At 37.3% G+C, this 254,114-nt stretch overlaps 1 protein-coding gene and 1 long non-coding RNA gene across 3 annotated transcripts; both read left to right on the top strand.

Moving 5' to 3' along the window:
* Window positions 1–10,428: 10,428 nt before the first annotated feature.
* On the top strand, window positions 10,429–11,169 carry LOC121651527. The gene is made up of 3 exons (XR_006012446.1): window positions 10,429–10,684; window positions 10,761–10,796; window positions 11,117–11,169. It is a non-coding gene; the product is annotated as an uncharacterized LOC121651527 (long non-coding RNA).
* A 17,863-nt stretch (window positions 11,170–29,032) lies between these two features.
* On the top strand, window positions 29,033–228,488 carry LOC121652052 (metabotropic glutamate receptor 4-like). 2 transcript variants are annotated; one of them, XM_042004590.1, is made up of 12 exons: window positions 29,033–29,465; window positions 92,846–93,827; window positions 160,712–160,928; window positions 185,963–186,098; window positions 188,553–188,707; window positions 189,621–189,761; window positions 202,642–202,842; window positions 212,352–212,488; window positions 213,756–214,691; window positions 220,406–220,652; window positions 221,642–221,687; window positions 226,102–226,159. In XM_042004590.1, the coding sequence occupies exons 2-11, from the start codon at window positions 93,297–93,299 to the stop codon at window positions 221,677–221,679; spliced, it is 2,739 nt and encodes a 912-aa protein (XP_041860524.1). In that variant the 5' UTR covers window positions 29,033–29,465; window positions 92,846–93,296; the 3' UTR covers window positions 221,680–221,687; window positions 226,102–226,159. The 2 variants fall into 2 exon arrangements, with proteins under 2 accessions (XP_041860524.1, XP_041860523.1); XM_042004589.1 differs by lacking the exon at window positions 221,642–221,687 and having other exon boundaries at window positions 226,102–228,488.
* Window positions 228,489–254,114: the final 25,626 nt, after the last annotated feature.

The following is a 254,114-nucleotide window of genomic DNA, read 5'->3' as shown; positions in this document are numbered from 1 at the left end:
TAGCAGAAAATTGCCTCTAATAATACAAAGTGATCTCAAGGCAACTGAAACAGGTTTGTGTGTTTTTTGGGGGCTTTTATTGCTTTTGCTTGTGTGTATTCCACCTAGTTTGTTTTGTCATGCTCAAGCTCAAATACCTTAATGCAAACAATTGTGATAAATTGACTGCTGTGACCCCAAAACTTTTTTATCTACAGAAAGTATGCAGATATCAATACACTGTACATACATGAGTGGAGTGGGAGTTTAGAGAAAAAGGAGATTGCATAGGGCATGAATGGAGGGAGCGCTTTTCTCAATGAATCCAATGTTCTGCTCAGCATGTGCTTGCCTTGCCCACCCCCTCCCCACACCCCCCCACCTCTCCTTTCCCTCCCAATTTCTCACTCTATTCACTTCCTTCCTCTCTATCTTCCACAACTACTTCAACCCCATCCCCCACACCCTCACACATTTCTGCCATACCCAGCCCCTCACTGTGGAAGGAGACAGGAAAATAGGTCCGCTGTGTGTGTGTGTGTGTGTGTGTGTGTGTGTGTGTGTTTGTGTGTGTCTGTGTGTGGAATGTTGTCCGTCTCAACCACTGGCACCACCTGGAGACCGATGAGGGGACTGAATAATGTGACTGATTACCAATGATGCAAAACAAACATACATTTAGGTCCTTATTTGCTGTCAGAAGCAAAGATTATGCCAATGGAAGCATCCAGTTTTATTGATTTAGGCTTAAATCTGCACTGATGCACAAACGCAAATGCAACGACCTCATATATATGGCTATAAGAGTTTAGGAGCAATGCAAATGAAAGGAGACTGGCAGAGGAGCAGACCTAATGATAATGATGAAACTGTAATTCACCGAAGATACAGAGGGAGATTATTTCTTGAAGCATGAACCTGATTGCCTAATCAGGTAACATATTTAAGATGGCTGCTTTAGGTCAGATAAAAAAAAGTGATTGTACATTATGTGTATTTGTACAAACAAACATTCTTATGAATATTATAGCACTTCAGTTATTCCGGTAAAAAGAAAAATGAATAAATTTAAAAGCTTGAACACTTACCTTGCAGGTAGACATCTTTACAGCCTTCTACTTGTGGGTGCCTTGTAAATAAACATGAAAAGGAACTTTTTTAAAAATACCAAATCAGAGTTTCCCTCAGAAATAAATAAATAAACAAACAAACAAACAAACAATAGTACATCTGGCCCCTGTTGTTTATGCACCTGCAAAAATGAGTGCAAGGACTGGAAACAAATATTTTTTTTATTCTATCATATAGACTCAGCTACTGCTTTGCACCTACGTAAAATAGACTGTCTACCACGTCTACCATCAATGTTTTAATGTTTCTGAAGCTATTGCAGTCAGGTGATGATTAATATTTATAATACTTCTACATTTTTTGTCACTTTTGCATCAGACAGTTGTATGAACTGGGTCTGTGTAACACACACTTGCCATTCAATGCTGCAGCCCAGACTTTTTTAGGGTTGACGTCCAGTTTGTGTGGTTTAACGTAAACTCTCCATAGCAGGAGTGATGTAGTGTAAATATCTACTATTTAGTCAATGCTTGAACCACTATGAAATTTTAAGGTTAGAGTTGTTTTTGAGTGAAAAATTTGCTTTTCTTATCAATTCTGAGAAGCTTTTACCTGTCAGGAAAGCAAGGGATTCTCAAAACTGAGAGCGTTCAAGCCACAGAATGTAAGACGCTGAGTGCAAAACCCAATTTAGATTTTCATTTAATTTTCATTTTTAATTGCAAATATCAGATTTGATGTTATTTTCGACTGGTAGAATCTGTGTTGCCTCTGTTGGTGAAAACTCAGTCCAACTGACTATTGGCCAACTCGTCACACACAATTAATTAGTCATTTTCATTTGTACAAAACAAGCAACACTTTCCCAGCAAAAAGTCTGAGACCAACTGATTATCATGACTCAGTAAAGATCAGATCTGTTTGGTATTACTAAAACACAACACACACACACTAATATGTCTTTGTTTTGTCTTTTGTCTTGTTGTTAGGGCTGTTAATCTTTTGCATTGATCATGCCGACTTCTAATTTCCGACCAATCACACAATAGTTTTTGGGCACCACATGAGAACAAAGTTCTGCGTGGATGATGTGTCAAGAAAAAGCTGCAGGAACTCCTAAACCAGGGCTACGAAACCAAAATGACATCATGTTGTTCCTGCCACCCTCAAGATTACCAACAAATCTTTTTGTTCTTGGAAGTATGTACCAGCTTTTGTTGTTGAACTTTCATGCTACCACTCGCTCCTGCATTTGTGATTTACGTCTTTTGGCCCAGGTTTAGATTGTACGTCCTGGTTAGGAGCTGGAAGTCATCGCTTTGTGTGTTTGTATACTATTGTGTTTCCCAGATGTTGGCAACACTGTTGCCGAGTTTCCACCAACAGATCTGGGCCAGCCAGAATATCTCATATCTTTTTCAGGACCCTTACATTAAGGTCCCAGTCTTCCCAATCTGACCCAAAAAGATGGAGCTTGACATGCTGCAATCCATTGATTGGTGAAAAGAGTTATCCCTTCCTGTGTGACTTGGCAGAAAACAAAAATTAAGCACCATGGAAAAATATACTGTGGCTTTTTGTTATTTAAAGCAACATGCCAAAATAAAAAAAAAGACAAACTCCAATTGGAAGATTCAAGGAAGACTAGCGCTGCTACATCAAGCTATTATGCAGTTGATGTGTCTATCGCTGTCTGATTGATACGCTGCCTATCAGGTAAAAATACGGTTGGTTGTGGGAACTCAACAGAGATCAGGATTTACCAAACCAAGCTGTTCTGTACCAGCCTGGGCCTGTTGTTGGAAACAAGGCTTATGTAACCCAGCAGGGGCTTCTCTTCACCCATAGCGCTGCCATGAAGTTTTGGCGTGTAAAAAGCACTGAGGATGATCACAAAGAAGAAGGAGATGGCAGAAGGTGCCTATCGATGGGCCTTCTTCTGCAGATATGCTTTCCACAATTTTACTCTTCTCCCATTCTCGGTTTCTTTCCTTTTTAGGACTTACGCTCAGAAGTGGTTAGTGTTAGGGGATAAAGTGTCTGGTGTTAGAATTAATGTACACAGGATTACATCTAAAAAGATAAACGTGGTTGCATTTCAAGCCAGCGATTCTGGTCATATAATAGAAATGTTGGCTGACAAATAACTGCCTATAGGTTTGTTGTCATCTCATATTTGGTATAAATTCCATAATAAAAAAAGAAGAAACACAAAACCACACACCCACACACACACACACACACACACACACACACACACACACACACACACACACACACACACACACACACAAAAATAAATCAAACAAAACAAAACCAAACAAACAAAGAAACAAAAAGAACACTATTTCTTGTAAATCTTTGGCAGCTTCAACAGTTTCAGGATTTTCTATTCTCATTTCATTCTTGTTTTTTGTCATAAATTTTTAGGAATTACACGTCTACCAGCATCTTCAGATGTAAAACTTGTGTTGATGATGCTGAAATCCGACTTTAACCCACAAGTAAACCACAAAACTAGTTGATGAGCTGGTGTGAATTTAAATACTAATTAGATATCTCAACCCTCCTCATCAGACGCCTCCTTTTCTCTGTGTTCCCAGCTCTTGAAGTCTGCTGCAGCTATGGGCAAACAGAATCCTATTAACCAGCAGAGCAGGGGGGTCTTGGCCCACATTGGCATGTTTACCCCTCCCCCCACAATGTCCTCCTGACCCCCCCCTCCCCGCCTCCTCGTATATGCTCATCCATCTTTCCCTCCAGCACGCTCTATGTCTCATTCTAGCAATCCATTTTTAGATGCTGCATAAACCGCAAGAGTACAGCAGCCAATCCAACTAACAGATGTGGACAAAACATCCTATTCCTGCCTGGGTTTCCCCTTGCTTGTGCTTCTGTTGGCCCAGGATGAGCCTGAACATGACTAACACACACACATGCCACTCACATCCTCCCTCTCATCCCCCGAAAAGAGATGAAGGAAGAAAAAAAAAAAAAAAAGGCAGAGGAGCAGGAGAAAGAAAATCCGTTGGGAGGGGAGAGGAAAAGAGTGGGATCAGTTGAAAGGCGAAGTGGGCGGGAATGGGAATATGAGTGGGTGTCTTTTATACTTCTTGGAGGGGGCGGATGGAGGTTAGTGGGCGGGGGATGGGGCCTGATTCAGCCCGCTCATGAGTAGTATATGACTCACACAAACAGGAAGTAGCGCGTGCTGCTTGTTTAGTGACTACAGAACTGTATTTATGTAATACTGCCAATATACAGGCAATAATAGGAGCTCTTACACTACCTTCTCTCACCTCCTTACATTGGTCACTGACTCAACGCTCCACTCTCCCTTTCAATTAGTTTCATTTCCACATCCTGAGATTTTTGGACCGAGCTCTGGCGGGTGCATCAGTCATACTGTGACTCAAGCCTCAAAATTCTAAAGGGATAAAACATTGCCATGTATGAAACTTCCTCTGGCAACAGCAACCTGAACATGTCAACAATTTTAGCTTTTTCTAGTTTTTATGTAGTTTTTATTTAGTCATCCACAAGAAAAAAGCATCTGAAAGAAATATGCTAATTTGTACTATTTTTCCATTTGAACCTCATTCAATTTACTCCATTATATAGATAATTTGAAAGTTAGGCCACATGTTGGTTTGTTTGGAAGCCATATTGTATTTTTGCCTGCTCTGAGGCTGTTTTTTGAATGCACGAACCCTAAATTATACTTCAGGAATAATTCTAAAATAATTTTGTTTTTTAAAAATTAAACTTTTTTAAAAAGAGTTTTTATTATTAAAACATCAGTATCAGTACACACACACACACACACACACACACACACACACACACACACACACACACACACACACACACACACACACACAAACACACATAACCCTCACCAACCTTATAATGGAATCAAGACTCCAAGTTTACATAGTGGATAAGCTGAGATAAAAAAGAATGAAAATAAAATAAAATGAACACATCCCCAAATATATTTGAAAGCATTGTCATTTGTTTCATATAATTAATACACCCCCCAAAAATTGGAATCTGATTTCAGAACCATACCGACTTTCTGACCAGCAGATTCAGCCGTACGGTTTAGTTACTCCCTGTAAAATCCATCTTCTTCCTCCAACTTTTTTCCCTCTCTTCTTTTTTTCTTCACTGGATGTGAGGGTTTTTTAGTCAAACAAAGCAAAATCTAACCAGGTAACAATGACTGTGAGTGGCAGTAATGGGACAGCAGTCCTTACAAGATGGTGCTTCCTTCCCGACATACAGCATGATGTGACCTATTTTCATTTTCTCTCCAGTGATAGTCAGATTAAGCGGCTCTTCTAATGAACTCAAATATAGAGTACATTCAGAACACTAATTCAGAAATAAATACAAGTAAAGATATCCAAATAGAAAATGGAATTTGGATTCAATGTTCAAACAATATCAACAATATGTTTTTTTTCAGTGTTGACAGTGGAGAGATATTAAAACATTTCCAGGTTACAAGGCAGTCAAAAGTTGGTAATGTTATCAAAAAGTTATGTAGTCAAAAGACTACAAGGGATTTTTCAGATTGCAGCCTCCTGAACATCTCTGACAAATGACCAGAAAAATGATAAGAAATGTATCACAGACAGTCTCAGGAATTTAGATTATAAGCACATATGTTTTTGCCCTTTATTCCCTTCACTGATCCAAAGCTCGCATCAACAGCCTAACAGAATTCTTAAAATGGTAAAACTAGATTGTTTTAGACCTGAACCTCAGTTGAGAACCTTTGGACAGAGTTATCATCTGCCTTTGAAGAAAGACTTGCAAACCAGGATGTGAGACCACTGATGTCCTTTCCTAACACAAATTCTGGTTGGGATTGACTTAATGTGTTCTGATATTCAAAATGAAAAAAAATGTATTTCAAATGACAACTCTCTACATCACCAACAGCACATTTTCGCGATCTATACCTGGATAATACCGGCCTGCAGCACCAAAGAACTTCAAAAGTGACATCTGCCTCACCCTAGAAGCAGCTGTCCCTCTCCTCTCCTCCTGCTATCATAATCTCATATCCTGTGTTATGATTGATTCCCAGATGTTTAATGAGGTTTGTGGCATTGCTACAACACACAAGCGTCTTCCTACACACACCACATACCACTTTATTACCATTTGTGGAGCTGGAATAGCTCCACACAAAACCACGTTTGCATTCAGCCATCATCATCAACTGGCTCAACTGGACTGAGCAAGCAGCGGAGGGGCTGCTGCGACACTTACCTGATGCCATGTTTTCTATTAATATAGCAGATGGAAGACAAATTAGCTTCTACAATTTAGACAAAATCCTGATGACGTAATTAATTTCCACTGTGTTGCTTTTAATGATAAACTACATATTTATGTTTATCTTTATTATGAAATTATGAATTTATGAAATATTTATACTTTAATATGAGAAACTTTTCTAGAACATAAACATCTGGTATCAATATTTCAGTATAGATGCACCAAATTTCTGTTGCATAATGTTTTGTTAATATTGTTAAGTTTACCATATTTACATATAAATATATTCTATTTTTTTATGGTGTGGAGCTGTTGTAGTGCAATAACTTTTGACATTTATTTAAAATACTCAGATTTTACCAAACTGAATCACTTACATTAATTTCTGAAGATATTCTTAATTTCATGCTCACAGTTTATGGATATCAATAACTTTATAATCATAACAATAACATCTGTTCAGCTATAAAACATCCTTTGCTTGAAGGCTCTACAGTGACGTCAGAGGACAGAGTCAACAACACTGGAGCAAGTAATTATGTATTGACAGATTTACAAACTTAATATATAAGATTTTTAAAGCTGGACTATGCAGCATGATGGTATCTTGTACATCAAAATTTTGACATTTTGCATTTTGGCCAGGAAGTGTGTATCTGTAATCAAGGTCTCTTTATCAATAGGTGGCACGCTGAGTGTGGTTTTTAGAGGTAGTACTGGGGCCAGCACCATTTGACAGAAATGACACCATCTTGTGGTGATTCACAAACTGCATTTTTATGCTCTGCAATTTTTCTCTTTTCTCTTTCCTACTTATTTGATTTCTGGAGGAGAAAAAAAGTAGATTGTCTTTGTTCTAGCACTCACGATGGACAGAAATGATGCAATGTTGATTATGACAACGCTTCACCTGTCTCATCACTTCACTTCTCGACATAGAAACCTAACACACTTGCAGTCTTGTCCAGCAGAGGCCAGTCTAACCCTGAGAAAATTGACTCCTCATTTCAGTTTTGTACATTGTAGGTTGGTTGTCACAGAAGAAGAGAGACAATGCAATAAACACACATCACTTTTGATATTATTGCAGAAATATGCTACGTAGATGACAATAATGAACACAAAGGTTCAGAATGTACCATAATATATAAAAGGCTGTAATATCATGGCTACTCTAGCAATGGTTGCTTTCATTTGATGGTTAATTCTCATAGATTACAGTGCAGTCTGCAGTGTGGTTTTAAAATCTGTCCTCTATTAAAAAAAATCAAACACAAATGAATTAAGTGACTACTTAAATCAACCAGCACCGGTCAGATGTAAAACAAAGAGAAAGCAAAGAAGGTCTGTTACTCTGACAGATGAACATATGTTCAGAGGAGTTGGGAGGACTAATAGACGAGAGTCACCTTGGTGATTGTGCATCTGGAGTTTTAGAATTCATGCTACCCCACTCCCATACCTGATTGATCAAAAGGGAAAGGGCCCGCCTGCCCATTTCGAGCCTGTCACATATCTGCTTGGCAACTGCAGTCCCTGGAGAACGCGCCTGGATCGAGCTGCATCTGTGCTGGTTACTTGTAGAAACCATCTGAGCTGAGTTTTATCACAGCTTTTTATTTCCGTGGGGAACAAAGAGCAGATTCGCTGGACGTAGTCCTGATGTGATGACCACAACAACAAATAAGCATCAAGCTTTACAGTTGGGTGGGGGGGGCTTTACAAACTCCCTCACAAACAGGTGCTTGGCTCATCTGCAGAGCTGAGTCACTTCACCATTTGTCTTATTGATTGCATTTTGACTGGCACTCCTCTGTCAGGAATATTGGAAAGAGGGCATTCTTGCCTCTCCACCAAAGTAAACACAATTAGTGAAAACAAACAGTTGCCAGACATTTTAAGAATGTCATCCAAAATATGGAGACAAAAAGTCTGTTCAAACTTTCCAAAGCAGTCTGCATCAATTTGATTCTCGTTGCCTGGAAAAGTATTTAAAATATGATATGATACATCTGCAGGCTAATGTGCATGAACAGGAACAACACCCCATTGGAAAAAGATGTAAAAAGCCTGAAACTTGTCCTATTGAGGACCAAGAAATCCAGACTAAGAGAGACAGAAAAGAGACCACAAACCATGCAAATGATATTTGTACCTTTTGAGTGTTACCAGCATTGCAATTTGCAGCTGTTTTGCATCAATTTGCTTCACTTTGTGGTCTCGTTACATCTATTTATGGTTGTTTTGTGGCTATGTTTTCAGGGGTTTTTGTATCTGTATTAGTTTTGTGTCAGATTTGACCATATTTTAGCAGTTTAGTGAATATGAACATGAACATTTTATAACTACTTGGGGATGTTTTGGGTCTCACTTTTAAGTCTGCTTGTGGTATTTTACATTTAATGTAGATAATTTTCTATATCTAGTTTATTTTTTCTTCTTCTTCTTTTTTCTTTAAAGCCATAATTTCTGTATGACCCTCCCCCTGTCTTGGTACTTGTTGTATCTGATTTTGATTTCTTTGTGGTTATTTTTTTGGCTCAGCTTTGATTATTTAGGTCTCAGTTTGTCTTGCATACTGTGGTTATGTTATATGTTATATATTGGTCTTTTTAGAATATTTGTTGTTTTTAGAATTTTATTTGAGCCCATTTTGTCAGTTGTTTCTATTTTTGCATCTCTTTGTGAGCTTTCTTTGTCTCTTTGTGGAAAGTTTAAAAAAAGCCTGTGGTTATTTTGTGTTTCCACTTTGCTGGTGTAAATAAAAATTATATGATGAGTTCATCTGGGATATTGCACACTTTTTATGTCCAGACAGGTTAGAGAAGGGGTGGGCTTCAGATATGTTGATTACACTTGAAACCTGCAGCTTAGCTGTTGTAGCTGGGAAGTCCCATCATGGTGTCTGGAGTAATATCGGTTGACAGATCCTTTCACCGACACCAGGATGTCCGTCTCTGGACTTGACCACTTCACAGTGTTTGGTATCCTCTGTGAGTGAGTGTCAAATAGCTGCCTATTGATGAATGATTAGAGTTGCAAAAGACGGACTGTGGCACTGCCACCCGCAGGGGCCAAGGCCAGACGGATGGGTCCATTTGTAATGCAGAGGGAGTCCGGTAACTGCATTAACTATTAAAGTGTGGTTATCTGAGGGTAATGATACGCCAGCAGCACTGAAACAAACTACTGCAAGGGAAGGTATAATAGCAATGTTGATGTATAAGTCCACCTCCTGTAAAACACATGGTCCATGTGCCTGTCTTTCTGTGAACTGTTTCATTTGGTAGAACAGGGACACACATGAAAAGAGCCCCGTTTTTAACATTAAACCTAAACAAATCTATTACAACCTGTGATGAATGATTTAACGTTAACATCCTTTATGTTATCTAACATAGTGCTGAAAATTTAAACTGTCAGTTCAGTCTTAAATGAGTTTTTAAACATTAGGTGAGATTAGCTGCTGATTTGGATTTGGATAAATGGTCAAATTAGGACTCTTCACATTATCTTTAACTTTTACATATGCATGTAAAAATAAATAGAATCACAGCCATGACATTTTACAGTTTTGTGACAAGCATGTGTGTGATAATGCATATTTGTTTCTGAAAGATGAGACTTTGCATGGATTTTACCGTCCTAAATGCCTGATGTAAAGACTAGAAAAAGCATTAGAGTAGGTGCGAAGGTGTGTCTGTATTCATGGTAAAAACAGTGTGTACACCGATGACGTTTTCTGCTTTTTACCCACTCTTTAATGTAATACTGATATAGACTTTAAAAAGGTCTTTATCAGACTAACACACCAAGATAATGGGGTTGGAGGTGGAATAACTACCGCATAAATACTCTCAACTGGTTTAAAAAAGGGCCTGAAGCACCAGCATAAGTGTAAATTAATACAACAAAATTCCAAACACAGCTGCTCTCATTCACATATTTTCAGTTTCTTTTATCAAACAGCAAAACATGTGTCACACTCTGCCTGTGACCTTCCGCCTGCTCTTTGGCTCTGCCACTCCCTCTCATCAGCTCAACCATTTCCACCTGCTGGCGCCACCTTCTAATTACACTCATCAGTGCCGCTGTCTCACTCACCATTTGCCAGATTGTTGTTGCTTCCATGCCTGACTCTCCAGCGCTTGTTCCCAGACTGATTCCCTGTTGCCGACCCTGCCTGTTCCTGACCATTGCCTCGCATCTCAGCCCTGTCCTGGATCTGTGTCTGAAGTCCCTGACTCCGATCCTGCTTGTTTCTGACCTTGCCTCATGTCTTTGACCGGTTTCAGTATCTGGATTGACCTAAACCATGTTCTGAAAGGAGCAAACAATCACAGTGAGTCTCACTTTCTTAAATTTTATCATCTTATCTCCTGGAATTCTGCTCACTCACCAGTTCTGTCTCCTTGTAGTCATTTGCATTGGACCAGAGGAAACAAGTCTACCTGGTAAGTGGGTGACAGGAGTTTGAGTCCACCTGTGTCTCCGCAGCAGATATAGACCAATCTACCTGATTCTTCTGAAAATTATAATAACTTTTTTTTTTTCTTACCCCAATTTATTATGTGTTGCATTTGGGTCCTCACCATCCCTGTTACATGTCAGGAATTGACTGGAAAAAGTCTTGTAGACTCTTGGCTGCTTAAAACATTTCCATTTTTACTAGTCCCTTTTAATCCAATAAAATCCTAATTTTAATCACAGCATGTAACAAAATCACCATTCAGGTTACTGAAAGACATCAATTTTGTTTCTCTTCTTCATACAGCCCACAGCTGGAATATTTTGAACAAAAACCTGGTTACTGTGAGTGTGTACTGGGATAAAGATGATTGTCCAGTTAAATGCATGAGCAACACCTTGACTCAAGTGTGCATGTAGCTGCCAGTTAGTGTATAACAAGACAGGCAAATGCAGTCAAACATAATTTTGTGTCCATTCAGCCAATATGAAGTGCTTTTTGAACCAACCCGTTCTCTTCTAACAAACATGGTTTTGGTTTCTAGACCTCAAACACAGGTCTTATGATTTTGCTTCTAATGCATCCACTTGCCTCCTTTTTGTTTTTCAGGAATAATTTTTCTGCATAACAGAGCCTGTTTTTTCTGAGCATCTGTTAGTGTACAGTATTTCACACTTCTGGAAAAGAACAAGAGGCAACCAGTCTCTCAATTCTCTGAACTTCATCCAGAGTTTGTGTGTAAATGGCTGCTGTTTTCACAACAACACTGCACGCTGGGACAAAACGATCTCAACCTCAGATAAAATGGTGTAACAAAACAGTTTGGCACAGAGACTTGCCTCCAACAAGCCTGAAATGATATAGTTACCTCTGGTCTGCCTCGCAGCACAGCCGCTAAAATGGACCAAAGACCTATGGAGTAGAGAGGGCAGGTATCTAAATGACTTCACCCTCTGTTGGCTCTGGTGTTTGTTTTCACTTGTAATCGGACACAGTAAGGAGTTCATTTGATAAACTTTCTACAGCTGGTCAATATCCTTTATCTGTTCTTCTGTTTTTACGACAGGAAGTCTTGAATACAGAGAAAAGTGGGGAATTGATTTTATTGTATCTTTTCTTCATTCATTTTGTCAAACTGAGAGTTGATTGGCACTGAGGGATGGAAGAGCACCAGGAGTTCCCGGGTGCAAAAGTGAGTCATCCATCCTCAGTACCTGGAAGAAAGAAGAGGGGGGCATGGTGTCGTTCCACCTGCCTGCTGAATAAATCAACGCTTAGTCATTCTGCAGCTGCAGTCCAATTAACCAAAGGGGGACCTGTGAATGCCGTACTTGGTATGATTAATTACACAGTGCTGACAAATACGCTCTGCAGCCCACAATATCCAAAGGGCAAACACTGATACTTTTCTTTGCAGATTGCAGCTTCCGTTGAAGTATTTGTTCACTCTGCATGTACATTATTATTATTGGGACTTTTACCATTTTGCTGACATACTGCAACTAATTGTGGCTATATCCAATGCTCTGTCCACATTTGAAAGTGTTAGAAACTCTTTCACACTCATAAAAAAAACTTCATGAATACAAACATATATATATATATATAATATTCCATGGATATATATCAAAGCTTACAGATCATGATTAATCATGATTAATCACATTTGCAACTAAGTCTGAAATGTACCAGTTTTTATTGCAAGCCAACGGATGCAATAAGTCTTATTACCATGTTCGAGATCATACTGCAGAATTCATACAGCATATCTCACCAACCATCTACACATTATCTCATGGTGATAATATCTGTCATTAAACCACCAGATGTTGACAAATTAAATTTAACAGCTGATATTGATAAAGAAACTCTGATAAACTGATGATCTGGCTAAAACACAAAGGTCTTCATTTGTGCCCTCTTTTCCTGGCCGGTGCTCCTGCCTGGTCCTCTTCAAAACTTTTCTAGACCTGCTCCTGCATAGCTGAATTTGTCCTTACCACCACCTGTCACCTACTGCGTTTGAAAAGGGTCCTGCCAAAACTGTAATCACGATCAATTAATTTGTAAGCTGTGATTAATCTGATTAAAAACTTTAATAATTTGACAGCAATGTTAGAGGGAGTAGCAGCTAGTGCTGCTAATCAAATGCAGCCCGATTAATTGATCATCAGCAGGGGGTGAGCAACTCTATAAACGCTAAGGTTTTGATATTTTGCTGGTTTGGAGCATTCTAGGGTGTTTAAAACACAGTGCCAAGGAGGAAAGACATCAACAATGATGAAAAAAACAACAACAAAAAAAAAAAGAACAAAACAAAAAACAAACAATAAAAACAGATTGTTACTGCCCATCAATCTGGAAAGGGTTATTAGACCTGAAGTGGCTAAGTCTACACCAAAAGCCACTGAGGGGCTGTTCGTACAGGCATTGATGCACTCGCTATGATACCATCTTGGCTTCCGTTTGACTGATGAATAAAAGAGTGCAAACTTCATCAGCTTACTTTACTTGAAGATTTATTAGTCACTCCAACAGTCTTACAGTTCTCTGGCAATAATCCACAGTACAGATCTATCTTCATTGTATATTTCAATAGCAACACAAAACTAGCAGGAGTACAAGCAAATATAAGTGATAGTGGTCAAAAACCCTGATAACCCTGATAGATGGTGACTACCTACATGGTGCCATCAATTAACTCTTTAGGGACACCTACTGGAACAATTGAGAACCTTACAAATGGCTCATAAGATCATTTCCAGACAATTTAGTCATTCTTAAGTGATAAATATTATTCACAAGTGGAAAACAGTGAAGAGATGGTTGGCAGTCTTCCCAGGAGCATCCCTGCAACTTGACCCCAAAACTGTGGAATGCTCAGATAAACCACAAAACCCCCAAGAGTTCCATCTCAGACTCACAGTACATCACAGGCTTCAGCATAAATATTACTATGCTATGAGACTAACTATGACTTGTTTTAGAAGGGTTGCAGGAGAGTCTTTTAGCTAATAGAACATGGCTGCCCCATTATGTTTGCAAAACTGCATCTGAACAAACCACAAGACTTCTGGAACAATGCCATTCAGACAGATGAGACTAAAGTGGAGATGTTTGGCCACAATACACTTCTGGTAAAGTCAAACCTACATGTTGACACAAACCCCTCAAATCAATGGTCAAATATGCTCAAGAATTGGTTTTATTATGCAGCAACAGGACCAACAATTTGAATGAACCATGATTTCAATGAATGAATAAATGAATCCCAGCAAATTTATAGCAGAATGGCTAAAAAAAGTACAGAATAAAGATGTCAAAGTCCAGATCTCAGCCTCAGTGAAATACTGTGGAAAGACCTTAGGTGAGCTGTATACTCATTTTTTCGCCATGACTTGTTGCCTTAGCAAGCAAGACTTTAACTTATTAGATTAGCAAATATGCCCAAGGAAATAATTTAGGTGTCATTATATCCTTTATCATGGCCCATGACAAAGTTCTAGTTCTCACCCATTTCACCTCATTTAAATGGTGCCTTTAATTTAACATAAACGACAGAGAAGAAGGTGAAAGGAAAAGGTTAATGGGACTGACACAAAGGGCAGACAACAGAGGCAGTCTAGCCTTTAGTGTCACATCCTACTCACATCACAGCCCATACAAGGAGACAATTAGACCTGGTCAGTAATTAGCCAACCCCTGTGGCTGGGCTCTGGTCTTAACTTTCTCAGGGGATTAAAGCCTTTTTCAAGACAACTGCTGGTGATAACTTCCATCCTTCTGTCAATGATATGTTTCACACACTGACGTTTTGACCTCAGCCAAATCAAATGGAAAGGTCACAGAGGATGTAACAAATGAGAGTGGAGAGAAAGGGAAGACAAGCGAGGGAGCCCACGACTGCAGGAGGTTTGATCATGAGAGAGAGACTGCCACTCAGTTTACACTGCAGCACCAAAGATCACCGGCCTCATCTTTGTTTTCCTATTAACTGGCATGTGTGGTTAGTTTTAGTTTAGATTCCTGTTTCAAATAAAATTCACAAAAGGCTTTTATTACAAGTTAAACATGATAGTTTATATAAATAATGGAACAATGAGGTCTGTTTTATGTAACTCAGCTCTTACCTGTGTCATTTCCCATCTACACTTCATATGCTTAGCTTGCTGGAAACACAAGCTGTTTTCACAAACCTTTTCAAGTCAGGAGCTGATGTGACAAAGGTGGCTCAGAAAGTGGCTCATTGTTGTGTCGCTGATTTATGAAGGGAACTACGGTAGACCTGGAATAGCTGTTAAAGAGGTAGCTATTCCCTGCACTATGCAAATTACTTTAAAACTTTATGGGGTGATAATATGTTTTGTTCACAGTTTGTCATCACGGCCACAATAGCTGAAAACTGTTCATGTAGGTTTTATGGTTTGTTATCTGAGGACAAGTCTTTGCAAAGATTAAATGATCAATGAAGGACAAATTGAGTCACAGTCAGTTAGCTTGCTTGAATAAACACAAACTAGCTAAACTTGCCCACCAGCACCATTAAAATATCTGTTACTCTCTCTTAATACTCTTAGTCTCAACTGTGCTGACATTCTCCAATATACTATGATATGAATGCTCCTCATCTTCTTTAATTTTCCTCCCATGTGCACTCTGCCTTTGCATTCACTGCACACAGAGTGCTGCAGGTACAGTGAGAGAGAAGCTAGCATCTAGCAGGATGCACAATAATGTCCAGGAAAACAAAACAACTTAAACATCAGGCAACCGCTACAGGAGGCAGGAAAAGGAAGACTGTATAATTAAAAAGTATACAATTAAAATTACACTTGACAAGGTAAAGAGACAAAGCAGAGTGAATTTTGGGATAGTTTTTCCCTGTTGCTCTGCTGAAACCAGGGGTCCAAGAACTGATACCAAAAGTGCTGACCTAACTATTTATTTATGTTGTGTTAGTAAATGACTGCTATCAAGGTCTCTGATGTTAATCCAAAGCTTCTTCGCTGATTTCCAGCTGATTGTGTGCATGCTCATATTTTAGTGGTATGGACTTGGAAGGAGCTCTGAGAGGACAGGATGGAAGTTTTTCTTTGGCTTTTTTGGAATACATTGTTAATGCGCTTTACTCTCAATATGTAGCTAATTTATGAGTTGTGGCTCATAAGATACCTTTTCCAGTATAAAATTTACAAATACAAAATAAATAAAATAAAATAAACAAATAAATTATGATAAAAATGCTTCATGAATGGATGTAAAGAATCAATCATAAATGCATATTAACCGAATGGCATTGAGGCAAGATTTTATTTTTACCATTTGTAACACAAGCTTCAAAAACCAGCAATGTATCCCAGCTTCTATTTCTACCAGACAAAAGAGCAGATGCACTAATTGCAGCTTGATAACACACAGAAATTCACCAAAATAACACTTAAAACACACAGAAACGTAATATTCAACACAGTAAATTCCAAATATGAAGTAAATGCAGGCAAAGATTTATAATATTAACTTACTTTTAAAATAATAAAAGTAACCAATGTCTGGATGAAAGATTCAATCTCTTTACCTAATATGTAAAACATTTTGACATTTTTCAAACAAATTAGATTTAAACAGATTTTCCCATAACATAACAGTCACAAAAAAAAGAAAGAAAAGAAAAGAAAAGAAAAGAAAAGAAAGAAGAGAAAGAAAGAAATTAAATGCATTTTTTATTTTGTCATGGTGTACATTTTATGACATATATATATAGTAAAACACAATTTTAGATCCTAAATGAAGAAATTTTTTTATAAACAGAAAAACAAGCTTTCCACGTTAAAATCCTGTGCTTCTTACTTGTTTTGTTGCATACTGACTTTCATTACAGTATGTGCATTACTGGGGTGTACATTCCTTGCAGTGTCCTGTGGCTAAGAAACCACACCTCACAAGTTTGTGTGCCAGCCTGGACAATCACATGACAGTTGTGTTTAAGTTACGGCACAGCGTCACACACCAGCAACTACTGGCAAAAAAGCCAAGAGGAAGTGAGTAAAAGAAAAAGTAAGATAGATGACAGGAGTGCCAAAGTGCAAAAATTTGGCAAAGTTAAGTAGTGCTGCTTCACGGATTTTCGTGAGCTAATAATTTATTGTGTCTCCTTGTAAATTGTAGCGATAAAACCTTGAACGCTGATGGAATATGTTTTTTCTCTGATGCAGCTCATTCATTACTTTTTTCCTCAATAATTTGTTATTACATTTTTATAACAATATTAACACCCTTTAACCTATTTAAGGAGTATCACAAATTCTGGCTTTCTACAAAGGTTAAGAACTTATCCAAAATAGTTTATTTATTTTTCAGAACCTAATAACTGTCAGTAATTTTGCTCTTTCTTTCTTATCATGTCAACAGATTTGCATTTTTAAAGGACTTTTGGGTTCTAGTGGCCCAAAAGTTTAAATTCATGACAGTACAATTGGAAAAAGACGGAACAAGTATGACTTGTTGGTAAGGGATACCAGGAGAAAGTCTCTTTTTTTCTAAAATGAACAGAATGATTTTGGTTTGCAAAGTTTAATAGAACAAACCACAAGACTTCCCGAACAATATGTTTTGGGATGACATGACCAAAGTGGTGATGTTTTGTTATAATGCACAGCAGAACATTGGGTAAAAACAAAACAGCATATCAGCACAAATTCCATGTAACTGTACAGCATGATGGTAGAGGGCTGATAATTTTGGCTTGCTTTGTACCCATGGGATCTCCTAACATTGCAGTCACGGAGTCGACCATGAACTCATATATGCCATATAGATATGGCAAAGTATTCTACAGTCAAATGTGAGGCTATCTGCCTGAAAGCTAAAGCTAGGCTAAAATTGGGTCACAAGTACAGCAGCAAATCTCCAACAGAGTGGCTGAAAAAGACAAGAATCAAGATGTTGCAATGACCCATCAAAAGTCTGCACTTAAACCAGCATTAAATGCTAATGTGGGAGCTTAACATATCATATAACATAGCTTATCATATTCTTAACATATACAGTTTCTTAATATTTTAAGAAATTGAGGGAGAAGTCCTTTTAGCAAGGCTAGCATCTGCGCTATCTTGGCACAGGTGCTAACCTCAGTCCACAGTCGCCATAGAAAAGATCACTGCATATATTAATCCAACAAGATAGCAGCATACAATCTGATGTGCCAAGCTAAAAACTTTGCTTCTCTCAGTTCACACTAAAACAATTGGAGTCTGAAAATTTTCACCCTTGAAGGTGTTTTTCACAATGTTTGCTTTTAGTGCCCACAACCTGTGCTCATGTGTAGGGGTAAAAGCGAGAAAAATCTGTATTTTGCTGAATAAATGAGAAATTCAGATAAGTTATAAATAACAAACTCATTGTTTATCCAGGTGAACTCTGATTAAACCAAACATCCCCATTAAAAAAATTAATCCATATATTTTCTTTGATAAATATCCTACAGGTTTCCCTCTTAAATTTCACTTATTTTGAAGGTTTATTCATGGAATATCAACACACTTTTAATTGTTTTAATCTACAGGAAGATTGAAGAGTCTTCCTTAACACTGAAACTGTAAAGGTCGGTAAGGTTTGATGGGCAGATGAAGAATTCCACAATCATAAAAAGTTGTATGCGAAAGGTTCAGTGTATTCTTAGCATGTTTAGGTCAAGCCAAAGTTTATTATTATAGTACATATTTAGATATAAACATACTAGTACATAATAGTACATGTTTGCTCATTGATGGGATACAGCATTCTTATGGTAACCTCATTTTTAAAAAAAAGATTATTATTATTATTATTATTATTATTATTATTATTACAGTTCATTAATATACCCATGAAGACTATTTATTTATTTATTTTCTGGAGCTGGCCATTGTTAATCCACTATAAGGAAGATCACTTTCATGTGTAAATATTTTGTGGCCTCATCACAGGTTTTTCTCCCACACGATGCAGGTTTGTCTGCTATAAAACATATTGTGTAGTTGTGCTGTGATTGTTGCTGCTTCTGAGGATTAAAACCAAACACGACTTATCCTGCACGATGCGACTGTAAAAGCGGTTTGGTAGCTTTTTCCAGATAGGGTGTCTCACTGTATAACAATGACTCTTGGCTGCAGCTGCAAACATTTTTCTGAACTGGATTACATTCATACAATGCATGCAAGGCAACATTCTCATCCTAGATAAACTGTGGCAACGGATAAAAGAGAGGATGGAGGGAAAAAACATCACTGAGGGCAGATGTAGCACTTCATTGTTTTTCAGAGTGAAATATGGTCTAAATATGGTATTGTAGAGAATACATTTTTATATTAATACTTTGAGACAAAGGCTCATTTAGATGTTTTCCCTGTCTTTTTTTCATTTACTTTTATGGCATGAAAAAATTCATTAAATGTATTAAAAACAGATTAAAGTGGGAACAGTAAATAAATGTTTATTTCATAACACCCAGAAACACAATTCAAAATACAGTACATGTCATAAAAAGCAAGTAAATGTGATATATATATATATATATATATATACAGTGTGTGTGTGTGTGTGTGTGCGTATAATTCAATCATTATTTAATCAAACAACTCATGAAGATCAGTTCTTATTTACTATGCTGAAAGTATTTTAGCAGCACTGTTACCCTTTAAATTCTAAATAGGCAAACAGCTACCCAAAATACTTCTAGTGTAACATAACGGGATGTCACTAAAATATTATAGTGTTATTATTATTATTGTTGATTTTGTACTAGATGTTCCTTGTTTAAAAGTAGGAATAAGTAAGTATTTGAAATGTAATTCATTTTACAGGAAGTTGGGCTTTAAGTTTAAAGAATTAGATTGTGAGTTAAATGTGCTTAAATAGCAGAAAAGACTGTGGATGTTACTGGTTTTAAATAAAGGTCTGCAACACAAATGTGGGCCTTTGCTGCTACGGTATCAGTCTGAAACACAGTATTAACTGCAATATTTTCCTTGACCACAGGTGCAGTTGCAGAGCAGATGGCTTAGCAGTGATATACAAAAGATTTAATGTCCCTAATTGTTCTTTTTATTTTTTTTTTAAGTCAGTGCTCACGTTTTTAATAATACAACTTTTCTTTGCTTTATCTGTGTTTATGCTCTTTTGAAACCTGGCTAATGTTTTCAGACACACTTGACAGATTGCAAAGTCACCCTTTAAGCTGCATCTGCTGTCAGCCTTAAAGGTTAAACAATCTGGTCTAATGCTAGCTGTTTTGCTTAGAGTTTTATGTGTAAAGGCTAAAAAGTCTTTGTAGCTAAAATTACTATACACACTTTTATAGACAGAAAAACAACAAGGAACAGTAACAGAAAACACCAACAATTCATGCTCAAACAATGTAGATTTGGAAAACGCACTGTGCAAGAAATTAGAAAAAAAGAAAAACAAACAAACAAACAAACAAAAAAACAAACAAATAAACAAAAAAACAGATTAAAATGAATAAAAAGCTAAATCTATGAGACCAGGGAAGTTTCTGTAGTGTTAAGCAATGCTGTGAAGGCCACCTACAGTTACATTTGTAGAGGTGAAAAGGCTGGACATTGGGCCAGACAGATCCATGGCCCAACGCCCAGACCAGTGCAGCTCAGAGTCCCTGGATTCATGCTGGCTGTCCTAGCTTAGCTGCTAATTTAACCTCTATCAGTGCTTCTCATGGCATGGGCTACAGACAGGTATGTATTATACATGATGCTGCTGATTGCACCTTACTTTGATTCAGGTAGAAAGTTCCTCAGATGTCAGCATGTGCTGTCCAAACATCAGCTTTGTGAAAAGAATCATTCAGCAGTTTAAAACTTCTTTTTTTCAGCCATGTGCCCCTTTCACTTGTATACAACAATTATACAGCCCTTGAAAAAAAGAAGGGACAACTACTATTTAAATCAGTAGCTCGGAGTTTTACGTAATTCCTACACAAGCACATCTCATTTGGCTTTATGAAGCTACAGTCCAAAAACAATATTAGACTCAAGGGGAAGACAGCAGAGTCATCACTCAAGAGCCATATACTGACATCATGTAACCTTCAAACACTGGCAAACAGAGATTGTGGTGAAATGCATCGCATTAAACAGTCAGAAGCAGACTTCTACACAGTGCTAGTCGAAGGTAATGTGGAGCTCTAGGCGAACCTTAACTTTGGAGCCCCTAAAAATAAAATATGTAAAAAATACACACTTTTTTTTCAACCTGAAATTCCAGCAGCAACACTGCGGAGTCAGTGTTTGGACCTTAATCAGGTTTTTGCATTGAACTGATGTACTAGAAGTGCACTTAAAAATATTAAACAAATACCTCTAAATGCTCTCACAATTCAGTTTTATTATATAAATTACCAATTATTTAAAGTAAAGCATAACAATGATATTTTCCTGAATTATAATGGTACTGACATCAGCACATGCAACTAAATAATTAAATCTTTGTAGTTTGGTAAATACTTAAAATCTTCATGTTACAGATGCAGAAAATATTGCATTATCATTTAGATAATGCAATATTTTCTGCATCTGTAACCTATTTTCTTTCTCTATTTTTATTTTTCTTTGTTAAAATTCCACCGGCTTTCCATGGAATGTTGATTCTGCTGCTTTAGTGTTGAGGGCTTCAGTGCGTTAGCTAACGTTAGTTAACACTTACACACCTGTTGGGTCTGCTTTGTTACCTCCGTTTACAAAATCGTACCTAATGAATTGGATTGTTCTTGCGTAATACTCTTGTCTTTTAGGAAGAGTTTGCCACAATTTTTATGTTAAATACTTCATAACTTTTTCTATAGGCTAGCCGCTAGCTGAGTTTTCTGCTTATTAGAATTTGTTGAAACAACCCATTACCGCCACCAAGTGGAACGAAGCAGCATTGCAACCAAGCTTCTAATGATAACGGTAAAATATATCTTGTGTTGGTAAGACGGTTACTGGATACAACTACCGACGGTTTATGCCTCTTCATTTTGATACCTATTAACAACATCATTTGGGCGAACAGCGTAACCTGTAGTGTGAATGCAGTCTTGTGTCAACACTTACTGGTTTGGCTTGCAAGTGTGGTGCCTCCCGAGCAGATGGCAACTGAGGTGACCGCCTCTGTTGCCTACAGGAAAGACCAGCACTGCTTCTACAGGCAGGTCTAAAGTCAAAGCCAGAAAAATACTTTATCAGTGAGAAGCAAAGAAAAGTCAGGTTGAGGTTTGTGAAAAAACACAGGAATTGGACTATAGAAGACATGAGTAAAGTTATCTACTCCTGATGGGTCCAGTTTTCAGCTTTGCCCAATACCTAGTTGATTAGTTGATATATGGAGACCTGGACAGGCCACCAAGCTACAGTGTCTCGCATCAACTGTTGGAGGGTGATCAATGAAGATATAGAGTTGTTTTAGTAAGGCTGGAATCAGTTTCTTTTGCCAAGACTGTGTTCTCCAACTCAGATGATTGGCATTTCCAGCAGGACAATGCCCCCTGCCACACAGCCAAGGGACTTAAAGTCTGGATGGAAGATTACCTGTCATGGCCAGAGTAATCTCCGGATTTGATCCCTATTGAAAACCTCTGGAATGACATCTAAAGGAAAATGGAAGGTCATAAACCATCAAGCAAAGCTGAGCTGTTTAAGTTTTTGAAAGAGTGGTTTAAAGCAACCCGACAGCAATGTGAAAAACTGGCGAAGAGCACATCAAAACCCATGAAAGCTGTAATAACAAACCAGGGTTATTTAACCAAATACAGATTTCTGAATATTTTTAGTCCCAAAATTGTTGTTTTAAAGTGAACATTGGATGTATTTTGTTACATGTTTTATTCTGCAAACATTGTACTATTCTCTTATTTTGAAATAATGACATTTTGTTAAAGTTATGCTGTAAAGAACAATAGTTTTATTTGCAGATTAATGTTATATTTTCAGCAGATCACAATAAAAAAATAAAGGCAAAGCTGTTCACCTATTAAAGATAAATCCTGAGAAAGTTAGCATTTTGTAATGGTTACTTTTTTTCTGGAGCTGTATATAATAAAAATCATCAACAACAGAAAAGACAGCAGATAATATTAACAAAAACATTTTTGACTAATAGATTTTAGGTTTTGATTCTCTGTGCTTCCATTAGAAACTCAAATGGTGAGGATGCCTTTGCAACTAGTGTCATATACATAAAAATGAAAGATCTAAAAGAAACCACAGTGAGGAGCATTACTCAGTCCAGTGATTATCTGTTTATTTCAGCTATTCAGTATGTTTAGACTGATTTATTTGGCTCTTAAACTAAAGTATAACTCATTTTTCACTAAGAATACATCACTCTTTTGCTCTCAAATCTGTGACTACTGTATAAGAAGAGAACTAATCCAATCCTGCTGCCCACCCTGTTGAGATGGATCATGGTTCGGACATAGTGGTGCTGGGACAGAACAGAATTATTCATGGACCCCCAAGCTTTGGCTAAGAGAGTCGACTTTTATTACTTCCAGGATTATTCATTAATCCTGACACAACCTCTATCAATTCAATAATTAAGACAGTAGAATATTACAGTTAAGGACCTTTACTTTTTAAATATATAGAAGCTCTAATAATTGCTGCTATGCCTTCCAGACTCAATGAATCACTGCTCTATTCATTACTTCTCAACATTAGAATGATTTGAGGGAAAAATCAATTTAATTTATTATTGTTCCAGTCAAGAGATGACAAAAAATATATGTGGAACTTATTTAATTAAAAAGCTTTGCATCTCTTCTAACAGCAGGAAGGATGTGCTATAATTCGGTCCTGCATGGTCACTGACAAGTTTAGTTGCTGCACAGCCTGTTTTCTATTAATAGTTAAAAGCTGCTCATTCATTTTGCTCCAAAGTAGAAAAATAACTAAACAAAACACAAGTTGTTAAACTAAAATTGCTGGTAAGAAAAAAAAAAAAACAGAACCAAAAAACAATATCTTCTTTGCTTGACATGGTACCAACAATCCAGCCAGACACCAGCTCTGGGTGAAAGGATAGGTTGGAAATAAATCAAGTGTATGAAAAGAGAATTTGAGGAGGGTGCAGACTGGGATCCCTGCTCACATGCAGCGACCATAAAAATCAATACAGTCATTGCCAGCCGCATGACTTGATTTCTCACACCTGCCATTTGTTACAAATTATTAACTCACCACAAACTTTCTCAGCACTTTTTGGAAGATGTGGCTCTAGACTTACACCACTGCACCACAAGTGACCTTTCTTACAACCCTGTTTGGAAAATAATAACAGGTTGCTGTGGAAAATGTTTATAATACAACAAGACTCAATAATTATTTTAAACCTTATTAATATTAGGACATTGTTTGCTGGTTGTTGCTGGGGAAATATATATTTTTAATTTGATACCAGCAACACGTACAGTTGTGTTCAAAATAATAGCAGTCAGGTTAAAAAATTGAGTTAAGCCCAAGGTCCTTATAATAGTTTTTATTTCCATGCATTGGTAACACTGCACATTATATTCTAAATCAAAACATGAAGAAAAAGCAGACATTTCTTTAATTATGCTACAGAAAATGAAGAAAAATGAACATTGGGCTGTTCAAAAAAATAGCAGTGTCTGCATTTTACTTTACAAACTCAAATATTTACTGTATGAAATGAAAAATATCCAGGATTCAGCATTCCTATGAATCACTAAACTAATATTTAGTTGTATAGCCACAGTTTCTGAGAACCGCTTCACATCTGTGTTGCATGGAGTCAACCAACTTCTGGCATCTGTCAACAGGGATTCCAACCCAGGATAATTTGACAACGTCCCATAATTCCTTTGCATTTCTTGGTTTTGCCTCAGAAACAGCATTTTTAATGTCACCCCACAAGTTTTCTATCGGATTAAGGTCCGGGGATTGGGCTGGCCACTCCATGACTTTAATTTTGTTGTTCTGGAACCAAGCTGCTGCTCGCTTACTGGTGTGTTTGGGGTCGTTGTCTTGTTGAAACACCCATTTCAAGGGCATTTCCTCTTCAGCATAAGGCAACATGACCTCTTCAAGTATTTTGATGTATCCAAACTGATCCATGATCCCTGGTATGCGATAAATAGGCCCGACACCATAGTAAGAGAAACATCCCCAGATCATGATGCTTGCACCACCATGCTTCACTGTCTTCAGAGTGTACTGTGGCTTGAATTCAGTGTTTGGGGGTTGTCTGACAAACTGTCTGCGGCCCTTAGACCCAAAGAGAACAATCTTACTCTCATCCGTCCACAAAATGTTTCTCCATTTCTCTTTTGGCCAGCCAATGTGTTCTTTGGCAAATTGTATCCTCTTCAGCACATGTCTTTTTTGTAACAGTGGGACTTTGCGGGGGGCTTCTTGCCGATAGATTAGCTTCACACAGGCGTCTTCTAATTGTCACAGTACTCACAGGTAACTTCAGACTGTCTTTGATCATCCTGGAGCTGATCATTGGCTGAGTTTTCACCATTCTGGCTATTCTTCGATCCATTCGAATGGTAGTCTTCCGTTTTCTTCCACGTGTCTCTGGTTTTGCTTTCCATTTTAAAGCATTGGAGATCATTTTAGCCGAGCAGCCCATCATTTTCTGCACTTCTTTATACGTTTTCCCTTCATTAATCAACTTTTTTTATCAAAGTACGCTTTTCTTCTGAACAATGTCTGGAACGACCCATTTTTCTCAGGTTTTCAGAGAGAAATGCATGAGCAACATGTGCTGGCTTCATCCTTAAATAAGGGCCACCTGATTGACACCTGTTTTCAATCACAGATTGAATGACTTCACTAATTGAAATCCACACTGCTATTATTTGGAACAAGCCCCTTCAATTCATTATTCAATTACACAAACTCAGGAGCATGCATATCATGAATGTTGGCTCTGTTGGTTTTCTAAGACCCCACTACAGCAACTGGTAGATTATTTGCCATGCAGTAATATAATTTCTACCAAAAACAGGTTATTCATGTTGGACTGCTATTATTTTGAACACAACTGTATCAAACACTTTGGAAGGGAAGCAAGTTGTCAAGGTTGTTGTGTACAAGTAGAAGAAAACCCAAATCCAAATTCACAGATGGGAGACAGGCAGGTAAAGGAGAAGAAGAACAAGAAGATGAAGAAGAAGAAAAACAGACTTTATTAAAAGAACTAAGAGCAATGCTGAGGCAGAATGTTCAAAGACACAAATCTAAAATGAAGTGAAAAGCGGGACAGAAACAGATCAAGACATGGAGAAGAGAAAATTACTAAACAAAACACACACACACACACACACACACACACACACACACACACACACACACACATATATATATATATATATATATATATATATATATGATCTGTCAAGGAGCATAGTATAAATATGGAGGAGGTGATTTACTAATGCAACATATGTGTGTCAGTCAGTGACTGAAACCTGGTGTGAGACAGAGACAGGAAACAAAGCTGAATGATATGTGCAGGAACAAGCTCTTATATAATAAAGCAAGATAATTAAGTTACAAAGCAATGTGTCACAAACTGAAGATGCAAAAAGTAAGAGACATAATCAAAGAAGAAAACAAAAAGCCAAAGACCATGGAATGAATTTACATGTTTATGTCAAACACTATGGGTGTTTTTGGGAACAGATGAAACCAACTGCTTTTAAGAATTAAATGTTAAAAATATTATATATAAGCTTTTCAAAATACACATATATTTATATAGTTTTACTGCATCACTTTGAGACAGGATATTCCAAATAATCACAATATTATGGAGGTAAAAGAATGCAATTATAGACTTGTTTAATGTGTGAGTTAAAGGACAGATCCTGGTCAAAATATCTCAGAGGTTTTTGCTATGGTACTGGAAGCCTTTTTCCCTCCCTCAATCCAAATCAGGGTCACGGGGAGACTGCAGCCTATTCCCCAGTTGCTAGAGGGAAGGGGAAACATGGACAGGTAATTAGACAACAAAGAGACAAATGAGACAAACAACAACTCACACTCACTCCAAGGGTCTATTTAGAATAACCAGTTAATATAACATGCATATGCAGACACTTAAGTAAGTGTAAAAATGGCCAATATACCTTTGTTTCCACATTATTACTATAGGAGAGTGCAATCATCCAATCCCCCAATAGACTCAAAACAAAATTAAATACCAACAGGAAAATGTAGGCACAGTTTTTGGGCAAACTACCTACACATTTAATTCTGTTGGTCATTCCACAGAAGCGCTGTCCTTTAGATCAACATCATACAGTGATGTAAAGGTGACTTCTCAGGCTTTTCAAAGATATTCCATACAACATTGATAGGTATTATTAAAGGGAAGAAATAGTCAACCATACACAAATTACTTACTTTTTTGTGCCAATTTTAACAAGTAAAGACCATACTTAACTGGAGACAGTTAATTTTTTTTATTCTCTTTACTGATTTATAATGTGAAAAGTGTATTCATAGATTTTAGGGCTCATTGCTGTCTCCTTTTTGTGGGGCAAAAGGTTCTTACAATGATCAGTTGTCTGCGGTTACAAATAAGATCAATAAGGTGTTCATTAATAGATTTTAATCCTTCTAACTGAACACTCCATGAAATACCTGAAATCAGCCAGCCAGTCCATCACTTGATGTTAATACATGCTTAGTAACTTAAATTAAACATTACTTTATTCAATTATTTATATTTGTAATACAAATGCAAATAAAGTCCTATTAAAAAATCAAGTGTGCATTTGAAAAAAAGAAATCTGCTCTACGGACAGTTGTTATTACTAATAATAATAAAAAATTAAAAAGTGAAAAAGTATGTCCCCTGCTGCAGAAGGAATTCTTATCATGAATAATTTAAAAATTATTAAATTATTTCTTTGACTGTAATTGATATTTTCAGAGAGAAATTTAGAGAAAGTGCAGATTTTCAAGAATAGTGAACATTGTAAAAAGTCACACAGTTCTTAAACATGTTTTTTTTCTGCTTTTAAGACAATTTCTGATGTTGCTGAAATGCTCTGAGGAGCACAACCAAGAGCCCATTTTGAAGAGGAGCGAGAGATGAAAGCGACTGAATTCGGCTCTGTTCATTACTGGGAGGGCGCAGTGCAACTGATTAAACTGATGAATCAATAAGTGCAATCAGCGCAGTAATGATAAACATATAAAGAAAAGCGATTTCAATGAACAAGTCGATTGCCCGAGGGATGATCAGATAATCAGTTTATGTGTGAGCAGTACATAAACCCGATTGAGGCGTGTGCGCGCGTGATTGAAAACGGAGCAGCAGCACTTTATACCCCCGAAGTTTAAACACATTGTTCACAAAGGTAGAAGTTCAGCGCCAAGAGACAGCGGCAGTGGAGCTGAAGATGCGCTAGTCGGCGCCTCAAGAATGAAATCAAAGTCATGTGTTGCACTTTGAATTTAGACCACGAAGCCCTAAACCTCACCAAGCAGTACCTGTGTTCATAAAGACTCGCTTATTAACACAAAAGACTACATGGAATACACACACGCGCGCGCGTATCTTTAATGTGTTGAGCCCTAGACGGACGGGCGTCCGTGCGTTGCTGTAAATAATTTCCCGAGCAGCGTGTCGGTGCATAAAACTCATCCTGAATACAGACACGGGCAGCGGTGAGGTGCCAGCGGCTGCTTCCTGTGAGGAAAGTGCGATGCAAATTCAAGAGTTGCCGCAATTTTACGCATGAAACTCAACAGCACGCTGTCATTTCTGAAAGCAAGGAGTTACCCAGTATTTTTTAAGATCTTTGGGTTTCTGCTTCTGGCTGGATGTGTGAAAGGACATTAATATTGGGGAAATTATTTTATTTGCGTAACAGTCTTAACGATCGCACCAGTGCTGTCGTTTATACTGGAACCCTGGAGTTACTTGCAGCGTATTCAGATCCGACTAGTTGATCTGTTTTAAAATAAATCTGATTTCAACTGGATTCCTTAAGCAACGATTTTACGCAGTCTCTGAACCCCCCACCCTTCATGTTATTGTTCTTCTTTTTTTTTCTTTTTACTACTGCGTTACCACTAGTGTCAGTGTAAGACAAAGCCCGCCTTTGGTGAAGATCTGATGTGTAGCGCGTAAAAAAAGGGGTCTAAGAAAAAAAAGGAAAGCTAATTTTCACTCTCGTGCGGAGGGAGGGGAGCTTCGTGCAGTCAAACAACAGAAGCTGGAGAGGAAGAAAAGTAGGATATCTCCGCAACCCCCCAAAGTCTCATTCAGCACCACTCGCTGCTGGACAGCGACTGCGCGGAGGAGTTGATCGAGAATCAGGAGATCTGGTCAAACATCTAGTCTGGGAGTAACGCTGCTTTCTTCCCCAACACACACACACAACAAAGAATTCACCCGGGCTGCTTTTACTTGCCACCCCCAGCCCCCACCCTGGTCCTCCTCTTCTTCTTTTCAATCTTTCTCTGTGTGGCGGGTTGGGCGAGCAGCATTCAAACGGCAGGAGAGCCTGGAGCTGACTGGAGCTGGCGCTGCCAAACAAAGACGCAGGAAAGGAGGAAAGAAACCAAACAAGGCGACTACACAAATCGCAAAACTTCTTCTTTCTCTACTCTGCAGTCTCAGTTACTACGGAAATTTATAGGTAAGAGAGTTATTTTCTTTTCCACTGTTTGATTGACATCAGCAGGGTTTAGGGGTGGTATGGCAGTCATGCATCACAGAGTTATGCAGCTGTGTTGTGGCTTCTGTCTGTGAGAGTCTGCTGCTAAAAGACAGCCTGTTTGCCAACTAAGCTACTTGAAAATATGATTGTGTGATTCATTAGCACGATTACATCATAAGTAAAGCGCACAATTGACATCTCTTGGCTTTGATCCGATCGCAAATAGTGACTTCACAAACAAATTTCTTGTGAATGAATGTTAATATAAACGCGTGCGTTGCCTCGGAGGGCTGTGGTCCATCTCAGATCATGCTCAACAGATTAATCACTTTTGCTGAAAGGCTTTTTGGAGAATAAACGAGGCTGACGTTTCTTGTGTGGGTCTGATTCGAGGTCTTGAGAGTACAATGAACCCCTTCATCAGCTGGAGCGCCCTTCTGTGAGCCCCTCTCTCCTTTCCCTCCTCTTGACTTTGCTGCTGTTTCCCACACAAATACATCTGTAGGTTTGATCCCTGTACGCACAAACTAATGAAATTCAATGGATATAATTCAGTGTGCGCATTCAGCGGGTTGTTTGTGTGACTCGGCAGCAATCCATCTATGCATTTTATCATTTTTAAAATGAGACATGACGCCTTGGTGGGTCATGCGGCTTTCTGATGCCTCAATTGATTATCTGTCAGAGAATGCATTAATTGCTGCTCACATTTCTCCTGCAGGCAGTGACATGATGTTTGTTTCAGGATGTAGAAACATGCAAAGAATACATTTATTTCCCAAAGGGATGTTTCAGCTGAGAAGATGCAATGGTTTCCTCGCATCTTTGAGGAAATTAAAAAAAAGAAAACTGTATGCAGGCATGGTTTCTTCTGATTTTCAGTTTTTTTTTTGACAAAAATACTGTTCTGTGCTGCAGGTTTTAAGGTCCCACTCTACATCTCTCCTGAATCCAACATCCACATCTACTTCAGATGCCTCTCTGGTGGCTGTCAATTGGTGACAATGATTTAATTTGAGGTGAAAGACTCTTCAAATATGCAAAAAAAAAAAAAAATAAAAATAAAAAAAAAAAAAAAAAAAATAAATAAATAAATAAATAAAAAAAAAGTTAATCTTATTTTGTTGCAATTGGCACCAAACACCAATGTCCCAATGTTACAGCAATTTTACACTGTTGCTCTTTAAATTCCAAACATAGTCTCACTCAAACATTTACACCAAGACACTCAAATTTAAATCAAGTCTTTCCATTTTGCTTTGAGGCAAACATGTATTTGGTCCATTCTATTAAAGCTTTAAATCAAGCGTTTTGACAGATGTTTCATGCTAAAACATTTTCCCTTGTCTCCATCTATACAGTTATTCTCACAGTAATAAAGAGTATGAGTCTTTGCAGCACTAACTCTCACCTTATCTACACTCTGAGTAATATCACACTGTCTAGAGTGTAAATCAGCAGTCACAGTGCATGTGCAGTAGTGATTATTTGAGAAAATAAAATTGTATTCTCCAGCCTTCGCAGCCCTTTATTATGCGCCACTCTGAGCAAATCAATTCTGATATGAAACCAGGTGGATTGTAGATTTCTTATCATATTAGCAATAATGAAAAGGATCGGTTTCCTGGTAGCACTGTTCCAGAGAGCCTGAGGTGTTTGTCAAAAACCACTTCTTACTCACTGATCCAAAAATCCAGATAAGTGACACACTTCTCATTTTGATCTGACTGGAGATGATATCTCCAGAAGACCCAATTTCTTCTAACCCTGTATATGAGAAGGAAAGTATGCTGCTCTCACTAGCCTCTCATAATTTCCCCAAAGACACGATGTCCACATTTGCAGAGATGACCTTTTTAGGCCCTTCATGATCTGTGCCTCCTGTCTGAAGCTGTACACTGTCCGAAACAACATTTACCAATTAAAGGTTTGTGTTTGGTTTTGGTTATTGGGGTCAGGGTTCAGGCCGTAGCTAGAGCTAGGGATTGTCAATTGGAGGTGGGATTTGTATGCTGTCTGAGAGGATGTGAGGTACCAGAGGTGAAGTTCAGAGAAAGAACAATTACTGCAAAATGAACTGTTGACAGCTTTGAAAAATATTTCCGGTTCATTCTTCTTTTTGATGGGGATTCTTAAGAGTGTATCTGCAAGTTTTTCATGGTGCAAGACAACCTTCTCAGAAAGAAGGAAAAAACAAAAAAAGCGTTTGGAAAACCTTCAACAAACTGACTGATTGGCATAAAAAAGCCTGTTACTTTTAACCTTAACACCCAAATGACTTTCCTTGTGCTGTAATCTGTTCCAGACCTGATAATGTTCCTCTTCAACCCAGAAAATCATCCAGGATATGTTTACTGTCACTTCCTCTGTCTTTTGTAATTCATTTTCCATGCTGCTGTGAGTTAGTGTGACATTATAGGAATGGGGCAGGATAAATTATTCTCTTCGCTGGTTTCTCTTCCTTTTTCTTTCACACTGAAAGCAAGAGCATACGTCAGCGCTGAAATTCACAGGCAGCGGAAAGAAAGCGACAGACGAGTGGAAAGAGGCAGACAGCAAGCTTTCGCAGTTTCTTGGAAGAGGTTTAGATGTCCATTCCTCTGTTGTTCTATATTACTGACTCACGATCATAGTGTGTGCACATTCTGGATCGCCTCCGCTGCTTTCCTCTCCCGCTGTCCATCTGTTCGCCAGGGGGCCGTCTGTGTGGCTTAGCTGTGCTGACCACAGTCTGATGATCTCCAAAACAACAGCAGATCCATTCCTCACAATCTCAACACAATCCTATTTTCAGAACTGCTGATTCTTCCTCTCTGTGATCCTTTGACAAGCTTTCACTGTTTTTAAAGCTTAGTCATTTCCTCCGTATGTGTTTTTATATATATAAAAAAAGTTATTTTTTAAATTCTTAAAGCTTTTTTTTTAGAAGGATGGTTTAGAGTCTAAATACTTCTGTGTTAAACCACAAAGCTATAAGTGAACTCAGTTATCACAGAGTCAGAAACATGCCTACAGGTTGAATATCTCCATTAGAGGCCTGTTGACACTAATCAGAGATGACATCCATTGACATCCTATTTAATGTACAAGATTTACTACACAAACAATTAAACAAATAATCCATCAATCCCAGCAGGACCTTTTTTCATAAAGAACTGACAAGGAGTCGAATCAATCTCTGTTCTCATCAAACCTTATGCCGCCATGCACTGTCCTCAATAAAACTGCCTTCAATTCACATCCTAAAGACTTTAATTTGTTTCTTGACAATAGGTTAATGGATCTTGTTTACAAATAAACTTGTTATAACTGAACAAATTACCAGAGATTAACATTTTCACTCCTTTAAAACCTTGAGCTGTGTTTAATCCAAAGCAGGCTCATTGAAGTTTGGGAAACAGTAACATTTGGATTTGTGCTCTGACTGTGTGAAGGCTGGCACAGAAAAACTACCTGCAGCACTGTTTGGCTTTAACAAATGGAAAAATCTGTGTTAGGAGAAAAGATGCGGTAGTGCTGCTTCAACACTGTCACCCAGGAGACTTCCCATCCAGAGCATAGTTTCCTTTTGTTTTCCTTCATGTTTAGAGGGATAAAAATGACCTTTTTAGTTAGGTAGGGCTCTATATGACTTGTTTTAAGTACATAAAAAAGAAGAGAAATCCTGAATGGGTATAGAAAAACATTAACTTTATAATGTAGATTCTGCCATATAATCTCCTAGAAATGAATCTCTGTATTATGGGTTCATGCACATAGCAAAAACCTATAATCATATTTAAATAGTATGGTACCTATAGTATTCATGTGTGAGGCGTTTTAAACCCTCACCAATTGGGGACATTGCCTTAAACCCAGCCAGGGAGAGTTTTGGTACAGTGTTGTATTCATTAACTGAATATGAAGGGAGAAACAGTTGTTGTTTCTGGTTGTCAAACTCACATCCCATGACGGTGTCAGCACACTATAAACACCACAAAATATGTGGTGGGCTTGAATAAACCATTCACTGAAACATATTTGAGTTTTTGAAAATGGAAAATTATGCAGGGTCAAACTCTTTCTTTGTCCATCTGGACAAATTAAATTATATTTGTAACAAATTCCAGTCTGCTCTATACAACATATTGTAACTAAAGGATGCGGTTATGGTGAGGAACAGGTAGTGATTTGGTGAGGAACATGCCTATCAGAACCCTACACATTCCTCACAAATTGTGATGTGATATGAAGAAAATACGGCTCTGCAGGCTGAGAAATGTTTAGATTGTATACAGTATACCACACAGGTCAAATATCAATACTTACTTCTTGTACTGGACTGTTTATCACTCAAATGAATAATAACACTAAAACAATATGTTATAGTTTAGATTTCAGTCACGTAGCATTTTTTTTGCTTACTTACTTGGTTTCTATTAAAAAGACCTTTATTCACATTATGAAAAGTAATTATTTGAATCACCAAAATTGGTTTGAACAAAAAGCAAAAAATAAAATAAAATTAACCAGTCCTGGATTTAATACCGCTACTGTGTTACGTTGGCTAACAGCTTGAAAACAAATGAGTCCCTTCACATCATAAACACAACCTTATTTTTCTGGTGCTCTTTCTCAGACATCACTCGAGCTGCTTACGTGACTCATTTGTTGATTTCTGCTTGATCAAGGTGTACTTATATTGTGGAAGCTTGTGATTTATACTCCTTTTGGACAACCACTACTCCATAAAAATTCCCAATAGCAGCGATGGAGGATTTCTGTATGTGTTCTGCATGTAGTGAACCAAACTATGGTTGGTAAACAACAATTAGTACAGGACGCCATGGCTCTGTCTGGACTGGTAGTGATAGCGTATGCTGATGTTTAATTAATTAAAACAACCAGCAAGCACTCAGTTAAGGTTTACAAAGATTAAAAATACAGCTGTAAAATATTGTTACACAAAGGGAAATAAACTCTTATCTCTTGTGCTAAAGTTCAGCGCCTTGCTCTCCTGTCTGTCAACCTCTCCCCACTCCCTCTGCACACACTGTGGTTGAAAATATATCAACAACATTACCTACTTTGCCTCAAACAATAGCTACTAGGAGAATTTATCACCTGAATAATAATAATAATAATAATAATAATAATAATAATAATAATAATAATAATAATAATAACAAAAACAAAAAACAATTTTTTGTGGGAAATGACTGCTGTCCCTTGCTGTCTTGGAAGAATAGGTACAATAATTTTTGACGTTGTTTCATGTCACTTGCAGATAAATCAGATACTTTTCAGGCTTGAATTCCCCATTCAGAATGAACAGAGCGTTTATTTGGTAACCCGTTGGGCCGGGACGAGATGAGGCCGCTCTGTTATTTTTCAATTCAAGGTTCTTTGAACTCCTCTGGTTCAAACAGAGTTAATGACTATTTATTGTTGTTTTTCTGTTATAGTCACACCTGTACTCTGGTTAATCTGTCACAGCAGCAGCTGGAATCCTGTGGATTTTCCTGTGTTTTCCACCTATACGCCATTTAGATTGCATATGCAATCTTCCTGAGTACATTTGCATAAAACAGGGATATCGCTACAATTACTTTTTGTAACACGATTTCAAGTATAAAGGCTTCTTTTATCTTGGTCATTTTGTTTCATCTAGTCATGCAGAATATAAATAGTTCTTGCCACACATTTACACATCTATTTATTTCACATTTTGTTAAAACGTCTTGACACATAGACCTGTAATCTTGACTGTGTTCAAGGAACTTTCTTTCTGTTATTTCCCATTTTATGGACTAAAAATGAAATACAGGGCTTGTGTTTCATGGAGGGTCTGCATTTTTTATTGATATTCCAAGTGCAGGAGTTGAGGCTTTTTCCCCACTTTCTTTGTCACTGTTAAGGCCTTCCCACTACTCATTAATATGCATGAGCATATCTTTAGATTTTTAAGACATCCAGCCCATAAATCCTCCACAACTACAGTAGAAGGAAAATCTCTGTCTGATTACGTTGATCTTTATGTAATTTATTGTGTATGGGCATAAACAGAGAAACAGTTTATTTTAACAAGGATGGTTATGATTATTACTGCAATTATAGAGGACACTGCACAGCAGGAGTGATGGAAAAGTGGCCCCACAAGAATAGCTAAAATCCAGTTTCTGTATGAATGTTTTACATCCTGTCAGTCTATAGCAGAAAATTGTAAAAGGGGGGGAGGGGGGTGTCCCTGCTTTCTCCTGTAATGCATGACTTCAGGGCCCGTTCCTTTTAGCTGCAACAGACCACTCCAGATTAGTTCTTGTTCTGCACAGCAGCGTCTGGCAAAAAATCTCTTGCCAGCAGCCGTGGGAAGGCTCAGTTGGGTTCCTAAATCCTGCAGTCAACAGCCACCCATCTTCCTGTGCACTATTTCAAACCGTGATTACCATTTGTGTTTCACAGTTACTGGCTCCAGAGGAAGAGCCACATAGAAATATTCAATTATATGTTCAGTTGGATGGGCTTTGTGAGCTTTTTGCAGGTTTGGTCAGTGTTTGGGATGACACAGTTTGCTGCACCAAAGCGTGCCATAGTAAATTATATGCAAGCATTCATCATTTATATTTCACTGGTTTAAAAACAAGTGTAGGTATCACTGGTGGCTGATGCTGAGCGTGATTAATTGTAATTCTATCATGTGTTCAACAATTAAATATAAATGAAGCAAGACAGGATATTCAGTGTAAGTATAAAGGAGCACAGCGTCATTGCTTCTGTGCAAAAATCCATTAACATGTCAACTTTGCAGCACTGTATGTAATTTCCCACAGACTGGTGTTGATTCTGTTGTGCAAATTAGCTCAAGTAAAACATTTAAGCAGTAAAAAAAAGAAAAAACAAAACAAAACAACTAGTATAATGTTTCATTCAGCATATAGCACAGTCTTGGTCAATAGTTCAGCCTAGCAATCATATTGCAAGCCTCAACAACATCCACAGAGCTGCGTTTAACAACATTAAATTGTAAAGGGAGACTGCCATTAAAGGCTTTAGTTGTCTGGCTTGGTTGTGTTTTCTTCCATAATGGGCCTGAAGGGCTACTAGTGCACCACAGGTCCACTTAATGGTGTGCTGATCTTTTAGAGCCCATTACTCAGAGAATCCTTGTCATTGCCCTTGCCCTCCCTCAATACCACACTTCAGCTCACTGGTAATGACATGTCTCTATTTACATCAAGTCCTGATTATTAAAGCAGAAGCAGTAAAATAGGGGATTTCTTGTCTACCACTCCCAGCTTTGACGTCTGACACCTGTAAGTGGAAAATTATTCATATGCAGACAAACAGCTGGTGGAGTGAGACGCAGACCGAATGACTTCTGTTCCCAAAAGCAGTGAAAAAAGGAGACTCTAAATGAGTCTAAATGAATATACAATGTGGAGGGAAAGCTCCTCAGATTAGTGATGCTAAACAGAAACATCTGTTGTTTTACTCATGTCTCCTACAAATATGTCTTTATATCTAAACTGCTACACATGCCCCTCAGCGTCATTTATGCTACATTTATGACACATTAAGCTATGTTTATGTGAGGATTAAATTCTAGAAAGATAACTTGAACGAAGAGCCGATTTCAACAGGATCCACACTCTCAGCAAACATTAATGTGACAAGGCAGAATTTGGACCAGGGGGCCAGATTTCTTGAATAAAATTAATTTATTGCCTCTGACTGTACTGTAATTTACTGTATGGGGGTTAAAACTGATAAACCTTGGGTTCAGAAACAATTCAACTTCCACCAAAAGGTCATTAGTTTGTTGGCATTGTCTTATCACCTTGGTAACAAAGAAGAAAAAAAAAAAAGATCCTTGATGGAAGAAGTTCTCCATCTAATGTGTCAAATACAAGTGAGAGTGACATACTGTCTTGTGGCCATAATAACTATGTCACAGACGAAAGCTAAGGTTGTTTTAGACCAGAAATTTAAAGTGCAGCCTGTAGCAGAATCAAAGGTCAGTGACAGAGCAATGAAATATATCATTAATCCTAGTTTCTTCCAGTGTTGTGCAAGTTCAAACTTCTCATGATCTAGTTCAGACTTCAGTTCTGACAGGTTAAAATGAAAAAGTTCATGTTCATAGTTCAAAATTACAAATTTGAACTAGTTCAAGGTTTAGTTCATTTAAATTTTTATTAGGTTAGACGTGAGAATGAAAGACTGAACTTGAGTAAAATTGAACTGTTGTGTCTTGCAATTAAATCAAATTAAATTCTGTTAGACAGAATAGAAATGCATGTGGAACAGATGTTCACAGAAAAACGAATTTGTTCATTGAACTCATTCACACACAACACTGACTTCTATTGGTATCTAATCACTTTACTAAAATATGTTATGTAATTATTCTTTGAAGTGAGTTATTTATATCTACTTGCCGTGGGTCCACAAACGTGGCAGCTGCCACCAATATAGTATGGTGTCTTTGAATGGACAAACTTCTTTGTGTGTAAAGGGAGAACCAGCTGAGATTTTACACTGCAAACCATATTTTGTCGGATAGGTGCTAGAGCACTGTTTTGGATAAATAATGCCTTAAAAGTTTTGTTGTGCATCCCAGTACAGAACAGTTCTGTACTGGTATGCTTCTTGGATCCACAAGTTGAGGTGTTGGGGGAGAAGAAGATAATGGCTAAGCTCTCATCCCCACCTCTCTCGGTCCCCGCTAACGCTGACAGCCCTGCAGAGCTCCTTCAGAGTCAGACTGCTGCATCCAAAGCGTGAAGCAGTGCTTGGAGCAGGCCCGTGATTCTTCCAGTAGACCACAAACACACTCAATAAAATCCAAAATAATTTAAGATACATATCTAAGATATCTTATTTTTATATATTAACAACAGGAGTTTCTCCCTCCTGTGTTTTCATGGGTTCTCTCCCGGCTTCATCCCACAGTCCAAAGACATGCATGTTAGGCTGATTTGTGTCTCTTAATTCAAGCTAGGAATGACTGCAAGTCTGACTGAATGTTTGTCTCTCTGTGTTGGTTCCGTGATGGACCAGGAACAGCTCCAGCCCCCTTGCAACTTTGCATTTGAATAATCCATTATCTCGAGAAAACAAAGTTTATTTTCTTGAGATAACGAGATAAATTATCCCGTTACCACGAGAAAATGGTGTTAAAAAAATACATGTGGGTCCAGTTGCTCTTGGCTTCCGTACTCTAGTGTTAATAAATAATAATAATAATAATTAAGCACTTGCAAATGATGCTGTCGTACTGGTGTGGGTCATCTGATCAGAAAACAAATCTGTGCCAGTTTTCTTTAGACATACTTAAACTGCATTATTAGTAAATAAATAAATAAATATCAAGAGAGTTCTGACCAAAACAGCAGCAGTTATATTATAATATGGATTATAATCAAACATATAACAAACAAACAGAGAAGGAAAAAGATCACATCAAATTCTTAACATCAAATAAAACTGCAGTGACATCGAAAGGAGAGAAAAAAAGGCCAGATTATCAGTCTATTCTACTATATTTCATTAGAGAGAAAATTCTTGAATGCATTACCAATTTAAAAAATAATTTTTTTTTTTTTTTTTTTTTTCTAGTAATCTTAAATATACAGAAAAATCTAATGTCCTTAATGTTAATATTGCAATGGTAAACTTATGCATACTGGTTTGTATTTGATGTACTTTATGCACAGAGACAGGTGGAAACAGCACCTGCTACGAACTGCTTAATGTGACCTGTATTTATTGTTATATGAGATTCCTCATCCCTCTCACACAGTGTCCTGTCTTTGTTTACAACATGGCAGTAATGGGGGCACTGTAGACTTTCCTCAGTCAATACAAACACTGTTCCAGACCCCAGCTGCGTCATAACGTGGCAGTTTGAAGCTGGAGCATGCACACAACAGAACACACACACACACTCCGATACACACACACACAGGCACGTACAGACACGCACACACACATATGCACTCAGGGGTACTTTTGCATTGCCTTGCGCAGTTATCTCTGGATGTCTCACCCATATAGAGATATATTAGTACACAGCACAGAGTGTATTTGATGTATTTTAGCTATCCACATGATTTAGTTTTTCATGATTTATTTGGTGCTACAACTATCATACCACTGGCGGTAAGGATGGGATGATATATGGAAAATCTATTATATACTTAAAGACAGATATTTAAGATTCCTAACGACTGTTTAACCTACAATTATGGCTTCAAAGCTTTTGTTGAATCTTAATCCAGATCTGAACCTACTTTGTAATTCAAACCTTTCGCTATCCATTTTAAAACCACATACATGAATAATTGGATGGAAGCAGATAATGAATGCTGATCTTTCATAATGGTCGTATTCAGAAATTTACTTTAATATGCAAACACAGGGATTTTTTTCTGTAAAGTGCAAAGATGAACTTTTATTAAGAACATTTCCTCTCTGCTGCTGCGAAAAGTCTTCTCTGATTTCGGCCAGTCTGTAAACTGCCTTCCTGTTTTATCTTTGTCTGACTGTCGTCTGCCTGAACTGTCTTCTTGGCACCCAAAAGAACCTTTCTGCAGAATACTACCCATACCTGAAGTGTGAAAATAGGGTACTTGGATGAATGACTTTACATCTCTCTACAGTAATGAAAATTGAAAGAATCAAAATAATCCACCTTCATTTAGAGCTTAACATGTTATATTATTTTACCAACTTAGATTTGAGAAGAGAGAACTGCTGCATCTGTCCTTTTACTTACAATAAATTGTACTGAAAATACAATGTTTTGGCCCATAGAAATTTATTAGGAGGGATGAAGGTCTTGACATCAAAAAGTTGCATTTCCAATGAAGTCTGTTGCAGTAATAGTGCAGTGTACAGCAGTTCTCTCTTCCCTGTCTTACAGATATTTGTTCTTACACACCTGTCCCTGGGAGACTGAAGGTGCACACGAACCTCCATCTATAAGTCACCAACTTAAACCAATGCGGGGCTGAGTCCCACAACTTGTAACTAATGGTACTGTAAGAAGAAAAAGCCATCTTCCAGGTGTACCATGTGGGAACTCTTAACTGCCTGCTTTCCATCACAGCGTATTGCACCAGCAACCACCCATTTAGACTCAATTCAGCCCTTCTAATGAAATGCTCCATCTCTGTCATCAGGGCGCTCTTTTCACGATCTATTACACTTTATACATTCATTGCTTAGTTGCATTATGTGCCACAGACTTCTGCAATCCAGTGCACTGTTTCAATTATGAGGAGGAGGGGAGCTTTTGCTGAACCTTCATCAGGAAGTCATACCATTATTTTCCGCTTCATGGATTTTTTTTTTCCTCTATGGAGCTCAGCGTTACTTCCTGTTTAATTTTGCTACATTGTGCAGTGGCCCTCCCTCTGTACAGATTCAAGATCAATGGCTGATGTTTAATACACACCTACTGCTCTTTGATGTCAATATGTTTGGAGGGTTTAGCATTCAGCAAGTCCAAGCACAAATCCTTAAGTTGTTCTCCACACAAATGACCGTGGGGTCGAATTCTGGAAATAATCTCCACCAAGGAGGACGGCGGATGGTACAGCTTAGATGTCTACAGGAATTTAGACTTCTGTTTTTGCCCTTAAGGTACAAAATAAATTACAACCTCCCACCCACTTATATCATTGAATGTCATGTCTTCAGGCAAGCCTCAACAGAGAAATGGAGACTTTTAAAGAGGTTAAATTTCCATAAAATAAGCGTTACAACAATTACTTTATCTGAAATAATTTCACATATACACTGTCAATAAGTGTGTTGCTTAAGTACTATACTTATCTGTAATTTCAAGATGCCTCTATTTTCATTTACTGTCCATTACATTAGACTTGCAATCTGCTCCATTTTGAAGCTAAGATAACTTTTCAATCATATATATATATATATATATATATATATACATGTATATATTTTATCATTTAGACATTAATCAGAATGAAAAACTCTTATTTTTCTCGCAGTCTTTTAGACCATATTGTGCCCGACAGAAACCTTGTGAAACTGTAGAAAGCTAAGGCTTAAAATCACATCCTCGACCAGCTACAACAGCCAAATGCTATTCATGATCTGAAGCATCACAATCCTACACAGATCTGTTATCTGCCAAATAGATTTTTTTTTTCTTAATTACAAAACTGAAACAAAAACAGGAACTCTTGAGCAGCCCAACTGGAATAAGTTCTGGGTGTTTTAACTTTGGCCAGCATTTTATCTGCAGGCTTATATTTTGAAGACGTTTAAGCCATTAGCTGAATGTGTTGATATTTAGCACTGAAATATGAGCAGGTATCCTACGGGAGCCTGTTTTTTTTTTTTACTTTTCCAGTTGACTCACTTTTATTAGACTAGGAGGCTCATGAGACTGTTTATATCACAATCTTCCAATATTTCTGGATAACAGGACCAACATACACCCAGCTAAACAAATTAAACAGTGTTTCGATCAATGTCTAAATGAAGTTAAACACTCCATATCCACCCCACAGTCATAGATCATTAAACAATTAACTGAAAATAGCTGAAGGCTTTTCTTTAAAAATATTTGTCCAATATGCTGCCGCACACAGTTACAGCAGATGCTGGCCTTATGTTTTTATCAAGTGTCCAATATTAAGATGTGCTTTGATTATGTAGTAAGTGAAATTGATCAGAAATGAAGGATTCTTCAGTCAAGCAGAAGACAGTCAGTCAGCAAATATTTTATCATTATATTAAGCCTCATTTTTCAAGCAAATGTACCAAAAATATTCTGATTTCAGTCTCTTTGGTTTCTGAGAATTCATATTCTTAATAAAACACAACAATACCACAGTCAGTATTAACACAGTATGCTCAGGTTTCACACAGTACAGGCCAGTATTTGTAAGCATTTTGACCTGTAATTGAGGCTGTGCTGAATTATTATTAATAATAATACTTAAAAAAAAAATCCCATAAATCAAAGCCCCACCACAGAGAACTGTCTGTTCCCTCGAGCCTGTTGAGTGCAATGCTCAGGATTATTAGTGGCTAATGCAAGGCTGGTTCAGGTCAGCTACTTGGAAACATATAACCTGCCAAGATCAAAGGTAAATCATGTTAGATTTTATCTCTATATGTTATTACATCTTCAAGCTTCACTTTCCATCTTATGGACCACTGTCAGAAGGCTGATTTCAGTATTTTCCCATTTTGTGTTATATTTCTCTGTTGATCTATTTTGTACTTATTTCATATACTTAATTTAAACACAGTCAGTGGTAGGTTAATTAATTAACAGGGAAGGTTTAATTATGATAATTATTAACCAATAAGTAATTACAGATATTTCCAAGCATCACCTTCTTAAGTTTGAGGGCTTCCTCTTGTTAATATTTTTACTGTTTGGATTGTAATGAAATACTCTCAGTAATATTTTCTGATCTGGTTTGTATTTCAAATAACACCTGAAAATAACTCAATTTTCTCTTAAGTATTACCCATCCCACACCTATCTGCTCACTGACTATATGATTACATTTTCTGTTTCTGTTGACAGTCTTCTCATCATCTTATTGTCTAGAGATCAAGTCAATGTTTAGCTGTGCTATAATGAGGCTTAAATGAAAGCTATGCTCTGTAAAATCTCTTTACAAACTATTTTCATACCCTAGCATCTCTCACTCTTTTGCTTGTCATGCAGAACATGCCTAATCCCTTTAAAACAAATTGATAGACTGGTAATATAAATGAGACTGCTCGACCATCTGAGGATCTGTCTTCATTAGGAACGGATCTGGAGAGAGTTTCTATTAGCTCACTATCAAGATGGGGGGACTGTGAGGAGGAAATTACGCATGTCACAAGACAAAGAGCGGGCGGCCCAGAGCTAAGCCCAGTGGAGGATGAAAAGCCTTAATCAACGACAAAGACTACCGGTGACAGGGCACCATGATCGCCCAATGCGTCACAATGTGGAAGATTATATCCAGCTTCTGACAGATTGACGCTTCCACTGAATTCCTGGCTGACGAGAGGAAATTATAGCACTCATCCTCATTTCTCTCTTTCTGGCTTTGTTCTTAACTATCAAAGGTCTTTCCCAGATTTGGGTCATTATTTTTTGTCTCATCTGCAAGGGTAATGACACTTGCTGTTCTTTGAAAGATAACAGCAGCAGAGTGAGCCCCAGGAGGCCTGCATGCATATCCAGCATGCACTGTAAAACAATAAATTACAGTTATAAAGGATACGAAGAGTTCAAAATATCTGAGGATGTTTTCATGCAAACTATGCAATTTGAAGGTTACTATCCACCTGAATGGATATCCTCATTGTTCTGCTTCTCTTTTGTTTCTTGTTGTGCTCTTCTATCCTCCTTACTGTTGTTGTTCTAAACATGATAGCTGGCATTGCTTTTAAAAAAATATCTCATCTCTACATTTCTGCACTTTTCAGGCATTTGTAGAAAGTATCTAAATTAGTCATATGCCATTATCACAGGATGCACTTTAAATGCTGTTTTTTTTCACCTCATCGTCTGCAGCTAAAAATGTTCCTCAGTAGAAAATGAATGGCTTTTGGAAAAGAAAGGTAGGGTGCTATTTTTTAATCCATCTTCTGAAAATCACACAAGAGCCACAGTCATGCTTTCAATTGTGTAGACAGGATAAATGATGCATTAGGAACAGAACATACATATTGAAAATTGGGACATCTCTACATCTATTTGTAGTCCACTACTGTTGACCACTGGTAGCCTCATCCATTGCCAAGATCACTGGCCACTATTTCGTTTGTCATACTTCCTCTTCATGGGACATTGGCCGATAATTAACATGATTAAATAGTTTGGATCCTCTGAGACAACTGTGCTAATTAAAAAACATAGATCCAATATTTTCATCCCACTATAAAACAAGTCTAATTGTTCAAAACGTAGCCTAAAGCTTGGATTGCTGTCTGTATGCAGTAGTTGCACACATAATTAATCCCACTCATTCCATTCATGTGTTTTACATTAAGAAATTCAAAATGGTGATATGTTAGTTTAGAATAAGATTGTGACATAAAATACTTAAGTGGGCACTGTACTCATAGATATTCCACGCAACAGATCCAGATTGTCAAAAGTTAAGTTTGCAATAATCTGCACTTTTCAGATATTAACCTATGTTTGTTGCCACATTGGTGTAAATAAATAAGCACCTTGATGCTTTTCTTAACAGGTTAGACCTACGAACTTGAACTGTAGCAGTAAAAACAACATGCAAAGTATGACTTATTTTGCCATTGAAACACATTATTTTTCACACAAATCTAGTGACATCTAAAATTTCCTGCTCCTTTTGTTATCTCTAATATTTTAAGTTGTTTAATAAAAAGGGAGCAGGAGATGTTCACCTCTGGGTCAGACTGAAAATGAAAAATGCAAAGCTGACACCAGCTGATTCTGCCCTGGCTTTCCGTCATTTATAAATGCCTATAAATAAAAAGAGTGGGCGAAAACATTTTAAAAGTTAAAATTACTGTAACATGTTGCAGACTCTTAATTAGATAACAGCCTAAGTTATCAATTAAATACCTAAAATGACATTATATCTGTAGGTCTGTTCAATTTTAGCTAGAGATATTTTCATTTTCTTTTTCTACTGTTTTAAAATGGAATTAAATAAAAAAATATTCCAGAACATTATTAGAGCTTGAATTTACAATATTAATGTCTGTGTCTATTATTTCATTCAGTCATCCACCAAATCCATTTAAATTAAACAATTTCGCTTTTTGGGGCAAAAATTGTTACGTGAATAAAATGGGATTAATTAATTGCAAAACCCCAAATGAATTAGATTTTTTTAATCATGTCCCACCCGTATTTATTTATTTATTTTTATATAACAGTAAATAAGTTAAAGTTTTCCTGGATTTTGTGTCATAGCTGAAATAAGAAAGTCTTCAAGATGATAAATGCACTTACAGCACTAACAATTGCATAAATTACTTAAACTGCAGGAGTGAGTCTCTCTTAAGTCTTCATGCAGCAAAAATCAGGAGCGATACCCAAAGGCTAAAATGCTAACAAGCACCAGTATACCTTCTGATTCTGGTGCAGAAACCAGTCTACGGTGTACATTTTAGGGGCAGTCAGAGTCAGGTGACAGGACAAAAGTCATCAGGTATCAGGAAAAAGTTGTCAGATGTCAGAGTCAGAGTCAGGAAAAAAGTTGTCAGAATGACAGCCATGTCACTAAAATGCGACAACGCTGCACCATACGTCACACAGTCGGTGACGAAGGCCAGCCCAACGTCTCAACCACGGGAAACGGTAAGACTGCCTGTTGCTCATTTTGATAGATATAAAACTTGACAAAAACTAAACAAACAAACAAACAAACGTATGCATAGCACAGTAATAACATGTAAATGCATATGAATGTTTTTGAAAATACAATGTTTGCTCCGTAACTTTATTTAGTTTCAATGATAGTCAGCAGAAAGGTTTAAACACTTCACTCTGAGATTAATGCAGAATGAATGGGGGACCCACTACGATAATAATGATAATAGCATGGATCGAAAATATGTGCATGCATTACGATTAAACACGCCGAATGAATGGGGACCATGTAATGATAACGACAAAAGCTACAATAAAAGCAGTAATTGTAGGCGTAGAAGTTGGCTGTAAATAACCACCTGCAGAGTCAAATAGATGATTTCACAGTGGCATTAATTTATTTTGCTACTAATTCATTGTCATCTACCTATTTCAGAAAATGGCATTCATCTGACAACTTTTTCCTGATACCTGATGACTTTTGTCCTGACACCTGACTCTGACTACGAGGATGACCTAAAATGTACACCATACCAGTCAGATGAGCCCTGGAGTCCCTGCATGGTGTGTTTAGTCTTTGGCTTACAGGCAACAAGGTTTAGTCAGTCATATGCGCCACTTTAACAAATTAAAATTTGTCATGCAGCACTCAAGCGAGTTGGTGAAACTTTTCAAAGTTGTATATTCTCTCAGTTGAATGGCTGGCAGTGTCTTATAAAAGCAGACTAGGCGAGAGTCAGAGCTTTCGCATGTTCAGTCCATCTACTGCGTTTGACTCTTGGAGGTATTATGAAGTAGTAGTGTAGAATTTTTAACTGCTTTTCTAAGACAGATTATTTTCTCTTTTTTTATATATGCATCTTTCATGGTAGAAATGAGGATTTGACCAATAAGCCTGACATTACTAATCCAATATTTAAACCCAGTAAGGTGATCAATCAGCACATTGTACTGACTATAACCAAACCACTCAGTTATTTTACTCATATTGGAAGGGCAGAGGTATTTTTCTTTGCTTGGAGCCACTACAGTTCCTAACTATTTGCACAAAAGTGCAAATTTTGCATTTTACATTAATCTTGAAGCTTATAAAAGTCAAATATTCACAACATAATATATAAATATGATATTAGTTGAAATACATATATGTGTACACTTAATTTTGCCTGTGAATGCATAGGAAGAAATTATTGCTCTAGTTAGAAGAAAAGAACCTTTTGGGACTTATTGCAGCCATGTTGTAATATTTATCACTCACTGAAATTAGTCAGGCAGTATTACATAAATACTTAAAACATCAACATAGCAGTAAACCTGTTTTTTTTTTAACTTGTGTAAAAGTCTTATAACAGTATTAATATTTATTATTTGTTTTGAACAGAAAACAAAAACAAAAATATAAATTAAACAACAGTTACAAAAAATAGCAGTAATGTTACAAAAGTCCAAAAAAAACAGGATAAAGTAATAACTTTTATTTATTCCTGCCCCCCGTTCTAATATGTTATATATTAAAATAATATAAAATATGTTAAATATAATGTTAAATATAAAATCATAATTAATTAATCTTAAAATTATATACTACTCTACCCTGCAGTTGTCACACCAAATACCAATTACTTAATTGCATTTGTTGAAAAATTACACACACACACACACACACACACACACACACACACACACACACACACACACACACACACACACAGTATATATCTATCTATATATATATATAGATAGATATATACCCGTTTATTTCATATTCAATGTGAACTTCGTTTGTGGCAGGGCAGGGTTGTGCACGTTGCAGTGTCAGTGTTTTTAAATGCCAAATGTGATGAATAACCCTAACCCTAGTCCAGTGTTTCTTACATAATGACAGATTTTTGTGACTTTTATGACGCATTTTATGATTGATGCAACTCATACTCCGAAGCAACTTATAAAATACAGGAAAATACGATAAATAAAACTCAAGAACATAAATGCTTTAATATTTGTGTAAAAAGTTTTATGTCACATTCTTGTGAAGTTACTACTTCTTTGGGTTAAACCCCTGTCTTGCAGACCTGAGATAAACCCATTTTAGCTCGTCACTGATGTAGTAAAAGGTGGCCTCAGTCCCAGCTACTTGCCTGCCCATCAAACCGGAAGATGAAATAAACAACTTTTTTTGAAAAATATCCACAAATGCTGCGGTTTCAGATTCCCCAACAGTAGGTAAACAGGAAGCAGGAGATAAACTGACCTAATCACAGATATGATAATGTAACAATAATAAGAATCTGGCACAGCATAAAAGAAACCTGGGAGTATAAATACAAAAGAAGTTAATGGAAAACTCAAAGCGGGTTCTGTTAAATGGCTAGCTGAATCCAGGTGTGTAAGGAAAGCAGAATTTAAAACTCAATGAGGCTAGCTTCCGGTTTACTACATACTCAGCCATTTAAAAAGTGCAGTTCACAATTTCAACTGAAACCTTTCATCCCCTTTATAGTTTACTACAAACTTACCAAATGGTATACCAAAAGTTGTGTACAGCAACGTTACACTACATTAGATGAAACGGACCATCATGCATTGGGCCCTGCAGCCAGGAACTGGTGGAGTGTGCTAGCACTAGCTATTGCTATTGCAAGCACTGTTGCCAACTTCTCAGTAACAAAAGTAGCTACTGGGCTGTCCTAAAAGTCACTTGAAGTTGCTAAATTATATCATCTAATTTGCATAATCAACCTGGTACATATAGTTGTAATGGAGGAATGTTGTTGGAGAGGCAAAAATCGATGAAAACACAACCTAAAAATGTTTTAAACAGCAAAATAATAATGATGATAATAAAATAAAATAAAAATAAGTTATTCTGTCAATATTTTCATTGTTTTTAAGTTTAGTTTCATTAAGTGTAGTTAGTGTTATAATTAGGAGTCTGCAACAACATGTTACATCACTTTTACCTTTTTAAATGTTTTTGTCCACACTCTTCATTGATGGACATTGATATCTGACTGGAAGGCAGGGCGGGATCAGGGAGCAGCAGCTTTGCAAGTTAAATTTTCAGCCTGGTCATGAAACAGAGGCGATCATCTCCTGCACTGAATGCATCTGGTAGCTGCTGCTGCTGCATGAGGACCACGCTTGTTAGCGCTTTTGGTTGGTGGAGATGCCTGTGCAGCACCCACTCCTCATTGAAAAGAATACACTACGTTCATTCACGTTAGTCTCTAAAGTCTCCAATACCAGAAAAAGTTGCTAAATTTGTCCCTAGTTGCTTTTCTGAGAAATAGTCACTAGAGGGGTCTCAAATCCCTAAAATATAAAGATGCTAAATATAGAAACAAAGGGGCTAAGTTGGCAACACTGGTGGCAAGCTAATGCTAATGTTTGCAGCTTGTTGTTGTGATTGTTTTAACTCCTTGAGAACTTCTTGTGAGGAAGTAATACTCCTCAGACACATGAAGTGGATCATCTCGTTTTCTTAGGCAAACAGCGGTGTGGATTGAAAAACAATATTTGTAAATATTTAATTGCTTTTTGTGTGTATTATTAATTAATTATTGGTATACTGTTATCACTTTGTTATCTTTGTTATCTTCAGTATTTTAGTTTGAAAAGTCAATTCAATGCAGCTAAAAAGTTTTAAGTTCACATTTTTATGTCAACAAGTTTTATGTCAGTGTTTTGGATAAAGACGTTATAACATGTTCACAGCCAAAAACAACAACCTTGCACCGTCCATCATGTTTGACTTGATGTGTACTTTTACTGCTGTTATGGAACACATAACTATAAATGAACGGCACATAATCATGAAGCACTGCAGCATTCAAGAAGGGTCCAAAATGCACCATCAGCTGTCTAACCCTCTCTCTAGTGAGTTGACTATAATTTGAGTGAGTGAGTAAATGAGCAAATGCGTCAGACCCAGTTGAAGGCAACCTAAGGAACAGACTAAAGAAATAGAGACAGAAATGAACTGGATGTACTGACATGAAACAAAACAGAAAACACAACATAAATTCAAGTGTTATATGAAAAAATTGAAAATCAGAAGGAGACCAAAAACAGATTCCCCTCCTAAACCATGACATCATCTCACCAGGGCTTTAAAAAGACAGAAAGGCGAGCACACAGTAACTAAAAAGTCTTCTGTTTAAATGGGAACATTAGTAGAGCAGAATAGCTCAAGGACTTTATGTGTCAGCATGCTCACGCTGGGATGCACTTTATTTAAAACCTTTTCATTTTTCCTCTTTGCAGTCACAATGCCACAAATTATTTTTGAAACATTACAAAGCATTGAAGATAAATCTGGCTATGAAAGTTAATTTCTATTTGGAAATATTTCAAAAATTATTTTTCCAATGATAATAAAATTGTTTTGAACCTATTGCAAGATAAGATAAGAAAAGATAAGATAAGATAAGAAAAGATAAGATTTTATTGATCCCTCAATGGGGAGATATATACTTACATCCAAAAGCTCAGAAGCTTATATTTAAATTGTGATCTATTTATGGCTTGAGTTATAATAAATAAATAAATAAAATTTCAGATACATTTCTAATTAACTCTGTATTTGAGGAAGAAAAGGGAAACAATTAAGACCAGATTAAGAGAGGAAGACAGAGAGTTGAAGTGAGAACACAGCTGCAGTCTTAGAATGTGATACAAAAAAAAAAAAAAGGACAAAGCTATGCACATGTGGGCAAGAAAGACATTTAATTTTGGTGTAAAAACAGAAACTAACTTAAATTAGCCTATTAAATGTATATCTGTGAAGCTACATGAGAAAAGTTTTACATAAATTTTTTTCCCTAGGGTTATAGCTAGCATTAACAGGCAGAAATGAGAGCAAGCATGTGGAATACTAATAAGCAATAAATGCGTCACACACACACACACACACACACACACACACACACACACACACACACACACACACACACACACACACACACACACACATATATATAAATATACATATGGGCTCATTATTAAGTCATAAAGATTTTGCAGTTGTAAATGAATGTTTGCAAATAATTTCAGTGTTTGCATCTGTAAATCAAGCTTGTCACCCTCTAAAAACAATCTGCCTGAAAAATTTAAGTTTGCAAATATGCAGAAAAGGGTCTGAATGGTTGAAAAAAAAGGTATGTATTTGTGAAAAAAAATAAATAAATAAAGGTCTTTAGCGAAAACCCTGTTCACAGATGCAAAAAACAAAACTGTATGCAAAAAGTTCTGGTGGTGAATTTTGTTCATCTCTTTGCACCTTTATCTGATTGGATGGTGACAAATCAAACTATCCAATCAGAGAGCAGAAGGCTTCCTGACCTCCCGCACTGCTGCAGACTCTTAAAGTGGAGTAGAGTTTCAGCATGTACAAAGGTGCGAGTATGTCTGTTACTAATGCGACAGCGGCTACACCAGAATCCAAGCGTTGAAATAGTTACTTGAGCGCATGGAGGCCAGCTGGAGGAGAGCGACCGGGTGGAGGAGAAAGTGGTGGTTTGAAGAGAGAAAGACAGTCTGAAGCACCTGCTGCTGGAGTCTCAGACTGAATAATATCAATTTATTTAGAGTGTGATGTCTGTCACTACTAGACAATCTTTGCACGTATGTGCGTCATTGTGTTGTTTGACTGTCCTGGTCAGAGTTAAATAAAAAGAATGGCAGCTCCTCGGTCCGATTCCTCACCGGGGCTACGGTATTTAATTAACATTGTCACAGAGAGGGGCACTGCCTTCGTAAGGACGTTTCCACAATGTTTCCACAGATTAGTTTATATTTGTTGTGGCTCCGATCAGAAGTCATACATACATAGAAATGGATGTTTATGATTGCTGTGTGTTGTCGCCAAGTAAAACTTACTTAAAGTAACCCCATACCGGCTCTTCTAGCTGTTGTTCTTCACATAGCCGGAAGCCCACTTTGTTTTAAATGCTGGAAATCCGGATTTGGTGATCCTGAAAAATGGGATTCTGGATCAGGGTTGCTTTGAACGATCGGGACACAAGTATGTGATCCACCGTCCTGAAAAATGGGCTTCCCAAATTCGGATAGCTTCTATAAGGATTAAACTTTTTGAACAACAGGCTCCAGGGGTTGGGCCAAAAAGGTGTTGTTCTCGTCTTTGAGTTTTCCAAGAAAGAGAAGTCAAAATTTACAATATTTAAAACATATATATAATTACCTAAATATCCATATCAATAAATACCAAATCACATACATATACATACATAGAGAGTACATACATATTAATAAAAAATACAATTTAGATCTCCTGTTGGATTATAGCCTCTTTTGCTTTCCATGAACATCATGTAAACTTTATTATATACACATGTTCAATTGCTAATTAACACAAATAGATAATCAGCCAATAACAATATCAGCAACTCACTGCATGTAGGCATGTAGACACCACCAATACAACTTACTGAAGCTCTAACTGAGAATCAGAATGGGGAAAACGGGAGATTTGAGTGACTGAATGTGACATGGTTGTTGGTGCCAGATGAGTTCGTCTGAGTATTTTTTAAAAAACTACTAATCTACTGGGAATTTCACACACATCCATCTCTAAAGTGTACAGAGACTGGTCCAAAAAAGTGAAAGTATCCAGTGAGCACCTGTCTGAATGAAATGCTCTGCTGATGTCAGAAATCAGAGGAGAATGGGCAGAATGGTTGGAGATGACAGAAAGGCAACAGTAACTCAAATAACTGATTGTTAAAACCAAGATCTGCAGAATACCATCTCGAAATGTCAAATGTTGAAGCAGATGGGCACAGGCTCACCAAAGTTGAACAATAGAAGATTGCAAAAGCATTGCCTGGTCTGATGAAGCTTGATTTCAGCCACAACAATCAGATGGCTCAAAACTAGGTGGAAACAGTGTGAAAGCATGGATCCATCCTACCTTAAATCAACCGCTCAGGCTGCTGGTCGTGTAATGATGTGGGGGGATATTTTCTTAGCAAACTTTGGGCACCTTTGTACCTATGAGCTTTGTCTTAAACATGAAAATGCTTTAACTGTACTCCAATGGCCTCATCAGTCACTAGATCTCAATCCAATATAACAACTGTGAGATGAGGTGAGACAGATTAAATCTGACAATCTGCAGCAATTGCTTGATGCTTTCATGTCAGTATGGATGAAAATCTTTGAGGAATGTTTCCAACACCTTGTTGAATCTATCCAATTTAAAAATTAAGGCAATTTTGAAGGTGAAAGAGATTCAACTTGATGGTAGCATCCGATAAATAATAAAGTGACCAGTGAGGTCATATGTACAAGACTCTTATTTGGATAAAAATCCACAGTTTATCTGCAATACAAGTCTAATAGGTGATGGAGTGCCTGCCACTACTGTGTCTTTATGGCCTTTTACAATAAAGAGCCTGTAGGACCGACCAGAGTTCTGTTGGTGCTGTGGCAATGGCATCTGGGAGGCACGTCATTGTGGCACAGTGACACTTGTCACATTGAATGGCTGGCTAAGAGTGGTGACAGGCCAACATGAGCCCAAGCTGGTGTGTTGCTCATCTCTACTCACGCTACTCTACGGTGATTAGAAATGGCAGGGCACTTAAACCCACAACCACAAGCACAGATGTCATGTTCACTTTTAAGCACACTTCTGATGTTGCACGAAAAAGAAAAATCTACAAATACCATTCTGCTGCTTCCCATTTCTCTCTGACTAGTCAGTGTTGCAAATTTTAAATTAAGATATCTGACATTAAAAAGTGATTATGCCTGTTCAGGCTAATAATAAGCTTCTTTGAGGAGAAGTGCTTTAAAGCCTTCACTGTTTTACAGTCTAACTAAATTAGACTAGTGATCCCTTGCTTAAAAAGCTTGTGTGTCTTGTATTATTTGTATCTGGGACATGCAGCATCTTTAACTTGCTTTAAGTCTTGCAGGATAAGCAACAGCTCCCCACTTCTGGCGTGGGATCAGAGCCTTGAGGGAGCATCAGGATATATATTTTTGCTTTGAAGCTCTGAGGGCTGTACAGAGTTTACTAAAGTGCCAGTTTAATGGATTGAGCTTTCCTTTTCAGAAATGCCACAGAGACATAAGTATTTGCCATGATGGTTAAAAGTCAAAAGGCTTTGCCTGTCTCTTCCTCTCTCTGTCTCCCATGCTCACCCTTTGTGCTCCATTTTTAGCTGGCAGATACATTCATTTATTCACTGAGAAAGTGTGAAACAAGTCAGCAAAACAAGAGTTTGGAAATACTGTTTCTGTCACACAGTTTTACATTTAGCCTTCTCACTGAGTGTGAAGTCAGGGCTGCATAGATTAGCAGATCTAACATTTCACAACTATAATTAGACCTCATGGATTTGGATTTGGTTAAGTCTTTTTAAACAATCTTTTTTCTAAAGTAAGAAGTTTGGGTTTAGGAGATTCAGCTTTTGAAATGAATGCAAAATGTTTTGGCTGAAAGGCTTCAGAACATGGCTTTCTTCCTATGTCAAGCCATTTTACTGTAGCTTATATCTTAGAATAGACAGTTGTTGTAAAGAATGTGATTATCTGGGAGAACTCATTCATGGTTTAGCTTTTTCTCAGTCCCTTAAATTTGCCATAAACTGTGTTGCAATCATCTGGTACTATATAGCAAGCAATGTAAATGGATGGAAAACGTCATGTATGAAGCATACCTTTGGTAATTTAACCATGAGAACAAAAATTTTAGCCCACAATGTGCAGCAAGCAGTAAAAAGTTAAAAATGGTATGCATTCATTTAGACGGGCCAACTAATTGGCTTTGTGGCACAGCAGCCAAAGATTATGAGACATTTTTACAACACCAAAAGGAGTAATGCTGGGAAGATTCCCCTCCCCTAATGTTGCTATAATCTCAGATAATGACATCCCTGCACACACTGCAAAGCAAATTCTGCAGTGTTCCCACAAACACGGAGATGAAGTGAAACCACTCCTGTGTACTCCACTAACACGAGCACATGAAACCTTTATGAGTTGTCCTTGAGTGCAGAGAGTAAAGCAGAAACCCACCTACTTTATCCTGAAAACAGCTGGCTTTCTTTCTTAAAGGGTCAAACATCATTCTTCACAGTAGCCTACACACAGTCCTGCAGCTTTAAGGTAACATTCAGAGGGCTGAGGTTACTCAAACAAATTGTCATTAACAGATATTCATGCTGTGCTTTGATTGAAAAAGCAATGACAAAATGGGAAAACAAACAAATATGCAAAAACTAGAAACATAACAGAAAGAAGGAAAATGATTAAAAACCAAACTTTCTACAAAAATGTTTTTGAGAAAAGATATAACAACTTAATGTTCAGCAAGACACCAGTTTCAACCAATTGGCATCTGATAAACATAAAAGCCCAAAATGAAGATCAAATAAAATAAAATCCATGCATGGCTGATTAAAGTCTCTATAACATTTATACACTAATGTGGCCTACATGTTGGGAAGGCTGGGACTGGCTCTGCAGGAAGCTTGGATCTTTACTTTCTGTCTCTTACCACAACGTCTCCTCATCCCAATGCCACACAAATGTGGCCGAAGTTTTCAGCCTATAATTACATTTTGCTAAGCTGCAGGGCCACCAGTCTCTTCCCATATATTTTCACTTTTCAATCATCCCGAATGCATGGGATAAAATGCTTTACACACAGAATGTGAGCAAAAGGGATTAAATATCTATTTAGGGTGAAGCGCTTCATAATTTCCAAATACGTGATAAAAATTGATGAGAAGCTGTATTTTAGGATCCATTGTGAAAAAAGGGCAAATATCCCCAATGTTCACAGTGCTTTCAGTTTTTTTAAACTATTGTTGCTATTTTATAAAACCTGGAAACAATAATAATGATAATGCTACTAAAAAAACAATCAAAAAAGCCTGTGTCTTCTTTTACTACCAGTATGTGTTTTCAGAACTGCTTTTTGGATGATGGTGAATGCGACAATGACTCCTCGTTTACTTGGGTAGTAACTTGATTGTGTCTGCTAGGCATTAGCATGGATAGGCTAACAGTTAGAAACTCTAAACTGGTTGACCATTTGTATGTCTAAGCTGGCAAACATTATGCCAAAGCACCCAATCTACTTAACCAGTAGTTCCCAACCTATTTCTCTCAAGGACCCCCTTTATGCAAGTAATAAAAAGCCATGCAACCTGCAACACCCTATGCTAAAACCATGCATTGTTTAATGCTTTCAAAGTGAGATTCTCACCATAAATACTGTATTCTGGCTGAGTCCTGTCCTTCAAATCCAAATCCAAAGTTAAATTAACAACATATAGCCTTACTTTTTTTCTTAAAATATAGACAATGTGTGGACATTAATAACAATGGCTCTGAATGTTCAAAACCTAGGGGACCACCTGTGCTCTTTGGGGCACCCCGTTGGGAGATCCCAGACCCAAGTTGGGAACCACTGTACTAAATGATATAATACTTTAGATACTAGTATGCCAAAGCTTGCCGGCTAAGCTGCTGAGATGACTCATGTTCTTTTATAATTAGCAGTAGATTATGTAGACCACCAATTGTTACCTCTACACCAAAGTTCTCTCTTAAAAAAGGGACTTTCTTGTAAAATTTAGAAAACAAAAAATATGTTACACCATTTTTTATGAATGCTTGGCTTCTTGTTTGGCACCACCGCAGAGATACCAGTGACTTTACATAGTCACTTATTGCAGCCTTCTATATAACTTCTGCTGAGTTTTCAATAGTCTTAATTTTGGCCCTTTTATTGCTCCACATAAAACAAGCTGAAGTGTCTTAAAAGATGCAGGTGGATCTGAAAAATTAAGTCAAAAGTTCCCTAATGACAAAACAAGGGGAATTGCATTAGAAAGTTTGTAGATTCCCAAAGCAATGTTTACAGTTTTCCGTATTTAAAGAGATAATTAATGCATCCATTTTCCTCCACTTATCTAGGATTCGGTCATGGAGACAGCTGTCTAAGCATTGAAGCCCAGACTCCCCTCTCCCCGGTCACTTCTGATCCCGAGACATTCTCAGACCAGCTGGGAGATGTAGTCCCTCCAGCGTGTCCTGGGTCTTACCTGGGGTCTCCTCCCTTTGGGATGTGCCAGGAACATGCATCCAGGGGGCATCCTTACCAGATGCCCAAGTCACCTTATCTGGCTCCCCTTGATGCTAAGGAGCAGTGACTCTACTCTGAGCTCTTCTAAAAGAGAGGCCAATCACCCTGCGGAGGAAACTCATTTTGTCCGCCTGTATTAGCAGTCTTGTTCTTTTGGTCTATACCCACATCTGACGACCATAGGTGAGGGTAGGGATCAACCAGTAAATCTTCACCACTACAGACCAATGCAGCGTCTGCATCTCTGCAGATTTATAAATGTCCCAAACTAACTTATTTACACATTATCTTAGCAGGACACATTAGTAAAGTAAAACAAAAACATGATGCTCACCCACTAATAAATAAATAAATAAATAAATAACAGCTTTAAATAACTATCAGCATGGGGTCTGAGGTTGTGAATCCTCCTCCCACCGAGACACAACCCACCCTCTCCTCCTGCCCCTCCACTCCTTCAGTTTTAATTCAGTCTGTCTTCACTGCAATCTCTTTCGGTCCTCTTATTTCAGCCTGTTTCCTCTCATTGATACCTTGTATGGGAAATTGAGGGAGGCATTTCAAGGTTGTCTCTATCTTTGATCATCGCACATTGGACCCCATAGGAAATATCAAATATTAAACCAACAAAGCTCCTTCACAGTGCACACTTTGAGACAAGGTATGTCGTGAGAATGCATAGCGTGATGTGGAAATAAAAAGCTGCAGTGACACAGACTTTCCAACACAGTTCCCAGGAGATCCTCTTTCCACCTATTTGAACACTTCGGTGTTTGAGCATCAGGAACTTTGCAAGACACACTAATTTAATGCTGGGCATTAAGACAAAGACATTATCAGATAATAATTGGTGGTTTTACGGAGAGTATGAGAAGACAATGAGAGAGTAATTAGTCACAGCTTTTGAAGTGGTGTTCCCAAACATTCAGCTTTGAAACGATTTTTTAAAATTCAGAGAGACTCAGAGGAATGAAAACAACTTTTATCTCAGAGACTGATGAAATGAGACGGCGGCAAACTAAAGGTATCTTTCAACACCTCTACCACTTCCTTATATATCTTACCGAGATATTCTTGACCATTCAGCAAGCTAATTAAGCTACAGTGCTGCAGCAGGTAATATGGAAATGAAAAGAGGAAATGTGTAAGTATTCAAAGTGCAGAAATATTAAAGAAATAACTCCTGACAGATTGTTCCAATTCTTCTGTGAGAGAATGTTTTATTATCTTTATATTACATTAGTTTATGTCTTTTAAAGGTTTGACGTGTTCTTACTGTTCTGCACTTGGGTCATTACTTACTGTTTATAAAGTGGTTTATAAATAAAGTTAGCTTGGCATGGCTTGAATAAGTGTATTCCATGTTTTGTGCCAGTATGTTGGTAACAAGCATTTGGTATAGCAAAAATAAGCATGTGTGTTGGGGAGTCACCATCTACAAATGGGAAAATATTGTAAAATAGACACTTCATTAAATTACTCTTTGAAAATAAACCCTCTTCCTCCTCCATGGACATGACACAAGTGGCCTTTGGGGTCTGACACCTGTCAATAAAAACATATGCTGAAACTACCCGTCACTCGCACTGCCTGATTAAAACAAAGAAAAGCAATAGCTGACTTTATCCTTCAGCATTTTTTTTTTTTTTTTTTTTATCTTTTTGACCTTTTATTTAACTGAAAAAAAGTCCTTTGAGATAAAAAAAAAAAAAAAATCTGAACACATGCAGGAAGTGCAGCAAGCTCAGGCTGCTTTTATCTTTTCCTTCATCAGTTCAGCCTTATTCTGCATGGGTGAGCGAGTTCTGCGAAGAGGAGCTATGACTATGATAAAACTTTTTTCTTAGGTGTAACCTAAGGAATTGTATCCTGCTGCTTTGACAGAATCTCCTGGCATCACTAATCAACAAAGGGCAACAAAGAGATCAGCACTGGTTTTGAACACTCCAGATAAATGTTGTGTGTGAATTGTAATAGAATTTTGGGGCAAATGCAGGAACATTTTTTCCTTCTAACTTTGTAGTTTGGTGCCTAAAACTTACCTAGTAATTGTACCATAACAAGCTTCTTATAAGTTTTTAATGAGGGCATAATGTCTGGTGAAGAGGTAAGTCTCTAAGTATGTTTACAGTTTATTATTGTGTGATAAAGTGACTCATCAGTGACTTCATCACTACTGGAGGAGATGCTGGGTTAATACTTTGTGCTCTTTGTTGGGAACCAATAGTCTCCCAGTAAATCATCATCTTTCACTTCACTCATCAGTGGTTTTAATGCTGTGGCGGATCCGTCAGATTTTAACCAAATGACATGTTACAGCTTTTGAATTAATGAGTGAGAAATACAAACTCTAATGAGAAAAATTCCAGTTACAACTTCTGATCTAATATCTTAGACTTGTATTATTCATTGTTTTTCAGGGTTCTTGTTTTTCTTGCAGCTAGAGTCTCCCATCTTTAATAATGTGTAACAACCAGTTAAGGTCGTCATACCTGCTGCTCACCTTATAAGAAGTATTAATGGGTTCATTATAGTCTCAATTACCATGGCTGTAGTTACATTGTGGACTGCTGTATCCAACCAAATGTGCCATAAACTGGTCAATTTGCACAATTCTAAAGTTTGGTATTAGATCCTTCACAAAGTCAATGCAAGGTTTCTGTCCAGGTCAGGCAGAAAGCATCGGCCTGTGTCTGCACCATTACGTTTGTGGTGTGTAGTGATCACAGCCTAAATGCTATGAAACAGTGTATCAGTTGGTTTACCTGCCATATTCCCCACTTAGATTCAGTTGTGAAAGTGACATGTGCCCACAGTTGTTGTTTGAAAGTTAAACACAAATACAGCCTCTTAAATGACCCAAAGATGACAGGGTGTACATCGCACCATCAAATCCTATGTCTGGAAATCATTTGGATTTATGAACAAGAAAGAACACTGGTCAGTGGGGCTGGGCGGAATGATGCAAATATCATTAGTATCGATACCAAGGCTAGTATCAGTATTGTTCGATGCCAGCATAATGAGATCGATATTTTACTTGCAGAGGGCTTTGGAAAAATCCAAAATGCGAACAAGAGCCAACAGTTTTTTATTTTTTTTTTAATTATTATTTTATTATAGTCCTTTTAAATATGTTGTGTTATTTGTGTGTTTGTGACTGATTGTTTTTACTGGTGGCTGTACAACAAGTTGCCCTCATGGGATAATAAAGATTCCTTGAACCTTAAACCAATAAAAGGGTTTACTTTTGTTTAGCTAATTTGTACTGTTGACTTCCTTTTTCTCAAACAGTTGTGTGTAAAAAAAGGGGAATAACAGTTATTTTGTTATTATGGAGGTTGTTATTTTATATTGTACTGTAATAATTGTACTGTGCATAATTATGTTCTTAATTATGATCAATAATTAAAATTAAAATAAACAAGTGATTGTGAAATTTCAAGTAAAGTGTATTAGTACTGAATCAGTAATGACGATTCTTGCCCTAGATTTACTTTATATGGATAAATACCAAAATTTGCATGTCGCCCAGCACTACTGGTTGAAAAGTCTAATGAAAATAATTTAAATTCAACTGATATGAATACTACTAGCTTGTATAATCAAGAACAATAACATGCAAAACAAAGATCAAGATATTAAAGACTTTTTCCACTCACAACTTAGCCTAACTTGACAAAGGTAATTACGGTATTTTATTTTTAGCTCATTGTTACAGCTTTAAAATTTTACATTGTGGTGGAGTGACAACTTTGGTGGCGAGTCATAGTCAAAAATAGAAGAGTATTTTACTAGCAAACGTGTGTCACCCCCAATTCCCACTGATCCGGCTGTGCTGTGGTTTCGTTCCGACCTCAGGTCAGTTCAAACAATAACAATAACAATATCATATCATATTTTTTAAATTACTTAGATAAACAAGTGTTGAAGTTGATTATATTTAGTAGCATTTAATCACTCACAGAAAACTAGCTGAACGCTTTGTGAATACAGACCAAGCTGCAGTGATGGGTTAAACAAAGTCAAGGGGCTCTTGGTCATCAAGCTCACATGTTCTGACACCCCAGCTAGAAACTGATGTCGCCTAAAGACAGAGACAGTGATTTCACTGGGGTGCAGATCTGTCAAGGTTTCTCACCTCAGTGAATCTTGACAAAGCTAAAAAAATTACTTTCACTTTGCTGACAACAGAAAAGTTCTTAAAAGTCTTTTGATCAAATCATGTCTTTTTTTCTTAATGGTGCTATGAGACAGTTTTCATGCATAGAAAGCTGCAATTTTTGTTCTTCCAGAAAACAAGCTCTTTGAAAGCTGTCCAGTGAAACAACTGATCTGTAACAACATACATCCAGATCCACATAATCATTTTCACCCTGTGTTTTTGAAACAGATAAGGATGGATGTGACCTCATGGTCACTCCAGAGCTCTCAGAGGTGAGAAAAGCTAGAGAGGTTATTGGAGTTCATCTTACAGGTCCATAGGGAAATGTCACCAAGTGCACATTAGCTTCCTGCTCCTCTCTCTACTACTGCCAAATGTCAGCATGCTAATATCCAGAAATCCATGTCAATAATGTTTCATGTTACAGCATACCAACCTACATTTCTGCTGCTCCTGCTGCATTTTAAGAGAGCACCATTCCTCCTTAGTATTCCTTTGAGGATGTGGTTTTCCTCAGTACGCTAAGACAGATAGAATCTGATGAAACATTAAAGTTTTAGAAATGGTTACTGGTCTCTGTGGATGGTAAGCAGATGCTGAATGTCTGTTCCACACTTTTTTTTTTTTTTTTATCACATTTTAAACCCTTGAGCATTAAAAAAGTGTGTAATTTAAAAAAAAAAAATCAGAAGCACATTTCCTCTGTGGACAGATTCTGACACAGTGTTACTTTACCAATATTTATTCCCCAACCTTTACTGATTTCTCTCATAGTTACTCCTTAGTGTGAAGTGGGTGCTGGTATCTTTATGTAAAATCTCAAGAGCTTTCATTTAGTCTGTGGTAGTTTAAAAAGTAATACGACTTTTGATAAATGGCTTGAATGTCAAGTAGAGATTACAAAAAACGTGTGGATGCCCGAGAGACAACCACATATTTAAACACCCTTGTACACACAGTTCCCCTCATAAATGATTTTACCACTGTATGTTTAAAACAGTGTGTGAGCCCAGAGGGAGAATTATAATATATTCTTTTTTTTCTTTTTTACTGGAAATGCTGATCCAACATGCTTTCTTGTACCAAAAAGTGCAGTACAACTAAGCTGGAACTCAGCGTCATTTGGCCAAATGAGAACTAATATTTGTTTAACAGTGATGTAAAGATGCACATCACTTTATGCATAATTAATACCAAAAGAAAAATGTGAAAAGAGTCAGACATTCAGACCCAATCTACATGTTAGAAGAGAGTCAATAATGCTTCATGCATGTGTTCATTGGGATGCGTTTTAGAGAAAGCTGCCTCTCCTTTGAGCTATCTACTGTCTTCATTTTCTGTATTAATTTTGGTCTTTCACTTATCAAAAATCCCAAGCAACCTTTCCCAATCTTTTGTGGTCTAAATTATTAATTGGGATACAGTCAATGGAATTTTTCTGGACAATGGACATTTCCTTATGTTAATACCAGTTAGTTTACATGTGTGAAGCTGTGGATATACTTCCTTGTTCCTACTGGAAGGGTTTACTGAGCAAACTGAATAAATGGGTTTATCTGTCTGACCACATTCTCCAAGAATAAGATAAAAAAATACAAGTTTAACTTACAGTGTGGACTCAGTCTGACTGGTGTTTTGTTCCAGTTACTTTTCTGCTTGTGACACTCTATCTCCAGAGAGAGAATGTTTGAAACTGTAAGTTCACAGCTGCCTACTCTCATCCCTGGACAGCTGGAAACTTTCCAAGTGATTTTCTCACCATAAATAATGTATTCTGGTTGAGTCCTGTCTTCCGATAAAGCCAAAGTTAAATTAACCACATATAGCCTTACTTTCTGCCTTACTCTGGGTCTCTCTGTGCTCTTTGGGGGACCTCCTTGGGGAGTCGCAGACCCCATGTTGGGAACCACTGCTGTAGTGTTTTCCTTTTGCTTCTGTTCTCTGTTGTTTTCATTATGTTCTTCATCTCCAAACTTGCATTTGAGAACTGTGGCAAATAATTATTTTTGTAGTCAAGTGTTCTGTCAAGTGTTCTGTTGTGTTCTGTTATTCGGTTGATTGTTGAGAAATGGGATAAGAAATACTGGAAAAAAAACCCCGGCAGGTATCTTATTGTGGTTTCTTTTTAGAAGATTTAATTATTGCATGTCAAAAGATAATTAGAGAAGTGTCATATTAAAATAAAAAATTGCTTTTAGACTTAAATTTTCTCATCAAAGCAAAAATGAATTGATTTTAAACAGCACTGCAACTGAAAGCAAAGTTTCCTTAAGGTATTTATAAAAAAGGCCTAAAGTAAAACAACCTTTACTGTCAGGCTTTGTGGAAGGTTTTCTTACATTTTAAGGATTTTTATAACTACCCTTTACATAAAGCCACAATAGGGCTGGGTCATACAGCCATAAAACATTATTTACTATTATGACATTAAATAAAAGTACTATAGAACACTTGGTATTTGCTTTCTACCTAATGTGAAGCAGTTGTTATCAGTCCCAGTTCCTCCTTCCTCTGCTTACTTACATAGTATGTAAAAGTAAAATCCTGATAAAGCCTCTAAAATATTTGCTTTTCATAGATTAACATTGAATCAGAGATAAGGACTGCAAAAATAACGAGTAAGATATCATCTAAACCAACAGTCGCTAATTTTATATGTGGATTGTCTAATAAAAATCACTATTCTATATTTATAGTTCACTTTAACAGCTCAGAGGATGAAGCTGCTCAGATGGGTGGATGGAGATGAACAAAATACACTAGAGTACTTGTACTAGCAGAGCAGTTCAGATGACATTTTAATGGATTTTATGTGCTCTCTCTCACATTATTATTAGAAGTTGCTTAAAAAAAATTAGACAAAGATTGAGAAGTTGCTATACTGCTCAGCTTAAACCTCAGCTAGATAGTGTAATGTTGTTTTGATGTGCTGTTGGGGTTAGCTATCAGTTATGCACAAGTTTTAAAGTATTTTCAATTTTCTTTTTTTTTTAAAGGTCCCAAATTTTACAGTGGTACTACGAAACTTTGGCAGATTTTCCCAGTGATGCACCCCCTAATGCTAATTCTGCATCCATCTTGCATCCTACCTGGGCTGTGAAGTCTCTCCAGGCAGTAAAAGTGAGTCCTTTGTTGACTCTCTTCTGATCTCATTTTCTGTGTTCTTTTTCTCTTTCTTTTCCTTTCTTCCTCTGATGATGTCTTCTTGCATTTCATTGCTGAATCAACTACTGTGCATGCATATTCATAATGGCCAGTACATTGATATCCGCTTGCTAGCAAGTCACGTGGTGTGTGAAGCAAAATTAAGCTGCAATCTGGGGGACTGGAGGTGGGTGAGGGTGTAGGAGGGTGGGGAGAGTGGTAGATGGTTCCCTGGTTCCCGGGGTGTGCAGCGGGAACATTGGGGTGGGTGCTGGCCCGAATCGGGTTGCTGTCTGGGGTGACGTGGTCCTCCTGGGCATGGTGCTGGCCCTCTGCCTTGAGTGGGGTTGGCTACCTCTGGGCCCTTTGCTCTGCTAGCCCTGGATGGCCGGTGCCTGGCGGGGTTGACGGCTGCCAACCTTGGCCCTCCGGGGCCTGTGCCCCATGGTCGCTTATTGCCCGGGTCTCTGGGCTGTCCTAGTCTGCCTCTAGCCTCCGTGAAGGCGTGGTTATATTTGCACGATCACACACATCTCTGCTCAGTCCTGACTTCTCATACTCTGAATGCTGACACAGTCACTGAGTTGTCCAGGGGGTTTATACACAAGCTATTTTTGTTTAGGTTTTTCTTTTTTTTCCTTTTTTTTTTATATGTGTGTGTAGAAAAATATCACCAATACATGGATGACAAATCATGTTGCCTCTTTTTTAATTAAAATCTAATATCAGGTTGTTATTTAGGAACACAGAAAGGCATGCACACACTAACCAATACACACAAACACTCACATATTCTTTCTTTATAAATACCAGTTTGTATGCAGGACAAGGTGTCCACATGGTTTTTGAATGGTTTATGTGTCTGGCCCCAGATGTGTGGATGGGACTGGCAGTCAGGTACAGAGCTCGCATTGTTTTGAAATGAAAGTTAATAGTTGCAACTTTCCTCATGCTAAAGTGCAACTTGATGGATTTATTAAACTTTTAAAAACTATATATCTCATAAAGTGAACATCTGTACTGCGAGTGGTTTAAATGATAGCTGGTGCAGATGGAAAACTCAGAATATATTACTGAGCAGAAGGCTACATACTGCCATCCTCTGTGTGATTACACTGTGGCGTCAAAACTGGCTCCTTCTTTCAGACAGTCATTATTTTTATAAGACTTAACAAATTGCCAGCTTTGGGTCTTTCCCGCTCAGTAAAAACTATTACATCACAGAAAGATACTATGGCTTCAGTCAAGTGGGACTATCTGTCACTATTGGTATGATGCATTCACTTGACTGGGTGGAAAGAAAACATTGTATTTCTGACAGCTTGTCTGCTGGTCACCAGTTGAGCCAGTCAGGGTGAAAATCGGCCAATTCCAGTCACCAACTGAGCAATCGATGCATCCCTAATATCAGCAGTATACTTTATTGATTTGTCTGAGAAAGGGAGAAAAACAACAAACATATACTTGCTGACACATAAACAGACACAGTTTTTGATGTTACTAATTCTGTGAGGTGTGCTGGTTGACTGGAAAAGCATTTTGTGTTCCTTTTTTTTGTGTGTGAGCCACAGGATGGTTGATCCATCTGCTGCAGGTTGAGAGTCCAGTGTCCAGTGTAAAGTGAGAAAAGAGAACAAAATAGCATCCTTAAGAATGAGACACACCATTAAGAGTTCAGAATTACAAAGCAATCTGACTTCAGAGAGATGAACAACAATACTTGGAGCGTTTTCTCTTCTGTCACCGTGCTTGTCTCAACTCAGGCGTTCAGCACTTCAGCAGACCATTATTAAAGTGCCAAAGAACAGTGAAGGGGTGACTGTAGCTCACACAAACACATGTACTTCAGGTTGGTGCTGAATTTAGATTTTTAACACATTTGATTATTATGTGTTTAAATACAAAGAATAGTTGAGCACAGGGGGAGGTCTTCTTCTTCTTCAACCTTATTACAAAAAAACTAAAATGCTCTGATTATGCTTATTATGTAAGGAAATTAAAATGATCACTGTAATGTGGAAACCTTTGTAGCCCTCCAAGCAGTTACAGCCACACGGACCTTTAATAGGAACACAGCAGACAGAACAGGTTTATTCTCACTAGTAATTAGAGCTTTTCAGAAATGTAGCCCAATCTTTAAAGAGAATGTTTCGTAATTGCTACCTTTGTCGCAACACTGCTGCTGTTTGAAAGGATAATAACAGCTGGTCAAAGTAATTGTTGCTTTATAAATTCATTTGCACTGAAACATTTCCCCTAGAAACTGGTTATTGTTGAGCATTCAAAGCTGTTGCATCTTGTTACACAGATGCTGCAAAACAATATTGAATGACAAACAAATATGCTAATAAGCTCTAAAGAAAAACTGATCATTTGGACAGAAGGAATCATTTACATGATACGTGTGGATTCTCAACTCTAGCAAATGCAAAGTAATCTTGTCCATGTCAATGTATTTGTGAAATGAAACAAGAAATAATAACACAATGCAGTGATGTTCATTACCATCTACATCTTTAAGCTTCCCTTTGAAAAGAAAGTAAAATCCCGCATTACGCCTTTAGAAAGTGATGTGCAATGACAGTGATTACCTCGCCTGTGGTACACCCTCCTACACTTCCTCTGTCAGAGCAGCAGAGATAATGAGACTATTCGCATTATCTGGTCTTGCTGTGATCATGTTTTGCTAACCTGACAGAAAGGATGTCCTGGTTGTTTAAATAGTACCCATCAGAACATTAAGATAAACCAAATAACTGACTGCTGCAGAATCAGAAATTAAACATTAAAGGTTTAACGTGCATACTGTGTGAAATAACAAATACTGAACAGGGATTTATCATGAAAAACTTCCCAATAATATACTTAACCCTGTGCATTTCTCTCAGAAAAGGATATTTGATTTACTAAGGCATCTAATTTTTTTTCAGATGTGGTGTAAGAGCATCATCCATTGTTCCCATTTACAGAAGATTTCATTAAGATGCCATTTAAGTGTACTGCATGTACAGCAGGTCCAATATCCCATTCACAATATATTCTTCTTTCTTAAGCTTATGATTAATTTAGCAAGAAATCTCCACATGAATGTGATCTTAGATTGCATGCCAACCATTTCTAATTTGCATAAGTAAATGCCTGATAATGCCCATAAAAGGGCGTGAGAGTAAAGGTGTGCAGACACAAACAGAAGTGAGGCAAAGCCTCAAAGGTAATCATGTTATTAACAAGGGGCTCAAAGCATATCTCCAATTTCCTAATAAAACAAATCATCGTACTAAAAGGTCACTGTTGTAGAAAATTTTTATTATTAAAACGTTTTTACCACCGAGTCATGTGTCACCTGGAGCTCCTTGCTGGAGATGCATGCTCATGGATCTATTCTGCAACTTGAAAGAGTCGTGCGCTACTGTTGGGAAGTGAGAGAGCACATTCAGTAGGCAGTTCAGGAAGTCGCCAACAAGTTGGACATTTAAGAAGTGAAATTGCTTGCAGCTGGTGGAGGTGCTTTAATGTGCACGTGTGTGCCATTTATTGTACCAGTGGTGTTAGTAAGGCCAAACAGAATTAAACCCTCTCTTGATGTATTGTGTGGCCAGTTGACTCATTGGTTGAATGGAAGGAATTACTTTGACATGCGCAGATTTGAGCCGCTTTCTGGAAACAGCAGTAGAAGAAGAAACAAGCATTGTCAATGTAAACAAACACCAGTGTGTGTCTGTATTTTTTTGCCATCCAACCAATTTCAAGCAATATATCTGTATGAACAGCTCTGTTCTGGTCTCACCGTGTCTTACACTAAATGTAACTTTTCTATTTATTATACTTTTTTGAGTAAAGCAAAAACAGTCAGATTATGTTACCCTGACATATTGCCAATGTAAGAGGCATGCACAATGAGGATAATTTCTACCTGGAATATGTGGTTTTAATGCATGCCAATCAAACAGTAACTGAAACTAAAGGTACTCATTACTCTGCAAATAAATTTGCATGGCCATGAAAGATTTGTTCCCTCTGTAGGGCAGTAACAGTAAATATGCCATTTTGTGAGCAGGAGAAGAAAGGCTGTGTTAGTTGTACAAAAAAGGACAGTACCACTAACTAACTGATGGCATGGTTTCCCATCCACTTAGTGCAAATTAAAGTGTTGGTGTACCTATTTATTTTGAAATAATAACATTGTAAATCATCAAAAGGTATTGAAAATAGTCTGAAAAATATTATTATTATTATTATTCTTAGCTGTCATAAAAGATAAACAACATCAGTTTATTGTCTGGTAAGGTCCAGTGCTCTACCAATTCAGCTAAACCAAATACTGGACTCATCACCCTGGTAACCCAGAGAATAGAGTAGAAACTTGTGAATGGGATAGTTTTCTATCTAAGGAGCATTATACAACAAAGATCTGAAATGTCAGCTTTTGTGTTGGTCAGCATGTGCCTCTGGTGTCTTTTCAGTGTGTAATGCAGCAGTGGTTCTGTCAGACCCTGCTGACAGTTTTTATGACCAGTTCAGCAAGCTGAATCACCATAATGGTTTGTTTATGAATTGTTTTTGTGTTTTTTTTTTTCAATGTCAGATATTTAATAAAAGAAAACATGACAAAACAATCTACATGATGTCGAGAATAACCCATGTTAGCTTAAACTCAAACACAACTTTAATTCAGCTAGACTTATTTTGAATGCTAAAAACTATAACTATAAAAAACCTATAATATTTAATCTTTACACAAAGATTGCTTAGTTGCCATCTTCTTTTTTTTTCTTTTTTTTTTTTACTTTGCTGAATAATGTAAGGACTTATTTCCATATGCTGTCATGTCCTCTTGAGCAGACATATAATAGATTGTATGACATAGTTGCAGTTTGAGACCCTCATTACGGTGTTTTTTTTTTTTTTTTTTTATTTCTGGCAACATGTGGAGGCACAGCAAGGAGTCCTGTTATTCTTGCTGGTTTGTGGCCTTGGTTTGGTGTATAATAGACCACAGACATAAACCCTCTAACAGACATAAACTCTCCCACTTTCAAACATCTAAATCTGTTGCTGTAGTTCCTAATTCAGTTGGACGCATGCATTATCAAAGTGTCAAAATATTACTTGGAAATGTGTCTTAACAGACATTTTAAAATGTTTTCCTGAACAAATTGAATAGTTTGTGTAACTCAAGAGACTTTAAAATTGCATGAAACCAAATTTAGTCTCTAAAGCCCAAGGCAATTTGGGCAAATTTACACCTGAAAAAACACCCACAAATTTAATCAATAACAACTGGAAAACTGACACAAAAACAAATAAATGAGCACTCTACGGATAAGATGCACTTGAGAGAGTCTTGAGATACAATCAGTTTCTTTTTCTGCCAGGCCAGATTGAGATTTGAAAATTGACTTACTTCCACCTAATCAAATTCCCAAATTAGACAGCAACTGTCTCATAACAATAAGTCATTAAACACAGATGTTATTGAAACTGTTCTATAAATGCTCACCTGCAAATCTACCAAACTTTGATGCAACAGAAATGAAGCCTAAGAATGCAACATATATAACGTGTCTTTAGTAATTTCCTGGTCCTGCTACAGAGAAACCCCCAGGATCTGCCACCCCCAAAAAGAAAAGAAAAAAAGTAAAAATCTCTCCAAATGTAGATGCATTCAAAGGGGTGAGCGTTTACACCGATTGCATGCCTAATCAACATCCACCGAGAGTTCTGGCTCATTAAACAAGCTCTTTGTGTTGGCATTAATAATTCAGAGGCAATGTGAGAGCGGTGATGTGCTCAAAGACCTGCCATCTCGTTAAGGCACCATTAATCGTGTTGGGTAAGACAACAGCCCTGGGGGCAGTTGACCCCTCCCTCCCCGTTCAGGGAACATGGTCACAAGACTAATAGTTTTTTTTTTGTTTCAGACCTTCCCTGAAATCCACTCAAATTGGAGAACCAGGGCACAAATGTCTTCAGGTTCTGTTGTAGCACTTTAGTCCAAGTAAATATTTTTTCAGAAAACCCCACAGCTTTTCATGCATTTCATGCTGGATTAAGTAAACTCCTGAGTTTGTGCATTTTGTGTGCAACTCTGAGTTTAAATAGAATATATTATCCCAATCCTGCACATGCTTTTCTTTCAAATAACCATTACTGTCCAGTTTTCATACATCTGGGAAAAAATTGTGTGGCTTAAATGTAAACTCAGGAATAGTCCAGCAATTAAGAAGGTTTTACTCCTTCTCCCCCACAGAATGTGAAATATGATGATAAAAAGAGTAGAAGGGGTAATCATGAAAGTTTAGAAGCTGACCTGAATCATTTCAAATATAGAAGTTTTTTTTTCATCCACACAAGTAGTGCCACACTGACTACATTTCTCTCAGCTGGGGATAGACTGCAAATTTAAAAGCTTTTCTGATTCTCTCCTATTCCCTTTCCCTCCCACCTGCTTCTCGAACTGAAATCAATGTTCCAGCCCTTTCATCCTCACAGCAAATTGCCTCAACCTGGGCAGAGTCTACTGTATCAGGAACCACCAGACTGACATTTCCTCCTAACTGGACCCAGCAGCACCTACAGGAGACTCCATAACTGACTCAGCCCTGCTTGGGATGAATAATCCCAAGCTAAAACCCCTAGATTCTATGATTAATGATATGTCTGGTGGTTGTGACCTGTGCTTTCTCACTGTAATGCCTTGTGTCAAGCCTAGGGAGCTCTGGAGAGCTGATAAGGAGTACTTGTACAATTATGCACGGGCACAGCAAAGCAGCCCTTGGCAAACAGACAGAAATTCACAGGACCTCTATTAGCAATGACATGTACACAGAACTGCATGTTAGCACAAGCAGTCAGAGTTGGGGCATTTTGCCACCCAGATTTTAAATTTTCATCATAAGACGGTTCTTGTTCACCAAGTATATTTTACAAGTGTATATAGTAAATTCTAAAGGCCTAACAAAATAATTAAATTCATGTACTAATAATACAACATTTACTAAATGGTTTTACCAACAAGTCCTTCAACTGTAATAGTTAAATCTGTCATTTTTTCATACTTTAAATATGACTCCTAAATTTGACCTGTACAAGCAGAATGAGAGAAATACACCTCATATAAGTGTTTCCACATTAGAACAGAGAAAAGTTCTTCCTGGCTGGATTTAGACAAAAATTTTACTTTGGTTGAGAGAGAGAGAGAGCGAGAGAGAGAGAGAGAGAGAGAGAGAGAGAGAGAGAGAGAGAGAGAGAGAGAGAGAGAGAGAGAGAGAGAGAGAGAGAGAGAAACTTAGTAGACTTGTAGAAATAAGTAGGACCTAAATGTGAACAGATTCATATGAACATAAGATACAGAGATTCTGAATTTTTGGACAGACTGACAAAGTTTAGAAATCTAAAGAATAAAACACATGCTTAAAACCAAACTGAGCACAGTGCCACCAAAACCTGTGCTAATTGGAATACTCATCTTCTAAATCTAAGTACTTATATCAAGTGTCATAATTTCTCTCTTGAGCCACTAATTTCTTAAACATGTTGCCTTCAATAAATCACCAGACAGATAACAAGCTGTTTAGTACATTTATTTCCAATGCATGACACATTAGCAGATGAGCAGGACCTGATGGATCACCCCGGTCTCACCATAAAACATGCAATTATTGTCTCACATCTAAAAAAGTTGTAAAATGGCAATGTATCACTTGGCTGTAAGGAAGAGTAACCTACAGTAGTCCTAACATAATATCTTCTAAACTTGTCCACATATTTGTGTGTTTTAACCCCTTACACTAAGCATTTCTGAGTGAGAGGAAAGTAGAAAAGTGAAAAGAATGCATTAAAGGATGAATTTCCCTGCATGGAAGTCTTCAGATTAGGCCAATCCTTTGTTCCTATAATTATTGGTGGCCAAATCAAGAGTTTTAAATGTGTGCAAAGATGTGGAAAGGGAAAAATTATGAATCAGCATGATGTAATTAGCAAATTAGCAAAGTGCAGAGCCTTAATGTTATCTCATAGAAGGCTGTATGTTGGTGTAAGATGTCTTTCTGTAGAAAACTGATTATGGAAAGCATATTATTACACAATTTTGGAGCCTTTATTATTAAACTGCAACACCATTGATCTGCTTAAGGAATCAGATTTTGCTATCTTATTCAGAATTAAATGGTCAAAAGACAAATAATATTGCGGTACTGTACTTTCCTTCTACACCAGTATCTACCCATCCTATATTTTACAAAACACTCAGAGAAATTATACATACATGATTTGGTAATGGATTAAACTCTGTCTCTCTGCTTTCTTCTCAGAAAATCCCAGCAGCTCAATCAGACACCTATTTCCACTAAGGAGCCTAAAGTTAATGACCCTGTTTCTCATCTGTGCTCCTCCTGATTTTACGCTGGCATTGAGGGTGAATGCTTAATCTTCAGGGGAAGCTGTCAGAGAATGATGAATGCTAGCAGTAGTCTGGCTCTCAAAACCGGCATTAATTTTTAAGTACAATTACTGGAACAAAAAATTTTAATATAGCAACGCGAGATGACTGCAGCGGCACACACAAAGCCTGGCGACTCATAAAGGGAATAGGTGAAAATATATGAGTAAGTGCACATTTCATAGGAAAGTGAGATGGACATAAGCTCACAAAAATGTTTTGCCTTGATCTCCAAAGCACAGACGGCAGTGTTGTGGTGCTGCTACCCTGTCACACTGCAAGCTGTGGTTTGCAATCAATGTCCCATTTATGCTCTGCCTCATAGCCTTTGATATGAGAATTAACGAGACACTAGAAAGGGACAATTATCAGGTCCCACTCTTCTCTTAAAGGACTCCCCTACACAAAGTTAGCTTGGTATGTGCTACAAAGGAAGGTTTCAAGTCTTCTATCTGTTGTAGAGATTTCAGTGGAAGAGACTGAGGGGAGATATAAAGAGGCCTAAAGAGACTATGATAGAAGGGTGAATAATTAATAGGTTGTCTTCAATTGTACAGACCTAAGATGCACACAGCAAGCCTGTAAATATGGATTCTGCAGAGTGAAACAGAGGAAGAAAATCATTTCAATACTGAAGATTGTCAAACAACTCTGAATATAAATTTGCCTTTTTTTACTTTACCCCAGTGAAAATTGAGTTTGTGAGATGGAGACCTTGGAGCTTGCATGAGGTTTTAACAGTGAGGAGGCAACGGAGGAAGAACCCTGGAATCAAATATGTTTCCCGCTGAAAGTCAGCAACAAGGTTGAGCTCAGAGAATGTTCTGACGCAGAGTATTGACATAGAAGATATACTTTCTGTCTCACTGCAGTCAGTGGGAAAGCAATGAGTCATCTCTGCTCTTTAGCATAACAAGCTTTGAGTTCATTCATGAGCAGTGTACACTGGACACAGTATGAAGACTTTGTGACGTTTCTCAAATGGGTTGTAGTTTAATGATTTTACATTGATTAGGTGTTTATTGACAGATTATCATTTTTTTTAGCCAGTGACGCCTTCAGCAGCAAAAAGCAATTCGTACTAGCGACTGTAATGACTCCTCTTTTGTGTGTGTAACAATCAGAGCCTCTCCATTCTGTTTTGTGTTACAGTACATCTTAGTGCATGACTGTATGACTCGGACTCCCATCCACTGAATTAATTTAGTTTTTGGCTAAAAAAAGTATCTCATGAAGGAGGGATAAGATCAGAGTCTATGTTAATATGGCTTCCCACAAGTGAACCTTACAATCTGTTCAAGAGCTGTAAGTTAAATTTTCCTTGCATCTGCTTTGGTCTGTCAAAATGCTGCTGTGGTGGATTCACACAGTGGCTCCCTGAAGCTGTGTGTGTACTGCCCCCTTCAAGAAATATATTATATTCAACACATTTTTTTTAATTTGCATTAATCAGCAATCTTTTCATGTTTGGTTAAAAGCCCAGATGTTCTGATCCAAAAATAAGCTTTTCTGAAAATACACCCAGCAGTCTTTTTTTTTTTTTTTTTTTTTTAATTTAAACATGTGGTTCACTGTAAGTGTGGAATAGCTGCCTGGATGGCACAGTTAGCACACACTGAGGACAGAAGCAGCACAGCTAGGGAGAAAATCAGAACATGTTTCAATTGGTAAAATTTTGTTTAATTTATTTACTTACTTCTGCGGTTTATAGGAAAAAAACAACCATAAAACAAACAAAGAAAAAAAAACCCACATAGACCAACACACATACAAATACAGGACTTAGTTATTATATAACACAATAAACGGAAGCATTTCCAGTCCAATAATCAAATCAATAATGCTGCAAGTGTTTGTTTTGTTCTTTTAAGGGGCTGCAACAGCAGACTTTTTAGTGGCATGTTTGCATACACAAAGAAATGATATGCCAATTGAAGATTCATAGATTCCTTTTTTAAATTGGACACTAGACAAACTAATTGCCTCAGCTCAACAGATACAGCATGACACTGTAAAAAATCCAAGGATATGAACTCCACTTGAAACATAAATAGGCTGTTTGTTCATCATACATTTAAATATACCCCATAATGACATCCTGAACACTAATAAATGTTTCCACATCAGAGTAAACATAATTTCCAAGTGATTCCTTTAAGAAGCAATAATATTCTCACAAGGAAAAGAAACATTATGTTCAGTTAATAACACAACACTTTACTGAAACACTGTTAGGAAACAGATACATATTTTTTTACATGACCATTAGCCACATGCACATTTTGCTGGCTGCTTTGGTCACATGGAAACACAACACTAAACTTTGTCATCTCCTGGTTGGAGTTGGCCAAAAACTTTATTTGGCTGGGGTTCGACAAATACTCTCGATATCATTAGAATTGACATATTCTTTAAATGTCATGTCAACCTGCATGCAGGGTGTATTTGGGTGGAGGGAAATCTTAATTTTAGTAATCTGAAGGAAGACAATAGCATTTGAAGATAAGATGTCAGTACTCACTTAAGTGAATGTTTACCATGCCATGGCTCCTCATTGCAAACAGTCTACCACAATGTTACAAAGCAAACACATTAGGTCAGACAATGTTTGAGTGCATGCCTTATGGACAATATTGTTTAACCTGACTTTGGACAATGAGCTGGACAGACCGTCATCACATCTTATCTGGCCATCAACACCTTCAGTCACTGTGGATTATTGTTATTGGTTCAAAGCTCCCTGATAGAAGGTCCAGTAAAGTCAGAGCAATGTTACGTCTCGGTCCTCAAACAAACTCCATAGAGCAGAACCGGTCAGAAGCTTCTGAAGGCAGCCAGATCACAGTAGACAGGCCCTGCAGCAAAGCCCGGGGCAGCTGTCACAAAGCCATGTGCTCAACATGTTATTATATATATGATGATGTCAGTTCCTCTTGAACTAAAAGCTGTCATGAAGTAAATTTCAGACTCTGTTCTAACAAAGTTAAGTGAAGGGTATTTGTATAACAGTCAATCAGAGTTAGATCATGGAATTGTAATTGTGAAGTACAACTCTTCCACAGCAGGTGAGAGAGGAACTCCTGCAAAACATCCATTAGGGTTAAAAACATGATTTACCAGTCCCAGACTAAGATCTAATACATGTTAAACTTGTTCTTACAACTTTTGCACTCTATCTATGCTAAATTTTGTCATACATGAATATTGTTAAAAAGCTACAGAAATATTAATTTAAATTTAGAGATCACCTTCTGCTATCTTTCTTCAGATTTCAACTGTATTTCTTTACTGGTTTGCAAAACATTTTCTGCCAAAAAAACAAAACAAAACAAAAACAAACAAACAAAAAAAATGCTTTTATTTTCAACGATGCAAAGCTTACAGTCTAATACCATCTGATTGATTTCTTTAGGTACTGTACTTAAATCTCACTTATCCTCTTGCTAGACTCATAACATGCTCCTTCAGTCGCACTGCAGCTGCCCAGCATTCACATTTGACAAGAAGAAGGAAACCTTTTATAAAAATCTTTAGTCTGGGGATTAAATTCATGTCATCAGACCAAAGGCTGACTGGATACCCTTTGAAGCTGGTAGATCCCTCTAAGAGGAGATAAATGACAAAATAGAGTAGAGGCTTCAGTTCTGGCAGATAGCAATAAGAAAGCTGGCTTCTTCTCTCAAGTTCTTTAGAAATGATACCACTAAAACGGGAAGATGACAGTATGAAGAAGGCAGTGCCTGAAAGGGTCCTAGCTAATGACAGCAACCCAAGCTCAGAAGTGCCAACAAAGTGTGGTCATCAATCTACTTTCAGTCTGCCCAACATAGAGCACAACAGAGTAACTCTAATCTTAGCAGAATGGAGTCCATGAGAACATCCGGTTTATGGGAACTTAGGTAAAAGGAAAGCATGGCAAGGATACTCAGGGGCCGTCCCCATGACACCAAATTGCAGTAAATCCGCAAAAGTATTTTAGCAATCCACCCTTTCATCCCCACGAAACCAGGGATCAGCCTCCAAGAAACCGATCATGTCTGAAACCAGGTACCGAGGTGAATAGGTTTGAGACCTCTACCGTCTGTGGTTCTGTGAGGTCAGCGTAACCGCACCACTAGAGGATATGACGTCAGTGTGATGAACACACCCCGAGCACAACAACAGTAACGGCGTCCATGACCAACTGTGTTGTAGTGCTGCTCCAGACAGTCCTGGCTTGTGTACAGCTTTTGCACCAAAATGCACTGCTTTTACAACACAGTATTGCGCAACTGTACCATCAACAGCGGAAGCAAGCAGATATGTCATTATCTGCGCATGCCCTATGTTTTGTTCTAGCTCCGGAGTGTTACTCTTTAAAGTACGAAGCGCCCCCCACAGCCTTGTAGTATGTACTACAGCAGTTTCATGGGGATGTTGAAGCCTTTCTCCTAGTTTTTGCCACTGTTTTCACACCTGAACCGACTTCAGTGCCGTGTGGACATGGCCTCAGGTACATTACAACATTTCTTTTTCTTACATACTAATTTTCCAGGATGTTTTTCATCCTGTTAGTATTTGGTTTAGGATGGAGACACTATTGAGACTATTAAAGTTAACAAACTATTGTGGCTTGGTTAAAGGGTAACTTCAACCTTTTTAGAAGTATAAGCTGATTCATCTTAAGGGGTGAATAAGAAGATTCATACTACACAGGATACATTTTTGTATGACATGAAGCATGGAGACTTGGAAGAAGCTTCTACAGCTTGACAACCTCTGTCTAAAGATTAATTTAGTCTTACTTTACATAGGTAAATAAGTACGTTGGTTTCAAATATTGTATAATGTCACTGCCCACATACCTCTATATGTGCTGTTTGTTGGTGTATTTGTTAGGCAATATATATTTGCTGTGTCCAAATTCAGGGTCTACACACTTTGGAGTGAACAGACTACATATACGGAGTGTCCTACGTAGGCTGTGCACTCTGAGTATCCTAGAATGGGAGTGTTTAGATTGTTGCAAATAGTCATTTGAGCTGCAAAATGTCACTGTGTTCTACACACAGAACCTTTAAAGGAAAGACGTTACAACAAACATCAGGTCTGTAAAGAAAATCAATCCATCCATCCATCTACCTGTCCACAGTGTCCAGGGTTTTCCTAGATTTCCACCACAGGCCATAGAAAATATCATGGGTTAAAGCATTCTAGTGCCCTCTGAAATCTGTAAATTAGTTTCTTTATTTAATCACTGGAGAATTATTGTATTCATCAGTCTTTGCTGTTGGTCTGCTGGTTGACTCACAAATGACAAAAGTTGTTGGTCAGGCCATCATCTACAGTATGTCCCATTTTGTGGCCAAATGTAACTGGTGTGGAAACCACACCCACTTTAAACACCACAAATCAGCTGTGTCAGTTGGATTAACTGCATTTTTTTAAGATGTCACCTTTCAGACAATGTTTTGTTTTCCATAAATAACAGTGCCAGATAAATAGGGTTCAGGTGCTAACAGTGAAATTATGGTGGGGGATGCAGAGCTGCATTTCCATGAATTTACCATACCTTTAATGTAAATCCTGGGCTCAAAGCAGAAATAACTGAATTCTACCACTGCAACATAAAACACAGTGAACATGCAGTGAACAGACAATGAATTGCTCCAATTTCTCTGTTAAACACCTCATTTAAATCCAGGGCCTCAGCTGCTTGAGAATGTCTAAAGTTTTCAGGAAAGATCTGAGAGCTTCCAAAGCCCCTGCTCTCTCTTTATCTTTTTCATACATAATTTTACTTCTGAGTCCCTCAGGAAATAGTTAGCTTCCCACGCCAGTATGTGAAGAAATGTACAAGAGAAGTGAATGGTCCTGTTCTTATGATAAAGATTCCACTTTATCCATTCAAGCATGCCTCAACATTGAAACCCTCTTTGACAGGGTGGCAGCAACCAGAGGGATGCAGTATTCATAGCTTCTGTCTCCAGGAGAGCAGATAAATCCGGGCTATACTTAGAAGCTCAATGTGTGATTTAAAATATGTGATTCCTAACAAATACACCCTTGCCCCCCTATTGTTACCGCAGAGGGAGGTGCATTTGTAGCATTTGCTTTCTGTGACAAAACTATCTCCTTTGCACACTCTGAAATGTGCTCAGCTCTGTTAGCCAGCTATTACTTGACTATTAGGGTGCTGCTCTTGGGGAGAGATTTATGGGATTCAGAGAAAGCTTTACATGGCAGTTGCCACAGCTTTCCTTCATCTGATTTCTGTGCAGCACGCACAATAAATGTTTAATTTTTTTCATAAAGTTAGAAAGAAATGGCCCTGTAAACTCTACGTTTAGCTTTGTTAGAATGCTCCAAACAAAAACAAGCCTTAAATTCAGGTCTTATTGAATGAACATAAACATTCATCTTTTCGTTTTAATTTAAAATCTCTTCTTTGTCTTTTATCACTCTCCTCCCACATGACATTGGAGTATTGATCCGCAGGACAACTTCCACAGCTTCATATGTCAATAGGTTCACTCATTTGGAGACCCGGGTGAATCACTTGTGGATCAACTGTGATGTTTAACATCTACATTATTGATCTATCAATGCAGTTTTTTGTTGGTAAATCTGTGATTTTAACAACAACATTAAAGGTTTACAGTGTTGTGGTACAAAACCCAACAACAAAACCAGAAACACCAAGAAATATTTCAGAAAACATAAAACAGAAAATGAAACTAAATTGAACTAACAAAAATACACAAGTGAAGCCTTTAAGAAAACATGTTTTTCTTCTGCTGGTGTATTTACTGACTTGTCCCACTATGTCCTCTTAAATTATTGTTTGCAGAGAAACCGTACAAAGTCGACTTGCAGCTGCATTTACATGAACACAATATAGCATAGATATAACAGACAACTTGGCTCTATTTGAGAGTGTCTGCAGCCTAGTTTTGAGCAGCAAGCATTATATTGCAGCTGAACCTGCATTCTGTCCACATCATGTGTCTGTCTCATTTGGCACATTTGGGACAGTCTGATTCAAACGCTTGGCTCCTCTCCAGCGAAGCTCAAAGGGTGCTTTTTGTGTGTTGATGTTGTAAACTGTAGTGCAACATGAAAAATTAGTTCAAGCAAAGTGGGACACACACAAAGACCCAGCCTGTGCTTTTTTCTCCCCTTAATGCTTTGCTGCTTCTCATAGACACATTTCTTCTCTTTTTTTTCCTTTTTGGATAAAATAATTCAGTCTAGAAATAAAGGAATCACCAGAACAGAGTTAAATCATTCCTCCACCCCAACAAGCCTTCTACTAATAATTGAACATATGCTGGCAGAACCTTAAAGGATTTGGCCGTGAATAATTCACATTTTACATACATGCAGGGAGGAGGACATGTTAAAATTGTATGCACTTTGCATCTTGTAGCCTGCAATCTCAATAAAAGGGTGTTTAACAGTTGCAGCTGACTAACACAATTCGTGGTTTCTTATTAAGTCTTACTGAGGCAACAATGAGGTTTTCGCTGTGAACAGTGTAGTTCATATTTTTTCTGTCCTCATTCTGCATGCAGTCCGCATTGATATGTAAATGTATAAATAAATGAATCACATTTGGGGATTGCTGTCAATAACAAAAATGCCATGTGATTAGAAATGTACATTACAAAGACAGCAGCAGCAGGCTTGTGAATTTTTTATCTTGTGATCATGCCTGTGTGACCTGGTCAAAGGCTTGTTTTGCCCCATTTTCATATTGCATCTTTAGATGTTCACAGATCACCATTCCTTCCCCGTTAGCCCAGAACAAAAACACACACTTTTAGTAGAATCTGCATTTTGTATTGAGGAATTGTTAATGAGTGAATATGATTCAGGCCAATAATCTCCAGCTCTGGTGGAACAAGTTAATGGACAATGCCCTAAAGAGGGAGAAAAAGATAATATAAGGAGGGGAGTTAGCACTGAGATGGGTGTCTGATGTGTATTATAGAGATTGCATGATTACTGATAACTTGGCATATAGAGTTACAATGCATGAAATGATGCTATTTCATTCAAGCACTTTATGCATCCCTGCACTTTTATCCCCTTGTTTTTTTCTCCTACCTTGAATCTGACTCATCTCACAAGGAACATTTTACCCAGAATTAATGTGACACTGACTCAGATTATGATGCATCTGCTGTGACTTGTGTAACAATTCACAAAGGTTACCTTGCACTAAACTCACACTACTTCCGATACTCTCCAATAGTGGAGCAATGAGGTTTTCAAACTATGAGGCAGAATTAGGGAGGTGGGGGGTCAAGCACAGACACCATGTGAGATGAAAGCCAATTATAGAAAAAAATCCCTTAATACCTAATACCCACAATATGCATCAGTGTGCGCAGTCATTGGCAACCATTTGTCAGTATATCCTGAGCGTGCGCGCACACATACACAACACAGGTTTTTAGATTCTGTTTGACCTCCATTTTTACTTCATGAGAAGAAATAAATGCAAGGAGGAACAAAGCAAATGTGTTAGTCTAACAAGATGTAAGAGCCAGAAATACACAAGACTTGTGGATGGCAAATTGATAGAGAAAAGGTATGAAACCTCATGATGAGATGCCCCCACAAAAGTTTCATTGTTCCTGTGTACTGAATCTGTGGAAGTCTAAAATGGGATGAAACACCGTTCTCTCAAAAGATTTTCTCCCAGCGAAAGTGATGGTAGACAAGCAAGAATACATCCAATCCATGTCATCTAGATGCTCAAGCATGGCATGATCCAACAGATCCCTTCTTTTAGATGCCAAGAATTTTGGCTTTTTAACAATGACTAAAACAGCTTAAAATACTGCTATATATATATATATATATATATATATATATATACATATATATATATATATATATATATAATATATATATCTTCTGGAGATGGGACTTTACAAAGTTCATGACTTGATGAACATATCTCTATCAGGCACAAGGAAACTTCAACAGATGAAATGAACCAAGTGGAAGCAGTCAGAGACCAGAGCTGTCAGCCTATAGCTACTAGTGCTGGACTCCCATTGGCCTGAATTCGTGTGTTTTGTTCACATCCAGCAGATTGGGTTTTAGAATCTTGTAAATCTTATGCGATTCAACTGCACTGGGACATTGAGACTTGTTAGCTGCACCCACTGTCCTGTCCATGTGACTATTTACATGAATTTAGTCAGTATGACTACATGACAGCAACTGAGAGTCACTTTGAAAGCCTAATAGAATATCACATAACAGACTGATGAGAATTCAGAGCTGAGTAGCTGATTCCATGGCAACATTATATTTACTGTAATACATAATTGAATCTGTGAAACCTCTTATTTGTAAGAACAGTAAATAAAAGAAAAAAAATCTATTACACAAACATAATTATGGAAGGAAGACACTTTTTATCATGCTCAAAACTACATTACATTCTCTCCTAACAGATATCCAGATGCAAATAACTAGTCTTCTTCTCACATGGCTTAAAAAGTGAGCCACTCTTTGAAGTGTAAGGCAGTAAAACACACGCTCCACCCTCTCTTCTGCAGGGTCTGAATCCTTTTAGATCAGTAATACTTTATGATTCTTGAAGCACATAATTACTATATAAAATAGTAAGTAAGCATAAATAGTAAAGTAGAAAACGTGATCTCATCATGATGATGAGAATTTGCTGTTAATACTGAAGAAAAAGACCATAGCAAAAGTTTAACTCTTCCACTTCCAAGATATGGTGGATGTAACATGATTTGAACATGAAGTTGGGTAGAGATTAAAAAATTAAAGATGGAAACTTTGGCTTTGGGTTAGAATCATGATGAGAAATGTGTTGAAGATCTGAACTGGTTCCAAAAATCCTGAGATATTTTCATACTTGATTGCCTCGAAACAAAACGCAGGGTTTATGTTTTTTCCTTTATTTAAGCTTTTATGTTGGGAGCAATATCAGACACCTAAATATATGCTCTAAAACACAGAAAATGTGATTTTTACATAATAAGCCTTCCCTAACATAATAACCCCAACTGTACACTGAAGAACCCATTGTAAGATTTTTACTTTCTTCATTGACAAGCATTTCTTAGGAAGAGAGCATTCATGCAACAAATCTGCAGCTGCTAATCTGTTGTGATAGAAAACATAATTTTGGTTGGATTAGAGGAAATTATATTAATGAATGTATTTGGAAAAGTGCAAATGAGTTAATATAAGATGTTCCAGAATAATCTTTTCTAGTCCACAGCATTATTAGACCGTAATATTGAGTTCTAGAAACTGAATATATCCATTATCATTAGATCAAATTCATGACCATAAAAACATACCTAAATAAAACACAGATAAATGGTCTATATGTCACCCTCAGGAACTGCTGCTTGACTTTTTATATTGTAAAGAACCCATTTAAATGTTTATTGACATGCAAACATTATAATAAATGCAAGTTTACTATCAAATTTAACTTCTGCACATATAAAATAACATTTAAAATGGCCAACCAACAAAAAATAGCAATTTATATGCAAGTGTTAGTATGTTCTGACTAAAAGGGTCCATTGGCTTTTTTTTGTTACTGACACCTTAAGTATTTTCTTTCTCTGTTGATGCACACTTTTATATACAGCAGATATATACATCTAAATTTGTAGTCTGAAGAAGTTTGGCACTGGAAAGCTGAATTACCTTCTGTTAACCTGATTATTGAAGGAATGATCTACCACCACCAGACTAGCTTCAAGCCATAGTGTGATAAAAAAGAATGCTTCCCAAAGTTCAAAAGTATCAGTAATGCTACAGAATTAGAAATCTACCATTTAGCCAAGGAAAGTTTATTTGTACGTCATATTTCATCTACAAGACAAATCAAAGTGCTTTACAAAAAACATTAAAAGCATTACAGATGGTGCAAAGCAAGAATTAAAAAGTTGGGGTTGGGATTAAAATTGGGTTAAGAACTATCCAACACGTTATTAAAAGCCGGAAGGATAGTGGGGAAACACAGTCTTCAAGGAAAAGACTGTGGTTGGAAAAACATCTTGAATGTGATCACTTAAACATTTTGTGAAAGCAGATGGTTAAAAAAATAAGAGAATACACACCAGTAGAGCTCAGGGCTATGTTTAATGGTGACAGTAACAACATTTTCAAATGAACAATGTGAAAAGACTGAACAGCTGTGTAGCCATAAGAAAACCACTAATCGGTAGAAAATGGCTTCAACTTGCTAGGGAGCATAAAAATAGGACTCTGGAGCAATGAAAGAAAGTCAGGAGGTCTGATAAGTCCAGATTTACCCTGTTCCAGAGTGATGGCTGCATCAGAGTAAGAAGAGAGGCAGATGAAGAGATGCAGCCATCATGCCTAGCGCTTACTGAACAATCCTGTGGGGGTGGCTATGGTCTGGGTTTGCTGCAGTTGGTCAGGTCTACATTCAGCAACATTGTGGGTCCAAAGAATGAGGTCAGCTGATGCCTCAATGTACTGAATGTGCAGGTTATTCCATCAAGGGATCTTTTCTTCCTTGATGGCACGGTCATATTCCAAAATAATGATGCCAGAATCCATCAGGCTCAAATTGTGAAAGAATAGTTCAGGGAGCATTTTCACACATGGATTGGCCACCATAGAGTCCAGACCCTAACCCCAATGAGAATCTTTGGAATGTGCTGGAGAAGGCTTTGTGCAGTAGTCGGACTCTCCCATCATCAATAACAGGTCAGGGTGAAAAATGAATGCAACACTGGATGGAAATTAATCTTGTGACATTGCAGACATTGTAGTTATTGAAATAATGCCACAGTGAATGTGTGAAATAATTTTTTTCTTTGCCAGGCAGTATATTTTTCAGTAAAGTGGATGCAAATAGAAACACAGTTTTTATGATAAAATAACATTTTCTGACACACCTTCAATTGTGTCACACACTGCAACAACTGTTGCACAGTATTTTAAATACTGCTGATCTACTGGGATTGTCACAACCATCTCTAGTGTTTGCAGAAAATAATAAAAACAGAGAAAATATCTAGTGAGTAGCAGTTGTTGGGATTATAAAGCCTTGTTGATGCCAGAGGTTAGAAGGGAATGAGCAGACTGGTTGGAGATTATAGAAAGACAGCAATAACTCAAATAACCACTAGTTACAACTATGATGTAGAATACCATTATTGAACACACAAAACATCTAACCTTGAAGCAGATCAGCCAGAGCAACCTAGGACCACCCTGGAGTCCAACTTCTGCCTGCTAAGAACAGGAAACTGTAGCTACAATTCACACAGCCCCTAAGCAATTAGACAATCGAAGACTGGAAAAACATTGTCTAGTCAGATGAGTCAGCTGTAACATTGAGATAATAGGGTCAGAATTTGGTGGAAATATGAACACACTGATCCATCCTTCCTTGTATCAATGGTTCAGGCTGCTGGTGGTGCAATGATGATATGTTTCTTGTTACTCTTTTAGTACCAACTGAGCATGGTTTAAATTCCACATCCTACATGGGTATTGTTGCTGACCATGTCCATCCCCATCTTGGACATATCAGCAACCACAGTGACTACATCATACCCATCTTCTGATGACTACTACCAGCAGGATGATGCACCGTGTCACAAAACTCAAATCATCTCCAACTGGTTTCTTGAACATGACAGTGAGTTCACTGTACCAGTTACCAGATCTCAATCCAGCAGAGCAGTTTTGGGATGTGATGGAACGGAAGATTCTCATCATGGATGTGCAGCTGACAAATCCGCAGCAACTTTGTGATGCTGTCATGTCAATATGGAGCAAAATCTCTGAAGAACTTTTTCAATACTGTGTGTTACACCAGCTGATTATTGCCGCCACCTGACTCCAATCCTTGGTGCAAACTTCCACTCTTGGTGCCTGCATCGGATTGGTTGGAATTGGACACACCGTCGCCTTCTCCCTTCCAATTGGATCCTGTTGGACCAATCACAGCTCCTGAAGGTGCCCTCCAGGAAATAAAGCCTGAAGTCCCAGTTCATTCAGGGAGCAACTGTTGACACAGGCAGTCTGCTCCTGGCCTTTGGAATTGCGGTGTTGGTGTCTTAGTGAATCTGTGTCTTTGAATTGGTGAACCATGGTGGCTAGGGTTGTGTAGCTAGGCTGTAGGCCTGTGTTCGTTTTGGATTATTTGATTTGGATTATAGACTAATTGTTTTGATACCCTTGGATATATATATATATAAACTTCAAGCCCATTTGGCTTCACTTTCTGTTGTTGTTGTACCTCGTTTTGATTAAGGAAAGAGTTTAGTTTAGTTAGTGTTAAAACTAGTGTATGCTGGGCTAGATACTTCCGTTACAAGTATTTGTTTTTTAGTTTATTGGAGCTGCTTCCTCACTGTTATTAGCTTAGTAAGCCAGTTTATTTTCACATATAATAGATAACTTTGATTTTGTTTTCAACTGGCTGGTTTTGATTTAAGAGTGGTTTTGTTTTGTTCATTTGTTTGAGCAGCTTCGCTAACCCCAGCATTCGTTTATTGCCTCCAGCTGATTTTGTTCTTCCTGTTCCGGTTTCAACAATAAATGTACCTTCTTTCCTTTTAACACCTGGCCAATGCTTCTTTTGTTATGCCTTCATCATACCCCTAAAGTTAGGTTGTAACACCGTGTTAAATTTATGCCATGAAGAACTAAGACCGTTCTGCCAGCAAAAGGGGATCCAACCTGGTACTAGCAAGGTACACCTAATGAAGTGGCTGCTTACTGTATCTGCACCCTTGGTCAGTCTTGTGTTTTTTTTTTTTGTTTTTTTTTTAAATTATTTACAATGTACATCAGTCCATGACAATAAGCACCACACCTTTAAAAAAAAAAAAAAAAAGATAAAAAAAAGTGAGAAACACGTAACATTGAGGAGACAAGACCATTTGTCACAAACTCATCACAAGCAACTGAAAAGGGCTCTCATGCTGTGAACATGGCATAAAAAGGAATAAATAACAAATCTCAAGCTGGAAAAAAAACACTTATATACACTTACAGCTTACCAGCACACAGACAGGCAGGCACTGCAACGCTCCATCTACTAAGGACTTTATCTCCATTCTCTGCTGTGATCATATTGGCCTTTGGGGGCTAAGTATTTCTTCTGCTGAAGCATAATGGCCAAAACAGCAGCTCCCCCTTGGATTAGGACATCACTGTCAGACAAAGCCTCACTCCACCTTTGATGGACTTATTAGCGGGATGCATGTCATTGTAAGGCTTTGCAGTAACGACAGGGTGTAAAATTGTGATGAGCCCTTCTATATTTCTTTGCAGACTGAATAAAACATGCCATCATCAATCATCTTCAAAATATTCTTGTTCAGTTAATAGCTCAGTAATATAAGACAAACTGAGAAATTCAAGAGATTAATTGTTGGTCATGTAAAATCCAAAAGTAATACTAGTCTATCAGCAATAAATAACACCTGAAATTGGCATTATCTGAGAACTGCATTTGTCCTGTGAGATTTCTAGTTGTATGATATATAGGGCTGCACGATATTAGGAAAACATGCGATATGCGATGACACTGTTGAAAGTAGCGTTAACAATATGATCTGCGATAAATAAAATAAATGAAACCACTGCTTTGATGTTTTTTCACATGGGGTTTCACTGGTAAAACAGTCATGCACAAAGGTCAGCTAAAACTTTATAGCTTGTGCTAAAATAATACTAGTAGTGTGTTTTAGCTAATGCTAGAATTTAAAGGTCACATATGCAAAATTCACTTTATAAAGGTTTTCTAACAGTCATATGTGTCCTCATAGCCTGTGTATGAGGCCCAAGAACTAGAAAATTCTGTCTCCTCTCTCACTTGCTTGCTCCACTTTCTAGCGAATCTACGCTCAAATGGGTGAGTCTGAGATCTCTCCCTTTGTGACATCACGAAGGAAATTAACCACTGCCCCCAGTAGTGGATACTGTGATTGACCTGATCCACTCTGGCTAGTTGAGCCTGCCCTCTAAAATCACCAGGCAGGCGCCAGCGAAAGTCAAATCCTCTCCCAGAGAGGGGTGTAGACAGGGACCACTCATGAACATTTATAGGTTCAGACACAGAAACAGCCCATTCTCATTAGAGATTGCTAGAGCCGCATTTGGAATGGCTGCGATCAAGGACCAAGGCTGAATTTGGGTAAATACACTTTGAAAACATTGTTGTTGGACCTCTGACACCCACATGAAATAGTTGAAAAAATTTACAATATGGGACCTTTAATAACTATATGCTGGTCAGCAACACAAACAGATCATGTACTACTGTGTCTAGAGATAAGACTAGAGATAAAAAAAAAAAAAAAAAAAAATTGAGATAAAATAGAAAATCAACAGCCTTTGCAAAAGTTTGACAATGTTTCTTTACCAACTTTTCATAAATTATAAGGGAGATTTGTTTTATAGTCCTGTGTGGATTCAAAAGCAGTTTCTGTCAGTTGAAGCAGAGTTTCAGACATTAATGGACCAATGACTAACATGGAAACCAGAATAACTTTGATAATGCCAGATAAGATCCCTCATCAGTAATGGTGGACCACTGTCTAACATCATTGGTCTAGATATCTGCAGTAAAGGTGGCACTGCAACACACACACACTGTCAGAGGAATTCGTCCATAGCTTGGTTGTACTGTAGGTGGCAGAGGAGATTAAACATGTGTCCCTGGTGTTTGGCAGTATTTGACATGTCCTGTAGAGTAACTGTTTGTAGTGTGTCATTTTTCTTTTAAACAACATAGTTCCAAATAGCTGACATGCTTTTCTGTTTAGCCACAAGTTCTTTTATATCCACATTTTCTTTGCTCCTCTTGGTACCTTCCACCATCAGAATGCTCACTCCATGTGCTCTAGTGCCATAGACGTTAGCTTCTACATGGAGTAGGCATCCAGGACAAGAGTCCATTTGATTTGCCATTGACGTGCACAGACCATGAATGCTCAGCAGCGTTTGAAATGCCATCACGTCACTTCAATAAAATATACAAATAGGAGGCGACTATTTATCGCAGTTTAGGCAGTTGTTGTAAATTTATATATTGCAAAGCCTAATATCGCGATGAAGCTAAATTTTCAATATATTGTACAGCCCTAATGATATGCATGTGTTGATTTTTGTAAACATTGCAAGCCTTTTTCTTATATAAAGTATGAAGTACTCCTCAAATAAAAAGTAAAATAAAGCCAAAATTTGCCTTAAAATGTGAAAAAAACAACCTTTTTATACAATTCGTCACTACTTAAAGGACACCTCTTTGATAGTAGTTAATTGGATGCAGTTTATTTAAATTTATTGCCATACATCTGATCATAAAGTGGTCTCTGTCGACACTGTCGAGTGACAGCAGCCTTAAGCTCTTTTCACACATGTTTCATTATTGATTTCATCAGTCTGTTAAAGTGAAAACAGTCATTCACACATTTGTCACTTTTCCATTCAGACTTACTCTTCATTCACACGTCTGCCAATATGACGACAAGAGCCATGGGGTGCACGTGACACAAATTAACTTGCCAAGCTAGCAGTGATCGTGTGAAACAAAAAGCATTGCATGGAAACAGGTAAAAGCAATCAATTCTCAACAGATGTTTTAAACAGTCATATTGTGAAGGTAAGTAACCGTGAAAACATGATCAGATAGGAAAAAGTGTGATGGGAAACTCCTTCACCTGAAGACACCATCTGTGGACAGTATGAAAGGAGAAGCTGTAGCACAACACAAATACAGTTTTCTTACAAATAAAAAATAAGTTATTTTGTCACAAGGTTTCTCACAAAACTAGCAAACAAGGAAAAATTCAGTTTGAAAAATGGCATTGAAAATCTTGATAAAAGAAAGCAAATGCTTCAGGCTAATTCTTTTGAACATAAACCTTCCCTGGAATAAAAACACAGCTCTGCTCTGCTAGACTTCAGACTACGGTCAAATGCAGAAGAAACCGGTGTTCCTCATCGTTACAGAGAGGGGGAGATGGATGCTGCATGGATTGTGAACCCCCCCCCACACACCTCCGACTCTCACTGTCCACAGACAGCTGATGTTTATCTTCTCTGCCCATCTGGGCCTTGTGACTGAACATCTGGTAACGCTGCCGCTGTGTATCCTGAGTTTTGCAGAGTAATGACAGCAAAGGGGGACTTCTATCCAACCGTTTAAAAAAGATCTAGAGATACTGGGAGGACTTTATTTTCAGGTGTCAAAGCTCATTCTTAAAGTTGAACTCAGTAACCAAAGTTCTGGCCAGGACTCCATACGTTTGTGTGCTTGTTTTGATCAAAGGTAATAATCATAATATTAATTTCAAACATTTACAATGGCTATTAAATAAAAGTTCCTAGCCTGCCTCTTTTCCCCTAATTTTTAGTCTCACTGTATATTATGATCTTGTGCAAATCATACAGAATAAATATAATCTAACACAAACACAAACATACTCTTAAAGTAAAACAATGTTTTAGGCCCATATGCAACAAATTAAAGTATAGCAAACAATGTTTTTTTTAAGTATTATCTACAATAAATAAAAAAAAACTAACACCTGCTAACATCAGGTCTTTGAGTGCAATGGTAAATCGTTCAATTGCCATCAATTCCTAGATCAAAATGACTGCAGTTTTAGTAGAAGTATACCAGTTTTAGCTTGGAATGACATCTAGGTGCACATGCTTATGTTTTTTTTTTATTTATTGATGTTGCTGTAGTTGGGACTACAAGAATGGGTAAAGCTATTGTTCCCTTTACATAAACACATGTTTTCTGATTTTAACTTTTCACATATATACTGTGAAACTGACTATCAAGCCGGTGGACATCTCACTCTTAGTCCTGCTGTGTGGGGCTGACATATGTGGCTCAATCAAAAATAGCAAATTACTTAATTACCTTCAACTTGTTCTTATCAGAAGCTGCAGCCCAACCCATCCTGCAGGACACAGTGTAATACCATTTCTTCATGATGTATTAGTTACAGGCTTGTTCCCTTGATAGTAAAGGCATTCTGGACCACTTGTGAGTAAGTTTTAGATCTTCTAAAGGTTCTAAAGGTAAACACATTATTACTGACAGCGAGAAAGCATTTAATTGGCTTATTCTTGTGGGAGCTTAAATAAATATTTAAAGTGCAAATTGGTGTGAACATAGCTAAATAAAGCTCATGGGTAATATGGTCAAGAAAAATGAAAAACACCTCAGCAACTGTCAACTACTGGTGAATGAATCGCCTCCCCTTCTTGCATCTGTCTGTCACTGCTTAAAGCCTCTTTTGCTGTGGCAAACAACCACCTCAAAACTGCAAACTAGAATTTTGATTGGCCAGTAAGCCAGATTTGTCCATTTTATTGGAAGAAGGTAGATTAAGATCCACAAAGAATCTGTTTACTACAGTTGCTATTTAACGTTGTTTTTCTTGCATGTTTATCAACCAGTTCCAAAGCAAAAAGGTTTCCCTGCACCCTGAATTTATTATAGCCTGACATGATTCTGAATTTGTTTTAAGAAATACAGGCCAACACATTAATTTTTCACATGCATCACAAATATTAATGTGGTGTAGCTCAGTCATTTTCTACCACTGGCATGGCATTGTGGAAGTTTTTTTTCTCAATTTTTTTCTTATAAATGGTGCTTCTGTAAAGCACAAAAGTAGTTTTGTATGATAATGGGGATTGAAAAGCAGTAGGCACTCCATCACCATCACCTAGAGTCCACTTTGAACCCATCTGTCACATTACTTCTCAACCTGATTATCTATTTTCAGCTCCTGTTACAAAATTCAAGCTGACGTGACTATTCTGTCCTCTTCCTTCTCCTCCAAGGCTTTCCCCTAGAATGAGATGTTTTGCAGTGACTGCTAGGCTTTCATTCATTATAGATGCAGTGTTTTAGGAGGATGATCTGTGCAGAGTGATATAAATATCTCTTTTTGGTTCTCAGCAAGATGAGAGAAACAGCTCACGACAGGCCATTGTGTTGTGTTAGAGCTGACTGCCTTTATCGTTTGATTCAACGTGCAAAGTTGAAGAATGCAAAGTCGTACGTGAGAAGAAGAAGGCAGTGCTGTCAATTATTCATGATCAGTGGCCTATCTCTTGGCACCTCCACTTCAGAGCGGCAGTTCTACAAATATGTATCGAGATTAGAGAGAAAACATTTTGATAACAGACTTATTACTGACAGCCACTTTACTTTTATCTCCATTAAAGTGATTGCAAAATATCACAAGACCAAAGTGATTGGTTTGACAGCTGCTACAATGTAGTACAACTTTGTGATCCTGAGCAAAAATGTGCCCCTTGTGTCCTCCGTTACTGGCCACACCACAGCAGGAGGGTGTGTGTTAGCATACAAAAGCAGCGTGAAGTGAAAGATGTATGTGTGCATCTGTGTGATGGTCAATTGAAAGAGAAAGGGACAGGTGCAGGCCTGTCCTACTGTGTCCAGATCTGTTGCTTTGTTATCTTGGTGCTGTGGAGGAAACCAAATGCAGAAACATGCACAAAATAAATTCTGCACCTATCACCACTGTTGATACAAGGAGTAGAAGAGACTGAGACTGGATTTGCAATGCCAGGAAACATTCATAACTTGAGGAATTCTGTTTCTTTAACTATGTGAATCTTGTGCTTTTAATTTAGAGCTAAATTCCATAATCTTTTGGTAAAAGACTCTGGAGACGATCTACAAGAAGCAAGCAGTGTGCAGTTATGAAGGCTATGGAAATATGCCAAGCAGCAGCAAATCACTTATGCTCAAGGCACATAGAAATAATTCATTGCAGTGCTCTGAAAGTAGTTGAGGCATGGGTGCAACACACAGCAGATTTCCTGTGCAAAATGCTGGGTTCAGGTCTGCTAAAATAAAAAAAAATAAAAAAATAAATAAATAAATAAATAAACTGGGGACTTCACTGTCAATGTGCTGTGTAGCTCTAAATATGATGTCAGTTGAAAAAGAGAGCATGACATACTCTAGCAGCTTGTTTCCCTCCACTTTGTAAGTAAACATCTTTACGGATATCGAATGAATGAGATTCCATTTTTCCTTTCTCTTCCAGCTGTTTCTAGAATTTGCTCTGTTTGTTGTTTCTACTGTTTCTCACACCTCTCTTCCTCTTTTCTTGCTTTTCAGGAGCCTAGTGTGGACCCCACGGTGACTTTATGTCTGTTTGACAGACCAAGAGGAAAGCTATATGTATCAGCGAGTTTCTGGAAAACCAGAGAAGAGAGGCGAACTTCCTGCCTTTGTTCTTGCCTTTTGAGAGCGTTCTCTGAGGACTCAGCCTCAGCAACCCCGCACTGTTTAGTTACCGCATGTATCCACCACTGTCAGGTGTAAGGGAAGAGTAAAACACAAAGAAGAGAGAAGAAAAGCAGAGATAAACAGACAGCTTAATTAGTACTTCTGAGTTCATGTAAGAGCAAGAAAACATGAGAAGAAACTTCTGAACACAACACTGCTCTGAAACCTACTGCAGCTAACCTTCAGAACATTTGCATGTGTGTGTGGGTATATGCATGCACGCTTCTTTCATTTTCAAAGGACTTGAATTTGTATTTGGATGTGGATTTAGCCTTTCATTATGACTCTGCAAAGAGGCCTTGAGAGAGTGTGGAATGCCTGCCTCAGAGGCGTTTGCTGGGTATTTCTGCTGGCATGTTTTTTCCCAATCACCTTGGCAGCCAAACCCAAAATGCCAGGCCACACACACCTCAACTCAATACGCATTGATGGGGACATATCTCTTGGTGGGCTGTTCCCAGTGCATGCGAGGGGAAATGATGGCAAAGCCTGTGGCGAGCTGAAGAAGGAGAAAGGGATTCACAGGCTGGAGGCCATGCTATTTGCTCTGGATCGTATCAATAACGACAACGAGCTGCTGCCTAATATTACTCTGGGGGCCCGCATCCTCGACACCTGCTCCCGGGACACCCATGCACTGGAACAGTCGCTGACATTTGTTCAGGCACTGATTGAGAAAGACTCAACTGATGTCAAGTGTCTCAGTGGAGGGCCGCCTATCATTACGAAGCCAGAGAGAGTGGTGGGAGTGATAGGTGCCTCTGCCAGCTCCGTGTCAATCATGGTGGCCAACATTCTACGTCTCTTCAAGGTCAGTTTTTTTTTCTATTTATTTTTGTTTCTTTTTAAATATAAATGTTTTCTACTATATATATTTTCTAATATAAAACAGTATATTACTATATTATTTTCTTCTCATGCTTGCAGTTGTTTAGCTAAAAACACCATATAGTATTTAATAGAATACATACCATATGATGCTACACCTTCAGTTCAGAATAATATAAACAAATAGCTGAGAAAGGAATTAACTGTATACTGTGTAAGTGGCTCCACATTGTAACACAATTTACCAGTTCCTGCTCTTATTGACTTTCTTTTGACTCTTTCTCAGTTTCTAATATTTCCCTCTTATTTCCAGAATACAGTTTAATTCTCCCCCCTAATGATGTTAGTTTGCCATTAGTCCTCAGTCTCGCCCTCCTCTAATTAATTCAAGGAAGCCAAGCATGGCACCAGGAGCTCATAGGACGACTCATTGGTAATCCTGTACAAAATGAGCTTCTGAACAGTGTTGGGGCAGATGATACAAACATAAGCAAAATATGACTTGAGTTTTCTAACACTAGATCAACACTGCAAAACTGTGCTACATTTTAAAATAATGATCATAAGGGCTCTGTCAAAACATGCTGTCTTGCTTTGCAACGCTTGGTTTGCGCACATAGTTGAGGACGTCTCATCAGTTCAAGAACTTATTGACTTAAACATTAACATTTCAATCTGTATTATTCTGTTTTATTCTCACAACACTGACATGTAAAAAGATTCAGTGCATTTTATCATCACATAACACACAGCTGTATGATGAAATTACAGACCAAAACTTTCATGTCACACAGAAAAGACCCTCATTTAATTTTCTATACTGGCCTCTTACTGGAACCTGTCCCAGCTGTGATTGCGAAGGCAGAAAAGAGGGATATATTCTGGACAGGCTGTAGTCCAACACAGTGATAACAAGACAAATACAGTGGGCACTCATACTTAATTTAGAGCCACCAAATAATCTGACATACATGTATTTTAAAATGTGGAAGCAGCACAACCCACAGAAAACATGCAAACTCCAGACAGAGAAGACCCAGCACAAATTCGAACTAGTGGCCTCCTATCTGTGAGGCCACATTGCGATTCCACAACACTGTGCTGCCCCAAGATGAAGCTATTTAAACAAATTTTGTCTGCTGAGGGCAGAAAGCAATTTCTTAGGAGGTATGGGGAAATATGTTTCCATCAGAAAAAAGTAAAGTGTGGGTGTACTTTGCATTGGATGGTAAAATGTTGGTGGACAGAGGCCAGCCAGCAGGTTCTTACAGCTTGTGGATTTATGCAATTCCTCCAGGACAATCTTTCAACATGAGTTTGCATGAAATCACATGGGTAAATTTCACAGTCAAATAAACCAAAACATGGTTAACATGATCTATCCATCTTGACTGCATCATGGCATGAAACATAACTGATGCATCATGCTTTCTTTAGCATTTTCTTCTTCATTAAAACCTTAACAACCAGTGAAGAGCATAAAATGTATTCAAATCTTCCACTGTTGTGTGAATTACAAGTTATACTGTATGCATTGCTTTACTCGCTTCCAACTAACTTGTAACTCCTAAAAGCCTCCAATAGAATATGAGGTCTGAATCGCCTGCTGTGTCGTTGATTCAACAAAGCCTCAACTGTTTGCTGCCATTCTCCAACCAGGTTACGGTTGATCAGAGAGCAAGAAAGTGAATCCAACAACATGCTATGTAGAAAAGCCTGACTGATGTGTTACAAGTCAGGTGGAATAAATGGTAGACTCCCACATCCTTGCTTCTTCTTCTTCTTCTTCAAAAAAAAAAAAAAAAAAAGAAAACCCTGGATGAACTATTCATACTGGTATTTTTCTACTGGCTTTCTCAGACCTGTCACGCAATGTTTGCCATCACTAGCATGCACAGTATAATCATCCTCACCAAGGAACAAAAAGGAAGTTGGTGACATATCTCACATGGGAGCTGTCTTGTTGCACAGCATGGCAGATTAAAGAAGTCTGACTACAAACATACTATAGGTTGGATGGTACACCCTATGACACATGTCGCATCCTTTCAGTCTGAGCCGGAGTGTTTTATATACCCACTGACTTGGATGATGATTTCACAGCCATCCATAATCAGCCTCTTTTTAAAGCAACAGGCACCTATGAGCTGCTTTTAACACATGGAAAACTGCTAAAAAGGAATAATATAATAGCTGCCTTCAACTTCATTCAGACATCAAATATGCAGAGTCAAAAGAGTACATAGCTATCCAGAAACTTTTAAGCTATGTAAGCAGGGAGGCACAAAATCCTGAGATACACCTCATGCTACTCAACAACTGTTTAAAATAACATTTTCCACAAAAGAAGGATGATGCTAGCAGGGGTGAGCCTGACCACTCAAAGGCTTGTGAGGCATCTTCACACACAGCTAATTGGCAAGCCTCCACTGGGGCAGGATTTTGCTGCAAACTGCATGCCAAATCCTGCAGTGGGAACAAATTATTTAGCTTTTTTTTTTTTTTTTGTTTCTTTCCTCAGCTCTAAAGGTCTACTTTTGCAGAGAACAGATTTTGTGCATAACATGACAGGATCAGAAGAACATCTTGGAAATTCGTTAGAGGAGATGCTTCCACAACTATTCATGACAAGACATAACTGACACTTACACACTGATAGCTGGAGCTAAGAAATGAGTTTGTGGCAGAAAGCACAGCATTGAATGTTTTGCAGACTGTGTGCTATTAGGTAGTCACTCTGGACTGGTTACGCAAGCATGAAATAACCTGTCCTATCAATGCTCGTGGCAATTTTACAATTTCTAGTCTGTCCTTTACAACAAAGATGTACTAAGAAGTGTTGGGAACTGCAATTAGCTGAACTTACCCAACAAATCAGCACACCACTGCAGAATAATGTCAAACTGCTTCTGCCTCAGCAGTGGGATCAGATGGAGGGACACAAAAGATTTTTAGATGAAAAAATAAATGCAGTGACCTTGAACTGTGGATTGTAACTGTCTTACAGGCAAAAAACACTCAGTGTTTTTATCTCTACATGAACAGTTCACATCTTTTCAAATCTAACAGCAAATCTTGTGTCAGCAGAGGATGAAAAGTTTCTGACAGGTTTTGAGGGTTTTGAAACAACAAGATACCAAGGTAGCACAGTCAGGAGAAAACATGGATGCTATACATGCTGCTGGAGAAAATGGGGAAGAAAAGAAAATATTTTTAAAAAATTGTTCAAACTCAAGTGCTTTCCAATGAGTTTTATTCATTTATTAGTTTTTATACATATTATAAAACCGTTGAGTGTACAAATTATCAGGCATAAACTTTATGATCACATTATTGTAATCTTTTTTTAAAGATTTATTCTTAGCTTCTTACTGTACTCTCAATTAATGTAACAACAGTGCAACCATTGTGTCAGTGACTTACTGTAGACCAGTAAATCGTAATGTTACGACCACTGGCCACATTTTGAGCAGGTCTTCCTCATTATGTCAAAAGAGTTTTGACCAGGTCATGGTGTAAACAAAGGACATCTGAGGATTTTTTGGAGTGTCTGGCACTGGGCTGTCAGTTATAGATCTTTTGTAGACTGTGGAAGATCTTTATGGACTGGGGTTGCTTCCTACAAGTGCCACCAGATTAGTTTTTTTGGGGCCTAAAGACTGAACGAATACCTTAGGCTCTTTAAGCCCTTTCTTGTCAGAATTTTCTTTTTTATCTAAGTGTTCTTCTTTTTCTTCTTTTTCATATTAAAAAGTCAAGGATAACAAGAACTAATCTGTAATCAGCATGTAGACTACCATTCCATAAAATTGCTGACACAGAAAAACAACCAAACATGACTGTACACACATTAGCTTACAACCACTACACAGTCTTTTCCACAAAACATTTCCACAAGAGGCTCATGCATGCAAAAACAGGGCATGCTGATTCCATGGAGAAAGGCCCTCTGGCAGGATAAAATATACTGCACCCTAAAAAAACAAACAACATTTACAATCGATCAAACTTTTGTAAACTTTTAAACCTAAAACTTCTGTAAACATGACATTTTCTTAGATGCTGTCAAGTGCAGATGAAAAGTGTCACAATGTATGACAATAACAGAGCAGAATTTAATGTAATTTTACTTTTATGTTACTTTAATTTGACTGTAATTTTGCAGTGCTCTCAGATTATGTGATCATTAGGACAGAAAGTGAATCTGTTCAGTTCAACTCTAACAAATGATTCAACAACACCATCCTAAGTACGAACTCCTGGCATCTGAGTTTCAGTGATGTAAACGTAGCAGAGACATCTGATAATGATGATCACTTGGCTTGTCTTTGTTTTTTATTGTGTTTTTTTCATTATTACACCAAATACTTGGAGACAGCACCACAATGACTTTAAACAGAAAAGAAAGATCCCAACATTGGTGGCAATGCTTCTTAAGACCTTTTTTGTATTTCATAGACAATGTAAAGAGCTGGGAGGCCTTAAAAGCCTTTAATCAACTTATCTTCTGTTTTGCTCTTGACAGGCAGAGCAATTTTCGCTGAAGCCTGCTGATAGGGAAACAAGAAACCGTGAAAATGTGATTTGTATGGGCCCCAGAAGTGGCCTCAGGTGAAAGAAATAACACAGGATTTAATATTTTGAATAATCTTAAGACTTCACTGGGTCAAAAGATGATCATACATCTTTAAAAGATAAATCTGAACTAATTTCAAGGATCTGCAGCACTAACGATATGTTTAAGTCTTTGTTGAGCCTTTGTTTCGAGAAATATTTAACAAATGTGCTGAATTTTTTACTTCTCTATCATCTTCTGGTTCACCACCCTATACAACATTTGGATTTAGCTGACTGCATTGTTTGAAGCGGTTTTTGGTGTAATTTGTTGAACAAGGCAGTTCTTGAGTAGAATGAAGCCTTTGAGATTTAAAGAAACAACAAACAGCTAATCTGTTGACAAAAACATTATTTTACAGTGGACATGTTGCATTACCTTTGAAAAATGGATGAATAAATAAAAAAACACACTTCTTGTTTTTTTTTTTTTTCAATCAGGTTTTGGTCATTGAGTTAGATGTGTTTTCATTTTCTCTCACTGGACATTCAGAAACTGGATGACAGAAATTCTACTCATTTTCTGCATTTTCTGGCAGCTGCCAAAAGAGACAGAAAAAAATCACTGAAGCAGTTTGATGAAGAATGCAGAGATGCTGGCAAAGCTGGGCAGTGTTTGGCTATTTTATCTACCATTAATTTTCCAGAAAACTTTAAGTAGAACTCCCTTCAGAATCATCATTAAGGTTTCACTGCTCATTTGAAGCTCACCCAATGACTGGTCTAAAGAAGAGTCGTCATGGTGGTGTTGGAGGTGGAGTTTTATAAACTGGTCAGTAGCTGCTGTTGGTTTTTATGTTGGCAGGGATGCAAACACTCTCTAGTCAATATTTTAATGATGATTTTCTTTCACTAATGAATGCACAAAACCTCACACCAATATAACATCAGCATAAGTCTTTTGTTTTTTACTCTATATTTGTAATTGTTTGTCAGCTCTGCATTCATGGGCTTTACTGTATCATCTGCTCAGTTTTAGTGTAGCTGAAGGAGAAGTGTTTGCTCAGCACTTCAGAGCAGCCAGGATTCCATCCCCATGGTGCACCATGAATATTTTACTATACTGTTACATAATATACGCTGAGGGATTGGGGTTGAAAGCTGCCTCTCTGCATTCCCTCATCACTGGGTCCAGTTCATGGTCTGTTTTCATCAGCAGGGTCTTCATACTGCTTTACAAGCAGAGGCAAAGTGCACCAGCACTTGAGGTAATTAGTGGTTGCTTGCTTATGATACTCAAGACAGACAGAGTGTAATTAAAGCCCCAGGCTTTTGATTGTGTCTCTTATACGTCACTGAAAACAGCCTGACTGGCTGGCTTGAGCTAGGATATTGCTACAGCAGTGAGAAGCTGCAGGAGGCATACACAGTGTTTCAGGTATCCGTGCTGACTTGCTGAGACAATCATATGCTTTCCAACAAAGAGGAAAGCAGTAGTTGGGGCAACTTCCACCCAGCAGCTCTTTAAATTAGGTACCAGCAGGCCCAGCTGGTTGGCAGGACTTTGAGAAGTGATGCTGGAACTGCAAGATGAGAAGGAAGGAAAAGAGCAGAGGTGGTGGCTGGGTATATTCTGAGCAACGAAAAAGGAGGGTTAACTGGATGCCTGTTGTGCTGTCTGTGAAGCAGAGACCTTGGATCTGCCTCTCTCTTCCCTCATTAGAATCAGAGGCAGAGACCCTCAGGCACAGTGCCTTACTCCCCCTCAGCATTTTACTGTGGTGAGACAGGGCTCTTATTGGATTACCCAATCTGCCTACAGTGAGGATACGCTGAAAGCTTTAGATGCTCTCAAAAAATATGCACACATATGCTTTTTTCTTTCAATTGTTAATGGCCCATCTACCCATCCAGCTATAAAGGTAATTACCTCTTTCTGTCTGTCAGACCTGAAAAAAATACAGCAGCATTAAAATAAGATGTATGTTAAACATGAAATGATCAGTTATATCATCTTAATGAGCTGTTACCTGTTAAATGGCAAATGTGCCAGGAAGATGTTACCTAGTTACACACCCTGCAGATGTAGCACAACATCATTATCCACTGGATTTTGATTTTTCAGATGTCCCCTCTCTATTTGGCACACCTATGTTTACCATTTATTCCTGAGGGAAATATGTGACTCTACAGCTGCAAAACACTGCAATGTGCTTGTGTTTGTTAGAGTAGACATAGAAGACGTTACGGTGTGTTTATCAGTCTTTTTTTTTGCTAAGGAGATTGGTGAAACTTTATTGACAGCTTGTCACAATGAGAAATGTGTTAAAACAAGATTAAATTTAAGGGCATTTATTGTCTTCCTGAGATCTGATGGTTTTTTCATGACAAAAATAAAGTTATGGGATTTATATTCTGTACCCTCTGACTCAAAATAACAAGAATGGCTTTATGCTACTCATGCTTGTTAGTGCTCTATCACACATGGACAGTCCTGAGGTGTGTGCTGTTACCTTCATTACCATAGACTTGGGTAATGACTGGTAGGAGAAGGATTTGGAAAAGACAAGTGACACTGACAAAGCTCACCCACACTGTGTTCCAGTTGTAATGTAGTGCACACCATGCTACACTAGCTAATTGTTGCAGACCCACCCACGCCCAAAAAGATGTTGTGTACTGTATTTTCTGCCTCCAGAAAGCGAAACAAACAAAGAAAAACAGGGAAGTGAATCAAATAAATGCCTAAATAACAAGCAGCAAGCTTTTCTTTTTTTTTTTTCACTGTTCACAGACCAGTGGGCTTTCCATGGTATTACTCATGCCCCTCAAATTGACTTTTACAAGTGAACAGACCAAAACCCATGAAGCTGTCTTTGTCTGCCTGAGATTGCAGACGTCCCCTATCTACCATGCTTCGGCAACAGAGGAGCAGCTCCTTTACTTCAGGATTAGTTCCAACTCAGCTCACTTTGCCCACTGAGACTCAGGCGGTCAATTCCCAGGACAATCACGGGTTAAAGTTGCCCAGAACCTTGCCTTTTATTCTTACCAGTGTTTTCCCCTCTTTCTCCTGTTGTTTGCAAATTCCACTTCAGGAAATCACCTAGCACAGTGGCCAAAAAAGTGTGTTTTTCAAGGTTAGGTTTCACTCAGATTAATTACTGCCATTTAATTAGTGTGGTGTAGAAGGAAATGTGTTCTTTTTATTTATTTTTATATTTATTTTTATTCTATCTATCTATCTATCTATCTATCTATCTATCTATCTATCTATATATATATATATATATATATATATATATATATATATAAAATTTAATTCTGCTGAGGATATCTGATAATTTTAAAAGCCAAAAGCAACAACAAAAAGCACAACATAAATACTAACTGAGTTTGCTTATGTTATCTGTGTGGGAGCTGTCACTTTCTCCCTGTCTAATTTCTTACATCTAGATGTGCCTCCAGGTCTATGTTCAGATTCCTCTATAAAAGTTTACAAAGCTCATATCTTCACAACTGAAACCAACTGAGTATAATCGTCTGATGGGTTTCTAGAAAACTGTGTGGGATAAAAAGGCTTGGAGCGGTCTCACCTGCATAATATCACCATCAAACTGGCAATCCATCACTGTCCTGCTGTGTGAAGCTGCACGGCTTAAAATTTACCCAAACATTAACAAAGGTTTGAAGACACAAAAAATGGACACACAAAAATCCCAAAGTTTTCAATTTAAACGAATCAATGCTGACAGCTTTCATATTGATTGCAGGAGGAAGATTTAAGTTCTGTCTGTCAGGACAACGTGTCAGGTGCTGAAGAATGAGCATAGTAAGAGCTCAGTTATGTATTAATATCCACACAACAGCTTTCCTCCACTTTCCATCACAAATAAACATAAAGCATATGAGCAAGAAAAGGTCAATATAATAAAAATTTAATAGAGCAATCGTAAATTTGTTTGAGATCATAAAAGAATTGTTCTGTCAGCTTAATGTCAGGCGAGATCCTCAGCCTGCCCTGCAGCAGGAACAGAAAGAGAAACTTTGGCCGCCTACGGGCTGAGCAGCTTGGACACCATCCAGCTTTCTCGCACATGAGACAACACTGAGCCTCCCATGAGTCAATGCTGTGCCGCGCTAATGCATTTGGGATTTACCATTGAAACAGAAGATTCAAGCTGTAATTATGAACTTAACAGAACTGGGGCAAGTTATAAATTTGTTTTATGTAAAGCTCTGGGATATTGCAAAGTGAAAGTCATTATGAATGTTCTACTTTTCATGCCCCAAATGGACAAGAAAAAAAAAAAAAAAAAAAAAAGAAGAGGATTTTTACTTCAAATGTGACACAAAAAAAGACATTATTCCTTTGCATTTTCATTGGGTTTGATGAGCTGTATAATTAATTCTTTCCACACAACAACAACAAAACAAAGAGTTGCAGTTTTCATGGCAGTGCTCTGACCACAATAAGCAGGTCGGAGGATCATTGAGATCTGACAGTGAAGCAAACAGCAACTAAGAATAGATATACATAAACCATGTATGTTTCTAGAACAAGGTCATCATCAAAAAAAAAAAAAAAAAAAAAAAAAAAAAAACTTGGAGAAAAAAGAAAACTAATAATGATGGAGTGAAAGTATACAAGAGAAATATAAAAGAACACCAGAAATAAAAAGATTGTCTTTATCTAGTGACTCCTAAAGTATTGTTTTCCAGTTGCATGACAATGGTCTCCTTCCGTTCATTGGCTACAGCATCAATTTACATTTTATTTTTTAAAACTATAGAATAACACTTTCACTGCAGTTTAATTGTATGCTTATCTGTAACTGAAAGGCACGCCTTTAATCCCCCTTCTGGTGCAGCATGAAGCTTCAGTGAGTGAGTGATGTTCAGGGAACAGGTTATTGCCAATCTGGCATTCACTTCCTGGTGTTAAGAGTTGTATCAGTTAACAAATTTGACTCACCTGAAGCACACATGGCGTTTAGTATCTAGTAGATATGTGGATGGTAAAATTACAGGTTTGCTAATTAAAAGAATAATTTTATTTACGTTCCCTGAATGAGCAGTTGATTGGCTTTGTGCCAGCTCACTAGTGACATCAGGAGTCTGTAGTTAACATCTCAGGCAACAGAGGGTGCTGTTTCTCCTGCTCAGCAAATAGTGCACACTCCTGCTTTAAGTGCAATAATAATGCTATCATGCTATATGTTTAAGTATCATGTGATCTTTTATGAAGCCACTGCACCTTTGCCACCCTGCTTGAATGTTAAAATGCAACAAACTACAAAGTTGTCTGTTAAAATAGGACTGCTGATAGAAAGCTGAAACCTAAAAAATGTCTCTGAAGTCACATAGCAGATACTTGATATGCAGTGATGAGAGTGTACATGGAGATTTTGTAATCAAAATAAATAAATAAATCACAGAATCAACACGACCTCCAGCTAAAGATGTCATAGCTGTTGTCTATTCATACACTTAAATACAACTCGTAATGATGTCTTTTAATCACCATCCACCAGAAACAGCATAAAGAAAATATTAGCAACATTGATTTGTATACACTGACATTCATGATACACATTCCTGGAGCCATCAGCAAATAAACATCAAGAAAACATTGTTGGAGGAGGAGGGGAAAAGAAGAGAGTGACAGAGCAAGAGAAAAAAAACAATAGTCAACATGAAACTGACTTTTACTGGCTGAAAGGAGCTCAGAGAAGAGACAGGAGGCACGACAGATGCTGAATTACTCTTCGCCAGTGTGTGTAAACGTCTACCAAAGTTCAGTGGTGCTGCATTAAAATGGCAAATCTCTTTACATCAGACAAATAAACACTTAAAAATGCAACAGCCAAAATAATTTATCAATGATAGTTCCTCCTTTATTATTATTTGTTAGTGCAAAAACTTTCACTTTTATGGAGAACAAATAATTTCATCATTAATTACATACATTTTTTAATAGAAATTTGTCTTTGGAACCTATTTATCTTAAACAAATGGAAAGCAGGCTCTATACACATATGGTAACTTAGCTTTTTAAGCTCTAAAAATCATTTAGTTTCTTTAAGATGTTTAAAATATTCTAAAATACATGTTTAATGTTTTTATGCTCAATGGTCTCAGCAGTCTTATAAATTTCTTTATATTATCTTCTGCTGTGATACTCTTTAGTACTTTCAGATTTATGCTGTAACACCACAGAAGATTAACTAACTTAAAATTCACACACACTGAAAACATAGTGACATAAGAGGCCCGCATTTTGCTTTTAAGAACCATTACCTCCATTGGTAATGTTTGAACACATTACCAATGGAGTGGAATCAATTCTCATTTAAAGTCTAATTATTGCCTTAGGATCTTCACCACCCAGTAAAATGATCATATATTTTAAATAAATAAATAAAAAAGACTCACTGCTTGTTTAACTGCATCCCATCAACTTGTTTCTTTAACTAGGAATCACTGAACAATCAGAATTTGAAGATCCTCCATTACAGACTGACACTTATTATTGACCCGCCAACATCGAGCTGATGTGCCAGCCGGGCTGAAAGTTAGTGTACGGAGATGTGCAGTGCAGAAATGGAACATATTGCAATTGATTTCTCAAAAAAATAAAAAAGTAAAATGAAATGTTGATGCGAAAACGTTGATAGAAATGTCACCTTGGTCACAGTTTGTAGCTCAGAGTATTTACAGCTGGGAGGAATGCAGCTTAAAAAGTACCTGCCAATAATTATTTATGCTACAACAATGTGAGACAGTTAAATGTTTTAAAGTGTAAATACATTTTCCTCTCATGGCTCCAAAAGATTCACTCCATGTAGGTCTGTTTTTCCATTCTCACAACAAAAGCAAAGTGTAAAAAATAAGCAGACATTTGTCATGAGGCTGCTCAGCTGCATGCTTTATGAAATTTTGCTTTTAAGAACCAGCATTTTCTATTTCATGTTGAGGTAGTGATTTGCACCCTTAGGTTCTTTATATTATTCACTGCTGATCTGTCTGGTATAAAACTATTTGCTCTGTGATGCAACTTCTCTTGTAGGTCACCTTATCTAATCTTAGTAGCTCCACATTATCAGTGACAGTTTTGTGCTCACAGCTTCTCCTGGAGGTATGTTTGTGCTTTATGTGGAAATGTGGATGAAAACAAAATTTAATATGCGTTTAAATAATTAAATTTTAAGTTGTAGAATGGCTTCTTTCAGTTAGGTGGTTACAATAGTTTGAGAATGTGGGTTGATGATCCTCAGTCAAGGTGCCAAATAAGTTCGCTGCACTGCAGCCACCCACCATCCAGTAGGTTCAAATTAAAGTAATTTTTAGTGTTTTTCCTTTTCACCTTTTGTGGTATGGACTTTTCAAATCATAACCATTGGATTGGGCACAACCTGATGTATTTATTATATTTATTAAAGGTAAAACAATATGCAGGCAGAAGCTGCGCTGTAGCAAAGCAGCAATGTAGCATCTGCTGCATGAAAATACAGCACTTACCCTTAATTTTCAGTTTCACTTAAATTTCTGCATCAAATCTACATGGTATGAAAAAATTATATTAGCTTTAAAACACATTTTAGTGTCAGACTAAAATGCATGTTATAGCTAACTTAACTCAAAGTTACTTCTGGAGACTTGGCTTAAATAGGTCACACTTTTAGTTTATTCAAGATTAAATTAAACCAGTTGCAAGAGGTTGATTATTAAACCAACCCTTCAAAGGGCAAGGCTTAACTTCTGCTTAGAAGTGTTTGTTGGGGAGTATTGACTATCTGAATTATTTAAAAAAGACTAATATGAACCACAAAGGCCTGCCAGAAGACTGCTTGCAGACAGGAGAGAAGCTCCAAGCTTCAACATGTTCTCATAATGCAGTGAGATAAACACAAATATGGTATTGTTTGCTCTCTGATTGCTTTCTATTTAAGTGTATTTGTTATAGACAAAATAAAAACTATGTGACAGAAGAGAGTGAAACAAATCTTGTTTTAAATCCTGTTTGTAGTCACTGAAACACACATTAATATAAAGATCTTTTAAAACTTTTAATGTTATCCATCATGATGGTTAGTCATAATTGTCTCATTAGTGTTTGTTTTTCTGCATCAAAGCTCTCTGTTCCACCTTCAGTTTTAATTCAGCCAAATTTTTTGACCAAATTCTCACAGATGGAAACACATTCACTTTACCTGTTCAGATTCCCTCCCTCTAGACAGACCAATAACTTAATTGCCAAATATGATCTCTATAAATAAATAATAAATAAGTAAATAATAATAATTTTAAAATAGACAAGAGAATATTTTAATAGGGAAATAAATATCTTACTTTTTGGTATAATTAATCAACCATCTGTGCTGAGTTCTTCATCTGCACTGTGTCAGTGGTCATCATCAGGGAGACAATCATGAGGCTGCTGCTCTTTATTATGCAAACAAGAAGCCGCTCAGTTCATCAGTCTGTTTTGTTGTGGCAGTTCCCCACCAGGAAGTGATGTCATGGTATAAATAAGAGAAGTGTGGAATAGATATTAGTGACTTACCTGAAATCATTTCAGTTCTTGAGATTACATTTTTATTTGCTTGTATCACAGCAAATTTCTGACCATTACCTTATTATTATCATTTTTTTTAAGATTCTTGACTCCATTCCAGGTTTTTATTATCATCGGACTTACTTAGCTTAATCCAGGACTCTGTAATCTCAGATTAACTAAAACACACTTAAACAAAGATTATGAAAGCTACTTAAATGTGCCAGTTTAACTAGTAGATTAAGACACATTCTTGGCTTACTTTAAACTGGCCCAGTTGGTCTCCACTGCATTGGATAATGATGCATTTCACATGCCATGCGCATTGAAACCTAATGCTAAAAGCTCCCATTTGTAGTGTTTTGTGATATAAGAGATTCAGACAAAACATCTAAGGAGCATCTATTTAAATAATATGCAAGAAGGAAACATTTTGAGTATTAAAAGGAAGAGCAGGTGTTTGGAATGGATGGCTGGATCAAGAACATATATAAACTAGATGTCTTAGGACACGTATCCCTGACAACAAAGCCTAGAAAGTCTTACTGATTGTGAAATTAATTGATCAGGGGAATATTTGTGTCCAAGTAACTATTTCTCAATGGCTTGGAAAACATCTAAAGCTATGTTCCCGTGTCCAAATTAATTTATGTCAAACTCCTCTAATTACTTGTTTCATAAAACTCCAGACAAAAATCTAAACTTGAGTCTCTGGCAGGTTACGACACTGCAGATTCATGTGTAATATCAACAAAGTGATAGTTTAATCCCATTGATAAAGACACATTTTATATTTTATCAGACATGTCTTCCTAAACCTGGAAGATGATCTATTACTTTTAAAATGACAACCTTCTGTTTTTACTCCCACCTTAGATTTACAGTGCTGTGTCTCAATGACGCTACAAAGGCAACAGTGCAGACAGTAATCCCACAAGGTCCCGCTGACCTCCTCTGCAGCATAAACATTACTTAAAACCTGAGCGGTATCGACATGGGGATGATTACAGTGAGTGGATGGACTTGTTCCAAAGTCATCAAAGATGTTGCGCTGTTAGACGGCAGAGCACAGTGAGACAAATCAATACGTGTGAATGAGCGTTACAAATTAAAACTTTCTATTAATTCTGTCGCTGATGTGTTTGGAATATAAATGTCAGTGATCCAGTTTCTCTTGTGTGGAGGAATGCGCACGCTTAGTGGTTTATCCTTTGTGACTGCAAAACATGAGATAACAATCCGTGTAGCATGGATTTGTCTTCATTAGGAGTACACAAGAGTAAAGAGAGAGTCAGTGGTAATTTTTTCAACATCATTTCACTTGCATTTGTTTTTATGAACTACTTCTAAATAAAATAGTGGGTGCGTTACAGTACACACTGCATTTGAGATGACTTTTCGTGCATGCAAAATAAAAAATTTTCATAAAACTCTTAATTTACTCATATTCCTAGTGAGTTAGGATAATATCTAACTCAGTGAATGCATATTTTAAACCAACAAAAGCAATCAAACAACTAAAGGGAATAGTGTTATAAAATTATATTTAGCTAAACTAAAGCAGGTAATTGTGTCCAATGTGAATTTGAAATTACTTTTACACAAACAGAAATTAGTTTCAGGGGTGCTATGTTGCAGATAAACCATGAAAACATTAGGTTTTAATCTAAATGTGTTTTTTATTATCGTTCAACCCAGCACACAGTGTAATAATCACAGTTAGGAGGATAACTAGGCAAATTATCCAGTTTAATCTAAAAACAGGAATTAAATTTCCCATTTAAAGAGACAAATTTGTTTTACTTGGAAAGTCAGCCTTTACATTATAAAAGCAAATGTATTCAACAACTCACTCATTCTCTAACAGCATGTTTATCCTCTATAACAGATTATTTGCACAGACAGTGACAGCCTTGTGTAAAAGCCATTTCCATCGACTCAGTGAATACATTACCTGTCTGTGTGGTGTTCTCACAGTTAATCAACTAGTCAGAGTTAATGGAGACATCAGATCATGACAAAAACCTCTCAGTGAATGTGCAGCTGCAGCAAAGTGCCTTTCCCCCTCAGTTTTAAGTCTTGATTTATTTATTTATTTATTTATTTATTGTGCAAAAATGGGACTCCGTGCAAATGCATAAGCTCATGTGAAGAGGGGTCTCCTCACAAGCACTCATTGCTTCTCTTACATAATTGTACACTGGGTAGAGAGTGAGAGGAAGGAGGAAAGATAAACAGCACATGATGGGAAATAATCAATAAATAACTGGTAAAAATCAAAGGTGGAGGACTAATTGATTTTAATTTTTTTTAGTATAATATGTGTATTACATGTAAAAGGAAAAAAATCTTTTGTTCCTTACTACAAAACTAGATTGTAAGGGGCTGCTCTGTTTTTCAAAGGCAGGTTTTCACTGTAAAGAAAATACTTTTATTTTTTATATTTTGTACGTTTTGTCCGTTTGGTTTCTTTGCTTTTGTTGGGAGTCGCCGGTAGTCCTGTTTTCGGTGTTGGTTTCTTATAGGCTGGTTTTGGACTTTGGGAGAGCAGACCAGATCCTGCGGCCTATTGCTTGGCTTGTCTGTGCTCGTCTCCCATCTTTTGTTTCTTTTTGCTGGTCCTCTCTTCTCATTTATTGTTTTTGGTTACACTAAATTTATTTTTAACTAATGTGACTTGGTGGTTGTGGTATGTTATGGTTGCTTTATTTTGAGCCTTGTTTCATTTATGGGCCGTAACATTGTGACTCACTGTTTCTATGGAATGAGCTCAGTGTAGATGAATTTAGCCTGCTGTGAGCACATCATGCAAAGTTTTATGTTCCAGCCGATTCTATCAGGGGTCTGTACTATGAAGCAGGATTAGTGGCTTAGTGAGGGATCTTCAGGTTCAGCTCTGAATTGTTGTTAACACAAGACTAGGTTATTTCTTACTGGCAACTTATGCAGGAAACCAAGATAAAAGATCAACACATGTAAAAGCACAACTTTCACACCTATCAGTTTCATAAGATAATGAAAATAAAAATATAATAAGCAAATAAATTCAAATCTGCATAAACTCAGTCCCTCATCTAGAGTCTAAAAACCAGCGTTGATTGATTAATTTTACTGATTCTCACCTTTATGAGTTATATGTCAGGAGAAAATAATAGTTGTGTTGACAGAACTAAACTAAAGTTTTTTCTTGCAGATTTGTGACTAAAGTTAATTCATCTGAGTTTTTACAACAATAACAGAACTATAAAATATTTTTCTGCTATCTCCCTTTATAATTTATGTTTGTGTAGTGTGTTAGACTGAAACATGATCATATGCCTTTAAGAAAACATCTGCAACACATTCCTTTAATAAAGTACACACTCATAAATGCATAGATCCATTCATTCTTCTTAGCAGCGGAAGATGTTGCAGTGATATTAATCAGCTTATTAATTTATGTGTTTACAATCTTTTTCCCTGCCTTGCTTGCAGCAGCTGTTTTGTATTTCAGTCTGCATGAAAGAGTTTGTGATTATCTTTTATTGGTAACTCCACTTCTTTATTAATGTGCACATATCCAGAGTTGAAAAACCTGGGACCAAGTTGATAACCAGCATCACTCAACGGATATACAGTTATACTCTTTGTTTCCATTTGGTCAGCTTATGGAATTGTGTAGCTCAGGTTGTGTTCTGCTTTTAGGATAATGCACCATTTCAAATTCCACTGTTAGCACAGGTGTTAACATTAACATAGGGAACCAAAGTTTTATTGGTGTATTGATATGGACATACAGTACATGTTTTTTTAATATTGCATATATTAGATTGACTGTCAGTTAATGTCCTGTCTCGGAGGAGGTGCTTCCAGTATAAAAGTCTAGAGAAGGTCTGCATGCATGTGTGCAGCTTGGGCCTGGAAGGGCAGAAAGTACAAGAGCCCCAAGCTAAGGGCCTTGTGTTGTTCTAGCTCAGGGGTGACCAACGTCGGTCCTCAAGAGCCACAATCCTGCAGGTTTTCCAAATTTCCCTGCTCCAGCACACCTGACTCAAATTAAATGAATCCAACAGCCTTTAAGGATCTGCACAATGACTAGTTTAAGTCAGGTGTGTTGGAGCAGGGACATTTGGAAAACTTGCAGGATTGTGGTTCTCGAGGACCAACGTTGGCCACCCCTGTTCTAGCTAGATTCTTTGCACTGACTTTACCATTCTCTATTCAATAATGCTCTTTTGAACAACTGCATATCACTTTCCTGGTCAGTCAAGGCCCAAGAGAAGATCTGAACTTCCACCTCTTCTTCCCACATGCAAGCTAAACCTTACAGGGTTGGTTAAACCAGATCAACTAAAGATACCTCTGATAGGTTGAACCTGATTAATATAACAGGCTCCTGGCCTGGTAGGGTTAACCTGCGGCTGTTTTGGGGCAACTGGAGCTGATTGCAGCCACTCTAATCAATGCAATGATTGTATTGAGGGGCATTTCTCAAAGCAGCGATCCACTCTGCTATGCTAAATATCCTCCTTTGGTCTATTTTTTGTCAAGAGCCAGGTTAAGTTGCACACAACAATGGAGCCAAACAGGAAATTAGATACAGGAAAGACATCGAGAATTTTATAAATTTCTTCAGGCAGGCAAAATACTAACATTAACGATTGATGTTGAAATCAAAGTTACTGTGATTCCAGTTATCTGCACCTTCATGTTATCTTTATAATCATTAACTAGGTCTTGTTGCTTCTACTAATCTTTGGCTTCATTAACCCCAAACATTTCCACTATGTTTATTGGTAACTGCAACAGCCCTGTTAAATAATTTGAAACAATGCACCAACAGTCTGTGGAGTTTTATGATTGTCAGCAAATTCACTTTTTCTTGATGGATATTTTATGCTGCCATCAGTCTGTAAAAAGCCACATCACAGCTATTACACCCGCGTTTCTTTGAATTTCCATTTGCAGGTCCTAAACTTCAAAGATGTGCTTCAGGTGAAAAGCCTGGTTTGCTTACACATCTAGAAGTCAGCTGTCTGTTGGCATCAGTGTCAAAGCACACAGAAGAATGACTGGATGGAAATGCTCAGGCAATCAGCCTGCACTGCTTACAGACATAAGCTGGGCACAGCATGATTTTGAGCAAAAAAGACTGCAGGCTCACTCGCTCAACCCACTCTGTTGTCTCATAACTGCTGCACACCGCATGTGCTATCAATGCTTTTTACTGCCTCACTTCTCTTTTCTGCAAGTTAAGCTGGAAAAAGCAGTAATGTAATATTTAAAAATTCAACTGTTTGGGTTTGCGAAGGAGTGCATTTCCTTTCTCTCTCTCTGAGTCCCAGAGAAGTTGTACATGTAGGTGTTGACCTCCAGTTGGATGTAATTTATGCAGTATATCAAGATAGTGTCTATTGGGTTCAGTTGAGCCAATGAGAGTAGGTCGTCACCAACTTGTTTACATCAGTGTTTCAACTGCGGAGACATAGCTGCCAGAAAATCCTTCTGCACCCGTCTCTGTGGGATGAGTTGTAATTTAATTAAGCAATCTAAGCAAATTAAACGTAATTTGCATTATCTTTTGTGCAGTTCAGCACAGCGAGTTGATGGCAATTAAAATGCCTTGGAACGTGGGAGATAAGGGCACCACAGACACAATGTTAACACACACAAGCATTTGAAAAACAATTTAAACATGTACTATTCAACAGTTTTATAAAACTGATCATGTAAGCACTTTGTTTTATTTATTATGTCTTTCTATTACTCTAAAATGTTTTGACCAAACTTTATATATCTCATCCAGAGCCTTGCTTTTCAGTGCAATGGTCTGTCACAGAAAAGAAAGAAATAACCCCATTAAGATTTATTTAACTTTATTTCAGAACAGGTTCTTAATAGCTTTGTAATAGATAATTAAATGGTACTAATCAGTTGCCTTGAAGCACTTAAGGGACATTCAGAGGGACCCAAATCCCATAATATTAAAAGGACAGATAAACTTATCCTAGATTTTTTTGATTTATGACAACGCATGCTCTACATAAATGAAAAAAAAACTTTAACATTGTTCAAAAGCCAAAAAACATTCCCCCAAATGATTTGTTCACTTGATTTTGATGATTCAATACACACCCAATAGGGTAAAGCCAAAGCACACAAATCAATTGTGCAGTCAAAAGCTTTATAAGCTGGCAGGATGAATGGATGGCAGAGTGCTTTGAATAATTCAGTGCTGTTGTGGATTTGTCTGTCTCCTTTGCACTGACAGGAATGTTTATACAGATACATTCAAAAGAGCAGTGACCAGGATGAAAGGTATTAGAAGAAATCTGCCTTCACTCATAACTTTTCATCTGTCTGTGGTAGCACTTGCAGGATAAATAGTAGATTACTTACACTTAAAGGGTATCATGGTAACTATTGTAATAGAAAAAAAAAACACGTTAAGACAAGCAAAACATGATGTCAAGCCAATTTAATTCCTGTTCAAAACATGTAGGAGGAAATGTGTCAGCTGTTCAGAGAAAGTGAGACTTTTTCCAAATGCAAGGCATGCCATTGCCTAAGACTGCATTTATTTCTATTTCTAGCTATCAAGAAAAGGATAGACACACAACTGAGCAATAAGATGGACCCAAGCCTCAAGAGCAGAGACTGTTTTAAATAATGTTTAAAGTTGGTTGATCTTAACAAGGTTTGGCAACAGCCAAGTTGTCACAATGAAGCAACATTTCACATAATGGATGGAATTGTTCCATATGCATTATAGTGACTATAAACCATTTATGAATCTTTTCCCTGGTGTACTTTCTTCCAAGACCAAGTAACAACACTGAATATGCTTTCAGCATCATTTATCTGGCACCCATTGCTTTTGTTATGTAAAACTATGAAAAAAAAAAGCACAAAAGCTTCAAGGAAAATGCATTTTCATTAATTTAAATTTAAGTAAACTTAATATTTCAGTAAAAAAAAGAAAAAAAGCTAAAAAACAAAACATACATACATAAAAAAAAAAAAAAAAAATCCAAAAAACAAAACAAACAAAAAAGAAAACTAAAGTTATGTTAGTGTTTACACGACATTGTTAGGGTGTTTGCACTGCCCAAAGCTCTGCTGTATTAAAATGAAGTTGAAAATGCAAAAATGTTTTTGAGGTCATGTCAGGGAGGTATAGCACAAGTATAAAGCAAGATCTTAAAGATCCTTTATTGTCTTATTGTTCATATTGTCTTTTAAGGTAATTTCTGTTGTTCATTACCTTTTAGTACTGTTGTTATTTTAATTATTGGTGTATTCTGTATGTATATAGTCTGAACAGCATTTTGGTCCTGCAATAGTTTTATTTAAAGTGCTTTAAAAATAAAGTTGGATTGGATTAGAAATGAAGGATTCATTAACGTGATACATTTATGAAAACAGCAGGTGTCAGCAGGGGCAGAATAATGTTGTGGAAGTTCTTCATGTTTTTAGCAAATGAACCTTCGTTATTACCAGCCCAAAGGAATCTATGGGGAGTATGAGGCTGGTGTAAAAAAGGCTAAATTAAATGGGTAGGCCATGTGGGCCATGAGCTGCCCTGCCTGCTTTTAACTTGATAATATCTATGTGTACCTGTGAACTCACATGAGTGGATGCACACACATGGACAACAGAACAGTGTTTACCCTGCACATGGCTGAGACAGCAAGAAGTGAAAAGGTGGGGCAGAGAAGGAATGCATTAGAAGAAAAAAAAAAGGCTTGAAGGAAAATGCTGCAAAAAGCATGCTTAAAAGCTAAGAATATGGTCAGGGTGGGGAGCGGGGAGTAATATGCATAGTATGGTAGTTATGCCTGTTTAGGAACATAGGTCCAATGTGTGGGAATGGGTAAATATGGCTTGTATTATTAAGCACTTTGATTGGTCAGCAAGTCTAGCAGGCACTGTAAATGCAGTCCATTTACAATGGCTAGGGCTGATATAAGCTTTTTAATCTCAAGTCCAATTTCCAGTCCTTTTCTATTCACAAATTCTTACTTGAAAATACTAGCTAGGGTTACCAGTTACAAGTGAGTTTAAAACTGGTATTGTCCGTGTAATTGTCTTTGGAGAGCCAGTGCTATCTGCAAATGTAATGTAATTTAATTTGGTGCTAAGTTAGTTCTTTTTCCACAACAAAGAAATGCTAGAACCTTCTGTTTTTGAGATGGTTTATTTTAACTAGTGCTAGAATGTTAGCTAGTACTAGTTAGTATTAGCAGTGCATACGTAAATGTTTGCAATTTTATGTATATGAACACAAAAGACAATACAGTATGCTTAATGAAACCCATGAATCTGACAATCCCCTACATTAGTAGTAAAAGAAGTCTAGACAAGAGCCTAATTTATTTCTCATGTAGAACACCTCATCTATACCAAATGCCAACTTGGAAATTAGTCAGTCATCATATCGGTCATATCATAATGGTCAATGTTCAATCAGTCAATCAAACTTTATTTATTGAGCACTTTTCATACAATAAAATGTGGCACAAAGTGCTTTAAAATTTTTAAAGCATTAAATAGAGCAGACCATATATTGTCCAGATTATCTTCTTTTCAGCCTCATGACATCTAGGTACTTAACTGAGATAAATTAGTTTCTATGTTTTCTGCACTTCTCTTGGTCCCCTTTTTGCTCCTGCTCTCAGTTTTTCTTTAATTCATCTGTCAGATGGTTAACTTCTCTTCATTTTGACAAACCCACTCTCACTTGTTTGTTTACATAAGATGCACCACATGCAGCAAGACCGGAGGGGGAGAGTTGGAGCCCCTGTAGGGAGTTCTGCATTAGACGACCATTGTCACTGATCTGTCAGAATTCAAAGTTGGGCCTCCCTTGGAGGCCCCCTTCTGGCTTAGGGCTCCAAGCATTTGCCTGCCTGTTGGCAAGCGATCTCTGCATGTAACCTTTGTTTTCTCTATTCAGAGCTAGTCAGCAACAAACTTAAAAAAAAAATAAAATAAAAAATATATTTATTTATATATAACTGAATTCAGAATAAAATAATTGCAATTAATTAATGCATAATGCAATACTAGCCCATTGCCCAGCCCTAATAAATATCTGTATTGTAGTAATGCAGTGAATTTGATATGATTTTGATATTTAAAATTTCCTTGTAGAAGATGCAGAGCCTAAGACAATACAGAAATATATTTTTCAATTAATCTCAAAAGGCAAACCCTCAAGTTAGCAAGCTGAAACTTTGGCACATCAAATCTAATTATTTTGCTCCTTGGCAGGGAACGTCAACCTCCTTTCAGCAACTCCAAACCACAACTATCCCTCTTTTCCAGACACTTCACAGTGGCACCGTAATTGTCATTCTTCCTTTATTAGTATCTGTAATGGCTCTTGACCAATTAAAGTGGTTAAATTAGTTGTCTTAGAGGAAGGAGGGAGGAGAAACACAATTGTTTTTTGCTCAAGGCTACCTTTGAGAAATTGTTTGTCAGAAATCAAGCGAGGAATCAAACATAGCACAGACTCATTGTGCTGTGAGAAGCACAGCACAATGAGTTTGAAGAGATGGGGCTACTCCAGTGGTACGGGGGAGAAAGGGCAACATGTGTTTCTGATTACATTGAGTTAGTTATTGACATTTCACAATTTTTCCAACTTTTCCTTTTTTAAAAGAAACACACCTGCTGCTTCTCAGCAGACGTCATTGCATGGTTGCGTCGTTGCATGATTGCATCTTTGCCCTACAGCCTCCCGAGGCTGAGGAACCATACTTCAACAGCTGTGTTTTGCTTTACGGCACCGTATCTTGCAGCAGCGACTGGATATCAGCCCATATTGTTTAGACAATTTTGACACAACAGCTGATTCAGGAAAGTTATGCAAAAAAAGTATTGGAAGAAGGGAGGAAAAGAAAGAGGGAAAATGACAGAGCAAGAGACAAGAGTCAACATCAAACTGACTTTTACTGCCTGAGAGAGTTCTGAGAAGAGACAGGATGCAAGATGGATGGTGAATAAGCCTTCGTCCGGGGGTGCCATAGTGCAAAAATCCACCAAACATCAATAGTGTGACTTTAAAACATATCAATATGTGACTACAGTTACTATTGAAAACCTGCCTCTATTACATGGGGAGACAAAAACGAATCATCAGTATTTTGTTTCACCATGTAAATGTGTGTGGTTTCAATGTAGCCTTTTAAATGAGGAAGACCTGTGCGGTTAAAGGCAGTAAGACCATGGTGGCATGGTGAATGGTTCCATGGCCTTGCTAAGTCTTGCTGAAAATACTATCTTACCCTGACACCATATGGACCATGGGTTAAGCAAGTGAAAAGCTCCCATAAATGTTGAACTAATTACCAGGACCAGGCTGCAGCTCCCTGCTCAGTAGCTGACTGCAATCATTATTGAATGAAGTGAGGTAAGAAATCACAACCCACATTAATTCTGGCTTAAAACGCCTCTGTGCTACTACACATTAATGTCAGGAACACATCAACTAATAGCTGTCAGATGCCTAGAATAGTCACCAATCATCCAACTAAGATAAATCAGTAGGTGGTCTGAAAAGTGTGACAGCCCTCACTAACTCTGCTGATGCCTTGTGACACCCATACAGTTTCTAGCATTTACTTCTTACTATAACATTGTTAAATGCCAATGCACCTAATTAAACTGCTGCCACCGTTTGTTGTAACACCCGTTAAGAAGCCAAGAGTCCACACGCGGATTACTTTAAGCCACTGGCCTTTCATTATATCAAGGCCTTCTTCAGTCTGAAATTTCAGCTTTAGGCCTCAGAGACTGCTCATTATCCAGCTCCTTCTTTTGACAGTCGTGCACACATTGGGTCTTAAAACACTGGAACTCACAGAGGAGAACACTTTCCTTTCAGCTCATTAGATGGTGGAGAACCTCTTTTCCATAGAAGGTATGACACAAAGATGTCTCTTTACTACAAGAGCCCGATGGGAAATGCAGTCTCAACCTTCTCATTTAATCTATGCCTACTACATCAGAATAGATGTGACAATATTATGAATAAGCAGCTTTAAAATCTGAGTAAGCCAGTTTGCCCCACACAAACCCCCCCCCCCCCCCCCCCCCCCCCACTAATTATTAAAATAAAACATTAAATGACAAGGTTCAATATTGCAGTATAATATTGTACTCATGAAAAACCGCTATATTAATTGTAGTAATGTAGTAGTAGCAGGCTCAACAGAAAATACACGTTCTACCATGCTGCAAAAGCTTTTTGAAAGACAGCCATTTAAAAAGTATAACTTCCATGTAATGGAGACAATGCATGCTACATTAAGAAGTATGGGTTTTGTGTCTAATGCATTTTGATGAAAGAATTCTGCATTAGCTACACCTATGTTTCCCCTTTCTGAGCTTCCCCAAATGCCTCCGCTTGACTTGTTACAAATTTTCTCGATATGTCTTAAATCAACTGAAAAATCTGTGCGTATGGCTGAGGGGCAGTGCTTCATGGGTCATGGGAGGAGAAAGTATCTTTTTTTTTATTTTTTTTTACTCAGGTAGGTATATAACTAAGCAAAATGAACTAAAAGGATCAAAGCTGCAGCCATGGCATAAGAAGTATCTTAATGCTAAGGGTGGATGCTTCAGTGATTCATGCTTTTTATCATTTGACACATGGTCATGACATCAGAATTTCACTAGACAAATATTGTGTCCAAAGGAATCACAACAAAACTGACACAAGACAGAAAATGAATAAATAAAAACACTGTGTAGTTCCTGGGGAAATTAGAGATACACAAGAGAAAGGACAAATTGTAATATTATATTTTGTTTATCTTCCTTGTGGAATGAAAATTGTGGACAAAAACAAAGACATATGTATAAGTAAAATCATCATTGGCTGGTTAATTTTATTTGATGGTACAGATCCATCTCTTGGATAATTTGAGCAACCATTCTAAGTTTGACTTTTCCTTGTTTCAAATAACTTCATCATTAATGAATAATATTTTGACCAGGTAGCTCAGGTTAATATAGTCTGTATGAAACAACATGGTAAGAAAATGTGTCAAATTATCTGATGCAATTTGTTTCCATCTTTCGAAAAGTGTTAGTGTAAACTTTGTGGATCTATAGTGCAGCCTGGTGCAGTCTTTGTTTGACTTTATGACATTTTCCATCAAGATACACTGTTTATCTAAAACAATAGACAGTTCTTATTCCCACTTGATGGTACTATGGTGAAGAAACAGCAGAGCTTACATGCAGACTTTTCACTATTTGGTATTTTCTGTGTAATCCCTGACAAAAACTTTAAAGCAGTGTGTATTACATCTAAACTTGGAAGTTGTCAGAAATTTTCCTGTTTAAAAAATATGTAGTGTTGCTATCTGGACCAACTAAGAGATGTAGCATGTTTGCACAGCCTGTAGCACAAATGAGAAAAGATTCATCAGCAACCAGAAAGCTGTATAGCATACTTGATAGTTTTGGTGCAAAACCAGATTTAAAAACTGTCTGTTCAAAGGTTTTAATTGAGGTCACTGTAGAAACTGTGAGAAATTGCTTGGATTAAATAAGGACGTACATGCCATTTTTAATCGGTTCAAGCAGTCACACTCTCCGTCAATCAGTGCCAACAAAGACTCTAACCTCACTTATCATTTAAGCCAACACAAGAACACTGATACTGGACGTGGTGATTTTATCCATCAGCTTCAATAGATAAATAATTAGAAGGATACTGTAATGGTTCTGTGCTAGGAAGGAGCTGGTCTGAAATGATTTGCACAGATATTTTCCTAAATGTGCGGTATTATTAATAAAGAAATGAATACAGTGGACATAGAAGTGGGTACTCCAATCCAACAGACTTTAATCTGTTGGTCACTGCCATTTCACAGCTGGAAGAATGCTGGTACTTGACCTTGTTCTTTGAATTGATTTGCTTTGGGCATGTAAGAAATAAAACACCCTGTAGCACAAAGGCTAACATTTGGACTTAATTAGCTTTGCTCCCAGTTCACATTGGCATTCATGTCAACAATACAATCTTTGTGCAGCTCCAAGAGCAGACAGATTAAGTGTCTTATTGTGAATAAGGGGCACAATTTTACACTCAAACAAGGAAGGTGACATCAGGCACAGTATTTGGTCATCAGCTGGATTTAATGTTCCTGCATGATCTTTAGCCCTGAGCGTTTGATAAACTTCTGCCATCTGTTTTGAAGAAATGATTAAAATTAAAGTCATCTCATGAATAATTTTTTACATACAAACTAATTTCTAACTTTGTACCTTTCAAGTCATCAACAGTCAGACACTTGGGAACATTCAGCTTTCATTTAGGTATTTTAGAGCCAAGTGTGAATTTCATTCCAACAGTTTTGTTGTTTAATTTGTGAATTTCTACATTTTCTTCAGTAGAATAAATGTAGGAGGTAAATAGGGATTAGACTTCAGTGAGGCTTCAGTGACTGTCAACTGCTCACTATCGATGCTTTATTCAGTCAAAAGAAAGAAATGCTCCGTTTGAATTAGCCGTGTTTCTCCAAGAAGTAAATTTAAACTCCCTTATGCTTTTACAAACAGAATATATCTTTTTTAAAGTAAAGGAAGAGGCATTTTGGTGTGTTTACTGTTGAAAATGCTCATTTCAATTCAGACTTTTTTGAAGGATCCTTTTCTTCAGGAGATAAAGAATAAAAAAGAGAATCCCAACTGGAGTTAGACTGTAGGTCACATGGTAAACCTGCAGTGCTGTTTTGGGTCAGTTTAGATCAAATTGAAGTTAATTTAGTTAATTAACTAAATTAACTTAATATTTGTCATTGTTTTAGAGGTATTTGATGCTCATCAGATAAAGACTGAGAAAGTGATGCTTTAAATCCCAACAAAATCCACTTAAATAGATAAGAGTAGATGTTTTTATAAACAGATTTAACTAGCATCTAAACCACAAGAAATCACATGAAATCCACCCTTCATGAATTCTGTATCAAGACTCCCTTTGGCAATGGTCTTAAATGTAATTTTGATTGGATTTGCAGATGTTCTGCCTGTTCAAATCAGATTTGAGTCCACAGTATGTGTCTGGGTCTTTTATGCCACTAGCAGTGCCACACACACAGACAAACCACAGCTGAAAAATATAAACACTGCAACTAGCCCAGCTTTAGTGTGAATAAACTTCCTGTTGACACTTTTTAAAGAGATTTCTCTCTAAAGGCAAAGCTGGCAAACATTATATTGTAAAGCCATACAATCAGCTTATCTATGTCGAGATAAACCACCCACAAAGGGTGGTTTGTGATTTCAGGACACGCTAATCCAATTTGAACGCTTCAAAAACAGGCAGCAGATTTTCTAGCTGTTAAATATCTTGCATTACCAACCTTGATTTGTATCTATAATAAACAAGATTTAGCTTGTTTATAAGACCACTGTATATCAAGAAAGAGTCAATCCAGTAAATTACACTGCCAAAGAAATCAAAATAAAGAGAGTACATAATCATTACCATGTAAGTCAAAGTCAGTCACAATTCTAAGACTTCACTCTGTCCAGTTAGGAAGTAACTCTGATTGTAAATCAGTTTCACCTGCTGTTATCACTGACAACAGGTGGAAATGAGAGGCAAATAGCAAGAAAACCCCAATAAATGAATGATCTTGCAGGTGGTGGAAATAAACTGTTTCCCTGTCTTCATCTTTTCTGGCTGATTTTGGGTCACATTTGCATTTTGCCAGTGTCTTTACCACTAGAGGTGACATGAAGCAGTGTTTGCAACCCACAGAAGTTGCTCAGGTAGTGCACCTCATCCAGGATCGCACATCAATGCACACTGTGGCAGGAAGGTTTTGTGTGTCTCCCAGCACAATGTTGAGAGCATGGAGGAGATAACAGAAGATGAGGAGGGGGCCGTAGGAGGACAACGGCCCAGCAGCAGGACCATTATCTGCTTTTTTGTGAAAGGAGGAACAGGAGAAGCACTGCTAGAGCCCTACAAAATTGCCTCCAGCAGGCCACTAATGTGCATTTTTCTGTTCACTGTCCATGAGGTAAGGACCCAACTTCCACAAGTCGGGCCTGTGATCACAGCCCAACACCATGCAGTCCAACTGGCATTACCAGCGACCACTAGGATTGGCAGATTCGCCACTGGCACCCTGTGCTCTTCATAGATGAGAGTGGGTTCATGTGACAGATGTATAAGAGAGTCTGGAGACATCGTGGAGAACGTTCTGCTGCTGCAACGTCCTCCAGCATAATCAGTTTGGAAGTTGGCCGGTGTGAAGCCTGCTTTCCACTGGGTGTGCATGTGCCATGTTACGACTGCGCCACTGCCTCTGCTGCTATTTGCAACCATTTTAGTCAACGGTTTGGTTCCCACCAGGTGCTCTGCAGTATATGTCAGAAGCATCCAGAGAGTGCCTGTACTAAATTTATGCACAGTTTATTTTTGGAGAAACACGCACCCCTAATGCGTCAAACTCCATAGTTCAGATAGGGACAGACAGGAAATAAGACATGGGAGCAGTAGTTTTCAAAATAAAAGCCCCCATGCAGATTTGTGCTCTTTGAACCATGTAAACATCACATCATTAACTGGTCAGGATGTCTCAGTATTGTTCTTCTTTCACCATGGACGACAACACATTTATCCTGAAAGTGGAGAATCACAAGATTCTTCAATTCTCCTGTGATTTTGTGATCTCATGGATCCAGCTAGGTGGACTCCACAACTGACATGCTCCTGGTGTGGATTGATATGCCACGGAAGTCTTGAACAAAACTGTGACGCAGTCGTAACGTGGTGCACACACACCAGTTGGAAAGAAGGGATGAGGTTCAGACCTGCATGTGCTTGTCATGACTGCCATTAGGTACTGGAATAGATCCTCAGACCCATTTTCAGACCATATGCTGCTGCAGTGGGACCTGGGTTCTTTCTGATGCATGACCATGCTCGGCCTCATGTGACTGGAGTGTGTCAGCAGTTCCTGCATGATGAAGGCATTAATGCTATGGACTGGCCTGCCCATTCAGACCTGAATCCAATCGAGCACCTCTGGGACATCATGTCTCGTTCCATCCACCACCATGTCACACCACAGACTGTTGAGGGGTTGACTGATGCCCTGATCCAGGTCTGGAGGAAGATCCCTCAGGAGAAAATCTGTCGTCTCATCAGGAGCATGTCCAGATGTTTTAGGGAGTGCATTCAGACAGATGAAGACCACATACACTACTGAATGTCCATTTTCTATTGACTTCAGGAATTCCATGAAAGTTGGCTCACCCTGTGATCTGATCTTTCCACTTTTATTTTGAGTATGATTCTGAATCCAGACCTCCAAGGCCTAATGATTTTGATTCCCATTGATCAATCTTATGTTATTTTGTTTTCAACACATTCCACCATGTAATGAATGAAGATTTTCAGCTGAGATCTTTTATTCATCAAGAACTAGGATGTGTTGATTAAGTGTTCCCTTCATTTTTTTAACGATATATAAATTTTATTCATGAAATTACAGTCCCTGTAAAGACTTATGTTTTACAGTCCTTAGACCTAAAGTCACACAATGTAACATTTCAAAAGATAACATAAATCACAAATATCTAACAGGAAAAATGTCTGGTAGAAAATTTACACACATTCCTGTTTTCTTGCCCCATTTTTGTTACCTCAAACTTTCATGTGTTTACCTTCAAACCGATCCGAGCACAAAGACATGAGCAGATGTACACAGTAACAGCTGTGACACTAGAGCCGTTTATTTGGCTTGTGAAATTAATGACACTCTTCAGTTAATTTAAATGCAATGTCATTTATCATAATTTGGGTTTTTCTCACTTGATATTGCTCGTTTTCTTATCATCTTTTATTATCTTCACACTAAAAAGACCTGGACTTGGCTCTGGACATCTGGTGACATGGCTGCACACACACACACACACACACACACACACACACACACACACACACACACACACACACACACACACACACACACACACCACCTCTGTTGCATGAAGTTGATGTTTGCTTAACACAGGCTCATTAAGATGAAATGCAGACTGAATATTGTTTGCAACAAACTAGGAGAGTACAGGATTTGATGGAAAAATGTCAGTAATGTTTTTATTTTTCTTCTTTTTGCTAGTTTGCTTGCGTCACTCAAGTAATTATGATATGCATTATGATAATTTTAGAAATAAACATAATTCAGATTTTTTTTATATTCTTTAGTTTTTTGTCATTTTTTTAAAGATAACTTTTAGTCAGCCTACTCCATGTCATTTATGTATAAATATATATTGCTATTCTAGCTCCTAGTGATGAGATTTAACTCTTCACAAACACTGATAATCACAATAATCTACTTTTCTCCAAAGTTTAGTTTCTCAATATGCAAAATAATTGCTATTGAGTACAGAATATAAAATGCAGCGGATGCAGAATTAGATGATTAGTTCTACAAAACCTTTAGTTTTAGTTCAGAAAAAGGAAATTTCAATGACAGATTTACATGTCATCTTGAAGGGAAATTATTCAAAATTACATGACGATACTTTGTTTTCCTTGAAACATGTTGCTTAAAATCTTGCGTCATGGAGGGAAAGTCACAAAACTTCCAAAGTCGTTATAATTTATACTTTGGTAAACATTGCACATTTCTGTATGAATTTATCCACTTACAGCTGAGTTGCAACTTGTCTAGCATGTATGCTGCCTCTGGCCCAGTGGTTAATATGGAATATGGATGGGTGGATAGTTAAGACACTTCACTCTGGAAGTGAGATGCAGTGGCTTAGCTCCCATTCATTATGACACAACTGATAATGACAACATGTCTTTATTATATCCATTTTGACAACAATTAAAAATGTTTCACTTTTAACAGAAAAATGTAATTTTCATATCAACATTTTATGACATCAATATACCTGGTTAAAAGCTTTTTCAGAACATAAGCAAAATTAGTGATACGTGTCAGAAAGATGCCTGTGCAAATGCCTCAAAGTCAGAACAATTTAAGGTTCTCACTGTGAGGAGGGTACAAACCCTATTTCACCAAATTAGAGCTGATTTCATCACTGCTTACGTGCAGAACCTGAGGCAAAGCTGTGCTGCAACATCCTGAAGGAGAAAACCACATGCATACAGTGAGAAGTGGATTATTTTAATGACCAATTTAAAAAACAACAACAACAAAACAAAAAAACAGTAGAAAGAAATTCTGACTCATGACATTAATCTTGAATACATATATGGGTCACATCATTTTTATTTATCAAAATGAATAATGTCACTTGTTTTTGACACTCATTTTTTTTTTTTTAGAACTGTGGTCATTTTCCAATCTATGTCACTGCTTTCTGTTTTTTAAGACAAACACAGAACATTTGCAACAACAGTTGTGATGAGTATTCTAAACAGAGACAAAACATGACATTCCTTTCATCAAGTTTTTGATTAGATTTTTTTCCCCTGTGCAGATGACGCTGGTGAATATTCAATAAACTGTGACACATTTCTTTAAAGCTTTTGTAACAATAAGATGTAAAGAGCATTGCAGTGTGAGCTTCTGTGCAAAAGACGTTTGTTCTTTTTGTAGGAACCGCCCTGTCACCAACCAAATCCAACATCCAATAACTGACTGCAGATAAAGGAGAAAAAATCTGCATGCAAAGTTTGAAGAAGATTCAATTATCAAAACACAGTAATGACTTGCTCCTACATAGATAATCAGCTAATTTCCATAAATAATTCTTGGCATTATTGATGAGTGTTTAACAAAGTTCAGCTAATGTAAACAGTGTTGAGTTATGATTTTGAATATATGCGCAGTCATGCATTCCTGGGATGGGATTTATATTCTCTACCCTTCAGCAGAAATATCAGCCAAGCTACTGTTTGTTTTCTCCCCTCCCCACCGCACAATTTACCAGCTGGAAGGAAGTAAATCTCCTCATCCACATCAATTAATCAAACAACAAACCACAGTTTACCACAGACAGTCTTCACAGGCACACAAGTGTACCCATGAATGCAATAGAAAAGCTAATTAGCCTCAGTTAAATATTATAACCTTAACAGATGAAAATGCAGATGAAGAAAATTTCAGTGTTAATGTGATTCAGAATAGTTTTTCCTCTGGAGGAGCATCACTAACTTCTGTTTGAGTCATGCAAATTTCAACTCAAGTTTACAGTTATGTAAACATGAAATTACAGCATGTCAGCTGTAAGGTCTTAATGCAAAAACCAAAAAATGTAAAGAATAAGTAGCAATCAGATGGTGTTCATCAGATGAACTTGATCAACTGATCTTCTGCAAGTGTGAGCACCTCTGCAAAATCAGAACTTTTGGCAATTTTCTGGCATTCAGGTGTGTATTAATACAATGCCAAAGAGAAACGACATCAGCAACAATCATACAGATACAGGTGCTGCTGCTAATTAGTTGATGATAAGTAATAGACCATTTCCCGACAAGTTCAAGGAATCTTTATGTTTATTATCCCGTGAAGATAATTTGTTGTACATCAAGTAGTAAGTAGTAATAAGTCAGTGCACAATCACACAAACAGCAATAAATATATAAAAGGACTATCTATCTATCTATCTATCTATCTATCTATCTATCTATCTATCTATCTATCTATCTATCTGTCTGTCTGTCTGTCTGTCTGTCTGTCTGTCTGTCTATCTATCTATCTATCTATCTATCTATCTATCTATCTATCTATCTATCTATCTATCTGTCTATCTGTCTGTCTGTCTGTCTGTCTCTCCGTCCGTCCGTCGGTCCGTCCGTCTGTCTATCTATCTATTTATATAAATGAAAATAAAGCTACGTCTTCCTAAAAAGAGCATTATACATCTGCAGCTTATTCAAAATGCTGCTGCTAGAGTTTTAACCAGGACTAAGAGATCTGAACACATCACACCAGTTTTGAAATCTTTACACTGGATTCCAGTTTATACTGGTTTCCAGTCAGCCACAGAATAGATTTTAAAACCCTTCTGATTGTTTACAAATCCCAGAACAGTTTAGGCCCAGAATACATCTGTGATATGTTCAGAGAATATAAACCTAGCAGAGCTCTTAGATCCAAAGACTCTGATCAACTAGTCCAGACCAGAGTCCCGACCAGAGTCCAGACTAAACATGGAGAAGCAGCATTTAGCTGTTATGCTGCAAACAAGTGAAACAAACTGCCAGTGGAGATTAAACTTTCACCAAATGTAGACATTTTTTAATCCAGGTTAAAAATATTTCTTTTCTCATGCGGCTATGCATGAAATCTGCACGGTAACTTTTTAACTTATCTTGCTTTTAATCATTTTAATGTAATTTATTATTTTATTGCGATTATGTGTTGATTATGTGTTGATGCCTTTTACTATTTCTAAATATCTGTAATGCCTTTGTTTTATGTAAAGCACTTTGAATTGTCCTGTACATGAAATGTGCTGTACAAATAAACTGCCTTGCCTTGCCTTTAGCTTATTCTAAAGGGTGATGGCTGCAGGGACAAAAGAATATTTATGTCTGTTAGTCTTGCTTCTTGGCAGGATGTGCCTGTGTCCTGATGGAAGCAGCAAAATTTCATGAGCCAAGGGGTGGCTTTGATCCGCAAGGATTGAACGGGCCTTGCTTAGGACTCTGGTGTGATGCAGGGCTGAGAGGTCATTCAGGCAGATCCCTGCAATTTTCCCACACAGTCTTCCAATCCCCTTCAATCTGTTCTTGTTTTTGAGGGAAAAGGAGCCGTACCAACAGATAAAAGAGAAAGTTAAAAAGAATTCAATAAAACAAGAGTAAAACATTTGTATAAAAATACATGCGCTGGTGACCCTTCCTGCAACTTCAACATGAAGGTCAAAGGACAGCCTGTCATCCAGGTGGGTGCCTAGATATTCATTAACCAGCTCTACTGCTCTACTGCTTGGTTCTCAGTCCTGACATGAGACAAGTTTGGAGGATTCTTTCGAATGTTGATGCACATTTCTTAGTAATACATGCAATTCCATAACATGACTTAATATTGGTTAGGATTTTATTAGGCTCATTTGTTACCTGTATTCCATATAGACCAACATATTTTATCTGTGCAGACATGTGCTTCCTAAGAAGCTTGATGCTTCATTTGAAATTGAGCTTTCATCTTTATATAGTCATAAAAATCATTTACATGTGGAAAGGATGCAAGATAGTAACCAATCTTCCCATAACTGAATATCCCAGCAAGCTTACCCCAGGATCATCAGACTATGCAATTCTCAGAGAAACTGCAAAGAAACCCAAAGAGCTACATCTCAGACTCTACAGGCCTCAGGTTCATGACATAAAAATTACTAAAAGACGGAACAAGTTTATCTCTCTGGGTTGCTGGAAGAAAATATCTTAGCATGATTTATTCCAGAAGGAATTATTTGAAATACTGCACAGCATCATATTTTGAGAAAACCAAATACATTATATGAGTGCAAACATGGTAGTGAAGGGCTGATTTGGGCTTGATTTACGGGAATGGGGGTGTCCTTTCTTTTCCCCATTATCATATGATAAATCTTTATTTATAACAAGCAAATATGCTTTACAACAAACACAAGCAATGACATGTTGAAACACACAGTTTGAATATCACGTCATCAACATAGACAAATTTAATAAAAACAAACCTGTCAGCGCTTCCTGGTTTAACCTGATATATTTTGACAAATTACACAAAATTCCTTTTAAGCAAACACATGCAGCTTAATCCAAAGTGTTAATATTAATTTTGGTCATTATTTTATTATGCTCATTTATTACCTGTATTCCATATAGGCCAACATATTGTATCCATGTAGACGTGTGCTTACTAAGCTTGATGCTCCAAAGGCATGCCAAGGACTCCAAGATTCTTAGGCATTGTTTTGGTTTTCATCCTGTTTTGCATGATGACTTTGCAAACCTTGTTCTTAGAAATACCTTTACACGCTACAGCATTAAAACCAATTTGAATACATCAGCCATGGCTTTTCTTTCCATGGTAGCTGCATCCATTATGCAGAGATGTAATACTTGCTAGCCTAGCACAAACTGAATTCTAGGAAAACATGTCAAGCATATAATGGAGTTGTGAAACTAACAAAAACACAGAAACAGTATCTATTGTAAACTTGGGTTGATTTATTGATAAAAGAAAAAAAATGTTAGGCAAACCAGTGCAGTCACAAACAGTTTGCATCTACATTGTACCAGCTAGTCAACTCTAAATTTAAATAAGGTATGAGCAGTGGGCATTTAATGACACACAGACTTTTCTCTGCTGGAAAAGCTCCTGGAGATTGGCAATTTTGGCACCGGACTGGAAATGTGTTCTGTGTGTCCTGTATTTCCATTAACATACAAGTTATTAAGTCATGTAAAATCTACTTTTCAATCAATTCCAGAGTGAATGATTTCATCCTGTTTGAACATAGCCGTGGCTCTACTATCTGAGCTTTTGGACAAGTTCAAACACGCATCAGTGAAATCTCTCCAAAAATGTGATGGACCATTTTTATGTGGCTTACAGCCATATCATGGCACATTTAACAGCAGGATATGATAGCAGAAATGACTGCCAGGCTTTTTATGTCATCTTTGAAGAATAAGAGCATCAACGTGTTGTCACATTCATCAAAATCAGAGTGGTTCATCTGACAGTGGACAGCAGTATCTCTCATTCACATCAGGAAATGATAACCATTTATTTGCTATTTAATATCTATGCCTATTATGGCATGTTTATGACAGGCTGTGTTGTCTTAGATGCTGTCACTGATTCAAAGAAAGCTGTTTTTCAGCACCCTATGCAAGTCTAAACAATCATGTATGGCTACTGCATGCCAATAAGAGTTAGTGTATGATGATGAAAAGTACATGTCACAGTGTGATAAACAGCATGTGTATTTATAGTTGCCATGAGCCAATATAAGTGATTAACCAAAAACACAACATAAGGAATTAACATAAACCACTAAAGCAAAAGGAGCATACAATGAACCATGTCTCAGCATTACTACCGATTGTGTGTGTTTTTTGTTTACCCATCTCTCAATTCAGAGAGAATGGCTGGTTTATTTCAAGATGTAATGAACAGTGAATTATAAATTTACAAGCAGCACTGAGCCTGTGCATTTGAGCCTAAAAGGCCCTTTCTGTGCATTTAGTGAACTGACCTCTTCAGCAAATACTAAATAGACTTTCTGTCAGCAAAGGTCTTGTCATTCTCCTTTGACCTTGTAAATAATGAGGCTTTCTGGCCCACTGGACAGCTCTTAATTCGATATTTCTGCTTAGTATATGATTACCATTAAAATATAAACATGTGAACCATAGGTTGAAATCTAACCTTTTTTTCAAAATAATCAGAGTACAGTTGTATCATATTTCCTAATTAACAATGGCAGCTGGGGTCTCTTTTCCCTCAATCATAAAATTTCATATTTGTAGGAACTGTTTCTATAGTCAAAAAAGGAAGGACCAGTAAAAGGAATTATCTCAAGAGAGCGCGGTGAGAGAACAAGAGGCTTACACAGAAATCTTTACACTTTTTTTTCTGTGTCATTTCCTGTACTTGCAGTACAGCATGATATGTCATTCAGATAATCTTAAAAGGAAATAAATGCTTGCTTTTGGTTTTGTCTGGCCTGGAGATATTCATATCTAAAAATATGCACCAACAATCCTTCAGATACACACAGATTAAAAAAAAAATCCAGAAAAAAAATTATTCATTTTAAATCCTTGTCACAGGGGTATTACCAAAGTTCAGATAACAGCTACTCAGGCAATTCTTTGACTCAGCACGCTGCGGGAGCTAGAATTTAAATCTCTCATGGAGATGAAATCTAAACCTTACTGATAGTGCTGCAGTGGCCTTGCTCCCATCAATCAGAGGTTTTTCAAGTTTGCATGATTCTGTATGGAAAGTCCTTACTTTGATCCAAAAGCCAATTTCTTTGGCCTCAGATATAGCTGTGTCACATACAAGTCCCGAAAGAAAGACTGCAAGGCCATGCCTTCAGTAATTTCACCCTGAAAGATATCCAGAACAGATGCACAGCACAACCACACAGTCCTTCCACTAACCTACTCAGCAGTACAGTTAGGACCAACATTGCAACGTCAATCAGACTTAAACGCATCCCAACGTTTTTCTTCACATAGTCATTAGGTCAGTTTTGGTTTCCTCGTCTTGGCAGAGCTAAAGTTTTGATTACGCTTATGAAGTTGCAGCTGTTCTAGTATCTATAGCTTCTTGCATCCTAATATTCTAACAAAAGAAAAATAACATCTTTTTTTGTTAGAAGTAGAATCCTTGTTGGCCTACAAACAAACTGCAGCTTTTATTAAAACAAGGAAGCCTGGTGTCCCAAGACAGAGAGCTGGCATGGTTTGTCTTTGCTCCACACTTCTTCACATGTTTCCCTCCCCTAATTTCCGGTGCTCTCTTTATTGTCAGATGATAAAATAGCCATGCATAGGTACAAAATATATTCAGTTTCATATATAAAGATGTTAGATGGTTCCTGCACATTTTTTAGTTATACTTTTGTATTTTGTTATTGTGAACTCTGCAGGCTTAAAAGGAACCAGTTTGATGAACAGTAAACCATGTACAAATAGTAAAAGTGACTAGAAAGTTGACTTTAACTTTGGTCAAATACTTCATATCAGATCCTTCATATGTCTTTATGTTGGGTTTTACAGCCAGAAGGGCTACTTTTTTTTTTTTTTTTAGCAGCGTCCAATGCCAGTTCTAGCTTGCTGGCATACGATATAACTCATTAACTCACTTATTAATGATAAGTGAGTTAACAAACTTACTGATAGGCTCCACTTCTATGGTAAAACTACTTTTTTTAGGAATACACTAATTACAAATTTCTGAGATGAAATGAATGAAGAAGATGAAAATGGTTTTCAGCTAATATTTGCTTTTGATATTGATTTATCAAACTATACGAATGAGCATAACATCTTTTACTAGAGCACCGAAAGGTCTTTATTCTTTATTACAAGCTTTTCTATATTTTCTATGAATGATAATTCAACTTTCTAGTCTGTAAAAGATTTACACTCTAATTTTTAAGATGGCCCAAATAATTTGTTTTGTTTGTGCCATGCAAAATAATATTTAGGAATCTGGTCAGTTTCATAACAAAGTCAAATGTCTTGAATGTCAAACACTGAAACTAATTAATGTTGCAGATAAGCACGTTACAGAAATATGTATCTTAAAAAAATAAAATAAAATGAATAAAAAATAAAAAACACCAACATTCGGTGCTGCTTATGTTGGAAACTCCATATACTTTGCATGAAAATTTGAAACCATTAAAGATAAAAGAAACTGCTGACACAAAAATGAAAAGCATATATTTAATAAAAAAGCTAATTAACGTTAAAGTGTTTGGGGAAATGGATTGCCTGCCTCATTGACTCATAATAACAAAATAACAGACGGAATAAAAACAACTGGCATTAACTCCATTTTACCAGTGACTGAACCTCCTTTGTCTCCTCCAAAAGGTCCATTAGAGACTCCCAGCATGTCAGTCAAACCACTTGTGCCCCCAAAAATGACTAAAAGGGGATAATATCAACACAGCTATGGGATTATTTTCAAAAGGTCAGCCAGAACCAGAATTTACTTGTATGGAAAATGTATTGCTGTGGCATTTATTGAGTTTTGGAGTTTTGGAACCAGTATCATGTGACTTTCTCTACAGATGGAGAGCATGAAAAAAGTCCATTGGAACAGTGACCAATACCTTTTTTTTTTTAACCCAAAAATATTCCAGAATGGCTCATTGCTTTTTCTGTTCATGCTAAACATTTGCTCATTAAGTAAGTAATCATACAGCAAATTAGAATTTTGTTTAATCCAGTTACAGTGAAGATCATCTGGGTCTGCATTTAAAAAACAAAAACAAATCTAAGAAACTGAAATTGAAATAACTGGAAACCAACAGTGAAAGAGACTATATATCTGGTAATTCAAAACTGTCTTCTTTTCAGCGTCGGCTGCCCTTTTCCCTTGTTTAACTAATGGCTTTAAAACAACCAAATGAAATCAGTGTGGTTAAATACACTGAAGCTGAGAGGAGCTTCTTAATCATTTAGGATGAAGAAGAGTTCTTTCTTGTTGTTAAGAATGATAATGAAGTGCGAAACCCTCTTGCAGGTTCTTTTTGTCCTTCCTGGGAAAATATAATGAGAGAAGTGCCCTACTTTTAACAGAGAATCTATCTTTTGCAGTTCACACATAAAAATCCAGACAAGACAAATATAGATAAGATAATTAAATCAAACAGTGTGACAAAAAATAAAAATAAGAGCTCACTTAGATGGGATGTTCAAAATGGTGACCTGGATACTGAAAAGCAAAGCCCTGAAGACATTTTGAGACATACAGTTGGGATGATTTTGGGGTGATGGGAAAATGTTCCTTTTGTTTTGCCTGTGCTGCATGTGAAGCTCTGAGGGGATTCAACAGTAATTTTGATTTAGATGTTAAAATGCACAAAAAAATGTCATGTTTCATTCCTCTGCTTTAGCTTCTAAAATGCTCATTCACAATTATGAGTTCAAATAAATTAAACTTCTTTTCGATGAGAATCAGTTGATTTTATGCAACATGAAGGATGGTGCTTCAGTGCATGCAGTGAGTACACTGAAGTTCAGCTACTTTGTCACTATTCCGGCTTTAACATTATTAAGCATGTAGAACTGAGCGACAGACTGGATTACAGATTACAGTAAACACCTCTAAGTTCCTCAGCCTTGATTGTGTCTCTATGCGGCAGGTGCCATCATGTTAGATGTTATTTATAGAATAGCTGCTGACTCCACTGCAGCAGGTTGTCTGTGTTGGAGGTATTCGAAGGCTCTGATCGCTGCAAACTAATGGCCTCCATTTGGATATGACAGCTTGGTATTTGCAGGTCCCCTTAGTATTGATAGATTGCATAATTTAGAGTCATTTGTTCACCCTGCTTGTCTTGTATGTGCTATTTCCTTTCTGCAGGGGTGTAAAATAACACAACATGAATATTATTTGGTTAATATTGTGAGTTTCAATGTTAAAGCTGATCCTTGTAAAATAAAGCATGTTGTTTTCTTTCTTTCTCAGTTAAATATCTGTATAGGCACCTGAATTTAAAGTCTGGTAGAAACATTGGAGTTGTTAGAGTCAGCAGACAAATCATGCTTGTTGCATTTGAAACGCATTTCTCACTCAAACAACACAGACACTGTAAACAGGTAATCAAATTGCCTAGCCAAATAGTCCAGTGGGAGCTTGTATATGAGGGCATTCTGTAAGCATCTCTAGCAGAGAGCCGAGGAGTCTCAGCTGAGACGTGATCAAAGGATCCAAAGTGGGTTGTTGTGCTACAGAGCTGTGCTAAACATCTAGAAAAAGAATTAGTAGCAAATGCTGGTACAAAGAAGAATTCTTGAGAGATAACCTTCTTACAGTATGTAGTTTCTTTCAGGAGCCACAGACAACAAAAAGACAAGCTGTTTTTTTCTTCCCAGCATGTCCTTTTTTTTTTTTTTTAATAACACTTGAACTGTTAAGTGTCCTCTCTTCAGGCTCCTTCCCATTCATATGAAAAACATCTTTTGAGGTTAAATGTCAGAATAACTTTCACACTTCCTGCAGTGGCACAGAGAAGAAATATCCATGTCCTCAGCTAATGTGTTGTTGATGTGCATCCCTTGTGTAACAAACAAAATCTTGTGTTTTGGGGAGAGAGAAACTGGGCTAAAGACAGCACAGTTAAATAAGGTCTGGCAACAAGATGGCATGCATGACAATCTAAATGTATCAGCTAAAATTACATAGGTTTCTATCTCACAACTCTCTCTGTTTATCATCTTTATTATGTAGCTCTCAAACGGTCTTCGGCATGAGATTCACACACAAAAAAGCAGCTAGAATTACATTTCATTTCATCAGTTTATGTCCTCAGCTGTATTTGAATGCACACAAATGTGTATCAGTTTAAAGGTGAGGACATGACAACATCTCATGCTGATTTAAGCTGCTAAAAACTTATTGTAACCATAAAGATAGTTGTGATTTACATATTTTTTATTTACATTGTACCTAATAACTTTTATAGACATGAATAAATTATGTCAACAATCAGATGACATCTGTGGTGCTAGATGTCCTGAAAAATAGATTCCTTTAGCTTTGAATGGACTGAGTGGGCACTGACAAAAACTAAAAAAATCTATATCTGTGTAGATTTATTAAAATTGTGTGGCTAAAGCAAAGCAGAAATGATCATGCAGCATGTGCTCTACATATCACACATAAAGCTATGTGTATGCATTGTCCTATTTTAACTTTCAGAGCTACATTATTTAAGGGGGGGGGGGGCTATTAGTGGAAATGCATTCATAATACATGTTTTATAATGATGGTATCATGTAAAACTTGTGTTTTCAATGTTTTCATTGAAACATTTCCATCTACATATTTTGTGGTTCCGCTTTCACAGAATCTTCAATTTTATTCCACTATGTATCTCCTGTAGTCCACAGCAGAAAAACACTCTTTTTTATCACTTAGTAAGAATAAAACTAAAAAGAAAAAATAATTTTTACCAGACAGCATTTTGGTTTGCTAGTTTGATCCACACAGTTGACAAAAGGATGTTGCACACATGTTGTGGTGACTGGTGCCTTTTAGGAGGAAGCCAAAATTAGTTACACATGCAAACATTGAGAGGAAATGGCTGTGTACATATGCAGTCTACAGCAAGTATACTTTTAGAAAGAAGTCTTTCACTTCTGCATCTTCTCCTCCTTCTCATCTTCACACGTATTACCAGTAGCTGTCGGCTTTACAGGACTGGAAAATTGGAGTAAACCTTGAAGTTTATGGAAAATCAAAGCTTGTACAACAGAGTACAAAAACAAACCTTTACAATCTTGATTGAGAAAACAGCAGGTACATTGACCACTGACTGACCAGACTAATTTATCGACTCAGCTTGGGTTCAGCAAGGCACAGTTTATTCAATATTTTGCACTTCCACTACAGCTTGCATGCAACTATGCCATTTTCTTTGTTTGCTGCTGGTTTTACTTTGATGCAGAGGACTGTTTTCAGGGGTGTGTCTGGTTATAAAGATGTTGTCTAACTTTTGCCTGATAAGAACCCACTGCCACCCTTAAACTACCTACAACCTCTGTCTTAATGTCTATGAAAGCAGTGTATGCATCAGTTTTGAATTAAAAAAAAAAAAACATTTATACCTCCAGTGCCTTGTCTGTCTGTGCAAACCAGGTGTTCATCTCCACTTATGTCTAAATTTGATCAGCACAGTTTAATACAGTAATAAACACAAGGATATTTATCAAAATAAAATTTCAAACAAAGCCACAAGTGACAAAAACTCAATTATTTTGTCCCCATTAAATCTTCACACTGAGCAATTTTGCGTGATCCATTCTGCATGCATGTGATGAAGGACAGATGGATGTCTGCATTAAGGCTGGCAGATTTAGAGGACATACATACACTCTGAAGCAATTAAGGGAATTAAATTTCATATTTATGTTCTTTCTTTGCTCTTCACGGTTCAAAATACTAAAGCTAAGTGCCAAATAAGACAAAAAAAAAAGAAAATACACAATACCATTTCCCTTCTTCCATGTCATCTGACTTTTTCTGCCCCATTTTAATGATAGACAGCCACTGTGAGTGGCGTATGGTAATTCCTGCCATTAGTTTTGAGAGGGTGCACTATTCATGCTGTGAAACATTGCTGTTACACAGTAATGGAGCGTAATGTATCAGTGCAACCCAGCAGTATGCATTTCTGTGCCTCTCGTTACCACTGAAATTTATGTTGCTATGTAAATATTTAAAGAACCGTGGTTGTTTTGCTGCATCAAGAACATTTGGAGAGTTGGTATCGCAGCATGAACTAGCTTTAAGGATTTCACAGAGTAATCATTAAAAGGCCTTGGTGACTTATTTAGGTTAGACCAGAGCAATGTGTGGGAGAGAAGGTATGAATGAGGGAACCTGATGGGATCTGTAAAATTGGCAAAGTGATAAACTGTATAAGACCTTGATGGATGACTGGGAAGAGGGATGCAAGGTAATATTTTGGGAGGGGAAATCTCATTTTCTCCAAGCTAGCTTAAGGGAGCACTAAACCCAATCAAACATAAATGTAATCAAACATGTCATAGCTTTTTGCAGCTGTAGAGGGATCTCTCTGACCATGGACCAGCAGAGTAACACCATCTCACTCCACCCCCCCCCCCCCCCCCCCCCCCCCCCCAACTCTCCCCTTCAGCAAAGACACAAGAATCACTGTGGCTAAGGTCACTGTGAGATTATGCTAAAAGTATATAAAGAAATCCACTTTTTTACCTTTCTGTGTTAAAATAGCTTATTCTTGATCTAACAGGCTAAAAGCTAACATTAGGTTGAACCAAGAGGACATGCAGATGAAGATTATAGACAAAATAAAGAAGAATATTTACTATATTTTCAGCCATGTAGTGCAAAATCACTTGTGATCATAGGACTGTTATCAGCTTTTAACTTTGTACAGGGAATTTCTCTGCAGGCATTTGCACAACAAACATCTAACAGTTTTTGAAAAAGATATTTAGTCATTGCTTTACTTGTTTTTTGCCTGTTTTTTGGAGAAATTATGCAAAAACTAGCAAACTGAATGTCAAGTAACTTAATTCAGAGCTAAACAGTCGGATGGGAAGAACAAAAATTGAGCTTAGTTGGGGATTTTGAGTGTCCTTTTTTTAAAATTGTGCCTCCAGTCATCTGCGTAATTAAAGTCCATCTTTCACCAAGTTTTAACGCCGAGTTAAATGTCTCCTCAATGAAGTATCTGGCTCTTTAGCCTGCTCAACAATGTTCGCTAGCTAATCTTCGACTTTGTGTTTATACTTGGTGCTGAATTGGTAATGTGTGCCGACTTTTAAAGTTTTCTTTTAACGACTGCCTGCTGCTGCTGATAACAGCATTTTAAGAGTGAAAGTGAAGAAGAACAGCAACACTGTGAGCCAGACAGCTAAACTAAAACTTAACGTGTAAAGCTCTGAATCTTAGGAAAGCAGGAATAAAGTTTCTAAAACCTATTGGTTATAGCTGCTATAAGACTGCTGTTCCAACAAATGAACTAATATGTTATGAACATTTAACAGAACATGCACAGGACTTTGGGTCTCATGGAAAAGGACTGCATCATTTCCTGGACGACAGAACCCAAACAACTTGCTGCTGTCAATATCTACAATGCTTTGAGTACCCCAGCACCCCAGCACCACAAATATATTACTGTACATCACATCTCCTGGGAAAATGAACCCATGAGAGTGTATTACTAGTGGGCTCTTCCTTTTTAAGACACTGCTACAACTGGAACTTTGAAAGACATAAAACAAGTTCCCATGGACACCGCTGCCATGTAGCATTGAGATTATCTACTTAACAACCACATTATTGATGTTTTTTTCTCACTGATGTGTTTAGAAAATGAGAACAAAGCACTGAATATTGTTTCTTTAGTATTCACAAGTGGACAGTAGTAGAACCTCAGTAGGTTTTTTTTTAACCTCAATGTCCTTAATTTCACCGTCACAGCAGCTGACATGTGACCGGCTTTGACTGTGCTTGCCAGCTGGCATGTGTGGAAACATGTCTTGACACGAGGAGACAGATAATGAAAACCCTCTGGCTGGACAAAGGGTAACTGTAGGGCAACAGGTCTTAATTAATTATACAAGTAGAATGGTAGATTGAAGGAGAAATGATTCTACAGCCCTGTACAAAAACAACAGATTTCCCCATGAAATCAAGAATTTCTGTGTCTTTTTGGTCCTTTTTGGGAAGGTAATTGTGTCCCACATAAAAAATATTTTGCGGATAACCAGAGAAAAAAGGTGTAAACTGTTGATTCTTTGGCTACAACGCCTCGATGGCATGTTGAGTGTTAGGTAAAGGAGAAACAGACTGAGAAAGCGAGCTAACGTGAGATCCATTACACACTTAGTATAGACAGTGGCCTGGTGAAAATCGAGGTAATGTGTCCTATTGCATGGATGTAATGTCAGTGACTGGGAAGAAAGTGACAGAAATATGTCCAGCATGGGCATCCTGGTTGTAGATTAAATTTACCACAGTGATTGAGGCAGGTGTAGGTACAGCCCATGAAGGAAGGTAGTGGAAATGACGTTTTCCTGGTTGATGATATGCCGCTGTATAATTTTTCAGTGCAGTGTCAGATGTATGGATTAAATATGTGACCCACTACTTCCCTCAAAACACCTGGGTCAGAGACACAATCAACTACCACTACAGCAGTGAGCACAAAAAAATATATGACATGTATCATCCTCAATTCCTCCTAACAGATTAAAATACGTTTTTGTTTACTTGTTTTTTGTCATATCTTACTGGCAATTTGTGATAATTATACACATGCTATTAGCTAACATATGTTTTGTTGACTATACTTGCTCTTATTTTCCCTTCCACCAGAGACAAACCATCACATGGCATATTCTGATATTAGCTAAGCTTATGTGAGCGAGACCTGTGCTCAAGAACTTGATTCTTCTTAAGGATCATTGAGATATAGGGGAAACAATCTAATTGTGCTGTGGGCCTTATAACGAGGGGAAAACATCTGTACAATAAAAACAAATTTTAAAAGAGGGATTTCTCAGATTGCAATTACCCAGCACAGCTGCGTGATAAATAATGTTTACCAGTAGTCAATTACCATATCAGGGGATATTACAAGCTGCAATGCTGTTGAATGGAATAAATAGTGAAGGAAAATGTTCAAAGGTTCACATAAAGGTTTCTTTCATCAAGAATCAGTAAGTTAAAGATGGCTGGCAGGATTATAGGCTTTGATTTCTGTAGCGGATTTTTAGTTTACTGATGGAAAAGCAGGAGTAAATCAAATACAATGATTGCCTGAGCTTTTATAAGACCATTTATGGTTAATAACTATGCTTTCAAAATTATAGACAACAGACTCAGTCTACCTTGTGTTGCGCATATGGGTGTGATTTAAAGCAAAGATCTTACACCATTTAATCATCTGTATCCTTTACCAAAGTCATTAAAGTGAATAACAAACCAGAACTTTATGGATTTAGCTGTCCTTAGAATTATGAATTCCATTTTTACATTGACAGAGAGCTCAGACACAAAGAGAAAGAATGTGCATTATTTCTACAACTCTATAACACATAGACCTTTTCTGTTGTTTCTGTGACTTTACAGCATCCATCAACTACAGCAGAACAATGTAAGGCATTACTTGGGGTAAACGACTCTTGTGAAAAAGCTGGGAACCATAGAAAGCTGCAAAGGCTCAGTATTGGATTGCACATTCCATCTGGTTTGTATATCGATAAGGCCGGTCCGTGACTTTGAGGTGATTGATTTAGTTTGAAGAAAAGGTCATGTTTAATGACTTGTGCTTTATGCCAACCTAGATCTGTTCCAATATTAGGCAAGTAAATATCCGACAGCTCCCTGTTTAAACAAAGCGAACAAAGATTTAATTAGAGTTTTTTTTTTTCTTTTTTTAATGTAGGCTTCTAGGTACCAACACACTTTTCTCTTTACTTGTGTGTCAGATATAGAAGGTTAGTTATTTGAAAGGCGATAATCAGAAATTAGTAGATGCTAGTACAAACAAATGAAATAATCAACACCTATTTCAAATAAACAATCTGTTCTTGCTCTGACATGCCTCAAATTTCCTGTGAGCCATTTCACTTTAAACAAGGTCAGACTAGTAGTTGGACAAGAAGAGCTCTGAAATCTGAGGTATGGCAAAATAATACACTCATGAAAATAAGAACTTGGTCACAGCAGCCTTTTTCCAGTTTCCTTTAGTAAAAAAATAATAAAATTGGTTTAGAAAAAGTCATATTCTACTTGGAGTAATTCTGAAAAATAAATGTAATTTACTGTGCAATTTGTTGTCCAAGTACTATGTCCTAAGAAGCAAAGATAATTAACTTAGAAGACAAATCAAGCTGTACAGTCCAGTCCTCCCTGACTAATGAACATAGATTCTTAAATCACTCATGGTGGCAAATAATTAGTAAAATCTCTCGGGCTATCAAAGCAGACAAAAAAATGACATGATAAACCTTCTTTAGGGACTACCTAAGTGTTCTTGTGCACAAAGGGTAGAGGTCCTTACAGAGAATCTCATTTCACTTTCCTTTTAACTGCCAGTCCTCTTGTCTCCTTCCTCCACCCTCAAGTATATTGATTCGTCACAAGAGTGGGCCCCCAGACTGGGTGGATATTGTTTCAGTTTAGATTGTGTTAGACTTTTGGGAATTGAATCCAATATTGAAATGGAGTATTACATGTTTTTGTTTGTGATGTGGAAAGCATGTCATCAAAATGAGCCTGCAATATCACAACAGCGAGGGATCAGTTACGTGAGCGCTGACGTGCCATGCTGTTTCTCCACAGTCTCAGGTACACTTTATAGTCAGCAAACAATCAAGAAAAGAATGAACCATCCAAAGAAAATAAAAAAACAGTCATGTCAGATGAGTAAACTTTAGCTAACTGTTCTGTTACAGATAGCTAGGAGATAGCGTACATTGCCACAGTTTTGCCAGTGTTTTTAAACACTCATTGAACATTTAGCTTTTCAGAGTTAATGTTATCTATGATCAGTGACAAAAGATCCCCCCCAGAAATATAAATCTTTATACTTAAAACAATGATCACAAGTGCTAGTTCTATCAATAGTAAAAAAATAAGTTCAGTTTCTTCAAGACTTCACAAGTAAAGTCAGATAAAATGTTTAAAAGAAAAAGACAGCACAACAATAAAAAAAAATAAACAAATTAATAAAAGAAAAAAAAATTATCATGGCCACAGGAATTCAAGATAATAACAAAGCCAATAAAAGTATGATCACATAGTCAAATCCATCTTTAACTTTTACTGTTTATTTTGCCCCTTATTCAAAATATGGGTCTAGGGGGGCGTACAGAGATGTTAATCATTATTCAGCTTACAAGGAGAACAGACAGTAAAGTCATGATTTAATGGGAGTGGAAAGGCAAATAATTAAAAAGATTCATGGAGCTCAGTCATTATCATCACTTCTCTAGGCCAGTGTTTCACAACCTATGACCCAAAGTGCTAGAAGAATATGATTTTTCCCCACTTTCACTGAGTCACACACACAGAAATAATTTTCTCAAAACATTCATACCACACTCTTACATCAATACCAACATACACAGACCATTTTAGTTGTAATCAAATATTCTGTTGCCAAGCAGCAGTGGCAAAGACAAAGGCTTCAATGAAACAGCATATAATGTAGCCCTCAGCCATATGGTGGAAAGTGACGTCATCTGATCGATAATTGGAAAATGAAAAAAAATAAATTAAGCAAAATATTTTGTTAAAAAAAGTAGTCATTTGTAATAAAATAAATAAAAACCTAATCAAGGGGAACAGGAGGAACTTTTTTTTTGTTGTGTACAGAGCATTATAACTCAAATGTTAGATCAAATTGGACTTTAAAACATTGGCTGAAAACTAAAATTCTTGCTAAATTTTGTCCCCCTACCATTCACAAAGGCAAAGTCAGTATTTTATACTAAAAAAATGCAAAAGCTATACTGAGGGGGTGGGACAAGGGTTAAATAAAACCACTGGATTTAATGGAAACTCATTACATGTAACCAACAAATTCCAAATGTGTTCATTTGACACAATCAAGAATGGGTTGTTGTACTTGATTTGATTATGTGGAAATTTGTGATATTAACAAATTATTTTTGTGCATTTTGTAGAAATTAATTTTATCTCTGCCTATTATAGTCAGATGTGAAATAAGGTGCAGCATAAGCATCATAGCAGTATGCTGCTCAGTGTTCACTTAGTCCAGTTAAAAATAATAGCTAAACGCGAAGGCAGTCATGTGTGGAGCAATGTCAGCTCCACAAGCAGTATTGACGCAACAGTGAGATATAGCAGCATCACAAACCACAATAAACATTTGTGAATCAATCATAACAGATCATAATGAGGTTATGATGAGGCTATACGAAGAGAAGAAGAAAGGGAAAGTTGCTTCTGGGGCGAGACAGATGTCACTCTCAGAGACCTTTGGTGTTGCTGGTAGATATTATCCAGGTACAGAGAGAAAAACGTGGAGCTGTATATGATGTGTGAAAGAGTTTTGAAGCTATAATCTGAAATTCACAACTTTTAATTTTGATTTATTTTCAAAACACATTAAGCTTTGTTTTGTACAAAGTATCAGTATCAGATCAGTATCGCTGATGCTAGCCTGAATTTTATTTGGTACTGGTTTGGAAAGGAAATTAGTGGTACTGCACATCGCTACTGTTTATTGCTTATACTCCTGGCATTCTCTTACATTTAATGATGGTAATGTTCCCCTACTTTGTCCAGATGTCAGCCAGGTTGTAACTGGTGCCAGATTACTTTTGAAATGATCTCATGGCTGTAGTTAAAGTGTTAATATTTCATATTTTTCTTTTCATGCCATGCTTGTTATCAGTGCTGGTATATTATGGCACCCCTATTCCTGCCATATACATATATTTTTATGTATACTCTGACAAATGACACAATTAAACTGATAAGCTTCAGTAGCTTCTGTCATTTTGGACTCGTTTTCAATTCATTCAATAAATTCACAGGAGTTGAACTTGACATAGAGAAACAACTTTACTTTTTCCATCTAATCAAACACTGTCCTAAAAGGGTACTATTAAATTAAAATCCCTCCATACTAATTTTATGAAGCGCCTTCAGACTAAAATATGTCTGTATCAAAGCTGTACCTAACAATGCACACCTGTTTCAGTACATGAAGAGACTTTTTTTCCACAGTCTTGCTGGGTCATCTAGAATCGCTCACACACAAATATCACAGACTTTCCATCATATCATTGCTCTATTTATAAATCTCCCCATACACCCGCCCAACTCTCAAGGGAGGTCATTAATTTGCCACTCTGTCACTGGTATGGCCCACAAAAAGTCTATCAAAACTAGCAGACTAGTTATCTATATGGCTACACTTGCCATGCTTGAAATTATAGCCATACAGATTCTCATTAGAAAGAGGTACTTTAATTAGAGTGGCCTGACAAATGCTCTAAGAAGCTCATAAGACCGATGACCCACTCATTTGTGTTCCCTGTGTTTTAGCTCCAGACTGAATGAAATTACACCTTATAGCGTTCACAATGATATCACATTTTAAGTCTGACAGCTCTGGAAAATAGAGCGAGGCCATCTAATCTTAGAGCCATGGCTTGGTGCTATGCATTGCCTCTCAAAAATACAATTCAGCAAAGGGCTCCACTTCACATTGTTAATTCTGCTTTCTTCTTCATTGCTGTCCCTCAATGCAAGTGTACAGTGATGAAAACAAGACTGAGGAAAGTGGAGGACCAGAGGTATTCCAGTGCAGATAAAGTGGTCTCTGGATAAATGCAATGCAGTCTTTGTCTTTGATAAACTTCTGTGGTTGTTCACTTCTTGCCCCTGTCTCAGCATTTATCAGTGGACTTCTATAACAGGCTGGCCCCTTGACCTGTACAAGCTTACATTGTGCTTTTCATTCCAGGCATAGTGCCACTGTAGCTGCAAAAGGTGTTTAATGAACTGTCTTGCAGGCAGAGGGCTGTGGTTGCCCATCAGTGCCCATCCCTCCTCCCTGTTTCTGCAACACTTTTTTTATTTACAGCCATATCTCACCTGCTTTCTGCTGAGCTGGTGCCTTTACCAAGAATTGGAGAGCCTTGGAGGTATGAATAGTTCATCTGTAGAAAGATGCATCATTTGTTGAGATTTGCATGTTACAGAGTAAAGGTGCACTAGTAAGAGAGCAGTGAACTCGCATATTCATATCCAGCTCATAGAATTACAAAACAAGGAATAAAATATAAAATAACAATTTCTTTAGTAGTTAAAGACAGATTTAATATAGTATTCTAAGGAAAATATTTGATGCACTTTACAATAAAAAAAAATGTATATTAGTCTATGACTTCAGCCACTGGTCAATGGCTCTTTGTTTGAAAATGCAGGGAATGTGTAAGATCACATTCACAGCTGATTTAATCAGCATCGATCAGTCTGCACAGAGATGGAAATGCCAAAAGAAAGAGAAGAGTTTCATAAATATATCATTGAATGAGTGGATATCTGCATTTCTGCTTGTGATTATTAATAATTTATTTGAAAATCATCATATGACTGATTCCCTGCTAATAACTTCCTTAACCTTTTGCACAGCGTCACGTTAAGGTAAATTAGATTTTACGAGCCGACAGACTGATTTTGGCAGGACTGTTTACTATGGTGTGTTAACACTCTAACTGTGATTTCTCTTTTTCCATGCTGCATCTTGCAGACTAAATCAGGACGTATCATACAGAAGAGACCTCTGCTGCCTTAATACAACCCAATTTATTTTCTTTGAATTCACCAAGAACTGTTTTCTCTACGTGGTTTTCATTTACACCTCTCTGGACTGTTTTAAGTTTTTGCACAACAGTACAACAATTAACACTTTATTCCATGCTGTGTTCCTATTGGTTGGTCAGTAGACGTGTCAGAAATGTATCATTATCTTTGGTTGCAAGATCAACAACTGTGGTCTTTGAATTTCTCTCATTAAATCAGGACAATTTTTAGTCACAATCAAATACATCACAATTATTCTATCAGTTTGGTCATCTTTCAGGTGAGGCTTTATGAGGCATCAAGCAGACTGTTTTGCTATATTTAAAAAAAGACTAGTCCTTTCAGTTAAATTAACATTAATTTAAGAAAAAATTCAAAGATTACATAAGGAATTAAATCTCTTGATGCATGTTCACTGCAGTGGAAGTAACATGTTTTAACATACAGGCCAAATTTGCTAAATTTTGGATAATTTTTATTTGAAACAATTTTCCACATTAAGGCATGTCAACATACCTTTGGGTATACTTTCTAAATAATGAGGTGACCCATATTGTCTAGGGAAATGTATACTTAATCAACGTTTTGAAGCAAGTAGAATTAAATTGCTTCTCTTAAACAACTTCAACTGCAAAGGGCTGAGGTTACAGGAGTGCTAAACAAACACAATTAATATTTTCCTTAAAGGAGCAGGAAATTGCCCAGAGTAAATCTTTTTATATTTGTGGAATGAAAGTAGATCAAAACTAGGTTTTCCTTCCCTACAGATTTAAACATGGCGGTATGAGACATTAAGCTTTGCTGATCTCAGACAAAACCAGAAAATTCTTTGGTGTCGGGTTCGATAAGTCTTAAAATGTATGTAACAGAGGAAATATGATGTGATTACATCAAAGCCATAAATTGTTTTTGCTCTCTTCTGGTGTTTCTGTTGAGTGTTCCTTTTCCCAGCTGACACAGTTTTATTTAGAGATGTCTAAGCTTTGCTGGTTTGGCTTGCTTCTTTGGTAGAAGTAAGCTCCAATCTTTGCATTTTGAATCAACAACACTGGTTCACTTGGGATACTTTTTCATGTTACACACCGGAGACAATTTTCTTTGCGTTTTATTCTAACTTTATGAACAACACGGCCAGGCACCAGTGGCTTCTCTAGCCCCTCCATCCCTGCTAGATTCTTCATTCCTTGATGGAGATGGCTCACTGATACATGTCGTAATTTTTCTTCACATTTCAGGGTAGATAAAATGGCCTTGATAAATATAAAAAATAAATAAATATATATATGAAATAAATATAAAAAAGATAAAACATAAGGATGAGTTACACAATGTGAAGCTGAGCTGTTATAGGATGATATGTTTAAATTTGCAAATAAGCAGAAATGTACTGTAGCTTCATTGTAAACAAAAACAAACAAACAAAACAAAACCCCTTGTTAAATGCACTACATGGAAGTTTATTTTATGCTCTTATATATTGTATAGCTTCACGAGCACACTGCCTCAACCACACTGAGTTCTCCATACTACTCATCAAAGATCAGGCTACATCCCAGCTACTTCACTGAGATCGGTCTTCAGCATTAAAATTTGAGCAAACTGTTTGCACTGACCACTTTCTGTATAACTTTGGTTATTTTAGAAAAAAATATAGACGTTTTAAAGTCTTGTAATATCCACTAATATAACACTAACACTCTTTTATGGTAAAAATTTTAAAGTTCTAAGTATTTCAATGTGTGACCAAAAAAGGCTTAATGTTGATTTCAACATTCTTTCTGAGGAGTGCTCACTTAGCCCGGATAGCCTCCCCCATCCTGGTACAGTTCCCCAATGTGTACAAGAAAAAGAGTTTGCACATAAACGTTCAAGGCTGAGTGGGTTGAAAATTGATAGCAACCTACCCTAATATATGCTGAATAAAATGCTCCATGTAAACACAGCCATCATTGACGAAGTCTCATCTTTCATTCTAAAGCCGATAAGTCAGTGCAGTCTGTCACTCTCTGTGCTTTCTCTTTGCCTGCATCTCACACTCTGCTCATGAGTAATTGTGGTTAGGACAAGGAGCAGTGTTAAAACAATTTGGGATGAACCCTTTGTAGATGGAGCTTGTGCCTAATTTTGTAAATATAAATGGTCCGTCTGTGTGAAATACTTATCTGAATTCCCATTGGCTGTAGATTGGGTTATCTTTATCCATTCCACATAAAATGAGCATAAATTTTTCACACAGAAGATGAAACGTTGAAATATTTACAGCGGACATTTTTCTCCTCTTAACCAGTAATAAGATTCTTAAGGTTTAAATTCAGCTCAACCAGCTGCACAGACATATACATTATAATAACAGCAATGCACACAACAAAAGTCCATATAGCACACGTATATAAATAAAGAATAAACTCCAGACACTGTGGAATCATAAATATTACAACTAAAAGAAAAACAAAAACAAGCATCATCATTACACTTAATCATCACAGTCATTCCAATCAGACATATTCATTCAGAAAGACCAGCTCTTGTGAACCTTCTTCTGCACAATACTATCATACATCATGTAAATATAATAATATAAAATAAGTTGGAAAATTGTACAAATAGTAGTGCAAAACTGTGATAACTGTGAGAATAGTTAAGGCATGGTGATTTCCCTTATGTTTTACATAAAATACTATTATATATAAGTATCATGCATATGCTAAATAGGATTACCTACATAAAATATTGCTAAATTTAGTATTTCATGTGCATGCATGTATTTTAAAATGCTTAAGTCAGAATGATCCAGTGAGTTTTACATTAAAACAGAGCAGTGCTTTGAAGTACTTTCTATTTTTCTGAAACAGATTATGGTGACATGCACATGCAAACATTTCACTGTCCATTTTTCATACAGATCCACAAATTAAACGGTACCCAGCAGTTATCTGAATAAATGATAATGCATATCTGGACCAAGATTTCCTATTTAGTGTACATCTCAATGTTTGAAAGCAGATCATTTTTAAAACAAACCAATAAGAAGCTTTAATGTCAGCCAGACAATAGCTGATATTACTGAGATTTCTTAATAATAAATGTGTTGAGCTTAGTTTGCTTTTCATATTATATTTACATGCATAGAACAGAACTTTTTGTCTTTGCAACAAGTACAATTACAAATGCATGCAGTCACATCATGTGCAAACATGATCTGAATGCAAGAAGGAACTTCAATATTTCTGGTGCCAAAATATCTCTTTGTTTTCCACCAGATTCTGTAAATTCACCTGCAGATATGAATAAATGCTAAGATGAAGCATGCTTTCGCCACATTATAAAACAATAGAAGGTTTTACTAAATTTATTTTACTGATGTCAGTAAAACCCAGTAATCAGTCAGCATTGCTTTAGTGTTTTCCAGTCAGAGTCGAAACTCAGCCAGTATACCAACAGTTTAGTATACAATGCTGCTTCCTCCCTAAATCCTATTATACATCCAATGCATCCCAGAAAAAGAAATGTATTTGCACTGCAAAACTTATTATCTGATACCATCATAATGCTGCGATAAGTCTTTTGTTTTTGTACCTTTATTTTTCTTTTGAATAAAATTATGGAAAGTTTGCTAATAAAACTACAAATTACTCATGTTTTAAAAATATATTTTTCATTTTTTTCTTCTATTTAAATTAATGTCTGCTGCTACCTCTTTAACAAATAAATAGAATATAGAGTAGATTTCATGCTTGTTATGCAGGAGGAAATGGACTTGACTAAACAAAACACATTTAAAATGAAAAGTGGAAATGAGACAAGTTTATTTTTAAGATGATATTTTCCATTAGGTGGGAGCTCACGCTCAGGAAATGTAATTTGTCTAGAACTCATTATTTAAAGTTAGTTTCATCTTCTCTTTCGGCTATCACCAGTTGTGGCTGCTGATAATGCAGCTATATGGGCCCAGATACGTAAGCTCTAACAAAGTGGCCGCAGCTGAAATTCTTTGAGATCAGTGATTTAGAAGAATGAATTAGGGATGTTGTGAACGGACTCAGAGGAGAAGAAACTGTCAGTGTTTCATACCATTGCTGCTTCTACTTGTAGAAAAGAGTCCATCCAACAGAAACTGGAAGGGGTGTAAAGCATTGCAGTGAAGATTATGTCAATTTCTTTAATAATTAATGAAGAATGTAAACAGAAACAACAGGCATCCCAATATACTAGAGATCATGTGTGGACCCTTGGATGCAAGATGTTTGAGCCACCATTGAGACTGAACTAGATAAGCAGATAACATATAAATTAGACATATTTACCAATCCCACTGCAATGCTTTCCCTTCACTGATGCCTTTTGAACTTATGCAGCAGTGTGTTGCCTGGAGAGGAGGGCACCAGTTTAGCATTACTGAATTCAGAATAGATATCCTTTATATTAACTACAAATACATCCAAACATGTATATTATATTACACTTGTTCATGTTTATTAATAATCTGTTTTGAATCTCCCAGAGTTTTCATGGGTTGTGTCTTTTCTCAGCTTATTAATACTGAAACATCATTTGGATCACACATTCACCTTCATGTGCAGCTCTTAGATGCTGGGGCAAATATGCTAAATCAGCATTAATTGTACTTTTTACAACTTCTTTGCTAATTTTATGGTAAAGGAGTGTATTATTGTTGATGCAAAGAGTCATTAATCACAAATGCCATTCAATTCAATTCACACAGCATTCTCAACCCTTAGCAGAGATCATTTGCATGTTGGAGTCAAGTTATACAATTTGTAATGAGATAATTAATCACAAATGCCATTGCTCAATTGATGATTGCTACTGCTTAACAAACAGAAGAAAAACATATATGTGTGTTGGGACTGCACAGTGGCTTTCCAAATAGGGGGTAAACAAGATATGTTGCAGCCCATCAAATATTTAATTAATCTGCAAGATTTTATTTGTTTTGTTTTTCAACAGCCTAAGTATGAAAAATGAGCTAACCATTTGTGACAAAAGGTTGGAAATTAAATGGAACAGCACCCTCGCAAGAATGGGAAACACATTTTTATCTAGTAATGCCTGCCTGCTCAATTTCTCCAAAGATACAAAGATTTATGGAAAAAATGTAACCACGGAGAGATGGCTGCTGGCTGTTTCTGCACACATGCATACAATGTGCATGAGGGTAGAAGTAAATAAACAACCAGTGACATAAACATTTGTGGAGACTGATTTGTGCATCATGGCAGATCCGGGACTCACACAGCAGCAAAACTTGTAAATCACATCTTGGAACACTGAAACAGATGAGATCGGAGGATGCATGTTGCCACGAAGCAAACCAATCAGTGAAGCTGCTGTTATGAATGAAAGGAAATAAAGTGGAGCTTATGCAGCGTCACTCAATAAATCAGTTGAACTCCAACCATGTATTGCTCTCTATCACCTGTTAGGATGCATACTCAGACTCTTTTTTCCAGTATTTCACTGAGCAATTTGATAGGTTTTATTTAGAGCCATTGAAATAAGATGCATCATGTCCTGTATGTTAATTAAAAACCAAACATAACAAAACATTATTGACTAAAACATGGAAAACAAACACTTGCTTATGTTACTAAGTTACATATCAACAAAAGCACATAATGTCCTCTTTAGTTTTAATTCTTAAAACTAATTGGAGCTTGACCCATTAATCTCATCATCATTAATTTAAATGCTTTGTTTTAAACTGTTGCCAAACGTGTTTACACTAGGTAAGACATGCAGATATGATAAAACCAATAAAGGTATATGAAAGCAATCTAGCTTAAATGAGCTGCAGGACATTGCTACAAAACAGCATAGTTTATTTAATGTTGCATGACTTTAAAATTTACTTGTTTAAGTTGTTTTCTTTGGAGCACTTTATTGCTGCATGACTCTGTGCTTTTAAAGATCTTAATAAACAACATCTTGACTCAACTGTAAGAATTGTGGAACTGCTGCCATTAATTGTCTTTTAAATATGAACGTGACAATGGTTTTATATGCTGAGATGCCAGTGAGTGTACCAAATTCTTTTGGTGGATGTCCAGCACTGACGTGTCATGGCAGGAAAAGCACAGCTGCCTTAATGATGGCTGCATATCATCATGGGTGGAATCTGCTTTTGTGCATTCTGGGTCATTGTCAGAACTAAGTGGGACACTTCGAGAAACCAAGCCATTATTAATACGCATTTGCTTTGCCTGCTGTGACAGTCAAAATGTCTAAAATGGAAAAGAACATCAGAATATTAATCAGGATGATGTTACTGTTGGGGAGAAATAAATGGGTTTTTTTTAACGCTGTTCCGTTCGGAAAGGCATACCTGCCCAAAGGACCCAGAGATCTTCTTCATAAGTTATGCTAAAGTGAAACGAGAAATGACTGTTAGATTAAAACGTTATTAGTAGAAATAAGGAGGTTGCAAGAAAGACAGCTTTTTATTTAAAGGTCCACTTTTTGTTCCAAACCTGAGATTTGAATTGTAACTGAAAGAATTAGACTACAGATAAAAGAAGCTGAAGAGTGTGTTTGTTTGAGAGAAGGTGGACTCAGCCTTAGAAACAGTGTGAGGAACTTGAGCATTGGGTGAAGCTTGGAGTGGAGCCGCTGCTGCTTGGCATCCAAATGAGTCAGCTGATGTGGTCTGGGCATTTGAATAGAGTGGCTTCTAGCCAGCTGGGAAGCACCCTGGGGTCCCCCAGGAGGAGCTGGAGAGTGCTACTGGGGAAATTCCTCTATATCTGAAATTCCCTCCAGGATCTGCTGGTTCTGGATGGATGGATGGATGGATGGATGGATGAACAAATTTACTCAGTGTTCACTGAGATCTTTGTCAGGTGTGGCATTTATCAGTCAATGGCAGGATTTGAAATAACATCACAAACTTTTCATGCCATGCCTTCATGTTTGCTTGTTACTAATCCATAATTAAATAATAGATATCAGAGTACTGTCAGTAAATTACATTCATTCTTTGATTGATACGTAATAATGCTGTCTGAACTGCAGAAAGCACATTCAAATGAACGCTTTGTTAGTTGTCCTCTCCTGTGTGGAGGCAAATTGGCATGAAAGATTCCTATATTTCATTTTCATGTTAATTACTCTCATTGTTAACATTTTGTAAAGACATCCAGCTGCCAGGAGGCAATGGAGATACTGTTCATTCACTGTAAAGGAAATACTAGGAATTGTTTCAATAGCCCATAAAGAGGAAGTGCTGAATATCACTAAATAAACACCTGTGGTATCAGATCACAATCTGATCCTTGGCACAAGCATCTGTGTGGAGCTTGCATTGTTCTTTTTATTCTCTCTATTGATCTCAGAAACAATAGGTGGAGAGATCTCAATTGGCCTTATGACTCAGCAGATTCCCTGTGCCATTAGACTGAGGGTCATGCCCAGCTATAGGGGAAGAAACTTTTTTTACTTGGCTGAAGAGAGTTGTCTAATGACACTGAGACAGTTGAGAAGCTGAAGAAGAAAAAGCAGGTATGAATTTTTAGCAACACCAGGTCAATCAGCACAACAGGAACACCACTGCTTCTCATGGAGTAACAACGGAAACCTACACTGCAGGGACTCACTGAGTGGAGGCTTCACCTTGGATACCACCCGGTGTTATACAGCTGCTTCTTAATTGAACAGGAAAGCTTACCACTGCGGGCCTCAGGGAGCCATAGGTGTCCCAAGTGCCAGTGAATGAACACAATAACTGCATTGTTCTCTGACTAAAAATGAAACTTATGAACAAAACAATTTTGTACATTGAAACATTAGCACCTTTATTGCTTTTACTGGCATTATTCCTGTAATGAACAACAGGCGAAAAAGTCAGGTGGAGTAAATCCTCGGCTAATCCTTTCCTGTCTGTGTTATTATAAGACAATCTCTTTATTTGAGAACTAGACACATACAGCTCGACTGGAGTAGCTGATTTAGCAATCCTAATCTCAGTTTCATGCAGAAGTAGCAACAGACTGAGGTTTGCAAGTATTATCAGTTGAAATGACACTCACTGTCCAGGGCTGTGCATCTCTCACGACTCAATTCTATTATGATTTTCTTTTTAATGATTTGATTCAGGTCAATTCAGCGATGGATCATGCTATGTGTTGCATCATCAATTTTTTTATTACTGTACATTGTTGAATACTGAATACAAGCAGTCAAATAATTATGAACTCCTTGTTAATTTATAATTATTTCAGAAATTAATCTGAATGTCCTGATATTGACAAACATTATAAACATGTAAACAATGATATTATTTTCAACTTAATTATTGAACTTTATTTTTCCATTGCCAGAAAATGAAGAAATATTACTAGAAAGTGACATTGTTATCAAAATTGAATGCAGTAGAGACAGAATATGGAAGTTAAGATGTTTTTCATGTTATTCTTTATAGCCAGAAAACATTTGCCCGTAAGTATTTCAGTCAATTTGTAAATGAACCCAGAGAATATTGTTGAGGTAAACATTTGCTAATGGACAAAGTTGTTTAAATCCCTTTTGAGTTTGACAGTTTATTTCTCACATGGCTATCCACAAGCAACATAGAACTGGACAAAACAAATCAAAAGCACATCTTAATGCTCCACCATGCTTGAAAAGGAGCAGGAAGAAGAAAAACTAATAATACCTGCCCCTATATATATATATATATATATATATATATATATATACATATATATTTATTTATATATAATTGTAATAAATTTCACAATTAAACTCCAAATATATATAGGTAGACACACATACACGTATACACACACACATATATACATCAAAGTGCTGCTGTCGTGTATTTATGTATTATATATACACATATTTTCTGCTAATATATGAAAATGCTTTTAAGTTTATCAAGAGTTTGGCATAATTTCATTTCATCACTTTCCATAACTTAACTCCCGTAGTTGTGATACACTCATATTTTGTTTTCGTTCTTACCATTGATGTTTTCAGCATGCTTGTTCCTCGTAGTGCATATGTACTTTCCCTTATCTGAAACAACCCCTGGACACTTTGTGGTACTTTTTGATGAATTACTGAGTACATGAATTGTGTTATTTTAAAATTAGATCTCCGAATTTGAGTACTTTCAGATTGACCAAAAGTTGGTTTGTGGGATGTCTGTACTGAACATTGCATACAATTCTCTTTTCTGGAAAATATATATTGGTTCTGTATTTGTTTTGTATGTGCTCCCCCAAACTTCCACACACTAAGTCAGGTATTGGCGTATGAAAGAAGAGTACAAAGTATGTACAAAGAGTACAAGTAAGTAATATTGCGATTGATTTAGATATCTTTGACTTGATGTTGCTTATATGTGGTTTACAATTTAATTTACCATCAATTATTACTCAAATTAAAAAAATCCTTATCTATTTTTTATTGGTAACCTGTCAGGACTGCAGCCAGACCAGTTCAGAACCAGAACCCTTTTCTTCCTGACCCATATTTTTTATGTGTATGGACTATGGTTTTGAAATGTGCATGGACCTCTCTGGAAAAGATGGCAATATACATTGCTCAAAACTCCACTCCCATCAAAGATGATCCCATCTTTGAGGTCTGAATTATGTTTTTAAGGGTGGTTGTACAAATGCATACAATCACAGAGCCTGGATTTGGACCTCTTGGTGGTAACATTTCTTCTAAAACAAACTGAAATTACTATTTCTGTGATCACCATACCACATTTGTACTGTATAATGCTCCCAAATTCCTCAGGGATCATAGACATTGGCACAGCCTTAGGGCAAGATTAAAAATAAAGAGAGGCTTTTTGCATGGTAAGGTTTGTGTGACTTTTGTGTGAGTAACTCCATATAAGTGTTTGACAAATGTCTCCCAAAGTAATCACTAACCTGTGTAGTTTTGAGTTTCTGATGTAGGGACATCTGAGAAATGAGAATATTGAGCATAGGGCTGTGCCTCTGCCCTTTTAAGCACTGACATTCCTCAAGATCATTAAATAGCATTCTACACTGTAGAGGGAAAAATATGTATATATATAAAAAATCTTTCAGGTATTTTGGAAAACATTGTTGTCAAACAGCTCAATGATTTTCTCAGATATCTGTTGATGATCCTGCTTTTCATGGATACTACCAAACCTTGACAACAATCCCCTGTTCACCTAACCTGTCTGAAATAAGTTGGTCATTTACAAATGTATTTACTCCCTTTTTTCCCCTTACAATCAACCACAAGTTAGTTTGTTTTTTTGTTTTTTTTTGTTTGTTTGTTTTTTTTTATATATATATTTTAATGTTTGCTGCTGACATTAAAATGCAGGGAAAGATGCATACTGACAAATAAAATAACAACGATCCAACAAACTGTGAAATATGTTGGGTTCAAGCTATCTGCCATGAGTGAAAAGTAAAAGAAAAAAGAAGTTTTTAGCTTGTTTTGTTTTTGTATTTTTGATCAATAAATCTGATCAATTAATCCATGGGTCAAAGTGGGCATGTGTGTCTAATGAAAAAAATTCTTCAAAGGCATTCCAGAGATATGATGGTCATAAGATGGGTATGGACATCCTCAAATGTCTTGTCATGTCTGGCAAACAGTAACCTGTTGCCCTTTGAATACATATGGATTAACATAATGTAATAAATTGAAAATACGTCAGTGCTTCACACAGTGTAACAGCAGCAGTCCTCTAACTGCAACTAAAAACATCATGTAGACTATGAACGTAGAATTGGTTTAGTTGAATTCAAAATACACTATTAACACTTCTGCAGGAAGTATTTGCCGAGATATTTCCAAAGCCACTTTAAGTCTTGTTTTTTCTTCCCAGCAAATAGTGCAGATGTAAAATATTTCTGTACAATTCTAATGAGTATCATTACTTCTGCATTGATATGGTGCCAAAAAAGCTCAGTGAATTTCTAAAAAGGCCCAGTTATTTAAAGCAAATGATTTGAACCTTAAATCTGCATCAAATATCAGCTTGAGACTCACATCACAGCAATTAAACATATTTCCAAAGGCCATTAGAAATTCAATGGAAAGTGCAAGAGAGAGTTTTATAAACCCTAAGAGGATTGGGCACATTTTATCCTGTACATGAAATGAATGGGTCATGGAAAGCTTGCATCAGAGGCCAGAAAGCTCAGCTGCTTTAGTGTCATCCTGAACATCTAGTAAGTGTCCACAGCATAAATAAGATTATAATTTCAACATCACTCCATGATCCTTACCACTGACACACTGAATATATTTGCTCTGTGCACCTCATATGTCAAACCCCTGCCAAGACAAAACTCATGTCTTTTTCATCCAGCCCACTTTTCCTGTTATTTAGTGACTGTTCATCAGACTGAAGAGATTAAATTCATAAGGCAATGCTGAAGCCCCGAAGAGTGATTGTTCTATTTGAGGAAGCTTTCTGTTCAGGACAGTGACTGTAGTCCAAGCAAGACATTGCACACCAAGGCAAACATGATAAGCTCTGCCTGTCCCTGATTCTGACAGGACACTGAAATTGTATGATTGTTACAGTAGAGAAAATCCCTCAGGTGAAAACCTCAACACAGTATCTTTACTGCTCCCACACTTATTTGGCAGATAGAGGACAAGACATGACAGCGCCATAATTCACGACAGAAGAGAAATTAAAAAGACAGAGAAACAGAGAGGTGATATATTTAAACTCAGTCTAAGCATATTCTTTTCATTTTTTTATCTTTTTTTAAAGGCTGCAAGATTTCACTCAGCAGAAATAGTTTAGATATATATACCCTTCAAATTCAGAGACATACAATTAATTTTACAAGCAATATTTTATCTTGTGATGAAATAGTCTAACTACTTAGAGAGACTGACTCCAAATGTCTTAGGGCTCTTTTACCTTTACAGAACTTGTTGATGGTGTCTGTTGCTGCTGCAACCTCCAAACCTAGTGATAGATAATGGTAATAAAGGGAGCAATCAAACTAAGCTTGACTGGCTTGTGGGATTCCTGAAACAGCCAGTAGATACCAGCAGCTGAGCAGAATGTGGCTTTGGGAGCTGCAACAGTAAACCTAAGAGTAAGTGGAGCTTGGTGAGGTCACAGAGCTTTATTCTCTCTCAACCTTGAAGAGATTCTGGCAAACTGTCAGTTAACTCTACAATGCTTTGTCCACACTGTCCACAGATAGGATTAAGAAGGGGGAAGAGGACATGTTTTGACTTCAGGAAGCTCATACTTCTTAACCTACCTGATAAGCTCCATGTCAGCTTACTGAAGGGGAGACTTTGTCCATGAGTTGAAACTTTGATTCAGGGTTGACAATGTGGTTTTTGTCCTGTTAGTCATGCTAGAGGTTGTGTGGGTGTTTGCCCAACCAGTTTACATGTGGCCTGTGGAAAAGGGGGATGCTTCAGGTGTGTCGGGTACTGCAGCTACAAAGGGCCATTTGATCCCTGTGCAACCACAGGGAACCTAGTTTACAATGATTTGACATGATGGTAGGCATTGGTATTTTGTCACATATAGTTCAGAACTGACATAATTTATAGACACAGTTGATGAGCAGAAGGTTTCTGGCTCACAGTACTCAATATTGCATCAGTTTTTTTATGGATGATATGATTCTGTTAGCTTCACCAATCGGTGACTTCAAGCTTGTATCAGGGCATTTGAAATATAGTGTGAAGAAATAGGGATGAGAATTAACACCTTAAATACTTCACCTATGCCATGGCTTTTAGTCTGACTCTAATCTGTTGTTGCCTCAAGTGAAGGTGTTGAAGATGCTCAGAGCCATGTTCATGAGTAAGAAAGGCATGGGCCTAATGATTATTGGGTGCTGAGTTTTGAATCAGAATAAAGTGATAAAAAAAAGTCAAAAATTGTTCATTTAAATTTTAACTGTGATCACAAGATGTTAGAAGGGACATAATAAAAGAATGAGATGGATATTATCCTCTTCAAAAAGATATCTGGACTTACGCATAAGAGCTAGAGTGAGAGGTTCAGTAATTTGGGAGAGGCTCTGTAAAGAGTCACTGCTCATTCACATGAAAGCAGCCAATTATGGGGGCTCAGGCATCTGTCTGGGGTCCTCTTAAATACTTGGAGCATGTTCAGTTGGGAGGAGACCCCGAGGCAGGATGATGACACTGATGAAAAAGCGTTCCCCACTTGGCTTGGAAAATATTCTATTCATCTCTATGACCTGTGATAAAACAACAGCGGCGATTCTTGATTATGCAGTGAAACAACTGAGAGCGGAGGTGGGTGTGAGAGCCTAATGAACATTATTGCTCGATACTTTATTTGAAAGAAAACACTGTATTTTCAAACTTATATAAAAACCTCAATCACTTAGAAAACTCAGAGTGAAACGAAGGTGCAAACAGCTAAAAGGCTAATTTTCACTGCACACTAAAGCACTGAAATATTCTAAAACAAGACATTATTAACACCTTCCAAACACCTTTGTACAACACTTCGCTTTCTTCCTGCTTTATGTCGTCAATGCAGTGTGAGAAAAGTTCACACTTGTGTTGCTTCCAAGAGAGATTGAAACACAGTAAGAGGAAAAAAAAAAATTCTGATCCATCGAAGTTGATCTAAATTAAACAAATTTGGGGGTCAGGTGTACCTTTTTTGCTGGTATTCTATCAACAAAGACAGCAAACTCTGTCAAACATTACATAGGAAGTGGCGTAACGTGAACAAGAAAGAAGCTCAAAACAAGAAAGCTCAAGCAGAAGTGCTGCTTGGACGAGGCGCAGTGTGTCAGCCTGAGACAAATGCACTCTGACATGCATCATGCCAATGGTGCATTATTGCATACACTTATTTTCTGCTATCTCTATTTTTGGAATACTAATGGAACTAATAAGGCTGTTTTTGATTGGCCTGCAACCTGCGCCTGTGATGCTCTAGCCAAATCTGCACTGAAACACCATCTCACCAAAGTATTCATCATGTTAATTACAAAAAAAAAAGAAAAAAAAAGATATATGTATGTTTTTTTTCATGTTTAAGTCATAAGTTTTGCTGCCCTCTGATATTTGCTCAAAGGATGCTTGCAGCAAAAACAAAAATCAGTGTGAAGTTACATGAGCTGTAGGGGCTGTAGGTCAGGCGAACAGACTGAACAGCTGTGCCCCAAACACAGGCCACAGCAGTGATAGCAGGATCAGTGCAGAGCTACAGCTGACCACATCAAAGGCCTCTGCTGTGTGAAGTGAGGGAGAGAGCATAGGATGGTATTACCCACACAGCAGTCAGTCTGTAAATCAGGGAGGAAATACAGTTACAGCAAAACTTTCAGTTGGTAAAGTTTACTTGCATTGTGTGTAGTTGAGCTGTAAGAGAGAAGTGAGAAGTCAGCTACGCCTAAACAACTCCAAAATCAATGTTTTGATATTCTAACGCAGTTCTTTCAGGATACCAGCTGCATGCACTGGGTGTTCCACACCGACTGGTTTACTTAATTAAAATTAAGGCAAAAACTGCATCAGAATAAATGGCGTGTCCATACTTGAACTATAACGAAAGAACACATTATTGACTCTAATAAAATCTAGTCAGAAACTCTCACAGCCCAAAATCTGAACCAGCCACAACAATCAAAAGTTTATACTCAGGGTTTTATTTTGTTGTTGATTTTTTTTTTCTTTTGTTTTCCTAAAGGCAAAAATAAGACTTGAAAAAATTTCCTCCCACCCAGTTTAAGCTTTATTTTGACCTTTTATGTTCCACTTTTATTTAACCTAAGCCACGGTTTGAATGAGAAAATATTTAAAAAAAAGGTAGTAGTTTGGTTAAACAATCATCTTTGTGGATTTTGACAAGAAAGTAATAAATTGTTTCAGGACTGGAAGCAGATCATCTGTACTGAAGTTTTGTAACATCAAATACATTTCACAATATGTTAGAGATGAATTCCAAACAGATTAGTTTTGCTCGACTGGTATGAAAAATACTTCTTAGAAAATGTTCTAGCTAATCCTCTGATCATCAAGACTATTTAAAGCTACAGTGTGCCAACTGGAGAGGTTGAACAGTCAGCCACCGAGGAGTAGTTGAGAGATTTCAGCAGATGTTATGTGTCATATTATTATCATGTCTTTGTACACAGAACTGAAAGGCAGCTTCTTGCTGTATGTATAATTAATTCCACAAAGCACATTATTTATATATTTCACCACGTGTTACTGTCTCTTTCCTTCTATCTTTTTCTCTTATAGATTCCTCAAGTGAGCTATGCCTCCACGGCCCCCGAGCTGAGCGATAACACCCGCTACGACTTCTTCTCCCGCGTGGTGCCCCCAGACACCTACCAGGCGCAGGCAATGGTAGACATAGTTAAAGCAATGCGCTGGAACTACGTTTCCACTGTGGCCTCTGAGGGAAACTACGGAGAAAGTGGCGTTGATGCTTTTATTCAGAAGTCTAGAGAGGACGGTGAGTCTCCAACCAAATATCTCCAAAGAACTGATTTAAATTTAAATCGGTTTTTAACTGTCATTTTATGACCCATAGAGTGTTAGTCTCCTCAAACTCAACATCAGTAGGTAGTTTGATATATTTTATACAATTAAATTAGCAATAAAGCAATAAATCAAAGCATTGGTAGTGTTTGTTGCTGTTGCTTATTACCAACGGTCTTGCTGGGAGACATAAATTTATGTTTACTGTACATTTGTTATACTGAACATAAAACAGCTTAAAGCCTTAAGGGTTCAGTTAATTTGCCGATCACTAACTGCTCCATAGGTTTTAGCATAGAACATATATAACCCCCCCTCCCCCCACACTTTAAAATAAATTTATTTTTCTCTTTATGTGTACAAAAAAAAACAAAGAAACACATAAAAACATCATTATCTGGAGCCTGTTAGAGAGAAATTTCTGTCACCTGTGGCAAACAATAAAGTTTATCTCGCATGCAAGTTCATGGTGGTGTCTGCGGTTTTCCTCATATGGCCAGGCAACATTCCCAAACCCACAGAGTTTATCGTTGCCATCGGCTAATTTGCTGCTTCTCCTACACAGAAATGGTTGCATATGACTAATGTTGGGATTTAAGTTATTTCCCTGAACTCTGACTTTTTAACCATTATCTCAATGGACTACTGTGAGTGTTTATACAGCAGATGCAGTGAGGAAACTGAATTGGATTTTGAAATACCGGGAATTAAATAAATTGTGAAAAGGAAGGCTGCAGAGCTTGCCTGGAGCACCATAACAAGGTAGCAGAGACGATACAGAGTTGGGAATACAGTGAGCTTGGTGCAGGAGGCTGGTGCTTGCTCACACTCAGTCTGACCTCAGACCTTTTCTGTAGCAGAATGTAATCGGTACCGACATGTCCAGTACTTTCTGTGCCACCACATCTCCTTCGTGTCTGCCAGCCTGAAGCTGCTGCTGCCCATCATCAGTCATCCTGGAAAAGCACCAGCAGCAGATCATTCCTGCAGACCCCCGCAGTGCGTCCAGCTCAGCTAACTATTTGGTGACCAGTCTGTAAAAACACAACTCAAAACACTGAAAGACAATTTATTAATCTTTTTAACTTTTGCTTTTATTTCATTTTTTTTCCATCAGGTGTTCTCTTTAATGATTTAATGATGTTTGATACAAATTAGCTCCGTCCTTGCAACATTTAATGTATTTGCATAAAATATATTTATATAAACCTTTAAAAAAATCAATGAACACTTAAAAATCCTTGCAGACGTACAAAAAAAAAAAAAAAAAAAAAATCGGCATACTTGATAGTAGCAGATATTTATAGTATATAGAATAGCATTTTAAATAGTTTTAGTATTTTAAATAGTTTTAGTGAAGACTTAAACTCTGAAGTTGAAAATTTAAAAATATAAAAATAACACACTTTTCACAATAAGAGAGGTTTTCACTTTTCTTTCTTTTTTTCATCCTTTTAGGGGTTGTACAGGCTTTCAAAAAATGCCTTTTCACAATAAATGTATTCTGTTTGGTTCTGTGGTAAAAACTCTGCAGGATATGTTTGCATATGGTCAAGGAAGAACTTACAGCTAGACAAACGTTTCTGCAACTGATGTTTGCCTCTGAAAACACCTGCAATTAATTTCCATCACCACTCAGCAGAGCCGACTTCTGCAACATGCGCTCAGTTGGTTATGAATACTTTAAACCCTGAAAACATCCAACATGTATCCTAAGTACAAAGTGTTTTGGGTGTTATGAAGAGCTGGATTAAATCATTGTTTTGACAGCTAAGGGATAAAAATCCCATCACTTGATTAGTTTGAACAAAAACTGACATTTGAACTAATTTGTTGGATTGACTAATGCAATTTATCTCGACCCAGATTGTTAGATTCAATTAGAGGATTAAATGATCTTATGTGTCATTATGTGTTGATCTAAAATTTAGCCCCTCACATATTAATAACACATTCACATTTGTTAAGTTGTTCAGCAACTTAGAATCATACTTCATGAATGACAAAGTTTTTTTAGCATTTCCATTTCATGTTATTTGACACCAACTAAAGAAAACTGTATGATCATTTTAACTTTTTCCAACTTGGACTTTTATATAGTTAGCAAAAAAATATTAAAAGCTTATTTTCTGCTGATGTGGAAGGAATAAATTATCAAGTAGGGATGGGAACACGCTGCAATCTGATATCAGTCAGATGTGGAAGTACAGTAGAAGTGCTCTGGGGTATGTTTAACTGGTGCCTCAGCTCTAGTATGTAAATTACACCAGCCTCATCCCTGCTTTGTCTGATGCAGTAAATGTCACAGAAACCAAAGAGATGTCAAGAAAAAGATTAACTACAAACAGAAAAGTCCTCTAGTTTAGATTTTTTTCCCCAGCATATAAGGTTAAACATGCATCTGTGCAGACCTCTGATGTGGCCTTTCTGCATTTTCTCAAGCAAGTCAAAGGAGCTGACTCACTTCTGATTTATTGTTTGAGTCTTTTCTTCAATTCCAGTTATTGGTTTCACCACCTGATCAACAATTGTAAACAAAATATCTGTCAAATCAGCCCATAGTCCTTTAAAATATGACTGAAAAAAAAAACATTAAAATGTCTATTTTCCATATGATAAAGTGCCTCTGATTTTTGCATCTTCTCTTCAATCCAAGCTTTGATTTATTGTGTGAGAGATGCTTATGACAAATAGGCAGCTCTGTCAAAATCAGAACCACAGGTATTTGGCCGCTAAATGGGTTTAGCAGGTGTCTGCTCTCATAATAAAACAGCCAGATCAGAACTGACCAAATGTTCTATTCCATTAAGCAGCCAAAGGCCGTACTGAGCAGCAGTCTTACCCACCAAATGCCATGGAGACTGTACAATGTGCTGCTTTATGCAGAGAAAAGATGGTTTAAGCTAAGTTCTAACTGACTCTTTGGTGCTGTAGTTTGATTGGCGTTACATCTGCATGTGCAGCCACTGGATAATATTGATACCACTGCAAGCCCAGTGGGCACAGATGTCACTAATCACTAGTAGATTATGATATTTTAATGCTCAATATATCAATCTGTCAGAATGTCTCCATTTTAGAAAAATCTAACAGGACTAAATTTAGACTTAAAAACATGAAAACGTGTAAGTCCAGCTGAAATCATACTGAGTTGTTAAACACACCTATATAATGCAATTGGAAGTCAAATTACTTATGAATGAAATGAAAAATACTTTATTAATCCCAGAGGGAAATTGCAATTATTATAAATTAGAAAACTGATAAATTGCTATTAAAAATGCATATGTGCAGTGTGGCTCAAAATTGTGTTGGAACTGGCATGAGTAGTTCCCATCTAGGGATTAGAATCAGAAAGAGTAGCCATAAGCAACAAAAAACCATAGAAACTTGAGGGGTCAAGACAGACAGACCTTTGCCAATAAATCAGTGCCACTGCAATGATGTATGAAGCGGCAGACAATAAAAGTAGTGCAATTAAATAGCGTAAATGTAACTAAGCTGTGTTTGAAGTTAACTAAACTGCACATGTGAATGTAACATCGTTAACCCCATAATTCAAATCTCAAGCTAAGGTACGATATGGAGGTACGGAGAACTGAGGTAGCATAGCTTTAGCCATGAGTTCTTACTGGTCTCTAACTACATGTTAATCCTTAAAAGAGCAGAAACAGTGACTAGTGATGCCTTATCAGGTGTTTATTAACAAAAAGCACACAAACTTATTAGAAATGATAAACAAAATTACAACACTGATCAGCTTCTTAGAGGAAGTCTTAAGGGTAAATTGTGTTATGGTGAGATTAGTGATTTAATATTTGTTCTTAAGGATCTTTTACATTGGATGGTAACACAGAGTAGGCAAAGTTTGTCATTTTAATATGCACTGGAGCTTGACATTTTTTTATTTATTACTAGATAGAGGTTAATCTGAGTATCAGGGGAGGGGACACTGTGCAGACTTTAACCAGCCTCCTCCCTGTGATGTCAATTTGAAGTTATATAAGAATAATGCTGATTATCCAGAGATTTGACAAAGAGCAATCATGCACCTGCTGTGAAACCAGAAGAATGCTATCATCAGTCCGTAAAAAGGATGTATTAATCACTGCCACCGTGCCAACTACGTGCATCATGTAGGGCACCAAGTTCCAAAGAGGGGGACCAAAAAAAAAAAAATCAGGCTCATGATTAATTTTAATCATAATCACAGCATATGTAAAGTTACAAACTTTACAGTTTTCTGAATAGCTAAGTGTAGTCCAGTGTTGACTGCCAGTTAAGTGTTTTGTGATTCATTGTAACTCTCCTGCAAACATGCTTGGATATTGCACGGGTCTTTTGTCTGTTTACTTTTTCAATTTTTTCAACAACACACAGTAAAGCTGTGTAACTGGAGAGTTAATGAGACCTTAGGTAAGGGCAAGGCCAAATCCTCTGATAAATTCGAACATGAGCAAAAAACAGTATTTTCAGACATGTGAAGGCTGCTGACACAATCTCCTGTTGTGCACCACATGTGTAAAGGGGGCAAGTCTGAACAATGTACAGATACAATTATTCTTATTTTGTGTGGAACTCATGTTCAGCAGAGTCAAAAAGAGAATAAAATAAAACATGAGCATTGTACCTTTTAATAAAGGACAAGCCTCTATATGTTCACAATGTTGTGTACATATTGTTTAAGGGGGAGTTGTCTGGGTTGATCTCCGAGGTTTTAGCTCTGAAGTGTTGATAAGATAAGAAAAAAAATCCTGCTGACAAGACTATCTGATACAATTTGATCTCAGCTCACTCTGAACTAAAATGGAAACTTACACAACATCTGACGAGAATGGCTGGATTTCAGTATTGGTACTGTGGAGCAGAAACAAACAAAGGATCAAATTACCCCAAAAACAGCAGAAGTGAAAGGAGGAGAAAACTTTTCTTTTGTTTGACAAAACAAAGTTTCAAACAATTAAAACAAAGGAAGATTTAATTTAAAAGTTTTTTTAAATTAAATTTTTTTAATTTTTTTAATTTGTTAGGTACAGGTCTGTGTTAGCCCTTCAGTAGACTGGTGACCTGTCCAAGTAAAGGCTCTTAAATTCAGCTGCAATATATTTTTTAAAAAAAAACATTTTCTAGCTGCAACTTCTCACACACTTATTACACATCGGTGTATGCCATTCTAAGTTAAATCTTCATTTTACTCGTGTCTATCCAAGCTTTCCAATGGAGTTCTATTTCAATGTTACTTTCAAACCATTGCATTTAACTTAATATTTTTATTGAATAAGAATATTCTCTGATGTCCGGTATCGAGGTGTTCTGTACTGATATTAGTGCTGATCCTAAATTGGACATGTTGGTGGAGGCACACTTGTAGAAAAAGTCAGGGGACGACAAAACTCGTAAAAATTCTGGACACCATGAATATCTGTTCCAAAAGTAATAATTTTCTGATTTCTGATATATGCAGGAGTAATTCAGTAATGGATTCTTATATGGGGCTCAACCAGCTGTTCAGCCATCATATGGACAGTATTTATTGGTTGAAAAACTATACAGTGGCGGATTAAAAAAGTCAGAATTTGTCATAATTTCAAAATCTTTGATCCAATTATGTCAAATAATTATATGAAGGAATAAATTAATCAAAAGCTACAAATAAGACTGAAATATAGTATAGTCCAAAACAATACTGAAACAGCAGCAGACACACAGAGATGACAGAGATAAACAACGCTTGATCGCCTAAGCTGCACACACAAAAACTGCATGTACCTTTTAAGCATGTCTGAATTCAGACATAAACAGTGTTAGCATCAGGAAAGTTTTCCAAACTGCTGCGTAACAAAACTATTTCATGTGCAGCTGCTGCATCTTCGAGATATCGAGCTTTTTTTGGACAGGCTGTGTCTGCATTCATTATGGAAAATAATTACAAGGAAGGAGGGTTATAACAGTTTTTCAAAATGCTGCCTTGCTTTGGCACTTCTGGAATGTAAACCATCTTTGATACATGCATCTTTGTTACTGTTTGTCCATTTTTCTGTACTGTTAGGAGCTTGTGCTTCCTCTGATCTTCAGAGAGCATGCAGTCCTCTAGAGTAGTGGAAGACTCTGGCATTTTTCCTCACCTTGTGAAATGTATTGTTAATATGGAAAAAGTTTCTTTGCTTAGTGTTGGCTGTACAGAATACTATTGCTGCTTCAAGGAGGAGGATGCTGGTCATTTCTTTGTCCTTGCTGCATCTGCTACAAGGTGGACAAAAGGACAAGGTGGATCCTTGGAAAATTAATTTATCGTTTATCAGCTCTTTTCGTGGCAGTATGTCAGACTGATGGGCGAAAGTCTCACGGGAGATTTGAGGATTGCTCTAACAAAATAATACATTTCAAACCTGCGTACATATGTTTTTTATACATTTTTAAACAGAACTGATTATGTTATTAACTTTAATAAGACTGAATGAGCGACTTAAAGAGACATTACTGAAATTAGTCCAAAGCAAGCTGAATTTGACCTGATCAGCATGCTATTTAATTTAAAGCATTTATGTGCTGATGTCGATGACATGTCAACATCATTGTGTATCCCAAATATTTTCTTATAAAAAATCAATTGCAATCAAGTTGCTAGTTTAACTGACTAATTTAAGCTAGTTTAAGTGACACTTTGCACATTATAAAAATGAAACACATCAGTTTTTATTTATGTTAGAAGAAATATTAACTGCAACCTCAAATATATGTTTTTGTATTTTGACACTAGTTTCTTCGTGTAAATGTGGATGCTGACAAGCAAACATTGCCATGTATGATTAATTGGATGGACAATTTCAAATTATAATTATTCTGATTCATATTTAAATGACAGTTGAAGCAGAAGCAGAAAGAAGGGCAGAGAAGGTGCAACAACAGCTCTGAGATGACAGGGAGATTATGCAAATGTTAGAAATGAGGATTGCTTACTCCACCTTTTGTCACAAGGAAAATGTCAAGAGGAAGTTATTTGAATACTCATTAACTTAAAAAAAAAACTTCAGAAATGTGGTCTATAAAAGAGTTTTCAGTAGATTTATAAAATGTTTAATCGAAGTAATACAAGATATTTCTTGTCTATTGTGCAGATGAGGTTAAAATACAACTATTGTAGCTTTTAATAAGCTTGTACTTTAAACAAGAAAATGATTTATGGTGTTTAATATATTAAATTAATCTTTCAGGTCTTGTCATGCTGTATAATTAATATAAAGCATTTGCTAAATGAGCTGCAAGCATTCAGTGAATTTATAGCTTAAACATTAACTTGTGCACGTACAGATATATGAAGGAAAGAAAGGAACAAAAAGGAGAGGAGACGGAGAAGAAACAGAGGGAATAAAGAAGTTCATGTCCTCTTGACTCAAAGTATCAAACACAGGAAATCCCTGTCAGGCTGAGACAGCTGCTCCTCCTGCTTCAGGCCTCGTTGAGTCCTGATGAATCCTGGGTCTGGCTTCTGAGGGTTAAAAGGGACATTAGGGATTTTTTTTTTCAGTCAGTGCATCCACCTGAATTCTAGTTAATATACTCGTTACCCCAACAATGTTATTCTCCCTAAAATATTCAAACCATGCAACATAATGATCTCAAAAGAACCAAAAAGGGGAAAAAAGAAATGTAAGCGTGAGACAAATTTAGAAAATACTTCTGGAAACAGAGCGATTCCCACGTTATATAAGTATGTTTTTTTTTTTTTTCTTAACATCATTCGTAATCAGAGACGGTCTAATTAGAGAATATTTGGAATAGATTCGGCAGTGTTGTCTTTTTTGTCTGTCTGTCTGTCTGTCTGTTAGCAGCATTACTGAAACAGCGATGGACAGATTTTGATTAAATTTTCAGGAAATCTCAGAAATAGAATATGGAATAACTGATTAGATTTTGGGGTTGATCCAGGAATTTTCTAAGGATTCTTTACTACGAAGAGATTGGAACAATTTTGTCATTATAGCTTCCAACTCAAAAATATAGGACCCACAATCAGTGGCAAAAACAATGACAAGGGCTTGGCGGAGGTCTGTGCTCTCTGAGTGAATGCTTCTAGCTTTCTATTTAACCCTCATTAAACCAGAACAAAGGACTCCTGCTATTAAAACCCTTTACTGTAAGAGTGCAGCCAGCAGCTGATCTGTAGTGGCTACAAAGCAAATCATGCATGACTGAAGCAAGAAATAAATAAAAGGTAAACATTAGAATCATACATTTAAGAAATAACTCAAGAGACAAAATAGTCATTGTCAGACATTACAGGTTAGGGACACTGTTCAGCTGAAGCTGCTGCAGCTAAGCCTGAAAGTCCAGCAAAAACAGCCCCCCATGGATTCAGGTGATTGTGCAGCCTAGTATTACCTCCACCAAGGTGGAAGTCATGCATTCAGCAGTGTTGGTCTGTCTGTCTGTCTGTTAGCAATATAACTCAAAAAGTAATGGAAAGATTTTGATTAAATTTTCAGCAAATCTCAAAAGTGGAATAAGGAACAAGTAAAGTCCCAGATACTGCTTTATGTTTCCCTCCACCACCTGGAACTTGTCTCTTTAGACAGTTTGAATATCAATGAATGACTTAATTAGGAGATGTGTAGACAATGAATCCTAAGAGTTTACCACAGATCTGTACTTTACATAATGTGCTCAATTTTCATCATACAACAGAGACTTGTCAATACTGCATGACAATGCATCACCAACTCAAGTTGCAAAACTGTGGGTTTAAATTATTAGGCTACAGTTTTTAATTATCCTGTCTTCTACTTTATTTAACTTTTTATGACTTAAAGATGGAGGCCTTTTAGAATAAAAAATCTACAAAATTACTTTTCTGTATACAGTCAAACAATGACCAAATGCAGTTAAATGAGAAGTTAATGAAGAAATTTCTGCTTCTCCAGGAAATATTTAGACACAAAGCAATGCAGCAAAAATATTCCTCTCAGTTTTGTTAATATTGGCAAAGTTGTATAACCTGCAAGGACAGGCTGGTCCTCTGCCTGTCTAGAAGCCTGCAGAGGTCATATTAAACATTAAGTTACTTTATCATAAAATTGATGGACCTTCAGGTTGTTGGAACCTGCTGTGACTTAGAGGATGCTTGTGAAACCTGGTGCAGTCTGATGGTGCTGCACATTTTAGAAAGAATTTATTGCTTCACATTCAGTTCTGGAAGTAATATATTTGGGATGGGTTACAGTCCAGAAACATCACTCTGCACTGTTGTTCTCAGATAAAGCACAGTAAAAACCCTGTATTCAGTCATAAATTAGTTTAAAATGAGACTAGATTGACTTTTAAATGCTTAATTCAAGGCAATCACTGAATATATTCCATAACTGTGCTTTTGAATAACACAATCAGTATTTCTAATTATGTGAAACTCGCTGCTGAAAAATGTCTGTGTTTAGATTATGTGCTAGAAACTTTTTAATTTACATAGAGACAGAGAATTTTTAAGCAGATTAAGCTGACAAGACAAATTAATTAATCATGAATAATCACCATTTGCAACTATGCCTGAAATATGCCTGTTTTTACTCTATTGTATCAACAGATGGAGCAAGCCAATGCTTCCAAACATTTAATGTTAACTGACTTTTACTTGGGTAAAAAACATTTTTTGACACTGGGATTACATTCTCTAATGTCCCTAGTTGTCTGTAGAACCCAAGAACATGCATAAGCCCCATGTTATTATTGAGCAACTTTTCATTTACATTGCATATGTCTTTTTAGGATTTTATTTTCTGGAAATATGACAAGGATTCAACAGCCCTAGTCATATTAGCCTGAAGTAAAATACAGTTTTGCTGTCTAAACAATAAAAAAAAAAAGAAAAGAAAAACATGAAAATCGTGTTACATGGTTAGACACTGATGAAAACAAGCTTGTTTATCAACACAAACAACAATTAAGTCAACAAAATCTAATATAAGCCAGGCTTGTCTATAGGGTACAATACTGTAGGCTTCATACTTTGTCAGCATACAACCAAATTCTTGAGTTTGAAGCAAATTTTAGGCTATGCAGAGTATGCAAAATCTCATGTTTGTAGCCTTTGGGGCAGGAGACAATTAGCAGGACAATTATCAATTAGCTATGGTTGATAACCTTACAATACAGTGTACTTAATGAGCTTGCAGGATAAAGTTGTAATTTGGCAAAGATGTCACTTACAAGTCAGTTGCCTAACAGATCTGGGATGTCTCACTGTCAGCTTGCAATGATCCATTTCTGTTGTAGAGAATCTGAAGCAGACGTTATACCTTGTAGAATTTTGGGTCATTGGGTTTGTTTACATGCCATCTTGTAAAAATTCAGCTCACACTGAGGCTGTCTCTTGCAAACGGACCCTGAATGTTAATCTCAAGTATCACATTTTTATGCACATTATTAGTTCATCAGGGTTAAGAATACAATGCAATGCATGGCACTGTTAGTTACTGGCTTTCTTGGGAGTATAATTCAGTTTCTCTTTTCTCTCTTTCTGCCATTCTCAGACAGATTTGACCATTTCAACCACAATTTTAGAGAGTTTCTTCAGCAATACCTCAGGCAAATTAATGTATAACTTATGCCTTTCATTTATTACATTCAACATAAAGGAGCTACTACTGGTGCTGCAGCCTGGACTAGCTGCTAAAGTGTCTCATATGAACTACAGGAGTCTAATCTTTGGTCTCTCTATCCAAAAAATTATCCATTCAAGCTTGTATTGATGATTCTTTTAACAGTCTGAGAAAGTATCTCTGAAACCTCAAGAGGAGGGAACTGTAGTTGCGCTTTGGCCTCCAAGTTGATGGATCAACTGAAAGTATTTGTTGGCATGGCTACCAGTCATGGTATTACATCTGTCAGCAACTCCGCTCTGAAATCAGCACACTGTAAGTCCCAGAGGGAAAATGGACCCACTCTATTGATCCCCAAAGTGGAGCAGGCAACGGGGCAGCAGTGACAGAACATGTTATTTTCCACAATATTATTCGTATCCCACATTGTTCCCTTGATTTGGGTCATTCTGTAAACATGCAGTTTCTCCACTGGAATGCATTTTTACCCAATAACATGCTAACTTTTAGGGAAGTCTGTAATAATATTATTAAATGCAGAAGAAAACTAAATATTTGTGATTCTAAAAGAAAAAGAAGAAATTGGTTCATTACAGCAAAATAAACGGTCTTTTAGGAATGTTTATCTGCCAGAGTTTTCATGAATATTTCATCCGAACAGCTATGTGTTTAAAAATGCATTTCTAAAGATTGTTGTTGCTATGATGATGTTTAAGGACCACCATGACAGACGATTATTTCAACTCTGCACAAATAATTTGTCTGTCAGCAGACGCTTAATTAATCCAACACTGCCCTTTTTTCCAGCAGGTAAAACCGCATTAATGACATTTTTGTACATATGTGACAAATTGATTTAAAGATCCGCATTTGTAATATAAACGATGTGAAAATTATGTTCTAATAGTGTCGTCAGAATAGAGTGGCATTTTCTTTTCTTTACCAATCGTCAACCATTGTTTTCTTTTGTGTTCCCAGAAATTTTTTGAGTTTTGGCAATTCTTTATTTCAAAGAACAAATAATTTAAAAGTTAAAGATAATTTTCTAAGTACTGTGTGTTTAAGTACTATTTAGCTTCTTTTTTTTTTTACCCTGAAAATGGCTCATTGAAAGAGACTTCCTTCTTAAATTCAGTTATTTACTGCTTTCTCTCATTTGAGAAACCCAACAGTAATGATTGTGTCTAATCAGCCGTAGACTCAGATAAAAAGCTTTCTTGAGTGGCAAACGCACAAATTGTCAAATTACTACTGAAAGCATCCCTAAACCTACATATGTTTTACTGTGTTCCAGGTAATATGTCATATTCAACTGCCAGCTCGCATTTCTGACCACATACAGTAATCTCATTGGGTGTGTCGCGGTATCAGACTTTCACATGTGATAAATAGCTTATTTCTTTTGCTGGCATTTTTCATTGTAACCTGCTGATGCTGTCAGCAGCAAGTTCTCTGTGGTCACAGACAAAGAGATTGCACAGCAACTTGACTTAAATTCTGCTTTATCCTCTTTGAACTTATCGCCTTGTGCAGCAGTGCACTGCTATCAGCCCGCCATGGTTAGAGTTCTCCCTTGAAGCTCTGCTCTTTACTGTGGATCCCAAGCTGTCACAGAAAAACAATAAATCCCCGTCACCAGGCAGCAGCCCCCAGTGGAAGAGTCCACTAAAAACAAACATCAGAAAGTTGTTTTCTTCAAAATGCATATTGTTACAAATTTCATTGCCAAGGTCAGATTGTTCCTTCAGTCTCTGAGAGAACATTCAGCACAATCAGAACTGCTCCATGATGCCAATGAATGTGTGCTTACAACACAATGAAGAGCACCAGTGATGCTCACCACACAGCCTACCCAACAGCTTTCACTTCCAGAAACGTCTGAAATCCGAACTGAAAGGTTGCCATCTTAAAAGAAAAAAGCAGGTCCAGTGTTAGTGAAAGTGGTTAGAACTGGACTCCTAGACAGCGTTCCTTGTCTAAGCATCTGTGTAAGTATGAAATAGGAACTTAGAGCCAGAGTGTTGCTGAATCTACTTTCAAAGGTCTGATTAACATCTACTAAGGTATTTTTAATGCATTTATATAAAAAATAATCATATTAATAATGATAATGATAATAATAATAATAATAATAATAATGAACATCTGTTTACATTTTTTAGTTTTTTTGCAAAAAATACTTTTCTATGTTTAATACATTTTAGGATTTTAAATTGTTGTATATGTTGTAAACATAATAATGTTGTCTCTATGTAATTTTCTGTCTTTTTAGACTAATAGAGACTAATCCAGGCAAACACTGGAAGTAAACCATCTGCCATTGCTGAGGAGGCATTTCTGTGCATGTCAGAGCAGAATAGATGCGAATCTGACTATTTTCTTAACAATGACAAGAAATCTGGAAGTACTGATGCATTTCTTGAAACAGCAGGAGAAAACTTAAATTGTAGTTAAAAAAAAAAAAAAAAAAGTGAGCTTTACTTCATGAAGATTGTTTCTGTCTGCGTTTGTCTGTCTGACACTGAGTGGATGACACGTTTGTCCAGTGATGGAAGTGTGTTCACATCAGGCAGGAACACCAGACATACAGAAAGCAGAGGAGAAATCACATGGTAGAAGAAACACTGGATTATCGACATGTTGCTGTCCAGCTTAACAGGTAACATTTGTTATGCTAGTTAATGCTAATGGGCTACAAGACAAGGAGCTGCAGTGTTGCTGAAATTATATGACTAATTTTAGAGATATTGTGAAATGTAACCTTATTTGCTCTTACTGAGGCAATGTTGTGACCAGAAAAGAAAAATTATTCAGTCAGTAACACAAACAGATCACCTACAAGGTCCTGCAGCCTGAACTAGTTACATATGCCAAATATCTAACAAAATAGAAAATTAACAGACTTTGCCAAAATGTTAAACTATTGCTTTACCAACTTTAGTTATTATAACCAGATTTTTTTTTTTGTTTGTTTGTTTGTTTTTTTTATGTTGGACCGGAGACAAGTCTTTACAGTGATTCCACACACACAGATGCCATACCTTCAGCAACTTAATAACTTAGTGCTTGCACTAAAACACACTTTGTCTTGTTTTGTGAACATTACGGTCTAAACTTCAAGGTTCAAGAATCCAGATTCAAGATTCCAAGTGTTTGCAAGTGTTAGTTGTGATGCTGACTGAAGTCCTGTTCCCGATCCTGCCAGTCAGAAAGTCCTGGAGCCAGTCAGACAGGACGGGGTGTAGTCCCAGGGAAAACAGTTTTTGAGTGAGCGTGTGTGGGATAACTGTACTGAGTGCTGAGCTGTAGTCAGTAAAGAGCATCCTGATGTAGGAGACTTTATTATCCAGGTGTGAGAGGGAGATGTACAGGGCTGCAACAATAGCATCTGAGGTGGCCCTGTTGGACCTGTAGGCATACTGGAGGGGGTCCAGTGTGTCTGAATGTGGGTCAGCACCACTCTTTCGAAGCACTTCATAATGATCGGAGTGAGTGCTACTGGTCTGTAGTCAGCTAAAGAGGGCTCTTTTTGGGGAGGGGAACAAGATGGAACAGTTCTCTGGTTGAGGGAGAGGTTGAATATGGACGTGAGAATGTCAGTCAGATCATTGGCACATGCTCCAAGGCAGTGGTTCCCAACCATTTTGCTTCGGGGACCCTCTTCATGCACATACTACAATGCCATGGACCCCCTGCTCCACCCTGTGCTGAAACCATGCTTGGTTTTAGGCTTTCAAAATTGAGATTCTCACCATAAAATGTATTCTGGTTGAATTTTGTCCTTTAAAAAAGCCAAAGTTATATGAACAACATATAGCTTTACTTTTTTTCCTTAAAATAGGCACAGTTTGTGGACATTAATCACCATGGGTCTAATGTTCAAAGCCTCAGGGGCGACCTGTGCTCTTTGGGGGCCCACCTTGGGGGGGTCCCAGACCCCAGGGTGGGAACCACTGCTCTAAGGGCTTGTCCAGGAATATTGTCTGGCCCTGCCGCTTTGTGGGGGCTGCTCCTGTTCAGGGCTTTGTTTACCTGAAACTTTGAATAGCAGCTAAAAATAAACATTTTTTTTTTCCAATTTTTTTAAATAATTTCTTTTATTGTAGATGATTATGTCAATTTTTTTTTAGCTCTGTAGGGCTGATCGGGCTTTAGTTTTTAAGAATAAGTCAACATAATGTAAGCATCCCATCACTGCCATTAACTGGCCTTCTCTTCATTTGAGGAAACTGGCCATTCTTGAGATGCTCAGCATTGAGTTAATCAGTGGGGAAAAGTGAAGGTGACTGAAGTATCTGATGGAGATGTCTTCCAGAAACCTTCCAAGTGAGCTCTGCAATGCTTATGTTGCTGTAAAGAGACTCCTGGTCAGAGCCAAGACAAGCCGAAGTTATTTCCCTTGGCTGGTTTTAGAAGCACGACGGTGTGTCCTCCTAAAAACTAGACAAACTGGGGAGAGGGAATTAATACCACGGGCTTTGCCACTTGGAGCTGGTAAACTATGGAATATAGATGGATAGGACACCCAGAAAAATATCAAACATATTTTTTTGCGTATCAGGTTTAACCATAATTTCTAACCCGTTTCATGGTAAATAATGGAAATGATTGAAGTAGATGTTTTGATTGGAGATACCTTTTCTGAACTGGCTCACTTCTTTTACAGAGACAATGGGGGCGGGGGGCATCACAGCCTTTCTTACTCCAAAGTAATTTCACACATCAGCATGCACACGTCTTTCTCATTAACATCAGAGCATCTCCCCATGACTATATTTGAAACCCATCATAAAAGACTACACAGCAATGTGGAAAATAGCTTCCAATCTTTTTATTTCTTGTTATGCTCTTTTGATACTCAAATAATAAGCAACAATTTCTTTTAATAGCACAACAAAGACAGGAGATCTAAAATCAGATCAAAATTCTGAGAAAAATAAAAATACAGCATAACCTCAAACCAAGATCGGGATTAAATGTCACATTTACCTCAGGAAGCAATATTTAGCTCATATAGATACTTTATTTGGAGCACTAAAGATAAAATAATGGATAAACAGTAAAGAGTTAACACACCCAATTTATTTTCTCAATTGTATATTGTTATTAAACAACTTTTTTTTAGCTAAATGTAACACGTTTTTATCTCAAAAATGCTCTATTCATCCATGTAATACTGGATATTACAGCTCTGATTAAAATGTTTATTGAAAAGCCCTTACTTAAATTAAATTAATTGCATCATATAAACATGTTGCTGTAACTACAGAAGGCCTGTTAATTCACATTCTGGACGTGGGGAAAAAATGAAAATGATCAGAAATATGTTGTGTGCCTCATTTATTAATTTATAATTTATTTAATCTATGATTCATTTTCATATGGAAGTATATACATATATGTGTGTGTGTGTATAATGTGTATTTATTATTTATTTCAGAAATAACTTGATTTATCTTTTGCCCATGCTGTTGTTGTTGTTTTATTTTTGGGCTTCTTTCTTTATAAATTTCATGCCTGAGGGCTTTTTTATATATAACAAAAACAAATTTGACAAAAGAAATTTAGAAAAAAATTCTCAGGAACTTCATTATTTTCTAAAAGGTGACACTTATTGCAGTGAGATGCCGTTTTCTGTTTCATTACACTATAAAGTCTATAAAGTATATTCAGTCTATAGATATTTATTCCAGCAGAGCCATACAGAGAGCATGCGTTTATGTGCCAGTAAGTTTACCTTGATTCTCACCAGTCTCACACTAAATTTTCCCATTTTTTCTATCCCAGCAGTACACCATGTTGAACCCGGGGCTCATCACATCATGAGGCATTAAGCTAGTCTCTAATATTAACCTGTGGACTCAGCAAGTCTCTGGAAAGTTGTCTAGACTTAACAGAAAATGTGTTCAGACACATAACTGTGTTTGGAATTCATTTCAAATGAAGACACTATAAATGCAAACAGAGTATAAAAACACACTTACTGCAGGAAGCCCTCTTTCATCAAGAGGACTAGATAAATGTTCCAGATGTGAAAAATGACATAGATGCTTGGCATAATATAGACAAATTGCACTGATACAAAGGTGGAATTGAGGACATTCATCTTCTCCTCCCTGATATGAAAACCATTCAAGTAGGTCAAATAATTGGCAACCTGAACTAAGTATGTCTTTCACACAACATGCTGTTTGATTGTGCTGTTTCCAGGAAAGAGCTGCCTTTAAATTTTCCTACAGTCCTAATAGAAGGAATCTGGTCAGTTGAACTATTTATGTAACAGTCTATATAATAATTGTGAATTTAGGAGATTTTTAAAATTTTTATTTATTTGCTTGTCTGGTTTTTAAAGTCTCCCAGTTGCGCTATCTGAGCAGACTGCACGGCATCAGTGACAGACCATCAACTCGGGGACACTGGGGGGAGATTTAGTGTTTTGCTTCAGGACACTCTCACAGGGTGGTAGATGTAACAGGAGACTGCACCAAGGCTTTTTTAGTTCAGGGTCAGTTTGCCTGATGATTTCAGTCCACTTTTCTTTTTCCTTTTTCTCTTCCATTATGAGTCCATTTCATGCACTCATACTCATTCGCTATATTTTGATAAGAAAGGGAAAACACAAAAATAGATAATGAACCATCACGGACGTTTGGTAAGGCAAGTTTATTTGTATAGCACATTTCATGTACAAGACAATTCAAAGTGCTTTCCAGAAAGTATTTGAAGCATTACAGATGTTGCAAAAAAGCATTCAAAAGTAGTAAAAGGCAGCAGCAAAAAGCAAAAATCACAATAAATTTATAAACTACATTAAAATGATTAAAAGAAAGCTCAGTTAAAAGTTAGCGTGCAGATTTAAAAATGTCTACATTTGGTGAAAGTTTAGTCTCCACTGGCAGTTTGTTCCACTTGTTTGCAGCATAACAGCTAAATGCTGCTTCTCCATGTTTAGTCTGGACTCTGGTCTGGACTAGTTGACCAGAGTCTTTGGATCTAAGAGCTCTGCTAGGTTTATATTCTCTGAACATATCATGTATTCTGGGCCTAAACCGTTCTGGGATTTGTAAACGACCAGAAGGGTTTTAAAATCTATTCTGTGACTGACTAGATGCCAGTGTAAAGATTTCAAAAGTAGTGTGATCTCTTAGTCTTAGTTAAGACTCTAGGAGCAGAGTTCTGGATGAGCTGCAGATGTTTAATGCTCCTTTTAGGAAGTCCTGGTAAAAGACCATTACAGACTAAACTTGTAATTCTGTCAATGTTTCTGAGCTGGTAAAAAGCTTCTTAGTGACAGCTTTGATGTGGCTGCTGAAAGTTAGGTCTGAGTCTATCAGCAGTCCAAGGTTACGAATTTGGTCAGTGATTTTAAGAGCTCAAATCACCAGGTGTTTGCCAATGCTGACCCTCTTCTCTTTCCTACAAACAGAATAACCTAGGTTTTGTCTTCATTTAATTGTAAATTGAAAAAAAAAAATTCTCCCTCATCCAGGTATTTATTCGTTCCAGACACTGACACAATAAGTTTATTGGGCTGCAGTCGTCTGGTTAAAACGACACATAAAGCTGTGTATTGTCTGCATAACTGTGATAATTAATGCTAAAGTTCTGTAATATTTGAACCAAAGGGAGCATATACAAGTTGAACTGAAGAGATTCAAAGATTGACCACTGGAGGACTCAAGGTTATAAGCAGGGTGCGAACCACAGGGGAGCTGGGGGAGCTATAGCTCCCCTTAATGAAACATGAGCTCCCCTAGAAACAGGATTTATGAAATGTTGGGGGAGCTATATAATACTGACAATAAAATGTATGCTGATTGCTCACAAATTCACTGTAGCCTAAAGTATGACTATGGATGCTATAATTATTGTGACCACTGAAGCGTGGCGGCGCTCCAAGTTAAACTTCCTGTAGATCTACGTTAAATACAAAATAAAAGAAGTAAATGCGTAAAAGGTAAGGTAAGACCTGCTTTAACTATTTACAATATGGGAAACTATCATTGCTCATTATATTGTGTATGGCAAGCATCACTGTGTATGAGTGTGATATGTGGGGAATATTAACTATGTAAGTTGATCTTCGCAAAAAGAGTGGTAAAAATTTTTTTGCAAGGGACATTTGCACCTGTTATGTATTATTGTTGCATAAGAGTTGTTAACCACTATGTATTGGTACGCCTATGTTCTGTGGGGCAAGCTGTAATATCAGCTGGCATCACGTTCTTACTTGCCGAAAAAAGATAGGAAACGCAAAAAAGCGGCTCCCCCTAAGCCCACGGTATGATTCGCACTCTGGTTATAAGTTATAGCCACTTGCTTAAATTAATTTCCGGCAATCGTTGACAAAATAACTCCGGCCTTCTAAATAGGACCTGAACCAGTTAAGGACCGCTCCAGGAAGTCCAGCCCAGTTTTCCAGCCTGTGCAACAGGATTCTGTGATCTACAGTATCAACCAGGACTGATACTTGACCAGAATCAGTATTCAACCTAATGTTGTTTAACACTTTGACCAGAGCTGTTTCAGTGCTGTGATGAGGTCGGAAGCCGGACTGAAATTTATCAAGATTTTCACTTTCATTTAAAAAGTAATTAAGCTGGTGAAATACAACTATCTCAATAATCTTTGATATAAAAGAGGTTAGAGACAGGTCTCTAGTTGTTCATTATAGAGGCGTCTAGAGCTGTTTTATTTTGGAGTGGCTTAATAGCAGCTATCTTTAGTGACTTGGGAGAAATGCCTGATGCCAGTGAGCTGTTAGCTATCAGTAGGAGATCACTTTGTACTGAGGTAAAAACTGTTTTTAAAAAGTCAGATGGTATCATGTCCAGAGTGCATGTTATTGTAGGATTTTTAAATCGACCATATTAAATGTTGACATAACAATTAAACTTATTTTTTATTTTTTTTATATATAATTTCCATTTAAACATTAGTTTTCTCTCAGCGTAATGACATCTGATTAGCTCACTTTAATAAATAATGTATCCAATTTACTTAGTCACATAGTGAAAATATTTATCATCGCACTTAGTGTCACTTTTCACATCACTATGTTTTGCACCCTGGCATTTCTCATTACTTGAACTTAAATGACTGCATTTGCTAAGCAGGAACCACTGTGATCACACCACTGGGGCTGATCATTGCTTGATTACTGCTCAGCTAAACAATATATAGACAACCACCAGTGCAATGATGTGAACAGCACTGCTGTTCAAAACAGACGGGCTGTCAGAAGTCCTCAAACTGCCTGTGAAATTATTAATTGAGACTTAGTTTGCATATAAAGACAGCATCTGTGGTGTTTTTTTCACTTTTATCCCAAAGAAATGACAATGTTTCAAACTTCTAAAAATGGCAGCTGGTCTGAGTGCTAGAAAATAATGAGTAACAAGAATAGTTTCTATATTTTTGGTTTTTAAAAAGATATTTTATTTTTTCAAAGTAGGATTACTTACCTTATTTTAGTGGGCAGCAGTCAGATCACCATCTACTTTTGGGGAATCAGATAAGATAAGAGTCACTCAAAAGGGGACGATAGCAAAATGAATTTGTACTCATTAACAAGTCAAATTTAAAAATTTCAGTTGTTATGAGCCAGTTACTATATTTTTTGTATCATTAATTTACTTTGTGAGCATTTTCTCAAATGAAGGATATTATTCAGCTTTACTGCATGCACAGTTGTTCCAAACTTGTTATATTGTTCATTGTTCTGCATTATTTTAGAAAAGATTTCCAAAGTTGCTAAGTGTTTTCACTAATCCAGGCTTTTCATTCATTTTTACTGTTTTGTTGTTGGCATTTTGGAATATGAATGGAGTACAAATTGGGCAGTTGCTGTGAATACAACAGTGTGGCATAACATAAACCAAACAACTGCAGATATTCACACATATATTATATAGGTTTGCCTCTACATGACATCCCTACTGTCTCAGCCACTGTTGCCTCTGCAGCACCGTTCAGCAGACTCACAAGCTCTGCAGCAATTCACTTAAAAGCCAGAGGGTATTTTATGTTTATGGCAGCATTGTTTTTCCCATTTGGGTGTCCAGTGAAAATGAATATTAGTGATCCGAACTCCTAGGAGAGGACACATTGGGGCTGACAATGGAGGATGCAGCAGAGAAAGCTAGCAGTCTCCTGAGCACCGTTTTTTGGCTTTCAGAAGTGGCTCAGAGTATAAAATGTAATCATTAAATGGGAAAAATACATTCTTCTGAAGTTGTATTCAGGAACTGCAGCAAACAGTGAAAGGATACCACAGCTGACCCTGCTTGCTCATCAGCAAAATTACAACACATGCAATACAAAAATAACAGATAAAACTACAAGATAGCACAATGCTTGGAGATAGTTTTGCTTCTCTGTATGTGATAAGTTACAACCCATATGTTTGCTTTCACACATACAAAAAAAGTGTACAGATGAACCTTTGTTCATTTTAATATGATTATAATTAATCATCACTTAAACAAATGGGTGTCTAACCAGCTTAAATTTATATAGCTATATAATTATCTCCCTCTTTAAGTTGCATGTTCTCCAAGTAACTTTGGTGGTCTGATTTAGTTTAAGGAAAAAGCAAAAATAAAAAAAAAAGCAATTAAAGTGATCTGCAGACAAATAAACTCTGCCAGAGACTGCTTCATTAGGCAAAAAAATAAAACATGTAAAGAGCAAAACTTCTTATTAGGCCAATTAAAACTAATTTGTAAAAACTAATTTTGGACAAACATGTCATTGCTTCAGTGATCTGTAAAAGAGATTTCATCATGTGATCCTAGAAGCATCAACATTAGTTTGTAATTTAACCAAAAACTATCATTCAAACTTAGTATAACTGGGATTATGGTCAAGGGACGTGTCTTTCACCATGCTATAGCCAGTCAGAATAGATGAATGAATGGTGTCAGAAATAAAATATAATAATAATAATAATATTTAAAAAAGAGACTCTTAGTAGGAGTCACACCTCCATGAAGGGTCTTGTTCAGCATGCTTCAACTCCCTGAGGCTGCTTTTGTATTCCCTGGTTTTCTTGGTATTCTCTCCAGAGGATAGACAATGCTGCAGCAGGTTACCATGATGTGGAAAGAGAATAAAAGGAAGAAAGGAAGGGATGAACACTTTGCTTCCATGTAGCAGATGTTTTGGGAATGGGGGACTGAAATACCAGTGAGGCAAACACAGAGAATCTAATGATTGATAGAGTCTCTGAGAGCAGAGTTGCTGCTAAATTCCCCATGTGGTGCCGCAGAGAGGTAGACACATAAACCTCTTCTTTCAGATTCATCAGAGACTAAACTACCAAGAACACCAGGTGCATAAAACATTTAGTTTTGCTTATGTTTATTTTCATGATACACTTTTACAACTAAACCTGCAACATGTGAATGCACATAAGCAGTTTCATTCATTAATTAACACCATTAATCAGTTATTAGTAAATCATAATTTGTGCTTGCAACTAGGGCTGTTAGGGCACATCAGAATAATCATTTATGTCAAATAGATCATTTTGCCCATTTGCTCAGTATATGCATCATTTACATCCACACCTAATCCCAGTGGCTACCACCAGTGGCTCAGGTGTGCAAAAAATAAAAGCTGATTAGGACAAAATCCTCCAAACTCTTCAACAGGGACCTTATAAAATGTCCCAATGATCTGTACTCTTTGCTAAACAGAAATATCCTTACAGCAGCACAAATGCTAAGCAGTGCACAAACATCAAAAAGAAAACATCTCTATTATAAAACAAGACGACTGTTAGGATTTATTACAAAGACTTTTCTTTCATTTTTGGTTAGTATTTATCATTGTGTGATCATCTGTTGTATCTAAAACCCATTTGATTTACCTGTATTGGTGAGTCAATATGAATGACTAAGTGTGGCAAAGGTACCACTTTCCATCAAGTTTTTAAGTTATTAACAGTTTATGAACTTGTAGAAGGCTCAGTAAACATAATTTTAATTTAGTCTAAGATTACTGCACGTTAATGAAAACAAAAAGATTGACTTAAAATGATATTCCATCTCATAATAAACTTCCAGATTGTCTTCAGTGATAAATCCAGATCAGTGCACTTCTTTCAGAGTAGCACACTCTTTACCACTGGAGCCAAAATCTTTCTCTGCACTGTTGTGTGGATGTCATGTTCAGTTTGTGTCAACCTGATGGACAGAAAAAGTTTCTTAACAAGCTTTTTTAGACAAAATAAAAACTGTAAAAACATATGGAAACTTTCTCATGAAGTAAAGCTGTTGTCTTCGGATTGAAGAGGGTTATTCTCTGCAGCTTTAGTGTAGGTCCGTTGAGGCGCACCAGGGCCTCCCATGTGACCCGCAGACCTTCCTGGCTGGCGAGCTTTGCTAGACAAGCTTCCCAATCACAAACACTCTGCAGTCTGATACTGACCAACAACGGCTTCCCACCACCTCCACTGATGCACCTCAGTATATCTGTCTGCTGTAAAATATATATTTTTATAAATCTTTTGTTGTTGGTACTTGACAGTTTTATTTTCTGTACTTCTCCTCTGATCCTATTGGGTTAGATTTATGTTGCACTTATGGAAATGGACTTTAAAGTAACCAATGCCTTAAAATTCATCCCTGTACTGTTTACGTTGGGCTAAATTTATGTTGGACTTGAGACTTTAGAGCAAGTGATGCTAAATCCTGACCTAAAATCCTTTCTTTCTTGTTACCTTTCCTTCAGTTTTTCTACCTTTACTGTTGGGGTTTGAATGTTACATTTTCATGAGAAAATCTCTAAGAGGAAGTCTAAGACATTTTCTGGGGTAAATTAACAAAGGTTTTAATAAACTAAACAAAGTAATCAGATTCATTGAAAAAGATTAGAATAACTCAGGAAGTGAAAAACAAAGATAGATCATTTTTAGCTGCAGCCCTGTCACAGATTGTGTAAGTTAATCAGTTCTTCAGTAATTGCAGATAATTCATTATTGTGTACGAGTTTGACCCTGGCATTTACTGCCTATGTTACATGGGGCCGTACTGGTCATATTTTTTCTTTTCCTTTAATGAAACATCTTCAAGTACTGATATTTTCAACTGGAAAAAGCTCCCTTACAGAAAGCTTTAAATGAAATGATAAAATGAAAAGTTCATGCAAGCAGGGAAATGAAATGATGCCTCCAATGTGAAGTAAAGAGTACTACCGTAATATGAGGATGCTGGAGGACTCCTGTGACACAGTTAACACAAGCAGCAAAACAAGTAAATGAGGGGTTTACTGCGACTATGCTGATAGAACAAAATCTAAAAATATCCCCCAACAACACAAAAACAAGACACGGCCAAAACCCACAGACAAATAAATCTGTTCTTCCAGTGAAGGAACTGCTAATCCATTAACCAGCAGAGTGGACAAAAATATAAGCCAGAACTGCTGCCTTCTACTGTTGACCACGGAAAACACTTTCTTTCTGAAAAGCGACTCCAGTAAAAAAGTGCAACCAAGCTTTAAAAGAAAAAGAAACATGATTAAATGCATCCAGAGTTTACAGCTAGAATACATGTGCAGGTCTCTGACTGAAGCATCTTACTGATTTTACCAGCAGTGACTCTTTGTAAGAGCAAAGGAATACAACATTATCATTAATTATATGGAATTCTCTTTATTCTTTCCATATTTCCAGTTTTCTTTTATAAACTTATTAGTGTCTGAGCTGACAAGCACATAATTTATTTATGGTGCAAGTTGGGCTGTCGTAAACTGGACTAAGGGTAGTATTCAGCCCTGACTGGTCATTATTCTTGCTTTGTATTGGGTCATGAAAGGGAAACTCATTATCATGCACAGTTCTCCCTGCAAACTTTGGCAGTGAGACAAAACAGCCATGCTGAGATGCTGCATCCTCACTGTCCATCTTTTTTTTTTTTTTTTTTCTGTTGCACTAATCTTTGCTTATACACTGATCCAGTCCCTGACTTGGTAAAATTTTCTTAAACTTTAGTTTTTAAAAGAAAAAAATGAATAACTTGTGTAATAAGAAAAGTAACTCAAAAAGATAAATGAAACCAGACTTTGATTACAGAACCGATGCGCCTCCAAATGCTACAAACTCCTCATGGTCACAGTGGCAGGGCCATAACATGAATTGATGGGCAGTAATGTCTTCAAGTTGCCTCTTGTGGTCCAAGAAATGCTTTTTAATACCTTGCATCCCTCATGCTGTGAAATATAGCACCTGTATACATTTAATAGTGCATCTATCATGAAAAAAAGGTCCATAGCATTAAAGATTGTTGTGGTGTTAAAAAAAAAAGAAGAAAACATATGAAAATAGGATTTAGACTCCAAAACATTCCTCTGCAGAATGAAAATGCAGCTGATTCTGCAATTTTAACTGTTTATCTCTCTTTCTTCTATTTAGGTGGTCTTTGCATCTCACAGTCAGTGAAAATACCACGAGAACCCAGAGCTGGAGAGTTTGATAAGATCATCCACAGGCTGAGTGAAAACCCTAATGCTCGAGTGGTGATTATCTTCGCCAATGAGGATGACATCAGGTGAGTGAAGTGAAATGCTTAAGCACCATCAATTAATTTAATTGATTTTCCATCATGTCCTAACCACTTGGATATTTATTTTCTAAAAGTATGCTTAAAACACTTCTTAATTTAGATAATTTAACATTTTTCAAACTCCAGTACCCTGAAAAGCTAATTGTTAATTAAAAATGTAGTGACCTTAAATGAGGCTGGATTTGCAGGAGGCAATAAAATATCATAAATGACTGCACTCTATCTTTTCATTATAATCTTTTGAGCAGGATTACACTAAAATGTGTTTCTAATATTAAGTCTAGTCCCAAGTGTACGTATCATCCCACTAATAGCTTTGTAATCCAATTTGGCATCTATTTGGCTGTCCACATCTATTAAAATCTAGCCTTGCAAGACAAATGTAATGTTAACAGTCTCCCCGTGTTCCTTGTGGGAACACAGATGTGTCAGCTAAGATTCATTAATCAACATTAAAAAGCATAGTCTAAATTAAGAAAGAATTAATCAGTTGTTGGGTAAATAAACACACACAGCATTGTAGACGCTTCATAAGGGAAAATATTTCCCAGAAACCAGTTAGTAAGCCAGACCATCTCTGGTGGAAGTGGGCAGTCTCTAGATGATGACCAGGGCAGAAGTCCCAGTGCTCATTGACTTAATCCGGTCCTGATAACGGGTAATAGTCTGGATATATAGTAATTACAGAAAGCCAGGGGGAGCTCTGTGCGGCATGCCTGCTCTATCCTTGAACTCAGTCAGTGTGAGCCTGCAGCAGCTTAATGAACCTTAAACTGCCAACACACAAAAGAAAGAAAAACCAAATCTTTATGGGTTAGCTAGCCATAGGTTTTTACACTGTTCTCTTTTCCAACAGCACTACATTCCTGCAGTTGATGTTAATTACAATCTCTAATTCTTTCAAATATTTATATATTAACACTAACATCTCAATTCTTTCATCTTCTATACACAGTCTTGATAGAGATGATATGCTGGACTGCTTATAACAATCATTTCTAAACTGCCACAAGACAAGCATTGTACCGTATGTTTTGATTTTATTACTTAATCAAAAAATAAATAAATAATACGTGTAAGTTAGGCCAGACTGACACAACACTGTATGTCTGTTTCAGGTCATGGTTGACTAATTTGTTGTAAGACAAGATCCTAAGTCTTCAGATGAGAAAGAAATATGATAACAGGTTTTTATGACAACTACAGATACTTGTTAGCAAGGTTATTCTAAGATTTTACAGCAACACTGTTTTAGTCTCAGGCGAGACAGCTTAAAGCAAGTTGGGAGCTGAGTCTGACATGTCAGGGTCGACACTTTGTAGACGCACATCCACAACCTTGAAACACCTTTTCTTCTGTTATTTTGGCATCTGGTGTCCCCTGCTGTCAAATCATCTCTGAGCTGTGTGTTTTGACAATGAGAAAATCTCTCTTTAAATTTTTAGCTCATATCATCTTGTTTTTATAGGTCCATAACTGAATCTTAAGACATTTCCCCAATTTCTGGGAACCAATATAAAATTAATAACAGCCACAAATAATATTGCAATAACCACAAATATGTAATGTTATGGGGTTGATATGCCAACCAAAGGGATACCAAGCCATGGCCTAGGGACAAGGATGGTGATCCGATGAGCAAAGGTCAGGATCCAGAATAATGCCGGCAGGGTGATCAAAGGTTGGATTGATGGATTAACAAAAAGGAGAGACAGGACAGTCTATACATACACAAGAACAGATGAAGCAGAAGTGGAAATGATAAAGGCAGAGAACAATCACAGGGGCAACCAAGAAGAAAAACTTCTTCATCATGTTATATTAAAGTGGTATGTGCTGTCAAACTGAACCAGCTGGAAAGAAGTCACAAATGCAGATAAATGTTAAAATGATTTAATAAAGTTCACAAAGACTAAACCGTGCGTAAAGACGCACTACAAAACACAAAGGTGAACAGGCAAAGACTTGGAGAAAAACAACAAGAGCTGTTTTAACAGAGTATAAATGGAGAGATAAACAGGTGCAAGGTGCTTGACCCTTACCGGTCAGTAATTCATACATTTATTCCAGGTAGCTGTGTGTAAGTTAATAGTAACAGTACGGTGTGCTGCCTGTTTTTAAACATGTCTTAAACTTTCATCCATTAACAGCAAACCCAGTCAAATACAACAAATGTCATTCTGTCACAAGTGTAATACAACACCATGCTGGTAACAAATAGCAAGTCTACAGTGGCTTATAAATTCTTCTACGGAGCAGTTTCATTTTTGACTTGAATTTTCCACTCCAGCATCGACTTGCATGGGGGCCTCATTCCTGTTTTAGGGTGCATTTTCATAAAACTGTGTGTTAACTGTTGATATAGAGTATTACTTGATGTGGATATAATATATTATCATGCAATAACAATACATGATGTACTGCTCTCCTCTGTCCCAGGCGGCTCTTACATGCTGCTAAGAGAGCCAATCAAACAGGCCATTTCATCTGGGTCGGTTCAGACAGCTGGGGATCCAAAATTGCTCCAATACTGAGCCAAGAAGAAATGGCAGAAGGCGCAGTCACCATCCTACCGAAACGGCAATCCATCAAAGGTATTCACACTGCTACACATGAGCCTACAAAAATACTTTAAAAGACTTGTTTTTAAACAGTTTATGTTTAAAGCTGAATATTTAATTCTATTTTAATTGTGTCTTTGCCTCCATTCAACACCTAAGATGCTTGATTAAAACTTTTTTTTTTAAATTTGTCTGCTTCACATTTTCTTTTCAGAGCACGATGAAATCCTCTGTTGTTCACATTAAATTGTAAATTAAATATAGATTTTATCACATAGTTTAACAAATATTTAAAACATTTTAAACTGCCTTTGATTTCTATGCTTTTAAATCACTACATTCAGGGTTTGTATTACACAGGGGTTTATTGAGAAGCATTATCCTTAGGCATGCCACATGACTTCTTAAATCATGTACATATATTAGTCCATGGCAGTGTGGTCAAAAACAGGGTTACTGCCCAAAATACCCTGCCACTGTATGCAGCTGATGCAATCTGAAACATCTCACCTTGTTACTGGGAAAAATGTAAGATACACCCTGGACTGGTCACCAGTCTATCACTGGGTTAACACAGAGAGACAAGCAACCACTTACCACTAATTCCTTTGGAGAATGCAGAGTGACCAATTACCCTAACATGCATGTCTTTAGACTGTGGGAGGAAGCCAGAGTTCACTGAGATAACCCACACATACTGTACATGGGCAGAACATGCAAACTCCAACCTTTTCCGAGGTCTTCAGAATGTCAGCGTATACTATAGTTCACTTCCCCAATAATCAAGAGGACATATTCTTTTCAATTTGCAATATGTGTATATGTGTATTTGTTATGTAAAGCACTTTGTGCTGCTCATGAAAAGTGCTTTATAAATGAAATTTTATGTCATTTGATTTCACTTAAAAACATAAACAATAGATATCTAAAAGCTCTTTTCTTTCAGGTTTTGATCGCTACTTCACCAGCCGAACGTTGGAGAACAACAGAAGGAATATCTGGTTTGCAGAGTTTTGGGAGAACAACTTCCAATGCAAGCTCAGTCGGCATGCTGTGAAGAAGGGATCTGGCATCAAAAAGTGTACAAGTGAGTCTCATAAGAACAGAGAAGAAACAGAAGACAGTTGATCAAAGTGAAACATTCAGTTACCAGTTGCTAATGGGCGTTATGTTTTTTAGTTAAAGTGTTCATCCCAGTACTCCAAATGTCCTTGGTATGAATAGAACAAAAAATTCTTCAGGGAGAAAATGTTGACTCTTCCCTAATTCAGGTTAAATATAATTAGTGTAAATAAGTGAATAGGATCAATTAATTTTGTAAGAGAATTGAATATTCTCATTATTCATGTTGGCTAGTTTAATCTGCAGGGTACTACGCCAACACATGTGCTGTAAACAATCCATAGAAAATCTAGCAATTTAACGAGCTTTCAAGTCATTAAGGTATATAGGCTCCAGGCTTATCTGTAACAGCAACGCTGCATGTCAAGTAGGCCAGACTGACAGTAAATCATCCATCTGGACCATTTTCCATTTCTGTCCCCATAATGCAGTTTCTCATACAGCATACGTGTCGTACTATCGCCAACAATCAAAACAAAAACCAGCGGTACGGAAGTTGTGTGCTAGTCTGAAACTTTTCAGTTTTAAAAATAGTAAATAATGTATGTAATGTAATATGAAGACTGGGAATGAAAGCTGTGCTAGATCATTTGGAAACTATCCACAGGAAAATATTTGTGACTCGGTAATTTTTTTTGTATTTATAGCCAGGCCAGGCTGCCAGAGTGCTGGTAGAGTTATGGTTCAGGGGTGTCCAGATTATTTTTAGGATAAAGGTGTAGGGACAAACAATCAGGCTACCTGCTCTTTGAACAGAAACCCATGGAGGAGTGTTATAAAAAATATACAGCCCATTATAGGATCAACATATAATTTAGTACATTACACAGCATTAGTCACTAGGATTGTCCATGCTCATTAGCATATTGCTAATTACAACACCATCAGACATACCACTACCTGAACCAGCATTCTCAGGTGTTGAAATAATTTTCTTACATCAATTTCCAGCAGGCAACTTTAAACGGATTTCTGAATACAGAAAAAAGGAAAAGTTTAAACAATTATCCTTGTAATTTAGTTTTATGGGGCAAGAAGAAACTTAAAATGGGTTGCTTCTAGTGACATCAAATAATTATATTTTTAATTTAAGACACTGATGGGAGAAGTTAAAAAAAAAAAAGACCGGATCAGCCTGAAGTAATCAATTCACTAAAATCAAGACATGTACAGAATGGATTCAGCCTTGGTTCTGAGAAGCAAATACTCTGCAATTGAAAACATGTGTCAAAAGAAATGGAAAGCAACTTTGACATAGGTCACAAATGTTAAAAAAAAAATTCTGACAAAAAGAAATCTGTGTACCATAATGACAAGCTTGGAGAGATCACATTAAATCTGTGCAATGCAGAGTAAAAGTAAACATAGTAAAAGACAGATCTTACCAGATAAAATAAAAAATAACTGAGTTCCCCAATCTGGAGGACAAAAACAAAAGAACAATAAGCATGAAGAAAAACCGTGTTTCCTCATGCAGAACACCCTCACAAGGTTTCATATATCAGAGGATAATGATTATACAAAAATACAATTCATCACATTTTAACCGAATAACAATATTTACCTCAAAAAGCAGCATTTTTTTAAATTTAAAAGTATTTTTGTGGACAACTGAATCAAATAATAGACACAGACTTTTTTTTTTTTTTTTTTAACCCTGTCCTGTCCAGCATCCTAAATTACAGAACGGCAGTCTGTGTGCCACATTTTCCTGGACAGATTTGCTCTGCCAAGGCAGACATGTTATATAAATGGCTGGCTTTGGAATATTTTTATTATTTTTATTTAATCTTATTTTCTTTAGTCTTGATATGTCAGTGCCAGACCTGACAGGGAGACAGAGGAAGAGCTAAAAAGAGGAAAGGACAGAATTGAAATGTGGAAATAAAAGTTGTCTAGGCTGCCTAAATCACGTCAGTATTCACAAAAACAATATAAACTACCACAGTACTACATGATACACAAAGAAAATAGGGCAAGTATGAAATCAAACAGTCATCAAATAATACCTGTAGAGAAACGTACCAACACACAAACATCAGCAACATCTAGTTGGAAGTAGATGGAGAGACGAGCATGCTTGTGAGCATGCACGTGTGAAGGTGAACATGCATGTGTGACCATGCAACAAGTATGATTGCAAGAGGGCCATGACCATGCCGCACCTTGAAGCATCCGGGGGAGACGGGGGGAGCCCGAGGCCTCAAAGGCCCAGCTGGTCCACAGAGCCCAGGGCAGCCAAAGCAGCAAGCGCAGCTGCCCCACTCGGCCAAGAGGAGAGGGGCCCCCTGACTGGAGACCCCCAGCGCAACGGGGCAGGGGCACCGAGCAGCCCAGGGCGAAGTTGAGCCGGCCCAGTGGGCACCGGGCGCTGGGGTGCAGGCCACAAGAAGGGCAGGCACCCCACAGATCCAAAGGCCACCCATCCCCCCTGGCAGAGCCAGGCAAAACCACCGGTTGGAGAGTAATTTCTTTATTTAATGTGTGGACATTTTTGTTCATTTTAGCTTGAAGTTTTCTGTGTGTAAAAAAGTAGCCTCCTGAGACATGATGTCAAGTGTTACAACAGATGAACAGGAAGGCAGTTATATGATTAAATCAACACAATTAACATCTTTGCGTCCCACTGTAAAGCAGCGATACCTCCAATGATCCATACTTCCGGGAGAACATGTAATCATGAATAATTTCTGTTTTCATCAGCCTCCACAGTGGCTGCTCTTGAGCTAAATTGCTGCTGCCCTTTTCTTCCTCTGAGTAGCCTCCAGGGCACGATAATTTTTTACAGGCAAAATGTAGAATGATTTCATTCAGAGCTTTTTGGAAGTACCATTATTGTACCTCCTTTGTTTCTTTTGAAAAACCCAGTCATTCTGTTCCCACCTCTGGTCTGTCACATTGATGCTGCATCGTTTACAACACATCAAATAAAAGACAATATATCACAGGTTAATAGGACAGACTTTAACCCTTAAAATCCTGTTTTTCATAATAAAATATGACCAAACCTAGTCTACACTCTCAACAGCTTTTCTCTTAATAAACATACTTAACCCTTTAACTTGCTGATCTACAGTTTGGCAGAGTACATTTTTTTCAGTGAAAAATTAGTCAAAGTCAGCATGCCTGAGTCATTTCCACCACTTGTGGAGTGATAATGTGGGCATATAATACCAAATGTGTGTGTTATCCCATTATTGTTTTAAGTTTTGATCATTTAACTATTGTTACTACATTATTAACTGAGATTTCAGGTATTTGTTTAAAAAAATATGGATTTATTATTATTATTGTCCCAAAATATTGGAAAAAAAAAAACATGAAACAGTTTTCCATTGCTTTATTCATAGAGCGGACATTTAAGGGTTAAAATGGAAATAGTACATTCCCTGTATCATGAAATTTGTCAAGAACAGTCAACAATAGTGGGCTAGGAAATAACTGCCATAATAAGATGGTCATATAATTTTATTATTTATTTGGTATCAAAGTTTTAAATCAAGTATATGATGATTGTTCTTATGTATTTACAAAAGTAGTAATTCCAGTCCACTAGTCATTTTATTACTATAATCCCAGAGGCTGAAACACATCATAAAGATAATCAAACTATTTCCACATTATCTTATATTGGTATTAAACATCCCTGAAATAATTAGCACTAATTAGTTTGTTACTCTATGTATGTATGCAAACTAAAGACATCCTAAATAAAACAATAACTTTCTCTATGTTCAGTAGGAAGCAAGAAAGTTGTACAGGGTGCAAATACTCAGCATATAATGTTAACATGTTATCAGAGATCTGAGCTCTAACAATATTTAGAGCGACTCCACTGAATGAAACGCTTCATCAGGACATGATGAACCTGGTGGAACCACTTCCCAGAAAATGTAGACAACAATCTTTCAAATATTGTATTTCAGAAGTGCAGTAGACACATCAGATCTGATTATTAAGTAATCTGATTACTGTCAGATATGTGATTTTGATGGTAATGTCAACAGACTCAGTGTTTTACAAAAACTGTTTTTGGAGAATGTTGTTAATATTCAAGAAAAAATGGTGTTACATAAAAACCTGTAATTTAATTCATTAATTCATTCATCCATCCGTCCATTATCTATTAGCCCTACTAATTATATATCACTATGGTGAAGCGTTAGTTCAAGTTCAAAGTTATAAACTATTAACAAATAATCCAGTAGTGTAGTTTGATATTTTTTGGTGTCCTTAGAAACACTTTGGTTGCTCCAAATGTTGTGGTGCACTGAGTTCCCTCAGTCACTGAATGTAGAAGTTGTCATAGGGGAGGCGTGACTCAGTGGGTAGAGTGATCGTCTTGTAGCCTGAGGGTTGCCGGTTCAATCCTCGGCCTGTCAAGCTTATGTCAAGGTGACACCGAACCCTGTTAGGTTGTGATCGAGCGTGGCATGGCATCGTCCGCCATCAGTGTGTGAATAAGATGTATAATTTGGGTAAAAGTGCTATATAAATACTTACCATTTATTAGCTGTCAATTCCGCACTAACGTTTACTTGTATGGCATTGCCTAATACAAGACAAATCTATAATCTTCATGGTTATTTGTTTAAACATTACTAGTTTAACCCAAATATTTCTACAGCAATCTCTTTGGTGCTATTATTATTTGTTAGATGTATTAGCTGCATTTCCATTACAGTTTTTTTTTGCAAAAGAAAAGCAAAATTTCTAAAACTTCAATAAAGTACAATTATAATTTGCAAGTGTTTCCATTAGACGGTGTTTAGCGTATAAGCCGTAATTCTCATCCCGCATGTCTCCACTTTGAGGAGGAAGGAGTTTTATAATTCCATATAAAACTCTGCATTCCTCTGCTGTTTGCTATCAAGAATGACAATTACATTTTCTCTTTAATTATTTGTAAAAGATAAAATGGCCTAAAATCCCCTCCTCTATCCATGAATACTTCGTCATCTTCTACGTCAGGTCTGGTTTGCAGAAGTGTTTCCTTCACACTTCTGCAAAATACTTTTAAACTGATTCATCTGAAAAACCACCTCACGAGTATTAAAACTTATTAGTGATATTTGAGATTTTTTCATTTTTTTTAAATGTTGGTGTTTCCATTACCAGTTTGTTATTGTGATATTTAGGTTTTGCACAATTCGGGTGGTAATGGAAATGCGACTGTTGTAAAAACCTCCTAGATTTTCCCTTAGGGACAGACCTGGTATATCATTGTGTGATTCATTAAGTTACTTTCCCTGAGAAAAAAAATCTAATTTTAATTTTGTACACCCAGTAGATTTGAACTTTGCCGCCTTTCTTCCTCACCGGTCAATGCACTGTTTCACAGTATTTCACTCTAGTGGACCATAAAACATGATGCAACTACTCTGAATAAAATGAACAAGAAATGGAGGCCATTTTTCCTAAACATGTCAAAGGACACAAAACAATGGTGATAAAAACATTATGTCATCATGGCAAGGCACAGCGGTACTGATCAGTAATAACTAGACTTTCTGTCAATTACTTAATTATGAAAAGAATTCATTTTCAACTGAATTAAAGCATCAATGGAAATTGCTGCAGTATTTAGCTTCGATAACATTTTTCCAAAAGTCTAAAAATTTCAGGCTTTATTTCCATTATTATTTATTATATATTTGTTATTTCATAAAGGTCTGCAAGGACAAGCAGACTTATTTAAAGATTTTACACCCAGGTTATGACCACACTAAATCTCAATCTGTAACTTAAATCAGTATGTGCAATATTAAGCTGTAGCACCAGTTTGTTTTTTTTTTTTGTTTATTTAAGATCCCAATTCTTCCTGGGGTCTGCACAATTTACATGGTGGCTATACAACAATACACATTCACACTACTTATCACAACACATCATACTGTACATCTACTACAAAATGAAATAACAAACACAAACACACACCCTTTGGTGAGCTCCAAATTAATCTATAATAATATACAAAACACTCATTTAACCTAAAGTATTATAGAAAAATAAAATAAAATTAAACAAAATAACATAAAATGCTAAAAATAGGTTAATTACACACCAGAAATATGTATTCTTTTCCAAAGTTTCCTGGACATACTGGAAAATTTTCTGTATGTCCAGTTTGTTGGCAATTGTTTTTGTGTGAGTAGAGATGAGTATGTGTGTGTGCAAATATTGTGTATTTATTTATTTATTTATTTATTTCATCTTTAGAAATTTTATTTCTTTATATGTTGTGTATTTTATTGTTTTATTTGAGTTCTGTTTAACATTTGGCCATAAATTAAGATGTATTTAATACAATGACTATCTATCTATCTATCTATCTATCTATCTATCTATCTATCTATCTATCTATCTATCTATTATTTTGAGTGAAGCAAACTGACTTGAGTCACTGTGTGGATTTAAATCCCTGCAGACATGAGTCATCAAGGCTGCCATACGGAGACATGCCTTCCTGTCTGCTCAACTGTCTGTATTCCAATGTTCAATGAAAACTTCAAGGACACCACACGTAACTGAATAACCTTTAATTCTGTACAGATACAAAAAATGTTTTCTTGTTTGTTTTTTTCCACTGTGGAGTAGTGTTGTAAAAAAATCGATTCTCAGATGCGTATCAATTCTATATTTAAGTATATAGTTAGATATTAATTAGTATGGGTACTGATACTTTAATGCCACTTGGCGTCTGCTGGTTCACAGAAATGACCAGCCGCAGCTACGCATTTTAAACAGGCACTGCAGCGAACAGCCCTACCCCTACAACATTTCCCTGGAAGACCCATTATTTTAACGCTGTGTCCCAATGCTGGGTCTAAACACTTCGGAGTGCATTCATGAAATGAGACAGCCTAGCTAGCCAGCAAGAGTTTTTTCCATAGCAGCAACGTAGAATGTTGAATCACTTAAACCTCTGAAAAATTGCTAACACCAACTTGATGTATAATAAAAAATATGGTTTTAATTACAAAAAATGGCATCTTCAACAAAGTTGCAGAATTCGTGAGGTCTCTGAAGCCAATTTTGAGAATCCCAAATGACCAAACTTTATACATGCTGTCACTAAAACCATTCCTAAGCTCACATCTGGAACCACTCCTAAGACTTGCATATGGAAACATGTAACGCTATATATGGACCCCTACTAGGAACCTATAATCCTCTCCATACATGGAGTCTAAAATTCAGACTCTTAGCAAATGGCACACTGCTTACAGCTGCAACCTATGCAATGCTGAGGATCAGACACTTAATTTCAAAATGAGATAAACAAAAAACATACTCTTTAGAGCTGTGTTGCTCATTTGCCTTCATCTTGTGCAAAATTAATTCTGGGAGAAAAGAGACCCCAAAGGATTCACCACCAGCAGCCTTCGCTACAGGCCAAACGGAGTGCGGGTTTGAAAGGTGGATTCAGAGGTGCCTCTAAATGGGACAGTGCTTGTAGGCGACAAACCTGCACTTCAAAGTGCGTAGACCCAGAATCTGAAGTGTGTAGATGCAGCACTTTTTTAAAATAGCGATGAGCAACAAATTTAGCGACTTTTTCTGGTGTTATTGGAGACTTTGAGACTGACGTGAAAACACTTACATGGGCTCAATATTAAGTCATAAAGATTTTGCAGTTGCAAATGAATGTTTGCAAAATAATTTCAGAGTCTGCATCTGTAACTCAAGCTTTTTACCCTTTAAAAACAATCTGCCTGAAAAATTCAAGTTTGCAAATGTGCAGAAAACTATTTGCATTGTTTCAAAAAAGATTTGTATTTGTGGAAAAAAAAAGTTCTTATGCAAAAACCCTGTTCACAGATGCAAAGCACAAAACTGTGCGCAAGACTCTGATGTTGCGATTGCGAATTTTTTCCATATCTTTACACTTCTGATTGAATGGTGACAAATCAAACTATCTAATCAGAGAGCAGATGGCTTCCCGACCTCAGGTGCCACATGTAGGCGCACCTGCATGTGTAGAATGTGCTGCCAGTCTCAATGGATTAAAGATGGCTAGAGCAAGAAAACCAGACTTAATATCTGCAGCCTGCAGCAGGAACAGTGATTTCACTTACTCTGACTGGCTGTCTTCAGAAGAAATGATGGCAAACACTGCAGTCTAATTTTCTCCCTGGGGCCACGATGCCCAGACTTTTCAACAATAAAATGAGAGGGGGCTTATAAAGGCTGTCAAATAAAGTCTTTCAAATTCTTCACTAAGACCACATTATGGGAGACCATTTTAACCTTTATTTCATAAACATTTATGCACAAACATCTAAAAGCAGACTTCACCCAGAGTTAGACTCAAATCGCAGAGTCTGATCCTGTTTACACATACATGATACTATCATGTTTTTTTTTTTGTTTTTAACTGTGTCATTTTACTTTAGTGTCTTGAGGTATTAAACATTATTGTGAAACAACACTAAGAATGTGATTTTGTTTTGTGGAAGCTAAACCACAATCTTAAGAATTATTACCTACAAAATCATGAAATCATGAAATCAAGAAGTGGATTTCTGAAATTACTATTATAACCTTAAATTTTATTTACTTTTAATAGATTTGATTCAAAAGGGGGGAAAAATCAATAATTCGAATGGTGATTGCATTGAGGACAGAAATAGATAATAAAAGGTAATAAAATCACTTTCATCTAAAGGCAAAATTGTATATCCTGCCATCATTATCACCAACACAGACACTACAAGTTGTGTAACTTACCAACCTGAAAAGGTACATCTGCCCAACATGGGCCTGCAGCAGGAGCAATATTCACAGCATAACAAGCCAACTAGCTAATAAGCACACTGTTTACTGTGTTTACTGTCTGACCCTAAAACACAAACATATGCCACATCTCCCCAAGCTCCTGGCTGTTCTGTTCAATATTGTTAGTGTGCAGGCTGTAGATTAGCATTCAGTGTTGAGGGCAGCTAGTGTGTACAAGACATGGCCTCATCAGCTCAGTGGAATCAAGTACACAACTTTATACAGGCCAGTGACAGCAGTAAGCATAAGCAGCACAGCAGCCATGAGGAGAAAACACATTCTCAGTCACACCCATTGTTACAGAGACTTAACACCGTTATGTTTAGCATATAGCACCTAAAGCAGTCAGAAGAAGGTAAAAGGTTTAGTTTTAGGTTTAGAAACTAATTATTCTTTCATTGTCGACCAGCACTACAGATAATCCAATAAGGATGTCACTATTGTTTCAGTTAGGAAGGGCTAACTTTACATAACATGTTAAACGATCCTATAGGTTTAAATATTAACAGTATTTCTTACCATTTCAACAAAAATATGGAATTTGAATAAAATATGATAAAATTACACTTTTTCATTAAAGGGAATTAAACAAAGAAACAAACTGCCTCTATCCAGAAACATACAGTATGAACCAGAACTTTGTAGATTATAGATTATAACGTATGAACATAGAAGTGCTTTCTATGCATTTTAACATTCAGTTACGTTTTCTAAACTTTTCAGACAAACAAAGCTAATTTAAGCTTATGTGTCTAAACAAGAAAATGTATTTCTTCAGGGCAGGTGGAAGGATGGCATCTGTTAAGGTCTTCATAACATCAAAGATGTCCTTTTATTAAATGCACTGGAACTCTGAGACCAAAGGATCTCAAAATAATGTTGAAACCAAATTATTTTAGCTTGCTAGAACAACAAATGGATAAAAACTAACAATCTGTCAATTTTACAAATGTACTCCAGTAGAAAACAGCAGGTTATTTCATATTGGTATTACTATTTGACGTAAGAAAGATGACTTTAAAAGTAAAATTACAATGTAATTAATTTCAATAAAGTAGACAAATGTTGCCTCCTGAGAGAATGACATTAAGCTCTAACCTCTACAGCAGTTTAATCATCTTTGTCACATCTCTACGGAGTGTCAATTTAGCATCAAGGGGGCATCATTAAGTTGGAACTATCAGTCACATTAGGTCTAAAATCAATAGCTCACACATTTGAACAGATGTACCAACAAATAGTTTGTTTTTCCTGGGAGAGTGTACATGAAAAACATGAAAAAACAAGAGACTGGTAAGAATGCATTATTAAAATAAATTAACAACAGTAACAACAAATAGTCAGACTTCCATAAATTCATATAGTTATGGATGCTTTATCCTGTAATGGGTAATGATGCTTATTCCGACTGATGGTGGGAAAGGAGGTGGCTGGGTGCATCCTGGACTGGTTGCCAGGCCATCACTGGGCCAACACAGCGACACACATGCATGTTAAACCAGAAGCTTTTACAGAATTGACAAGTAGCTTTTTGGATATAAGGAAATTTTTCTTCTTACCTTTTTTTTGTCAGTAAAAGGAAGAAATGAAACCCTTCCTGTATGAGCAACTCTAAAGTCTTTTAACGGCTGACTGAAGGGGACCTTTAAACATTTAGAGCCTTGTTAGTGAATTTAAATTGCTTCTTCTACAAAAGAAAACGCTGTGGTAGCATGGAATAATAACAACACAACCAAAAACTATTCATCTGTTTAAAGCTAGCACTAGTTCAGTGTTTCTACTGGGATAAGACATGGCTGTCACATTGATCTTTAGGAAAGCATGATTCCATTTTATCAAATGCCCTTTCTTCTCTATATTTCTCCATTTTTGCTCTGTGTTTCATTTTTATCTTCATACATTGTCATGTTGTTCTTGGCTTGCCACAAACTAAATGGTAAAAATAAAGAAATGATGCAAAGAACTCAAATACCACTTCATTAAAGACAGTAAGCACGCTATTGAGTTTTGATTTTTACCCAAAATAATTCTTGGGCAATTAGACACAGATATAAAAAAGCCATATCATGTGTTACTGGTGTGAGCTTATATTCAGAATAACTCTTTGAAGTTGTCTTTTTTTTATAGTACAAATTAAATGAGGTGCTGTAATACAATTCGCTCAATCCCCAAACATTTTTTTATTCTTATGCTTTGAGCATTCAGAACCAGAGGATTTAATTATTCTAAAAAGACATTAACTTTCAAAGCATGAGCAAACAGACCAGCATAAACCAGGATACTGGCAGCTTAAAGGTTCAATAGATGATATTTCAAACCTCATTACAGCTGCAAAACAACCATTTACAGTGTGTAGATACAGTGGCATTATGATGTTTTTAACCAGAAGATGCAGCAACCCTCTCGTTGAGTGTCTTTTTATCTGGGCTTACAGTATATGTTCTGTATTGTGGCAGCCATTTCAGTTTAACTGCTTTTCATATTTTCCTCTATGGAATAAACCAGATTCCTTGAGTAAAAGGAACTTCCACAAGGAGAGGAACAAAGACCGAGTCTACGCTGATGTTTTATTTGTAGACAAAGAGGTGAATGAACTGTCTGAAGGGCTTAAAGTTAGTCTTCTTTGTTGCTTTTGGCTCTGTTTGTTACAAAACACATTTTACTTTATAGGTGTGGAGCACAATGATTGTCTAAGCTAAGATAATGAACCTTCTATACCAGTAAGATTTATGACATAATAGCCAGACTAGTACAACTGAGCCTCCACTTCAGCATGCCAGTGTTTCCAGTCTGACTTTATTAGACTCCTTGAACACTGTCTGAGAAAATGAACTAATGTCAAATGTTATCTGTGTATTCCCTGGCTTTTAAATTACTCTGTAATTCTCACACTTTCAGACACTATTTGAAAATATGTCTGTCACAAATTGTTGCAATCAAGGCTAACTACAACTAATTTCACATTACCTGTAACAATGAGATGGTAATCCTTGTGTTTTCATAGAAAGGAGAAAGTGGCCATAAGCTAACAGTTTAATAGCAGTTTTTATTAACAGTTTTTTGATAAAATAGTATCAAAGCAGCGGGCATGTGGAGGTTCACTCACTGTTTCAGCATTAATTCATACTAATGTGTATAAAATATACTTTCTTTTCAAGCATTTTTATATTATTATTCCTGACACTTTCAACTGTGAAGCATCTTTTCATCCCTGGCTGTTAGCATAGTTTAATTGAAGCAAAGACGCCCTGCTGACACATACTGTGCTCGACTTCTGTGACCGGGCAGTGTTTAATTAAAGCATTACGCTGATAATTGAAGCCTTGCTTGGCTATTAACACATTTTCAAACCATCAGAACTTTGCCAGCAATGATTAATATACATCTGTCATAACTAATTATATTAATGCTGAGTAATGATTCGGCCTGTCTTGCTGTGTCTTCCTCTCCTCTTGCCAGTCTTTCATGCTCTGTGCTCATGATTAATGGATGCAAAGTGACATGTCACCTTTTATAGATAAACAATCCAAGATTACATAAATATAACTTATGGTGGTTCCCTACCTTATCAAACTGCATTTTATGTTAAATATGTACAAGCATTAACTTTTAGTAAGTGTGTTTACATGATACCACTCTGCAAAGGTTTTTAGTGTAACTCTAAAGAATGAATGGCACAGAACTGAGAGAAGCTACAAGAAAGACAGTTGTGGATTTGTGCATGGATATTCTTGATTGACATCTTAAAGGAAATGGCATACAATTAGTGGATAATATGCAATTCAATGTCAATCTCAACAATACATAGAAGAAGATGGTTTCACAATTGAGCAATCAGGCCCCTTGAAAGGTTGTCATTTGTTTGATTTTACAAAACTAGCAGCCATTGTTTAGTACTTATGTCTTTCTCTGGTTTTTGAGCAGCTTTTTTTATTCTACTTAATATGCTATTTGTATAGAATATTCCAGACATAATTCAAGGTAGCAATGACTCAGCCAGTACATTAGAATGTACCTCTTCATTCTCCACAAGACCTGATATCTAAATTGTTAATGCTTTCTTTTAGATCACGAGCGGATTGGGAAAGACTCATCCTACGAACAAGAAGGGAAGGTCCAGTTTGTGATCGATGCTGTTTACGCCACGGCTCATGCCCTGCACAGCATGCACAAAGACCTCTGTCCAGGAAAGGTTGGACTCTGCTCCAAGATGGATACCATCAATGGGACACTGCTGCTCAAGTATATCCGCAATGTCAACTTTAAAGGTATGTGCTGCTGCCTCAGTATACTCTTGATCCAGTTATTCTGTGGCATTAAATGGATAGTCTTACTCTGTAAAAATTCCTTGTCGTTGAGGTATTTGTGTTGCAAGTCATTAATAGTACAAATACTAATGGAGTCACCATCATGCTAATGAGGGCTTCATAGGGAAACAACATTATGCAATTATAAAGCCACTTAATGTAAATTATTCCCAGCAAGTAAAAAAAAATATAAACTTTGAACAGCATGTTTTTGGATCAGTTGGTGACACACAGAAACTGTGCTTTGTGAGAATTCCTGTCGTATCTAGTCAGCACTGAATTGCCCACGCAAGAGTTGTCCTCCTTGACGAGCCTTGGCAGCAGAGTTGAAATTTTATGTAAATGAAAGTGGGAAAAGAAACAGCACAATAGTTACAGTCCTCAGTTGTTTTTCAGTGGTTGTCCTTTGTATCCTAATTTTACTGAAAATGCAGTTTACAGCTCCTGTATCTCTGGTGACAGATGTCGGTATGAGTATAAAGGCTGGACACGTCCATGCCTAAACTTAATGTCTATAAATCAAACCTTTTTTGACTGCTTCTTTCATTGGTCTGTCTGATAAAAAAGAAAGGCTACTTGGTATTTATTTTTTTTTTTTTTTATTTAATTATTCATTTATTGTTTTGTTTTGTTTTTTTTTTTAGGTTTGAACCTTGGTTGAACCTTTTTGACAGCAGTTAAAATCCAGAAAAAAATAAATAAATCTGCACAATTCAGTGCTATTTATCACGGACACCCACAGATGTCCTCCTTTCATTGAGTTGTCAAGGCTAACAGCTTTTGAGACACAGTTTTTGTTGAAGGTAATCAAAAACAGAAACACAGAACAAGTAAATTACTTTAAAAAATTAAAAATGATTATATTCATCTAAACACATAGATGTAATACCCATTTAATTGAAAAAGGAGAATCCTCAATTTTGGCTAAGTCCTGCTCTCAGTCATTTTCAAAGCCTCCAAACAAACACTTTTTTTTTTTTACCAGTCAGCATCAGACAAACAGCTGGACAGTATTTGCTCTTTTTCTTTATTTGGTTATGTGCATCAAATATTTAAATAATAAAGGTGTTAACTCCATTAAGTGTGTGCTTATGTCTGTATTTTTCTTGGAAAAGTAGTTTTCTCCTGTTTCCTCTCAGGTAAATGTTTCAGAATTCATAATAGGGAGCAAAAGCAATACATTTTCAGCAAAAGCAAACAAATTGACATTTAGAAAATGAAAAATAAAACCTCAGAGCAAAATTCTACTATTCTACCACTAGTATGTAGCAACAGGAGTACTTGCACAATTAATTATTATCCTACATGTTTGATAAAGGACTGTATCAAAGTATGCTGTGGCTAAGTGTAACTTGCTGGCTTATGAAAATCCAATATAATCCAGAATGTCACCATTACAGCTATAACAGCTTAAGCTAATTAAACATCAGCTGAGCAGAAGGTAATGCAATCAAGCAGAAAGCAACACAAGTATTTTTACACCTGCTACACCTTCACAGATGATTATAGAGCAGGGGCGTTGCTAGACATGGGGCTCTATTAGCCCCCCCCCCCCCCCCCCCCCCCCTCCAATTTCTTCCCCTTGGAGGTTCGCTTTGAAAAATCAGCATAATAAAAGTCAAATAGTTAGAATTTACTCATTTTTATTTACATTTGCAGAAAAATTTTATTTTAATGAATTACTGGAAATGTGTTTCAACAAATATGTTAACAAACCATTGGAATTTAGTAAATGTCTACAGTCATATTTTGTGTTGCACCTGCTGTCTTATTGTGAACTTCTTTTACACCGTGACTTATAATATGCAGGTGAAACATTTTCCAGGTGGATGGTGCCAGATGAAAACTGGATGTTTTAGTTCATGCATGGAATTAAGCAATTTACTTATTGTTACAATATCATCATAAAATAAAATAGCCCTTTTCAAGATAATTTAGTTAATTATAAGACATTAAATCTGTTTTATATGCACCGACAGTAGGTCATAATAATCAGGCTCTGCCTTATTCATGATTTATTTATTATTACATTTATTATATGTCATAGTTGAACACTGAAAAAGGGATAAAATATTGATACAAAGTGTTTTTATCGCCACGTCTCAGAGTCAAGTGATTAGCGGTAATAACTGATGAATTTCTGATTCATCTGTGTAGTCCCTAAATGAATCCTAATGTGCTGCTGCTGTGCACTCAGACTGTTAGTCCAGCTGTGCTGCTCACCTCTCTAAGAAATCAGGAAGCAGCTGCTTATCAATTCTTTTTCTCTTCCTCTCCTTTCTTTTCATTTTTGGTAACCTGATTTTCCTTTCTTGGGGAAAGATGTGACTTTTTCCAGCCTCCTGTGGCTGTCTGATTACTCATCGTAGGCTGCCGGCTGGATTTGTAATACGTAACTGCCAGTGCAGGTGTTTGCAAAACCATTGTGCACTGTTTAAAAGGGGTAGGAGGGGCTTCAGAGACCATCCAAAATTATTTTAAATGAAGAATTCAGAGAAAACTAGAGCTTTTATTTCCATGAAACTGCAATTTTTGAATTCTAAGATAACTCTCCTCTGTCCTTTTTACTGTTATGTCATCTTATCCCTCACAGCTGAATGGCTAACTCCTGAGATTATACCAGGACACGTAAAAGACGTCTGGTGATGCCCATGTTATAGAGTAATATATACATTAGAAAGTTAAAGAAGTCCTACATGAAGCTAAACACCTCAAGGCTGTGCCTTGCAGTCAGCAACTGACAATGCCTGCAGGATTAAAGCATAAGCGCCATGTCCTGCATCAATAATTCTAATGAAATAAATTTCAACAAGATAAATAAGCAATTTAAAAAACACAAGTTGTGTTAACCTTATACATGAAGCCATTTTAAGAAAGTCAACATTCCCTTCACTAATGTTCATGACAAAAAAATTTAACCAAAAGTGACAATAGTTTACAGTGTAGTTCACGTCTGTATTGCAGCATTGTTTCTGCAACAACATAATGCACACAGCTCACTGCACACTGTTACAAACAGCAGCCACGTAGGAAACTGGACAATCTGTTCAATCAGCACGACAGCTGTCAAAGACGTCTGATATGACAAAAATCCAACTGACTGTCCGACAGCCAGATTGTTGATTGTTCATGCAGTTAATTAGATGCTGCAGCTTCTCTCAAACTGAAAATCTATGAATAAATGGCAACAGTTTCAATAAGATCTGAGATCTTATTAACAGATCTCACATCAGCTTAAATGAACCATGCTAACTGGGTAAACAGTGGAGTTCTTATCTTAAACAAGTTGCTTAGGCATGAAACCACAACGGCATAGTGCAGACATGATATATTCGATCACCTTATATCTGCAGCCCCAATTATCAACACTGTCAAACTGTTTAACATTTTAATGTCAGCTGTATCCTGACTGCAGAGGTTTTAACAAATACACTAGTGCAGCATGAGCACCAATAAAAAGAGAGTTGCAGCATCATCTGAGCTGTCACTGTAAAACTTTTGTAAAAGTACAAAGTAAAGAATTTGATGGATTTTGGTACTCAGCCTCAACTCTTCATCACTTAGCACAAAAATAATCCAGTTAGCGACTGCTGTCCATATTTACTTTGTTAACTGAGTAGGTGCACAGCTCTGGAGCCTCCACCATGCAGTGCTGGTTCTTTAACATATTAATTCATGTTGTCCAACTCCAGTGCTTGCACATGTAGTCCATAACAGTCACAGTGTGAGGTGGTTAACTTGGCTCTTTAATTCACAGAGGATAAACAGTCTATGATTCTCTGAGCTGTTTGTCCATCTGTATTGGTGCTACATTTCAGCTTCACTCTTCAGAAGATAATCTACTCTGTCATTGAAGCAGACTGACCAAATATGGCTTGTTTGGGAGGGATGCCAGGAGAAAAGCCTCTTCTCTGAAAATAAGATGGCAGTTGGGTTTGCAAAGCTGCATCTGAACCACAACACTTCTGGAACAATGCTTTCGACAGCTGATAGGGCTGGGTGTCACCACATTTCCTGAATCGATTTGATTCAATTTCGATTGAATCCAATTCAGTATTGATTCCTTTGCAGATATTTATGTAACAACAGCAATTTTTCTTGAATATTAAAAATATTCTCAGATAACTATTTTTATAAACCACTGAGTCTATTTACATGACCATCAGATATCTGTGAGTAATCAGATTACTGAAATAACCTGATTTGACATGTCTTCTGAAATACAAAGTCTACATTTACTGGTCAGTATTTCCACCAGGTTCACAGCCAGAAATGCTGTGATAAACAAAAACACTCAGGACAGAAAAAAAATGAATGTCCTGATGACCGTTTCATTCAGTGGAGTCGCTCTAAGTTCACATTTCAGATAACATGCTGACATTAACGAAACCTACAAAGAATATTGGATCTATTTTAAGCCGTAATATGATTCAGATATTACTACAATAACGGTAGATTCAGCTTGTTCAACTGGCCGCGTTCCCACGATGGGCATGTCACTCTTGATGTGACTTTAGAGCAGGAGAAATACTCCAGCTGCTCCTCACTGAAACAAGAGTGTTTCCATCTTCACCTCCCTGAGAGAATTTAAAAAACTCTCATATTTGTGTCTGATGTTCAGCAGGTTGACATGTTTCCTGACATGGCTCTCTGTTCTCTGATAGAAGTGGTATCACCTGTGTGTGCGTGCACGTGTCTGAACTGAGGCAATTTTGTAAATAAATAGTCTAAATTCCATCACAAAGATGTGAGACTGCCTCAACTTAGTGGTGTTGATAATCTGAAGTTGTATTTTAGCTAATTCTAAGACCTCGTTGGTTGCGAGGAGGTTCTCTTATATGTTCAGATAAGACAAACCTTAAAAATGAGGATGTACTTCCCTTTACATTACTTATTTTATTAGTTCAAGATCAATCAAATGATTAAAAATGGGAATAAAGCATGATATAAAATGTTGTTTTGCATGCATGCAATTTAGAATTTAGCCTATACTGTTCATGGATTCCCATATTTATGATGTTATTGTTACTGGAAGACTTGTCAGCACTGAAACCACTGGTTTTACAACAGAGATGGCTAGAAAAATCAATACTTAACATTACCGGATTCTGGCTTGCTTGCTTTGCTTTTAAGAGTAATTCTGCTTTTAAGAGTAATTCTGCACATGTAGAGAAAATTTAAAAGGTCTGTTGAAAAATAAGAGGAATATTCATATAACACTGGTTCTTGTAGTACTGTTAATGGGAATTCATACTTACCCAAGCAAACAGAAAACTCAGATACCACACACACTGCACATCTTTGTGTGGCTCAATTATATGATACATACTGTAAAAATTGAGATGTATATCTAAAAGTATTGTTGCTTTAAATGCACTGCTTCATGGTTTCATTCAAAGCTTGTTGTTCTCGTGATGGCTAGACCCATCTGTGTTCTAGGTTTCCAGATATCGTCTGATGGTGTGAGTTCCGACATCCGTAGTAGCAGCTAATGAAGGCAGTTTTCCCTGTTGGCTGTCTTCTGTTCTCTTTGTTTTGTTTTGGGGACAGCTGTTACACTATCAGCAGGAGAGCTGAGAGTGTTCCAGCTGGATTAAAGCCACCTTCCAATCGGCAGCAGATTGTACTCTATAGCCTTTTATTCTCGCCGCTGCAGCCAGATACAAATATAATAGGAAATTTAGAATCAACGTACCCAGCTTACGTCTTCTAATCTAACGTTTTATTTGTTTTCAGTAACACAAGTAGTATTGTTGAATAACATCTTGTATATCTGTTGTTGTGTTCAGCTTCTCACAAAAACATCAAATAAGATATAATGAACCCTTGGGTTATAGAACACTGTGGTGTATTAGTGTATAATGCGTGTTTGGTTGATTTAATTTAAAACATGACATCACTGTGACTTTCTTTGCCACTTTGGGGGCTACAGTTTTCATCAACGCTTACAGGTTCTCACTGGTAAACTATGTTAAAAACACGTCTAAAACACACGGTATCCTTACTGTGATAAGCTTACAAGCGAGGTGAAGATTCTCTACAATGCAGAAACACTAATTATTAATAACTTAGGTTGTTACAATCTGCTGAACAAATGAAGTTCAGGTTTAGATGCACCACCTGTTGGTGTTTACGTTGGGTTTGGTGTAAGTTCCTACACTTGTCATGAATTTAAAAACTACTGATCATTAAATGTTTGTGCAGCTGTTTTACAAACGGATAGATGGAAACCTGCGAGTCTACGAACTTTCGGCTGCGACTGCACCAGCTTACTGATCATTTAGATGTTAATTAAACATTTATTGTTCTGATATTTTGATTTTGAAATCAAATAAATTATATGTTCATCTGTGTTGATTAATTTCTGATAAATTAATATAATAATATATAATAATTCTGTGTTATAAAAGATAAAGACATATGTCTAAATATAAAGGATTATTTAATTTTATAGATCTTGCAAAAGAAGCAGTAAAAACTTTAAAAGCAGTAAAAAAAATATGAGGACGTATAGTTGGTTATATTAAGAACAATAAAAAAAAACTTTACTAGATCTGATGGGAGATCCACTCTGAAACATCTGAAAAGAGTGAAAAATCCTTAATGTTGAGGCTAAAAGTCTGACAGAACAACACTGCAGATAATAATCAGAGAACAAATTATCACAATCTGGTGGAGAAAAGTTGTTTTCATCTGTACATGGGAGTTTCATCCAGATCAGTACAGCTGCATTTAAAAACACACACTTATTGCATCTTTAGCCAGTAACTCTTTCAACATGGATTCTCAGATGTAGGCTAAAACCTCACCTTCTCTCTTCATCCTATTCACAGTTGACACGTTGTAAATGCAGCCATCTTTACTTCTGCATACATAAAGCCCAAACCATCCCTTGGTCAGCCAAAACCACATCAGTTGGAAGAGTATCTGCAGAAGTCCACTGTTCTCTGGGATGTGTTTATCCAAAGAATTATCTTCACTACACGAAGACGGAAACGGTTAATTTCCATTTTGTGCCCTGATCACAAATCTGTTGCTGCAGCCGAGGACACAACTTGGAAACGAAATAATAAGATTAAATAATTGTCAGAAATTCTTAATAACTCAAAATGGGAATTTCTCCTAAAATTCTGTGCGTTGATGATGTTGGTGCACATTCCCTATAGCATCCCAATAATTGCTTCTTATGACACTTATATCAAGAACTAAACTATCCCTGAGGTCATTAAATAGGAGCAACTTACAAAAACTGTAAAACATCCATGCTGGTTCTTAAATTCTCCTACATAAAATAGGCCAATAATTTTGTAAGACTTGGTCTCTTTTTATTTAAAAAAAAAAAAAAAAAAAAAAAAGACAGTTCCTACACTCATTACTGCTATGCATTTATGAAAAAAACAGGGTAATTTCATTTTTTAATTAAACTTGATGTTGAATGAAGCCACATCCACACACCATAAAGCAGACTCCACATATTTTGACAAGCTTTTCTGCATTTTCTATGGTTGATGGCTTGTAAAGTGAAAGATTTAAACAGGAAGCTGACGTTTACTCTTTCTTTGCATGCCTGAAAAATCTTCAAGAAAAAAATGGTAGCACTTCAAACATGTCTCCTACCTTTAAAGCTTGACTGTATTTCCTCTAACCCAACAACAGGCATGTTTGTCGGGAATGACAACGTGTAATTTGTAATGTTAAAAACACAAAAACACAAAAACTGCAATCTGGTGAAGGGAGCTAGCTTTAGGATAGTAATTTTTTATAGTCTTTCTCATTGTCTTGTGACACTTAATGGAATTGAGCTGCTGTCAAGTAAATTTGCCTCCCACATGTTTCTCCTGCCATCAAGTCAAAATATCTGCTGTGAAAAAGGTCTATTATATTGTAAAATGAAGATCAGTTTCAAAACCATTGTCACAACTAAAAAAAAGTACATCTAGCATGATTATATATGCCTATCCATCTTGTCTGTGATTGCATTTAGGTATTGATACAGTCTTACAGAAACCTGCACACACTTCCTCTGATTATACAACAGCCCAGCTAATTTGCCTCTCGAAACATTTAAAATTAAGTTGCCTCGTAACTCAACAAGCTATTTGTAAATATTTGCTGGCTGTGCATGAAAACTTAAGAGGTGAAGCTAATCGATTAAGGTAATCAAATTAGAAGATACAGCCCACTTCATTCCTTTTATTGCTGAGATGGGCAAGAAAATCTTCATAATTGTACTGACGGCCTGCTGTTGTTTTAGACAAGCCCTGTGGATAATGCTGCACGATGATGCTAATGCAATTAAGTCTTGTGGGTTTGGATGAGACCTTTGAGAAACATAAATCTGCACAAAGGAGAAAACACAACTAGTTTGAAAACCTGACTCACAGGTTTTCATCCCTGATTAACAGATTCAAACAACAATCAATACTGTGACCTTTTTAAAGGGAACAAAGCACTCAGATTGTTTACCCTTTTCTAACAAAGAAGAGAATCACAAATACTTCTTATAAAACCTAATCAAGTACAGAATTAAAGTTTCTGTAAAGATATACCTGTTTCTATTGCACAAAATTTTGTGTGCAATCCAAATATATTTTCAGCTATATGATGATAACATTTGTTTTTTATTATTTTTTTTATGTATTCATTTGTTTGTACTCTTGTCTCCCCATTTCAGCAAGCGCTAACATTCCTGAGAATTAAGAGGCTGCATCATTGGGACAGAAAAGCTAAACTGAAGGACCCAAATACTAAGATGCTGTTAATGGCTTTTCCTTTTTCACAGGGAAGCTTTATGGGGAGTTCTCGTCACTTATTCTGTGAATCCTTCTTCTCTCACGACACAATTTTTTAACAAGTTGTGAAGCCTGAGAGTGGATTGTAAGTTGGCTGAGAAACAAGCAGAAACAGGAACTAGTGACATGAGAGAGACCTCAAAGCAGTAATAAAAATCAGAGCTGTCATTCGTTAGCACTCTGAGTTGGGAGCTTGTGAATAACAGGCAATGGGGTAATAGGCAAAATGAAGGGGTGTGAAATGATATGGGAACATGATCAGACAGCAGCCCTGGCTCTCCTTCAAGAAGCAGGACAACATGCCTGTCAACATTTGCTTCCATCATTAAGGGCATAACAGCACTAACTTGAGGTCCCCTTGGAGCCTCATTTCAGTTCAGGGCAGTTTGAGAATTGATTAATTAAGTAAAAAGTGAAAGAAAAAAAGACACTAGCATTGTAAAATAAGAATATTTTTTTATTTAATTTATTATGATTAGTTTTAATTCTATATTTATATTCAGTTATGGATGCTATAAAATTTACCGAAGCACATAGTGGTTGTGTGCAAAGAAAGCTGCTGTAGCACTGGTAGGGGAATACAACATAAAGAAACAACACAGGGCTTAAGCAATCATTGTCTGGCTTTTAAAGTAAAGTAACACAAACATATATATATTTTTTCCTTTATCTGTTCAGGAATTGCTGGCACACCGGTGGTATTCAATGTGAATGGAGATGCTCCAGGTCGCTATGAAATCTACCAATACCAGATCAGAAATGAAACCATGGAATACAAGGTCATCGGCAACTGGACAGATCAGCTCAACTTGGAAGTAAGAATATTTTAAATGTTTCATTAAAGTATCTGGAGGTGTTATGCTTGACTTTACAGAAAATGTAAATGACTTGTTTGGGCTGATAATCATCTGACTGAGAAGATGAATTATGTCACTACGAGTTCTATAAAAAAAAACACTGATGATAATTTGCAGAAAAAAGAAGAAAACTTGAGTTAAAGGGTTCTCAACGTCAATATTCTCATTGGAGTTTAAGCTCCAGTGACAGTGCCAAAGCACCCTCTCATTTTATGCCTATGTGATATTTACTGTACATCAACTTGTTCTACTACCTATAGTTGAGCTTCATTTAGGCATTGCTATATAACCGTTAACTGTTATCAACCATTCATCCTTCTTCTGTCTGGCTTTATGGAGTAACAAGACACACAATACAAATAAATCCTTTTCATAATCAGGTTTTGATTTAAACAAGTAGAGGTAAATACTTTCAGGCCAATATAGAGAGTCCACAACATACATTTCCACACATAGCTAGGCTTATATGAGCAGATCTAGCTTTGTGGCCACACTCACTAGTAATGGTATTGCAGCACCTGAGCTACTGCTGCAAAGAGATTTATTGGCATTACCACTAAACAATGAAAAATCCCATTTAGAACATTTTAGTCACAACACTAAAACCATTTAGTTATTAAATTAGTCATCAACACTACCCAGATATCTACTTCCTCCTCACACCATGTTTAACTTAATAAAGCTTATGAAAATGTGAACTAAAACTAAATTATGAGTGCAATAATACTGACACACAATGCTGCATTGCAACGTATTGATGCTGCCTTACCAAGCAGCTCTGCATTTACTTGTCTAACAGTCATTTCTCTGTGAGTAAACTAAAAGATAATTGAATTCTGTCCTCATGCATTATGTAGCAAGTTGTTTAATATCTAATCAGCGAAACAATGTGTAGTTATTTGTGTCAATATTTTTGCTATTCTTACCCTTAAGAGTTTGATAAATATTATTCTAAAAGAGCTCTTTAATTCAAATTATGATGGTCCAAATTTTAAAATGTGTGGGTATAAGTAAACAGTGTTAGGAGAGAAATATCATGTTTGCACAGATGCCTGAAAATGAGTGGCAGCAACTCTGTAGCTGGAGGCCCATTTACAATCACTACACCCATCTGTTAGATGCAGGAAAATAAACTTAAAAGATTAAAGAAATTGCAGAGTGATGGAACACCTTCTGCAAACTTGTAAAATCAATTGCCTCTCTTTTCGTATACTTCCCCCTCCAGACCAATGAGATGCAGTGGCCTGGTGGCACACAGGAAGTTCCATCCTCTATTTGCAGTCAACCCTGCCGTCCAGGGCAACGGAAGAAGACAGTGAAAGGAATTCCATGTTGCTGGCACTGTGAGAACTGTGATGGTTACCAGTATCAGGCAGACACTTACACTTGCAAGATGTGCCGATTTGATTTGCGGCCCAATGACAACCACACTGGCTGTGTTCCCATTCCCATTGTTAAGCTGGAATGGAGCTCCCCATGGGCAGTCATCCCTGTCCTCATTGCCGTCTTGGGGATCATGGCCACTCTGTTGGTGGTTGCCACCTTTGTGCGCTACAATGATACACCCATTGTAAAGGCATCAGGTCGAGAGCTAAGCTATGTGCTGCTGACAGGTATATTTCTGTGCTATGCTACAACATTCCTCATGATCTCAGCTCCTGATGTAGTTGTATGCTCACTCCGAAGGATTTTCCTGGGCCTGGGTATGAGTATAAGCTATGCAGCACTGCTTACCAAGACAAATCGGATCTACAGGATTTTTGAGCAGGGCAAGATGTCAGTCAGTGCTCCTCGATTTATCTCCCCAGCCTCCCAGCTAGTCATCACATTTAGCCTGATATCAGTTCAGCTTCTTGGAGTGTGCATCTGGTTTGGTGTTGACCCATCACAAGCAATCATAGACTATGAGGACCAGCGTACAGCCAATCCTGAAATGGCCCGTGGTGTTCTGAAATGCGATATATCAGACCTGTCTCTCATCTGCCTGCTGGGTTACAGCATGCTGCTAATGGTTACCTGCACAGTTTACGCCATCAAGACTAGAGGGGTTCCTGAGACATTCAACGAGGCCAAGCCCATCGGCTTCACCATGTACACCACCTGCATTGTATGGCTAGCCTTCATTCCAATCTTCTTTGGGACCTCACAATCAGCAGAAAAGGTAAATATTATGTGTTTTAATGGAACCAAGTTTGTCCTATTTGTACAGTTTTTTCAACTTCATCTATCATTGCAAATGTCAGTAGATTTACAAAGAGCAAGTCAATTAAATGTGCTCATGCATGTCAGATGTAAGTTTTCATGTAGAGTTCTTATTATGTTTCTTGTGTGTCTGTATGGGAAGATTACGGCCACTCAAATGTTTTTGTTCTATGGTACTAACCACTTGTGTCTGTGGATGTTGCTACTATTCATCATAGCTGACGGGCTTTGTGCTATGCTGAGGAAATTACAAGACTTTTAGAGTTGACTTGTGAGGATAATTCATTCACCTCAAATTGGCTTGGATATGATTTCTTTATTTGTGTTTCTGCATATGTTTGATTCAGCTTCTCTGAGTGGGAATGCAGGATCACCAATTACTGCATATTCCTGCATGCAGATGCAGATAAGATATGTTTGTAAAGTGGGATAAAATTACTGCAGCTGTAGATGACTGGTGTCAGTTAAAATATAATAACAAATTACCCCTTACAAGATCTAGTTGTTCACAGCCGAGTGTGAAGCAGTGGGGATGAGAATTGGCACCTCCAAATCCGATATCATGGTCCTCAGCCGGAAAAGGGTGGAGTGTTTTTTTCCAGGTCAGCAGTGAGGTCCTACTCAAAGTGGAGTTCAAGTATCTCGGGGTTTTGTTCACAAGTGAGGGAAGGATGGAGCAGGAGATCGACAGGCGGATCGTTGCAGCGTCTGCAGTGATGCAGACTCCGCATTGGTCTGTCGTGGTGAAGACGGAGCTGAGCCAAAAGGCAAAACTCTCAATTTACTAGTTGATCTACGCTCCTACCCTCACCTATGATCACGAGCTGTGGATAGTGACCGAAACAACGAGACTGCGAATACAAGCAGCTGAAATGAGTTTTCTCTGCAGGGTGGCCGGGCTCTCACTTAGGGATAGGGTGAGAAGCTTGATGATCCGGGAGGGGCTCAGAGTAGAGTCGCTGCTTCTCCACATCAAAAGGGGCCAGATGAGGTGGCTCAGGAATCTGGTCAGGATGCCTCTTGGACACTCCCTAGTGAGGTGTCCAAGAGGCATCCTGACCAGATTCCTCGGGGAAGAGGGACTACATCTCTCGGCTGGCCTGGGAATGCCTGGTTGTGCAACTCAGATGTATTTTTAAAAAAAAGCAGAGTTGACTTCAGCCTCTGAAGAAAGGAGAGCCAACTCTGTTCCTTCCAATAGGCCACATCTGTGTTTGTAGACCAATCCAACCTGTTGTCAAGCTGGACACCCAGGTGTTTGTAGGTCTGTAACACTTCAGTGTCCTCATCTCTGATGCTGACAGCCTGGAAAGGTGGTTTGATGCATTCAGACAGAGGTAGTTGGAAGCACACCAGTCGCTGAAAGCCCACACAAAATCTTTATACTCCTTTTCTTTTCCATCCTTAATACATGCCACAATTGCTGTGTCGTCTGAGTACTTCTGGAAATGGCATGGTGCAGTATTGTGATTGAAATCAGCAGTGTATAGGGTGAACCGGAAAGGAACAAGCACAGTTCCCTGTGGGGCCCTTGTACTACTTACCACTGTCTTGGAGACTCAGTTCCCCAGCCCAACAAACTGTGGCCATCCTGTCATATAGTCTGTAATCCAAGAGGTGTCTGGAGACACCCGGTACATCCATTATTTCCAGTTTGCCTTTCAGGGTGGAGGGCTGGATTATGTTAAAGCACTCAAAAAGTAAAAAAAAAAATGTCTAAAAGTGTGTACATGCACATTATAGACAATATGCATAACATAGACAACAAAGTTAAATTCTCCAATTATTTGTAATTGCTTATTCCCTATCTATCAGTGTGTTACAATCTGTATGTACCCCCCACTTGCAAGAACTTTTAGATTCTTCACTACACTTCATAGATGCCTTTTGTAATCAGTAAGGCCCAGAACAATGTTTGCTCTGCAGAGAGACTGAACCTAAAATTCAAAACTGTTTGAATACTAAAAGAGCATGAGTGTGATGCTATATTTCAGGATTCCATATGGTGTTGCCAATAGGCAAATGAACACATTTTATGACAAACATCATGCACACTCTGAGTAAAAAGATTTCTGAGGAAGCTAGAAGTCCTTTTTGGTAATATATTTGTTGAATTGGAAACCAAAAATATCAGTTTGTTGCTTCGACAACGTTAACTAATATTGAGTTATTCACACAATCAGCCAGTTCTTGTATTTATTCCACAAACATCCCACATTGTGTACAAAGAAAATCCATTAGCAGCTTAGCCTTCAGTAAAAATGGGATGTGTAAGCATTTCTGTTTTGTTGCCTCAACTGATATTTTACCACTTTCCACATTTGTCCCAATTAAGACTGGAGTATACAGAAAAATTTCCCCCAATATCGCTTCACTGTTCCAGTGGAGCAGATTGGCCATCATTTCAACATGTCAGGAAAAATTTATGTCAGCAGGGCTGATGGAAGTGGTCAAAGGTCTTGGCTCTCCTCACAAAGCGACTCCACTCTGTACTCCAGAGGGCTAGCAATATTGTTCAGAACTCACCCCAGGGCAGGTGTAATCTTCCTAGGAGATTACAACACTTCCTCTGTATCATCAAGGAATGCTTGTGCTGTTTGCAGTATGATAGAATACAGAGCATTATCACCTCTGTGTTCCTCCAACATATTTTTCTTCCAATACTGACATTGCCATAGGAAGCTTAATTTTATGATCAAAGTCATTAAAGAAAATTTCACAGTATTCATGTCCTGTTTGTTGTACACTCAAGCTGATTGAGAGATACAACAAAAATAGATATTCATTCTATGATGTGACTTAAAACACAATTTTTGAGAATATTAAGAGACTTTATTGTCACTGTAAACTTAAACCAAAATTGCAGTGGTGAGAGTCATATAGCAGCAACAGTAATTAAAATAAAATATAACAACACATACAGATAAAAGGTACACCAAAAGCAAGACAGAAAGCATACACAGTGTTGAAAGGTACAGTACGGGGTGTGTACCAAAAAGAAGCATCTCTGAGCAGTTTGTATGTGCAAACACACATATGTATATATATATATATATATATATATACACATATGTACATATAATGTCTACATATATGCCTTTATTACCATAAATCAAGCCAATGAGCTGGCTGCTAACCTTACAGAAAAGAGAAACAAACACACACACACTCACACACACACATACACACACACACACACACACATATATATATCTATATATATATAGATATATATATGTGTATATATAAAAACACATTTTAGTTAAACCATTTAGTTATAACCTGGATTTGCCTGCTTTGCAACCAGAGAATTTCTCCATCATTGGACCAGAACTAATATACATACCCTTACATGTGCATGTCAAGTAATTTTTTCCTAACCCATATTCATACAAACCATGTTTATGTGCTTAGCCATTGCATGTTTCTTTTTCCTAAATGGTAGCACACATAGATTACTGAACCCGGATGTTATTTTAGCATAGTTCTCTCGCGCTGCTTGTTCTCAACCATAAAACCAGTCTCACCTTGAATTTTCAGTAATGGTTAATACAGGAAGCTCAGTTTGTCACTAAAAGTTGTAGAATAACACAGTGTCATTGTGTGAGGACATCTTTATTTGATTGACTTGCTGAACAAAAAGAAAAAGAAATAATAAAACAATATTTGTAAATGAACCCGCCTAAGCAGCAGCAACCTGTTCCTGATAACTTGACTGAGATCAACAATGCTGCAGTCAACTCTGCCTCATGATGACTGTCGGCCATTGTGGATGGACGATGGCAACTCCATCAGCCAAGCAGTAATACAAATAACAACTAATAACTGCGTGTTGGGAAACATCATTTATAAAAGCTGACATGTGGTTTGGCGCCCCTTTTGGCTATTCCCATGTCAAACAACTCAGTCATTTGTGATGTCTGCAAATGTAATGTCACAGAAAACCTTAGGCCAGTTTCTTTGAAGGATGTCTCCCAGCTGTGCTGCCATGTACACATGTCGACTTGTGTTCATCAACTTCAGGGAGGGAGTAAGTCAGGTTTCCTCTATTTTTCTCTAATTGATGTTTGTAAAACAGAGATACTGGGAAAAAACTGAGTATAATGACTATTAATGGAGAAATTGATCAGCTTTATGAGGGTTAATTGTTTGGTGTGGAAACATGAAACGGACATGTGTGTTTGCTTTTGCGTATATTCAACATCTGTATACATTTTTATATGCATATGCTCTTTACTATATATCTACTTATTATATTTTTACTGCCCTTATCTTGACTTGTCACGTCTCTTTAAGTATTTGGGGATGCACTTCTGTACATGTTCTGGGATGAGCACCATACATAAAAAATCCCTCAACACTTCATATATGCTTTAGGATGTTTTTCTGTTCCCCTCAGTCAATGCCCACAGCTGTATTTCTGCAGCTCTGCGATGCAGCTGTCACTGACTTCAGAGACATATGTTATTGCATAAAACCCCAGGGTAAAAACAGGTTTTTCTTTACACCGCCTACATGGACCCCATCATAAACACTTTTCTGGTAGAAGTAAATAGAGAAACCCAGCAAAGACAGAGAAGCTCAGGACAACTGAATAATGGATCCTGTGTGGCATCATTATGTCTTTCTATGTGACAGTTTTGTGATTGTGTGCTGTTCAAAATGACATTAAAATATCTCATCTCCAGTGCAGTTACATGAGTAATTCTAGGTCATGCACTGGTTGAAAAATCCTATTGGATAATTGATTTTGCATGTGGGACATAAATGCTGGCCTGTAGGTTAAATGTGCAAACTTGAGAAACACATCCGTCTTTATTTTGTGTTCTTTAAAGCCTGGTATGCACATAACAATTTTTGGGCTGTTTTAGTTTCGATTTTGCCTCTTCCCGACCTCGGAACGCCCGATTATCGTGAGATTTCCCTGTCCAATTATCATTTGGTCTGTGGTGTGTTACGAGCTGATTTGTTCCAATAATCCACTCCGAGACGGGTCGTAGCCGACAATCGGGAATATAGAACATGTTCAATATTTCAGAACCGATTTCTGAGGAACGCAGACGACTCATGCACTGTGACTGTGCGGATGGTGACGTGGCATGGAATGTAGCCAATCAGAGAGGGAGCTGGCTGGGGAACAAGGAAGTAAATCAAGTCTGTGTTCACGCGATCTCCAGTCTGTTATTTTTTTATTTCTGTATTTGTCTGTTAACGATAGTTCCAAGACCACCATCATTCCCTCGTCCTGTATGTCCTCTTCCATGCTCTGTGTTGTGTTTTCCGGTTGTTACTATGTTTCTTCTTCTTCATTTTTTTCAGGTTGTTGCTATGTTTCTTCTTCTTCATTTTTTGCCGGTTGTTGCTATGATTCTTCTTCTATGTTTCGACGTTTGTCCAATTCGGAGGACTAGATTGTAGATGAGTTGCGGGACAGTATCGTTGTGTGTGTTGTTCTGTGATGACATTTTCGGAGCACACCACAAACAATACGATCAAAAAAGATTTCTTTTTATCTTCACGTGTGAGGTCTCGACCAGACAAAAAAATCTCATAAGATTAAAATAATCATTATGTGTGTACCAGGCTTAACCTTTTAAATGAGAATATCACATTCCATCAGTGAAGTCTTTTAAATAATTTTCATTAATCTCTATTGTCTCTGATGTAACACAGATGTACATCCAGACCACAACCCTGACCATCTCTGTGAGCCTCAGTGCATCCGTCTCCCTGGGAATGCTTTACATGCCCAAGGTCTACGTGGTTCTCTTCCATCCAGAGCAGAACGTACCCAAACGTAAACGCAGCCTGAAGGCTGTGGTCACTGCAGCTACCATGTCCAACAAGTTCAACCCCAAAGGTGGCCTGAGGCCAAATGGAGAGGCCAAGTCTGAACTCTGTGAAAGTCTGGAAACACAAGGTCAGTGTCATGTGTCTTTTTTAACAATTAGAAAAAACAATTAAAACACTCAAAGAGTTAAATTTATGCTGGAAAATATTCTGACCACCAATATAGCTGTCACAGAATACACACTTATACAATATTTGAAAATAATTAACTCTTTTTGGATGAACATAATTGATTTTTTTCTCCTTAAACAGCTCAAGAAATTGGGAAATGTTACATGAGCATCATCAGAGATGAAGGCATTAGGCAGCGATTGTGCCAGCAGAATTACACCATATCCTCAATTTGAATGAGCCCCAGGAGATTACAACAGAAATAAGAAATGATAGGAGTTTTGTCATTTATCCTTAGCTAGGATGATGATTTTCCCATGTCCTATTATTGAAAGATTTAACTTCAGTACAGACCAAAGCTAATGCCACAACTTTTGCTTGATTGCTCTTCATTGATCCGGTAAGATCCAGTAATACACTGCATGTTCCACATTCTCATTGTGGAAATACAACATGTGTTTCAAAGGCAGAAAGGAGACTTGTGGGAGCAGAATCATCCTGCATTTTGAGTGTGGAAAAGCAAATAGGTGTATTCTCACCCAGCCTCACTGGAACTGGGAATCAGGAGGTTTGATGGGGTGCCCACAGTATTCTGATTTTGAAAGGAACAGAAAGAAGGGTGGCTCAGTGCTAGTAAAAGAGGATATTTCAAATACCAAGATAATGTGTATAAGTAGGCTGTCTGTGTGTGGGGGCAGGCTCAAATCCAATCAAGCAGCTGCATATGTTCTGATGACTGAAGGTTCTGATGTTTTACTCTGACAAGCTGAACAGCATGCAATGATGTGTATTAGAACTACAACGCCCACACTTGCATGCCTGCCTTTATTGTGCTTCAGAATGGCATTGTTCCTTCTTGTCCAATAACAGAGCCCATTTATTGGTGCTGATTTTAACCACTGGTTTGAACTGTGAATCTAACAACTGCTCTTTGTGCTTATGTGTCAGACTGTGTTGAGGGAGGGGAGCCTTGTGAGGGACTTTAGACTCTCAGGTAACTGGATTAAAAAATAACTTTGCCCTTTATCTGTGACCACGTTTCTCCTGTTTCTTTCTTCCAATCCCTGTGCCTGCCAGTACAAAGCATCATGACTGCCCCTAGCTAAAATGCAGCACCCTGAAATGGCACAAAGCAGTTTTATCGCACGCTCACATATCCACCCTCGGACAAGTGATATTAACATAGATAGACAATATTTGTGTGTGGTGCTTTAACATGGCCAATCAGCATGGTATAGCCAGTTAATGTGGAAATATGACACCACTCCGCCTGAGTGCAGGAGACAAGCGATAGCCATGTATGCCCTGTAATTTGTTTCCATGTTGACAAAAGAAGGAATTTGTGGTAATGGGACAACAATAACAATAAGAGTGAACAGGAGAAGACAGATGGGTCTGCCAGCTCCAATTCTTTCTGGACCATCTATTCTTTATCTTGGCCTTGCAGCACATAAATATTCAAATAAGGTTCATTTATCAATGCTTCTCTTGGAAGAGATGCTTTGAATGAAATGGTGAGAATGCCGACACCCAGCATGGCACTGACAAATGTAGAGAAACGTTTACCGTTAAATATCTCTCCTCTAAAGCACTTTTGCCCCAACTGTGGCTTTCAGCTGTCTTTTGATTGGATTCATCCCCTCTGACATATTCAATCAGCCAAAGCTGCTGTGGGCAGATTGGCATATTGGTTGTGTGATTACCACCACCGAGCATGCTCACATAAGACAGCTTTATTTGAGGGGGAGACAGTCACGCTGGCACTTAAACACAAATGTGTGCTGGTAAGCATGAAGGCACACATACACAGCTAGACAATATATGACTTATGTCACTGTTGTCTGCCTTCTTGTCATAACTCTTATACTTAATATTACTTATACTTATACTTAACTATAAATATTGAGAGCTATTATCTGCAGGGATTTCAACAATGTTAAGTCCACTCATATTTTGCCTTTAAAATATTTTATGCACTTATAGTTACTAGACCGACTGCTGCATGTTTTGCTTGGAGCATAGAGAAGTCGCAGGTCTTTGCATGTGCTGAAAGTCTTGTATTTGAATGGCTACATTTCATACTGTTCTGTTTTGCTTGATATTTCTTTATAATGCATTTTTGCCAAAATTTTTGCCACAGATTTCCTTAATGCTACCATGATCCTGAAGTGATTTTTTTTAAATGTTGTTGTCATTGTTGTTTTGTTTTTATATGTGTTTGTTTTTAGTACTCTGCATAAGTCTTTAACTACCCCTCATTTTCTTATGTATGTCCAGGAGAAAAGAAAATAAATTACAAGAAACAAGATTATTGAAACATAAGCAAACAGATGGAAATCTAGCATGTGAGGGGATAACTGTACAATTCTAACAAGGTTCTTTATTTTTCAGGATAACCTGAACCTTTAGCTAAGTTTACTTGTCATTTCTTTAGTAGTCTTCAGGAAATATTCTGCAGGATTCTTGAACTTTCCAAAGCTCTTCTTTGGCTATCACCGTGTGTTCTGTTCTGTCAAGATGACCCCAACCTGCTTCAGTGATGTTTAGATCTGGGCTCTGGGGAGGATTCATTACTCCATAAAACCCATTGCCACAGATATTCAATCCAGTTTTTGTGTAAATTGGCATACCTCAGACTTTTCTCCCCATTTCCCTTCCTGACAGTTTCTGATCAGGCTTCAGTGAACAGTTGGTGGATCAACTGAAGGTCCAGATCTCTCCAGTCCTGCTTCTAGTCTTTTAATATCTTTTGGACATCACTATTAGACAATGTTTATTGGCTGTATATAGTCTTTTTTTTAATTTTTTTTTAAATGCCTGACACTCATCTTCTCTTCCTCTCTTACAATTTCCTCATGTTGTTTCTCTCAGGACACACTGCACACCAACCTGAGATCTGGCAAGTTCAAACAAATAGTTTCTTTGCGAATCACCTCGTTACATTAGAAATATTTGATGCCTGTGTTATCTCTTTGACATTTATAATAGATTCAAAGGAAAAAAAATATGTGTCTTTGAAACAGAGTGCTAAAAAACAGAAAATGTACCTGGAGACAGGTAATCTAGATTGAAAACACTGTTAAAAAAAAAAGGGAACACTTAAACAACACAATGTAAGTCCAAGTCAATCACACTTCTGTGAAATTAAACTGTCTACTTAGGAGCAACACTGATTGACAATCAATTTCACATGCTGTTGTGCAAATGGAACAGACAAAAGGTGGAAATTATAGGCAATTAGCAAGACACCCCCAATAAAGGAGTGGTTCTGCAACTGGTGACCACAGACCACTTCTCAGTTCCTGCTTTCTGGCTGATGTTTTGGTCACTTTTAAATGCTGGCGGTGCTTTCACTCTAGTGGTAGCATGAGACGGAGTCTACAACCCACACAAGTTGCTCAGGTAGTGCAGCTCATCCAGGATGGCACATCAATGCGAGCTGTGGCAAGAAGGTTTGTGTCTGTCAGGGTAGTGTCCAGAGCATGGAGGTGCTACCAGGACACAGGCCAGTACATCAGAAGATGTAGAGGAGGCCGTAGGAGGGCAACAACCCAGCAGCAGGACTGGTACCACCACCTTTGTGCAAAGAGGAACAGGAGGACCACTGCCAAAGCCCTGGAACATGACCTCCAGCAGGCCACAAATGTGCATGTGTCTGCTCAAACAGTCAGAAACAGACTCCACGAGGGTGGTATGAGGGCCCGACGTCCACAAGTGGGGGTTGTGCTCACAGCACAACACCATGCAGGACATTTGGCATTTGCCAGAGAACACCAAGAATGGCAACTTCGCCACTGGCACCCTGTGCTCTTCACAGATGAAAGCAGGTTCACACTGAGCACATGTGACTGACTGAGTCTGTTGATGCCATGGAGAACGCTCTGCTGCCTGTAACATCCTCCAGCATGACCAGTTTGGCAGTGAGTCATTAATGGTGTGGGGTGGCATTTCTTTTGGTGGGCACACAGCCCTCCATGTGCTCATCAGAGGTAGCCTGACTGCCATTAGGTACCAAGATGAGATCCCCAGTCCCCTTGTGAGACTATATGCTGGTGCAGTTGGCCCTGGGTTCCTCCTAATGCAAGACAATGCTAGACCTCTTGTGGCTGCAGTGTGTCAGCAGTTCTTGCTAGACGAAGGCATTGATGCTATGGACTGGCCCGCCTGTTCCCCTGACACATCAGGGACATCATGTCTCGCTCCATCCACCAATGCCACGTTGCACCACAGACTGTCCAGGAGTTGGCGGATGCTTTAGTCTAGGTCTGGGAGGAGATCCCTCAGGAGACCATCCGCCACCAGATCAGGAGCATGCCCAGGCATTGTAGGGAGGTCATACAGGAGGCCACACACACTACTGAGCCTCATTTTGACTTGTTTTAAGGACATTACATGAAAGTTGGATCAGCTTGTAGTGTGTTATTCCACTGTAAATTTGAGTGTAACTCCAAATCCAGACCTCCATGGGTTAATAAATTTGATTTCCATTGATAATTTGTGTGTGATTTTGTTGTCGGCACATTCAACTATGTAAAGAACAAAGTGTTTAATAAGAATACTTCATTCTTTCAGATCTAGGATGTGTTATTTTAAGTGTTCCCTTCATTTTTTTGAGCAGTGTATATATAGCTCCTTTAGCTTCGAAACTATTTTTCTGCATCGACAAAACTCAGAAGTTCAAAAGGCTCAAAACAAATTACCAATCTTAGACCAAAAATAAAAAAAAACACATAAGAAAAGCAAGCAACGCAAACCATGGAAGGCAACACAATTTGCGTTTGTATATATCACAGATAATGCAGCAGAGTGATATGTGGTGTGTATGAGAAAATATGTTGGGATGAGTGTAACTCAGTCATAAATATAAAAGCAATAAGGAAAAGAGAAAGTAAAAAAATGTCTAAATAAATAGATACAAAAATCATCAGGCTCATAATGTTGATAGTCATCACAATAATATAATAAGCTATTACAGTTTACAATTTTAATTGCATTATAATTGTTATAATTTCCCTTGAGGATAAATAAAGTAGGTTTAGTTTAATTTCAACAATAATAATAATAATAATAATAATAATAATGTGAAAGTTAACTCTGTAGCTCATTGTCATATTTTAAACTGAAGATCTGCTGTTACAGTTTCATATCTTCAGCTTCATAACAGACTTTCTAAATGTCAATTTTAATGCAATGATGGATATTTGTGTAAAAACCATTTTACATTATTACCCTGGTATCGTGATTAGTTCCACCTGTGCATGGTTAATGAAGCCATCCATAAATAGAACCTCATATCAATCTGTATTCAAACAATGTGGCTTCTTAGAGATTACCCCTCCATGCCTGTTTAAAGCTCACCCACTGCATTTTTAACCCTTTGCTTCTTTCTCCTACACCTTCACTTGCAGTGCTGGCCTCAAAGCAGACATACATAAGCTACAGTAACCATGCCATCTAAGACAGAGGAGAGTCGTAGGAGTGGAGCAAAGGCCTGCCAGAGGAGAATTCATCTATTTTTTTGGGAAGTATTGTGGAAATACTGGTGGACTTTAATGCTGCTACAACACAGGAGACAGGGGTGGAAAGATGGGAATTTCTTACTCCAAATGGATGTCATATTTTTCTAGGGAATCTGGTAAAGGCTTGAATGCCATATTTATGAGAAAGTGGTTAATTGCAGGAGCAAAGTGGGATACTTGGACAGTTAATTTTCCTCTTCCCACCCTTTCTGAGAGACAACTGATAATTGATCAGTGATATTTTCAGACACAGGAGTAAAACACCTGGAACCAACGATATGTGTTTCTTCTGACATGTATAGCACACTAGTTCAGTTCTCTCTAAGGCCGTATCATTTATCTCATTTCAACAAAAAAACAGAGAAGTGTTCTGTTTTTATTAAATGGAGCTGATGATGTTAAATGGTATCTAAATAATAATTTTTGTTATCAGTCAAGTTGAAAGCTGCAGTACTATTCAAACTGTACATGCCTTATTACAGTAAACTCAGTATTTCTACATGAACTAACATGTGAAACACTGGAAAATAAAGCAGTGGGCCACCCCAGTGTTTTTTTTTTTTTTTTTGTTGTTGTTTTTGTTTCATAAAAATGGTGATGACACCATCATCTTGGCAAACCTAGTGTACAGTCCCAAAGCATGCTTATGGGAGCATCACGTGTACTGTGCTGTGTTGTCAACGTCTATGGAATGCAACATTTGTCATGGTTGTCTTTGACAGTTAAAGATGTCATTCTGGATCATTCCCCACTGGGATATCTTCTGCTGAATGAAGACTAATCGTACCCAGTAGGAGCAAAGCTAAACACACTCATGGAATAACTTGGTTTACATCACTTTTCATATATGTCAGCAAGAACCTGGAGACTTGACAATGCATATGTTAAACATCCTTGATTATTTTTTGGCCCTTATTTACCATCCACTTCCTGAAGTTTTAGTAAAATCAAGCAGTTATAGCACTGTTAAAATTTCACCCCAATCAAGTTTGAGAAGCAAGAACTTATCAAAGGTAATTTTTCTATCATCTTTTTTCTCTTTGTTTCTTTTGTGTTAAACATAACTTACTGAATTATGTCTAACATTCAGCATATACCTCATTCTAATGGTGGAACTAATTCAACTGACAGTATTCTGTCCCTAAATACAGGGTTTGATGAAATGTTTGATTTCTGAAGGGTCGAAAAATACCCTGACCTATCAGCAATTTCATACCAATTTGTATGTTGCACATCTGAATCCATAACAAGCATCGGTGCAAAAATCCTGATGGTGTTTCTAATAGAAAAGTAGGAAAGGATGATGAATTTTATATGCATTTCTCTGCAAAGGTTTTATATGGTTGAATGGTTTCTGGCCTCTGGGTGATAAATATTAATGTTGCAGTGGGGATGATAAATGACAGTTTTAGTGGTATTTTTGATGCAAAATTAAATTTAAATAGAGTAACTGATTAGCATTAACAATGAATTAGAGAAGGTTTGAGCTTGGTTTAAAAGGAGTTGCCATTTTATTCTGGATCATTCTGTTTGGTCCTCACAAACTCAGAAGGAAGCTGAAAGGCCAGGGAATATGCCACTAACAAGATAGTACTTTTGCAATATTAAAATGTGACTATTTGTCAACACAAGGATCAGCTTGTGACATCTTCGGTTTTTGTTTCTGTAAATGTTTTTGCTTCTTCCTTTGTGGTAAACATAAAATCCTAAATTCAGCTTTAAATCTCCTGAGTAACTGCTTCAAATCTTAATCCATTGATTTCTTTAAAATAGTGACAAATAGTGGATGAAAACCAAATGAATGTGTTTGATAAATAAGGGCCAGTGCCTTCATTTTGTGCCTCATACCCATTGAGCTACTCCTGTTATCCAGGCAGGAACTCCTTCCTTTTCAACTGTATTCTGTTCATAATTAATTCAGAACTGATGTACAATTTGTAAGCAAGTGTGTAAACCACATTTCTGTCTTCAGTCTCTTAAGTAATCGTCATAAGCAGTAACTCTGGAGTTTGTCTCATTAAATGTTCTCCTCAGCGATGCAAAAATCTGTATGTTGCATGTCAGAACCCATAACGAGTCATGTGAACTATTTGGGAGAATGAGGCATAACGTCCAGAGGGAAAACTACTGCAGAGGATTATAAATAAATATTTTCAATCAATCAATGATTCTCTCAGCTTCAGCAAGTTTAAGGTGTTGCCGCAAATGTTTTCTTCATCATTTGAACAAGTATTGTTTGTGGGATTGTTTGTGTTTGTGAATATGATAATTTACTGCTTTTTTGGGGGGATTGGGGGGGTTGGGGGGGGGGGGGGGGGGGGGGGGGGGGGGTCAGGGGGGTGTTGGGGTAGCACAAACCCTTTTATTTTTCTAAAACACTGTGTGTGTTAAAAAAAATAGAATATGTAAGTGCTGACTGAAATTAAATGGCAAGTTAATGTATGTTATTAAGATGGATTGATCATGTCTGCTTTTATTTACTGAATTATTTTAAAAAAAGAAAAGATTAAAAAAAAAAAAGTTACAGTGCCTGGATATTTATGAATAATCTATAGAGAAAAAAAAATGTGTTGAGCATGTTCATTTTTATACAAGATGTTTCTAATAAAAGACTGTTTTGCTATGACGGTGTTGCTCCTTCTTATCAATGTAACCTCTGCAGCTGTGCTTTAAAGTCTAAGCTAAATTGAGTTTTTTGTATATTTCTTGTCAAAAGTATTATTAAACCCTTAAGAAATAAAATTAAAAAAAGAACTTGAATTTAAAAGAGCCCTTTCCTCAGTAGAACAAAGCTTTAATTCTGAGATGTTGATGGATTTCTTTACATTCAGTCTTTGAAAGCATTTGTATACAGAATTTACTGTTCCATCAGTAGAATGATATTGTTAGATTTAAAAAGTAAATAGTTTATTTTCATTTAAAAGTAGCTCTAAGTACCTTTTTACTGCCAATAATAAACACCCTTGTTCAGTTCCTTGTGCACTTTGGTCATAAAGTTAACCAACATTTACCTTAAAATTTACTGGCTGCTCTACTTTATCATGTAGTCTGTTTTATGATGTCTCTGCAAACTAGTAACAGGAACAACAGATGGAATATTGATTTATTAATGATTGCATTTAGAAATAAATATAAAAATCAAGCATGTGGGTCTCAGTGCCTTCAGCATCAACTGAGGCTACTTTAGTCATTTTTCTCCACAAATAAATTAAAAAACACTCTTAGCTGGGATGTGACGTCATTCCCAGATCCGACTTCCGAGCGCCGACTCAAACTGAATGCATCATAATTTCAGTGGTTATACTGACAAATAAAGATAGACTAGTAATAGACTAGTAATAGATTGCTTGAATTATAAATACTGGAGTGGAAAGTAACTGGTTACCACAAAAAAAAGTGATCAGAGTGCTCTTAACTTATTAAACCCAACACTATTTACCTGTGATTGTAATGCTTCTTGGTCCAGATGCAGGAAAACCAGCTGAAGATGTGATACCTCTAGCACAATAAATGGGTTTAAAACAGTATGAAGAAAAAGAAGATGGAGCAGAGAATCTCCAGAAAACAGACAAAATGAGGAAAACAACAAAGTGTAGAAGCAAGATGTGGAGCAAGGATATTTAGTGAGCGAGGGTTGTTGTGTTGTAAGAAATGAGTAATTAACTCTCTTATTCTGTGTTTTTTTTTTGCTTGGTTCTGCCCAAAAAGTTGCTAATGTGTGGGTTTACAGTCAGAGGCCAAATGAAAGCATAAAGCATAAAGTGGTGAGTCGAATTCCATGAATGAATACTGAATGAATTTAAGAATAATTCAATAGTAATAATGAATTTTCTTAATCAAATGTGACATGCAGTGAATAGAAGGTGTTTTCTTACAATGTAGCTGGATGCGCTGAATTTTATTTTATTTTCAGTTCCTCCTAAAACTTTTTAGTTAATTCCTGTGTTTTAAATGCAAACAGGCCTGCAGCAGTTCAGTGTTTCTAAAGACTTCCTGTAAATTTGTGGCCAAGTCCACAAACGACTTATCCCCACAAATGATTGGCCACAGTGATGGTAATCTATAAATTACACCACTTCCTTTCTTTGCAACATATTTACCTGATATGTAAATATGCTGCAGTTATTTTAATGAATAGGCTAATATATGAGCACAGCTGTTAAACTGGACTATTTTGGATTTAACTGCAGCTTTATATGACAATCTAATTTTACCTTATGTGAATGCATACTGATGGATATTTTGTCAAAATGATTTATGAAGATTGGGAAGCTATTTTCAGATCACATACAACACAGGCGTAAGGGATGTCCCAGAGCTAAGAACTATACTCCTCTGACAGAATCAGGATTTTCACTACTAAATCATAAAGTGAGAAGATTTGCCAGAAAAGAAGGTGTTCAGGGACTGAATCAAATGCAGCTCACCATCAGTCAAAAAATAGTGAAATTAGAAAGTCTCAGAAGATTTCAAGGCAGAGCTGTGATTTCTTTCTCAATACAGTCCCATTTCAATACATTTCCATTCTAATATGTGAGAATCTGTCATAAAACCTACACAAAAAATACAGTGCAGAGTTACAATGTTGCATGTGATTTGTACAGTGAGCTTCCCCAGTAATCAGGAAAGCCACAACCTCAACCTTGGTTCAATGGTGGATCAATATGGCCAGCAACACCTGCAGCATAAGCTTTCAGCAATCTGAGAAAATATCATCCCATCTATAAGAGCTGACAGAATTATGAGCCACTCTAAATGAAAAGTAGATCTAGTGAAAGTATCTTCATAGTGAATTTATTGCAGGGCTGAAATAGCCACCTAGATGATCACTGATATGGCACTATCATTAGCCCTCTGTGTTCTAAGTTACTCCCCTGCTCTGCACAATTAGCAAAACAGCACTTTATACAGTATTGTATAGTTTATCTTGCTCTGATAAATGTGAGACTTCCCAGCGAGGAGACATGCATTTTTCAAGTTCTCTCCTCCTGCTGTTAGGTCTCCAAACTCCTGCATAGCATGCTGCAGCTTATTAAGAAAAGAATCTTTCAAACTAACCAGTGGTTGCTGTTTATTAGATCTGTGAAAGCAAAAGAAAGTAAAAATTTCTTATCCTTTTGCCTTGCAAGCAAGAATATTGTTCTTACAAACATAAAAAGATGAATGAAATAGACACCACGAGTCCCCTTAAATCTGCTGTGCATGTGGACACAGTTTTTACATTTCTGCCCCATTTCAGTAGCAAACATTTTTCTTGGATATTAACAGCTCTGCAGTTTCCTCTCTGGTATCCATTTAAGAAAATCATTCAACCATAATTTAATTCTCCAGTTTTAGATGCAAGCTACTGAAGCAACATTTTTATTTTATTTCTTAAACTGAACCGAACAAACCTGGAATGAATCAAAAAGAGGCAAACCGGCCAAAAACTGTGTCTGCTTATTTGGCTGCTTCCAGGCAAACCATGTTCTTTATTCTAGAGTTTTAGTCCCTAAAACCTGAGGTCAAAAAGTGAATTTGAGCGAAATAATAGTACCACAAGGGATTCACAACGGACATAAGCTCTTGTCTCCAAGTTGAGATGAAATAACACACAATGGCCTTAACAGGGAGTTGAATTCATATCTCAACAATAAAAGCACTATGACTTACACCACTGCCAGCCCTGCTACGACCTTGAGCTTTATTTGTTGTGCAGCTTTTTTCTCACTAAGTCACATATTGCTGCTTTCACTGAAGCTAAAAGACACCCCATGCACACAGCTTTACCTGAATACTGATATCTGTGGAGATGGGGCTGGAAGAAACATACATGTTACAACTGAACATACCTTTATTTGCAGAGACAGTCACAGATTAAAACATAGATTTAAATCTAAGACAAAAGAAAATCCTGAAAGATAACAACAGCAAAAGTGTAAAGTACTCAGGAAATGTCAGTTTTACTTTAGTTTGTGTTGACTTTTGGAAGACAAACCAGTTTTTGTAGATTTTTTTTTCTTTTCAAAGTGAACTCCACAGGTCAGTCCTGAAGGCAAAAGCTGAGAGAAATAATTCTGGAGATGTAATGAGTCATTTAAGATTTTATGACTCATCCCTTAAGCAGGTTGCTGAGAAAAGATGGTTGATGTTGTTTACTGCCTGAGGTTGCACTGCTAACCACTCCAGAGAGATAAGTTCCGTTTACAACAGTGAAATATTCAAACCAGGATGCATTATTTGAAGCGAGGAAAGTAGAAATCATTATTTATTAAATTATTTTTGAAACAGAAATAAAGTTCTGCTATACATTTTGCATTTGCTTGTAAATGGGCTGAATTTTTATGGAGCGCTTTTTCATCTTGTTCAATGATAAGACGGTTTGCAGTATAATCAACATTTACAATTACACAGCACTTATCAGTCTATATAGGCAGTCTACATCAGGGTAATGTGGTTCAGAAATGTTTAAAGATAAGGGAGCATGGACAAGTGAGACCAAGGATTGAGCCAAAACTTGTCCAAATAATTTTTTATATCAAATTAATATGGTAAAGCTATTTTTACAGTTTCTTTTACAACCCTAAAGCTCTTTAGGTGCTTTGAATTTTTTCATTCTATAAGCAAATGCATGTAATTTTTTGGAGGGAAAGCAAACATTAAACCATGGAAACTTAAGGAACTCTACACTGAGTGAGCCAATCAAACCTGTTTACTTGGCATGACTGGCAAAAACAATTACTTTTACTATGCATTTTCATTTGTCTTACAGCGATAACAAAAGTCTACTAAAAACGAAATTTCTCTGCAAAGTAATTTCTTTGCTCTTGGGTGCATTGCAGAGAGCCTGCATTTAGAAAAGCAGGAACATGTGAGTTATTTTCTATCAGGAAAGTTGCTGTAACAGTTTAAATAAAGCCACATGTGATGTTCCTACAACAACATGTTATAATTTTGGCTGTGAGAAAGTTTAAATTGGGCTAAACTTGCAGCACTTTATCAGGTCTATTAATAAACTAAAACTTTTCCATAATATATTATGATTTTGTCAAAGCTTAGGATGAACTGCTCCGCCATGGAAAATTCCCACCACATGAAACCAATTCACTTGTCAAGCAGGTGCAGCGTCACCATGACAGCATGAAGGGCCCCCGAGGGCTGATGATGCAAGATTATTCTGGTAGCTCATAATAAATAACACTCCATGCTGTCGGCGCACTGCCTGATAACCACATGTCACTGGAGACATTAGGAACTGGAATGACTGGAATGTCATCTGTGAACAAATCCCTACATGCATGATTGGTGTGATGATGATGATGATGATGATGATGATGATGATGAGGGTTTTTAAGGCACTGGGGATTTCTGCTTCAGAATTCAGAAAGTACAGTTTAAATGTTATCAATATCTTTTGAGAATAATTTAGTATGGTCAAGGTATATGTGGGAGACTTTGAAAATGATGAATCTGGAAAGTCTGCAGAGACACACATGCTATAAACTCACTGATTTTCATGGCTTACTTGTGTAAGGAACACAAGCCTGCAGCCATAAGTAATTACCTCCACTGCAGAGGTTATTTAGTTGGTGCAGTTTGTTTGTGTGTTGTTAGCAGGATTTTTTTTTTTTTGCATGGAAATTTCATCACACAGGTGGTAGTGGGGCATGACAAAACTTAGATTGTTGATGCTTATCTAGATCTGGATCCTGGAAAGTTGTTATTTAGCTCTGTGGAGGTGTGTGGAGCCACTACTGGTTTTCTATTTGAAGTTTTTGTCTTTTTGTCTTCTTTTAAATCACTTTTTTCCAAGGCCTGAAAGAGGTCCTATCCTCAAAACGGAACATATTCAAACTTATTATTGGTTTTGTATTTTGTATTAGTATTTCCAGGTAATATTGTTTGAAACTAATATGATATGACATGAGTAAAGTCCTATTCATACATCAATATGACAAGCACAAATGAATATAATAAAGATAAAACAGTGTTCTTTGTGGAGGGCACATATCACCTAGTCTAGCTATGCTGTAGCAGCCAAACACTGCAACTATGCAACCAAGAAGTGTTGCCAAGCTTTGGATGGCAAATGCTGCCATTCAGATATTCTAGGAAAATTATGTATTCCTCAACTGCAAAGAGTGATGATAACTGCTTAAGTCTATTTACATATATATTGTAATCATATGTATTTCATGTAATCATAGATTCTAAACCTTTAGAAAACCTAACAATACCCACAAGCAATAGGATTCTGGGGTGGAATAAGTTCCTGGAGTTTGCCAGCCCAAGAAACACTGTTCTCCAAACTGTTTCCTGCAAATTACCAGGAAGTGACTCTCCTCTTGAATACTCCCACGAAGCGCTAAGGATAATATTACCACACTGACATTCCCGTTGTGCAAATTAATAAGAATTTGCTCAAGATCAGTTTACGAATAAATGCTAAAAATAAAAATGCTTTCTTTATTTGAAATATAGCTTCAATATTTCTTCTCTGCTGCTCTGAATCAAAAAAAATTAATTTTCTCTTTAGCAGAAAAGCCTGAAGTGTGTTTGGGGCTTTTGTTTCCTTCTGAATAGAGCCGTAACAGATACTAAGTCCAGAGCTGTGGTGAATGGAGATGAAATGTACCCGTGATGAATTCTGGTGCAGACCTGAATGAATTTGATCAAAAACACTTGTGTTTTGCATCTCTTTGTGGTCACACAGTTTATGATTACATCTTTTTGCTGCAAATTTTCCCAGGCAGTCCAAGTAGCTGTGTGTGGTGTGCCATTTATCTTAACTCAATGCACATGTGTTTCTCTCTGTGTGAATGATGCAGCTTCAGTCAACTAATTGGCAACTGGACAGAGTTTTACTGTGAGTGATGAAGCTAGAAAGCAGCTCTGATGAACAAGGGGAAGAATCTAGGTCAGCGGGAGCCTCTTCCTTGCTTTGTGAGACTGTATCTCTATATGAGATAAATAAATAATGTGCATTCTGCTTTTTTTAAAAACATTTTGAAACATAATCCACTGCACATATTCTAGACTGGAGCTTTTCAGCTTGGTCCCACGAGAGCTATAGTCTGGCAGGTTTTCAATGTGTCCCTGCTCCAACACACCTGAGTCAAATTAATGAGTCATTGTGCAGATTTTAGGCTGTTGGATCCATTTAATTTGAGTCAGGTGAAGCAGAGATACATCGAAAACATGCAGCGTCATGCCAGATGTTTATTAATTCTATTTTTATTAATGTTCAGTTTAGAGACAGGTTTGTGTGTGTGTGTGTGTGTGTGTGTGTGTGTGTGTGTGTGTGTGTGTGTGTGTGTGTGTGTGCACGTGTATGTAAAGAGAGACGTACTGGGATAATTGTGTCTTTAAATTGTTTTATTCTTTTTCATAACAAGCACTTTGTGTTGCTGCAGTATGAAAAGTGCTTTATAAATAAAATTTGATTTGATTTGCAGGGTTTTGGCCCTCGTGGGACAGAGTGGAATAGTCCTGTTCTAGACTAACAAAATGTCTTACAAGAAGAGGAAATTACAGACTTGGAAAAGAACCAAAAAGGGACGAAGTCCTTGGTTGATGCAATAAATCATAATAACAATATAAACACTGTTTTTTGGCCCATTACAGCTCACCTGAAGAAGGACTTTCATTTGGATTTCCTTTGACCTGTGACAAGAAAAGCTTGTAATTACCAAGTCATACTTTAGCTGTACAGGGAATACCTGGCTGACTAGACTGTGATTTCTCTGTATTAAGGACAATAGCTTAACCCGGTAGCAGAAGGTACATTTTCTATTTTTTAACTTGAGGTTTGCATTTTGGAGAAAAAAAATATCTTGACCATAAAAAAAGATATACTTTATTTCTGTGTTCTGTAGTTTACACCTTGAAGAGTGCATGCAGCAGTTCTGAGTAGCCATCGTGTAATGTGAAAACAAGATATGGAAAAGCTATGCAATGCTTTTAACAATAGCTAAGTTTAAATCTTTTATCTATCTGATTGAAATCAGTCTGATCAGAGATTCCAGCTGACATGTTTACATGGACACTAGATGAAGTGATCCGATCAGTTGTATTTACATGTTGGACATATTTAATACGACCGTAATGCTTTTGACATGCGCAGTGCATACTAGTTCAAAAAAAGTGTTTATATCTAACCTTTTAACTGTCAAAATAGTCAATAATCCTTAACTCTTCAGTTTATAACAAAAACTTCATATCTGCCACAGTCCCGTTCTGTGTTGCTGCCGCCATGTTTCAAGTCTTCCCTGAAACTCATTATGTCACGTAATCCCCACATGGTTCAAGCATGCACAGAAACAACATACACCATTAAACAAGTGGAATGAGTGTATACATGGTTATTTTTTCCTGCTGACAAGGTTTAAACCACCCCTCTCGATCAGATTGAAAATTCTTTCTGATCGAAGTCGATCGCCTCAGCTGCTCGATGCACTTTTATTCTAATTAGACGTTCGATTGGATCAAAAGTAACGTAAGTAATGATGCTTGATTTGGTCAACAGCTGCAGTTGATGGTAGGAAAAAACAACACTGGGGCTCTAGACTACATCCATGTAGTCATATTTTGCTGCCTGTTTTTAATAGATATTGCTAATAGGTTCGATACAAGTAGCATAAAATAGTATAAAGACAAATTGTAAAAATGGACAAACGCGTCACACAGGTTTTCACTTCTAAAAGTTCACATTACAGCACAAGTCTCATCTACTGGCATCCAGTCAAAAAACAATCTTTTTCCTGGTTGGCTCATTAGTGACAGTAGAATGCATTATCAATTCAATTTCCATAAAAAACAATGACTTAGATCCTCCAAAAAATGCAGTTTCTCTTTCTCACAAGAAAGTCCGACGTGGTGTGTGTAGTAAAAGATGAGACAAGAAGGGTAATGCACATGCTGCTGTCAGTTTGGAAAACTAAACTCATGGAACATTTATAAAGATCAGTGATATGAACCATAAGCTAAAAATCTAGCCATGGGATTGTTTGTCAGCAGCACTTTCAAGGCAAGAATTTTCTAACCTCATGGCAGAAAAGCTAGAATTATGATACACTCAATACTACCGTTCCAAACCCGAAAACACATTAGATCTAAGCTGAGAATTCATCTTCCACAATCAACGCAAAATAAATTTAGGACAAAAAGTTCAATTAAAAAAAATTAACAATAAATTGTTTAGGTGATAAATTGTCTATATATATTAAGATATAATGGGCTCTTAACTTATTCATTTTATCCTCTTATAAACATTATTTTTTCTTTTAAAAATTACTCATTCTTGTAATTAGCAAAACATTCACAAGTAATATTGTTATAGAATAACTATAATACTTCCTGCTGTTTCTATTCAAGTGACACTCTTATTGCTCTTCTACAATGGAAATGAAAGCCATCAAAATTTTATGCATGTTCCAAAGTGTTTGTTCACTTTGTTTGTACAAGAGCTTCAGTCTCCATCCTTATAAATGTTTAAAGGGCTTGTGTATCTTAAGATGACGTGCAGTATTTTAGCACATATTTTGCTTGTAAAACAACTTCTCTGTTATTAGTCTTGGCAAGTTGAGGAGTTTATGGATATGATCTATCAAACAATCAGAGGGAGAATTGCCTCAACACTGGAATCTGATAATTGAAATTCAAATAAGCACATATTTACACAAACATCTAAATCACCAGGGAAAATTCATTATGCATAATAGCAGCCTTTTCCTTGACCTCAAATAATGTTGACAAACAGCATGACAGCATAATGGAACCATGCTGAGGAAAGATAAATATTCCATCTGCAACACTGGATTCCCTCTTTAAATCTGCAAATACAAACAGTGCAACAGACTGTTCATTTGACAAAAGAAATCTTTATCCATCCAATAAATACAAACTTTTCCGCTCTGCTCGGACACTTGTCATTGTATCTGCTGTACTCATATTTATTTATCTATTTGTTTTTCTATTGATGTCTACTGACTACTTAGGGATTTATATGTAGAGTTATTTAAGGCAGACTCATAATGCTGCCAGAAACTACTCAATCTTTTTTTTAATGTAAAGTAAATTATGTGACTGTGTTGCACAATTTACCACAAAAGGTCAATGCCAATATGCATTTTTGTGATGCACTATGGTAGCTTCTCTTCACAACCTCCCCCCAAAAATATGAAATGCTTTGAGCCGTTTGTGTTCCCCTCACAATAATTTCAACACATTGTTGTTGCATCATAATTGATAAATTTGTCTGTGCATGCTTGCAGTTAAACATAAAACAGACAAATTAATATGTTGGTATCTTATACAAGATACTTTGATAAAAAAAAGAGTGATATTATCCTATAATTTACATAAAGAAACTGCTAATTCAGACAACTAAGAAAAAAAATTTAAAAAGTTACATTAAAACTTGAAATATCTTCTACATCAGAAGAGAAAATCAGTTGCATTTGCATGACAATTTGGGAGCTAATATAGCCGGTTTGATACTGTGTGTGCTTGCTTTTCAGCCTTTGTTCGTTCAGAAGCTGCACTATGTGTTGTGTTAGTGATCAAGGACTTTTCTTCATTTCATTTTCAGTGTATAATGGAATACTTTACACTACTTATGATATACAAGATATCAGTAAAGATTTAGACAGTATCACAAAATGTGAAACCCAGTATGTATTTCACTACATTAATCATTCACAAAATACATTTGTGTTTTTTATTAATATTTTTGGTTAAAGTAATAAATATACAATAATATGCTGAATGGCATATCATAGAAAATATCCATTTTTCTTTCACAGAAACACTTGTGATATTTTTAAAGACCCAATAAAATGTCTAGCATGGTGTCATTTGCTTCTGCACATTAACAGATTTATGCATAAAAATGAAGAAAATATATATTACTGAGGCTAGGTCCCTTTATAGATCTATGTTTGCTCTGATTGGTCAGCTCTAATGGTCTTACCAGAAACCATCCAACATTTTGCCTCAATTAGAAAGTTGGAAAACTGTATTTCCGCTCATGCAGAATCATTATACAGCACTATAGCTCGTTCCCAATGTTGTGTTTAATGGAGAAGAAGGAGGCACAGGTGGCCCTGGCAGAAGGACTGTAAGGACACCTGCATAATCATCCAGACTGTCACTGAATGACATGAGTCCAGTCTAACCACAGGCCTCACTGTGGCTAATATAGATAGATCAGCTCATCCCTTCAGTCTGTCGCGTTTCTTCATTTGTCTCATTACATGCTAGGGCCACTGTATAATCAGAGGATGCTTATCACTCACTGACTTGTATACAGTGCAAAAAACATCTAAGAATCTTTTATTTTGTACGAAATAAGAGCCATTTAAATGATCTGTTTCAATTAATAGTGAAAAACAACTGTCCCATCAAGGTTGTAATATATGCTCACCTAACAGGAGAGGGTGCAGATGACCCTCACGTATCTGCCATAATAGTTTTTCCATCTTCACCACCCTGGGAGAGTTAAAAAAAACAAAAAAAAAACACATGTTTTACTTATTTTTTAAGGTGTCTGAAGTGACATACTGTCCAACATGCATTCTGTTTGCTGCTGTGTGTGTATGGCATCGGGGCAGCATGTAGGGAGAGTGGTGTAAATAAGGTAAATAATATCAGACTGCTTAGTTTTAATACAAGGACAAAGTATAAACCTTTTTTTAGAGGAAATGTAGCCTTCAGGTTTAAGTGTTTTGGTCACAGGTTGTTTCTTGCAGTTGGTAAGTGAAGCCGTCCATAAGCCGTTCTCAACTTTGTGTCTTTGCATTAGAATATAGAGTAGCTCATATTTTGATGTCTCTATGTTATGTAAAAATAAATATATATTTCTTCACAAACACTGAAAGAAAGCTGGAATTTAAAAGATTAAGGCCCAAACTAAATCCCCATCATAATATTGGTCAGAAAATTTGCAATTAGAAATATTTTTTTACAAATTGTTTAGGCCTAAGTAGATTATCCAAAATTGTTTAGGTGGAAGTCATAGTAAAATCAATGTAAATGTTGGCTTTCATAGCAGAATATTGCATTGTAACATGTTATTTTACCTTCAGTGGTTTATGTGGTTACCATGTTGTGAGTGTTTATGCTGCTGCTACCCTGTTGACACAATTACAGCTTATGATTTAAGACTGTCAGGACTCTGTACCATTTCTCTTCTTATGCACACCACATTCTCAATTCGGTCCTCTGCTTCACCTGCCTCACAGTAGGTATTTATGTGTTCAGCTAGCTGTGTTACTGAAGGGGCCAGCACATATGTCTCCCTGAACTCTGTGAATAATTTAGGCTAACAGCTATTCCTATAAAAACCCCATCTATATTAATGAGCAGCCTCCAACCTTTGGATCACTGAATGAAGGTTGTGGTCCCCTCATCATGTCTGAGGTACCTAAGAAGGCTCATCTTTACCAAACAATCTTAGGCAGTATGAGTGGAAGATACAGTGTGATAAACAGGTCTGATCAAATTTGAAGTCACACAGTTTTACAGTCTTCCTAAAGTAAAAAGATTGAATTTTACCCCCAGTGAAACATTCACAATTTGTCAAATATTTTAAGTCAAAAAGCTCCTCTGCACACTGCACTATTTGGTCATATTGGCAGGGAGTTAACTGCATATTGGGTTCAATTTACTTTTTATGGGTCCTTACTTTGAATCGTTTATGAGAGTTATGATATCTGCTGTCAAGTCCACAGAGCAGAAATTAGTTTGATTTCATTTGTGGAACCCATGTGCATATCCATACCATAAATCCTACGGCAAATGCTAAAATGTACAAATATGAGGCCTGTTGTGTGGAAGCACATTCAAATCCAAGACATAACTACTGAAAAATAGGTGTTTCTTTCATAAAGTGAGGCACCGTTGTGGAATTAATTTTCCTTCTCATCTATCCAAATACCTTGTTTTCTCAGTTTGTCACATTTTTTCCACCTTCAGTCCCAAAGACAGAGAAACAAAAGGTACGATGTGTGTGTGTGTGTGTGTGTGTGTGTGTGACATACTCAACAAGCAACTGTATACCTAATGAAGTAGCTGGTAAAACAAATAGCTATTCAACCAATCACATGGCAGCAACTAAATTCATTTAGACGTGTAGACATAGTCAAGACGACTTACTGAATTTCTAACCGAGCATCAGAACAGGACAGAAGGATGTTTATGTGACTTTGAATGTCGCATAGTTGATGGTGCCAGATGGGCTAGTTTGAGTATTTCAGAAATAGCAGATCTACTGGGATTTTCACGCATAACCATCGCTAATGTTTACACAGTGATCCCAAAAACACAAAATAGCTGTTCAATGCCAGTAGTCTGGATGAAAATGCCTTGAACAGAATTCACCAAAAACCACTTTATCCTCCAAACATGCTTCATCTCTGAGGCCAGACGAGTGCATCTTCCCCAGTTCTGTGTTTTATTCCCTGTCTGCTATGAAGAGTTTGTTTGCCGGTCATGCAGCCGTGGTTTGTGAGCGGTGGTCATGTGACTGAAAAGCTACGTTGATTGGTGAAAACACAGCAACCACAGTAACGCGGTAAAAAGGTCCGTTTGAGAAAAATGGACTAAACTTTAATGTCAAGTACGGGAGGGAGAGCAAAATATCGTCCTGCGGCTGCAAGTTTGAGACCCATGATCTATAGCATCATCATGTGGAAACTGCTTTATTCCAGCTTAGCTGGCCTCTGGCTATTACAGATTAAAAGTTAAACAGCATTTCTAAAGTCAGATAAAACCACATACCTCTACACTGGAACCTCATTTCTAAAGTTTCTGAAAGCAACTTTGCAAACTGTGTCTGATCTGGCAAAGATTTAAATGGCATAACTTGGCAGCTGAGCTGGCAAACCAACTCACATGACTTTCCAGGTAGGACCTCAGATATTCTTCATGATGACTTCCTAAAGGATAGCTCTCATTTCCCACTGCAGCTGTTTTTTTTTCTCCTCAAGGTTTGTTTCTAGATAAAACAACTACATATTTCACTGAACTACAACCACAAGTAACAGAGCATCATATGCAGGCTAGTTTATTGCTTCAAACCAATCAGTGGGAATGGGACTAATTCACTATTCTTTTTTAGACCTCAAAAAAAGATAGTTTCAGATTTACTTTGCAACTGAATATATAAGCCAGCTTCTGAAAAGCAAGGTAGGGCAGGGCAGGCCATCAAATGCAAAGTTAGGGAGGAGGTAGAGCCTCCTGCCAACGGAAAAAGAAAATGTCAGGATAGCGACTGCAGTAAAATGATCAGCACCTGCAGCTGGGCAGGGCCTGGGAAAGGAAACAGAGGACTGAGTAGCCACAAATAGTGGTGGGTGAAGCTTTCCTCAGTTTAACAGTAGGGTGAAAGTAACAAGTTTTGATCAGAGTGTGTATATGATTGATCAGGAAATTAAGTTAATGGAATGCCAATGAAAATGTAATGGAATGTATACTACACTGGATATTAACAATCCTGTTCAAATAAGTATGTGCAACAAATTCATTTCATATATATATATATATATATATATATATATATATATATATATATATATATATATATATATATATATATCATCTTTGTCATCTTCTTCTGTGCTCGGTGTTGACACAGCAACTTAGAGAATTGTTGTTGCTGGATTTATTGAGTGTGAAATTCTGCTTAAACAATGAAATCACTAATGTCACTGTAGCAGAGGTATGGTCTTCTGTTCTTCACCGAGGTTTGCTGGGAGAGCAGCATCTGTGGTGGAGACAAGATCAGATTCAACAAACTGATCAGGATCGCTGGCTCCGTAATTGGCAGGAAACATTTGAGGCCGGGGTGAAGAGGAGGACTGCAGACAAACTGTTATCTATCATGGATAACCCTGACTACCCTCTTCTCCACACAGTGGACAGACAGCAGAGCTCCTTCTCCGGGAGGCTCATCCAGCTCTGCTGTCACAAAGAACGTTACCAGAAATCATTCCTGCCACAGGCCATAGCACTTTATAACAGTTCTTCACTGTCAGACAGAAAATCCAGACTCACAACTGTTTAACTCTGCTTCTCACTTTATAATCCTTTTTTCTTTATGCACCACCATACTGCTGTCTTAGATCTTGATTACCATATTTTCTTGTCATTCATATTTTAACCATGAATCTTGGATACCTGGATATCTGTTAATTTTTTTTTTATCTCTGTTATACTATCATGCTGTTGTGATGCTGAAATTTCCCACTCTGGGATTACTAGAGAACATCTAATTCTGATTCTGTTGATCACCACTAGTTGGGGAATTGCATTGAAATGAAGATTAAAGGCCAGCAAAGTGCAGTATTACTTTAAACTGCCCATCCATTCAGTCTGTCTGTCTCCCTCCTTTTCCTTTTCTTTTTCCAATAAAAACCCAATAACACTTTACCATTCCTCACCCGAACATCTGCTCCCACAGCTGGCCATTTGTCTTTGAAGTTAGTAATTCACTTATCAACAAGAGCGGTGTATGACCAAACTGCTAATCAGCAGAAGTGGGATTTTTCATTTTAAAGCTATTTAAATGTATGGGAATTGAATAACCCAAGGAAAAAAAAAAACTCTTCATGACCAGGTACGGAAAATGTGTCACTTGTGATGGTTTTGTATGAAGCAGTTATTCACTGTCAGCGTTCAACAGCTTGCTTTTAAGTTGTGTGGCCTCCATCCAGTGGAACAGTTTGCATTCCTGTCTACCACCTGTCCCATCAGTGCTACGCTGACATATCTATTAAAACAAAATGAGTTTGCTCTGAAGATTATTCTTCAATGCATTTTGGCATCTGTGGTTAGAATGAAGCTGTAAAACTGCTACAAACACAATACTGTGTCGAAACATAGGATGAAGAGACTGGAGTAGCAGTTTTAATCTTTCCTACTTCATCTATCTATTCATCTATCTAAAAATATTTCCCATTGTGGATATTCTCTTTTTACATGATGTTATACATTTACAGCTCTGAAAAGTATCTGAGGCACAAATAGATATGTCTGCACACCCACCACATTATGTATCCTCCACTGCAGAATATAGTGCAAGACACATTACAAAACTGGAAAGACTAAAAAGGGGAATGTGGCACAGATCATTTGTCACTGTCAAGAACAACATAAATTTAAAGTTATGCTCTCTGAAGGTGTGTGACAGAACAGCAGGACATTCACGGTACAATCACCAGTTCTATGTCATTCAAGAGATTTCAAATGTGCTATTTAAGGCAGGTTCTGTTACGTGAAAGAAATCTACAGGATGTGACGATCCATCTATTTTTAGTGTATTTATTGGATGCATTTGAAAATGGTAACCGTCTCTACAGGCTTTACCAGCATGGGGGAGGAAGTGACAATATTCTGAGGCTTCTCAGCATGACACAATCTGCCAAAGAGTTATGTGTGAAAACTCTGTACATTGAAATTACTCAGAGTGACAAAAGCAAAGCTTGAAAAGCAGATTATTATCTAATAAAAAAAAATTCTGATTCTATCTTCCAATTTCACACTGATTAGCTACAGGCTAATCTTTTCAGACAGTTATTTAAAAAGGAAAAATTGTTGCTCACAGCACCACAATGTATGACATGCAAAGGGAAATAGGACATTTAAAAAATAACCACTATAAATATTAGCTTTATGACTATGTCACACAAGAACTATGACACAGTAGATCCATTTGACTACCAGTATAACCACTTAAAAACCTGGAGAGGTTGGTCCCAGCTTCAGTGACATCAATAAATTTCAATTCTTTATTTTATTTTTTCACATTATCTGATTATAGTAGGACTGGGCGATATAAACCAAGTTTAATATCTCAATATTTTTTACCTGAATCACGATATAGGATATATTATATAACTTTTTTCGTTAAGTAACAAAAGAGACAGTTTTAATTTACAGCCTTAAATGCTAAATGCAATGCACTTTTATTAAGAATCAAAAGCATATGTGCATTAAAACATTTGACTGAAATTAAAGTAGCTGTATATTTCAATGACCATAACAAAAATAGAAAAGATTATTTTAACCTAAAACAAGCTATCTCGATAGAGACGACATTTAAGATTTAAATAATGGTATTCAAAGCCACTCCTGTACTCTATCTGGTTTAATGTTTTGTATCAAGGCTAAATCCCAGTTCTCACATAAGCCCTTTGTAGCATTCTTGCTCTCTGCCCCCTCAAAATATCGTTTAAAAAACAGCGTACTGCTTACTGTGCTGGAAGACAACAAATAGAAATTGTGCATTAGCAGCATACAATTTCAAAGAAAAATAAAATGAGAGAGTGAGAAGAGTTGATCTTTTCCAGAATACCTTGTCTGTTCTCTGAAGAAAATATTTATATTTATTGACATTCAAAATGATATACCTGGGATCAGGAAGCTTTAGACTCCGGTGTGTAACTGGTGGAGGATTAGTGTGTATTTTCAAAGATAGTCTTGGCCCAGGAAAATTACACGATAAAACATCTCACCACATGTTGGGAAATAAAATACAACCCACACAGCAAAGGACACCAAACCACTTAACTGTAAGCAAAAAGAGCAAAGAAATATAGATGAAAAAAGAGACATTCTCATAAACCTAAATAAATTAAATGGCCATAATCTCCTACTGTTGTGGTGAAACTTTATTAAATGTAAAGTTGCTCTATTATTTTCTTTTAAAAAAGTTTATAGAAATCAAGTTCTACCCTGAGCTGAAGAGGTTGTATTTCCTTTAAGATTGCTTCTTATTTTTCAGGTGATGCTGATTATTTTTACTTTTCACACTTCTTGTCTTGCTTTTGCATAAACCTTTTAAGGCATGTTAAGGAATGTGGATAGATTGATTTATGAATTTACAAAGTTAATCCAATGAGCATAAAAACCATCCTGTGTTTTGCCTGAGCAATGTGAGTCACTTATTCTGCTATAAGGTACAAGTTCTGACTTAGTTGTAACAACAGTCAGAGGAAATTAAATGATTGGTTTCCATGTTAATGTATAGTATGTAGTCATGCTCTTTTGTCCTCACAGATGCAATGTTTCACTTATTTGGAGTCAAGCTTCTTCTATAGTGAATAATGGTTCTCTGCACAGGGAAAGAATCCAAGTTCTACCAATAAAGTGGCAGAGGTATATCATAGCCCTCATTAAGCAGAGCCATTATGAACCTGCTGGTGCACAGTGCCACAAGGCAGGATGAAAAACTAGCTTGGTGGACTTCTATTCCTCTGGTCTGGGTGAACAATGCAGCACTCCTCTCCCTCAATAATATTTCAGCCGGCCCAATAAAGTGGCTGTATATTCATGCTGTGTCATTTTTGTTCAGTAATAAACATTCTGTTCCAGGTCTCTGTAAATTTAGCTATTAAGAAAGGAGGCTTCTGCTTTAGACTTCATACAGAATATTAATGTTAACAATGTGTGAATGCAGTGTAACTTCATCACCATTAGGAAAATAAGTAGAAAACGTTGCCATAAATGAAGTGATTGTGTAATTGCATTCATGATCTCTTTTCCATGACAAATGATGATGAAAATTTAATGACAACATTTTGTGCAAGTCAGCCACTTTTCAAAGTGGGGAAAAGAAATTGTTCTATACTTTAAGTAAGATTACGTACCGCTAGAGTAAATTTAGCCATCAAAAATGGCACCAATTGGTAAAAAACGACAGTACACAAGCACTTTCAGCCTCCATATATGGTGTATGGAGGTACGTGTCCCCAGAGCCACTGCTCCCTTCACACCCATCACACACTGCACATGTGGGTGCAAAAAAAAAAAAAAAGGGCTAATGATTATTCATGATCATGGCATATTTAATATTAAACAATATTGTAGCATTCTGAAATTCAACACATGATCCAGTGTTGTTGATGATTTCAGGCACACACAAGCTGCTGTGGGCCATAACCTCACAAAAAAAAAAAAAAGTTAACTGTGATATAAACAATACAAAACTAACATAGTGATCATTATTAGCATAAGTGTTTCTTTGTCCTGATCCTCAGGACCCACTGTCCTGCATATTTTACATGTTTCTGTACTTTAACACATGTGGCTGAAATGAACATTTCATAAAAGGCTTGCAAAGAATCTTATTCAGATGTCTATTAACCTGTGTGAAGTGTATAGGAGCAGAATAACATCTCAACATGCATCTGAACTAAGGACCAGGATTGTGAAACATTGACAAAAATGAATAAATAAATTGAAATCCTGTGCCATCCCCCTTTCTTCCACAGTGTTCAGACCTTGCAAAGTAGTTGTAGCTAGCACGTGGCTGACAGGGGCCCGCCCTGCCCATCTCCATCATTTTTAATTATTTGGATCAGTTTCATCACCTAGGTCTTTATTTTCAGGTCTGAAAATCCCAGGGAAAAAAGTAAAGTTGGTAAAGTTTATGCCAAAAAAAATGTCATTTAAGTACAGCTTGTGTGGAAGGGTTAAACCTCTTGATCTAAACATAACATTGAAGCACAGCTCAGGTTTTCAAAGTTGCATCTCAGCATGATTTTTTTTTTTTTTTTTTTTTACTATTTCCCTTTGAGACACAATAAGGAAAGTCAGAATATGTGCAGGTTTACAGAAGGCTGAATGGTTCATATCACAGCCTATGTGACAAGCTTTAATACTTGTGCACTTACATGAAAAATGGCAAAAAGTCTGTGAGTTTAAGTCTGCATTTATTTGGGCCTAATGTATGTTTGTCTTGAATATAGTTACATATGCAGAAGCTTCACTTGAAAAATAACAAGTACACAACTACACAGTTTCATTTATGGCTCATTTTACACTGGTAAATATCCACTGGCTTTTGATGCAAACATAGTTCAAACAACATGTTGTTGAACATCAATCAATCTTCACGGTGGATGCTGTGATCAGGAGCTACAATCATGGGCACCACTCACATTTTCTTCAAGCACCCAATACAACATTTCACATAGAAGATGTTGTCAAGACAGATGACAGTTTATTCTCGACCCCGCAGTCAGTAAAGCATTCTAATTATCTCAGAGAGTCACGAATTTCTGAAAACACTGTCTCTGGGGTACAACGTAATGCCGTCACTTCACTGGAGTGTCGCTCCCCGGGAGGTAGAAGTGTACTGTACTGGTAAGTTGTAACTCTCAAACACAGAGAACAAACACCTCACTACAAGCAACAGGAAAAACCTTTGTAAACATTTTATTTTTGGTGTAAAAATTGCATTACTAGAACATTGTTATGGTATACTATATGGCTTTGTCCATGTTTCCTTTTTGTTAAACACGTGTATAGTAATGAATTTTCATCTAGTGCTTTGACAAGCTTTAAACCAAGCCACATGCAAGACCAATAACATCCTGCACTGTCATCACAAACAAAATGTATTATAACATCAGTGAAATTAAAAAGCATTTTAAAAAAGACTAATGCTGACTGACAATTTGCCTGAATATGGGTGACATATGACATACACACTGCCACAGCTGTATGTCATTTAGTCTTTTATCATCTGAAACCCAAGATCCACAGAGTTAGTTATTGAACATGAAGTATTTTGTTCTCACATCTGCTCCAAAAATCCCATCTAAGCAGTGAAGTGATTGCATTATTTTTGCAGGTTGTGAGTACACACTAAGCACTAAGTTTGCCTGTTATTAATGCTTCAGGCCGCACACACTGCACTTGGATGGCACATAAACAAACATGCTATTGTTACATAATGCTGTTTTCAAGTAAGGGAAATGCATAAAGAACCTAGAGGAAACTATATATGCGATGTCTCCTGATGACACCAAACAAACTGAGGCCCATTTTTAACTGTATCTTAGAAATCAAATCATAGATGGCAGCAAACTTCCTTCAGCTCAACCAGGACAAGACAGAGGTTTTAGTCATTAGCACTGGCACAGACAGAGAGAAAACAACAAACTTTGAACTCTAGTGGTAGAACCAAGTGAACACCTTAGAAACATTGAAGTCATATTTGACCCCGAACTGAGGTTCAATATTCAAGAATGTCACAAAGACTTTTTTTTTACCACCTGAACATCAGGTTCAGCCATTTCTCTCTAAAGCCAATGCAAAGATTTTGATGCATGCATTTATCACCCACAGAACTGATGATTGTAACACTCTTCTTTTTGGCCTCCTAATGAAAACTTTAGCAGCACTGCAGCTGCAGCAGAACTCTGCACAAAACACTAGCCGCCTAGGCAAATCTTAACATAACCCTCTGGTCCAACTTTTAAGATCGCTTGTGGTAAAGGATGGACACACAGAATACGCAGAACAAAAACAGACTTAGTGTGGAAGTTTGGCATCTTCATTAACAGGAGGCAGAGACCAATAACTGGCTCTCCTGGTGCATCAACCTTCTACCCTGCGAAGGGTTTAACCCACATTCAGGTTCTAACAGGCTAGATGCTCTAACAGTACCTGGCAAGATGTCATTCTGCCAAACAACAGTACAGCAGGCCACGAACACGCACACAAATGTAGCATTCTGGCTTTAATGCTGGCCGCAAATTACCGCACCCAGAAATACGCCGCTTCCAGTTATGGCAACACCAAAGGGACCTTAGGCTTCCCTTCCATGTGCCAGTTACATACATATTCCAAATTTTCATCCAAAGACTCATGGTGAATATTCTATTAGGTTTTATGCTCCACATTTGTGGAACAGTCTGCCAGAGGACCAGAAGGTGGCTGAAACTGTTCTGTTCTGGTTTGTAAAACCAGACTCAAGACCAATCTTTTACTCTGACTCTCAGTTTAACAATATTTCTTATTCTGTTGTCTGGTGTTTTAGCATGTTTTGATAGTGTTGAAGCCATTTTTTTATGATTAGGATTTAATCCTAATTTTTCTATAGTTCTGTGTTGCAGTTGAAGTGATCTTCTTTTACTAGTGGATTTTGATTGGCTGCTAGACTGAAGTAAAAGGCCAGAAAAGGAATCAGCCAAGAAAAGTAGATTAGAAGTCACTGGACCTTGAAGCAACACAGTCTTTTGACCTACACCGCATTTCAGTTAGTTTAACAGAAAGTCTAGATTTCAGTTCCTTTTTATGTATATGTTCAAGTCTATTTTGATAATAAACGGTAAACGAAGAACTTGACTTCAAGACTTTGCTTTCCTACGTGCGTGTGTTTAGTGCAAAGAAGCCAGAGGTCCAAAGCTAGTGAGTCAGCCACGCTGCACCCACATCTTAGTCAAAAGACTAGCTCACCGCGGAAGGACTGTGTCAATACAAGGCTTTCTCCTCAAACCAACATTGAAAGATCCAAAAAGGACCACAAGGATCAGGTCCGACATTCTTTTAATAGTCCTATGGAGATGCTAACGCTAGCCGCGATGCTAACGCTAGCCGGGATGCTAACGTTAGCTGCGACGCTAATGCAGTGACTACAGTCTAATACAAAGTCATTGAGTTTTGCTTAAAGAATCCTATACATCAAGAAACTCTTTTCACAAGTGCTTGTGAATGCTTAAGAAGAGTAAGAAGCTGTGGATGATTCGAGGAATTGTGACAGTTTGTGTGGAGATTAATGAGTAAAACAAGATGTCGGACAGTGGAGCAGTTACACACGTTGACCAAAAGAGGACGCCAAAGCCCACAGAAAAGGCTAAGGAGGAGAAAATCAAGAGACTAAAAGGAGAGAGAAAAGGGAAATTGACACAGTTAACTAAGCAGAGAAAGGACTTGGAGAAATTAAAGGAAGATGAAAACAAAATTCATTTAATAAAGGACGAAGTATTGCTGACATTTGAAAAATACTTTGGAGAGTATGAACGCCTGAATGAGGAGTTGTGTGAATTGCTGGATGAGAATGAAAAACAAGGAGATCAAGAAGCTTTTGAGAACAGATACTCAGAGTTCAAGCAATTCTTGCATGAAACAAATAAGTGGATTGCAGACATCATTAAAGATCCTCAGGAAGAGGATGAGGACAATGATGATCCATCACATGTAAGTGCATCTAAAGCAAGTTCTGTGACAAGTAGATCTTCCAACACCAGTTCTGCAAAGCTGAGGATAAAAGCAGAACGTGAAGCACTGTTAGCAAGAGCTGCGGCAATGAAAAAGAAAGAAGCAATAGAACAGGAGGAACTTCGCCTGAAATTAAAGAAAGAGCAACTGGAAATTGAAACTGAGCTTGCAGCTTCAAATGCCAAATTAAGAGTGTATGAAGAATTTGAAGATGCTCATGAGACTATGGATGATTTTTCTGATCCTCTCCCAGTGCCCAGAAAACACTCCCTGTACAGTGGTCAAGGAAAGCCCTACAGTGTGCACGATAAGGTGCAACAGGAAGCTAGTGAGTCTTCTCGTGCTCTGAATCCAAAGCCAACAGTTAATGTCGATGCTACAGACAGAAGAAATTCTTCAGCAAGATTCAAGGCAAACAGCAGCACGCCATGTTCAGATCATCACGAACACACCGATTCTTCACCCGATGGCCTGTATAAAGTGCTACAGCGTCAGAATGAAGTCACTGAGTTGCTCATCAAGCAACAGAGTTTGTCTCAATTGCCTCATAGGGACATACCAATATTTAAAGGAGATCCACTTACTTACAGGTCTTTCATAAGAGCCTTTGAACATTCCATTGACAGTAATACAGACAGCCAACAAGATCGATTGTATTACCTCGAACAGTTCACAAGTGGAGAGCCACTTGATCTCATTCGCAGTTGTGAGCACATGAGACCAGACAGAGCTTACAAAGAAGCGAGAGCATTGCTTGATCGTCACTATGGAGATGAGTTGACCATCGCCACTGCTTATATTAAGAAGGCTATGGAATGGCCTCAGATAAAGCCGGAAGACAGAAAAGGATTGAATGCCTTTGCATTGTTCTTGATCGGATGTTGTAACACAGTGAATGACGTGGATTACATGGATGAAATGAACAATCCGACCAACATGAAGTGCATTCTATCCAAACTTCCCTTCAAACTAAAAGAAAGATGGAGAAGTTGCGCTTTCGACATTCAAGAGAGAACAAGAAAAAGAGCCAGATTTTCAGATTTAGTGGACTTCGTGTACCATCAAGCAAATGACCCACTGTTTGGAGACATCCTGGATTCCACTTTAGGTGGGTCTAAAGGTGTGAAGAAGAAACTCAGCACTGTTAAAATGGAGGCTAAAAGGAGCAGCTTTGCTGTAAATGTTTCCCCGACAGAGAAGGACAGCAGTAAAGGCCATTCTGTACAGAAAACCATCCTAGTTAAGTCTGCAAGTGTTTTCCAAAGCCCCTGTCTTTACTGTCAGAAGAACCATGCATTGAACACGTGTAACAAGATACGAGACAAGCCATTAAAAGAAAGAATTCTATTCCTGAAATCCAACGGTCTTTGTTTTGGGTGTTTGACAGCTGGTCACCTGTCCAAGGACTGCAAGAAAAAGGCTTCATGCCCAGATTGTTCCCTCAAGCATCCAGCTATCTTGCATGTGGTGAAAGAGGAGGCTGCATCGGAGCAGAACAGCCCTGAGGACAGCTTGCAGCGTTCAGGTGAAGTCACAAGCGCTCTTGTGTCCGCAGGATATAAAAGCAGTGAATACACTGGGGCCGGTAACAGTGAGTGCATACTTCCCATCGTACCTGTTTTGATAAAACACAAGAGGAGCTCAAAGACCATCAAGACTTATGCATTCCTGGATCAAGGAAGCACAGCGACTTTCTGCACAGAACACTTAGCGAACAAGTTAAACATCAGAGGCAGAAAGACGGAGTTAATTCTTCGTACCATGGCAAGTGAGCAGCGGGTGAGTAGTTACGTACTTACCGATTTGGAAGTGTGTGGCTTAGAAGAACAACAATATGTACAGTTGCCAAATGTGTACACACAACCAGACATACCAGCAAAAAAGGCTAACATTCCACAGAAGAAAGATCTGGTGAAGTGGTCTTATCTGAGCCGAGTCCATCTCCCAGAAATTGAAGCAGACATTGGCCTTCTCATTGGTGCTAATGCTTACAAGGCTATGGAGCCATGGGAGATAGTCAATAGCCAGAATGATGGACCATATGCTGTGAAGACATCTCTTGGTTGGGTTGTCAATGGTCCAATTAGTAAAGAAAAAGAGTCAGACGAGAGTGAAAGACAGAAATTCCTTGTCAACCGCATTTCTGTGATAAACATTGAAGACATGTTAATTAGGCATTACAATGCTGATTTCCCAGAAAATCGGTGTGATGACCGAAAAGAAAACTCTCAACAGGACAAGCAGTTCATGCACATTGTGACTACATCGACTCAGCTAGTTGATGGTCATTTCTGCATCAAACTCCCTCTGAAAGATGACAAGGTAAGGATGCCATGTAACCGTGGCATTGCTGAGCAAAGACTTAACTCCTTGAAGAGGAAGCTCAGTAGAAATGCACACTTTTATGAAGAGTACAGAGCATTTATGAGCAACATCTTGGAAAAGGGCTATGCAACAAGAGTTCCAGAAGAGCAGTTGAATCGCAGTGATGGACGGGTGTGGTTCATACCACATCACGGGGTGTATCACCCAAAAAAGCTGAAGCTACGAGTCGTGTTTGACTGCACAGCAACATATCAAGGAGTGTCGCTGAACGACCAGTTGCTACAAGGGCCTGATCTAACGAACTCTCTTATTGGAGTACTGCTGAGATTTAGGCAGGAGCCCATTGCCATAATGGCGGATATCGAATCCATGTTTTACCAGGTGCGGGTTCCAGACACAGATGCTGATCTGTTACGCTTTCTCTGGTGGCCAGGAGGTGATCTGAACACGGAGGCAGCCGAGTACAGAATGTGTGTGCACCTGTTCGGTGCTACGTCATCTCCCAGTTGTGCTTCATACGCATTGAGGAAGGCAGCGGAGGATGTAGTAACCAAGACCACACCTGAGGCCACACATACAGTCCTCAGAAACTT

This window comes from Melanotaenia boesemani, chromosome 13 (assembly GCF_017639745.1).
Source record: "Melanotaenia boesemani isolate fMelBoe1 chromosome 13, fMelBoe1.pri, whole genome shotgun sequence".
NCBI lineage: Eukaryota > Metazoa > Chordata > Actinopteri > Atheriniformes > Melanotaeniidae > Melanotaenia > Melanotaenia boesemani.
Note: the sequence above shows the minus strand (reverse complement) of the source record. Positions and strands in the feature narration are given on the sequence as shown.

Excerpts from the sequence above, each read along its gene's own strand:
- LOC121652052 (XM_042004589.1), top strand. The coding sequence starts at position 93,297 with ATGACTCTGCAAAGAGGCCTTGAGAGAGTGTGGAATGCCTGCCTCAGA. Across the intron at positions 189,762-202,641 it reads TGGCATCAAAAAGTGTACAA|ATCACGAGCGGATTGGGAAA; the intron begins GTGAGTCTCATA and ends GCTTTCTTTTAG. Across the intron at positions 220,653-226,101 it reads TGAAAGTCTGGAAACACAAG|TGCTGGCCTCAAAGCAGACA; the intron begins GTCAGTGTCATG and ends CTTCACTTGCAG.